This window comes from Phyllobates terribilis, unplaced genomic scaffold, assembly GCF_046119375.1.
Source record: "Phyllobates terribilis strain yellow unplaced genomic scaffold, ASM4611937v1 Scaffold_204__1_contigs__length_3514536, whole genome shotgun sequence".
In the NCBI taxonomy this organism is placed as follows: Eukaryota; Metazoa; Chordata; class Amphibia; order Anura; family Dendrobatidae; genus Phyllobates; species Phyllobates terribilis.
The window spans coordinates 2,788,152-3,076,509 of record NW_027362964.1 but is presented as its reverse complement, the minus strand read 5'-3'; positions in this window follow the sequence as shown (position 1 = coordinate 3,076,509).

The window sequence follows — 288,358 nt, the reverse complement described above, 5'->3', positions numbered from 1 at the left end:
AAGTTGTCCAAAAGCTGACAAACTGCTCAGAAGACATAACTAACACATGGAAAAGTGACAAGTACATATAGTCATGCGAAAAGAAAAGAGGTGGAGGAGTAAAGGAGGGGGAGATATCGATATAGGCATGTTATGCCCTTCTAAAATGCAAAAAGTGAGAAGCCGACACCGCCAGTCCGTTCCTGCCCGTGCCACCTCCGTGTCGCCGGGTTTGTGCCAGAGCCGCGGTGGACCCTGACGGCCAGCCCCCCTCTCCCAATACTGGTGCCTGTCCGCTGGTGGGTCGAGTCCCCCCTCGGTGGGGGGGTAGTAACATCTGAAGAAGAAAGACCATCTTCCAGCCAAACTAACATGTCGACTTCTTTTCGTGGACAATGTGATACGATCCCTTTGTTACGGACACGCCCATCGCTACAAATTCCAGATGAGACACAAAAACAGCAGGTGCTTCAGCGGATATCAAGTGCTCCTTCAAGTGGGCTCTCCTCCACCTCAATTTCAACATCACAAATACTTCAGTCCTCAGAGGTGTCACCCCAATCGCATTTGCTTCCTCACAGCTCCCAAGTCTCCAGCTGCCCGTCTGAGTATGGGGTAACACAGATGGTTGAGTCTGCAGAGCTGTTTACTCATACTATAGCCTGGGAAACGGAGGTCTGCTCCAGAGCTTCTGTTAATCCAGATGAGGAAATGATCTGCACTGATGCCCAGAATCTTTATAAGTCGGATCCAGGACCAGATGAAGAAGGTTCTGAGCATAATGTAGACCCTCGTTCCCAAACTGTAGCTCCTGTTGGTGGAGACAATGATGAAGACGATGATGAGACTCAAATACCTGATTGGAGCGACAACTTGACTTTTCGGTCAGGGCAGGAAGAGGTTGGCTTTGAGGACGACGGGTGTGATAACACACAGGGTGATGATGGCAAGGTTGGAGATCCCACTTACTGTCAACCCACAGTCAGCCAGTCGATGAGGTCACCCGGGCCTTTGCCTGGCCTTGGGGATGTCACGGTGGTCGGCTCCCTGGCCCGTACCCTGGGGTCACTCTTTAAAAAGATGGATAATTGTTAATTTTATAAGAGTTCGTGACGCCACCTGTGGTATCTGGTGAGAAGCACCAGCGCTGCAGCAGTCCACTGAGGCTCGTGATAAGGCAGCTCGATGGTTTAGCTCCCCACAGGTGGAGCTAGGTCTCAGGGCAGCGTATGCAGGGGGAATGCAGGACAGGCGAGACCCAGCTGGGTCAGAGCAAGAACGGGAACGGACACGGTAGTCACTTCAGTACCTTTTACTGGAGGAAACTCAGGCACATCCCGGAGCACTGTAGGGTGAAGGGTGCATATCAGGATCCTCCCCAATGAGCGGGTGTAGGGCCTCCTGTTTCCTTCCTCTGCGTAGTAAGTTTCTGACCTGCCTGGAGCTAGGCCTAACTTTGTCTCTGTCCTGCGCTGGCTGACCTTGTGGTAGAGCCTTCTCTTGGAGTTCACGCTCCCAGTATGTGGGGCCTAAGCGTCTCCTGGCTCTGTTACGTATCAGCACCTTAGCGATCCTGGGACTTGTAGTTCTCCAGGGATTCCGGTTATTCCTTACTGGGTCATAGAGATCCCAGTAAGCTCGGATCCGGTGTCCGGTAAATGCTTCGGGGTGAGCTGGTTAAGCTCCTCTGCCCCTTATGTACTAACTCGCCACTCGCCTTTGGCCTACTCGGGCCCTCACTAGGCTATACACACTAACGGCAACTTGCCGAGCTTCACCGATCTTATGGCGCCGGCACACCTTAAGCTCTATCTGGGCTCCCTGAATCTAGCTAGCAGGAGCCTCGTGCTCCACTGCTGAACTATTAACTGAGTTCTCTAGACTAGACTGAGCTCCACTGCAGACTGACCTCTCTTAGGCTTCTCTACTGCAGGAACTCTTCAGAGGAACTGAACTGCCTAGCTCCACCTTCCCTATTTATATCCCTAACGGGCTCCCTCTGCTGGTCTGAGGTGGAAGGTGGAGATGTGTGAATGTTTATGGGGGCCTCTTGTGGAGGATTCCATCAATACACTCTTCTAGGATCTGTGATACCAAGCGCAGCGGGGCGTCACAGATGCTTTTGACGACGAGGTTAGGTTGCGCCTTCCTGGACAGAGACGGAGTACTGGAAGCACATCAACAACTGCATCCTCAACCACAACTCTGCCTCTGACCACAAGTCGTAGCGGCTCTTCAGGTCGCATGTGCTCTAAGCCTTGCATAGCCTGGGCATTTATTCAGATCGATAAGGATGACCCAACTCGTGTTATCTGTAATATTTGTCACCAAAAGCTAAGTAGAGGCCAAAAAATCCATAGTTTGAGTACTTCATGCATGTACCGTCACATGGATATGAAGCATAAGTTGCAGTGGGAAGCTCACTGTGCTACAATGCGGCCTAGCAGGCTGGGCCAACCACCGTCTGCCCCATCTTGTGCATCCGCGGCCTCTTCATCCTCTGTGACTGGGGGGACAGCAGTCACACATGTTTTTGGATGCAGACCTGCCACCTCTTTACCTGCAACAGTCAGTGTGATTGGCAGGTCGTCAGTTCATTGGGAAGTGGAAACACCTGCTGGTGTTGAGCACTCTCTGACATCGAGAGCACCACCTTTGGATCAAGGCAACCTAACATGTCCACCTGCATCTTCCTCACAGACCGGCAGTTTGCCGGGGACACCCTACTCAACCCCGTCAAAGCACAACAGCCAGCCCTCGGTCCCTCAGATGAGGAAAAGTAAAAGACCATTTCCTCCTAGCCATGAGAAAGCTAAGAGGTTGAATTTCACCATCTGCAAGCTGTTGGCTACAGAAATGCTGCCTTTCCGCCTGGAGGACACAGTGGATTTTCGAGACCTTACGTCCGTCGCAGTGCCCCAGTACCAGATGCCCAGTCGGCACTACTTCTCAAAGAAAGGTGTGCCTGCGCTCCATCAGCATGTCGCACACAACATCACCGCTTCTTTGAGAAACTCTGTGTGTGACAGGGTGCATTTCACCACAGACACTTGGACGAGTAGGCATGGACAGGGGCGTTACATGTCGCTGACTGGGCACTGGGTAACTATGGTGACAGCAGGACAAGGGGCTGCTGTCCAAGTCTTACCGTCCCCACGAGTTTTGCGTCAATCCTCTTTATCTCGAAGTTCCTCCACTGCTTCTGCCTCCTCAACCTCCTCTCGGTCCTCCACCTGCACCCAAAGCCTGTCTGGTAATGCCACCTGCTTTCTAACTGCGCAGAAGGAATCCTGCACACCTCCTTACTATGCTGGCAGCAGGGCTCAACGGCCTCAGTGTTTACTTTGAAATGTCTGGGAAATGTGAGTCACACAGCTGAGGACTTGTGGTCAGCTCTGGAGACCCAGTTTCATGAATGGTTGTCTCCACTGGACCTGCAACCAGGGAAGGCCGTGTGCGACAATGCTGCAAACCTGGGTGCGGCCCTTCGCCGGGGCAATGTCACACACGTGCCTTGTATAGCTCACGTGTTGAACCAGGTTGTCCATAAATTTTTAGCCCACTATCCCGGACTAGATGGCCTTCTGCAGAGGGCACGGTCGCTGTGTGCTCACTTCCGCCGTTTGCATCCCGCAGCTCAACGACTTACATCTCTACAGAAGTCGTTGGGCCTGCCAGTTCACCGGCTGAAATGCGATGTGCCGACACGGTGGAAATCAACTCTGCACATGTTGCAGCGACTGTGGCAGCACCGACAAGCCCTGGTGCAATACGTTCTGACGTATAGCCTGGGCCAACGAGATCCAGAGGTGGGGCAAATCACGCTGCAGGAGTGGTCTCAGATCAGGGACCTATGAAGGTGATGCGCCCCCTGGGCTGTGGGGTACCCTGAGCCGGGCCGGTAGACGCTGGGGGTTGTAGTCACTGTGGCGGTGACCCGATCCGTGACCCAGGGCGGTCAATCCAACGGTAATTTGTATATATGGATTTTATTATGTCCGACTACGCCACCTGTGGAGTGCGGCCAAAGGGGCCGCCGCTGCGGAACAGTCCTCTGAAGCTGGTGGTTTTGCAGCAATGGTATTATTACTCACCACAGGAAGAGTGTAGCTTCAGGGCAGTGTGGGTGGATGATGGTGGTTGTAGTGCAGGGAGTCAGTAATGAACACAGAGTCCGTGTGATGCAGTCCCAATATCTTTACTCACAGTTGTTGCAGTCCAGATTACAGGTACCAGAGCAATCTCACCCGTCGTGCTGTGCGTACTCAGTGAGGGGCTCAGTCCACCCCCAGATAGCTCCGGAGTACTTAGCAGGACCCCCTTCTGTGTGTCCTTTCTCTGGCCTTCTCCCTGCACCTCACACCCAGTGACACTTCTATCCGGTATCCTCGGGCCTTGGCGGGCGACTTGTGTTCTGTCCCCTGGGTCCTATGTGGCTACCTTCTTAGTGAGACTGGTGTGGACTTTTGCCTGCAGTACATGAAATGCTGCAGCCTCCGGTTTCTAGTTGAGCCTTGCTGTTTCTCCTCTAGTTGAGGGACCGCTTCCCCTTATCTGGCCTGACCCCTCTACCTCCTGGTAGCAGCGGGAGTACGGGTGGCCTTCTGCACAGCCCGTAGCCCTAGGGTCCCGTCGGTTCCTGGAGCCTTCCTGCTCCCACTCCTCTCTTCCCTCCTTCAGTCCTGGGCCTCCCAGGCTAGGCCCGCCTCCGGAGCAGAGCTCATGCTAAGCCTCTGCTCCTGTCACTTTTCCTCCTCTGACTGGCTTGCTCTTTCTAAGATGGCTTCCTATTTATACTCTCCCTGTCATGTGCTCCCCTAAGCTGCTCCCCTAAGCACCCACTACATAGGACCCTCCCACCAGCTAGGGACCTGGGACTGTGCTCTCCCTTAGGATCAATCTCGCCCTACCCCCAGTGTGGGTATGTGTTGGATGCAGGTGTTAGGGTCCCGAGCCATACGCTTTCCTTACCTGAGGGTGAGATACCACACCTCTGGGTGAGATGCAGTAACTCTGTGGCGACTGAACCCTCAGGGGCGCCACACACCCTTCTGCACAGTTTTGAAATGGCGACGAAGATGTTTAGTGCCGACGATGATGCCATTATCAGCATGACTATTCCGGTGATTTACATGCTGGAGCACACATTAAACAGAATTCAGAGTCAGGTGGTGGGAGAAGAGGAGGTGGAGGAAGTAGAGGAGGAGTCGTATGCGGAAGGGATAACATCTCCAAGGTCCAGACGGTTGGCAGCACCAAGGCGGCAGGCATGGGAGGGTGGGGGAGAGGGATTAACCAGGGCGCATGGTAGCAGCCAAACTGTTGAGGAAGGTGCAGGAGCCGATGAAGAAGTGGAGGATGAACTTGCGATGGGCATGGAAGACTCATCAGATGAGGGAGACCTTGATCACATTTCTGTTGTGCGAGGTTGGGGGGAGAGGGCAGAGGAAGGAAGCATGATTCTTACCTCGCTACCAACACAACAAGGACTTGGTCCTCCTGGATGCGCAAGACACATGAGTGCCTTCTTGCTGCACTACCTGCAACATGACCCTCAGATTGCAGAATTCAAAGTAATCCCGACTACTGGGTTGCCACACTCTTAGATCCCCGGTACAAAAGTAAATTTGCCGAAATAATTCCTGCCGTAAAAAGGGATTGACGCATGCAGGAGTATCTGCAGACGCTGTTGCAGAATCTTACATGTGCTTTTCCACAAAACACCAGTGGTGCACGAAGTGAATCTCACAGTTCTAACTTGCCAACCGTGGGACTGTCGAGTCTTCATCACTCAAACCGTAACAGTAACACAGTATCTGCTGGTAACAGCAATTTTGTGGAATCGTTTCACCACTTTTTTAGACCAGCCTTTGCAAGGCCACAGGAGACAAGAAGTCTGACACATAGTCAACGCCTAGAGAGGATGGTGCAGGAGTATCTCCAAGTGAACATCGAAGCCATGACTGTGTCACTGGACCCTTGCTCATTTTGGTATTCCAATCTGGAAAAATGGCCGGAGCTCGCCACTCACGCCTTGGAGATCTTGTCATGCCCTGCAGCCAGTGTTCTCTCTGAACGTGTGTTCAGCGCTGCAGATGGTGTGCTGACAGATAAGCGCACGCGGCTGTCCACTGAGAATGTAGACAGACTCACGTTCATAAAGATGAACAAATCATGGATTTGCAAGGACATTTCTACCCCTGTGTCATCCTTGGGAGACTAAAAGCTTGGGGATTTGGTAATATCACCTCACCAACCGTTTTAAGCAACTGTGGGGCAATTGATGCCACTTAACCCTAGAACGCATGACCATAAAAATCTACACTTTCATATACCTGGGGACTTTTAGGCCCGTGTGCAAATAACATGGAATAACTCAAACTCAAATGACAAACAACTATATACATGAAGAATACCTAGAGTTTCAAAATTCTAACTAAAGTAATCTTGCAGAAAATAGAAAACAATTACTGCGAGGCCCCAGGTATGCGTTCTAGGGTTAAGTGGTGTCTGTGCCACAATTTTGGGAAAAAATGGAGACTCTTTTTGGAGTCCCCTTGTTGTGTCTTACGTGACGTTGGCATCGTTAATTCCAGGTGGGTTGGGTCGCTCCCCCCCCCTTTTAACTGTAAGAAACTACATACACTATGGCTTGGGGTAACACAGATGGTTGAGTCTGAAGAGCTGTTTACTCAGAGGTCTGCTCCAAATCTTCAGTGTCTGCTAGTCAGCGTAGAATTTTTAACTGCATCTAGCCTAGGCAATACTTTGGGCGTAGTAGCCCAGCTGCGAAGCAAGCTGCACTGCCTGTGTATCCAATAAGAATTTTTAAATGCATCTAGCCTAGGCAGACTGTGGGGACCCCCAACCAAACCCAAATGCTCAGCCCCCCTACCGCCCCCCTTTCCTTGACAATACAATAATGTAACTCTTACAACTGGATGGGTGAGGATCGGTCACAGCTTTATTAACTCTTTATACTCATTCCATTAGAAAGGCATTTTATTTCTAATTAATTCAGCTTGTTGCAGCATGCCCTGGGTCTCCACTCCGGCAACTTGGCCAACAAGTGTAACTCTCCAACATGTCCTTTCTATTTCCAGGCCACGGAGGATCCTGCGTACTCGTATGCAGGACTCTGACCCCCACCCATCACTCTTAACGCTTGTTCCACTCCGTCCTGGAGTCCTGACAGGAATATGTCCAGTCCAATATCCATTAAGTGAACACCGTCGGGCCGTATGAGGCCTGCTTTATCTCCTTCCAGTTGTCAGTGTCGTACCACTACACCGCCTGTGTCTCTTCTAAATTTTGCCATCTGAATATTTATTACCCGCCTTGTCCGTTCGATGGCCGTGATGTCTCGCGCACCTTGCCATACCGCTATCGGCACAATCTCTGACCATACTATAGCTAGTTTTGTGAAAAATTCTCTGAAGCGCTCAGTTTCTAGTTTCATTATTGCCATTAGTTATGCGCTCTTGTGATGACCTAGGTTGTTTCCCCCGGCCTGTATAACTAAGACGACCGGACATCTTGCCTCTCTCCCTACCTTGATTACCTCCATTAGTACCTGTGGCCATAGCAGGCCTCTAATACCTCTCCAGTTGAAATATGTGTTATGAAACTCTAATTTCCTCCCGCCTGGGGGGACTTTCACCCTTTTTTCTGCCCAATATATATACGAGTGGCCTATCACCCACACTGTTGGCTTAGTGTCACCTGTAAAAGAAACAAACCACGTTAGGATAACAAGTCCGGTCTTATGTATCTTGCCAAACACGTGGATCGCTATCTCCCTATCCTCTGAACTTCCGTTTCTGACAGTCCTGCTCTTGCTGCTTCCGTGGCCGCGCCTATGCGGAATGAGTGTGTCCCGTAATCTTTGGGGTGGTTCCCTGCCGATGTTATGCATTTATTAAATATAGCTTGGAACTGGTATCTTGATAATGGCGTTCCATCAATGTGTGATAGGAAGAAATTACTGTGTGATCTGATGGTTAGATATGTTTTTACTATTGTTACCCGACTCAGTGTACCGTTTGTGGGTTGTAGAAGTACCCAAGTGCCCCTGCCCGCTGGAACCGTTTTCGATTTGTGTATGCGTAGACGTATTGCATTATTGGCTATGACTACGTCCTGGTGTAATAAGCGGCCACTGGTGGTAATTTTGGATTGAGGGACTAATTCGCTTATGCATAGCGCCCCGAAGAAGGCGATCACAAATGCAGTAGACGTAGTGTTGCTTCAAATTGTGAGTGTCATGTTAATGGTGTTAGGGATATGATGTGAGAAATCAGTTTTAGTGACACGGGACGGGACGTCTACATTCCTGACTTGGCTGACCCCTTTTCCACCCTTTTATGGATTGTCTGATGATGAATCTTTGTCACATCTCCCCAATTCAGTAGTTGGAAGTGAAATGCTACTCCGGTCAGACACCGCTGCGCTGACGCCCCTGATATGCCCCTCATCATTAGCTGGTGGAGAAATTCTATGGTGACTTGTGATCTGGCTTGTTCACATTGGTCAACCCGTCTGCCTGCTACTAGTCGTGTCCATTCTTCCCATGCCTTACCGTATGCTTGCCACATCGACGGGGCAACTGACGCTCTGATTAATGGCATCAACTATTCGCCACTAGATCCCATAGGGAAGGTGGGCAACTGTTGCCCGATGGGTGGGCGTTGTGTAAGAGCTCTGTGAAAATCTGCTAATTGAATTGTTATAAAGCGTTAGCAGCAGCTTTAGACAACTCAACATAGTGGCTAGCGCAGACCCATACATTGTGTTTTAGGCACAGGAATGCTAGCCTGGGTAGTAGGCCTAACACTGGGAGAGACGATGAGGCCATCTTATTAATGCAGTGCGTTAGGCTGGTGTTTTTTGTTATGAAGCGTATATTTTTGTAAGCCAGGCGCGCGCCCCATATTTCTATTGCTACCACTATTGGGAAGAAAGATTATTTTCAGGGCTAGATGCAGCTAAAAATTATTATTAATTTAAAAGCTGGTGGAGCTTGGTATAGATGGCCTAATACAATGAGTACCGCACACTGATACAAGCCCAAATATTTTTTCAGAGGTAGATGCAGATAAAAATTATAATGAATTTGCAACCTGATGGAGGTCAGTATAGATGGACTAATAGAACAAGTCCCACACACTGCTAGAAGCCCAAATATTTTTTCAGAGCTAGATGCAGAAAAAAAATGTAATGAATTTGCAACCTGATGGAGGTCAGTATAGATGGCCTAATACAATGAGTCCCACACACTGCTAGAAGGCCAAATATTTTTTCAGAGGTAGATACAGATAAAAATTATAATGAATTTGCAACCTGATGGAGGTCAGTATAGATGGACTAATAGAACAAGTCCCACACACAGTTAGAAGCCCAAATATTTTTTCAGAGGTAGATGCAGATAAAAATTATAATGAATTTGCAACCTGATGGAGGTCAGTATAGATGGACTAATAGAACAGGTCCCACACACTGCTAGAAGCCCAAATATTTTTTTAGAGCTAGATGCCGAAAAAAAATATAATGAATTTGCAACCTGATGGAGGTCAGTATAGATGGACTAATAGACCAAGTCCCACACACTGCTAGAAGCCGAAATATTTTTTCAGAGCTAGATGCATAAAAAAATTATATTCAATTTGCAACCTGATGGAGGTCAGTATAGATGGACCAATAGAACAAGCCCCACACAGCTACAAGCCCAAATATTTTTTCAGAGGTAGATGCAGAAAAAAATTATATTCAGTTTGCAACCTGATGGAGGTCAGTATAGATGGACTAATAGACCAAGTCCCACACACTGCTAGAAGCCCAAACATTTTTTCAGAGCTAGATGCAGATAAAAATTATTTTGAATTTGCAACCTGATGGAGGTCAGTATAGATGGACTAATAGAACAAGTCCCACACACTGCTAGAAGGCCAAATATTTTTTCAGAGCTAGATGCAGAAAAAAATTATATTCAATTTGCAACCTGATGGAGGTCAGTATAGATGGACTAATAGAACAAGTCCCACACACTGCTAGAAGGCCAAATATTTTTTCAGAGCTAGATGCAGAAAAAAATTATATTCAATTTGCAACCTGATGGAGGTCAGTATAGATGGACCAATAGAACAAGCCCCACACAGCTACAAGCCCAAATATTTTTTCAGAGGTAGATGCAGAAAAAAATTATATTCAGTTTGCAACCTGATGGAGGTCAGTATAGATGGACTAATAAACCAAGTCCCACACACTGCTAGAAGCCCAAATATTTTTTCAGAGCTAGATGCAGATAAAAATTATTTTGAATTTGCAACCTGATGGAGGTCAGTATAGATGGACTAATAGAACAAGTCCCACACACTGCTAGAAGGCCAAATATTTTTTCAGAGATAGATGCAGAAAAAAATTATATTCAATTTGCAACCTGATGGAGGTCAGTATAGATGGACTAATAGAACAAGTCCCACACACTGCTAGAAGCCCAAATATTTTTTCAGAGGTAGATGCAGAAAAAAATGATATTCAGTTTGCAACCTGATGGAGGTCAGTATAGATGGACTAATAGAACAAGTCCCACACACTGCTAGAAGGCCAAATATTTTTTCAGAGCTAGATGCAGATAAAAATTATATTCAATTTTCAACCTGATGGAGGTCAGTATAGATGGACTAATAGAACAAGTCCCACACACTGCTAGAAGGCCAAACATTTTTTCAGAGCTAGATGCAGATAAAAATTATATTCAATTTGCAACCTGATGGAGGTCAGTATAGATGGACTAATAGAACAAGTCCGACACACTGCTAGAAGCCCAAATATTTTTTCAGAGGTAGATGTAGAAAAAAATTATATTCAGTTTGCAACCTGATGGAGGTCAGTATAGATGGACTAATAGAACAAGTCCCACACACTGCTAGAAGGCCAAATATTTTTTCAGAACTAGATGCAGAAAAAAATTATATTCAATTTGCAACCTTATTGAGGTCAGTATAGATGGACTAATAGAATGATGCTATGCCCAAAAGGTTTTACTTCACTAGGTGCAGTAAAAAAATTGGTATTCTATACACAGGTGGTGTATCTTGCAACACAGATAGGCTACTCCACTGACTAACACACTCTGCAATAGGCCAAAAAGGATTAGCTTTGCTAGATTCAGCCAAATGCTGTGAAAAAAACTTGCACAGCACTGGCACAGACCTGCCTGGCAAAAACTGATAGGAAGTGATGTAACCTAGCCCTGAAAAGGACTGCAATTACAATTAGTCTTTACTCCCACAACCTATCTATTTAAAAGCACAGACCTGCCTGATAAAAGTCGTAGGAAATGCTGTAACCTAGTTCTTAAAAGGACTGCAATCACAACTATTCCCTACTCCCAAGCTATCTGTAGATTTGTGCGAAAATTGGCTTGAAATTAACAAGGTATAGCGCACTCAGCAACAGCGGTGCCGTCTAACACGCAGCTGCAGCAGTGAGAAAATGGTGGCGACGGGGAAAATGGCTGGGTCTTATAGGGCAAGGACATGTGACATACACTGCCAATGACACATGCCCTTGCTGGTGTGAAAAAAAGCAGTTCGCTCCGTGTGTGCGCTGCTGATAGGCTGACAGATTGCACCTCCCCACTGTAAATGCGGGAAAGAGAAAAAAAAAATGGAGATCTTCATTATTCCTGCAGAGATCCATCCACTGCCCCTCCCCCCGCCCCGCTGTACACTCAAACTGCGTATTAACATTAATTTTCATCATTACTGAGAAAAAATCCAGTTATGATTTTGGTGCACGAACAGTTATCGAACATAACCTCGAACAGCCGAATTTTTTTCAAATCGTTCGTGTTCGCCGAACGGCTCGAACACCGCCCAAAACAGCTCGAATTTGAGATTGGCAAACAGTTCGAGTCGAGCAACGCTCATCTCTAGTCTTTTTATTACACTGCGACCTCCACCACTCTTTCAAGGCTCATTGATATTGTCTTTTTAATCCACTGAGACCTCCACCACTCTTCAAAGGGGCATTTAAACCGTCTTGTTAAGCTATTGTGACCTCCACATCTCTTCCACGGGGCATTGATATTGTCTTTTTATTTAACTGTAACCTCCACCACTGTTCCAAGGGGCATTGATATTGTCTTTTTATTCCACTGTAACCTCCATCACTCTTCCAAGGGGCATTGATATTGTCTTTTTATTCCACTGTAACCTCCATCACTCTTCCAAGTGGCATTGATATTGTCTTTTTAATCCACTGCGACCTCCACCACTCTTCCAAGGGGCATTAAAACCGTATTGTTAAGTTACTGTGACCTCCACGTCTCTTCCAAGTTGCATTAAAACCGTCAATTGAAACCACTCTGAACTCCACAGCTCTTGCAAGAGGCATTGATAATGACTTTTTACTCCACTGTAAGCAACAGCTCTCTTTCAAGGAGCATTGATATTGTCTTTTTAATCCACTGCGACCTCCACCACTCTTCCATGAGGCATTAAAACAGTCTTGTTAAGCTACTGTGATGTCCACATCTCTTCCAAGGGGCATTAAAACCGTCTGGTTAAATGACTCTGAACTCCACAGCTCTTCCAATGGGCATTGATATTGTTGTTTTATTCCACTGTAAACTCCACCATTCTTCCAAGGGGTATTGATATTGTCTTTTTAATGCACTGCGACCTCCACCACTCTTCCAAGGGGCATTAAAACCATCTGGTTAAACCACTCTGAACTCCATAGCTCTTTCAAGAGGCATTGATATTGTCTTTTTATTTCACTGTAACCTCCACCACTCTTTCAAGGGGCATTGATATTGTCTTTTTATTCCACTGCGACCTCCACCACTCTTCCAAGGGGCATTAAAACTGTGTTGCTAAGCTACTGTGACCTCCTCGTGTCTTCCATGGGGCATTGATATTGTCTTTTTAATCCACTGTGACCCCCACCACTTTTCCAAGGGGCATTAAAACCATCTTGTTAATCTACTGTGACCTCCACGTCTCTTCCAAGGGGCAATAAAACCATCTGGTTAAACCACTCTGAACTCCACAGCTCTTCCAAGGGGCATTGGTATTGTCTTTTTATTCCACTCTAACCTCCACCACTCTTTTAAGGGGCATTGACATTGTCTTTTTATTCCACTGCAACCTCCATCATTATTCCAAGAGGCATTGATATTGTCTTTTTATTCCACTGTCACCTCCACCACTCTTCCAAGGGGCAATGATATTGTCTTTTTAATCCACCGCGGCCTCCACCTCTTTTCCAAGGGGCATTAAAAACGTCTTTTTAAGCTACTGTGACCTCCACGTCACTTCCAATGGTCATTAAAACCATCTGGTTAAACCACTCTGAACTCCACAGCTCTTCCAAGGGGCATTGGTATTGTCTTTTTATTCAACTCTAACCTCCACCACTCTTCCAAGGGGCATTGACATTGTCTTTTTATTCCACTTCGACCTCCACCATTCTTCCAAGGGGCATTAAAACTGTCTTGTTATACTACAGTGACCTCCACATCTCTTCTACGGGGCATTGATATTGTCTTTAAATTCCACTGTAACCTTTACCACTCTACCTAGGGGCATTGATATTGTATTTTTAATCCACTGCGACCTCCACCACTCTTCCAAAGGGCATTGATGTTGTCTTTTTAATCCACTGCGACCTCAACCACTCCTCCAAAGGGCATTAAAACCATCTTGTTAAGCTACTGTGACCTCCACGTCTCTTCCATGGGGCATTGATATTGTCTTTTTATCCCACTGCGACCTCCACCACTCTTCCTCGGGGCATTGATATTGTCTTTTTAATCCACTGCAACCTCCACCACTCCTCCATGTGGCATTAAAACCATCTTGTTAAGCTACTGTGACCTCCACGTCTCTTCCAAGGGGCATTAAAACCATATGGTTAAACCAATCTGAACTCCACAGATCTTCCAAGGGGCATTGATATTGTCTTTTTATTCCACTGTATCCTCCACCACTTTTCCAAGGGGCTTTGATATTGTCTTTTTATTCCACTGCGACCTCCACCACTTTTCCAAGGGGCATTAAAACCGTCTTGGTAAGCTACTGTGACCTCCATGTCTCTTCCACAGGGCATTGATATTGTCTTTTTATTCCACTGGAACCTCCAACACTCTTCCAAGGTGCATTGATATTGTCTTTTTATCCCACTGAGACTTCAGCGACTCCTTCAAGAAGCATTGACATTGTCTTTTTAATGCACTTCGACCTCCACCACTCTTCCAAGGGGCATTAAAACAGTCTTGTTAAGCTACTGTGACCTCCACGTCTCTTCCAAGGGGCATTAAAAGCGTCAACTTAAACGACTCTCAACTCCACAGCTCTTGTAAGGGGCTTTGATATTGTTTTTTATTCCACTGTAACCTCCAGCACTTTTCCAAGGGGCATTGATATTGTCTTTTTATTCCACTGCGACTTTCACCTCTCTTCCAAGGGACATTAAAACCGTCTTGTTAAGCTACTGTGACATCCGCGTCTCTTTCACAGGGCATTGATATTGGCTTTTTATTACACTGTAAACTCCACCACTCTTCCAAGGGGCATTGATATTGTCTTTTTATTCCACTGCCACCTCCACCACTCTTCCAAGGGGCATTAATATTGTATTTTTAATCCACTGCGACCTCCACCACTTTTCCAAGGGGCATTAAAAACGTCTTTTTAAGCTACTGTGACCTCCACGTCACTTCCAATGGGCATTAAAACCGTGTAGTATAACTACTCTGAACTCCACTGCTCTTCCAAGGGGCATTGATATTGACTTTTTAATCCACTGTTACCTCCACCACTCTTCCAAGGGGCATTGATATTGTTTTTTTATTGCACTGCGACCTCCACTACTCTTCCAAGGGGCATTGATATTGTCTTTTTATTCCACTGCGACCTCCACCACTCTTCTAAGGGGCATTTATATTGTCTTTCTAATCAACTGCGACCTCCACCACTCTTCCAAGGGCCATTAAAACCGTGTTGTTAAGTTACTTTGACCTCCACGTCAATTCCACGCGGCATTAAAAAAGTCAATTTATACCACTCTGAAATCCACAGCTCTTCCAAGGGGCATTGGTATTGTCTTTTATTCCACTTTAACCTCCACCACTCTTCCAAGGGGCATTAAAACTGTCTTGTTAAGCTGCTGTAACCTCCATGTCTATTCCACTGGGCATTGATTTTGTCTTTTTATTCCAATGTAACCTCCCCCACTCTTCTAAGGGGCAGTGATATTGTCTTTTTAAACCACTGTGACCTCCAACACTCTTCCAAGAGGCATTAAAACCATCTTATTAAGCTACTATGACCTCCTCGTCTCTTCCAAGGCTCTTTAAAGCCGTCTTCTTAAGCTACTGTGACCTCCATGTCTCTTCCAAGGGGCATTAAAACCGTCAATTTAAACCACTCTGTACTCCACAGCTCTAGCAAGAGGCATTGATATTGTCGTTTTATTCCACTGTAACCTCCACCACTCTTCCAAGAGGCATTAAAACAGTCTTGTTAAGCTACTGTGACCTCCACATCTCTTCCAAGGGGCATTAAAACCATCTGGTTAAACCACTCTGAACTCCACAGCTTTTCCAAGGGGCATTGATATTGTCTTTTTAATCCCCTGCGACCTCCATCACTCTTCCAAGAAGCATTAAAACCGTTTTGTTTAGCTACTGTGACCTCCACGTCTATTCCACGGTGCCTTAAAACCTTCTGGTTAAAACCCTGTGAACTCCACATCTCTTCCAAGGGGCATTGATATTGTCTTTTTATTGTTCTGTAAACTCCACCAATCTTCCAAGGGGCATTGATATTGTCTTTTTATTTTACTGCGACCTCCATCACTCTTCCAAGGGTCATTGATATTGTCTTTTGATTCCACTGTAAACTCCACCACTCTTCCAAGGGGCATTGATATTGTCTATTTATTCCAATGCGACCTCCACATCTCTTCCAAGGGGAATTTATATTGTCTTTTTATTCCACTGCGACCTCCACCACTCTTCTAAGGGGCATTGATATTGTCTTTTTAATCCACTGCGACCTCCAGCACTCTTCCAAGGGGCATTAAAACAGTCTTGATAAGCTACTGTGACCTCCTCGTCTCTTCCAAGGGGCATTAAACCATCTGGTTAAACCACTCTGTACTCCACAGCTCTTCCAAGAGGCATTGATATTGTCTTTTTATTCTACTGTAACCTCCACCACTCTTCCAAGGGGCATTGATATTGTCTCTGTTTTCCACTGCGACCTCCACCACTATTCCAAGGGGCATTGATATTGTCTTTTTATTCCACTGCGACCTCCACCACTCTGCCAAGGGGCATTAAAACCGTCTTGTTTAGCTACTGTGACCTCCACGTCTTTTCCACAGGGCATTGTTATTGTCTTTTTATTCCACTGCGACCTCCATCACTCTGCCAAGGGGCATTAAAACAGTCTTGTTAATCTATTGTGACCTCCACGTCTCTTTCACAGCGCATTGTTATTGTCTTTTTATTCCACTGCAACCTTCACCACACTTCCAAGGGGCATTGATATTGTCTTTTTATTCCACTACGACCTCCACCACCCTTCCAAGGTTCATTGATATTGTCTTTTTAATCCACTGCGACCTCCACCACTCTTCCAAGGGGCATTAAAACCGTCTTGTTAAGCTACTGTGACCTCCACGTCTCTTCCAAGGGGCACTAAAACCATTTGGTTAAACCACTCTGTACTCCACGGCTCTTCCAAAGGGCATTAAAACCGTCTAGTTAAACCGCTCTGAGCTCCACAGCTCTTCCAAGGGGCATTGACAATGTCTTTTTATTCCATTGTAACCTTCTGCACTCTTCCAAGTGCATTGATATTGTCTTTTTATTCCTCTGCGACGTCCACGACTCTTCCAAGGGGCATTAAAAACGTCTTGTTAAGGTACTGTGACCTCCAAGTTTCTTACACAGGGCATTGATATTGTCTTTTTATTCCACTGTAACCTCCACCACTCTTCCAAGGGGCATTGATATTGTCTTTTATTAAACTGTAACCTCCACCACTGTTCTAAGGAGCATTAAAACCGTCTTGTTAAGCTGCTGTGACCTCCACGTCTATTCCACAGGGCATTGTTATTGTCTTTTTATTCCACTGCGACCTCCACCACTCTGCCGAGGGGCATTAAAACCGTCTTGTTAAGCTAATGTGATGTCCACATCTATTCCACGGGGCATTGATATTGTCTTTTTATTCCACTGTAACCTCCACCACTCTTCCAAGAGGCATTGATATTGTCTTTTTATTCCACTGCGACCTCCACCACTCTTCCAAGGTTCATTGATATTGTCTTTTTAATCCACTACGACCTCCACCACTCTTTCAAGGGGCATTAAAACCGTCTTGTTAAGCTACTGTGACCACCATGTCTCTTCCAAGGGGCACTAAAACCGTTTGGTTAAACCACTCTGTACTCCACAGCTCTTCAAAGGGGCATTGATATTGTCTTTTTATTTCACTGTAACTTCCACCACTCCTTCAAGGGGCATTGATATTGTATTTTTATTCCACTGTGACCTCCTCCACTCTTCCAAGGGACATTAAAACCGTCTTGTTAAGCTACTGTGACCTCCAAGTCTCTTCCAAGGGGCATTAAAACCGTCTGGTTAAACTGCTCTGAGCTCCACAGCTCTTCCAAGGGGCATTGGCAATGTCTTTTTATTCCATTGTAATCTTCTGCACTCTTCCAAGTCCATTGATATTGTCTTTTACTCCTCTGCGACGTCCACGACTCTTCCAAGGGGCATTAAAACCGTCTTGTTAAGCTACTGTGACCTCCAAGTTTCTTACACAGGGCATCTATATTGTCTTTTTATTTCACTGTAACCTCCACCACTCTTCCAAGGGGCATTGATATTGTCTTTTAAATCCACTGCGACCTCCATCACTCTTCCAAGAAGCATTGAAACCGTCTTGTTAAGCTACTGTGATCTCCACGTTTATTCCACGGTGCATTAAAACTTTCTGGTTAAACCACTGTGAACTCCACAGCTCTTCCAAGGGGCATTGATATTGTCTTTTTGTTCCACTGTGACCTCAACGTCTCTTCCAAGGGGCATTGATATTGTCTTTTTATTTAATTGGAACCTCCACCACTCTTCCAAGGGGGCATTGATATTGTCTTTTTATTCCACTGTAACCTCCACCATTCTTCCAAGGGACATTGATATTGTATTTTTATTCCACTGTAAACTCCACCACTCTTCCAAGGGGCATTGATATTGTCTTTTTATTCCACTGTAACCTCCACCACTCTTCCAAGGGACATTGATATTGTCTTTTTACTCCACTGCGACCTCTATCACTCCTCCAAGTGGCTTTAAAACAGTCTTGATAAGCTTCTGTGACCTTCACGTCCCTTCCATGGGGCATTGATATTGTCTTTTTATTCCAATGCGACCTCCACATCTCTTCCAAGGGGAATTGATATTGTCTTTCTATTCCACTGCGACCTCCACCACTCTTCTAAGGGGCATTGATATTGTCTTTTTAATCCACTGCGACCTCCACCACTCTTCCAAGGGGCATTAAAACAGCCTTGATAAGCTACTGTGACCTCCTCGTCTCTTCCAAGGGGCATTAAACCGCATGGTTAAACCACTCTGAACTCCACAGCTCTTCCAAGAGGCATTGATACTGTCTTTTTTTTCAACTGTAACCTCCACCACTCTTCCAAGGGGCATTGATATTGTCTTTTTTTTCCACTGTGACCTCCACCACTCTTACAAGGGGATTTGATAGTCTTTTTAATCCACTGCGACCTCCACCACTCTTCCAAGGGGCATTAAAACCGTCTTGTTAAGCTACTGTGACCTCCACGTCCCTTCCATGGGGCATTGATATTGTCTTTTTATTCCACTGCGACCTCCACCACTCTTCCAAGGGGCATTGATATTGTCTATTTATTCCACTACGACCTTCACCCCTCTTCCAAGGAACATTGATATTGTCTTTTTTTTCCACTGTAACCTCCACCACTCTTCTAAGGGGCATTGATATTTTCTTTTTATTCCACTGCGACCTCTACCACTCTTCCAAGGGGCATCGATAATGTCTTTTTAATCCACTGCGACCTCCACCACTCTTCCAAGAGGCATTAAAACCATCTTGTTAAGCTACTGTGACCTCCACGTCTCTTCCAAGGGGCATTAAAACCGTCAATTTAAACGACTCTGAACTCCACAGCTCTTGCAAAAGGCATTGATATTGTCTTTTTATTCCACTGTTACCTCCACCACTCTTCCAAGGGGCATTGATTTTGTCTTTTTAATCTACTGCGACCTCCATCTCTCTTCCAAGAAGCATTAAAACCATCTTGTTTAGCTACTGTGTCCTCCACGTCTATTCCACTGTGCCTTAAAACCTTCTGGTTAAACCACTGTGAACTCCTCAGCTCTTCCAAGGGGCATGGATATTGTCTTTTTATTCCAATGTAACCTCCACCACTCATCCTAGGGGCAATGATATTGTCTTTTTATTTTACTACGACCTCCACCACTCTTCCAAGGGGCATTAATATTGTCTTTTTATTCCACTGCGACCTCCACGTCTCTTCCAAGGGTCATTGATATTGTCTTTTTATTCCACTGTAACCTCCACTACTCTTCCAAGGGGCATTGATATTGTTTTTTAATTCCACTGTAACCTCCACCACTCTTCCAAGGGGCATTGATTTTGTCTTTTTAATCCACTGCGACCTCCATCACTCTTCCAAGAATCATTAAAACCGTCTTGTTTAGCTACTGTGACCTCCACGTCTATTCCACGGTGTATTAAAACCTTCTGGTTAAACCACTGTGAACTCCTCAGCTCTTCCAAGGGGCATGGATATTGTCTTTTTATTCCACTGTAACCTCCACCACTCATCCTAGGGGCATTGATATTGTCTTTTTATTTTACTGCGACCTCCACCACTCTTCCAAGGGGAATTAATATTGTCTTTTTATTCCACTGCGACCTCCACCACTTTTCCAAGGGTCATTGATATTGTCTTTTTATTCCACTGTAACCTCCAATACTCTTCCAAGGGGCATTGATATTGTCTTTTTATTCCACTGCGACCTCCACCTCTCTGCCAAGGGGCATTAGAACCATCTTGTTAAGGTACTGTGTCCTCCAAGTCTCTTCCACGAGGCATTGATATTGTCTTTTTATTCCAGTGCGACCTCCACATCTCTTCCAAGGGGAATTAATATTGTCTTTTTATTCCACTGCGACCTCCACCACTCTACTAAGGTTCATTGATATTGTCTTTTTAATCCACTGTGACCTCCACGTCTCTTCCAAGGGGCATTAAACCGTATTGTTAAACCACTCTGTACTCCACTCTTTTTATTCCACTGTAACCTCCACCACTCATCCTAGGGGCATTGATATTGTCTTTTTATTTTACTGCGACCTCCACCACTCTTCCAAGGGGAATTAATATTGTCTTTTTATTCCACTGTGACCTCCACCACTTTTCCAAGAGGCATTGATATTGTCTTTTTTTTCGACTGTAACCTCCAACACTCTTCCAAGGGGCATTGATATTGTCTCTGTTTTCCACTGCGAACTCCACCACTCTTCCAATGGGCATTAAAACCGTCTTGTTATGCTACTGTGACCTCCACGTCCCTTCCACGGGGCATTGATATTGTCTTTTTATTCCATTGCGACCTCCACCACTCTTCCAAGGGGCATTAAAACCGTCTTGTTAAACTGCTCTGAGCTCCACAGCTCTTCCAAGGGGCATTGACTATGTCTTTTTATTCCATTGTAACCTTCTGCACTCTTCCAAGTGCATTGATATTGTCTTTTTATTCCTCTGTGATGTCCACGACTCTTCCAAGGGGCATTAAAACCATCTTGTTAAGCTACTGTGACCTCCAAGTTTCTTACACAGGGCATTGATATTGTCTTTTTATTCCACTGTAACCTCCACCACTCTTCCAAGGGGCATTGATATTGTCTTTTTATTCCACTGTAACCTCCACCAATATTCCAAGGGGCATTGATATTGTCTTTTTATTCCACTGCGACCTCCACCACTCTTCTATGGGGCATTGATATTGTCTTTTAAATCCACAACGATCTCCACCACTCTTCCAAGGGGCATTAAAACAGTCTTGATAAGCTACTGTGACCTCCACGTCTCTTCCAAGGGGCATTTAACCATCTGGTTAAACCACTCTGTACTCCACAGCTCTTCGAAGAGGCATTCATATTGTCTTTTTATTCGACTGTAACCTCCACCACTCTTCCAAGGGGTATTGATATTGTCTCTGTTTTCCACTGCGACCTCCACCACTCTTCCAAGGGGCATTGATATTGTCTTTTTATTCCAATGCGACCTCCACCACTCTGCCAAGGCGCATTAAAACCGTCTTGTTTAGCTACTGTGACCTACACGTCTTTTCCACAGGGCATTGTAATTGTCTTTTTATTCCACTGCGACCTCCACCACACTGCCAAGGGGCATTAAAACAGTCTTGTTAACCTACTGTGACCTCCACGTCTCTTTCACAGGGCATTGTTATTGTCTTTTTATTCCACTGCGACCTCCACCACTCTTCCAATTGGCATTGATATTGTCTTTTTATTCCACTGCGACCTCCACCACCCTTCCAAGGTTCATTGATATTTTCTTTTTAATCCACTGCAACCTCCACCACTCTTCCAAGGGGCATTAAAACTGTCTTGTTAAGCTACTGTGACTTCCACGTCTCTTCCAAGGGGCACTAAAACCACTTGGTTAAACCACCCTGTTCTCCACAGTTCTTCCAAGCAGCATTAATTTTGTCTTTTTATTTCACTGTAACTTCCACCACTCTTTCAAGGGGCATTGATATTGTATTTTAATTCCACTGTGATCTCCACCACTCTTCCATGGGGCATTAAAACTTCTTGTTAAGCTACTGTGACCTCCAAGTCTCTTCCAAGGGGCATTGACAAAGTCTTTTTATTCCATTGTAACCTTCTGCACTCTTCCAAGTGCATTGATATTGTCTTTTTATTCCTCTGCGATGTCCACGACTCTTCCAAGGGGCATTAAAACCGTCTTGTTAAGCTACTGTGACCTCCAAGTTTCTTACACAGGGCATTGATATTGTCTTTTTATTCCACTGTAACCTCCACCACTCTTCCAAGGGGCATTGATATTGTCTTCTATTCCACTGTAACCTCCACCACTGTTCTAAGGGGCATTAAAACCGTCTTGTTAAGCTACTGTGACCTCCACGTCTTTTCCACAGGGCATTGTTATTGTCTGTTTATTCCACTGCGACCTCCTCCACTCTGCCGAGGGCATTAACACCGTCTTGTTAAGCTACTGTGATGTCCACATCTCTTCCACGTGGCATTGATATTGTGTTTTTATTCCACTGTAACCTCCACCACTTTTCCAAGGGGCATTGATATTGTATTTTTATTCCACTGCGACCTCCACCACTCTACCAAGGTTCATAGATGTTGTCTTTTTAATCCACTTCGACCTCCACCACTCTTTCAAGGGGCATTAAAACAGTCTTGTTAAGCTACTGTGACCTCCACGTCTCTTCCAAGGGGCACTAAAACCGTTTGGTTAAACCACTCTGTACTCCACAGCTCTTCCAAGGGGCATTGATATTGTCTTTTTATTTCACTGTAACTTCCACCACTCTTTCAAGGGGCATTGATATTGTGTTTTTATTCCACTGTAACCTCCACCACTCTTCCAAGGTTCATTGATATTGTCTTTTTAATCCACTGCGACCTCCACCACTCTTCCAAGGGGCATTAAAACCATCTTGTTAAGCTACTGTGACCTCCACGTCTCTTCCAAGGGGCACTCAAACCGTTTGGTTAAGCCACTCTGTACTCCACAGCTCTTCCAAGGGGCATTGATATTGTCTTTTTATTTCACTGTCACTTCCACCACTCTTTCAAGCGGCATTGATATTGTATTTTTATTCCACTGTGACCTCCACCTCTCTTCCAAGGGGCATTAAAACCGTCTTGTTAAGCTACTGTGACCTCCAAGTCTCTCCCAAGGGGCATTAAAACCGTCTGGTTAAACCGCTCTGAGCACCACAGCACTTCCAAGGGGCATTTACAATGTCTTTTTATTCCATTGTAACGTTCTGCACTCTTCCAAGTGCATTGATATTGTCTTTTTATTCCTCTGCGACGTCCACGACTCTTCCATGGGGCATTAAAACCGCATTGTTAAGCTACTGTGACCTCCAAGTTTCTTACACAGGGTATTGATATTGTCTTTTTATTCCACTGTAACCTCCACCACTCTTCCAAGGGGCATTGATATTGTCTTTTTAATCCACTGCGACCTCCCTCACTCTTCCAAGAAGCATTGAAACTGTCTTGTTAAGCTACTGTGACCTCCACGTCTCTTCCACAGGGCATTGTTATTGTCTTTTTATTCCACTGCGACCTCCACCACTCTGCCAAGCGGCATTAAAACCGTCTTGTTAAGCTACTGTGATGTCCACGTTTCTTCCAAGAGGCATTGATATTGTCTTTTTATTCCACTGCAACCTCCACCACTCTTCCAAGGTTCATTGATATTGTCTTTTTAATCCACCGCGACCTCCACCACTCTTCCAAGGGGCATTAAAACCGTCTCGTTAAGCTACTGTGACCTCCACGTCTCTTCCAAGGGGCACGAAAACCGTTTGGTTAAACCACTCTTTACTCCACAGCTCTTCCAAGGGGCATTGATATTGTCTTTTTATTTCACTATAACTTCCACCACTCCTTCAAGGGGCATTGATATTGTATTTTTATTCCTCTGTGACCTCCACCACTCTTCCAAGGGGCATTAAAACAGTCTTGTTAAGCTACTGTGACCTCCACGTCTCTTCCAAGGGGCACTAAAACCGTTTGGTTAAACCACAATGTACTCCACAGCTCTTCCAAGGGGCATTGATATTGTCTTTTTATTTCACTGTAACTTCCACCAATCTTTCAAGGGGCAGTGATATTGTATTTTTATTCCACTGTGACCTCCACCACTCTTCCAAGGGGCATTAAAACAGTCTTGTAAAGCTACTGTGACCTCCACGTCTCTTCCAAGGGGCATTAAAACCGTCTGGTTAAACCGCTCTGAGCTCCACAGCACTTCCAAGGGGCATTTACAATGTCTTTTTATTCCATTGTAACCTTCTGCTCTCTTCCAAGTGCATTGATATTGTCTTTTTATTCCTCTGGGACGTCCACGACTCTTCCAAGGGGCATTAAAACCGTCTTGTTAAGCTACTGTGACCTCCAAGTTTCTTACACAGGGCATTGATATTGTCTTTTTATTCCACTGTAACCTCCATCACTCTTCCAAGGGGCATTGATATTATCTTTTTAATCCACTGCAACCTCCACCACTCTTACAAGGTTCATTGAAATTGTCTTTTTAATCCACTGCGACCTCCACCACTCTTCTAAGGGGCATTAAAACCGTCTTGTTAAGCTACTGTGACCTTCACGTCTCTTCCAAGGGGCACGAAAACGGTTTGGTTAAACCACTCTGTACTCCACAGCTCTTCCAAGGGGCATTGATATTGTCTTTTTATTTCACTGTAACTTCCACCACTCCTTCAAAGGGCATTGATATTGTATTTGTATTCCACTGTGACCTCCACCAGTCTTCCAAGGGGCATTAAAACAGTCTTGTTAATCTACTGTGACCTCCAAGTCTCTTCCAAGAAGCATTGAAACCATCTTGTTAAGCTACTGTGACCTCCACGTCTCTTCCACAGGGCATTGTTATTGTCTTTTTATTCCACTGCGACCTCCACCACTCTGACAAGCGGCATTAAAACCGTCTTGTTAAGCTACTGTGATGTCCACGTCTCTTCCAAGAGGCATTGATATTGTCTTTTTATTCCACTGCAACCTCCACCACTCTTCCAAGGTTCATTGGTATTGTATTTTTAATCCACTGCGACCTCCACCACTCTTACAAGGGGCATTAAAACCGTCTTGTTAAGCTACTGTAACATCCACGTCTCTTCCAAGGGGCACGAAAACCGTTTGGTTAAACCACTCTTTACTCCACAGCTCTTCCAAGGGGCATTGATATTGTCTTTTTATTTCACTATAACTTCCACCACTCCTTCAAGGGGCATTGATATTGTATTTTTATTCCTCTGTGACCTCCACCACTCTTCCAAGGGGCATTAAAACAGTCTTGTTAAGCTACTGTGACCTCCACGTCTCTTCCAAGGGGCACTAAAACCGTTTGGTTAAACCACAATGTACTCCACAGCTCTTCCAAGGGGCATTGATATTGTCTTTTTATTTCACTGTAACTTTCACCACTCTTTCAAGGGGCATTGATATTGTATTTTTATTCCACTGTGACCTCCACCACTCTTCCAAGGGGCATTAAAACCATCTTGTAAAGCTACTGTGACCTCCAAGTCTCTTCCAAGGGGCATTAAAACCGTCTGGTTAAACCGCTCTGAGCTCCACAGCACTTCCAAGGGGCATTTACAATGTCTTTTTATTCCATTGTAACCTTCTGCTCTCTTCCAAGTGCATTGATACTGTCTTTTTATTCCTCTGCGACGTCCACGACTCTTCCAAGGGGCATTAAAACCGTCTTGTTAAGCTACTGTGACCTCCAAGTTTCTTACACAGGACATTGATATTGTCTTTTTATTCCACTGTAACCTCCATCACTCTTCCAAGGGGCATGGATATTGTCTTTTTAATCCACTGTGACCTCCACCACTGTTCCAAGGTTCATTGAAATTGTCTTTTTAATCCACTGCGACCTCCACCACTCTTCTAAGGGGCATTAAAACCGTCTTGTTAAGCTACTGTGACCTCCACGTCTCTTCCAAGGGGCACGAAAACCGTTTGGTTAAACCACTCTGTACTCCACAGCTCTTCCAAGGGGCATTGATATTGTCTTTTTATTTCACTGTAACTTCCACCACTCCTTCAAAGGGCATTGATATTGTATTTTTATTCCACTGTGACCTCCACCACTCTTCCAAGGGGCATTAAAACAGTCTTGTTAATCTACTGTGACCTCCAAGTCTCTTCCAAGAAGCATTGAAACCGTCTTCTTAAGCTACTGTGACCTCCACGTCTCTTCCACAGGGCATTGTTATTGTCTTTTTATTCCACTGCGACCTCCACCACTCTTCTAAGGGGCATTAAAACCGTCTTGTTAAGCTACTGTGACCTCCACGTTTCTTCCAAGGGGCACGAAAACCGTTTGGTTAAACCACTCTGTACTCCACAGCTCTTCCAAGGGGCATTGATATTGTCTTTTTATTTCACTGTAACTTCCACCACTCCTTCAAAGGGCATTGATATTGTATTTTTATTCCACTTTGACCTCCACTAGTCTTCCAAGGGGCATTAAAACAGTCTTGTTAATCTACTGTGACCTCCAAGTCTCTTCCAAGGGGCATTAAAACCGTCTTGTTAAACCGCTTTGAGCTCCAAAGCACTTCCAAGGGGCATTGACAATTTCTTTTTATTCCATTGTAACCTTCTGCACTCTTCCAAGTGCATTGATATTGTCTTTTTATTCCTCTGCGACGTCCACGACTCTTCCAAGGGGCATTAAAACCGTCTTGTTAAGCTACAGTGACCTCCAAGTTTCTTACCCAGGGCATTGATATTGTCTTTTTATTCCACTGTAACCTCCACCACTGTTCCAATGGGCATTGATATTGTCTTTTTAATCCACTGCGACCTCCATCACTCTTCCAAGAAGCATTGAAACCGTCTTGATAAGCTACTGTGACCTCCACGACTATTCCACGGTGCATTAAAACTTTCTGGTTAAACCACTGTGAACTCCACAGCTCTTCCAAGGGGCATTGATATTGTCTTTTTATTCCACTCTAACCTCCACCACTCTTCCAAGGGGCATTGATATTGTCTCTTTATTTTACTGCGACCTCCACCACTCTTCCAAGGGGCATTAATATTGTCTTTTTGTTCCACTGTGACCTCCACGTCTCTTCCAAGGGGCATTGATATTGTCTTTTTATTTAATTGGAACCTCCACCACTCTTCCAAGGGGCATTGATATTGTCTTTTTATTCCACTGTAACCTCCACCATTCTTCCAAGGGACATTGATATTGTCTTTTTATTCCACTGTAACCTCCACCACTCTTCCAAGGGGCATTGATATTGTCTTTTTATTCCACTGTAACCTCCACCACTCATCCAAGGGGCATTGATATTGTCTTTTTAATCCACTGCGACCTCCACCACTCCTCCAAGAGGCTTTTAAACAGTCTTGATAAGCTTCTGTGACCTTCACGTCTCTTTCAAGGGGCATTAAAACCGCATGGTTAAACCACTCTGAACTCCACAGCTCTTCCAAGAGGCATTGATATTGTCTTTTTTTTCTACTGTAACCTCCACCACTCTTCCAAGGGGCATTGATATTGTCTTTGTTTTCCACTGCGACCTCCACCACTCTTCAAAGGGGATTTGACAGTCTTTTCAATCCACTGCGACCTCCACCACTCTTCCAAGGGGCATTAAAACCGTCTTGTTAAGCTACTGTGACCTCCACGTCCCTTCCACAGGGCATTGATATTGTCTTTTTATTCCACTGCGACCTCCACCACTCTTCCAAGGGGCATTGATATTGTCGTTTTAATCCACTGCGACCTCCACCACTGTTCCAAGGGACATTGATATTGTCTTTTTATTCCTCTGCGACCTTCACGTCTCTTCCAAGTAACATTGATATTGTCTTATTTTTCCACTGTAACCTCCACCACTCTTCTAAGGGGCATTGATATTTTCTTTTTATTCCACTGCGACCTCCACCACTCTTCCAAGGGGCATCGATAATGTCTTTTTAATCCACTGAGACCTCCACCACTCTTCCAAGGGGCATTAAAATCGTCTTGTTAAGCAACTGTGACCTCCATGTCTCTTCCACAGGGCATTGATATTGTCTTTTTATTCCACTGTAACCTCCACCACTTTTCCTATGGGAATTGATATTGTCTTTTTATTATTACTATTATTATTATTATTATTATCTATTATTATAGCGCCATTTATTCCATGGCGCTTTACATGTGATAGGGATATACAGAACAAATTCATTTACATAATCTTAACAAAATGAGTCAGCGACTGGTACAGGACGAGCGAGGACCCTGCCCGCGAGGGCTCACATTCTAGAAGGGATGGGTGAGGATACATTAGGTGAGGGTAGAGCTGGTCGTGCTGCGGTGGTTACTGCAGGTTGTAGGCTTGTCGGAAGAGGTGGGTCTTCAGGTTTCTTTTGAAGGTTTCCACTGTCGGTGAGAATCTGATGTGTTGGGGTAGAGAGTTCCAGAGTAGGGGGGATGCACGGGAGAAATCTTGTATACGATTGTGGGAGGAGGAGATAAAAGGGGAGTAGAGAAGGAGGTCTTGTGAGGATCGGAAGTTGCGTGCAGGTAAGTACCGGGAGACTAGGTCACAGATGTATGGGGGATACAGGCTGTGGATGGCTTTGTATGCCATGGTTAGAGTTTTGAACTGGATTCTCTGGGCAATGGGGAGCCATTGAAGAGATTGACAGAGAGGAGAGGCCGGGAAATTATGGGGGGACAGGTGAATTAGTCGAGCAGCAGAGTTTAGGATAAAACCGTCTTGATAAGCTACTGTGACCTCCAAGTCCCTTCCAAGGGGCATTAAAACCGTCTGGTTAAACCTCTCTAAGCTCCACAGCTATTCCAAGGGGCATTGACAATGTCTTTTTATTCCATTATAACCTTCTGCACTCTTCCAAGTGCATTGATATTGTCTTTTTATTCCTCTGCGACGTCCACGACTCTTCCAAGGGGCATTAAAACCGTTTTGTTAAGCTACTGTGACCTCCAAGTTTCTTACACAGGGCATTGATATTGTCTTTTTATTCCACTGTAACCTCCACCACTCTTCCAAGGGAAATTGATATTGTCTTTTTATTCCACTTTAACCTCCACCAATCTTCAAAGGGGCATTGATATTGTCTTTTTATTCCACTGCGACCTCCACCACTCTTCTAAGGGGCATTGATATTGTCTTTTAAATCCACAACGATCTCCACCCCTCTTCCAAGGGGCATTAAAACAGTCTTGTTAAGCTACTTTGACCTTCTCGTCTCTTCCAAGGGGCATTAAAGCCGTCTGGTTAAACACTCTGAACTCCACAACTCTTACAAGAGGCATTGATATTGTCTTTTTATTCGACTGTAGCATCCTCCACTCTTCCAAGTGGCATTGATATTGACTTTTTATTCCAATGCGACCTCCACCACTCTTCCAAGGGGCATTGATATTGTCTTTTTAATCACCTGCGACCTCCACCTCTCTTCCAAGGGCCTTTAAAACCATATTGTGAAGCTACTGTGACCTCAACGTCCCTACCAAGGGGCATTGATATTGTCTTTTTAATCCACTGCAACCTCCACCACTCTTTCAAGGGGCATTGATATTGTCTTTTTATTCCACTGTGACCTCCACGTCTCTAACAAGGGGCATTAAAACCGTCAATTTAAACCACTCTGAACTCCACAGCTCTTCCAAGGAGCACTGGTATTGTCTTTTTATTCCACTCTAACCTCCACCACTCTTCCAAGGGGCATTGACATTGTCTATGTATTCCACTGCGACCTCCACCACTCTTCCAAGGGGCATTAAGACCATATTGTTAAGCTACAGTGACCTCCATAACTCTTCCATGGGGCATTGATATTGTCTTTTTATTCCACTGTAACCTCCACCACTCTTCCAAGGGGCATTGATTTTGTCTTTTTATTCCACTGCGAACTCTACCACTCTTACAATGGGCTTTGATATTGTCTTTTTAATCCACTGCCACCTCCACCACTCTTCCAAGGGGCATTGATTTTGATTTTTATTCCACTGCGACCTCTACCACTCTTCCAATGGGCATTGATATTGTCTTTTTAATCCACTGCAACCTCCACCAGTCTTCCAAGGGGCATTAAAGCAGTCTTGTTAAGCTACTGTCACGTCCATGTCTATTCCATGGGGCATTGATATTGTCTTTTTATTCCACTGTAACCTCCACCACTCTTCCCAGTGGCATTGACACTGTCTTTTTATGCCACTGCGACTTCCACCTCTCTTCTAAGGTTCATTGATATTGTCTTTTTAATCCACTGCGGCGTCCACTACTCTTCCAACGGGCATTAAAGCAGTCTTGTTAAGCTACTGTGACCTCCACGTCTCTTCCAAGGGGCATTAAAACCGTCTGGTTAAACCACTCTGAACTCCACAGCTCTACCAAGGGGCATTGATATTGTCTTTTTATTCCACTGTAACCTCCACCACTCTTCCAATGGGCATTGTTATTGTCTTTTTAATCCCCTGCAACCTCCACCACTCTTCCAAGGGGCATTAAAACGGTCTTGTTAAGCTACTGTGACCTCCACGTCCCTTCCACGGGGCATTGATATTGTCTTTTTATTCCACTGCGACCTCCACCACTCTTCCAAGGGGCATTGATATTGTCTTTTTAATCCACTGCGAACTCCACCACTCTTCCAAGGGGCATTAAAACCGTCTTGTTATGCTACTGTGACGTCGACTTCTCTTCCAAGGGGCATTAAAACCAACTGGTTAAACCACTCTGAACTCAACAGCTCTTCCAAGGGGCATTTGTATTGTCTTTTTATTCCACTCTAACCTCCACCACCCTTCCAAGGGGCATTAAAACCATATTGTTAAGCTACAGTGACCTCCACATCTCTTCCACGGGGCATTGATATTGTCTTTTTATTCCACTGCGACCTCCACCACTCTTCCAAGGGGAATTCATATTGTCTTTTTAATCCACTGCGACCTCCACCATACTTCCAAGGGGCATTAAAATCGTCTTGTTAAGCTACTGTCACCTCCACGTCCCTTCCAAGGGGCATTAAAACCGTCAATTTAAACCACTCTGAACTCCACAGCTCTTGCAAGGGGCATTGATATTGTCTTTTTATTCCAATGTAACCTCCACCACTCTTCCAAGGGGCACTGATATTGTCTTTTTATTCCACTGCAACTGCCACCTCTCTTCCAAGGGGCATTAAAACAGTCTTTTTAAGCTACTGTGACCTCCACTTCTCTTTCACGCGGCATTGATATTGTCTTTTTATTCCACTGTGACCTCCATCACTCTTCCAAGGGGCATTGATATTGTCTTTTTATTCCACTGGGACCTTCACCACACTTCCAAGGGGCATGAAAACCGTATTGTTAAGCTACTGTGACCTCCACGTCTCTTCCAAGGTGCATTAAAACCGTCAATTTAAACCACTCTGAACTCCACAGCTCTTGCAAGAGGCATTGATATTATCTTTTTACTCCACTGTAACCTACAGCACTCTTTCAAGGTGCATTAATATTGTCTTTTTATTTCACTACGACTTCCATCACTCTCCCAAGGTGCATTAAAAACATCTTGTTTAGCTACTGTAACGTCCATGGCTATTCCAAGGGGCATTGATATTGTCTTTTTATTCCACTGTATCCTCCACCACTCTTCCAAGGGGTATTGATATTGTCTTCTTATTCCACTGCGACTTCCACCTCTCTTCTAAGGGGCTTTGATATTGTCTTTTTAATCCACTGCGACCTCCACCACTCTTCCAAGAGGCATTAAAACAGTCTTGTTAAGCTACTGTGACCTCCACATCTCTTCCAAGGGGCATTAAAACAGTCTGGTTAAACCACTCTGAACTCCACAGCTCTTCCTAGGGGCATTGATATTGTCTTTTTTTTCCAATGTAATCTCCACCATTCTTCCAAGCGGTATTGATATTGTCTTTTTAATGCACTGCGACCTCCACCACTCTTCCACGAGGCATTAAAGCCATCTGGTTAAACCACTGTGAACTCCATAGCTCTTTCAAGAGGCATTGATATTGTCTTTTTATTTCACTGTAACCTCCACCACTCTTTCAAGGGGCATTGATATTGTCTTTTTATTCCACTGCGACCTCCACCACTCTTCCAAGGGGCATTAAAACTGTCTTGTTAAGCTACTGTGACCTCCACGTGTCTTCCACGGGGCATTGATATTGTCTTTTTAATCCACTGTGACCTCCACCACTTTTTCAAGGGGCATTAGAACTGTCTTGTTAATCTACTGTGACCTCCACATCTCTTCCAAGGAGCTATAAAACCATCTGGTTAAACCACTCTGAACTCCACAGCTCTTCCAAGGGGCATTGATATTGTCTTTTTATTCCAATGTAACCTCCACCACTCTTCCAAGGGGCACTGATATTGTCTTTTTATTCCACTGCAACTACCACCTCTCTTCCAAGGGGCATTAAAACAATATTTTTAAGCTACTGTGACCTCCACTTCTCTTTCACGCGGCATTGATATTGTCTTTTTATTCCACTGTGACCTCCACCACTCTTCCAAGGGGCATTGATATTGTCTTTTTATTCCACTGGGACCTTCACCACACTTCCAAGGGGCATTAAAACAGTATTGTTATGCTACTGTGACCTCCACGTCTCTTCCAAGGTGCATTAAAACCGTCAATTTAAACCACTCTGAACTCCACAGCTCTTGCAAGAGGCATTGATATTGTCTTTTTACTCCACTGTAACCTACAGCACTCTTTCAAGGTGCATTAATATTGTCTTTTTATTCCACTACGACTTCCATCACTCTCCCAAGGTGCATTAAAAACATCTTGTTTAGCTACTGTAACGTCCATGGCTATTCCAAGGGGCATTGATATTGTCTTTTTATTCCACTGTATCCTCCACCACTCTTCCAAGGGGTATTGATATTGTCTTCTTATTCCACTGCGACTTCCACCTCTCTTCTAAGGGGCTTTGATATCGTCTTTTTAATCCACTGCGACCTCCACCACTCTTCCAAGAGGCATTGAAACAGTCTTGTTAAGCTACTGTAACCTCCACATCTCTTCCAAGGGGCATTAAAACAGTCTGGTTAAACCACTCTGAACTCCACAGCTCTTCCAAGGGGCATTGATATTGTCTTTTTATTCCAATGTAACCTCCACCATTCTTCCAAGGGGTATTGATATTGTCTTTTTAATGCACTGCGACCTCCACCACTCTTCCACGGGGCATTAAAGCCATCTGGTTAAACCACTGTGAACTCCATAGCTCTTTCAAGAGGCATTGATATTGTCTTTTTATTTCACTGTAACCTCCACCACTCTTTCAAGGGGCATTGATATTGTCTTTTTATTCCAGTGCGACCTCCACCACTCTTCCAAGGGGCATTAAAACTGTCTTGTTAAGCTACTGTGACCTCCACATGTCTTCCACGGGGCATTGATATTGTCTTTTTAATCCACTGTGACCTCCACCACTTTTTCAAGGGGCATTAGAACTGTCTTGTTAATCTACTGTGACCTCCACGTCTCTTCCAAGGGGCAATAAAACCATCTGGTTAATCCACTCTGAACTCCACAGCTCTTCCAAGGGGCATTGGTATTGTCTTCTTATTCCACTCTAACCTTCACCACTCTTCCAAGGGGCATTGACATTGTCTTTTTATTCCACTGCGACCTCCATCATTCTTCCAAGGGGCATTGATATTTTCTTTTTATTCCACTGCCACCTTCACCACTCTTCCAAGGGGCATTGGTATTGTCTTTTTAATCCACTGCAACCTCCACCACTTTTCCTAGGTGCATTAAAAACGTCTTTTAAGCTACTGCGACCTCCAGGTCACTTCCAATGGGCATTGAAACCGTCTGGTTAAACCACTCTGAACCCCACAGCTCTTCCAAGGGGCATTGGTATTGTCTTTTTATTCCACTCTTACCTCCACCACTCTTCCAACGGGCATTAAACTGTCTTGTTAAGCTGCTGTAACCTCCATGTACATTCCACGGGGCATTGATGTTGTCTTTTTATTCCAATGTAACCTCCACCACTCTTCTACGGGGCAGTGATATTGTCTTTTTAAATCATGCGACCTCCACCACTCTTCCAAGAGGCATTAAACACATCTTATTAAGCTACTATGACCTCCACGTCTCTTCCAAGGGGCATTAAAACAGTCTGGTTAAATCACTCTGAATTCCACAGCTCATCAAAGGGGCATATGATATTGTCTTTTTATTCCACTGCGACCTCCATCATTCTTGCAAGGGGCATTGATTTTGTCTTTTTATTCTACTGCCACCTCCACCACTCTTCCAAGTGGCATTGACATTGTCTTTTTATTCCACTGCGACTTCCACCTCTCTTCTAACGGGCATTGATATTGTCTTTTTATTCCACTGTAACCTCCACCACTTTTCCTATGGGAATTGATATTGTCTTTTTATTATTTTTATTATTATTTATTATTATTATAGCGCCATTTATTCCATGGCGCTTTACATGTGATAGGGATATACATAACAAATGCATTTACATAATCTTAACAAAACGAGTCAGCGACTGGTACAGGAGGAGCGAGGACCCTGCCTACGAGGTCTCACATTCTAGAAGGGATGGGTGAGGATACATTAGGTGAGGGTAGAGCTGGTCGTGCAGCGGTGGTTACTGCAGGTTGTAGGCTTGTCGGAAGAGGTGGGTCTTCAGGTTTCTTTTGAAGGTTTCCACGGTCAGCGAGAGTCTGATGTGTTGGGGTAGAGAGTTCCAGAGTACGGGGGATGCACGGGAGAAATCTTGTATACGATTGTGGGAGGAGGAGATAAGAGGGGAGTAGAGAAGGAGATCTTGTGAGGATCGGCGGTTGCGTGCAGGTAAGTACCGGGAGACTAGGTCACAGATGTATGGGAGAGACAGGTTGTGGATGGCTTTGTATGCCATGGTTAGAGTTTTGAACTGGATTCTCTGGGCAATGGGGAGCCAGTGAAGAGATTGACAGAGAGGAGAGGCCGGGGAATAGCGGGGGAACAGGTGAATTAGTCGAGCAGCAGAGTTTAAGATTGATTGGAGAGGCGCAAGAGTGTTGTAAGGGAGGCCACGGAGCAGGAGGTTGCAGTAGTCGAGGCGGGATATGATGAGGGCATGCACTAGTGTTTTTGCAGAGTCTTTGCTGAGGAATGCACGGATCTAGGAGATGTTTTTGAGTTGGAGTCGGCAGGAAGTGGAAAGAGCTTGGATATATGGCTTGAAGGAGAGATCAGAGTCCAGGGTTACTCCAAGGCAGCGAGCTTGTGGGACTGGGGAGAGTGAACAGCCATTGACGTTGATGGCTAGGTCATATGGGGGATGTGAATGAGAGGGTGGAAAGATGATGAACTCTGTTTTATCCATGTTGAGTTTTAGAAATCTGTCAGAGAAGAAGGGATGACATGGTGGACAGACATTGTGGGATTTTGTTTGTAGGGAGGAGATATCGGGTCCAGAGAGGTAGATCTGTGTGTCGTCAGCATAGAGGTGATATTGAAAACCGTGAGACTCTATGAGCTGTCCCAGGCCAAAGGTGTAGATGGAGAAGAGCAGAGGTCCTAGAACTGAACCTTGGGGGACACCGACAGAAAGAGGGCGAGAGGAGGAGGTGGTGCGTGAGTGGGAGACGCTGAATGTCCTGTCTGTTAAGTATGAGGAGATCCAAGATAGAGCCAAGTCCGTGATGCCAAGAGATGAGAAAATCTGGAGTAAGAGGGAATGGTCCACTGTTTCAAAGGCAGATGACAGGTCCAGTAGGAGGAGGATGGAGTAGTGTCACTTGGATTTGGCATTTAGTAGGTCGTTGGTGGCTATGGTCAGGGCAGTTTCAGTCGAGTGATGCGGTCGGAAGCCAGATTGCAGGCGGTCGAAGAGGTTGCTGGAGGAGAGGTGGGAGGACAGTTCAAGGTGGACATTTTGTTCTAGTAGTTTTGAGGCAAAGGGGAGGAGTGATATGGGGCAGTAGCTAGTCAGAGAGGAAGGGTCAAGGGAGGGATTTTTGAGGATGGGTGTGATTGCGGCATGTTTGAAACATGAGGGGAAGACACTGGTTGTTAGTGACAGATTGAAGAGGTGGGTTAGGGTTGGGATGAAGACTGTGGTAAGGTTAGTGATGAGGTGGGATGGGATTGGGTCAAGTTCGCAGGTGGTGAGGTGTGATTTGGAGAGTAAAGAGGAGACTTGACCTTCTGTAATGGTGGAGAAGTGGGGTTTGGAGCAGGAGGGTTGAATAGATATGAGGAGGGGTTGTGTGGACTTTAGGCAAAAGTTTTGTCTGATGGTGTCAATCTTCTGTTTGAAGAATGAGGCAAAGTCGTCGGCTGAGATGAGAGAAGAGGGAGGAGGTGCTGGGGGACGAAGGAGAGAGTTGAAAGTGTTAAATAGCTGTTTAGGGTTGTGAGATAGGGAGGATATGAGAGATGGGAAGTAGGTTTGTTTTGCTGTATTGAGTGCGGACTTGAAATTAGTGAGGGATTGCTTGAATGCGATGTAGTGCTCGATGGAGTGAGACCTTTTCCATCTCCGCTCCGCAACCCTGGAGGCCCGGCGCAGTTCTTTAGTAAGTTTAGTGTGCCAGGATTGCCTGTTGAATGTGCGAGATGTGGTGTGTGTGAGAGGGGCGATCGAGTCTAGAGCTGCAGCTATTGTGGTGCTATATGAAGCAGCAGCAACGTCTGCATCGTGTAAGGAATTTATGTCTGTAAGAGGGAGGAGGGATTCAGAGAGTGAGTGTAAGTCAAGGTGTTTGAGATTGATGCCCCGGGGAGGAGAGAGAAGAGAATGTAAGTAGGCTGTGATCAGAGAGAGGGAGAGATGAGTTAGAGAGCTTAGATAGGGAACAGAGGCGGGTGAAGATGAGGTCCAGTGAGTAGCCATCTTTGTGGGTGGGTGTGGAAGACCATTGAGTGAGTCCGAAGGAGGAAGTGAGAGATAGGAACTTAGAGACAGACGAGTGGGAAGTGTTAATGGGGATGTTGAAGTCACCCATTATGATAGTGGGGATGTCAGTGGAGAGGAAGTGAAGCAGCCAGGTGGTGAAGTGGTCTAAGAAGGTGGTGGCTTGCCCTGGGGGTCGCAAAACGATGGCCAGTTGGAGGATGGAGGGGAAATAGATGCGCACACTGTGCACCTCAAAAGAGGGGAGTGTAACGGAGGGTGGCAGTGGGATTTGGGTGAAAGCGCAGTGTTCTGATAGGAGAAAACCTATGCCTCCGCCATGTTTGCCGTTGGGGCGGGGGGTGTGGGAAAGGTGGAATCCGCCATATGAAAGTACAGCTGGGGAGGCTGTGTCAGAGGGGGTGAGCGAGATTTCATTGATGGCGAGGAAGGAAAGTTTGTTTGTAATGAAAAGATCGTGGATGAAGGAAAGTTTGTTGCAGACAGAGCGAGTGTTCCATAGAGCTCCTGTTAGAGCAACTAAGGGAGTGGGGATTGGTTGGATGGGTATGAGGTTAGAAGGGTTGCGACAGTTTGTGGAAGGTTGTGGATAGGAGGAAGAAGTAACTGTGGGGATATGGCAAGGAGGACCAGGATTTGGAGAGATATCTCCAGCAGTGAGGGGGAGCAGAGAAAGTGTTAGCAAGTGGGAGCAAGAGAGAGCATGAGGTGGCTGTCTGTGTTTGGAGATCCAGGATTGAATGTTTAGGAATAATTTGGAGGAGGAGGTGAGATGAATGGGGAGGATGGAGGGAGAGATGAAGAGTTTCTTACTAGGTGTAGGGATTTGAGGGGTTACTAGAAAGTGGAGGACTATAGAGGAAAAAGTGAGAGCTAACAGAAACATAGTTAAAAGAGAGTAAGTGGTCAAAGTGTTGGTTACCTGACTCCTGCCCTGACTAACTGCCTCTGAAATAACTGCCACTTATCTCCGAAGCCACTTTGCACAAGAAGCTTCTAAATATATAGGGCACATTAAACTATCAGATGAAGGGCATTGTGGGAGCTGCATATGGCTAAATTAGCAGCTGGTTGTCTCACCAGGAGATGGCTGGGTGATCAAACACAGAGCTAGGACTCTAGTCTCTGCAGTTTAGCACCTCTAAAAATCAGATAAGATCTATAGTGGGGAAGGGACAGACATATGTGGGTAATGAATGGAGTGGGACAGATAAAGCAGAGAAGTTATGCAGATCATGTACAGGTGAGGTGAATCAGCAAAGCAGAGCATTAGATTACAGCAGACACAGCAAGCAGAGAAGTTATGAAGAGCATGTACCAGTGAGGTGAATCAGCAAAGCAGAGCATTAGATTACAGCAGACACAGCAAGCAGAGAAGTTATGCAGAGCATGCACTAGTGAGGTGAATCAGCAAAGCAGAGCATTAGATTACAGCAGACACAGCAAGCAGAGAAGTATTGCAGAGCATGTACCAGTGAGGTTATTCCACTGCGACCTCCACCCCTCTTCCAAGGGGCACTGATATTGTCTCTTTATTCCACTGCGACCTCCGCCACTCTTCCAAAGCGCATTGATATTGTCTTTTATTCCACTGTAACCTCCACCACTGTTCTAAGGGGTATTAAAACCATCTTGTTAAGCTACTGTGATCTCCACGTCTCTTCCACAGGCCATTGTTATTGTCTTTTTATTCCACTGTGACCTCCACCACTCTGCCAAGGGGCATTAAATCCGTCTTGTTAAGCTACTGTGATGTCCATGTCTCTTCCACTTGGCATTGATATTGTCTTTTTATTCCACTGTAACCTCCACTACTCTTCCAAGGGGCATTGATATTGTCTTTTTATTCCACTGCGACCTCCACCACTCTTCCAAGGTTCATTGATATTGTCTTTTTAATCCACTGCGACCTCCACCACTCTTCCAAGGGGCATTAAAACCGTCTTGTTAAGCTAATGTGACCTCCACGTCTCTTCCAAGGGGCATTAAAACCGTCAATTTAAACCACTCTGAACTCCACAGCTCTTGCAAGAGGCATTGATATTGTCTTTTTATTTCACTGTAACCTCCACCAATCTTCCAAGGGGCATTGATTTTGTCTTTTTAATCCACTGCGACCTCCATCCCTCTTCCAAGAAGCATTAAAACCGTCTTGTTAAGCTACTGTGACCTCCAAGTCTCTTCCAAGGGGCATTAAATCCGTCTGGTTAAACCGCTCTGAGCTCCACAGCTCTTCCAAGGATTGTTGATATTGTCTTTTTATTCCACTGTGACACTCACCACTCTTCCAAGGGGCATTGATATTGTCTTTTTATTTTACTGCGTCCTCCACCACTCTTCCAAGGGGCACTAATATTGTCTTTTTATTCCACTGCGACCTCCACCACTCTTCCAAGGGTCATTGATATTGTCTTTTTATTCCACTGTAACCTCCACCACTCTTCCAAGGGGCATTGATATTGTCTTTTTAATCCACTGCGACCTCCACCAGTCTTCCAAGGGGCATTGATATTGTCGTTTTAATCCACTGCGATCTCCACCACTCTTCCAAGGGGCATTAAAACCGTCTTGTTATGCTACTGTGACATCGACTTCTCTTCCAAGGGGCATTAAAACCATGTGGTTAAACCACTCTGAACTCCACAGCTCTTCCAAGGGGCATTTGTATTGTCTTTTTATTCCACTCTAACATCCACCACTCTTCCAAGGGGCATTGACATTGTCTTTTTATTCCACTGCGACCTCCACCACTCTTCCAAGGGGCCTTAAAACCATCTTGTTAAGTTACTGTGACCTCCACGTGTCTTCCAAGGAGCGTTAAAACCGTCTGGTTATAACACTCTGAACTCCACTGCTCTTCCAAGGGGCATTATTATTGTCTTTTTATTCCACTGTAACCTCCACCACTCTTCCAAGGGGCATTGATATTGTCTTTTTATTCCACTGCGACCTCCACCACTCTTCCAAGGGGCATTAAAACTGTCTTGTTAAGCTACTGTGACCTCCACGAGTCTTCCATGGGGCATTGATATTGTCTTTTTAATCCACTGTGACCTCCACCACATTTCCAAGGGGCATTAAAACAGTCTTGTTAATCTACTGTAACCTCCACGTCGCTTCCAAGGGGCAATAATACCATCTGGTTAAACCACTCTGAACTCTACAGCTCTTCCAAGGGGCATTGGTATTGTCTTTTTATTCCACTATAACCTCCAACACTCTTCCAAGGGGCATTGACATTGCCTTTTTATTCCACTGCGACCTCCATGATTCTTCCAAGGGGCATTGATATTGTCTTTTTATTTCACTGCCACCTCCACCACTCTTCCAAGGGGCATTGATATTGTCTTTTTAATCCACTGTGACCTCCACCACTTTTCCAAGGGGGATTAAAAACGTCTTTTTAAGCTACTGTGACCTCCACGTCACTTCCAATGGGCATGAAAATCGTCTGGTTAAACCACTCTGAACTCCACAGCTCTTCCAAGGTTCATTGGTATTGTCTTTTTATTCCACTCTAACCTCCACCACTCTTCCAAGGGGCATTGATATTGTCTTTTTATTTCACTGCGACCTCCACTATTCTTCCAAGGGGCATTAAAACTGTCTTGTTAAGCTACAGTTATCTCCACGTCTCTTCCACCGGGCATTGATATTGTCTTTAAATTCCACTGTAACCTCCACTACTCTACCGAGGGGCATTGATATTGTATTTTTATTCCACTGCGACCTCCACCACTCTTCCAAAGGGCATTGATATTGCCTTTTTAATCCACTGCGACCTCCACCACTTTTCCAAAGGGCATTAAAACCATCTTGTTAAGCTACTGTGACCTCCACGTCTCTTATACGGGGCATTGATATTGTCTTTTTATTCCACTGCGACCTCCACCACTCTTCCTCGGGGCATTGATATTGTCTTTTTAATCCACTGCAACCTCCAACACTCTACCATGTGGCATTAAAACCGTTTTGTTAAGCTACTGTGACCTCCACGTCTTTTCCAAGGAGCATTAAAACCGTATGGTTAAACCAATCTGAACTCCACAGATCTTCCAAGGGGCATTGATATTGTCTTTTTATTCCACTGCGATCTCTAACATTCTTCCAAGGGCCATTAAAACCGTGTTGTTAAGCTACTTTGACCTCCACGTCAATTCTACAGGGCATTAAAACCATCAATTTAAACCACTCTATACTCCACAGCTCTTGCAAGGGGCATTGATATTGTCTTTTTATTCCAATGTAACCTCCAGCACTCTTCCAATGGGCATTGATATTGTCTTTTTATTCCACTGCAACTTCCACCTCTCTTCCAAAGGGCTTTAAAACCGTCTTGTAAAGCTACTGTGAACTCCACGTCTCTTTCACGGGGCATTGATATTGTCTTTTTATTCCACTGTAGCCTTCACCACTCTTCCAAGGGGCATTGATATTGTCTTTTTATTCCACTGGGACCTTCACCAGTCTTCCAAGTGGCATTGATATTGTCTTTTTAATCCACTGTGACCTCCACCACTCTTCCAAGGGGCATAAAAACCGTATTGTTAAGCTACTGTGACCTCCACGTCTCTTCCAAAGTGCATTAAAACCATCAATTTAAACCACTCTGAACTCCACAGCTCTTGCAAGAGGCATTGATATTGTCTTTTTATTCCACTGTATCCTACAGCACTCTTTCAAGGGGCATTGATATTGTCTTTTTATTACACTACGGCTTCCACCACTCTCCCAAGGTGCATTAAAAACATCTTGTTTAACTACTGTAACGTCCATGTCTATTCCACGGTGCATTGATATTGTCTTTTTATTGCACTGTGACCTCCACCACTCTTCCAAGGGGCATTAAAACCATCTTGTTAAGCTTCTGTGACCTCCAAGTCTCTTCCAAGGGGCATTAAACCACATGTTTAAACCACTCTGAACTCCACAGCTCTTCCAAGAGGCATTGATATTATCTATTTATTCAACTGTAACCTCCACCACTCTACCAAGGGGCATTGACATTGTCTTTTTTTTCCACTGCGACCTCCACCACTCTTCCAAGGGGATTTGATAGTCTTTTTAATCCACTGAGACCTCCACCACTCTTCCAAGGGGTATTAAAACCGTCTTGATAAGCTACTGTGACCTCTACGTCCCTTCCACGGGGCATTGATATTGTCTTTTTATTCCACTGCGACCTCCACCACTCTTCCAAGGGGCATTGATACTGTCTTTTTAATCCACTGCGACCTCCACCACTCTTCCAAGGGACATTGATATTGTCTTTTTATTCCACTGCGACCTTCACCCCTCTTCCAAGGAACATTGATATTGTCTTTTTTTTCCACTCTAACCTCCACCACTCTTCTAAGGGGCATTAATATTTTCTTTTTATTACACTGCGACCTCCACCACTTTTCCAAGGGGCATCGATAATGTCTTTTTAATCCACTGCGACCTCCACCACTCTTCCAAGGGGCATTAAAACCGTCATGTTAAGCTACTGTGACCTCCACTTCTTTTCCAAGGGGCATTAAAACCGTCAATTTAAACCACTCTGAACTCCACAGCTCTTGCAAGAGGCATTGATATTGTCTTTTTATTCCACTGTAACCTCCACCACTCTTCCAAGGGGCATTGATTTTATCTTTTTAATCCACTGCGACCTCCATCTCTCTTCCAAGAAGCATTAAAACCGTAATATTTAGCCACTGTGACCTCCACATCTATTCCACCGTGCCTTAAAATCTTCTGGTTAAACCACTGTGAACTCCACAGCTCTTCCAGGGTGCATTGAAATTGTCTTTTTATTCCACTGTAACTACCACCACTCTTCCAAGGGATATTGATATTGTCTTTTTATTCCACTGTAACCTCCACCACTATTCCAAGGGGCATTGATATTGTCTTTTTATTCCACTGCGACCTCCACCTCTCTTCCAAGGGGCATTAAAACCATCTTGTTAAGCTACTGTGACCTCCAAGTCTCTTCTACGGGGCATTGATATTGTCTTTTAATTCCACAACGATCTCCACCACTCTTCCAAGGGGAATTAAAACAGTCTTGTTAAGCTACTGTGACCTCCTCGTCACTTCCAAGGGTCATTAAAACTGTCTGGTTAAACACTTTGAACTCCACAGCTCTTACAAGAGGCATTGATATTGTCTTTTTATTCGAATGTAACATCCACCACTCTTCCAAGCGGCATTGATATTGTCTTTTTATTCCACTGCGACCTCCACCTCTCTTCCAAGGGGCATTGATATTGTCTTTTTAATCAACTGCGACCTCCAACTCTCTTTCAAGGGGCATTAAAACCATCTTGTGAAGCTACTGTGACCTCCACGTCTCTTCCACTGGGCATTGATATTGTCTTTTCATTCCACTGCGAACTTCACCACTCTTCCAAAGGGCATTGATATTGTATTTTTAATCCACTGCGAATTCCACCACTCTTCCAAGGGGCATTGATATTGTCTTTTTATTCCACTGCGACCTCCACCTCTCTTCCAAGGGGCATTAAAACCATCTTGTTAAGCTACTGTGACCTCCAAGTCTCTTCCACGAGGCATTGATATTGTCTTTTTATTCCACTGCGACCTCCACATCTCTTCCTAGTGGAATGGATATTGTCTTTTCATTTCACTGCGACCTCCACCACTCTTCTAAGGGGCATTGATATTAACTTTTTAATCCACTGCGACCTCCACCACTCTTCCAAGGGGCATTAAAACTGTTTTGATAAGCTACTGTGACCTCCACGTCTCTTCCAAGGGGCATTAAAACCGTCTGGTTAAACCACTCTGAACTCCACAGCTCTTGCAAGATACATTGGTATTGTCTTTTTATTCGACTGTAACCTGCACTACTCTTCCAAGGGGCATTAAAACCGTCATTTTAAACCACTCTGAACTCCACAGCTCTTGCAAGAGGCATTAATACTGTCTTTTTATTCCACTGTAAACTCCACCACTCTTCCAAGGGGCATTGATTTTGTCTTTTTAATCCACTGTGACCTCCATCACTCTTCCAAGAAGCATTAAAACCGTCTTGTTTAGCTACTGTGACCTCCACGTCTATTCCACGGTGCCTAGAAATCTTCTGGTTAAACCACTGTGAACTCCACAGCTCTTCCAAGGGGCATTGATGTTGTCTTTTTATTCCACTGTCTCCTCCACCACTCTGCCAAGGGGCATTGATATTGTCTTTTTATTTTACTGCGACCTCCACCACTCTTCCGAGGGGCATTAATATTGTGTTTTTATTCCACTGCGACCTCCACCACTCTTCCAAGGGTCATTGATATTGTCTTTTTATTCCACTGTAACCTCCACCACTCTTCCAGGGAGCATTGATATTGTCTTTTTATTCCACTGCGACCTCCACCTCTCTTCCAAGGGGCATTAAAACCATCTTGTTAAGCTACTGTGGCCTTCAAGTCTCTTCCACGAGGCATTGATATTGTCTTTTTATTCCACTGCGACCTCCACATCTCTTCCAAGGGGAATTGATATTGTCTTTTTATTCCACTGTGACCTCCACCACACTTCTAAGGGGCATTGATATTGTATTTTTAATCCACTGCGAACTCCACCACTCTTCCAAGGGACATTAGAACACTCTTGATAAGCTACTCTGACCTCCTAGTCACTTCCGTCTGGTTTAACTACTCTGAACTCCACTGCTCTTCCAAGAGGCATTGATATTTTCTTCTTAATGCACTACGACCTCCACCACTCTTCCAAGGGACATTAAAACCATCTGGTTAAACAACTCTGAGCTCCATAGCTCTTTCAAGAGGCATTGATATTGTCTTTTTATTTCACTGTAACCTCCACCACTCTTTCAAGGGGCATTGATATTGTCTTTTTATTCCACTGCGACCTCCACCACTCTTCCAAGGGGCATTAAAACTGTCTTGTTAAGCTACTGTGACCTCCACGTGTCTTCCACGGGGCATTGATATTGTCTTTTTAATCCACTGTGACCTCCACCACATTTCCAATGGGCATTAAAACCGTCTTGATAATCTACTGTGACCTCCACGTCTCTTCCAAGGGGCAATAAAACCATCTGGTTAAACCACTCCGAACTCCACAGCTCTTCCAAGGGGCATTGGTATTGTCTTTTTATTCCACTCTAACCTCCACCACTCTTCCTAGCGGCATTGACATTGTCTTTTTATTCTACTGCGACCTCCATCATTCTTCCAAGGGGAATTGATATTGTCTTTTCATACCACTGCGACCTCCACCACTCTTCTAAGGGGCATTGATATTGCCTTTTTAATCCACTGCGACATCCACCACTCTTCCAAGGGGCATTAAAACAGTCTTGATAAGCTATTGTGACCTCCACGTCTCTTCCAAGGGGCATTAAGCCGTCTGGTTAAACCACTCTGAGCTCCACAGCTCTTCCAAGAGGCATTGATATTGTTTTTTTATTCGACTGTATCCTCCACCACTCTTCCAAGGGGCATTAAACCGTCTTGTTAAGCTACTGTGACCTCCACGTCTCTTCCAAGGGGCATTAAAACCGTCAATTTAAACCACTCTGAACTCCACAGCTCTTGCAAGAGGCATTGATATTGTCTTTTTATTCCACTGTAGCCTCCACCACTCTTCCAAGGGGCATTGATTTTGTATTTTTAATCCACTGTGACCTCCATCACTCTTCCAAGAAGCATTAAAACCGTCTTGTTTAGCTACTGTGACCTCCACGTCTATTCCACGGTGCCTTACAACCTTCTGGTTAAACCACTGTGAACTCCACAGCTCTTCCAAGGGGCATTGATGTTGTCTTTTTATTCAACTGTAACCTCCACCAATCTTCCAAGGGGCATTAATATTGACTTTTTATTTTACCGCGACCTCCACCACTCTTCCAAGGGGCATTAATATTGTCTTTTTATTCCAGTGCGACCTCCACCACTCTTCCAAGGGTCATTGATATTGTCTTTTTATTCCACTGTAACCTCCACCACTCTTCCAAGGGACATTGATATTGTCTTTTTATTCCACTGCGACCTCCACCACTCTCCAAGGGGCATTGATATTGTCTTTTTAATCCACTGCGACCTCCACCTCTCTTCCAAGGGGCATTAAAACCATCTTGTTAAGCTACTGTGACCTCCAAGTCTCTTCCACGAGGCATTGATATTGTCTTTTTATTCCACTGTGACCTCCACCACTCTTCTAAGGGGCATTGATATTGTCTTTTTATTCCACTGCGACCTCCACCTCTCTTCCAAGGGGCATTAAAACCATCTTGTTAAGCTACTGCGACCTCCACATCTCTTCCAAGGGGAATTGATATTGTCTTTTTATTCCACTGTGACCTCCACCACTCTTCTAAGGGGCATTGATATTGTCTTTTTAATCCACTGCGACCTACACCACTGTTCCAAGGGGCATTAAAACACTCTTGATAAGCTACTGTGAGCTCCACGTCACTTCCAATGGGCATTAAAATAGTCTGGTTTAACTACTCTGAAATTCACTGCTCTTCCAAGGGGCATTGATTTTGTCTTTTTAATGCACTGCGACCTCCACCACTCTTCCAAGGGACATTAAAACCATGTGGTTAAACAACTCTGAACTCCATAGCTCTTTCAAGAGGCATTGATATTGTCTTTTTATTTCACTGTAATCTCCACCACTCTTTCAAGGGGCATTGATATTGTCTTTTTATTCCACTGCGACCTCCACCACTCTTCCAAGGGGCATTAAAACTGTCTTGTTAAGCTACTGTGACCTCCACGTGTCTTCCACGGGGCATTGATATTGTCTTTTTAATCCACTGTGACCTCCACCACTTTTCCAATGGGCATTAAAACCGTCTTGTTAATCTACTCTGACCTCCACGTCTCTTCCAAGGGGCAATAAAACCATCTGGTTAAACCATTCTGAACTCCACAGCTCTTCCAAGGGGCATTAGTATTGTCTTTTTATTCCACTCTAACCTCCACCACTCTTCCAAGGAGCATTGACATTGTCTTTTTATTCTACTGCGACCTCCATCATTCTTCCAAGGGGAATTAATATTGTCTTTTTATTCCACTGTCACCTCCACCACTCTTCCAAGGGGCATTGATATTTTCTTTTTAATCCACTGTGACCTCCACCACTTTTCCAATGGGCATTAAAACCGTCTTTTTAAGCTACTGTGACCTCCACGTCACTTCCAATGGGCATTAAAACCGTCTGGTTAAACCATTCTGAACTCCACAGCTGTTCCAAGGGGCATTGGTATTGTCTTTTTATTCCACTCTAACCTCCACCACTCTTCCAAGGGGCATTGACATTGTCTTTTTATTCCACTGCGACCTCCACCATTCTTCCAAGGGGCATTAAAACTGTCTTGTTAAGCTACAGTGACCTCCACATCTCTTCCACGGGGCATTGATATTGTCTTTTTATTCCACTGCGACCTCCACCATTCTTACAAGGGGCATTAAAACAGTCTTGTTAAGCTACTGTGACCTCCACGTCTCTTCCAAGATGCATTAAAACCGTCTGGTTAAACCACTCTGAACCCACAACTCTTCCGAGGGGTCATTGATATTGTCTTTTTATTCCACTGTAACCTCCACCACTCTTCCAAGGGGCATTGATTTTGTCTTTTTATTCCTCTGCGACCTCCACGACTCTCCAAGGGGCATTGATATTGTCTTTTTAATCCACTGCAACCTCCACCACTTTTCCAAGGGGCATTAAAACAGTCTTGTTAAGCTACTGTGACGTCGAAGTCTCTTCCAAGGGGCATTAAAACCATCTGGTTAAACCGCTCTGAACTCCACAGCTCTTCCAAGGGGCATTTGTATTGTCTTTTTATTCCACTCTAACCTACACCACTCTTCCAAGGGGCATTGACATTGACTTTTTAATCCACTACAACCTCCACCACTCTTCCAAGGGGCATTGATATTGTCTTTTTAGTCCACTGCGATCTCCACCCCTCTCCAAGGGGCATTAAAACCGTCTTGTTAAGCTACTGTGACCTCCACGTGTCTCAGAAGGGGCATTGATATTGTCTTTTTATTCAACTGTAACCTCCACCACTCTTCCAAGGGGCATTAATATTGTCTTTTTAATTCACTGCAACCTCCACCACTCTACCAGGGGGCAATAAAATCGTCGTGATAAGTTACTGTGACCTCCACGTCTCTTCCAAGGGGCGTTAAAACGTCTGGTTATTCCACGCTGAACTCCACAGCTCTTCTAAGGGGCATTATTATTGTATTTTTATTCCACTGTAAAGTCCACAACTCTTCCAAAGGGCATTGATATTGTCTTTTTACTCCACTGCGAACTTCACCAGTCCTCCAAGGGGCATTTATACCATATTGTTAAGCTACTGTGACCTCCACGTCTCTTCCACGGGGCATTGGTATTGTCTTTTAATTCCACTGTAACATCCACCACTCGTCCAAGGGGCATTAAAACCGTGTTGTTAAGCTACTTTGATCTCCACGTCAGTTCAACGGGGCATTAAAACCGTCAATTTAAACCACTCTGAACTCCACAGCTCTTGCTAGGGGCATGGATATTGTCTTTTTATTCCAATGTAACCTCCAGCACTCTTACAAGGGGCATTGATTTTGTCTTTTTATTCCACTGCAACTTCCACCTCTCTTCCAAGGGGCATTAAAACCGCCTTGATAAGCTACTGTGACCTCCACGTCTCTTTCACGGGGCATTGATATTGTCTTTTTATTCCACTGTAACCTCCACCACTCTTCCAAGTGTCATTGATATTGTCTTTTTATTCCACTGGGACCTCCACCACTCTTCCAAGTGGCATTGATATTGTCTTTTTAATCCACTGCGACCTCCACCACTCTTCCAAGGGGCATTAAAACCGTATTGTTAAGCTACTGTGACCTCCATGTCTCTTCCAAGGTGCATTAAAACCATCAATTTAAACCACTCTGAACTCCACAGCTCTTGCAAGAGGTATTGATATTGTATTTTTATTCCACTGTAACCTACAGCACTCTTGCAAGGGGCATTGATATTGTCTTTTTATTCCACTACGACTTCCACCACTCTCCCAATGTGCATTAAAAACATCTTGTTTAGCTACTGTAACGTCCATGTCTGTTCCACTGGGAATTGATATTGTCTTTTTATTCCACTGTATCCTCCACCACTCTTCCAAGGGGTATTGATATTGTCTTTTTATTCCACTGCGACTTCCACCTCTCTTCTAAGGAGCATTAATATTGTCTTTTTAATCCACTGCGACCTCCACAACTCTTCCAAGAGGCATTAAAACAGTCTTGTTAAGCTACTGTGACCTCCACATCTCTTTCAAGGGGCATTAAAACCGTCTGGTTAAACCACTCTGAACTCCACAGCTCTTTCAAGAGGCATTGATATTGTCTTTTTATTTCACTGTAACCTCCACCACTCTTTCAAGGGGCATTGATATTGTCTTTTTATTCCACTGCGACCTCCACCACTCTCCAAGGCGCATTGATATTGTCTTTTTAATCCACTGCGACCTCCACCACTCTTCCAAGCGGCATTAAACCGGTCTTGTTAAGCTACTGTGACGTCGAAGTCTCTTCCAAGGGGCATTAAAACCATCTGGTTAAACCACTCTGAACTCCGCAGCTCTTCCAAGGGGCATTTGTATTCTCTTTTTATTCCATTCTAACCTCCACCACTCTTCCAAGGGGCATTGACATTGTCTTTTTAATCCACTGCGACCTCCACCACTCTTCCAAGGTGCATTGATATTGTCTTTAAAGTCCACTGCGAACTCCACTCCTCTCCAAGGGGCATTAAAACCTCCTTGTTATGCTACTGTGACCTCCACGTTTCTACGAAGGGGCATTGATATTGTCTTTTTATTCAACTGTAACCTCCACCAATCTTCCAAGGGGCATTGATATTGTTTTTTTGCTCCACTGCGACCTCCACCACTCTTCCAAGGGGCATTAATATTGTCTGTTTAATCCACTGCAACCTCCACCACTCTACCAGGGGGCAATAAAACCGTTGTGATAAGTTACTGTAACCGCAACGTCTCTTCCAAGCGGCGTTAAAACTGTCTGGTTATTCCACTCTGAAATCCACAGCTCTTCTAAGGGGCATTATTATTGTCTTTTTATTCCACTGTAACCTCCACCACTCTTCCAAAGGGCATTGATATTGTCTTTTTATTCCACTGCGACCTTCACCAGTCCTCCAATGGGCATTAAAACCATCTTGTTTAGCTACTGTGACCTCCACGTCTCTTCCACGGGGCATTGGTATTGTCTTTTAATTCCACTGTAACATCCACCACTCGTTCAAGGGGCATTAAAACCGTGTTGTTAAGCTACTTTGACCTCCACGTCAATTCCACGGGGCATTAAAACCGTCAATTTAAACCACTCTGAACTCCACAGCTCTTACAAGGGGCATTGATATTGTCTTTTTATTCCAATGTAACCTTCAGCACTCTTCCAAGGGGCATTGATATTGTCATTTTATTCCACTGCAACTTACACCTCTCTTCCAAGGGGCATTAAAACCGTCTTGTTAAGCTACTGTGACCTCCACGTCTCTTTCACGGGGCATTAATATTGTCTTTTTATTCCACTGTAACCTCCACCACTCTTCCAAGGGGCATTGATACTGTCTTTTTATTCCACTGGGACCTTCACCACTCTTCCAAGTGGCATTGATATTGTCTTTTTAATCCACTGCGACCTCCACCACTCTACCAGGGGGCATTAAAACCCTATTGTTAAGCTACTGTGACCTCCACGTCTCTTCCAATGTGCATTAAAACCGTCAATTTAAATCACTCTGAACTCCACAGCTCTTGCAAGAGGCATTGATATTGTCTTTTTATTCCACTGTAACCTACAGCACTCTTTCAAGGGGTATTGGTATTGACTTTTTATTCCACTATGACTTCCACCTCTCTCCCAAGGTGCATTAAAAACATCTTGTTTAGCTACTGTAATGTCCATGTCTGTTCCACTTTGCATTGATATTGTCCTTTTATTCCACTGTATCCTCTACCACTCTTCCAAGGGGTATTGATATTGTCTTTTTATTCCACTGCAACTTCCACCTCTCTTCTAAGGGGCATTGATATTGTCTTTTTAATCCACTGCGACCTCCACCACTCTTCCAAGGGGCATTAAAACCGTCTGGTTAAACCACTCTGAACTCCATAGCTCTTTCAAGAGGCATTGATATTGTCTTTTTTTTTCACTGTAACCTCAACCACTTTTTCAAGGGGCATTGATATTGTCTTTTTATTCCACTGCGATCTCCACCACTTTTCCAAGGGGCATTAAAACTGTCTTGTTATTCTACTGTGACCTCCATGTGTCTTCCTCGGGGCATTGATATTGTCTTTTTAATCCACTGTGACCTCCACCACTTTTCCAAGGGGCATTAAAACCATCTTTTTAATCTACTGTGACCTCCACGTCTCTTCCAAAGGGCAATAAAACCATCTGGTTAAACCACTCTGAACTGCACAGCTCTTCCAAGGGGCATTAGTATTGTCTTTTTATTCCACTCTAACCTCCACCACTCTTCCAAGGGGCATTGACATTGTCTTTTTATTCCACTGCGACCTCCATCATTCTTCCAAGGGGCATTGATATTGTCTTTTTATTCTACTGCCACCTCCACCACTCTTCCAAGGGGCATTGATATTGTCTTTTTATTCCAGTGCGACCTCCACCACTTTTCCAAGGAGCATTAAAATTGTCTTTTTAAGCTACTGTGCCCTCCACGTGACTTCCAATGGCTATTAAAACCATCTGGTTAAACCACTCTGAACTTCACAGCTCTTCCAAGGGGCATTGGTATTGTCTTTTTATTCCGCTCTAACCTCCACCACTCTTCCAAGGGGCATTGACATTGTCTTTTTATTCCACTGCGACCTCTACCATTCTTCCAAGGGGCATTAAAACTGTCTTGTTAAGCTACAGTGACCTTCACATCTCTTCCATGGGGCTTTGATATTGTCCTTAAATTCCAAAGTAACCTCCACCACTCTACCAAGGGGCATCGATATTGTATTGTTATTCCACTGCGACCTCCACCACTCTTCCAAAGGGCATTGATATTGTCTTTTTAATCCACTGCAACCTCCATCACTCTTCTAAGGGGCATTAAAACGGTCTTGTTAAGCTACTGTGACATCCAAGCTTCTTACACAGGGCATTGATATTGTCTTTTTATTCCACTGTAACCTCCACCACTCTTCCAAGGGGCATTGATATTGTCTTTTTAATCCACTGCAACCTCCATCACTCTTCCAAGAAGCTTTGAAACCGTCTTGTTAAGCTACTGTGACCTCCTCGTCTATTCCACGGTGCATTAAAACTTTCTGGTTAAACCACTGTGAACTCCACAGCTCTTCCAAGGGGCATTGATATTGTCTTTTTATTCCCCTCTAACCTCCACCACTCTTCCAAGGGGCATTGATATTGTCTTTTTATTTTACTGCATCCTCCACCACTCTTCCAAGGGGCATTAATATTGTCTTTTTATTCCATTGTGACATCCACGTCTCTTCCAAGTGGCATTGATATTGTCTTTTATTTAATTGGAACCTTCTCCACTCTTCCAAGGGGCATTGATATTGTCTTTTTATTCCACTGTAACCTCCACCATTCTTCCAAGGGACATTGATATTGTCTTTTTATTCCACTGTAACCACCACCACTCTTCCAAGGGGCATTGATATTGACTTTTTATTCCACTGTAAACTCCACCACTCTTCCAAGGGGCATTGATATTGTCTTTTTAATCCACACCGACCTCTACCACTCCACAAAGGGGCTTTAAAACAGTCTTGATAAGCTTCTGTGACCTCCACGTCTCTTCCAAGCGGCATTAAAATCGCATGGTTAAACCACTCTGAACTCCACAGCTCTTCCAAGAGGCATTAATATTGTCTTTTTATTCAACTGTAACCTCCAACACTCTTCCAAGGGGCATTGATATTGTCTTTTTTTCCCACTGCGACCTCCACCACTCTTCCAAGGGGATTTGATAGTCTTTTTAATCCACTGCAACCTCCACAACTCTTCCAAGGGGCATTAAAACCGTCTTGTTAAGCTACTGTGACCTCCACGCCGCTTCCACGGGGCATTGATATTGTCTTTTTATTCCACTGCGACCTCCACCACTCTTCCAAGGGGCATTGATATTGTTTTTTTAATCCACTGCGACCTCCACCACTCTACCAAGGAACATTGATATTGTCTTTTTTTTCCACTGTAACCTCCACCACTCTTCTAAGGGGCATTGATATTTTCTTTTTATTCCACTGCGACATCCACCACTCTTCCAAGGGGCATTAAAACAGTCTTGTTAAGCTACTGTGATCTCCACGTCTCTTCCAAGGGCCATTAAACCCGTCAATTTAAACTACTCTGAACTCCACAGCTCTTGCAAGAGGCATTAATATTGTCTTTTTATTCTACTGTAACCTCCACCACTCTTCCAAGGGGCATTGATTTTGTCTTTTTAATCCACTGCGACCTCCATCTCTCTTCCAAGAAGCATTAAAACCATCTTGTTTAGCTACTGTGACCTCCACGTCTATTCCACGGTGCCTTAAAACCTTCTGGTTAAACCACTGTGAACTCCACAGCTCTTCCAAGGGGCATTGATATTGTGGTTTTATTCCACTGTAACGTCCACCACTCTTCCAAGGGGCATTGATATTGTCTTTTTATTTTACTGCGACCTGCACCACTCTTCCAAAGGGTATTAATATTGTCTTTTTATTCCACTGTGACCTCCACCACTCTTCCAAGGGGCATTGATATTGTCTTTTTATTCCACTGCGACCTCCACTTCTCTTCCAAGGGGCATTAAAACCATCTTGTTAAGCTACTGTGACCTCCAAGTCTCTTCCACGAGGCATTGATATTGTCTAATTATTCCACTGCGACCTCCACATCTCTTCCAAGTGGAATTGATATTGTCTTTTTATTCTACTGCGACCTCCACCACTCTTCTAAAGGGCATTGATATTGTCTTTTTAATCCACTGCGACCTCCACCACTCTTCCAAGGGGCATTAAAACAGTTTTGATAAGCTACTGTGACCTCCACGTCTCTTCCAAGGGGCATTAAAACCGTGTGGTTAAAACACTCTGAAATCCACAACTCTTCTAAGGGGCATTATTATGGTCTTTTTATTAAACTGTAACCTCCACCATTCTTCCAAAGGGCATTGATATTGTCTTTTTATTCCACTGCGACCTTCACCAGTCCTCCAAGGGGCATTAAAACTATCTTGTTAAGCTACTGTGACCTCCACGTATCTTCCACGGGGCATTGGTATTGTTTTTTAATTCCACTGTAACATCCACCACTCGTCCACGGGGCATTTAAACCGTGTTGTTAAGCTACTTTGACCTCCACGTCAATTCCACGGGGCATTAAAACCGTTAATTTAAACCACTCTGAACTCCACAGCTCTTGCAAGGGGCATTGATATTGTCTTTTTATTCCAATGTAACCTCCAGCACTCTTCCAAGGGGCATTGATATTGTCTTTTTATTCCACTGCAACTTCCACCTCTCTTCCAAGGGGCATTAAAACCGTCTTGTTAAGCTTCTGTGACCTCCACGTCTCTTCCAAGGGGCACTGATATTGTCTTTTTATTCCACTGTAACCTCCACCACTCTTCCAAGGGGCATTGATATTGTCTTTTTATTCCACTGGGACCTTCACCACTCTTCCAAGTGGCATTGATATTGTCTTTTTAACCACTGCGACCTTCACCACTCTACCAAGGGGCATTAAAACCGTATTGTTAAGCTACTGTGACCTCCACTTCTCTTCCAAGGTGCATTAAAACCGTCAATTTAAACCACTCTGAACTCCACAGCTCTTGCAAGAGGCATTGATATTGTCTTTTTATTCCACTGTAATCTACAGCACTCTTTCAAGGGGCATTGATATTGTCTTTTTATTCCACTATGACTTCCACCACTCTCCCAAGGTGCATTAAAACACCTTGTTTAGCTACTGTTATGTCCATGTCTGTTCCACTGGGCATTGATATTGTCTTTTTATTCCACTGTATCCTCCACCACTCTTCTAAGGGGCATTGATATTGTCTTTTTAATCCACTGCGACCTCCATCACTCTTCCAAGAGGCATTAAAACCGTCTTGTTAAACCACTCTGAACTCCATAGCTCTTTATAGAGGCATTGATATTGTCTTTTTATTTCACTGTAACCTCCACCACTCTTTCAAGGGGCATTGATATTGTCTTTTTATTCCACTGCGACCTCCATCACTCTTCCAAGGGGCATTAAAACTGTCTTGTTAAGCTACTGTGACCTCCACGTGTCTTCCACGGGGCACTGATATTGTCTTTTTAATCCACTGTGACCTCCACCACTTTTCCAAGGGGCATTAAAACAATCTTTTTAATCTACTGTGACCTCCACGTCTCTTCCAAGGGGCAATAAAACCATCTGGTTAAACCACTCTGATCTCCACAGCTCTTCCAAGGGGCATTAGTATTGTCTTTTTATTCCACTGCGACCTCCATCATTCTTCCAAGGGGCATTGATATTGTCTTTTTATTCCACTGCGACCTCCACCACTTTTCCAAGGGGCATTAAAAACGTCTTTTTAAGCTACTGTGTCCTCCACGTCACTTCCAATGGGCGTTAAATCCGTCTGGTTAAACCACTCTGAACTCCACAGCTCTTCCAAGGGGCATTGGTATTGTCTTTTTATTCCACTCTAACCTCCATCACTCTTCCAAGGGGCATTGACATTGTCTTTTTATTCCACTGCGACCTCCACCACTCTTCCAAGGGGCATTAAAACTGTCTTGTTAAGCTACAGTGATCTCCACATCTCTTCCATGGGGCATTGATATTGTCTTTAAATTCCACTGTAACCTCCACCACTCTTCCAAGGGGCATTGAAATTGTATTTTTACTCAACTCTAACCTCCACCATTCTTCCAAGGGGCATTGATATTGTCTTTTTAATCCACTGCAACCTCCATCACTCTTCCAAGAAGCATTGAAACCATCTTGTTAAGCTACTGTGACCTCCACGTCTATTCCATGGTGCATTAAAACTTTCTGGCTAAACCACTGTGAACTCCACAGCTCTTGCAAGGGGCATTGATATTGTCTTTTTATTCCACTCTAACCTCCACCACTCTTCCAAGGGGCATTGATATTATCTTTTTATTTTACTGCGTCCTCCACCACTCTTCCAAGGGGCATTAATATTGTCTTTTTATTCCACTGTGACCTCCACGTCTCTTCCAAGGGGCATTGATATTGTCTTTTTATTTAATTGGAACCTCCACCACTCTTCCAAGGGGCAATGATATTGCCTTTTTATTCCACTGTAACCTCGACCATTCTTCCAAGGGACATTGATATTGTCTTTTTATTCCACTGTAACCACCACCACTCTTCCAAGGGGCATTGATATTGTCTTTTTATTCCACTGTAACCTCCACCACTCTTCCAAGGGGCATTGATATTGTCTTTTTAATCCACTGCGACCTCTACCACTCCTCCAAGGGGCTTTAAAATAGTCTTGATAAGCTTCTGTGACCTCCATTTTTCTTCCAAGGGGCATTAAAACCGCATGGTTAAACAACTCTGAACTCCACAGATTTTCGAAGAGGCATTGATATTGTCTTTTTATTCAACTGTAACCTCCACCACTCTTCCAAGGGGCATTGATATTGTCGTTTTTTTCCACTGCGACCTCCACCGCTCTTACTAAGGGATTTGATAGTCTTTTTAATCCACTGCGACCTCCACAACTTTTCCAAGGGGCATTAAAACCGTCTTGTTAAGCTACTGTGACCTCCACGTCTCTTCCAAGGGGCATTAAACCCGTCAATTTAAACCACTCTGAACCCCACAGCTCTTGCAAGAGGCATTGATATTGTCTTTTTATTCCACTGTAACCTCCACCACTCTTCCAAGGGGCATTGATTTTGTCTTTTTAATCCACTGCGACCTCCATCTCTCTTTCAAGAAGCATTAAAACCGTCTTGTTTAGCTACTGTGACCTCCACGTCTATTCCACGGTGCCTTAAAACCTTCTGGTTAAACCACTGTGAACTCCACAGCTCTTCCAAGGTGCATTGATATTGTCGTTTTATTCCACTGTAACCTCCACCACTCTTCCAAGGGGCATTGATATTGTCTTTTTATTTTACTGCGACCTGCACCACTCTTCCAAAGGGCATTAATATTGTCTTTTTATTCCACTGCGACCTCCACCACTCTTCCAAGGGTCATTGATATGGTCTTTTTATTCCACTGTAACCTCCACCACTCTTCCAAGGGACATTGATATTGTCTTTTTATTCCACTGCGACCTCCACCGCCCTTCAAAGGGGCATTAAAACCATCTTGTTAAGCTATTATGACCTCCAAGTCTCTTCCACGAGGCATTGATATTGTCTTATTATTCCACTGCGACCTCCAGATCTCTTCCAAGTGGAATTGATATTGTCTTTTCATTCCACTGCGACCTCCTTCACTCTTCTAAGGGGCATTGATATTGTCTTTTTAATCTACTGCGACCTCCACCACTCTTCCAAGGGGCATTAAAACAGTTTTGATAAGCTACTGTGACGTCCACGTCTCTTCCAAGGGGCATTAAAACCGTCTGGTTAAAACACTCTGAAATCCACAGCTCTTCTAAGGGGCATTATTATTGTCTTTTTATTCCACTGTAACCTCCACCACTCTTCCAAAGGGCATTGATATTGTCTTTTTATTCCACTGCGACCTTCACCCGTCCTCCAAGGGGCATTAAAACCATCTTGTTAAGCTACTGTGAACTCCACGTCTCTTCCACGGGGCATTAGTATTGTCTTTTAATTCCACTGTAACATCCACCACTCGTCCAAGGGGCATTAAAACCGTGTTGTTAAGCTACTTTGACCTCCACGTCAATTCCACGGGGCATTAAAACCATCAATTTAAATCACTCTGAACATCACAGCTCTTGCAAGGAGCATTGATATTGTCTTTTTATTCCAATGTAACCTCCAGCACTCTTCCAAGGGGCATTGATTTTGTCTTTTTATTCCATTGCAACTTCCACCTCTCTTCCAAGGGGCATTAAAACCGTCTTGTTAAGCTTCTGTGACCTCCACGTCTCTTTCACGTGGCATTGATATTGTCTTTTTATTCCACTCTAACCTCCACCACTCTTCCAAGGGGCATTGATATTGTCTTTTTATTCCACTGGGACCTTCACCACTCTTCCAAGTGGCATTGATATTGTCTTTTTAAACACTGCGACCTTCACCACTCTACCAAGGGGCATTAAAACCGTATTGTTAAGCTACTGTGACCTCCATGTCTCTTCCAAGGTGCATTAAAACCGTCAATTTAAACCACTCTGAACTCCACAGCTCTTGCAAGAGGCATTGATATTGTCTTTTTATTCCACTGTAAACTACAGCACTCTTTCAAGGGGCATTGATATTGTCTTTTTATTCCACTATGACTTCCACCACTCTCCCAAGGTGCATTAAAACACCTTGTTTAGCTACTGTTATGTCCATGTCTGTTCCACTGGGCATTGATATTGTCTTTTTATTCCACTGTATCCTCCACCACTCTTCCAAGGGGTATTGATATTGTCTTTTTATTCCACTGCGACTTCCACCTCTCTTCTAAGGGGCATTGATATTGTCTTTTTAATCCACTGCGACCTCCATCACTCTTCCAAGAGGCATTAAAACCGTCTGGTTAAACCACTCTGAACTCCATAGCTCTTTATAGAGGCATTGATATTGTCTTTTTATTTCACTGTAACCTCCACCACTCTTTCAAGGGGCATTGATATTGTCTTTTTATTCCACTGCGACCTCCATCACTCTTCCAAGGGGCATTAAAACTGTCTTGTTAAGCTACTGTGGCCTCCACGTGTCTTCCACGGGGCACTGATATTGTCTTTTTAATCCACTGTGACCTCCACCACTTTTCCAAGGGGCATTAAAACAATCTTTTTAATCTACTGTGACCTCCACGTCTCTTCCAAGGGGCAATAAAACCATCTGGTTAAACCACTCTGATCTCCACAGCTCTTCCAAGGGGCATTAGTATTGTCTTTTTATTCCACTCTAACCTCCACCACTCTTCCAAGGGGCATTGACATTGTCTTTTTATTCCACTGCGACCTCCATCATTCTTCCAAGGGGCATTGATATTGTCTTTTTATTCCACTGCGACCTCCACCACTTTTCCAAGGGGCATTAAAAACGTCTTTTTAAGCTACTGTGTCCTCCACGTCACTTCCAATGGGCGTTAAATCCGTCTGGTTAAACCACTCTGAACTCCACAGCTCTTCCAAGGGGCATTGGTATTGTCTTTTTATTCCACTCTAACCTCCATCACTCTTCCAAGGGGCATTGACATTGTCTTTTTATTCCACTGCGACCTCCACCACTCTTCCAAGGGGCATTAAAACTGTCTTGTTAAGCTACAGTGATCTCCACATCTCTTCCATGGGGCTTTGATATTGTATTTTTACTCAACTCTAACCTCCACCATTCTTCCAAGGGGCATTGATATTGTCTTTTTAATCCACTGCAACCTCCATCACTCTTCCAAGAAGCATTGAAACCGTCTTGTTAAGCTACTGTGACCTCCACGTCTATTCCATGGTGCATTAAAACTTTCTGGCTAAACCACTGTGAACTCCACAGCTCTTCCAAGGGGCATTGATATTGTCTTTTTATTCCACTGTAACCTCCACCACTCTTCCAAGGGGCATTGATATTGTCTTTTTAATCCACTGCGACCTCTACCACTCCTCCAAGGGGCTTTAAAAGAGTCTTGATAAGCCTCTGTGACCTCCATTTTTCTTCCAAGGGGCATTAAAACCGCATGGTTAAACAACTCTGAACTCCACAGATTTTCGAAGAGGCATTGATATTGTCTTTTTATTCAACTGTAACCTCCACCACTCTTCCAAGGGGCATTGATATTGTCGTTTTTTTCCACTGCGACCTCCACCGCTCTTACTAAGGGATTTGATAGTCTTTTTAATCCACTGCGACCTCCACAACTTTTCCAAGGGGCATTAAAACCGTCTTGTTAAGCTACTGTGACCTCCACGTCTCTTCCAAGGGTCATTAAAACTGTCTTGTTAAGGTACTGTGACCTCCACGTGTCTTCCACGGGGCACTGATATTGTCTTTTTAATCCACTGTGACCTCTACCACTCCTCCAAGGGGCTTTAAAATAGTCTTGATAAGCTTCTGTGACCTCCACGTCTCTTCCAAGGGGCATTAAAACCGCATGGTTAAACAACTCTGAACTCCACAGATTTTCCAAGAGTCATTGATATTGTCTTTTTATTCAACTGTAACCTCCACCACTCTTCCAAGGGGCATTGATATTGTCGTTTTTTCCACTGCGACCTCCACCGCTCTTACTAGGGGATTTGATAGTCTTTTTAATCCACTGCGACCTCCTAAACTTTTCCAAGGGGCATTAAAACCGTCTTGTTAAGCTACTGTGACCTCCACGTCTCTTCCAAGGGGCATTAAACCCGTCAATTTAAAGCGCTCTGAACTCCACAGCTCTTGCAAGAGGCATTGATATTGTCTTTTTATTCCACTGTAACCTCCACCACTCTTCCAAGGGGCATTGATTTTGTCTTTTTAATCCACTGCGACCGCCATCTCTCTTCCAAGAAGCATTAAAACAGTCTTGTTTAGCTACTGTGACCTCCACGTCTATTCCACGGTGCCTTAAAACCTTCTGGTTAAACCACTGTGAACTCCACAGCTCTTCCAAGGTGCATTGATATTGTCGTTTTATTCCACTGTAACCTCCATCACTCTTCTAAGGGGCATTGATATTGTCTTTTTATTTTACTGCGACCTGCACCACTCTTCCAAAGGGCATTAATATTGTCTTTTTATTCCACTGCGACCTCCACCACTCTTCCAAGGGTCATTGATATGGTCTTTTTATTCCACTGTAACCTCCACCACTCTTCCAAGGGACATTGATATTGTCTTTTTATTCCACTTCGACCTCCACCGCTCTTCCAAGGGGCATTAAAACCATCTTGTTAAGCTACTATGACCTCCAAGTGTCTTCCACGAGGCATTGATATTGTCTTATTATTCCACTGCGACCTCCACATCTCTTCCAAGTGGAATTGATATTGTCTTTTCATTCCACTGCGATCTCCTTCACTCTTCTAAGGGGCATTGATATTGTCTTTTTAATCTACTGCGACCTCCACCACTCTTCCAAGGGGCATTAAAACAGTTTTAATAAGCTACTGTGACCTCCACGTCTTTTCCAAGGGGCATTAAAACCGTCTGGTTAAAACACTCTGAAATCCACAGCTCTTCTAAGGGGCATTATTATTGTCTTTTTATTCCACTGTAACCTCCACCACTCTTCCAAAGGGCATTGATATTGTCTTTTTATTCCACTGCGACCTTCACCCGTCCTCCAAGGGGCATTAAAACCATCTTGTTAAGCTACTGTGAACTCCACGTCTCTTCCACGGGGCATTAGTATTGTCTTTTAATTCCACTGTAACATCCACCACTCGTCCAAGGGGCATTAAAACCGTGTTGTTAAGCTACTTTGACCTCCACGTCAATTCCACAGGGCATTAAAACCATCAATTTAAACCACTCTGAACTTCACAGCTCTTGCAAGGGGCATTGATATTGTCTTTTTATTCCAATGTAACCTCCAGCACTCTTCCAAGGGGCATTGATATTGTCATTTTATTCCACTGCAACTTCCACCTCTCTTCCAAGGGGCATTAAAACCGTCTTGTTAAGCTACTGTGACCTCAACGTCTCTTTCACGGGGCATTGATATTGTCTTTTTATTCCACTGTAACCTCCACCACTCTTCCAAGGGGCATTGATATTGTCTTTTTATTCCACTGGGACCTTCATCATTCTTCCAAGTGGCATTGATATTGTCTTTTTAATCCACTGCGACCTCCACCACTCTTCCAAGGGGCATTAAAACCGTATTGATAAGCTACTGTGACCTCCACGTCTCTGCCAAGGTGCATTAAAACCGTCAATTTAAACCACTCTGAACTCCACAGCTCTTGCAAGAGGCATTGATATTGTCTTTTTATTCCACTGTAACCTACAGCACTCTTTCAAGGGGCATTGATATTGTCTTTTTATTCCACTATGACTTCCACCACTCTCCCAAGGTGCATTAAAAACATCTTGTTTAGCTACTGTAACGTCCATGTCTGTTCCACTGGGCATTGATATTGTCTTTTTATTCCACTGTATCCTCCACCACTCTTCCAAGGGGTATTGATATTGTCTTTTTATTCCACTGCAACTTCCACCTCTCTTCTAAGGGGCATTGATATTGTCTATTTAATCCACTGCGACCTCCACCACTCTTCCAAGAGGCATTAAAACCGTCTGGTTAAACCACTCTGAACTCCATAGCTCTTTATAGAGGCATTGATATTGTCTTTTTATTTCACTGTAACCTCCACTACTCTTTCAAGGGTTATTGATATTGTCTTTTTATTCCACTGCGACCTCCACCACTCTTCCAAGGAGCATTAAAACTGCCTTGTTAAGCTACTGTGACCTCCACGTGTCTTCCACGGGGCACTGATATTTTCTTTTTAATCCACTGTGACCTCCACCACTTTTCCAAGGGGCATTAAAACCATCTTTTTAATCTACTGTGACCTCCATGTCTCTTCCAAGGGGCAATAAAACCATCTGGTTAAACTACTCTGAACTCCACAGCTCTTCCAAGGGCCATTGGTATTGTCTTTTTATTCCTCTCTAACCTCCACCACTCTTCCAAGAGGCATTGACATTGTCTTTTTATTCCACTGCGATCTCCATCATTCTTCCAAGTGGCATTGATATTGTCTTTTTATTCCACTACCACCTCCACCACTCTTCCAAGGGGCATTGATATTGTATTTTTATTCCACTGCGACCTCCAACACTTTTCCAAGGGGCATTAAAAACGTCTTTTTAAGCTATTATGTCCTCCACGTCACTTCCAATGGGCATTAAAACCGTCTGGTTAAACCACTCTGAACTCCACAGCTCTTCCAAGAGGCATTGATATTGTCTTTTTATTCCACTCTATCCTCCACCACTCTTCCAAGGGGCATTGACATTGTCTTTTTATTCCACTGCGACCTCCACCATTCTTCCAAGTGGCATTAAAACTGTCTTGTTCAGCTACAGTGACCTCCACATCTCTTCTACGTGGCTTTGATATTGTCTTTAAATTCCACTGTAACCTCCACCACTCTTCCAAGGGGCATTGATATTGTATTTTTATTCCACTGCGACCTCCACCACTCTTCCAAAGGGCATTGATATTGTCTTTTTAATCCACTGCGACCTCCATCACTCTTCTAAGGGGCATTAAAACCATCTTGTTAAGCTACTGTGACCTCCAAGTTTCTTACACAGGGCATTGATATTGTCTTTTTATTCCACTGTAACCTCCACCACTCTTCCAAGGGGCATTGATTTTGTCTTTTTAATCCACTGCGACGTCCGTCTCTCTTCCAAGATGCATTGAAACCGTCTTCTTAAGCTACTGTGACCTCCACGTCTATTCCACGGTGCATTAAAACTTTCTGGTTAAACCACTGTGAACTCCACAGCTCTTCCAAGGGGCATTGATATTGTCTTTTTATTCCACTCTAACCTCCACCACTCTTCCAAGGGGCATTGATATTATCTTTTTATTTTACTGTGTCAGCCACCACTCTTCCAAGGGGCATTAATATTGTCTTTGTATTCCACTGTGACCTTCACGTCTCTTCCAAGGGGCATTGATATTGTCTTTCTATTTAATTGGAACCTCCACCACTCTTCCAAGGGGCATTGATATTGTCTTTTTATTCCACTGTAACCTCCACCATTCTTCCAAGGGACATTGATATTGTCTTTTTATTCCGCTGTAACCACCACCACTCTTACAAGGGGCATTGATACTGTCTTTTTATTCCACTGTAACCTCCACCACTTTTCCAAGGGGCATTGATATTGTCTTTTTAATCCACTGCGACCTCTACCACTCCTCCAAGGGGCTTTAAAAGAGTCTTGATAAGCTTCTGTGACCTCCACCTCTCTTCCAAGGGACATTAAAACCGCATGGTTAAACAACTCTGAACACCACAGCTCTTCCAAGAGGCATTGATATTGTCTTTTTATTCAACTGTAACCTCCACTACTCTTCCAAGGGGCATTGATATTGTCTTTTTACTCCACTACGACCTCCACAACTCTACCAAGGGGCATTAAAACCGTCTTGTTAAGCTACTGTGACCTCGACGTCCCTTCCACGGGGCATTGATATTGTCTTTTTATTCCACTGTGACCTCCACGTCTATTCCACGGTGCCTTAAAACCTTCTGGTTAAACCACTGTGAACTCCACAGCTCTTCCAAGGGGTATTTATATTGTCTTTTTATTTTACTGCGACCTCCACCACTCTTCCAAGGGGCATTAATTTTGTCCTTTTATTCCACTGCGACCTCCACCACTCTTTCAAGGGTCATTGATATTGTCTTTTTATTCCACTGTAACCTCCACCACTCTTCCAAGGGGCATTGATATTGTCTTTTTATTCCACTGCGACCTCCACCTATCTTCCAAGGGGCATTAAAACCATCTTGTTAAGCTACTGTGAACTCCAAGTCTCTTCCACGAGGCATTGATATTGTCTTTTTATTCCACTGCGACCTCCACATCTCTTCCAAGGGAAATTGATATTGTCTTTTTATTCCACTGCGACCTCCACCACTCTTCTAAGGGGCATTGATATTGTCTTTTTAATCCACTGCGACCTCCACTACTCTTCCAAGGGGCATTAAAACAGTTTTGATAAGCTACTGTGACCTCTACGTCTCTTCCAAGGGGCATTAAAAGTGCCTGGTTAAAACACTCTGAACTCGACAGCTCTTCCAAGAGGCATTGATATTGTCTTTTTATTCAACTGTAACCTCCACCACTCTTCCAAGGGGCATTAAAACCGTCTTGTTAAGCTACTGTGACAACCACCTGTCTTTCAAGGGGCATTAAAACCGTCAATTTAAACCACTCTGAACTCCACAGCTCTTGCAAGAGGCATTGATATTGTCTTTTTATTCCACTGTAACCTCCACCATTCTTCCAAGGGGCATTGATTTTGTCTTTTTAATCCACTGTGACCTCCATCACTCTTCTAAGAAGCATTAAAACTGTCTTGTTTAGCTATTGTGACCTCCACGTCTATTCCACGGTGATTTAAAACCTTCTGGTTAAACCACTGTGAACTCCACAGCTCTTCCAAGGGGCATTGATATTGTCTTTTTATTCCACTGTAACCTCCACCACTCTTCCAAGGGGCATTGATATTGTCTTTTTATTCCACTGCGACCTCCACCTCTCTTCCAAGGGGCATTAAAATCATCTTGTTAAGCTAGTGTGAACTCCAAGTCTCTTCCACGAGTCATTGATATTGTCTTTTTATTCCACTGCGACGTCCACATCTCTTCCAAGGGGAATTGATATTGTCTTTTTATTCCTCTGCGACCTCCACCACTCTTCTAAGGGGCATTGATATTGTCTTTTTAAACCACTGCGACCTCCACCACTCTTCCAAGGGGCATTAAAACAGACTTGATAAGCTACTGTGACCTCCACGTCTCTTCCAAGGGGCATTGATTTTGTCTTTTTAATCCACTGTGACCTCCATCACTCTTCTAAGAAGCATTAAAACTGTCTTGTTTAGCTACTGTGACGTCCACGTCTATTCCACGGTGCCTTAAAACCTTCTGGTTAAACCACTGTGAACTCCACAGCTCTTCCAAGGGGCATTGACATTGTCTTTTTATTCCACTGCGACCTCCACCATTCTTCCAAGTGGCATTAAAACTGTCTTGTTCAGCTACAGTGACCTCCACATCTCTTCCACAGGGCTTTGATATTGTCTTTAAATTCCACTGTAACCTCCACCACTCTTCCAAGGGGCATTGATATTGTATTTTTATTCCACTGCGACCTCCACCACTCTTCCAAAGGGCATTGATATTGTCTTTTTAATCCACTGGGACCTCCATCACTCTTCTAAGGGGCATTAAAACCATCTTGTTAAGCTACTGTGACCTCCAAGTTTCTTACACAGGGCATTGATATTGTCTTTTTATTCCACTGTAACCTCCACCACTCTTCCAAGGGCATTGATTTTGTCTTTTTAATCCACTGCGACGTCCATCTCTCTTCCAAGATGCATTGAAACCGTCTTGTTAAGCTACTGTGACCTCCACGGCTCTTCCAAGGGGCAATGATATTGTCTTTTTATTCCACTCTAACCTCCACCACTCTTCCAAGGGGCATTGATATTATCTTTTTATTTTACTGTGTCAGTCACCACTCTTCCAAGGGGCATTAATATTGTCTTTGTATTCCACTGTGACCTTCACGTCTCTTCCAAGGGGCATTGATATTGTCTTTTTATTCCAATGTAGCCTCCACCACTCTTCCAAGGGGCATTGATATTGTCTTTTTATTCCACTGTAATGTCCACCACTCTTCCAAGGGGCTCTGATATTGTCCTTTTATTCCACTGCGACCTCCACCACTCTTCGAAGGGGCATTGATAATGTCTTTTTATTCCACTGCGACCTCCACCACTCTTCCATGGGACATTAAAACCATCTTGTTAAGCTTCTGTGACCTCCATGTCTCTTCCACATGGCATTGATATTGTCTTTTTATTCCACTGTAACCTCCATCACTCTTCGCAGGGGCATTGATATTGTCTTTTTATTCAACTGAGACTTCCACCACTCCTTCAAGGAGCATTGACATTGTCTTTTTAATCCACTTCGACCTCCAACACTCTTCCAAGGGGCATTAAAACAGTCTTGTTAATCTACTGTGAACTCTTCGTCTCTTCCAAGGGGCATTTCAACCGTCTATTTAAACCACTCTCATCTCCGCAGCTCTTGCAAAGTGCATTGATATTGTCTTTTTACTCCACTGTAACCTCCAGCACTCTTCCAAGGGGCATTGATATTGTCTTTTTATTCCACTGCGACTTCCACCTCTCTTCCAAGGGGCATTAAAACCGTCTTGTAAAGCTACTGTGACCTCCACAGCTCATCCAAGGGGCATTGATATTGTCTTTTTATTCCACTGTCACCTCCACCACTCTTCCAAGGGGCATTGATACTATCTTTTTATTCCACTGCGACCTTCACTACTCTTCCAAGGGGCATTGATATTGTCTTTTTATTCCACTGTGACCTCCACCACTCTACCAAGGGGCATTTAAATTGTTTTTTTAATCAACTGCGACCTCCACCACTCTTCCAAGGGGCATTAAAACCGTGGTGTTAAGCTACTTTGACCACCACGTCAATACCATGGGGCTTTGATATTGTCTTTTTATTCCACTGCGACCTCCACCGCTCTACCAAGGGGCATTGATATTGTCTTTTTAATCCACTGCGACATCCACCACTCTTCCAAGGGACATTAAAACCGGCTAGTTAAGCTATTGTGACCTCCACGTCTCTTCCAAGGGGCATTAAAACCGTCTATTTAAACCACTCTGAACTCCACAGCTCTTCCAAGGGGCATTGATATTGTCTTTTTTTTCCACTGTAACCTTCACCACTCTTCCAAAGGGCATTGATATTGTCTTTTTATTCCATTGCGACCTCCACCCCTCTTCCAAGGGGCATTGATATTGTCTTTTAAATACACTGCGACCACCACCACTCTTCCAAGGGGCATTGATATTGTCTTTTTAATCCACTGTGACCTCCACGTCTCTTCTAAGGGGCATTAAAACCATCAATTTTAACAACTCTGAACTCTACAGCTCTTCCAAGGAGCATTGGTATTGTCTTTTTATTCCACTCTAACTTCCACCACTCTTCCAAGGGGCATTGACATTGTCTTTTTTTTCCACTGCGACCTCCACCACTCTTCCAAGCGGCATTAAGACCATCTTGTTAAGCTACAGTGACCTCAACAACTCTTCCACTGGGCATTGATGTTGTCTTTTATTCCACTGTAACCTCCACCACTCTTCCAAGGGGCATTGATATTGTCTTTTTATTCCACTGCGACGTCCACCACTCTTCCAAAGGGCATTAATATTGTCTTTTTAATCCACTGCGACCTCCACCACTCTTCCAAGGGCATTAAAACAGTCTTGTTAAGCTACTGTGACCTCCACGTCTCTTCCAAGGGGCATTAAAACCATCTGGTTAAACCGCTCTGAACTCCAAAGCTCTTCCAAGGGGCATTGATATTGTCTTATTTTTTCACTGTAACTTCCACCACTCTTCCAAGGGGCATTGATTTTGTCTTTTTATTCCACTGCGACCTTAACCACTCTTCCATTGGGCATTGATATTGTCTTTTTAATTTACTGTGACCTTAACCACTCTTCCAATGGGCATCGATATTGTCTTTTTATTCCACTGTCACCTCCACCACTCTTCCAAGGGGCATTGATATTGTCTTATTTTTTCACTGTAACTTCCACCACTCTTCCAAGGGGCATTGATTTTGTCTTTTTATTCCACTGCGACCTTAACCACTCTTCCATTGGGTATTGATATTGTCTTTTTAATTTACTGTGACCTTAACCACTCTTCCAATGGGCATCGATATTGTCTTTTTATTCCACTGTCACCTCCACCACTCTTCCAAGGGGCATTGATATTGTCTTTTTATTCCACTGCGATTTCAACCTCTCTTCTAACAGGCATTAATATTGTCTTTTTAATCCACTGCGACCTCCACCACTCTTCCAAGGGGCATTAAAACAGTCTTGTTAAGCTACTGTGACCTCCACGTCTCTTCCAAGGGGCATTAAAACCGTCTGGATAAACCACTCTGAACTCCACAGCTCTTCCGATGGTTATTGATATTGTCTTTTTTTTCCACTGTAACCTCCACTGCTCTTCCAAGGGGCATTGGTTTTGTCTTTTTATTCCACTGTAACCTCCACCACTCTTCCAAGGGGCATTGATACTGTCTTTTTAATCCACTGCGACCTCCACAACTCTTCCAAGAGGCATTGATATTGTCTTTTTATTCCACTGTAACCTCCACCATTCTTCCAAGGGGTATTGATATTGTCTTTTTAATGCACTGTAACCTCCACCACTCTTCCAAGGGACATTAAAACTATCTTGTTAAACCACTCTGAACACCATAGCTCTTTCATGAGGCATTGATATTATATTTTTATTTCACTGTAATCTCCAACACTCTTTCAAGGGGCATTGATATTGTCTTTTTATTCCACTGCGACCTCCACCACTCTTCCAATTGGCATTAAAACCGTCTTGTTAAGCTACTGTGACCTCCACTTGTCTTCCCCGGGGCATTGATATTGTCTTTTTAATCCACTGTGACGTCCACCACTTTTCCAAGAGGCATTAAAACCGTCTTGTTAATCTACTTTGACCTCCACGTCTCTTCCAAGGGGCAATAAAACCATCTGGTTGAACCATTCTGAACTCCACAGCTCTTCCAAGGGGCATAGGTATTGTCTTTTTATTCCATTGAGACCTCCATCATTCTTTCAAGGGGCATTGATATTGTCTTTTTAATCCACTGCGACCTCCACCACTTTTCCAAGGGGCATTAAAAACGTCTTTTTAAGCTACTGTGACCTCCACGTCACTTCCAATGGGCATTAAAACCGTCTGATTAAACCACTCTGAACTCCACAGCTCTTTCAAGGGGCATTGGTATTGTCTTTTTATTCCACTCTAACCTCCACCACTGTTCCAAGGGGCATTGACATTGTCTTTATATTCCACTGCGACCTCCACCACTCTTCCAAGGGGCATTAAAACTGTCTTGTTAAGCTACAGTGACCTCTACATCTCTTCCACTGGGCATTGATATTGTCTTTAAATTCCACTCTAACCTCTACCACTCTTCCAAGGGGCATTGACATTGTCTTTTTATTCCACTGCGACCTCCACCATTCTTCCAATGGGCATTAAAACTGTCTTGTTAAGCTACTGTGACCTCCACTTCTCTTCCAAGGGGCATTGAAACCGTCAATTTCAAACACACTGAACTCCACAGTTCTTGCAAGAGGCATTGATATTGTCTTTTTATTCCATTGTAATCTCCAGCACTCTTCCACAGGGCATTGATATTGTCTTTTTATTCCACTGCGTCTTCCACCACTCTCCCAAGGGGCATTAAAACTGTCTTGTTAAGCTGCTGTAACCTCCATGTCTATTTCACGGGGCATTGATATTGTCTTTTTATTCAAATGTAACCTCCACCACTCTTCTAAGGGGCAGTGATATTGTCTTTTTAAACCACTGCGACCTCCACCACTCTTCCAAGGGGCATTAACACAGTCTTGATAAGCTACTGTGACCTCTATGTCTCTTTTAAGGGGCAATAAAACCGTCTGGTTAAACCATTCTGTATTCCACAGTTCTTCCAAGGAGCATTGATATTGTCTTTTTATTTGACAGTAACCTCCACCACTCTTCCAAGGGGCATTGATATTGACTTTTTATTCCACTGTGACCTCCACCACTCTTCCAAGGGGCATTGATATTGTCTTTTTAATCCACTGCGACCTCCACCACTCTTCCAAGTGGCATTAAAACCGTCTTGTTTAGCTACTGTGACCTCCACGTCCCTTCCACGGGGCATTGATATTGTTTTTTAATTCCACTGCGACCTCCACAACTCTTCCATAAGGCATTGATATTGTCTTTTTAATCCAATGCGACCTCCACCACTTTTCCAAGGGGCATTAAAACCATCTTGTTAAGCTACTGTGACCTCCAGGTCTCTTCCAAGGGGCAATAAAACCGTCTGGTTAAACCACTCTTAACTCCACAGCTCTTCCAAGGGGCATTGGTATTGTATTTTTCTTCCACTCTAACCTCCACCACTCTTCCAAAGGGCATTGACACTGTTTTTTTATTCCTCTGCGACCTCCACCACTCTTCCAAGGGGCATTAAAACTGTCTTGTTAAGCTACAGTGACCTCCACATCTCTTCCACTGGGCATTGATATTGTCTTTTTATTCTACTGTAACCTCCACCTCTCTTCCAAGGGGCATTGATATTGTCTTTTTATTCCACTGTGACCTCCACCACTCTTCCAAGGGGCAATAATATTGTATTTTTAATCCAGTGCGACCGCCACCACTCTTCCTTGTGGCATTAAAACTGTATTGTTAAACCACTCTGAACTCCACAGATCTTCCAAGGGGCATTGGTATTGTCTTTTTATTTAATTGAAACCTCCACTACTCTTCCAATGGGCATTGATATTGTCTTTTTATTCCACTGTAACCTCCACCATTCTTCCAAGGGACATTGATATTGTCTTTTTATTCCACTGTAACCTCAACCACTCTTCCTAGGGGCATTGATATTGTCTTTAAATTCCACTGTAACCACCACCACTCTTCCAAGGGGCATTGATATTGTCTTTTTAATCCACTGTGACCTCTACCACTCCTCCAAGGGGCTTTAAAACAGTCTTGATGAGCTACTGTGACCTCCACGTCTCTTCCAAGGGGCATTAAAACCGCATGGTTATGCCACTCTGAACTCCACAGCTCTTCCAAGAGGCATGGATGTTGTATTTTTATTTAACTGTAACCTTCACTACTCTTCCAAGTGGCATTGATATTGTTTTTTTTTTCCACTGCGACCTCCACCACTCTTCCAAGGGGCATTGATATTGCCTTTTTATTCCACTGCGACCTCCACCACTCTTCCAAGGGACATTGATATTGACTTTTTATTCCACTGCAACCTTCACCCCTCTTCCAAGGAACATTGATATTGTCTTTTTTTTCCACTGTAACCTCCACCACACTTCTAAGGGGCATTGATATTGTCTTTTTAATCCACTGCGACCTCTTCCACTCCTCCAAGGGCTTTAAAACAGTCTTGATAAGCTACTGTGACCTCCACGTCTCTTCCAAGTGGCATTAAAACCGTCAATTTAAACCTCTCTGACCTCCACAGCTCTTGCAAGAGGCATTGATATTGTCTTTTTATTCCACTGTAACCTCCACCATTCTTCCAAGGGACATTGATATTGTCTTTTTATTCCACTGTAACCTCCACCACTCTTCAAAGGGGCATTGATATTGTCTTTTTATTCCACTGTAACCACCACCACTCTTCCAAGGGGCATTGATATTGTCTTTTTAATCCACTGCAACCTCTTCCACTCCTCCAAGGGCTTTAAAACAGTCTTGATAAGCTACTGTGACCTCCAGGTCTCTTCCAAGTGGCATTAAAACCGTCAATTTAAACCTCTCTGAGCTCCACAGCTCTTGCAAGAGGCATTGATATTTTCTTTTTATTCAACTGTAACCTCCACCACACTTCTAAGGGGCATTGCTATTTTCTTTTTATTCCACTGCGACCTCCACGACTCTTCCAAGGGGCACCGATAATGTCTTTTTAATCCACTGCAACCTCCACCACTCTTCCAAGGGGCATTAACACAGTCTTGATAAGCTACTGTGACCTCTATGTCTCTTTTAAGGGGCAATAAAACCGTCTGGTTAAACCATTCTGTATTCCACAGTTCTTCCAAGGAGCATTGATATTGTCTTTTTATTTGACAGTAACCTCCACCACTCTTCCAAGGGGCATTGATATTGACTTTTTATTCCACTGTGACCTCCACCACTCTTCCAAGGGGCATTGATATTGTCTTTTTAATCCACTGCGACCTCCACCACTCTTCCATGTGGCATTAAAACCGTCTTGTTTAGCTACTGTGACCTCCACGTCCCTTCCACGGGGCATTGATATTGTTTTTTAATTCCACTGCGACCTCCACAACTCTTCCATAAGGCATTGATATTGTCTTTTTAATCCAATGCGACCTCCACCACTTTTCCAAGGGGCATTAAAACCATCTTGTTAAGCTACTGTGACCTCCAGGTCTCTTCCAAGGGGCAATAAAACCGTCTGGTTAAACCACTCTTAACTCCACAGCTCTTCCAAGGGGCATTGGTATTGTCTTTTTCTTCCACTCTAACCTCCACCACTCTTCCAAAGGGCATTGACATTGTTTTTTTATTCCTCTGCGAACTCCACCACTCTTCCAAGGGGCATTAAAACTGTCTTGTTAAGCTACAGTGACCTCCACATCTCTTCCACTGGGCATTGATATTGTCTTTTTATTCTACTGTAACCTCCACCTCTCTTCCAAGGGGCATTGATATTGTCTTTTTATTCCACTGTGACCTCCACCACTCTTCCAAGGGGCAATAATATTGTATTTTTAATCCAGTGCGACCGCCACCACTCTTCCTTGTGGCATTAAAACTGTATTGTTAAACCACTCTGAACTCCATAGATCTTCCAAGGGGCATTGGTATTGTCTTTTTATTTAATTGAAACCTCCACTACTCTTCCAATGGGCATTGATATTGTCTTTTTATTCCACTGTAACCTCCACCATTCTTCCAAGGGACATTGATATTGTCTTTTTATTCCACTGTAACCTCAACCACTCTTCCTAGGGGCATTGATATTGTCTTTAAATTCCACTGTAACCACCACCACTCTTCCAAGGGGCATTGATATTGTCTTTTTAATCCACTGTGACCTCTACCACTCCTCCAAGGGGCTTTAAAACAGTCTTGATGAGCTACTGTGACCTCCACGTCTCTTCCAAGGGGCATTAAAACCGCATGGTTATGCCACTCTGAACTCCACAGCTCTTCCAAGAGGCATGGATGTTGTATTTTTATTTAACTGTAACCTTCACCACTCTTCCAAGTGGCATTGATATTGGGTTTTTTTTCCACTGCGACCTCCACCACTCTTCCAAGGGGCATTGATATTGCCTTTTTATTCCACGGCGACCTCCACCACTCTTCCAAGGGACATTGATATTGACTTTTTATTCCACTGCAACCTTCACCCCTCTTCCAAGGAACATTGATATTGTCTTTTTTTTCCACTGTAACCTCCACCACACTTCTAAGGGGCATTGATATTGTCTTTTTAATCCACTGCGACCTCTTCCACTCCTCCAAGGGCTTTAAAACAGTCTTGATAAGCTACTGTGACCTCCACGTCTCTTCCAAGTGGCATTAAAACCGTCAATTTAAACCACTCTGAACTCCACAGCTCTTCCAAGGGGCATTGATATTGTCTTTTTTTTCCACTGTAACCTTCACCACTCTTCCAAAGGGCATTGATATTGTCTTTTTATTCCATTGCGACCTCCACCCCTCTTCCAAGGGGCATTGATATTGTCTTTTAAATACACCGCGACCACCACCACTCTTCCAAGGGGCATTGATATTGTCTTTTTAATCCACTGTGACCTCCACGTCTCTTCTAAGGGGCATTAAAACCATCAATTTAAACAACTCTGAACTCTACAGCTCTTCCAAGGAGCATTGGTATTGTCTTTTTATTCCACTCTAACTTCCACCACTCTTCCAAGGGGCATTGACATTGTCTTTTTTTTCCACTGCGACCTCCACCACTCTTCCAAGCGGCATTAAGACCATCTTGTTAAGCTACAGTGACCTCAACAACTCTTCCACTGGGCATTGATGTTGTCTTTTATTCCACTGTAACCTCCACCACTCTTCCAAGGGGCATTGATATTGTCTTTTTATTCCACTGCGACGACCACCACTCTTCCAAAGGGCATTAATATTGTCTTTTTAATCCACTGCGACCTCCACCACTCTTCCAAGGGCATTAAAACAGTCTTGTTAAGCTACTGTGACCTCCACGTCTCTTCCAAGGGGCATTAAAACCATCTGGTTAAACCGCTCTGAACTCCAAAGCTCTTCCAAGGGGCATTGATATTGTCTTATTTTTTCACTGTAACTTCCACCACTCTTCCAAGGGGCATTGATTTTGTCTTTTTATTCCACTGCGACCTTAACCACTCTTCCATTGGGCATTGATATTGTCTTTTTAATTTACTGTGACCTTAACCACTCTTCCAATGGGCATCGATATTGTCTTTTTATTCCACTGTCACCTCCACCACTCTTCCAAGGGGCATTGATATTGTCTTTTTAATCCACTGCGATTTCAACCTCTCTTCTAACAGGCATTAATATTGTCTTTTTAATCCACTGCGACCTCCACCACTCTTCCAAGGGGCATTAAAACAGTCTTGTTAAGCTACTGTGACCTCCACGTCTCTTCCAAGGGGCATTAAAACCGTCTGGATAAACCACTCTGAACTCCACAGCTCTTCCGATGGTTATTGATATTGTCTTTTTATTCCACTGTAACCTCCACTGCTCTTCCAAGGGGCATTGGTTTTGTCTTTTTATTCCACTGTAACCTCCACCACTCTTCCAAGGGGCATTGATACTGTCTTTTTAATCCACTGCGACCTCCACAACTCTTCCAAGAGGCATTGATATTGTCTTTTTATTCCACTGTAACCTCCACCATTCTTCCAAGGGGTATTGATATTGTCTTTTTAATGCACTGTAACCTCCACCACTCTTCCAAGGGACATTAAAACTATCTTGTTAAACCACTCTGAACACCATAGCTCTTTCATGAGGCATTGATATTATATTTTTATTTCACTGTAATCTCCAACACTCTTTCAAGGGGCATTGATATTGTCTTTTTATTCCACTGCGACCTCCACCACTCTTCCAATTGGCATTAAAACCGTCTTGTTAAGCTACTGTGACCTCCACTTGTCTTCCCCGGGGCATTGATATTGTCTTTTTAATCCACTGTGACGTCCACCACTTTTCCAAGAGGCATTAAAACCGTCTTGTTAATCTACTTTGACCTCCACGTCTCTTCCAAGGGGCAATAAAACCATCTGGTTGAACCATTCTGAACTCCACAGCTCTTCCAAGGGGCATAGGTATTGTCTTTTTATTCCATTGAGACCTCCATCATTCTTTCAAGGGGCATTGATATTGTCTTTTTAATCCACTGCGACCTCCACCACTTTTCCAAGGGGCATTAAAAACGTCTTTTTAAGCTACTGTGACCTCCACGTCACTTCCAATGGGCATTAAAACCGTCTGATTAAACCACTCTGAACTCCACAGCTCTTTCAAGGGGCATTGGTATTGTCTTTTTATTCCACTCTAACCTCCACCACTGTTCCAAGGGGCATTGACATTGTCTTTATATTCCACTGCGACCTCCACCACTCTTCCAAGGGGCATTAAAACTGTCTTGTTAAGCTACAGTGACCTCTACATCTCTTCCACTGGGCATTGATATTGTCTTTAAATTCCACTCTAACCTCCACCACTCTTCCAAGGGGCATTGACATTGTCTTTTTATTCCACTGTGACCTCCACCATTCTTCCAATGGGCATTAAAACTGTCTTGTTAAGCTACTGTGACCTCCACTTCTCTTCCAAGGGGCATTGAAACCGTCAATTTCAAACACACTGAACTCCACAGTTCTTGCAAGAGGCATTGATATTGTCTTTTTATTCCATTGTAATCTCCAGCACTCTTCCACAGGGCATTGATATTGTCTTTTTATTCCACTGCGTCTTCCACCACTCTCCCAAGGGGCATTAAAACTGTCTTGTTAAGCTGCTGTAACCTCCATGTCTATTTCACGGGGCATTGATATTGTCTTTTTATTCAAATGTAACCTCCACCACTCTTCTAAGGGGCAGTGATATTGTCTTTTTAAACCACTGCGACCTCCACCACTCTTCCAAGGGGCATTAACACAGTCTTGATAAGCTACTGCGACCTCCACCACTCTTCCAAGTGGCATTAAAACCGTCTTGTTTAGCTACTGTGACCTCCACGTCCCTTCCACGGGGCATTGATATTGTTTCTTAATTCCACTGCGACCTCCACAACTCTTCCATAAGGCATTGATATTGTCTTTTTAATCCAATGCGACCTCCACCACTTTTCCAAGGGGCATTAAAACCATCTTGTTAAGCTACTGTGACCTCCAGGTCTCTTCCAAGGGGCAATAAAACCGTCTGGTTAAACCACTCTTAACTCCACAGCTCTTCCAAGGGGCATTGGTATTGTCTTTTTCTTCCACTCTAACCTCCACCACTCTTCCAAAGGGCATTGACATTGTTTTTTTATTCCTCTGCGACCTCCACCACTCTTCCAAGGGGCATTAAAACTGTCTTGTTAAGCTACAGTGACCTCCACATCTCTTCCACTGGGCATTGATATTGTCTTTTTATTCTACTGTAACCTCCACCTCTCTTCCAAGGGGCATTGATATTGTCTTTTTATTCCACTGTGACCTCCACCACTCTTCCAAGGGGCAATAATATTGTATTTTTAATCCAGTGCGACCGCCACCACTCTTCCTTGTGGCATTAAAACTGTATTGTTAAACCACTCTGAACTCCACAGATCTTCCAAGGGGCATTGGTATTGTCTTTTTATTTAATTGAAACCTCCACTACTCTTCCAATGGGCATTGATATTGTCTTTTTATTCCACTGTAACCTCCACCATTCTTCCAAGGGACATTGATATTGTCTTTTTATTCCACTGTAACCTCAACCACTCTTCCTAGGGGCATTGATATTGTCTTTAAATTCCACTGTAACCACCACCACTCTTCCAAGGGGCATTGATATTGTCTTTTTAATCCACTGTGACCTCTACCACTCCTCCAAGGGGCTTTAAAACAGTCTTGATGAGCTACTGTGACCTCCACGTCTCTTCCAAGGGGCATTAAAACCGCATGGTTATGCCACTCTGAACTCCACAGCTCTTCCAAGAGGCATGGATGTTGTATTTTTATTTAACTGTAACCTTCACCACTCTTCCAAGTGGCATTGATATTGTTTTTTTTTTCCACTGCGACCTCCACCACTCTTCCAAGGGGCATTGATATTGCCTTTTTATTCCACTGCGACCTCCACCACTCTTCCAAGGGACATTGATATTGACTTTTTATTCCACTGCAACCTTCACCCCTCTTCCAAGGAACATTGATATTGTCTTTTTTTTCCACTGTAACCTCCACCACACTTCTAAGGGGCATTGATATTGTCTTTTTAATCCACTGCGACCTCTTCCACTCCTCCAAGGGCTTTAAAACAGTCTTGATAAGCTACTGTGACCTCCACGTCTCTTCCAAGTGGCATTAAAACCGTCAATTTAAACCTCTCTGACCTCCACAGCTCTTGCAAGAGGCATTGATATTGTCTTTTTATTCCACTGTAACCTCCACCATTCTTCCAAGGGACATTGATATTGTCTTTTTATTCCACTGTAACCTCCACCACTCTTCAAAGGGGCATTGATATTGTCTTTTTATTCCACTGTAACCACCACCACTCTTCCAAGGGGCATTGATATTGTCTTTTTAATCCACTGCAACCTCTTCCACTCCTCCAAGGGCTTTAAAACAGTCTTGATAAGCTACTGTGACCTCCAGGTCTCTTCCAAGTGGCATTAAAACTGTCAATTTAAACCTCTCTGAGCTCCACAGCTCTAGCAAGAGGCATTGATATTTTCTTTTTATTCAACTGTAACCTCCACCACACTTCTAAGGGGCATTGCTATTTTCTTTTTATTCCACTGCGACCTCCACGACTCTTCCAAGGGGCACCGATAATGTCTTTTTAATCCACTGCAACCTCCACCACTCTTCCAAGGGGCATTAACACAGTCTTGATAAGCTACTGTGACCTCTATGTCTCTTTTAAGGGGCAATAAAACCGTCTGGTTAAACCATTCTGTATTCCACAGTTCTTCCAAGGAGCATTGATATTGTCTTTTTATTTGACAGTAACCTCCACCACTCTTCCAAGGGGCATTGATATTGACTTTTTATTCCACTGTGACCTCCACCACTCTTCCAAGGGGCATTGATATTGTCTTTTTAATCCACTGCGACCTCCACCACTCTTCCAAGTGGCATTAAAACCGTCTTGTTTAGCTACTGTGACCTCCACGTCCCTTCCACGGGGCATTGATATTGTTTTTTAATTCCACTGCGACCTCCACAACTCTTCCATAAGGCATTGATATTGTCTTTTTAATCCAATGCGACCTCCACCACTTTTCCAAGGGGCATTAAAACCATCTTGTTAAGCTACTGTGACCTCCAGGTCTCTTCCAAGGGGCAATAAAACCGTCTGGTTAAACCACTCTTAACTCCACAGCTCTTCCAAGGGGCATTGGTATTGTCTTTTTCTTCCACTCTAACCTCCACCACTCTTCCAAAGGGCATTGACATTGTTTTTTTATTCCTCTGCGACCTCCACCACTCTTCCAAGGGGCATTAAAACTGTCTTGTTAAGCTACAGTGACCTCCACATCTCTTCCACTGGGCATTGATATTGTCTTTTTATTCTACTGTAACCTCCACCTCTCTTCCAAGGGGCATTGATATTGTCTTTTTATTCCACTGTGACCTCCACCACTCTTCCAAGGGGCAATAATATTGTATTTTTAATCCAGTGCGACCGCCACCACTCTTCCTTGTGGCATTAAAACTGTATTGTTAAACCACTCTGAACTCCACAGATCTTCCAAGGGGCATTGGTATTGTCTTTTTATTTAATTGAAACCTCCACTACTCTTCCAAGGGACATTGATATTGTCTTTTTATTCCACTGTAACCTCAACCACTCTTCCTAGGGGCATTGATATTGTCTTTAAATTCCACTGTAACCACCACCACTCTTCCAAGGGGCATTGATATTGTCTTTTTAATCCACTGTGACCTCTACCACTCCTCCAAGGGGCTTTAAAACAGTCTTGATGAGCTACTGTGACCTCCACGTCTCTTCCAAGGGGCATTAAAACCGCATGGTTATGCCACTCTGAACTCCACAGCTCTTCCAAGAGGCATGGATGTTGTATTTTTATTTAACTGTAACCTTCACCACTCTTCCAAGTGGCATTGATATTGGGTTTTTTTTCCACTGCGACCTCCACCACTCTTCCAAGGGGCATTGATATTGCCTTTTTATTCCACTGCGACCTCCACCACTCTTCCAAGGGACATTGATATTGACTTTTTATTCCACTGCAACCTTCACCCCTCTTCCAAGGAACAGTGATATTGTCTTTTTTTTCCACTGTAACCTCCACCACACTTCTAAGGGGCATTGATATTGTCTTTTTAATCCACTGCGACCTCTTCCACTCCTCCAAGGGCTTTAAAACAGTCTTGATAAGCTACTGTGACCTCCACGTCTCTTCCAAGTGGCATTAAAACCGTCAATTTAAACCTCTCTGACCTCCACAGCTCTTGCAAGAGGCATTGATATTGTCTTTTTATTCCACTGTAACCTCCACCATTCTTCCAAGGGACATTGATATTGTCTTTTTATTCCACTGTAACCTCCCACCACTCTTCAAAGGGGCATTGATATTGTCTTTTTATTCCACTGTAACCACCACCACTCTTCCAAGGGGCATTGATATTGTCTTTTTAATCCAGTGCAACCTCTTCCACTCCTCCAAGGGCTTTAAAACAGTCTTGATAAGCTACTGTGACCTCCACGTCTCTTCAAAGTGGCATTAAAACCGTCAATTTAAACCTCTCTGAGCTCCACAGCTCTTGCAAGAGGCATTGATATTTTCTTTTTATTCAACTGTAACCTCCACCACACTTCTAAGGGGCATTGCTATTTTCTTTTTATTCCACTGCGACCTCCACGACTCTTCCAAGGGGCACCGATAATGTCTTTTTAATCCACTGCAACCTCCACCACTCTTCCATGGGGCATTAAAACCGTCTTGTTAAGCTACTGTGACCACCACTCTTCCAAGGGGCACTGATTTTGTCTTTTTAATCCACTGCGACCTCCATCTCTCTTCCAAGAAGCATTAAAACCATCTTGTTTAGCTACTGTGACCTCCACGTCTATTCCACGGTGCCTTAAAACCTTCTGGTTAAACCACTGTGAACTCCACAGCTCTTCCAAGGGGCATTGATATTGTCTTTTTACTTCACTGTAAACTCCACCACTCTTCCAAGGGGCATTGATATTGTCTTTTTATTCCACTGTAACCTCCACCATTCTTCCAAGGGACATTGATATTGTCTTTTTATTCCACTGTAACCTCCCACCACTCTTCAAAGGGGCATTGATATTGTCTTTTTATTCCACTGTAACCACCACCACTCTTCCAAGGGGCATTGATATTGTCTTTTTAATCCAGTGCAACCTCTTCCACTCCTCCAAGGGCTTTAAAACAGTCTTGATAAGCTACTGTGACCTCCACGTCTCTTCAAAGTGGCATTAAAACCGTCAATTTAAACCTCTCTGAGCTCCACAGCTCTTGCAAGAGGCATTGATATTTTCTTTTTATTCAACTGTAACCTCCACCACACTTCTAAGGGGCATTGCTATTTTCTTTTTATTCCACTGCGACCTCCACGACTCTTCCAAGGGGCACCGATAATGTCTTTTTAATCCACTGCAACCTCCACCACTCTTCCATGGGGCATTAAAACCGTCTTGTTAAGCTACTGTGACCACCACTCTTCCAAGGGGCACTGATTTTGTCTTTTTAATCCACTGCGACCTCCATCTCTCTTCCAAGAAGCATTAAAACCATCTTGTTTAGCTACTGTGACCTCCACGTCTATTCCACGGTGCCTTAAAACCTTCTGGTTAAACCACTGTGAACTCCACAGCTCTTCCAAGGGGCATTGATATTGTCTTTTTACTTCACTGTAAACTCCACCACTCTTCCAAGGGGCATTGATATTGTCTTTTTATTTTACTGAGACCTCCACCACTCTTCCAAGGGGCATTAATATTGTCTTTTTCTTCCACTGCGACCTCCACCACTCTTCCAAGGGGCATTAAAACAGTCTTGTTAAGCTACTGTGACCTCCATGTCTCTTCCACAGGGCATTGATATTGTCTTTTCATTCCACTGGAACCTCCAAAACTCTTACAAGGTGCATTGATATTGTCTTTTTACTCCACTGAGACCTCAAACACTACTTCAAGTAGCATTGACATTGTCTTTTTAGTCCACTTCGACCTCCACCACTCTTCCAAGGGGCATTAAAACAGTCTTTTTAATCTACTGTGACCTCCACGTCTCTTCCAAGGGGCATTAAAAAAGTCAATTTAAACCACTCTCAACTCCTCAGCTCTTCCAAGGGGCATTGATATTGTCTTTTTATTCCACTGCGAACTCCACCTCTCTTCCAAGGGGCATTAAAACCGTCTTGTTAAGCTACTGTGACCTCCAAGTCTCTTCCACGAGGCATTGATATTGTTTTTTTATTCCACTGCGACCTCCACATCTCTTCCAAGTGGAATTGATATTGTCTTTTTATTCCACTGCGACCTCCACCACTCTTCTAAGGGGCATTGATATTGTCTTTTTAATTCACTGCGACCTCCACCACTCTTCCAAGGGGCATTAAAACAGTTTTGATAAGCTACTGTGACCTCCACGTCTCTTCCAAGGGGCAATAAAACCGTCTTGTTAAACCATTCTGAACTCCACAGCTCTTCCAAGAGGCATTGATATTGTATTTTTATTCGACTGTAACCTCCACCACTCTTCCAAGGGGCATTAAAACTGTCTTGTTAAGCTACTGTTACCTCCACGTCTCTTCCAAGGGGCATTAAAACCGTCAATTTAAACCACTCTGAACTCCACAGCTCTTGCAATAGGCATTGATATTGTCTTTTTATTCCACTGTAACCTCCACCACTCTTCCAAGGGGCATTGATTTTGTCTTTTTAATCCACTGCGACCTCCATCACTCTTCCAAGGAGCATTAAAACCGTCTTGTTTAGCACCTGTGACCTCCACGTCTATTCCACGGTGACTTAAAACCTTCTGGTTAAACCATTGTGAGCTCCACAGCTCTTCCAAGGGGCATTGATATTGTCTTTTTAATCCACTGCGACCTCCACCACTTTTCCAAGGGGCATTAAAAACGTCTTTTTAAGCTACTGTGACCTCCACGTCACTTCCAATGGGCATTAAAACCGTCTGATTAAACCACTCTGAACTCCACAGCTCTTTCAAGGGGCATTGGTATTGTCTTTTTATTCCACTCTAACCTCCACCACTCTTCCAAGGGGCATTGACATTGTCTTTTTATTCCACTGCGACCTCCACCATTCTTCCAATGGGCATTAAAACTGTCTTGTTAAGCTACTGTGACCTCCACTTCTCTTCCAAGGGGCATTAAAACCGTCAAATTCAAACACACTGAACTCCACAGTTCTTGCAAGAGGCATTGATATTGTCTTTTTATTCCATTGTAATCTCCAGCACTCTTCCACAGGGCATTGATATTATCTTTTTATTCCACTGCGTCTTCCACCACTCTTCCAAGGAGCATTAAAACTGTCTTGTTAAGCTGCTGTAACCTCCATGTCTATTTCACGGGGCATTGATATTGTCTTTTTATTCAAATGTAACCTCCACCACTCTTCTAAGGGGCAGTGATATTGTCTTTTTAAACCACTGCGACCTCCACCACTCTTCCAAGGGGCATTAACACAGTCTTGATAAGCTACTGTGACCTCTATGTCTCTTTTAAGGGGCAATAAAACCGTCTGGTTAAACCATTCTGTATTCCACAGTTCTTCCAAGGAGCATTGATATTGTCTTTTTATTTGACAGTAACCTCCACCACTCTTCCAAGGGGCATTGATATTGACTTTTTATTCCACTGTGACCTCCACCACTCTTCCAAGGGGCATTGATATTGTCTTTTTAATCCACTGCGACCTCCACCACTCTTCCAAGTGGCATTAAAACCATCTTGTTTAGCTACTGTGACCTCCACGTCCCTTCCACGGGGCACTGATATTGTTTTTTAATTCCACTGCGACCTCCACAACTCTTCCAAGAGGCATTGATATTGTCTTTTTAATCCAATGCGACCTCCACCACTTTTCCAAGGGGCATTAAAACCATCTTGTTAAGCTACTGTGACCTCCAGGTCTCTTCCAAGGGGCAATAAAACCGTCTGGTGAAACCACTCTTAACTCCACAGCTCTTCCAAGGGGCATTGGTATTGTCTTTTTCTTCCACTCTAACCTCCACCACTCTTCCAAAGGGCATTGACATTGTTTTTTTATTCCTCTGCAACCTCCACCACTCTTCCAAGGGGCATTAAAACTGTCTTGTTAAGCTACAGTGACCTCCACATCTCTTCCACTGGGCATTGATATTGACTTTTTATTCTACTGTAACCTCCACCTCTCTTCCAAGGGGCATTGATATTGTCTTTTTATTCCACTGTGACCTCCACCACTCTTCCAAGGGGCAATAATATTGTATTTTTAATCCAGTGCGACCGCCACCACTCTTCCTTGTGGCATTAAAACTGTATTGTTAAACCACTCTGAACTCCACAGATCTTCCAAGGGGCATTGGTATTGTCTTTTTATTTAATTGAAACCTCCACTACTCTTCCAATGGGCATTGATATTGTCTTTTTATTCCACTGTAACCTCCACCATTCTTCCAAGGGACATTGATATTGTCTTTTTATTCCACTGTAACCTCAACCACTCTTCCTAGGGGCATTGATATTGTCTTTAAATTCCACTGTAACCACCACCACTCTTCCAAGGGGCATTGATATTGTCTTTTTAATCCACTGTGACCTCTACCACTCCTCCAAGGGGCTTTAAAACAGTCTTGATGAGCTACTGTGACCTCCACGTCTCTTCCAAGGGGCATTAAAACTGCATGGTTATGCCACTCTGAACTCCACAGCTCTTCCAAGAGGCATGGATGTTGTATTTTTATTTAACTGTAACCTTCACCACTCTTCCAAGTGGCATTGATATTGTTTTTTTTTTCCACTGCGACCTCCACCACTCTTCCAAGGGGCATTGATATTGCCTTTTTATTCCACTGCGACCTCCACCACTCTTCCAAGGAACATTGATATTGTCTTTTTATTCCACTGCAACCTTCACCACTCTTCCAAGGGGCATTAAAACTGTCTTGTTAAGCTACTGTTACCTCCAGGTCTCTTCCAAGGGGCATTAAAACCGTCAATTTAAAAAACTCTGAACTCCACAGCTCTTGCAATAGGCATTGATATTGTCTTTTTATTCCTCTGTAACCTCCACCACTCTTCCAAGGGGCATTGATTTTGTCTTTTTAATCCACTGCGACCTCCATCACTCTTCCAAGGAGCATTAAAACCGTCTTGTTTAGCACCTGTGACCTCCACGTCTATTCCACGGTGACTTAAAACCTTCTGGTTAAACCATTGTGAGCTCCACAGCTCTTCCAAGGGGCATTGATATTGTCTTTTTATTCCACTGTAACCTCCACCACTCTTTCAAGGGGCATTGATATTGTCTTTTTATTTTACTGCGACCTCCACCACTCTTCCAGGGGGCATTAATATTGTCTTTTTATTCCACTGCGACCTCCACCACTCTTCCAAGGGTCATTGATATTGTCTTTTTATTCCACTGAGACTTCAACCACTCTTCCACAAGGCATTGATATTGTACTTTTTATTCCACTGTGACCTCCACGTCTCTTCCAAGGGGAATTAAAACCGTCAATTTAATCCACTCTGAACTCTACAGCTCTTCCAAGCAGCATTGGTAATGTCTTTTTATTCCACTCTAACCTCCACCACTCTTCCAAGGGGGCATTGACATTGTCTTTTTATTCCACTGCGACCTCCACCACTCTTCCAAGGGGACATTGACATTGTCTTTTTATTCCACTGCGACCTCCACAACTCTTCCACGGGGCATTGATATTGTCTTTTTATTCCAATGAAACCTCCACCACTCTTCCAAGGGGCATTGATATTGTCTTTTTATTCCACTGCGAACTCCACCACTCTTCCGAAGGGCATTGATATTGTCTTTTTAATCCACTGCGACCTCCACCACTCTTCCAAGGTCATTAAAACAGTCTTGTTAAGCTTCTGTGACCTCCACGTCTCTTCCAAGGGGCATTAAAACAGTCTGGCTAAAAAACTCTGTACTCCACAGCTCTTCCAAGGGGCATTGATTTTGTATTTTTATTCCACTGCGACCTTAACCACTCTTCGAATGGGCATTGATATTGTCTTTTTAATTCACTGCGACCTTAACCACTTTCCACTGGGCATTGATATTGTCTTTTTATTCCACTGTAACCTCCACCACTCTTCCAAGGGGCATTGATATTGTCTTTTAATTCCACAGTAACATCCACCACTCGTCCAAGGGGCATTGATATTGTCTTTTTATTCCACTGCGACCTACACCACTCTTCCAAGGGGCATTGATATTTTCTTTTTAATCCACTGTGACCTCCACCACTCTTCCAAGGGGCATTAAAACCGCCTTGCTAAACTACTGTGACCTCAAAGTCTCTTCCACGGGCCATTGATATTGTCTTTTTATTCCACTGAAACCTCCACTACTCATCCAAGGGGCATTGATATTGTCTTTTTATTCCAATGCAACCTCCACCACTCTTCCAAGGGGCATTGATGTTGTCTTTGTATTCCACTGTAACCTCCAACAATCTTCCAAGGGGCATTGATATTGTCTTTTTATTCCACTGCGACCTCCACTACTCGTACAAGGGTCATTGATATTGTCTTTTTATTCCACTGTAGCCTCCACCATTCTTCCAAGGGGCATTGGTATTGTCTTTTTAATCCACTGCGAACTCCACCACTCTTTCAAAGGGCATTAAAATCATCTGGTTAAACCACTCTGAACTCCACAGCTCTTCCAAAGGGCATTGATATTGTCTTTTTATTCCACTGCGACCTCCACCACTCTTGCAAGGGGCATTAAAACCAACTTGTTAAGCTACTGTGACCTCCACATCTCTTCCACGGATCATTAATATTGTTTTTTTAATCCACTGTAACCTCCACCACTCTTTCAATGGGCATCGATATTGTCTTTTTATTCCATTTCGACCTCCACATCTCTTCCACGGATCATTGATATTGTTTTTTTAATCCAATGCGACCTCCACCACTCTTCCAAGGGGCATTAAAACCATCTTTTTAAGCTATTGTGACCACCATATCTCTTCCACGGGGCATTGATATTCTCTTTTTATTCCACTGTAACCTCCAACACTCTTCCAAGGGGCATGGATATTGTCTTTTTATTCAACTGCGACCTCCACAACTCTTCCAAGGGGCATTGATATTGTCTTTTTAATCCACTGAAACCTCCACCACTCTTCCAAAGAGCATTAAAACCAACTTATTAAGCCACTGTGACCTCCACGTCTCTTCCAAGGAGCATTAAAACTTTATGGTTAAACCACAGTGAACTCCACATGTCTTCCAATTGGCATTGATATTGTCTTTTTATTCCACTGTACCCTCCACCACTCTTCCAAAGGGCATTGAAATGGTCTTTTTATTCCACTGCGACCTCCACCACTCTTTCAAGGGGCATTGATATTGTCTTTTTATTCCACTGCGACCTCCACTACTCGTCCAAGGGTCATTGATATTGTCTTTTTTTTCCACTGTAGCCTCCACCACTCTTCCAAGGGGCATTGATATAATCCTTTTTATCCACTGCGACCTCCACCACTCGTCCAAGGGGCATTAATACCATCTGGTTAAACCACTCTGAACTCCACAGCTCTTCCAAAGGTCATTGATATTGTCTTTCTATTCCACTGCGACCTCCACCACTCTTCCAAGGGGCATTAAAACCAACTTGTTAAGCTACTGTAAACTCCACATCTCTTACACGGGGCATTGATATTGTCTTTTTCTTCCACTGTAACCTCCACCACTCTTTCAATGAGCATTGATATTGTCTTTTTATTCCACTGTGACCTCCACCATTATTCCAAGGGACATTGATATTGTCTTTTTAATCCACTGCGACCTCCACCACTCTTCCAAGGGGCATTAAAACCATCTTTTTAAGCTATTGTGGCCTCCACATCTCTTCCATGGGGCATTGATATTGTCTTTTTATTCCACTGTAACCTCCACCACTCTTCCATGGTGCATTGATATTGTCTTTTTATTCCACTGCGACCTCCACCACTCTTCCAAGGGGCATTGATATTGTCTTTTTAATCCTCTGCGACCTCCACCACTCTTCCAAGGGGCATTAAAACCATTTTGTTAAGGTAGTGTGACCTCCTGGTCTCTTCCTAAGGGCATTAAAACCGTCAATTTAAACCACTCTGAATTCCACAGCTCTTGTAAGGGGCATTGATATTGTCTTTTTATTCCACTGTAAGCTCCAGCACTTTTCCAAGGGGCATTGATATTGTATTTTTATTCCACTGCGACTTCCACCTCTCTTCTAAGGCGCATTAAAATCGTCTTGTTAAGCTACTGTGACCTCCACGTCTTTTTCACGGGGTATTGATATTGTCTTTTTATTTCACTGTAACCTTCAACACTCTTCCAAGGGGCATGGATATTGTCTTTTTATTCAACTGCGACCTCCACAACTCTTCCAAGGGGCATTGATATTGTCTTTTTAATCCACTGAAACCTCCACCACTCTTCCAAAGAGCATTAAAACCAACTTATTAAGCCACTGTGACCTCGACGTCTCTTCCAAGGAGCATTAAAACTTTATGGTTAAACCACAGTGAACTCCACATCTCTTCCAATTGGCATTGATATTGCCTTTTTATTCCACTGTACCCTCCACCACTCTTCCAAAGGGCATTGAAATGGTCTTTTTATTCCACTGCGACCTCCACCACTCTTCCAAGGGGCATTGATATTGTCTTTTTATTCCACTGCAACCTCCACTACTCGTCCAAGGGTCATTGATATTGTCTTTTTATTCCACTGTAGCCTCCACCACTCTTCCAAGGGGCATTGATATTGTCTTTTTAATCCACTGAGACATCCAACACCCTTCCAAGGGGCATTAAAACCGTCTTGTTAAGATATTGTGATCTCCACATCTCTTCCACGGGGCATTGATAATGTCTTTTTATTTAACTGTATCCTCCACCACTATTCCAAGGGGCATTGATATTGTCTTTTTATTCCACTGTAAACTCCACCACTCTTCCAAGGGGCATTGATATTGTCATTTTATTCCACTGTAACCTCCACCACTCTTTCAAGGGGCATTGATATTGTCTTTTTATTCCACTGCAACCTCTACCACTCTTTTAAGGGGCATTGATATTGTCTTTTTAATCCACTGCAACCTCCACCACTCTTCCAAGGGTGATTAAAACCGTCTTGTTAAGCTACTGTGACCTCCAAGTCTTTTCCATGGGGCATTGATATTGTCTTTTTAATCCACTGCGACCTCCATCACTCTTCCAAGGAGCATTAAAACCGTCTTGTTTAGCACCTGTGACCTCCACGTCTATTCCACGGTGACTTAAAACCTTCTGGTTAAACCATTGTGAGCTCCACAGCTCTTCCAAGGGGCATTGATATTGTCTTTTTATTCCACTGTAACCTCCACCACTCTTCCAAGGGGCATTGATATTGTCTTTTTATTTTACTGCGACCTCCACCACTCTTCCAGGGGGCATTAATATTGTCTTTTTATTCCACTGCGACCTCCACCACTCTTCCAAGGGTCATTGATATTGTCTTTTTATTCCACTGAGACTTCAACCACTCTTCCACAAGGCATTGATATTGTACTTTTTATTCCACTGTGACCTCCACGTCTCTTCCAAGGGGAATTAAAACCGTCAATTTAATCCACTCTGAACTCTACAGCTCTTCCAAGCAGCATTGGTAATGTCTTTTTATTCCACTCTAACCTCCACCACTCTTCCAAGGGGGCATTGACATTGTCTTTTTATTCCACTGCGACCTCCACCACTCTTCCAAGGGGGCATTGACATTGTCTTTTTATTCCACTGCGACCTCCACAACTCTTCCACGGGGAATTGATATTGTCTTTTTATTCCAATGAAACCTCCACCACTCTTCCAAGGGGCATTGATATTGTCTTTTTATTCCACTGCGACCTCCACCACTCTTCCGAAGGGCATTGATATTGTCTTTTTAATCCACTGCGACCTCCACCACTCTTCCAAGGTCATTAAAACAGTCTTGTTAAGCTTCTGTGACCTCCACGTCTCTTCCAAGGGGCATTAAAACAGTCTGGCTAAAAAACTCTGTACTCCACAGCTCTTCCAAGGGGCATTGATTTTGTATTTTTATTCCACTGCGACCTTAACCACTCTTCCAATGGGCATTGATATTGTCTTTTTAATTCACTGCGACCTTAACCACTTTCCACTGGGCATTGATATTGTCTTTTTATTCCACTGTAACCTCCACCACTCTTCCAAGGGGCATTGATATTGTCTTTTAATTCCACAGTAACATCCACCACTCGTCCAAGGGGCATTGATATTGTCTTTTTATTCCACTGCGACCTACACCACTCTTCCAAGGGGCATTGATATTTTCTTTTTAATCCACTGTGACCTCCACCACTCTTCCAAGGGGCATTAAAACCGCCTTGCTAAACTACTGTGACCTCAAAGTCTCTTCCACGGGCCATTGATATTGTCTTTTTATTCCACTGAAACCTCCACTACTCATCCAAGGGGCATTGATATTGTCTTTTTATTCCAATGCAACCTCCACCACTCTTCCAAGGGGCATTGATGTTGTCTTTGTATTCCACTGTAACCTCCAACAATCTTCCAAGGGGCATTGATATTGTCTTTTTATTCCACTGCGACCTCCACTACTCGTACAAGGGTCATTGATATTGTCTTTTTATTCCACTGTAGCCTCCACCATTCTTCCAAGGGGCATTGGTATTGTCTTTTTAATCCACTGCGAACTCCACCACTCTTCCAAAGGGCATTAAAATCATCTGGTTAAACCACTCTGAACTCCACAGCTCTTCCAAAGGGCATTGATATTGTCTTTTTATTCCACTGCGACCTCCACCACTCTTGCAAGGGGCATTAAAACCAACTTGTTAAGCTACTGTGACCTCCACATCTCTTCCACGGATCATTAATATTGTTTTTTTAATCCACTGTAACCTCCACCACTCTTTCAATGGGCATCGATATTGTCTTTTTATTCCATTTCGACCTCCACATCTCTTCCACGGATCATTGATATTGTTTTTTTAATCCAATGCGACCTCCACCACTCTTCCAAGGGGCATTAAAACCATCTTTTTAAGCTATTGTGACCACCATATCTCTTCCACGGGGCATTGATATTCTCTTTTTATTCCACTGTAGCCTTCAACACTCTTCCAAGGGGCATGGATATTGTCTTTTTATTCAACTGCGACCTCCACAACTCTTCCAAGGGGCATTGATATTGTCTTTTTAATCCACTGAAACCTCCACCACTCTTCCAAAGAGCATTAAAACCAACTTATTAAGCCACTGTGACCTCCACGTCTCTTCCAAGGAGCATTAAAACTTTATGGTTAAACCACAGTGAACTCCACATGTCTTCCAATTGGCATTGATATTGTCTTTTTATTCCACTGTACCCTCCACCACTCTTCCAAAGGGCATTGAAATGGTCTTTTTATTCCACTGCGACCTCCACCACTCTTTCAAGGGGCATTGATATTGTCTTTTTATTCCACTGCGACCTCCACTACTCGTCCAAGGGTCATTGATATTGTCTTTTTTTTCCACTGTAGCCTCCACCACTCTTCCAAGGGGCATTGATATAATCCTTTTTATCCACTGCGACCTCCACCACTCGTCCAAGGGGCATTAATACCATCTGGTTAAACCACTCTGAACTCCACAGCTCTTCCAAAGGTCATTGATATTGTCTTTCTATTCCACTGCGACCTCCACCACTCTTCCAAGGGGCATTAAAACCAACTTGTTAAGCTACTGTAAACTCCACATCTCTTACACGGGGCATTGATATTGTCTTTTTCTTCCACTGTAACCTCCACCACTCTTTCAATGGGCATTGATATTGTCTTTTTATTCCACTGTGACCTCCACCATTATTCCAAGGGACATTGATATTGTCTTTTTAATCCACTGCGACCTCCACCACTCTTCCAAGGGGCATTAAAACCATCTTTTTAAGCTATTGTGGCCTCCACATCTCTTCCATGGGGCATTGATATTGTCTTTTTATTCCACTGTAACCTCCACCACTCTTCCATGGTGCATTGATATTGTCTTTTTATTCCACTGCGACCTCCACCACTCTTCCAAGGGGCATTGATATTGTCTTTTTAATCCTCTGCGACCTCCACCACTCTTCCAAGGGGCATTAAAACCATTTTGTTAAGGTAGTGTGACCTCCTGGTCTCTTCCTAAGGGCATTAAAACCGTCAATTTAAACCACTCTGAATTCCACAGCTCTTGTAAGGGGCATTGATATTGTCTTTTTATTCCACTGTAAGCTCCAGCACTTTTCCAAGGGGCATTGATATTGTATTTTTATTCCACTGCGACTTCCACCTCTCTTCTAAGGCGCATTAAAATCGTCTTGTTAAGCTACTGTGACCTCCACGTCTTTTTCACGGGGTATTGATATTGTCTTTTTATTTCACTGTAACCTTCAACACTCTTCCAAGGGGCATGGATATTGTCTTTTTATTCAACTGCGACCTCTACAACTCTTCCAAGGGGCATTGATATTGTCTTTTTAATCCACTGAAACCTCCACCACTCTTCCAAAGAGCATTAAAACCAACTTATTAAGCCACTGTGACCTCGACGTCTCTTCCAAGGAGCATTAAAACTTTATGGTTAAACCACAGTGAACTCCACATCTCTTCCAATTGGCATTGATATTGCCTTTTTATTCCACTGTACCCTCCACCACTCTTCCAAAGGGCATTGAAATGGTCTTTTTATTCCACTGCGACCTCCACCACTCTTCCAAGGGGCATTGATATTGTCTTTTTATTCCACTGCGACCTCCACTACTCGTCCAAGGGTCATTGATATTGTCTTTTTATTCCACTGTAGCCTCCACCACTCTTCCAAGGGGCATTGATATTGTCTTTTTAATCCACTGAGACATCCAACACCCTTCCAAGGGGCATTAACACCGTCTTGTTAAGATATTGTGATCTCCACATCTCTTCCACGGGGCATTGATAATGTCTTTTTATTTAACTGTATCCTCCACCACTATTCCAAGGGGCATTGATATTGTCTTTTTATTCCACTGTAAACTCCACCACTCTTCCAAGGGGCATTGATATTGTCATTTTATTCCACTGTAACCTCCACCACTCTTTCAAGGGGCATTGATATTGTCTTTTTATTCCACTGCAACCTCTACCACTCTTTTAAGGGGCATTGATATTGTCTTTTTAATCCACTGCAACCTCCACCACTCTTCCAAGCGTGATTAAAACCGTCTTGTTAAGCTACTGTGACCTCCAAGTCTTTTCCATGGGGCATTGATATTGTCTTTTTATTCCACTGCGACCTCCACCACTCTTCCAAGGTGCATTAATATTGTCTTTTTAACACATTGTCACCTCCACCACTCTTCCAAGGGGCATTAAAACCATCTTGTTAAGCTATTGTGACCTCCACATCTCTTCCACGGGGCATTGAAATTGTCTTTTTATTCCACTGTAACCTCCACCACTAGTCCAAGGGTCACTGATATTGTCTTTATTATTCCACTACGACTTCCATCTCTCTTCCACGGGGCATTTAAACCGTCTTGTTAAGCTACTGTGACCTCCACCTCTCTTTCACTTGGCATTGATATTGTCATTTTTTTCCACTGTTACCTCCACCACTCTTTTAAGGGGCATTGATATTGTCTTTCTAATCCACTGCAACCTCCACCACTCCTCCAAGGGGCATTAAAACCGTCTTGTTAAGCTATTGTAACCTCCACATCTCTTCCACGGGGCATTGATATTGTCTTTTTAATCCACTGTGACCTCAACCACTCCTCCAAGGGGCATTAAAACCGTCTTGTTAAGCTATTGTAAGCTCCACATCTCTTCCATGGGGCATTGATATTGTCTTTTTATTCCACTGCGACCTCCACCACTGTTCCAAGGGACATTAAAACTGTCTTGTTAAGCTACAGTGACCTCCAATTCTCTTCCACGGGGCATTGATATTGTCTTTTTATTCAACACCGACCTCCACCACTCTTCCAAGGGGCATTGATATTGTCTTTTTAATCCACTGTGACCTCCACCACTCTTCCAAGGGGCATTAAAACCATCTTGTTAAGCTATTGTGACCTCCACATCTCTTCCACGGGGCAGTGATATTGTCTTTTTATTCCACTGTATCCTCCACCACTCTTCTACGGGGCATTGATATTGTCTTTTTATTCCACTGCGACCTCCACCACTCTTCCAAGGGGCATTGATATTGTCTTTTTAATCCACTGCGACCTCCAGCACTCTTCCAAGGGGCAATAAAACCGTCTTGTTACGCTATTGTGACCTCCACATCTCTTCCATGGGGCATTGATATTGTCTTTTTACTCCACTGTAACCTCCACCACTCTTCCACGGGGCATTGATATTGTCTTTTTATTCCACTGCGACCTCCACCACTCTTCCAAGGGGCATTGATATTGTCTTTTTAATCCACTGCGACCTCCAGCACTCTTCCAAGGGGCATTAAAACCATCTTGTTAAGCTATTGTGACCTCCACATCTCTTCCACGGGGCATTGCTATTGTCTTTTTAATACACTGTGACCTCCACCACTCTTCCAAGGGGCATTAAAACCGTCTTGTTAAGCTATTGTGACCTCCACGTCTCTTCCACGGGGCATTGATATTGTCTTTTTATTCCACTGTAACCTCCACCACTCTTCCACGGGGCATTGATATTGTCTTTTTATTCCACTGCGACCTCCACCACTCTTCCAAGTGGCATTAATATTGTCTTTTTAATCCACTGAGACCTCCATCACACTACCAATGGGCATTAAAACCATCTTGTTAAGCTACTGTGACCTCCACGTCTCTTCCAAGGGGCAATAAAACCGTCTGGTTAAACCTATTTGAAATCCACAGTTCTTCCAAGTGGCATTAATATTGTCTTTTTATTCCAATGTAACCTACACCACTCTTCCAAGGAGCACTGATATTGTCTTTTTATTCCACTGAGACCTCCACCACTTTTCCAAGGGGCATTGATATTGTCTTTTTAATCCTCTGCGACCTCCACCACTCTACCAAAGGGCATAGAAACCGTTTTGTTAAGCTACTTTGACCTCCACGTCTCTTCCTAGGGTCATTAAAACCGTCAATTTAAACCACTTCGAACTCCACAGCTCTTGCAAGGGGCATTGATATTGTCGTTTTATTCCACTGTAACCTCCAGCACTAGTCCAAGGGGCATTGATATTTTCTTTTTATTCCACTACGACTTCCACCTCTCTTCCAAGGGGCATTAAAACCGTCTTGCTAAACTACTGTGACCTCAAAGTCTCTTCCACGGGCCATTGATATTGTCTTTTTATTCCACTGAAACCTCCACTACTCATCCAAGGGGCATTGATATTGTCTTTTTATTCCAAAGTAACCTCCACGACTCTTCCAAGGGGCATTGATATTGTCTTTGTATTCCACTGTAACCTCCAACAATCTTCCAAGGGGCAGTGATATTGTCTTTTTATTCCACTGCGACCTCCACTACTCGTATAAGGGTCATTGATATTGTCTTTTTATTCCACTGTAGCCTCCACCATTCTTCCAAGGGGCATTGATATTGTCTTTTTAATCCACTGCGACCTCCACCACTCTTCCAAAGGGCATAAAAACCATCTGGTTAAACCACTCTGAACTCCACAGCTCTTCCACGGGGCATTGATATTGCCTTTTTATTCCACTGCGACCTCCACCACTCTTCCAAGGGGCATTGATATTGTCTTTTTAATCCACTGCGACCTCCAGCACTCTTCCAAGGGGCATTAAAACCATCTTGTTAAGCTATTGTGACCTCCACATCTCTTCCACGGGGCATTGCTATTGTCTTTTTAATACACTGTGACCTCCACCACTCTTCCAAGGGGCATTAAAACCGTCTTGTTAAGCAATTGTGACCTCCAAGTCTCTTCCACGGGGCATTGATATTGTCTTTTTATTCCACTGTAACCTCCACCACTCTTCCACGGGGCATTGATATTGTCTTTTTATTCCACTGCGACCTCCACCACTCTTCCAAGAGGCATTAATATTGTCTTTTTAATCCACTGAGACCTCCATCACACTACCAATGGGCATTAAAACCATCTTGTTAAGCTACTGTGACCTCCACGACTCTTCCAAGGGGCAATAAAACCGTCTGATTAAACCTCTTTGAAATCCACAGTTCTTCCAAGTGGCATTGATATTGTCTTTTTATTCCAATGTAACCTACACCACTCTTCCAAGGAGCACTGATATTGTCTTTTTATTCCACTGAGACCTCCACCACTTTTCCAAGGGGCATTGATATTGTCTTTTTAATCCTCTGCGACCTCCACCACTCTACCAAAGGGCACAGAAACGGTTTTGTTAAGCTACTTTGACCTCCACGTCTCTTCCTAGGGGCATTAAAACCGTCAATTTAAACCACTTCGAACTCCACAGCTCTTGCAAGGGGCATTGATATTGTCGTTTTATTCCACTGTAACCTCCAGCACTAGTCCAAGGGGCATTGATATTTTCTTTTTATTCCACTACGACTTCCACCTCTCTTCCAAGGGGCATTAAAACCGTCTTGCTAAACTACTGTGACCTCAAAGTCTCTTCCACAGGCCATTGATATTGTCTTTTTATTCCACTGCGACCTCCACCACTCTTTCAAGGGGCATTGATATTGTCTTTTTATTCCACTGCGACCTCCACTACTCGTCCAAGGGTCATTGATATTGTCTTTTTTTTCCACTGTAGCCTCCACCACTCTTCCAAGGGGCATTGATATAATCCTTTTTATCCACTGCGACCTCCACCACTCGTCCAAGGGGCATTAATACCATCTGGTTAAACCACTCTGAACTCCACAGCTCTTCCAAAGGTCATTGATATTGTCTTTCTATTCCACTGCGACCTCCACCACTCTTCCAAGGGGCATTAAAACCAACTTGTTAAGCTACTGTAAACTCCACATCTCTTACACGGGGCATTGATATTGTCTTTTTCTTCCACTGTAACCTCCACCACTCTTTCAATGGGCATTGATATTGTCTTTTTATTCCACTGTGACCTCCACCATTATTCCAAGGGACATTGATATTGTCTTTTTAATCCACTGCGACCTCCACCACTCTTCCAAGGGGCATTAAAACCATCTTTTTAAGCTATTGTGGCCTCCACATCTCTTCCATGGGGCATTGATATTGTCTTTTTATTCCACTGTAACCTCCACCACTCTTCCATGGTGCATTGATATTGTCTTTTTATTCCACTGCGACCTCCACCACTCTTCCAAGGGGCATTGATATTGTCTTTTTAATCCTCTGCGACCTCCACCACTCTTCCAAGGGGCATTAAAACCATTTTGTTAAGGTAGTGTGACCTCCTGGTCTCTTCCTAAGGGCATTAAAACCGTCAATTTAAACCACTCTGAATTCCACAGCTCTTGTAAGGGGCATTGATATTGTCTTTTTATTCCACTGTAAGCTCCAGCACTTTTCCAAGGGGCATTGATATTGTATTTTTATTCCACTGCGACTTCCACCTCTCTTCTAAGGCGCATTAAAATCGTCTTGTTAAGCTACTGTGACCTCCACGTCTTTTTCACGGGGTATTGATATTGTCTTTTTATTTCACTGTAACCTTCAACACTCTTCCAAGGGGCATGGATATTGTCTTTTTATTCAACTGCGACCTCTACAACTCTTCCAAGGGGCATTGATATTGTCTTTTTAATCCACTGAAACCTCCACCACTCTTCCAAAGAGCATTAAAACCAACTTATTAAGCCACTGTGACCTCGACGTCTCTTCCAAGGAGCATTAAAACTTTATGGTTAAACCACAGTGAACTCCACATCTCTTCCAATTGGCATTGATATTGCCTTTTTATTCCACTGTACCCTCCACCACTCTTCCAAAGGGCATTGAAATGGTCTTTTTATTCCACTGCGACCTCCACCACTCTTCCAAGGGGCATTGATATTGTCTTTTTATTCCACTGCGACCTCCACTACTCGTCCAAGGGTCATTGATATTGTCTTTTTATTCCACTGTAGCCTCCACCACTCTTCCAAGGGGCATTGATATTGTCTTTTTAATCCACTGAGACATCCAACACCCTTCCAAGGGGCATTAACACCGTCTTGTTAAGATATTGTGATCTCCACATCTCTTCCACGGGGCATTGATAATGTCTTTTTATTTAACTGTATCCTCCACCACTATTCCAAGGGGCATTGATATTGTCTTTTTATTCCACTGTAAACTCCACCACTCTTCCAAGGGGCATTGATATTGTCATTTTATTCCACTGTAACCTCCACCACTCTTTCAAGGGGCATTGATATTGTCTTTTTATTCCACTGCAACCTCTACCACTCTTTTAAGGGGCATTGATATTGTCTTTTTAATCCACTGCAACCTCCACCACTCTTCCAAGCGTGATTAAAACCGTCTTGTTAAGCTACTGTGACCTCCAAGTCTTTTCCATGGGGCATTGATATTGTCTTTTTATTCCACTGCGACCTCCACCACTCTTCCAAGGTGCATTAATATTGTCTTTTTAACACATTGTCACCTCCACCACTCTTCCAAGGGGCATTAAAACCATCTTGTTAAGCTATTGTGACCTCCACATCTCTTCCACGGGGCATTGAAATTGTCTTTTTATTCCACTGTAACCTCCACCACTAGTCCAAGGGTCACTGATATTGTCTTTATTATTCCACTACGACTTCCATCTCTCTTCCACGGGGCATTTAAACCGTCTTGTTAAGCTACTGTGACCTCCACCTCTCTTTCACTTGGCATTGATATTGTCATTTTTTTCCACTGTTACCTCCACCACTCTTTTAAGGGGCATTGATATTGTCTTTCTAATCCACTGCAACCTCCACCACTCCTCCAAGGGGCATTAAAACCGTCTTGTTAAGCTATTGTAACCTCCACATCTCTTCCACGGGGCATTGATATTGTCTTTTTAATCCACTGTGACCTCAACCACTCCTCCAAGGGGCATTAAAACCGTCTTGTTAAGCTATTGTAAGCTCCACATCTCTTCCATGGGGCATTGATATTGTCTTTTTATTCCACTGCGACCTCCACCACTGTTCCAAGGGACATTAAAACTGTCTTGTTAAGCTACAGTGACCTCCAATTCTCTTCCACGGGGCATTGATATTGTCTTTTTATTCAACACCGACCTCCACCACTCTTCCAAGGGGCATTGATATTGTCTTTTTAATCCACTGTGACCTCCACCACTCTTCCAAGGGGCATTAAAACCATCTTGTTAAGCTATTGTGACCTCCACATCTCTTCCACGGGGCAGTGATATTGTCTTTTTATTCCACTGTATCCTCCACCACTCTTCTACGGGGCATTGATATTGTCTTTTTATTCCACTGCGACCTCCACCACTCTTCCAAGGGGCATTGATATTGTCTTTTTAATCCACTGCGACCTCCAGCACTCTTCCAAGGGGCAATAAAACCGTCTTGTTACGCTATTGTGACCTCCACATCTCTTCCATGGGGCATTGATATTGTCTTTTTACTCCACTGTAACCTCCACCACTCTTCCACGGGGCATTGATATTGTCTTTTTATTCCACTGCGACCTCCACCACTCTTCCAAGGGGCATTGATATTGTCTTTTTAATCCACTGCGACCTCCAGCACTCTTCCAAGGGGCATTAAAACCATCTTGTTAAGCTATTGTGACCTCCACATCTCTTCCACGGGGCATTGCTATTGTCTTTTTAATACACTGTGACCTCCACCACTCTTCCAAGGGGCATTAAAACCGTCTTGTTAAGCTATTGTGACCTCCACGTCTCTTCCACGGGGCATTGATATTGTCTTTTTATTCCACTGTAACCTCCACCACTCTTCCACGGGGCATTGATATTGTCTTTTTATTCCACTGCGACCTCCACCACTCTTCCAAGTGGCATTAATATTGTCTTTTTAATCCACTGAGACCTCCATCACACTACCAATGGGCATTAAAACCATCTTGTTAAGCTACTGTGACCTCCACGTCTCTTCCAAGGGGCAATAAAACCGTCTGGTTAAACCTATTTGAAATCCACAGTTCTTCCAAGTGGCATTAATATTGTCTTTTTATTCCAATGTAACCTACACCACTCTTCCAAGGAGCACTGATATTGTCTTTTTATTCCACTGAGACCTCCACCACTTTTCCAAGGGGCATTGATATTGTCTTTTTAATCCTCTGCGACCTCCACCACTCTACCAAAGGGCATAGAAACCGTTTTGTTAAGCTACTTTGACCTCCACGTCTCTTCCTAGGGTCATTAAAACCGTCAATTTAAACCACTTCGAACTCCACAGCTCTTGCAAGGGGCATTGATATTGTCGTTTTATTCCACTGTAACCTCCAGCACTAGTCCAAGGGGCATTGATATTTTCTTTTTATTCCACTACGACTTCCACCTCTCTTCCAAGGGGCATTAAAACCGTCTTGCTAAACTACTGTGACCTCAAAGTCTCTTCCACGGGCCATTGATATTGTCTTTTTATTCCACTGAAACCTCCACTACTCATCCAAGGGGCATTGATATTGTCTTTTTATTCCAAAGTAACCTCCACGACTCTTCCAAGGGGCATTGATATTGTCTTTGTATTCCACTGTAACCTCCAACAATCTTCCAAGGGGCAGTGATATTGTCTTTTTATTCCACTGCGACCTCCACTACTCGTATAAGGGTCATTGATATTGTCTTTTTATTCCACTGTAGCCTCCACCATTCTTCCAAGGGGCATTGATATTGTCTTTTTAATCCACTGCGACCTCCACCACTCTTCCAAAGGGCATAAAAACCATCTGGTTAAACCACTCTGAACTCCACAGCTCTTCCACGGGGCATTGATATTGCCTTTTTATTCCACTGCGACCTCCACCACTCTTCCAAGGGGCATTGATATTGTCTTTTTAATCCACTGCGACCTCCAGCACTCTTCCAAGGGGCATTAAAACCATCTTGTTAAGCTATTGTGACCTCCACATCTCTTCCACGGGGCATTGCTATTGTCTTTTTAATACACTGTGACCTCCACCACTCTTCCAAGGGGCATTAAAACCGTCTTGTTAAGCAATTGTGACCTCCAAGTCTCTTCCACGGGGCATTGATATTGTCTTTTTATTCCACTGTAACCTCCACCACTCTTCCACGGGGCATTGATATTGTCTTTTTATTCCACTGCGACCTCCACCACTCTTCCAAGAGGCATTAATATTGTCTTTTTAATCCACTGAGACCTCCATCACACTACCAATGGGCATTAAAACCATCTTGTTAAGCTACTGTGACCTCCACGACTCTTCCAAGGGGCAATAAAACCGTCTGATTAAACCTCTTTGAAATCCACAGTTCTTCCAAGTGGCATTGATATTGTCTTTTTATTCCAATGTAACCTACACCACTCTTCCAAGGAGCACTGATATTGTCTTTTTATTCCACTGAGACCTCCACCACTTTTCCAAGGGGCATTGATATTGTCTTTTTAATCCTCTGCGACCTCCACCACTCTACCAAAGGGCACAGAAACGGTTTTGTTAAGCTACTTTGACCTCCACGTCTCTTCCTAGGGGCATTAAAACCGTCAATTTAAACCACTTCGAACTCCACAGCTCTTGCAAGGGGCATTGATATTGTCGTTTTATTCCACTGTAACCTCCAGCACTAGTCCAAGGGGCATTGATATTTTCTTTTTATTCCACTACGACTTCCACCTCTCTTCCAAGGGGCATTAAAACCGTCTTGCTAAACTACTGTGACCTCAAAGTCTCTTCCACAGGCCATTGATATTGTCTTTTTATTCCACTGAAACCTCCACTACTCATCCAAGGGGCATTGATATTGTCTTTTTATTCTAATGTAACCTCCACCACTCTTCCAAGGGGCATTGATATTGTCTTTGTATTCCACTGTAACCTCCAACAATCTTCCAAGGGGCAGTGATATTTTCTTTTTATTCCACTGCGACCTCCACTACTCGTTTAAGGGTCATTGATATTGTCTTTTTATTCCACTGTAGCCTCCACCATTCTTCCAAGGGGCATTGATATTGTCTTTTTAATCCACTGCGACCTCCACCACTCTTCCAAAGGGCATAAAAACCATCTGGTTAAACCACTCTGAACTCCACAGCTCTTCCAAAGGGCATTGATATTGCCTTTTTATTCCACTGCGACCTCCACCACTCTTGCAAGGGGCATTAAAACCAACTTGTTAAGCTATTGTGACCACCATATCTCTTCCACGGGGCATTGATATTCTCTTTTTATTCCACTGTAACCTCCAACACTCTTCCAAGGGGCATGGATATTGTCTTTTTATTCAACTGCGACCTCCACAACTCTTCCAAGGGGCATTGATATTGTCTTTTTAATGCACTGAATCCTCCACCACTCTTCCAAAGAGCATTAAAACCAACTTATTAAGCCACTGTGACCTCCACGTCTTTTCCAAGGAGCATTAAAACTTTATGGTTAAACCACAGTGAACTCCACATCTCTTCCAATTGGCATTGATATTGTCTTTTTATTCCACTGTACCCTCCACCACTCTTCAAAAAGGGCATTGAAATGGTCTTTTTATTCCACTGCGACCTCCACCACTCTTCCAAGGGGCATTGATATTGTCTTTTTATTCCACTGCGACCTCCACTACTCGTCCAAGGGTCGTTGATATTGTCCTTTTATTCCACTGTAGCCTCCACCACTCTTCCAAGGGGCATTGATATAATCGTTTTAATCCACTACGACCTCCACCACTCTTCCAAGGAGCATTAAAACCATCTGGTTAAACCACTCTGAACTCCACAGCTCTTCCAAAGGGCATTGATATTGTCTTTCTATTCCACTGCGACCTCCACCACTCTTCCAAGGGGAATTAAAACCAACTTGTTAAGCTACTGTAACCTCCACATCTCTTACACGGCGCATTGATATTGTCTTTTTATTCCACTGTAACCTCCACCACTCTTTCAATGAGCATTGATATTTTCTTTTTATTCCACTGTGACCTCCACCATTATTCCAAGGGACATTGATATTGTCTTTTTAGTCCACTGCGACCTTCACCAGTCTTCCAAGGGGCATTAAAACCGTCTTTTTAAGATATTGTGACCTCCACATCTCTTCCACGGGGCATTGATATTGTCTTTTTATTCCACTGTAACCTCCACCACTCCTCCAAGGGGCATTGATATTGTCTTTTTAATCCTATGCGACCTCCACCACTCTTCCAAGGGGCATTAAAACCATGTTGTTAAGGTAGTGTGACCTCCAAGTCTCTTCCTAAGGGCATTAAAACCGTCAATTTAAACCAATCTGAACTTCACAGCTCTTGCAAGGGGCATTGATATTGTCTTTTTATTCCACTGTAAGCTCCAGCACTTTTCCAAGGGGCATTGATATTGTCTTTTTATTCCACTGCGACTTCCACCTCTCTTCCAAGGCGCATTAAATCCGTCTTGTTAAGCTACTTTGACCTCCACGTCTTTTTCACGGGGTATTGATATTGTCTTTTTATTCCACTGTAACCTCCAACACTCTTCCAAGGGGCATTGATATTGTCTTTTTATTCCACTGCGACCTCCACCACTCTTCTAAGGGGCATTGATATTGTCTTTTTAATCCTCTGCGACCTCCACCACTCTTCCAAGGGGCATTAAAACCATTTTGTTAAGGTAGTGTGACCTCCAGGTCTCTTCCTAGGGGCATTAAAACCGTCAATTTAAACCACTCTGTACTCCACAGCTCTTGCAAGGGGCATTGATATTGTCTTTTTATTCCACTATAGCCTCCACCACTCTTCCAAGGGGCATTGATATTGTCTTTTTAATCCACTGAGACCTCCACCACCCTTCCAAGGGGCATTAAAACCGTCTTGTTAAGATATTGTGATCTCCACATCTCTTCCACGGGGCATTGATATTGTCTTTTTATTTAACTGTATCCTCCACCACTATTCCAAGGGGCATTAATATTGTTTTTTTATTCCACTGTAAACTCCACCACTCTTCCAAGGGGCATTGATATTGTCATTTTATTCCACTGTAACCTCCACCACTCTTTCAAGGGGCATTGATATTGTCTTCTTATTCCACTGCAACCTCCACCACTCTTTTAAGGGGCATTGATATTGTCTTTTTAATCCACTGCAACCTCCACCACTCTTCCAAGGGTTATTAAAACCGTCTTGTTAAGCTACTGTGACCTCGAAGTCTTTTCCATGGGGCATTGATATTGTCTTTTTATTCCACTGCGACCTACACCACTCTTACAAGGGTAATTAAAACAGTCTTGTTAAGCCACTGTGACCTCCACGTCTCTTCCAAGGGGCATTAAAACCGTCTGGTTAAACCACTCTGAACTCCACAGCTCTTCCAAAGGGCATTGATATTGTCTTTTTATTCCACTGCGAACTCCACCACTCTTCCAAGGGGCATTAATATTGTCTTTTTAACACATTGTGAACTCCACCACTCTTCCAAGGGGCATTAAAACCGTCTTGTTAAGCTATTGTGAACTCCACATCTCTTCCACGGGGCATTGAAATTGTCTTTTTATTCCACTGTAACCTCCACCACTAGTCCAAGGGTCACTGATATTGTCTTTTTTATTCCACTACGACTTCCAACTCTCTTCCACGGGGCATTTAAACCGTCTTGTTAAGCTACTGTGACCTCCACGTCTCTTTCACTTGGCATTGATATTGTCATTTTTTTCCACTGTTACCTCCACCACTCTTCCAAGGGGCATTGATATTGTCTTTTTATTCCACTGGTACCTCCACCACTTTTCCAAGGGGCATAGATATTGTCTTTTTATTCCACTGCGACCTCCACCACTGTTCCAAGGGACATTAAAACTGTCTTGTTAAGCTACAGTGACCTCCAATTCTTTTCCACGGGGCATTTATATTGTCTTTTTATTCCACACCGACCTCCACCACTCTTCCAAGGGGCATTGATATTGTCTTTTTAATCCACTGTGACCTCCACCACTCCTCCAAGGAGCATTAAAACCGTCTTGTTAAGCTATTGTAACCTCCACATCTCTTCCACGGGGTATTGATATTGTCTTTTTATTCCACACCGACCTCCACCACTCTTCCAAGGGGCATTGATATTGTCTTTTTAATCCACTTTGACCTCCACCACTCTTCCAAGGGGCATTAAAACCATCTTGTTAAGCTATTGTGACCTCCATATCTCTTCCACGGGGCAGTGATATTGTCTTTTTATTCCACTGTAACCTCCACCACTCTTCTACGGGGCATTGATATTGTCTTTTTATTCCACTGCGACCTCCACCACTCTTCCAAGGGGCATTGATATTGTCTTTTTAATCCACTGCGACCTCCTGCACTCTTCCAAGGGGCAATAAAACCGTCTTGTTACGCTATTGTGACCTCCACATCTCTTCCACGGGGCATTGATATTGTCTTTTTATTCTACTGTGACCTCCACCACTCTTCCAAGGGGCATTGCTATTGTCTTTTTAATACACTGTGACCTCCACCACTCTTCCAAGGGGCATTAAAACCGTGTTGTATTGTGACCTCCACGTCTCTTCCATGGGGCATTGATATTGTCTTTTTATTCCACTGCGACCTCCACCACTCTTCCAAGGGGCATTGATTTTGTCTTTTTAATCCATTGCAACCTCCATTACTCTTCCAAGGGGCATTAAAACCGTCTTGTTAAGTTACTTTGACCTCCACATCTCTTCCAATGGGCATTGAAACCGTCTGGTTAAACCGCTCTGAACTCCATAGATCTTCCAAGGGGCATTGATATTATCTTTTTATTTCACTGAGAATTCCACCACTCTTCTAAGGGGCACTGATTTTGTCCTTTTAATCCACTGCGACCTCCACCACTCTTCCAAGGGGCATTAAAATTATCTTCTTAATCTACTGTGACCTCCACGTCACTTCCAAGGGGCATTAAAATCATCAATTTAAACCACTCTGAACTCCACAGCTCTTGCAAGGGGCATTGATATTGTCTTTTTATTCCACTGAGACTTCCACCACTCTTCCAAGGGGCATTGATATTGTCTTTCTATTCTACTTTGACATCCACCTCTCTTCCAAGGGGAATAAAAACCGTCTTGTTAAGCTAAAGTGACCTCCACGTCTCTTTCACGGGGCATTGATATTGTCTTTTCATTCCACTGTAACCTCCACCACTCTTCCAAGGGGTATTGATATTGTGTTTTTATTCCATTGCGACCTCCACCTCTTTTCCAAGGGGCATTAAAACCTTCTTGTTAAGCAACTGTGACCTCCACGTCACTTCCAGTGGGCATTAAAACCGTCTGGTTAAACCACTCTGAACTCCACAGCTCTTCCAAGGTGCATTGATATTGTCCTTTCATTCCACTGCGACCTCCACCACTCTTCCAAGGGGCACTGACATTGTATTTTTAATCCACTGCGACCTCCACCACACTTCTAATGGGCATTAATACCGTGTTGTTAAGCTACTGTGACCTCCACGTCAATACCACGGGGCATTGATATTGTCTTTTTATTCCACTGCGACCTCTACCACTTTTCCAAGTTGCATTGATATTGTCTTTTTATTCCACTGTGACCTTCACCACTCTTCCAAGTGGCATTGATATTGTCTTTTTAATTAACTGCGACCTCCACCACTTTTCCAAGGAGCATTAAAACCATTTTGTTAAGCTGCTGTGACCTCCACTGATATTGAAGTTTTATTCCACTGCAACCTCCACCACTCTTCCAGGGGGCATTGATATTGTCTTTTTAATCCACTTCTACCTCCACCACTCTTCCAAGGGGCATTAAAACCGTCTTGTTAAGCTACTGTGACATCCACTTCTCTTCCAATGGGCATTAAAAATGTCTGGTTAAGCCACTCTGAACTCCACAGCTCTTCCAAGGGGCATTGATATTGTCTTTTCATTCGACTGTAACCTTCACCACTCTTCCAAGTGGTATTGATATTGTCATTTTATTCCACTGCGACCTCTACCACTCTTCCAAGGGGCATTAAAACCATCTTGTTAAGCTACAGTGAGCTCCACATCTCTTCCACGGGGCACTGATATTGTCTTTTTAATCCACTGCGACCTCCACCACTCTTCCAAGTTACATTGAGATTGTCTTTTTAATCCACTGTGACCTCCACCACCTTGCCAAGGGGCATTAAAACCATCTTGTTAAGCTACTGTGACGTCAACGTTTCTTCCAAGGGGCATTAAAACAGTCTGGTTTAACCACTCTGTACTCCACTGCTCTTCCAAGGGGCATGGATGCCGTCTTTTTATTCCACTCCGACCTCCACCACTTTTCCAAGGGGCATTAAAACCGTCTTGCCTACCGACTCCTGTCAGTCTGTCTAAGGACCAGCTTGCCCGCTCACCTGGGAGCGCTCCTCTGCTACCTGCCTGCTAGCCTGAGGTCCGACGGTCTGCCCTCCAACTCCTGTCAGTCTGTCTATTGACCAGCTTGCCCGCTCACCTGGGAGCGCACATCTGCTACCTGCCTGCTAGCCTACCTGGAGGCTCCGCCGTCACGTGCTGTGACCACCTGCCATTCCAGAGACTCTTGCTTGCTCACCTGGGAGCACACATCTACCATCTGCCTGCTAGCCTACCGGGAGGCTCTGCCATCACAGGTCGTACCTACCCTTTACCCAGAGACTGCCCCGGTCACTTGCCGTGACCTCCTGCCCGTTCATCCAGAGACTGCCCCGGTCACTTGCCGTGACCTCCTGCCCGTTCATCCAGAGACTGCCCCGGTCACTTGCCGTGACCTCCTGCCCGTTCATCCAGAGACTGCCCCGGTCACTTGCCGTGACCTCCTGCCCGTTCATCCAGAGACTGCCCCGGTCACTTGCCGTGACCTCCTGCCCGTTCATCCAGAGACTGCCTCGGTCACTTGCCGTGACCTCCTGCCCGTTCATCCAGAGACTGCCCCGGTCACTTGCCGTGACCTCCAGCCCGTTCACTCAGAGACTGTCCTGGTCACCTGCTGTGACTGCCTGCCCGTCTTCCCTGGTCGCCACCCGCTTCCCTTACAAGGACCGCCCCCTTGTATAGTAGCTCAGAGGTTCCGCCTCCCAGACCCGTTACACACAGCTCTTCAAAGGGGCAGTGATATTGTCTTTTTTTTCCACTGTAACCTTCACCACTCTTCCAAGAGGCATTGATATTGTCATTTTATCCACTGTAACCTCCACCACTCTTCCAAGGGGCATTGATATTGTCTTTTTATTCCACTGCGACCTCCACCACTCTTCCAAGGGGCATTGATATTGTCTTTTTAATTCACTGCGACCTCCACCACTCTTCCAAGTGCATTACAACCATCTTGTTAAGCTACTGTGACCTCCACATCTATTCCAAGGGGCATTAAATCCGTCTGATTAATAGAGATGAGCGTTGTTCTACTCGAACTGTTCGCCAATCTCAAATTCGAGCTGTTTTGGGCGGTGTTCGAGCCGTTCGGCGAACACGAACAATTTGAGAAAAATTCGGCTGTTCGAGGTTATGTTCGATAACTGTTCGTGCACCAAAATCATAACTGGATTTTTTCTCAGTAATGATGAAAATTAATGTTAATACGCAGTTTGAGTGTACAGCGGGGTGGGGGGAGGGGCAGGGGATGGATCTCTGCAGGAACAATGAAGATCTCCATTTTTTTTTTCTCTTTCCCGCATTTACAGTGGGGAGGTGCAATCTGTCAGCCTATCAGCAGCGCACACACGGAGCGAAGTGCTTTTTTTCACACAAGCAAGGGCATGTGTCATTGGCAGTGTATGTCACATGTCCTTGCCCTATAAGACCAAGCCATTTTCCCCGTCGCCACCATTTTCTCACTGCTGCAGCTGCGTGTTAGACGGCACCGCTGTTGCTGTGTGCGCTATACCTTGTTAATTTCAAGCCAATTTTCGCACAAATCTACAGATAGCTTGGGAGTAGGCAATAGTTGTGATTGCAGTCCTTTTAAGGACTAGGTTACAGCATTTCCTATGACTTTTATCAGGCAGGTCTGTGCTCTTAAATAGATAGATTGTGGGAGTAAAGACTAATTGTAATTGGAGTCCTTTTCAGGACTAGGTTACATCAGTTCCTATCAGTTTTTGCCAGGCAGGTCTGTGCCAGTGCTGTGCAAGTTTTTTTCACAGCATTTGGCTGAATCTAGCAAAGCTAATCCTTTTTGGCCTATTGCAGAGTGTGTTAGTCAGTGGAGTAGCCTATCTGTGTTGCAAGATATACCACCTGTGTATAGAATACCAATTTTTTTACTGCACCTAGTGAAGTAAAATCTTTTGGGCATAGCATCATTCTATTAGTCCATCTATACTGACCTCCATCAGGTTGCAAATTGAATATAATTTTTTTCTGCATCTAGCTCTGAAAAAATATTGGGCTTCTAGCTGTGTGTGGGACTTGTTGTATTAGTCCATCTATACTGACCTCCATCAGGTTGCAAACTGCATATATTTTTTTCTTCATCTACCTCTGAAAAAATATTGGGCTTCTAGCTGTGTGTGGGACTTGTTCTATTAATCCATCTATACAGACCTCCATCAGTTTGCAAACTGAATATATTTTTTTCTGCATCTACCTCTGAAAAAATATTGGGCTTCTAGCTGTGTGTGGGACTTGTTGTATTAGTCCATCTATACTGACCTCCATCAGGTTGCAAACTGAATATATTTTTTTCTGCATCTACCTCTGAAAAAATATTGGGCTTCTAGCTGTGTGTGGGACTTGTTCTATTAATCCATCTATACAGACCTCCATCAGGTTGCAAACTGAATATATTTTTTTCTGCATCTACCTCTGAAAAAATATTGGGCTTCTAGCTGTGTGTGGGACTTGTTGTATTAGTCCATCTATACTGACCTCCATCAGGTTGCAAACTGAATATATTTTTTTCTGCATCTACCTCTGAAAAAATATTGGGCTTCTAGCTGTGTGTGGGACTTGTTCTATTAATCCATCTATACAGACCTCCATCAGGTTGCAAACTGAATATATTTTTTTCTGCATCTACCTCTGAAAAAATATTGGGCTTCTAGCTGTGTGTGGGACTTGTTGTATTAGTCCATCTATACTGACCTCCATCAGGTTGCAAACTGAATATATTTTTTTCTGCATCTACCTCTGAAAAAATATTGGGCTTCTAGCTGTGTGTGGGACTTGTTCTATTAATCCATCTATACAGACCTCCATCAGGTTGCAAACTGAATATATTTTTTTCTGCATCTACCTCTGAAAAAATATCGGGCTTCTAGCTGTGTGTGGGACTTGTTGTATTAGTCCATCTATACTGACCTCCATCAGGTTGCAAACTGAATATATTTTTTTCTGCATCTACCTCTGAAAAAATATTGGGCTTCTAGCTGTGTGTGGGACTTGTTGTATTAGTCCATCTATACTGACCTCCATCAGGTTGCAAACTGAATATATTTTTTTCTGCATCTACCTCTGAAAAAATATTGGGCTTCTAGCTGTGTGTGGGACTTGTTCTATTAATCCATCTATACAGACCTCCATCAGGTTGCAAACTGAATATATTTTTTTCTGCATCTACCTCTGAAAAAATATTTGGCCTTCTAGCAGTGTGTGGGACTTTCTCTATTAGTCCATCTATACTGACCTCCATCAGGTTGCAAATTAAAAATAATTTTTATCTGCATCTAGCTCTGAAAAAATATTTGGCCTTCTAGCAGTGTGTGGGACTTTCTCTATAAGTCCATCTATACTGACCTCCATCAGGTTGCAAATTAAAAATAATTTTTATCTGCATCTAGCTCTGAAAAAATATTTGGCCTTCTAGCAGTGTGTGGGACTTTCTCTATTAGTCCATCTATACTGACCTCCATCAGGTTGCAAATTGAATATAATTTTTTTCTGCATCTAACCCAGCTAATAGTTTTGGCCTAATACCACAGTTTGGCCACTCAGCTCTGCTCGGTTCCCATCCATTGTTTTTTTGTGCAAACAACTCCAGAGTTGTGAATTAGTTAACCACCAAAATGAGTGGAAAAAGGCCTGCTGCTGGTGGAAAGGGTAATAGGCGTGTTGGGAAGGGGAAAAAAGGTTGTGTCCGTGGGGTAGGTGTTAAAGCAACAGTAACATCTGCAGAAGAAAGACCATTTTCCAGCCAAACTAAAATGTCTACTTCTTTTAGCGGACAATGTGATAAGATCCCTTTCTTACGGCCACGCCAATCGCTACAAATTCCAGATGAGGCACAAAAACAGCAGGTGCTTCAACGGATATCAAGTGCTCCTTTAAGTGGGCTCTCCTCCACATCAACTTCAACATCACAAATACTCCAGTCCTCAAAGGTGTCACCCCAATCGCACTTGCTTCCTCACAGCTCCCAAATCTCCAGCTGCCCGTCTGAGTATGAGGTAGAACAGATGGTTGAGTCTGCAGAGCTGTTTACTCATACTATAGCCTGGGAATCAGAGGTCGACTCCAGCGCTTCTGTGAATCCAGACGAGGAAATGATCTGCACTGATGGCCAGAATCTTTATGAGTCGGATCCAGGACCAGACGCAGAAGGTTCTGACCATAATGTAGACCCTCATTCCCAAACTGTAACTCCTGTTGGTGGAGACAATGAGGAAGACGATGATAAGACTCAAATACCTGATTGGAGCGACAACTTTAGTTTTTTGTCAGGGCAGGAACAGGTTGGCTCTGAGGACGACGGGTGTGATAACGCACAGGGTGATGATGATGAGGTTGGAGATCCCACTTACTGTCAACCCACAGTCAGCCAAGAGATGAGGTCAGCAGAGGAGGTGGAGGAAGATGCTAGTGATGACGAGGTCAGGTTGCGCCTTCCTGGACAGAGACGTAGTACTGGAAGCACGTCAACAACTGCATCCTCAAACACAACTCTGCCTCTCACCACAAGTCGTGGTGGCTCTTCAGGTCGCATGGGTGCTAAGCCTTGCATAGCCTGGGCATTTTTTCAGATCGATAAAGATGACCCAACTCGTGTTATCTGTAACATTTGTCAGCAAAAGCTAAGTAGAGGCCAAAAAATACATAGTTTGAGTACTTCATGCATGAACCGGCACATGGACATGAAGCATAAGTTGCAGTGGGAAGCTCAGTGTGCTACAATGCGGCCTAGCCGGCCGGGCCAACCACCGTCTGCCATATCTTGTGCATCCGCGGCCTCTTCATCCTCTGTGACTGGGGGGACAGCAGTCACACCTGTTTTGGGGTGCAGACCTGCCACCTCTTTACCCGCAACAGCCAGCGTGATTGGCAGGTCATCATTTTCTTTGGAGGTGGTAACACCAGCTGGTGTTGAGCGCTGTCCGACATCGATAGCACCACCTTTGGATCAAGGCAACCTAACATGTCCGCCTGCATCTTCCTCACAGACCGGCAGTTTGCCGGGGACACCCTTATCAACCCCGTCTAAGCACAATAGCCAGCCCTCGGTCCCTCAGATGTGGACAAGTAAAAGACCATTTCCTCCTAGCCATGAGAAAGCTAAGAGGTTGAATTTCACCATCTGCAAGTTCTTGGCTACAGAAATGCTGCCTTTCCGCCTGGTGGACACAGAGGATTTTCGAGACCTTATGTCCGTCGCAGTGCCCCAGTACCAGATGCCCAGTCGGCACTACTTCTCAAAGAAAGGTGTGCCTGCGCTCCACCAGCATGTCGCACACAACATCACCGCTTCTTTGAGAAACTCTGTGTGTGACAGGGTGCATTTCACCACAGACACTTGGACGAGTAGGCATGGACAGGGGCGTTACATGTCGCTGACTGGGCACTGGGTAACTATGGTGTCAGCAGGACAAGGGGCTGCTGTCCAAGTCTTGCCGTCCCCACGAGTTGTGCGTCAATCCTCTTTATGTCAAAGTTCCTCCACTGCTTCTGCCTCCTCAACCTCCTCTCGGTCTTCCACCTGCACCCAAAGCCTGTCTGGTCATGCCACAAGCTTTCTAACTGCGCAGAAGGGATCCTGCACACCTCCTTACTATGCTGGCAGTAGGGCTCAACGTCATCAGGCGGTTTTTACATTGAAATGTCTGGGAAATGTGAGTCACACAGCTGAGGAGTTGTGGTCAGCTCTGGAGAACCAATTTCATGAATGGTTGTCTCCACTGGACCTGAAACCAGGGAAGGCCGTGTGCGACAATGCTGCAAACCTGGGTGCGACCCTTCGCCGGGGCAATGTCACACACGTGCCTTGTATGGCTCACGTGTTGAACCTGGTTGTCCAGCAATTTTTAGCCCACTATCCCAGACTAGATGGCCTTCTGCAGAGGGCACGGTCGCTGTGTGCTCACTTTCGCCGTTCGCATCCCGCAGCTCAGCGACTTACATCTCTACAGAAGTCGTTGGGCCTGCCACTTTACCGGCTAAAATGCGATGTGCCTACCCGGTGGAATTCAACTCTGCACATGTTGCAGTGACTGTGGCAGCACCGACAAGCCCTGGTGCAATACGTTCTGACGTATAGCCTGGGCCAACGAGATCCAGAGGTGGGGCAAATCACGCTGGAGGAGTGGTCTCAGATCAGGGACCTATGCACCCTTCTGCACAGTTTTGAAATGGCGACGAAGATGTTTAGTGCTGACGATGCCATTATCAGCATGACTATTCCGGTGATTTACATGCTGGAGCACATGTTAAACAGAATTCGGAGTCAGGTGGTGGCACAAGAGGAGGTGGAGGAAGTAGAGGAGGAGGAGTTGTATGCGGAAGGGCTAACATCTGCAAGGTCCAGACGGTCGGCAGCACCAAGGCGGCAGGCATGTGAGGGTGGGGGAGATGGTTTTACCAGGGCGCATGGTAGCAGCCAAACTAGTGAGGAAGGTGCAGGAGCCCAGGAAGAAGTGGAGGACGAACTGATGGAAGACTCATCAGATGAGGGAGACCTTGATCACATTTCTGTTGTGCGAGGTTGGGGGGAGAGGACAGAGGAAGGAAGCATGATTGTTACCTCGCCACCAACACAACAGGGACTTGGTGCTCCTGGATGCGCAACACACATGAGTGCCTTCTTGCTGCACTACCTGCAACATGACCCTCGAATTGTGAGAATTAGAAATAATCCTGACTACTGGGTTGCCACACTGTTAGATCCCCGGTACAAAAGTAAATTTGCAGAAATTATTTCTGTCATAGAAAGGGATGCACGCATGCAGGAGTATCAGCAGAGACTGTTGCAGAATCTTACATGTGCTTTTCCACAAAATACCAGTGGTGCACGTAGTGAATCTCACAGTTCCAACTTGCCAACCGTGGGACCGTCAAGTGTTCAGCACTCAAACCGTAACAGAACCACAGTATCTGCTGGTAACATCAATTTTGCGGAATCATTTCACCACTTTTTTAGCCCATCCTTTGCAAGGCCACAGGAGACAAGAAGTCTGACACATAGTCAACGCCTAGAGACGATGGTACAGGAGTATCTCTAAGTAAACATTGAAGCCACGACTGTGTCACTGGACCCTTGCTCTTTTTGGGCTTCCAATCTGGATAAATGGCCGGAGCTAGCCACTTACGCCTTGGAGATCTTGTCATGCCCCGCAGCCAGCATTCTGTCTGAACGTGTGTTCAGCGCTGCTGGTGGTGTGCTGACAGATAAGCGCACGCGGCTCTCCACTGATAATGTAGACAGACTCACGTTCATAAAGATGAACAAATCATGGATCCGAAACGACTTTTCTACCCCTGTGTCATCCTGGGGAGAGTAAAAGCTTGATGATTGGTTAAAATCACCCTCCCAACCGTTTTAAGCTTTCAAATTACTAATCATGTTTATCTGTATCTTGGCTGGAAAATAATTTGGGCTTTGTAGCAGTGTGCAGCACTGATTCTATTAGGCCATCTATAATAAGCTCCACCAGATTTAAAATTACTAATCATGTTTATCTGTATCTTGACTGGAAAATAATTTGGGCTTTGTAGCAGTGTGCAGCACTGATCCTATTAGGCCATCTATACTAAAGCTTCACCAGATTTAAAATTAATAATAATTTTTAGCTGCATCTAGCCCGGAAAATAATTTTGGGGCTCCGAGATGCGCAAGACACATAAGTGCCTTCTTGCTGCACTACCTGCAGCATGACCCTCATATTGTCAGAATTCGAAGTAATCATGACTACTGGGTTGCCACACTCTTAGATCCCCCAAACTTTTCGATCAACCTTTTCATTTTAATAAAGACCAAAAAAATGGTCATTTTTGAAATTATAAGCATTAGCAGGTTGTTAGAAACTGAAATCAAACAGTTTTCAACTCAGAACTTTATTCTAGCTGATGTTACATTTTCACATAGGACCCCTTGTTCGAAAGGAGCTTCTGAACTCTCTTGTCCATTGAATTTGTCAGGTTTTGGATGGTTTCTGCTTCAATTGTTTTGCATGAGGACAGAATACCCTCCCAGAGCTGTTGCTTAGATGTGATATATACTAGGACATCATCAGCAAATAGAGAGCACTTGTACTCGGTGCCTCCCACCTCAATCCACCTAATATTGGGGTTATGGCGAATTGATGAGAGCAGGTGCTCCGTCACTAGGATGTATAAGAGAGGGGACAGAGAACATCCCTGCCTTGTCCCATTGGTGATTGTGAAAGGTGATGAAAATGTTCTGACGCGCCCCCTGGGCCTTGGGACACCCGGAGCCGGACCCTTTTTGGTGGATGCTGGTGGTTGTAGTCTCCGTGGCGGCAACCCGGTTCCGTGGCTCAGGGCAGTCAAACCAGTGGCGGAACTATTTATGTGGTTTTGATGTTTAAATGTCCGACTACGCCACCCGTGGATTGCGGTCAGAGTGAACCGCCGCTCCAGGGCAGACCGCTGAGGCTGGTGTTGTGGGTGCAGCAGAGCGTAGCATAACTCCCCACGGGAGGAGTATAGCCTCAGGGCAGTGTATGCGGAGGATGGGGGTGATGGTGCAGGGCAGCAGCAGTAATGACACGGAGTCAGTGATGCAGTCCAGGGCCTTTACTCACAGTTCTTATTATCCAGACCACGTCTGCAGGTAACGGCTGCCCACGTCGTACTGTGCTCACCAGGTGAGGGGCTCAGACAACTCCCAGATAACTTTGGAGTGCTTCACAGGACCCCCTTTGTGTGTCCTTTGTCTGGCCTTTCTTACCAACCCTTCTGTCCGGCTGCCTCGGGCCTCCTCTTGGTAAACTTGGCGCCAGTTTCCCTGACCCTATGTGGTGCCTTCCTAGCGGGTGTAGCGAGGGGCTGCGCCACATAAAATGTCACAGCCTCCTGTTTCTAGCTGAGGGTCGTTTCCTGCCTCCACTAGTTTCGGGGACCGGTCTCCCCCTTTGGCCTGACCCCTCCACGTAGGTGGATTCAGGCGTGCGGTGGCGACTCGCCCGTCCGCACCCCTGAGATCCCTTCATTCCTCGTTCCTGGAGCCTTCTCCGCTCCTCTTCCTTCCTTCTCCCTCTTCCAGGCCTGGGCCTCTGTTACTAGGCCCGCCTCCGGAGCAGAGCTCATGCAGAGCCCCTGCTCCCTGCCACTTCTGCTCAGACTTCTCTGCACTGAACTAAGATGGTGCCCACCTTTTATACTCCCTTCTCAATGCACCCAGGAACTGCTTCCTCCCTGCTCCTGCACTACAGGGTTCCCCTTCCTCAGTGTTCCCTCCCCCCACTCCAGCCAGGGACAGGGACTGTCGTGCCCATCTCAGGGGCATATTGGTCGCCCTGCCCCACGGCAATGTGGTGTAATGCATGCAGGTGTCGGGTCCTGATCCACACTACATCCTTACCTGAGAGTGAGATATCACACCTCTGGGTGAGGTGCAATACCTCTGTAGCAACCGAGCCCTCAGGGTGCTACAGTTCCATTTATCTTCAGCCTAGGTGACGTATTGCGATGCAGGGCCGTGATTTTGGCTATAAAAGGGTCCCCTAGACCCCTACCCCAAGCTTTTTAAGAGAATCATATATGGCGTGCCAGGAGACTCTATGGAATGCTTTCTCAGCATCCAACGAGAGTATCTAATTACAAATTTTTAACTGCATCTAGCCCAGGAAATACTTTGTGCCTAGTAGCAGTGTCTGCTAGTCAGCAGATTATCCCGGCTGTTAACCAAGCTACACCACCTGTAGTTTGGACACTTAATTTTTTCAAAGGAAATGCTTCGGGACCACGGGATACTCAGTGAAGAGCATCAGGAGGCACCCCAAGGCATAGGGGCTGGGACTGGCAGTAGGATGCCTTGCGGTGGACAGCCGAGCTCGATCCTTATAAAAGCTTTTTAACTGCAGCAGCTTTAGTGGACGCTACTGGAGCTGGAATTACGCGGCTGCTGGCATGAGACTTGCCTTCCAATAGATCCTTGTAAATGGATTTAAAGTGTATTCATTCAAATTAGAGAGACAATTTAAATTAAAAAGCTTAGAGCTGCCTCCACCACAGGGGGGCTCGCTCGACCCACCAGCGGACAGGCACCAGTATTGGGAGAGGGGGGCTGGCCGTCAGGGTTCACCGCGGCTCTGGCACAAACCCGGCGACGCGGAGGTGGCACGGGCAGGAGCGGACTGAACGTGTCGGCTTCTCACTTTTTGGATTTTAGAAGGGCATGACATGCCTATATCTGTGTCTCCCCCTCCTTTTACTCCTCCACCTCTTTTCTTTTCGCATGACTATATGTACTTGTCACTTTTCCATGTGTTAGTTGTGTCTTCTGAGCAGATTGTCAGCTTTTGGACACCTTTGAAGGTGTTTTCTATGTGTTTCTATGTGTTTTTGTTTGCCTGCCATTGGTTTTAACGGTGTTCGAAGGTGTTCGACGAACAGTTCGACGAACAGTTCGGCGAACACACGGGTGTTCGACGAACCGAAGCGAACTCGAACACTACGGGGGTGGCTCAACACTACTGATTAAACCACTCTGAACTCCACAGCTCTTGCAAGGAACATTGATATTGTCTTTTCATTCCAATTAAACCTCCACCACTCTTCCAAGGGGCATTGATATTGTCTTTTTATTCCACTGCGACTTCCACCACTCTTCCAAGGGGCATTAAACCGTCTTGTTAATCTACTTTGACCTTCACGTCTCTTCCACGGGGCATTGATATTGTCTTTTTATTCCCCTGCGATCTCCACCACTTTTCCAAAGGGCATTGATATTGTCTTTTTAATCCACTGCGACCTCCACCACTCTTCCAACGGGCGTTAAAACCATCTTGTTAAGCTACTGTGACCCCCATGTCTCTTCCACGGGGCAATGATATTCTCTTTTTATTCCACTGCGACCTCCACAAATCTTCCAAGGGGCATTGATATTGTCTTTTTATTCCACTGCGACCTCCACCACTCTTCCCATGGGCATTGATATTGTCTTTTTAATCCACTGCGACCTCCACTACTCTTCCAAGGGGCATTAAAACTTTGTTGTTAAGCTACTGTGACCTCATCGTCAATTCCATGGGGCATTGATATTGTCTTTTTATTCCACTGCGACCTCCACCACTCTTCCAAAGGGCATTGCTATTGTCTTTTTAATGCACTTCGACCTCCATCACTCTTCTAAGGGGCATTAAAACCGTCTTGTTAAGCTAATGTGACCTCAATGTCTCTTCCAAGGGGCATTAAAACCGTCTGGTTAAACTACTCTGAGCTAGACAGCTCTTCCAAGGAGCATTGATATAGTCTTTTTATTCCTCTGTAACCTCCACCACTCTTCCAAGGGGCATTGATATTTTCTTTTTATTCCACTGTAACCTTCACCGCTCTTCCAAAGGGCATTGACATTGTCTTTTTATACACTGTTACCTCCACCACTCTTCCAAGGGGCATTGATATTGTCTTTTTATTCCACTGCGACCTCCACCACTCTTCCTAGCGGCATTGATATTGTCTTTTTAATAAACTGCGACCTCCACCACTCTTCCAAGGGCATTACAACCATCATTTTAAGCTACTATGACCTCCACGTCTCTTCCAAGGGGCATTAAAACCGTCTGGTTAAACCACTCTGAGCTCCACAGCTCTTCCAAGGAGCATAGATATAGTCTTTTTATTCCTCTGTAACCTCCACCACTCTTCCAAGGGGCATTGATATTGTCTTTTTATTCCACTCCGACCTCCACCACTTTTCCAAGGGGCATTAAAACAGTCTTGTTAAGCTACTGTGACCTCCACATCTCTTCCACGGGGCATTGATATTGTCTTTTTATTCCACTGTAACCTCCACCACTCTTCCAAGGGGCATTGATATTGTCTTTTTATTCCACTGCGACCTCCACCACTCTTCCAAGGGGCATTAAAACCGTCTTGTTAAGCTAGTGTAACCTCCACGTCTCTTTCACGGGGCATTGATATTGTCTTTTTATTCCACTGTAACCTCCACCACTCTTCAAAGGGGCATTAAAACCGTCAATTTAAACCACTCTGAACTCCACAGCTCTTGCAAGGGGCATTGATATTGTCTTTTTATTCCACTGCGACCTCCACCACTCTTCCAAAGGGCATTAAAACCGTCTTGTTAAGCTAATGTGACCTAGACGTCTTTCCCAAGTGGCATTAAAACCGTCTGGTTAAACCACTCTGACGTCCACGTCTCTTCCTCTGGGCATTGATATTGTCTTTTTATTCCATTGAAACCTACACCACTCTTCCAAGGGGCATTTATATTGTCTTTTTATTCCACTGCGAACTCCACCACTCTTCCAAGGGGCACTGATATTGTCTTTTTAATCCACTGCGACATCCACCACTCTTCCAAGGGGCATTAAAACCATCTTCTTAAGCTAATGTGACCTCCACGTCACTACCAAGGGGCATAAAACCGTCTGGTTAAACCACTCTGAACTCCACAGCTCTTCCAAGGGGCATTGATATTGTATTTTTATTCCACTGGGACCTCCACAACTCTTCCAAGGGGCATTCATATTGTCATTTTATTCCACTGCAACCTCCGCCACTCTTTCAAGGGGCATTGATATTGTCTTTTTAATCCACTTCGACCTACACCACTCTTCCAAGGGGCATTAAACTGTGTTGTTAAACTACTGTGACCTCAACGTCAATTCCATGGGGCATTGATATTGTCTTTTCATACTACTGCGACCTCCACCACTCTTCCAAGGGGCATTGATATTGTCTTTTTAATCCACTTCGACCTCCATCACTCTTCCAAGGGGAATTAAAACCGTCTGGTTAAACCACTCTGAACTCCACAGCTCTTCAAAGGGGCAGTGATATTGTCTTTTTTTTCCACTGTAACCTTCACCACTCTTCCAAGGGGCATTGATATTGTCTTTTTAATCCACTTCGACCTCCATCACTCTTTCAAGGGGCATGAAAACCGTCTAGTTAAACCACTCTGAACTCCACAGCTCTTCAAAGGGGCAGTGATATTGTCTTTTTTTTTCACTGTAACCTTCACCACTCTTCCAAGGGGCATTGATATTGTCATTTTATCCACTGTAACCTCCACCACTCTTCCAAGGGGCATTGATATTGTCTTTTTATTCCACTGCGACCTCCACCACTCTTCCAAGGGGCATTGATATTGTCTTTTTAATTCACTGCGACCTCCACCACTCTTCCAAGTGCATTACAACCATCTTGTTAAGCTACTGTGACCTCCACATCTCTTCCAAGGGGCATTAAAACCGTCTGATTAAACGACTCTGAACTCCACAGCTCTTGCAAGGAGCATTGATATTGTCATTTCATTCCAATTAAACCTCCACCACTCTTCCAAGGGGCATTGATATTGTCTTTTTATTCCACTGCGACTTCCACCACTCTTCCAAGGGGCATAAAACCGTCTTGTTAATCTACTTTGACCTCCACGTCTCTTCCACGGGGCATTGATATTGTCTTTTTATTCCCCTGCAATCTCCACCACTTTTCCAAAGGACATTGATATTATCTTTTTAATCCACTGCGACCTCCACCACTCTTCCAACGGGCGTTAAAACCATCTTGTTAAACTACTGTGACCTCCATGTCTCTTCCACGGGGAAATGATATTGTCTTTTTATTCCACTGCGACCTCCACAAATCTTCCAAGGGGCATTGATATTGTCTTTTTATTCCACTGCGACCTCCACCACTCTTCCCATGGGCATTGATATTGTCTTTTTAATCCACTGCGACCTCCACTACTCTTCCAAGGGGCATTAAAACTGTGTTGTTAAGCTACTGTGACCTCATCGTCAATTCCATGGGGCATTGATATTGTCTTTTTATTCCACTGCGAACTCCACCACTCTTCCAAAGGGCATTGATATTGTCTTTTTAATGCACTTCGACCTCCATCACTCTTCCAAGGGGCATTAAAACCGTCTTGTTAAGCTAATGTGACCTCAATGTCTCTTCCAAGGGGCATTAAAACCGTCTGGTTAAACTACTCTGAGCTAGACAGCTCTTCCAAGGAGCATTGATATAGTCTTTTTATTCCTCTGTAATCTCCACCACTCTTCCAAGGGGCATTGATATTTTCTTTTTATTCCACTGTAACCTTCACCACTCTTCCGAAGGGCATTGATATTGTCTTTTTATACACTGTTACCTCCACCACTCTTCCAAGGTGCATTGATATTGTCTTTTTATTCCACTGCGACCTCCACCACTCTTCGTAGAGGCATTGATATTGTCTTTTTAATCCACTGCGACCTCCACAGCTCTTCCAAGGGCATTACAACCATCATTTTAAGCTACTATGACCTCCATGTCTCTTCCAAGGGGCATTAAAACAGTCTGGGTAAACCACTCTGAGCTCCACAGCTCTTCCAAGGAGCATAGATATAGTCTTTTTATTCCTCTGTAACCTCCACCACTCTTCCAAGGGGCATTGATATTGTCTTTTTATTCCAGTGCGGCCTACACCACTTTTCCAAAGGGCATTGATATTGTCTTTTTAATCCACTGCGACCTCGACGTCTCTACCACGGGGCAATGATATTGTCTTTTTATTCCACTGCGACCTCCACCACTCTTCCAAAGGGCAATTATATTGTCTTTTTTTTCCACTGTAACCTCCCCCACTCTTCCAAGAGGCATTGATATTGTCTTTTCAATCCACTGCGACCTTCGCCATTCTTCCAAGGGGCATTAAAACCATTTTGTTAAGCTACTGTGACCTCCACGTCTCTTCCAAGGGCATTAAAACCGTCTGGTTAAACCATGCTGAACTCCCCAGCTCTTTCAAAGGTCATTGATATTGTCTTTTTATTTCACTGTAACGTCCACCACTCTTCAAACGGGCATTCATATTGTATTTTTATTCCACTGCGACCTCCACCACTCTTCCAAGGAGCATTAAAACTGTCTTGTTAAGCTACTGTGACCTCCACGTCTCTTCCTCGGGGCATTGATATTGTCTTTTTATTCCACTGCGACCTCCACCACTTTTCCAAAGGGAATTGATATTGTCTTTTTAATCCACTGCGACCTCCACCACTCTTCCAAGGGGCATAAAAACCGTCTTGTTAAGCTACTGTGGCCTCCATGTATCTTCTACCGGGCAATGATATAGACTTTTTATTCCACTGCGACCTCCACCATTCTTCCAAGGAGCATTGCTATTGTCTTTTAAATCCACTGTGACCTCCACCACTTTTCCAAGTTGCATTAAACCCGTGTTGTTGAGCTACTGTGACCTCCACGTCTCTTCCACGGGGCATTGATATTGTCTTGTTATTCCACTGCGACCTCCCCAACTCTTCCAAGGGGCATTGATATTGTCTTTTTAAACCACTGCGATCTCCACCACTCTTCCAAGGGGCATTAAAACCGTCTTGTTAACCTACTGTGACCTCCACGTCTTTTCCAAGGGGCATTAAAACCATCTGGTCAAACCACACTGAACTCCACATCTCTTCCATGGGGCATTCAAATTGTTTTTTTGTTCCACTGCGACCTCCACCACTCTTCCAAAGGGCATTGATATTGTCTTTTTAATGCACTTCGACCTCCATCACTCTTCTAAGGGGCATTAAAACCGTCTTGTTAAGCTAATGTGACCTCAATGTCTCTTCCAAGGGGCATTAAAACCGTCTGGTTAAACTACTCTGAGCTAGACAGCTCTTCCAAGGAGCATTGATATAGTCTTTTTATTCCTCTGTAACCTCCACCACTCTTCCAAGGGGCATTGATATTTTCTTTTTATTCCACTGTAACCTTCACCACTCTTCCAAAGGGCATTGACATTGTCTTTTTATACACTGTTACCTCCACCACTCTTCCAAGGGGCATTGATATTGTCTTTTTATTCCACTGCGACCTCCACCACTCTTCCTAGCGGCATTGATATTGTCTTTTTAATCCACTGCGACCTCCACCACTCTTCCAAGGGCATTACAACCATCATTTTAAGCTACTATGACCTCCACGTCTCTTCCAAGGGGCATTAAAACCGTCTGGTTAAACCACTCTGAGCTCCACAGCTCTTCCAAGGAGCATAGATATAGTCTTTTTATTCCTCTGTAACCTCCACCACTCTTCCAAGGGGCATTGATATTGTCTTTTTATTCCACTCCGACCTCCACCACTTTTCCAAGGGGCATTAAAACAGTCTTGTTAAGCTACTGTGACCTCCACATCTCTTCCACGGGGCATTGATATTGTCTTTTTATTCAACTGTAACCTCCACCACTCTTCCAAGGGGCATTGATATTGTCTTTTTATTCCACTGCGACCTCCACCACTCTTCCAAGGGGCATTAAAACCGTCTTGTTAAGCTAGTGTAACCTCCACGTCTCTTTCACGGGGCATTGATATTGTCTTTTTATTCCACTGTAACCTCCACCACTCTTCAAATGGGCATTAAAACCGTCAATTTAAACCACTCTGAACTCCACAGCTCTTGCAAGGGGCATTGATATTGTCTTTTTATTCCACTGCGACCTCCACCACTCTTCCAAAGGGCATTAAAACTGTCTTGTTAAGCTAATGTGACCTAGACGTCTTTCCCAAGGGGCATTAAAACCGTCTGGTTAAACCACTCTGACTTCCACGTCTCTTCCTCTGGGCATTGATATTGTCTTTTTATTCCATTGAAACCTACACCACTCTTCCAAGGGGCATTTATATTGTCTTTTTATTACACTGCGACCTCCACCACTCTTCCAAGGGGCACTGATATTGTCTTTTTAATCCACTGCGACATCCACCACTCTTCCAAGGGGCATTAAAACCATCTTGTTAAGCTAATGTGACCTCCACGTCACTACCAAGGGGCATAAAACCGTCTGGTTAAACCACTCTGAACTCCACAGCTCTTCCAAGGGGCATTGATATTGTATTTTTATTCCACTGGGACCTCCACAACTCTTCCAAGGGGCATTCATATTGTCATTTTATTCCACTGCAACCTCCGCCACTCTTTCAAGGGGCATTGATATTGTCTTTTTAATCCACTTCGACCTACACCACTCTTCCAAGGGGAATTAAACTGTGTTGTTAAACTACTGTGACCTCAACGTCAATTCCATGGGGCATTGATATTGTCTTTTCATACTACTGCGACCTCCACCACTCTTCCAAGGGGCATTGATATTGTCTTTTTAATCCACTTCGACCTCCATCACTCTTCCAAGGGCAATTAAAACCGTCTGGTTAAACCACTCTGAACTCCACAGCTCTTAAAAGGGGCAGTGATATTGTCTTTTTTTTCCACTGTAACCTTCACCACTCTTCCAAGGGGCATTGATATTGTCTTTTTAATCCACTTCGACCTCCATCACTCTTTCAAGGGGCATTAAAACCGTCTAGTTAAACCACTCTGAACTCCACAGCTCTTCAAAGGGGCAGTGATATTGTCTTTTTTTTTCACTGTAACCTTCACCACTCTTCCAAGGGGCATTGATATTGTCATTTTATCCACTGTAACCTCCACCACTCTTCCAAGTGGCATTGATATTGTCTTTTTATTCCACTGCGACCTCCACCACTCTTCCAAGGGGCATTGATATTGTCTTTTTAATTCACTGCGACCTCCACCACTCTTCCAAGTGCATTACAACCATCTTGTTAAGCTACTGTGACCTCCACATCTCTTCCAAGGGGCATTAAAACCGTCTGATTAAACGACTCTGAACTCCACAGCTCTTGCAAGGAGCATTGATATTGTCTTTTCATTCCAATTAAACCTCCACCACTCTTCCAAGGGGCATTGATATTGTCTTTTTATTCCACTGCGACTTCCACCACTCTTCCAAGGGGCATAAAACCATCTTGTTAATCTACTTTGACCTCCACGTCTCTTCCACGGGGCATTGATGTTGTCTTTTTATTCCCCTGCGATCTCCACCACTTTTCCAAAGGACATTGATATTGTCTTTTTAATCCACTGCGACCTCCACCACTCTTCCAACGGGCGTTAAAACCATCTTGTTAAACTACTGTGACCTCCATGTCTCTTCCACGGGGCAATGATATTGTCTTTTTATTCCACTGCGACCTCCACAAATCTTCCAAGGGTCATTGATATTGTCTTTTTATTCCACTGCGACCTCCACCACTCTTCCCATGGGCATTGATATTGTCTTTTTAATCCACTGCGACCTCCACTACTCTTCCAAGGGGCATTAAAACTGTGTTGTTAAGCTACTGTGACCTCATCGTCAATTCCATGGGGCATTGATATTGTCTTTTTATTCCACTGTGACCTCCACCACTCTTCCAAAGGGCATTGATATTGTCTTTTTAATGCACTTTGACCTCCATCACTCTTCCAAGGGGCATTAAAACCGTCTTGTTAAGCTAATGTGACCTCAATGTCTCTTCCAAGGGGCATTAAAACCGTCTGGTTAAACTACTCTGAGCTAGACAGCTCTTCCAAGGAGCATTGATATAGTCTTTTTATTCCTCTGTAACCTCCACCACTCTTCCAAGGGGCATTGATATTTTCTTTTTATTCCACTGTAACCTTCACCACTCTTCCAAAGGGCATTGACATTGTCTTTTTATACACTGTTACCTCCACCACTCTTCCAAGGGGCATTGATATTGTCTTTTTATTCCACTGCGACCTCCACCACTCTTCCTAGCGGCATTGATATTGTCTTTTTAATCCACTGCGACCTCCACCACTCTTCCAAGGGCATTACAACCATCATTTTAAGCTACTATGACCTCCACGTCTCTTCCAAGGGGCATTAAAACCGTCTGGTTAAACCACTCTGAGCTCCACAGCTCTTCCAAGGAGCATAGATATAGTCTTTTTATTCCTCTGTAACCTCCACCACTCTTCCAAGGGGCATTGATATTGTCTTTTTATTCCACTCCGACCTCCACCACTTTTCCAAGGGGCATTAAAACAGTCTTGTTAAGCTACTGTGACCTCCACATCTCTTCCACGGGGCATTGATATTGTCTTTTTATTCCACTGTAACCTCCACCACTCTTCCAAGGGGCATTGATATTGTCTTTTTATTCCACTGCGACCTCCACCACTCTTCCAAGGGGCATTAAAACCGTCTTGTTAAGCTAGTGTAACCTCCACGTCTCTTTCACGGGGCATTGATATTGTCTTTTTATTCCACTGTAACCTCCACCACTCTTCAAAGGGGCATTAAAACCGTCAATTTAAACCACTCTGAACTCCACAGCTCTTGCAAGGGGCATTGATATTGTCTTTTTATTCCACTGCGACCTCCACCACTCTTCCAAAGGGCATTAAAACCGTCTTGTTAAGCTAATGTGACCTAGACGTCTTTCCCAAGGGGCATTAAAACCGTCTGGTTAAACCACTCTGACGTCCACGTCTCTTCCTCTGGGCATTGATATTGTCTTTTTATTCCATTGAAACCTACACCACTCTTCCAAGGGGCATTTATATTGTCTTTTTATTACACTGCGACCTCCACCACTCTTCCAAGGGGCACTGATATTGTCTTTTTAATCCACTGCGACATCCACCACTCTTCCAAGGGGCATTAAAACCATCTTGTTAAGCTAATGTGACCTCCACGTCACTACCAAGGGGCATAAAACCGTCTGGTTAAACCACTCTGAACTCCACAGCTCTTCCAAGGGGCATTGATATTGTATTTTTATTCCACTGGGACCTCCACAACTCTTCCAAGGTGCATTCATATTGTCATTTTATTCCACTGCAACCTCCGCCACTCTTTCAAGGGGCATTGATATTGTCTTTTTAATCCACTTCGACCTACACCACTCTTCCAAGGGGCATTAAACTGTGTTGTTAAACTACTGTGACCTCAACGTCAATTCCATGGGGCATTGATATTGTCTTTTCATACTACTGCGACCTCCACCACTCTTCCAAGGGGCATTGATATTGTCTTTTTAATCCACTTCGACCTCCATCACTCTTCCAAGGGGAATTAAAGCCGTCTGGTTAAACCACTCTGAACTCCACAGCTCTTCAAAGGGGCAGTGATATTGTCTTTTTTTTCGACTGTAACCTTCACCACTCTTCCAAGGGGCATTGATATTGTCTTTTTAATCCACTTCGACCTCCATCACTCTTTCAAGGGGCATTAAAACCGTCCAGTTAAACCACTCTGAACTCCACAGCTCTTCAAAGGGGCAGTGATATTGTCTTTTTTTTTCACTGTAACCTTCACCACTCTTCCAAGGGGCATTGATATTGTCATTTTATCCACTGTAACCTCCACCACTCTTCCAAGGGGCATTGATATTGTCTTTTTATTCCACTGCGACCTCCACCACTCTTCCAAGGGGCATTGATATTGTCTTTTTAATTCACTGCGACCTCCACCACTCTTCCAAGTGCAACCATCTTGTTAAGCTACTGTGACCTCCACATCTCTTCCAAGGGGCATTAAAACCGTCTGATTAAACGACTCTGAACTCCACAGCTCTTGCAAGGAGCATTGATATTGTCTTTTCATTCCAATTAAACCTCCACCACTCTTCCAAGGGGCATTGATATTGTCTTTTTATTCCACTGCGACTTCCACCACTCTTCCAAGGGGCATAAAACCATCTTGTTAATCTACTTTGACCTCCACGTCTCTTCCACGGGGCATTGATGTTGTCTTTTTATTCCCCTGCGATCTCCACCACTTTTCCAAAGGACATTGATATTGTCTTTTTATTCCACTGCGACCTCCACCACTCTTCCCATGGGCATTGATATTGTCTTTTTAATCCACTGCGACCTCCAATACTCTTCCAAGGGGCATTAAAACTGTGTTGTTAAACTACTGTGACCTCATCGTCAATTCCATGGGGCATTGATATTGTCTTTTTATTCCACTGCGACCTCCACCACTCTTCCAAAGGGCATTGATATTGTCTTTTTAATGCACTTCGACCTCCATCACTCTTCCAAGGGGCATTAAAACCATCTTGTTAAGCTAATGTGACCTCAATGTCTCTTCCAAGGGGCATTAAAACCGTCTGGTTAAACTACTCTGAGCTAGACAGCTCTTCCAAGGAGCATTGATATAGTCTTTTTATTCCTCTGTAATCTCCACCACTCTTCCAAGGGGCATTGATATTTTCTTTTTATTCCACTGTAACCTTCACCACTCTTCCAAAGGGCATTGATATTGTCTTTTTATACACTGTTACCTCCACCACTCTTCCAAGGTGCATTGATATTGTCTTTTTATTCCACTGCGACCTCCACCACTCTTCGTAGCGGCATTGATATTGTCTTTATAATCCACTGCGACCTCCACAGCTCTTCCAAGGGCATTACAACCATCATTTTAAGCTACTTTGACCTCCATGTCTCTTCCAAGGGGCATTAAAACAGTCTGGGTAAACCACTCTGAGCTCCACAGCTCTTCCAAGGAGCATAGATATAGTCTTTTTATTCCTCTGTAACCTCCACCACTCTTCCAAGGGGCATTGATATTGTCTTTTTATTCCAGTGCGGCCTACACCACTTTTCCAAAGGGCATTGATATTGTCTTTTTAATCCACTGCGACCTCGACGTCTCTACCACGGGGCAATGATATTGTCTTTTTATTCCACTGCGACCTCCACCACTCTTCCAAGGGGCAATTATATTGTCTTTTTTTTCCACTGTAACCTCCCCCACTCTTCCAAGGGGCATTGATATTGTCTTTTCAATCCACTGCGACCTTCGCCATTCTTCCAAGGGGCATTAAAACCATTTTGTTAAGCTACTGTGACCTCCACGTCTCTTCCAAGGGCATTAAAACCGTCTGGTTAAACCATGCTGAACTCCCCAGCTCTTTCAAAGGTCATTGATATTGTCTTTTTATTTCACTGTAACGTCCACCACTCTTCAAACGGGCATTCATATTGTATTTTTATTCCACTGCGCCCTCCACCACTCTTCCAAGGAGCATTAAAACTGTCTTGTTAAGCTACTGTGACCTCCACGTCTCTTCCTCGGGGCATTGATATTGTCTTTTTATTCCACTGCGACCTCCACCACTTTTCCAAAGGGCATAAAAACCGTCTTGTTAATCTACTGTGGCCTCCATGTATCTTCCTCTGGGCAATGATATAGACTTTTTATTCCACTGCGACCTCCACCATTCTTCAAAGGAGCATTGCTATTGTCTTTTAAATCCACTGTGACCTCCACCACTTTTCCAAGTTGCATTAAACCCGTGTTGTTGAGCTACTGTGACCTCCACGTCTCTTCCACGGGGCATTGATATTGTCTTGTTATTCCACTGCGACCTCCCCAACTCTTCCAAGGGGCATTGATATTGTCTTTTTAAACCACTGTGACCTCCACGTCTTTTCCAAGGGGCATTAAAACCATCTGGTTAAACCACACTGAACTCCACATCTCTTCCATGGGGCATTGAAATTGTTTTTTTGTTCCACTGTAACCTCCACCACTCTTCCAAGGGGCATTGATATTGTCTTTTTATTCCACTGCGAACTCCACCACTTTTCCAAGGGGCATTAAAACCGTCTTGTTAAGCCACTGTGACCTTCACATCTCTTCCACGGTGCATTGATATTGTCTTTTTATTCCACTGTAGCTTCCACCACTCTTCCAAGGGGGATTGATTTGTCTTTTTATTCCACTGCGACCTCCACCACTCTTCCAAGGAGCATTGATATTGTATTCTTAATCTACTGCGACCACCAGCACTCTTCCATGGGGCATTAAAACCATCTTGTTAAGGAACGGTGACCTCCATGTCTATTCGAAGAGACATTAAAACCGTCTGGTTAAACCACGCTGAACTCCACAGCTCTACCAAGGAGCATTGATATTGTCTTTTTATTCCACTCTAACCTCCACCACTCTTCCAAGGGGCATTGATATTGTCTTTTTATTCCACTGCGACCTCCACCACTCCTCCAAGGGGCATTGATATTGTCTTTTTATTCCACTGCGACCTACACCACTCTTTCAAAGGGCATTGATATTGTCTTTTTATTCCACTGTAACCTCCACCACACTTCAAAGGGGCATTGATATTGTCTTTTTAATCCACTGCGACGTTGGCCATTCTTCCAAGGGGCATTAAAACCATCTGGTTAAACCACTGTGAACTCCACAGCTCCTCCAAAGGGCAATGATGTTGTATTTTCATTCCATTGTAACCTGCACCTCTCTTCCAAGTAGCATTGATATTGTCATTTTATTCCACTGCGATCTCCACCACTCTTCCAAGGGGCATTAAAATCATCATGTTAAGCTACTGTGAACTTCAAGTCTCTTCCAAGGGGTATTAAAACAGTCTGGTTAAACCACTCTGAGCTCCGCAGCTCTTCCAAGGAGCATTGATATTGTCTTTTTATTCCACTGTAACCTCCACCACTTTTCCAATGGGCATTCATACTGTATTTTTATTCCACTGTGACCTCCACCACTTTTCCAAGGGGCATTTAAACCGTCTTGTTAAGCTACTGTGACCTCCAAGGCTCTTCCACGGGGTATTGATATTGTCTTTTTATTCCACTGCGACCGCCACCTCTTTTCCAAAGGGCATTGATATTGTTTTTTTTAATCCACTGCGACCTCCACTTCTCTTCCAAGGGGCATTAAAACCGTCTGGTTGAACCACTCTAAACAACACAGCTCTTCCAAGTTGCATTGATATTGTCTTTTTATACCACTGTAATCTTCACCACTCTTCCAAGGGGCATTGATATTGTCTTTTTATTCCACTGTGACCTCCACCATGCTTCCAAGGGGCATTAAAACCGTCTTGTTAAGCTACTGTGACCACCATGTCTTTTCCACAGGACACTGATATTGTCTTTTTATTCCACTGCGACCTCCACCACTCTTCCAAGGGGCATTGATATTGTCTTTTTAATCCACTGCGACCTCCACCACTCTTCCAAAGGGCATTAAAACCGTCTTGTTAAGCTATTGTGACCTAGACGTCTTTTCCAAGGGGCATTAAAACCGTCTTGTTAAACCACTCTGACCTCCACGTCTCTTCCACCGGGCATTGATATTATCTTTTTATTCCATTGAAACCTCCACCACTCTTCCAAGGGGCAATGAGATTGTCTTTTTATTGCACTGTGACCTCCACCACTCTTCCAAGGGGCACTGATATTGTCTTTTTAATCCACTGCGACATCCACCACTCTTCCAAGGGGCATTAAAACCATCTTGTTAAGCTAATGTGACCTCCACATCACTACCAAGGGGCATAAAACCTGGTTGAACCACTCTAAACAACACAGCTCTTCCAAGTTGCATTGATATTGTCTTTTTATACCACTGTAATCTTCACCACTCTTCCTAGGGGCATTGATATTGTATTTTTATTCCAATGGGACCTCCACAACTCTTAGAAGGGGCATTCATATTGTCATTTTATTCCGCTGCAACCTCCACCACTATTTCAAGGGGCATTGATATTGACTTTTTAATCCACTGCGACCTCCACCAATCTTCCAAGGGGCATTAAACTGTGTTGTTAAGCTACTGTGACCTCAACGTCAATTCCATGGGGTATTGATATTGTCTTTTTATACCACTGCGACCTCCACCACTCTCCCAAGGGACATTAATATTGGCTTTTTAATCCACTTCGACCTCCATCACTCTTCCAAGGGGCATTAAAACCATCTTGTTAAGCTAATGTGACCTCAACTTCTCTTCCAAGGGCCATTAAAACCATCTGGTTAAACCACTATGAACTCCACAGATCTTCAAAGGGGCAGTGATATTGTCTTTTTATTCCACTGTAACCTTCACCACTCTTCCAAGGTTCATTGATATTGTCATTTTATCCACTGTAACCTCCACCACTCTTCCAAGGTGCATTGATATTGTCTTTTTATTCCACTGCGACCTCCACCACTCTTCCAAGGGGCATTGATATTGTCTTTTTAATTCACTGCGAACTCCAACACTCTTCCAAGTGCATTACATCCATCCTGTTAAGCTACTGTGAACTCCACATCTCTTCCAAGGGGCATTAAAACCGTCTGATTAAACCACTTTGAACTCCACAGCTCTTCGAAGGTGCATTGATATTGTCTTTTCATTCCAATTAAACCTCCACCACTCTTCCAAGGGGCATTGATATTGTCTTTTTATTCCACTGCGACCTCCACCACTCTTCCAAGGGGCATTAAAGCCGTCTTGTTAATCTTCTTCGACCTCCACGTCTCTTCCACGGGGCATTGATATTGTCTTTTTATTCCCCTGCGATCTCCACCACTTTTCCAAAGGGCATTGATATTGTCTTTTTAATCCACTGCGACCTCCACCACTCTTCCAACGGGCGTTAAAACCATCTTGTTAAGCTACTGTGACCTCCACGTCTCTTCCACGGGGCAATGATATTGTCTTTTTATTCCACTGCGACCTCCACAAATCTTCCAAGGGGCATTGATATTGTCTTTTTATTCCACTGCGACCTCCACCACTCTTCCAAGGAGCATTGATATTGTCTTTTTAATCCACTGCAACCTCCACCACTCTTCCAAGGGGCATTAAAACTGTGTTGATAAGCTACTGTGACCTCAACGTCAATTCCAAGGGGCATTGATATTGTCTTTTAATTCCAATGCGACCTCCACCACTCTTCCAAGGTGTATTGATATTGTCTTTTTAATGCACTTCGACCTCCATCACTCTTCCAAGGGGCATTAAAACCATCTTGTTAAGTTAATGTGACCTCAATGTCTCTTCCAAGGGGCATTAAAACGGTCTGGTTAAACCACTCTGAGCTCCACAGCTCTTCCTAGGAGCATTGATATAGTCTTTTTATTCCTCTGTAACCTCCACCACTCTTCCAAGGGGTATTGTTATTATCTTTTTATTCCACTGTAACCTTCACCACTCTTCCAAAGGGCATTGATATTGTCTTTTTATACACTGTTACCTCCACCACTCCTCCAAGGGGCATTGATATTGTCTTTTTATTCCACTGCGACCTCCACCACTCTTCCTAGGGGCATTGATATTGTCTTTTTAATCCACTGCGACCTCCACCACTCTTCCAAGGGCATTACAACCATCATTTTAAGCTACTGTGACCTCCACGTCTCTTCCAAGGGGCATTAAAACCGTCTGGTTAAACCACTCTGAGCTCCACAGTTCTTCCAAGGAGCATTGATATAGTCTTTTTATTCCTCTGTAACCTCCACAACTCTTCCAAGGGGCATTGATATTGTCTTTTTATTCCAGTGCGACCTACACCATTTTTCCAAAGGGCATTGATATTGTCTTTTTAATCCACTGCGACCTCAACGTCTCTATCACAGGGCAATGATATTGTTTTTTTTTTTCCATTGCGACCTCCACCACTCTTCCAAGGGGCATTGATATTGTCTTTTTTTTCCACTGTAACCTCCCCCACTCTTCCAAGGGGCATTGATATTGTACTTTTAATCCACTGCGACCTTCGCCATTCTTCCAAGGGGCATTAAAACCGTTTTGTTAAGCTACTGTGACCTCCACGTCTCTTCCAAGGGCATTAAAACCGTCTGGTTAAACCATGCTGAACTCCCCAGCTCTTTCAAATGGCATTGATATTGTCTTTTTATTTCACTGTAACGTCCACCACTCTTCAAACGGGCATTGATATTGTCTTTTTATTCCACTGCGACCTACACCACTCTTTCAAAGGGCATTGATATTGTCTTTTTATTCCACTGTAACCTCCACCACTCTTCCAAGGGGCATTGATATTGTCTTTTTAATCCTCTGCGACCTTGGCCATTCTTACAAGGGGCATTAAAACCATCTGGTTAAACCAAACTGAACTCCACAGCTCTTCCAAAGAGCATTGATATTGTATTTTCATTCCATTGTAACCTCCACCTCTCTTCCAAATAGCATTGATATTGTCATTTTATTCCACTGCGTCTTCCATCACTCTCCCAAGGGGCATTAAAACTGTCTTGTTAAGCTGCTGTAACCTTCATGTCTCTTCCAAGAGACATTAAAACCATCTGGTTAAACCACGCTGAACTCCACAGCTCTAACAAGGAGCATTGATATTGTCTTTTTGTTCCACTCTAACCTCCACCACTCTTCCAAGGGGCATTGATATTGTCTTTTTATTCCACTGGGACCTCCACCAGTCCTCCAAGAGGCATTGATATTGTCTTTTTATTCCACTGCGACCTACACCACTCTTTCAAAGGGCATTGATGTTGTCTTTTTATTCCACTGTAACCTCCACCACTTTTCCAAGGGGCATTGATATTGTCTTTTTAATCCACTGCGACATTGGCCATTCTTACAAGGGGCATTAAAACCATCTGGTTAAACCACTCTGAACTCCACAGCTCTTCCAAAGGGCATTGATATTGTATTTTCATTCCATTGTAACCTCCACCTCTCTGCCAAGTAGCATTGATATTGTCATTTTATTCCACTGCGTCTTCCACCACTCTCCCAAGGGGCATTAAAACTGTCTTGTTAAGCTGCTGTAACCTCCATGTCTATTCCACGGGGCATTGATATTGTCTTTTTATTCCAATGTGTAACATACCTGGCGGCGTCCTTGCATCTCCAGTCCAGTCTGCTAGCCTGGCTTCCCTCCATGCTGTCTGCTTGCCTCTGTGTCTGCTGCTTATGGTCGGCGCCCGATCACTTCCTGTTTCTTGGACCAGCTGCGGGCACACCCCTTGTGCGTCCTCAGCCTATTGCTGTCTGTCACCTTGTATTTAACCCAGCTGCTCCAATGAATCCCTGCCTGAGCATTGTGTTTCATTCAGTGTGCTCTTTCACTCTGAATGTGCCAGGTCCCTTTCTGTGTTTGCTTGCTTGCCTTTCTTGTAGGCTGTATTTCCAGTCCTGTCTGAACACGCTCCTTGCCTGTTCGTTCCGCCTTCTAGGGGCCGCATACCTAGACCCGCTCCTGTATCTTGCTACTGTGTCATTTCTTGTCTGAATACTCTTCTAGCCTGTTTCCTGTTTTTCTCTATGTCCGTACCTTTCCTTTTTCTGCAGAGTCTGAACTCGTACCTAACTCCTGCTCGTTGTCACTGTACTTCCATTTGTGAGTTTGTGGTCCACTCGCTACTTCACTGCAAGTACCCTGTGGGTATTTGGTTCTGCCTTTCCATTCCTGCCTGTTCCATGTGTACAGAGCCCTGTCCCCCCTGCTCCGCCTTGCTCACCGCTCCAGCTGTTCTAGCCTGCTCTGCCTTGCTCACCGCTCCGGCGGTTCTAGCCTGCTCTGCCTTGCTCACCGCACCGGCGGTTCTAGCCTGCTCTGCCTTGCTCACCGCTCCGGCAGTTCTAGCCTGCTTTGCCTTTGCTCACCGCTCCGGCGGTTCTGGCCTGCTCTGACCCTTTGCTCACCGCTCCGGCAGTCTTGCTCCGCTCTGACCCTTTGCTCACTGCTCCGGCAGTCTTGCTCCGCTCTGACCCTTTGCTCACTGCTCCGGCAGTCTTGCTCCACTCTGACCCTTTGCTCACTGCTCCGGCAGTCTTGCTCCGCTCTGACCCTTTGCTCACTGCTCCGGCAGTCTCGCTCCGCTCTGACCTTTTGCTCACTGCTCCAGCAGTCTCGCTCCGCTCTGACCCTTTGCTCACTGCTCCGGCCGTCTTGCTCAGCTCTGACCCTTTGCTCACTGCTCCGGCAGTCTTGCTCCGCTCTGACCCTTTGCTCACTGCTCTGGCAGTCTTGCTCCACTCTGACCCTTTGCTCACTGCTCTGGCAGTCTCGCGCCGCTCTGACCCTTTGCTCACTGCTCTGGCAGTCTTGCTCCGCTCTGACCCTTTGCTCACTGCTCCGGCAGTCTTGCTCCGCTCTGACCCTTTGCTCACTGCTCCGGCAGTCTTGCTCCGCTCTGACCCTTTGCTCACTGCTCTGACAGTCTTGCTCCGCTCTGACCCTTTGCTCACTGCTCCGGCAGTCTCGCTCCACTCTGACCCTTTGCTCACGGCTCCGGCAGTCTCGCTCCGCTCTGACCCTTTGCTCACTGCTCCGGCAGTCTCGCTCTGCTCTGACTCCTTTGCTCACTGCCCCGGCAGTCTCGCTCTGCTCTGACTACTTGCTCACTGCTCCGGCAGTCTCGCTCAGCTCTGACCCTTTCCTCACCGCTCCAGGTGGCCTTGTCCTGCTCTACTCTTGCTCACCGCTCCAGGCGGCCTCGTCCTGCTCTACTGTCGCTCACCGCTCTAGGCGGTCTGGTCTTGCCCTGCTCTCGCTCACCTCTCTGAGCGGCCTCACTCTGCTGTGTTTGTCCGCCACATCTGTGGTTCTGTTCCTGAGTCCCAGTGTGTACTGGGTCCTATCCCGCCTGTGTTCCAACCTGCTAGTGCCTCCCTGTCTGCACTCTAGCCGTGCTTGCCTGTGCCCCCTGCCTGCATACCCGCCTGCCTGCATACCAGTTGTGCCTGCCTATACCCACCAGTCTGTGTGCCAGCCTAACCTGTCTGTTCCTGTATTCCCCTGTGTGGGTCAACAGCCGTGTCCGGAGTCTGTCCTGGAGTAGCACCTGGTCCCTGTGCTCGGTTCCTCCTTGGTGCACTGGCGTCGTATGCGGTCGTGCGACCCTGGTCGGATTGGGTGAATACCTAGTTACGCCCCTCCAGGCATTCATTCTCCGGCACGGTCCAGTGGAATCACACGCACACGCCGCTCAGCCCGGGCGTGTGCCTTACACAATGTAACCTCCACCGCTCTTCTAAGGGGCAGTGATATTGTCTTTTTAAACACTTGCGACCTCCACCACTCTTCCAAGAGGCATTAAAAACATCTTATTAAGCTACTACTGTATCGGGTCTGGGAGGTGGAACCTCTGAGCAACTATACAAAGGGGCAGTCCTTGTAAGGAAGCGGGTGGCTCCCAGGGAAGGCGGGCAGGTAGTCACGGCAAGTGACAGGGACAGTCTCTGGGTAGAAGGGCAGGAAGTCACGGCAAGTGACGGGGACAGTCTCTTGACAGGCGGATGGTCACAGCAAGTGACAGCAGGGTATGAGTCTCTAGACGGACAGGTGGTCACGGCAAGTGACAGCAGGGAAGAGTCTCTAGATAGGCTAGCAGGCAGGTAGCAGGTGAGCGATCCCAGGTGAGTGGGCAAGAGTCTCTGGACAGGCAGGTGGTCACGGCAAGTGACGGCAGAGCCTCCAGGTAGGCTAGCAGGCAGGTAGCAGGTGAGCGCTCCCTGGTGAGCGGGCAAGAGTCTCTGGACAGGCAGGTGGTCACAGCAAGTGATGGCTAAGCCTCCAGGTAGGCTAGCAGTTAGGTAGCAGGTGAGCGCTCCCAGGTGAGCGAGTAAGAGTCTCTGGACAGGCAGGCAGGTATCAGGCAGGTATCTAGCAGGTACTTCCTGGTCCGCAGGTGGACTGATCCATAGACAGACTGGCAGGTGCTGGTAGGCAGACTGTCGGACCACAGGATAGCAAGCAGGTAAGCAGATATCAGGCAGGTATCAGGCAGGTATCAAGCAGGAATCTGGCAGGTGACTGGCAGGTAACTGGTAACGGGACCTGAGGGCTGAAGCAGAGTTGAAAGGCTTTGCAACAACATTGCTCGGGCACCTCCATTTCGGAGGAGGTGCCTTATATATGGTGAGGTCCTCCGGCCATTGGCCGGGGACTCCTTAGGACGGCGCGCGCGGCCCCTTTAAGAGAGGGGGAGCGTGCGCGCGCCCTAAGCACATTGGCCGGGAAGCAGCGCGCGCTGCCAGCAGAGCGGGAGGAAGACGCCGGGCACGGATCGGAGAGGTGAGGGGAACGGCGTCCCTGCCTAGCAGGAGGCAGGGGCGCCGATGCTACAGTACCCCCCCCTTTAGGCCCCCCCTTTTTTAGGCCAGACAGAAATTTATCAAGGATGAGCGGGGCATGGATGTTCTCCCGGGGCTCCCATGTTCTCTCCTCAGGACCAAACCCCTTCAAATCCACTAGAAAAAAGGTCCTTCCTCTTACCCTTTTGGTGGCCAGAATGTTCTCTACCTCAAACTCGTTTTCAGCGGAAACCGGAGCAGGAGGCGTACCTGTAGACTTGGAAAAAGAGTTAAGTATCACGGCTTTGAGTAGAGATACATGGAAGGAGTTATGAATCCGCAAATTGGCCGGGAGTTTCAATTTAAAGGCCACCGGGTTGATTTGTTTGATATCTTCCAGTGGGCCGATGAACCGAGGCCCTAACTTGTAGGAAGGAATCTTGAGCCGGACATATTTGGACTAGAGCCAGACCTTATCTCCAGGACAGAATTGTGGTGGATCCAGACGTCTCTTGTCAGCCTGTTTTTTCATCCGCTCGGATGACTGAAGAAGTGGGGATCTGGTACTTTCCCAAATGGAGGAAAATTCGTTAACGAGAGATTCCGCAGCCGGATTATCCACCTAGGCGGAGACGGGAAACGGGATCCGAGGATGCTGACCGAAGACTACAAAAAACGGGGATTTGGAGGAAGATTCGCTCTCGTGATTATTGTAAGAAAATTCGGCCCACGGTAAAAGATCCACCCAGTCGGAATGGTGAGCATTAACAAAGTGCCGGAGGTAACTGGTTAAAATTTGGTTGATCCGTTCTACTTGGCCATTGGAATGTGGGTGATAAGCGGAAGAAAAGTCCAAGGTGACCCCCAGCAGTTTACACATGGCTCGCCAAAACGAGAGGTGAACTGAACCCCTCGGTCTGATACGATGTGGAGAGGAAGACCATGAAGACGGAAGACATGATGGATAAAGTCTTTAGCTAACTCTGATGCAGGCGGGAGACCCGGCAGGGGAATAAAGTGAGCCATTTTGGAAAAGCAGTCAGCGACCACCCATATGACCGTACAACCAGCAGAGACAGGGAGGTCCGTTATAAAGTCCATAGCTATATGCTGCCACAGGGCAGCAGGTACAGGAAGTGGAAGGAGACGGCCGGCTGGCAGATGTCTCGGAACCTTGTTGCGGGCGCGGGACACACAGGCTGAAACAAAGTCTATTACGTCCTTGTGCAGGGTAGGCCACCAGTAATGCTGGGTAATAAGCTGGAGGGTCTTTTTCTGACCAGCGTGGCCAGCTAGCTTGGACGAGTGTCCCCAGTGTAGAACCTTCTCACGATCAGGAACAGTCTTACCGGGTGGAAGACGATTTAGATTCACGGGGGCCACTTGCATTACTTTGGCGGGGTCGATGATGTGTTTAGGCTCCTCCTCAAGATCAGAGACCAAAAAGGATCGGGATAAGGCATCAGCTTTGATGTTTTTGTCAGCCGGGAGAAAATGAAGAATGAAATTAAAGCGGACGAAGAACAAGGACCACCGGGCTTGGCGCGGGTTAAGTCTCTGGGCACTCTGGAGGTAAGCCAAGTTCTTGTGGTCCGTGTAAATTTTTATCGGGTGAAGAGCCCCCTCGAGCAGGTAACGCCACTCCTCCAGTGCCAGCTTAATGGCCAACAATTCTCGGTCTCCTATAGAATAATTGCGCTCAGAAGAGGAGAAGAGTTTGGAGAAGAAGCCGCAAGTTACCATTCTTCCGGAAGACGACTTTTGGGTAAGTACTGCTCCGGCTCGGGAGGAGGAAGCGTCGACTTCTAGAAAGAATTGTTTGTTGCCGTCCGGACGATGCAGCACAGGGGCAGAGGAAAAAGCTCGTTTTAAGGAAAGGAAGGCCTCCTCTGCTTCAGGCGGCCATTCTCTGGGATTAGCGCCCTTACGGGTGAGCGCCGAGATAGGGGCAGTCCGGGAAGAGAAGTGCGGAATGAAGAGGCGGTAGTAGTTGGCGAGGCCCAGGAACCGCTGAATAGCCTTCAACCCCTCTGGTCGGGGCCACTTCTGGATGGCAGACAGTTTCTCAGGGTCCATTTGTAGGCCGGTCTGAGAGATTATGTAGCCCAGAAACGGAAGCGAGGTCTGCTCAAAGAGGCACTTCTCATATTTAGCGTAGAGGTGGTTCTGCCTGAGCCTGAGCAGGACCTGACGAACGTCCCTCCGGTGAGTGATAAGATCCGGAGAGAAGACCAAGATGTCGTCCAGGTACACCACCACGCAGGAGTAGAGAAGGTCACGGAAGATGTCATTGACCAACTCTTGAAAGACGGCGGGAGCGTTACAGAGACCGAAGGGCATTACAAGATATTCATAGTGGCCGTCCCGGGTGTTGAATGCCGTCTTCCATTCATCCCCCTGATGGATACGGACCAGATTTTATGCCCCACGGAGGTCCAGCTTGGTGAAGATTCTAGCCCCCATCAGACGGTCAAATAATTCAGGAATGAGCGGAAGGGGGTATTTATTCTTCACTGTGATCTGGTTAAGGCCTCTATAGTCTATACAGGGACGGAGTGAGCCGTCCTTCTTTTTGACGAAGAAGAAGCCTGCTCCCGCCGGGGAGGTCGATTTCAGGATAAATCCCCGGGCCAGATTCTCCTCAATATATTCAGACATGGACCGGGTCTCAACAGCGGACAAAAGGTAAATACGCCCACGGGGAGGAGTAGCTCCGGGCACCAGGTCAATTGGGCAGTCGTATGGTCTATGAGGGGGTAATGTCTCTGCTTCTCTTTTATTAAAGACGTCCGCAAAAGACCAATAGGGAGCTGGTAGGCCGGGTAGATTGGCTGGGGTAGGAGAAGGACTAGCAGGATGAACGGGAACTAAACAAGTCTTATGGCAGTCCTGTCCCCAGCGAAGAACTTCTCCGGTGTGCCAATCAAGCACGGGAGCGTGTCTCTGGAGCCAAGGTAGGCCTAGCAAGAGGGCGTGAGAGAGTCCAGGCAGAACATGGAAGCAGATGCTCTCAGAGTGCAGCATTCCCACCTGCAGAGTTATGGATTCGGTGATGAGTTGGATGGGATGTGGTAAGAGGCCCCCATCCACGGCGGCGACAGATAAGGGTACAGCCAGAGGTTTGGTGGGAATGCGGTATTTCTCTACCAGGGCCTGAGAAATGAGATTTCCGGCCGCTCCAGAGTCAAGTTGAGCCAGTTCAAAATAATGGTTCTCCCCGAAGATGATAGAGACCGACAGCATTAGAGATGGAGAGGGTTTATTTCTGTCTAGGGTGACCTCTCTGAGCGATCCTAGACACAGGCGTTTCTCCGGGCAGGAACGAATCCGGTGCTCCTTACTGCCACAGTAGAAGCAGCTCCCCTCGGCACGGCGTAATTCTTGACGGGTCTTGACCATCTTGGTCTGGTCGACCTGCATGGGCTCGGAGGAGTAACGGAGGAAGTGACAGATCTCTGGAAGGTAGGGGCAAGGCGTGGAAACCTCCTCTCACGGGTGACCTCTTTGGTGCGCTCCTGGAACCGGATGTCAATCCGGGTGGCAAGTGTAATTAAGTCGTCGAGAGTGGTAGGAATGTCCCGACCGGCGAGTTCATCTTTAATACGGCCGGACAGACCCTCCCAGAAGATGGACACCAGGGCGTCGTTATCCCAGGCAAGCTCCGAAGCAAGGGTACGGAACCGTATGGCATATTGATCCACGGTGAGACTTCCTTGGCGGAGGCGTAGCAGAGATGAGGCGGATGAGGTCCTCCGTCCTGGTTCGTCGAAGACCTTCCGGAAAGCTGAGAGAAAGGCTGGCAGATTGGACACCAGGGGATCTCCTCTCTCCCATAGAGGATTTAGCCAAGCCAGCGCCTCCCCCGTGAGATGGGACATGATGAAGGCTACTTTGGCTCGGTCGGTGGAAAACTGGTGTGCCAACAGTTCGAAGTGCAGAGTGCACAGGTTAATGAAGCCCCGTGCCAGACCAGGATCTCCGCCAAAACGAGGCGGGGCAGTGAGGCGGGGACCGGGAAGAGATGCCATGGAATTGATGGGCAGCGGCGCTGCCGGGGTAGGAGTCGTGCGACTGGAAGCCGGTCCCGAAGATGTAGCCAGTGTGTCCAGGCGGGAGTTAACACTACGCAGGAGGCTCAGGATGGACTCCTGTTGGGACCTCTGACGGGACAGTTCATGGCATAGATCCAAGAGCGAGGGAGCTTGGGTGCCACCGGGTTCCATGGCCCAAGCAAACTGTAACAGGTCTGGGAGGTGGAACCTCTGAGCAACTATACAAAGGGGCAGTCCTTGTAAGGAAGCGGGTGGCTCCCAGGGAAGGTGGGCAGGTAGTCACGGCAAGTGACAGGGACAGTCTCTGGGTAGAAGGGCAGGAAGTCACGGCAAGTGACGAGGACAGTCTCTTGACAGGTGGATGGTCACGGCAAGTGACAGCAGGGTATGAGTCTCTAGACGGGCAGGTGGTCACGGCAAGTGACAGCAGGGAAGAGTCTCTAGATAGGCTAGCAGGCAGGTAGCAGGTGAGCGCTCCCAGGTGAGCGGGCAAGAGTCTCTGGACAGGCAGGTTGTCACGGCAAGTGACGGCAGAGCCTCCAGGTAGGCTAGCAGGCAGGTAGCAGGTGAGCGCTCCCAGGTGAGTGGGCAAGAGTCTCTGGACAGGCAGGTGGTCACAGCAAGTGACGGCTAAGCCTCCAGGTAGGCTAGCAGGTAGGTAGCAGGTGAGCGCTCCCAGGTGAGCAAGTAAGAGTCTCTGGACAGGTAGGCAGGTATCAGGCAGGTATCTAGCAGGTACTTCCTGGTCCGCAGGCGGACTGATCCATAGACAGACTGGCAGGTGCTGGTAGGCAGACTGTCGGACCACAGGATAGCAAGCAGGTAAGCAGATATCAGGCAGGTATCAGGCAGGAATCAAGCAGGAATCTGCCAGGTGACTGGCAGGTAACTGGTAACGGGACCTGAGGGCTGAAGCAGAGTTGAAAGGCTTTGCAACAACATTGCTCAGGCACCTCCATTTTGGAGGAGGTGCCTTATATATGGTGAGGTCCTCCGGCCATTGGCCGGGGACTCTTTAGGACGGCGCACGCGGCCCCTTTAAGAGAGGGGGAGCGTGCGCGCGCCCTAAGCACATTGGCTGGGAAGCAGCGCGTGCTGCCAGCAGAGCGGGAGGAAGACGCCGGGCACGGAGCGGAGAGGTGAGGGGAACGGCGTCCCTGCCTAGCAGGAGGCAGGGACGCCGACCAACAACTATGACCTCCACGTCTCTTCCAAGGGGCATTAAAACCGTCTGGTTAAACCACTCTGAACTGCACAGCTCATCAAAGAGGCATTGATATTGTTTTTTATTCCACTGTAACCTCCACCAATTTTCCTATGGGAATTGATGTTGTCTTTTTATTATTATTATTATTATTATTTATTATTATAGCGCCATTTATTCCATGGCGCTTTACATGTGATAGGGATATACATAACAAAAGCATTTACATAATCTTAACAAAACGAGTCAGCGACTGGTACAGGAGGAGCGAGGACCCTGCCCGCGAGGGCTCACATTCTAAAAGGGATGGGTGAGGATACATTAGGTGAGGGTAGAGCTGGTCGTGCAGTGGTGGTTCCTGCAGGTTGTAGGCTTGTCGGAAGAGGTGGGTCTTCAGGTTTCTTTTGAAGGTTTCCACGGTCGGCGAGAGTCTGATGTGTTGGGGTAGAGAGTTCCAGAGTAGGGAGGATGCACGGGAGAAATCTTGTATACGATTGTGGGAGGAGGAGAAAAGAAGGGAGCAGAGAAGGAGATCTTGTGAGGATCGGAGGTTGCGTGCAGGTAAGTACCGGGAGACTAGGTCACAGATGTATGGGGGAGACAGGTTGTGGATGGCTTTGTATGCCATGGTTAGAGTTTTGAACTGGATTCTCTGGGCAATGGAGAGCAAGTGAAGAGATTGACAGAGAGGAGAGGCCGGGGAATAGCGGGGGGACAGGTGAATCAGCCTGTCATCCCGCAGACACTGAGAAGCGCAGGCATGCTTGCGCTCCTCAGTGTCAGGCTGTGACGGCATCCAGATGAGCCGAGTCTCTCACGCTCACCGCATGCACTGGAGAATTCTCCTACTCTGTCAGTGACGTGCATGAGGTGAGCTGAGTTCATTGTCAGCTCATCTGGATGCCGTCACAGCCAGACACTGAGGAGTATAAGCATGCCTGCGCTTCTCAGTGTCTGTGGGATGACAGGCTTGATGGCAGCTTTCTGCTGCGATCAAGCCTGTCATCTCGATGTAGCAGAGCTGAAGCTGTCCTGGGAACCATGGAAAGGTAAGGATGATGTTGCTTTATTATTTTACTTTTATTGCAGGAGATCGTTGGCTTCAGCTGGAATGGGCGTGACGGTAAGTACAGTTTAATTTAGAACAATAAAGAATTGTGTGTTTATTTCAATTAATGGACTTTATTGTGAGTGTTGTGTTTTTTTTAAATACTTTACTATAAATTCATGGCGGTCATGTCTAATATTGGCGTGACCCCATGAATTTCGGGCTTAGGGCCAGCGGATAATACAAAGCTGGCCCTAACCCCTTTATTACCCAGTGAGCCACCGCACCAGGGCCCTAGATGAGCTGGATACAGCGCCAGAAGATGGCGCTTCTATGAACGCAACATTTTCTGGGGTGGCTGTGGACTGCAGTTCACAGCAGGGGGGGGCCCACAAAGCTTGGGCCACCCTGCACTGTGGATTCCAGCCCCCAGCTGCTTAGTTGTACCTGGCTGGACACAAAAATAGGGTGAAGCCCCACGTATTTTTTTTTTTTACTAATTTCATGAAATTCATGAAATAATAAAAAAAAAGGGCTTCCCTATATTGTTGTGTTCGGCCAGGTACAAATAGGCAGCTGGGAGTTGGGGGCAGCCCGTTCCTGGATGCTGTACCTGTCTGGCATACAAAAATATGGCAAAGCCCACGTCAAAATTTTTGGGAAAAATTAATTAAAAAATAAATAATAATTTAGGGACTGCATCTTTATTAACCCCTCAAGTGTCATTTAGTGTTAAAATAAAGGATTTATTAAAAAAAAATTGGCGTGGGATCCCCCATAATTTTAGTCTCTAGCGGAGGTTAAGCAGACGGCTGGGGCAGATGTTTGAAGCCTGGGAAGGGGGTAATACCCACGGAGCTTCCCAGGCTACTAATATCAGCCCCCAGCTGAATACCTAGCCTTTACTAGCTATTAAAATGGGGAGACGGCCCAAAAAAATTGATGTGGGGTCCCCCCTATTTTAATAGCTAGCAAAGGCTAGGCAGACAGCTGGGGGCTGATATTAATAGCCCAGGAAGGGTGCCATGAATATTGGCCCCCTCCCAGGCTAGAAACACCATCCCTCAGCCGCCCCAGAAAAGGCGCATCCATAGGATGCGCCAATTCTGGCACTTAGCCTCGCTCTTCCACGCTGCCCTGGTGCGGTGGCAGGGGGTAATAGTGGTGGGGTTCATGTCAGCGCCAGCTGCCATGAAGTCCAGGTTAGTAATGATGGGCGTCTATAAGACACCCCCATTACTAACCTACAAAGTGTTAAAAAGAAAAAACACACACTACACCCAGAAAAAAATAATATATTTGAAATAAAACACACCATTTTATTTAATTCTTAGTTTACTAAAAAAAAATAGTTACCTGTCCACGTTCCTGCGCTGATCTCCCATGCACAGCTGTCACATCTGGAGATGGTGACAGCTGTGCATGGCTGCTGTAAGCTCACATTGGCGGGAACACGTCCACTCCCGGCAGCGGGAGCCACTGACTGAGGTCACCGGAGTGCATTCAGTCAGCGCAGCTCCGGAGACCTCCTTTACGGCACTGCTGTACCGTGGGAATTTCTCATGGTACAGCAGGGCAGTAAAGGAGCTGACCGGAGCAGCGCTGCCTGAACTCCGGCGAACCCGCTTATGCAATGACGGGGCTGCTTTACGGCCCCGTTATTGTAGCGGCGGCAGCGGTTTAGAGCGGTCACATGTGGCTGCTCTAAACTGGAGATCTTCGTGGGACACTTGTGGACTACTATGGAGGGGTAAGGATAAGGTTGTGGTTTATCATTTTATATTTTATTACAGGAGATCGATGGCTTCGGGGAATTAGGTGTCTAGGTGAGTATAGATGTAGTTTTTTATTTTTTACTTTATTTTAGGTGGCGATCGGCGGGGACAGGTAATGTATAAACTAATTTATTTTAGATAACCACTGGCCACCAATGAAATGTATTTAAAATTTATTGGGGACCAACAACCCCCCCAAAAAAATATGGGGGCCTAAATAAAACATGTATAGGGGCAAAAATAGAAAACTATGGGGGACAAAATAACATAGGGGCCAGTTTAAAGGGCAATTTAAATAGCAGGATCAGGCTGATGGGAACTACTGCTCCCATCAAGCTGATCCTGCTGGCACGAGTGGACGGGGGACAGACATAGGCCGATGGGAGTAGTAGTGTCACATCGGCCTATATCTGCCTGCGCGCACACATCGCGCACACATCGCGCACACATCGCGCACACATCGCGCACACATCGTGCAGACACTGCGCAGACACCAATCATGACCGGTCTGATGGTCTGGGAGGTGAGGCTGACCTGTGCGGCCGTGGTAAAGTTCATGTGAGTTCATGCAATGCAGTCAAGCATGAACTCACACGAACACTCTGAGGGCACCGCGGCTACTTCAAATGAACAGCCGATCAGCATCACCTGATACCTCAGCTGTTCACTTGAAATAACCGGCGGGAGAGCGCTGCACAGAACGGGAAGCCGGCGGTGAAGTCTTTTCACTGCCAACTTCCCGGCCCGGATCCTTCGCTCCCCGCTCCCTGGTGCTGCGCTCCCCGCCCGGTCCTAACTTACGATCGGGATGGGAGGTGGCGAGGGGAGCAGAGGATCGGGGTGGTAGGCTGCGGGGAAGCAGTATGCGGCTGTGTGATTGTTTAAAAGCCGACGGCTATTTACCGCCCGCCGGCTTTTAAACAATCAGGAGAATTCTGGGATGGCATTCTGATGACAGGCTGGATCGCAGCTGAGCGCTGATATCCAGCTTGTCATCCTTCAGAGACACTGCAGAGCGCAGGCATTATGGATACTTCCGATTCTGGTATTCGATATTGTAAAAATATCGGAACTCAGTATCGGAACTCCGATACCGCGAATATCGGCCGATAACCGATATTACAGTATCGGAAAGCTCAACACTATCCACAACTCTTCCAAGGGACATTGATATTGTCTTTTTATTCCACTTAACCTTCACCACTTTTCCGACAGGCATTAAAACCGTCTTGTTAAGCTACTGTGACCTCCACGTCTCTTCCACGGGGCATTGATATTGACTTTTCATTCCACTGCGAACTCCACCACTCTTCCAAGGGGCATTGATATGGTCTTTTTAATTCTCTGCGACCTCCACCACTCTTCCAAGGGGAGTTAAAACGTCTTGATAACCTACTGTGACCTCCACGGCTCTTCCACGGGGCATTGATATTATGTTTTTATTCCACTGCGACCTCCACCACTCTTCCAAAGGGCATTGATATTGTCTTTTTTAATCCACTCCGACCTCCACCACTCTACCAAGGGGCATCAAAACCAACTTGTTAAGCTGCTGTGACCTCCACGTCTCTTCCAAGGGGCATTAAAACCGTCTGGTTAAACCACTCTGAACTCCACTGCTCTTCCAAGGGGCATTGATATTGTCTTTTTATTCCACTATAACCTCCACCACTCTTCCAAGGGGCATTGATATTGTCTTTTTATTCCACTGCAACCTCCACCACTCTTCCAAGGGGCATTAAAACAGTCTTGTTAAGCAACTGTGACCACCACGTCTCTTCAACGGGGCATTGACATTGTCTTTTTAATTCACTGTAACCTCCACCACTCTTCCACGGGGCATTGATATTGTCTTTGTAATCCACTGCGACCTCCACCACTCTTCCAAGGGGCATTAAAACCATCTTGTTAAGCTATTGTGACCTCCACGTCTCTTCTACAGAGCATTGATATTGTCTTTTTATTTCACTGTAACCTCCACCACTCTTCCAAGGGGCATTGATATTGCCTTTTTATTAAAATGTAACCTCCACCACTCTTCCAAGGGGCAATAAAACCATCTTGTTAAGCTACTATGACCTCCACGTCTCTTCCAAGCGGCATTAAAACCGTCTGGTAAAACCACTCTGAACTTCACAGCTCTTCCAAGGGGCATTGATATTGTCTTTTTATTCCACAGCGAACTCCACCACTCTTCCAAGGGGCATTGATATTGTCTTTTTATTTCACTGTAACTTCCACCACTCTTTCAAGGGGAATTGATAGTATCTTTTTTAATCCACTGCGACCTCCACCTCTCTTCCAAGGGGTATTAAAACCATCTTGTTAAGCTACTGTGACCTCCAAGTCTCTTCCACGAGGCATTGATATTGTCTTTTTATTCCACTGCGACCTCCACATCTCTTTCAAGTGGAATTGATATTGTCTTTTTATTCCACTGCGACCTCCACCACTCTTCTAAGGGGCATTGATATTGTCTTTTTAATCCACTGCGACCTCCACCACTCTTCCAAGGGGCATTAAAACAGTTTTGATAAGCTACTGTGACCTCCACGTCTCTTCCAAGGGGCATTAAAACCGTCTGGTTAAACCACTCTGAACTCCACAGCTCTTCCAAGAGGCATTGATATTGTCTTTTTATTCAACTGTAACCTCCACCACTCTTCCAAGGTGCATTGATATTGTCTTTTTTTTCCACTGCGACCTCCACCACTCTTCCTAGGGGATTTGATAGTCTTTTTAATCCACTGCGACCTCCACCACTCTTCCAACCGGCATTAAAACCATCTTGTTAAGCTACTGTGACCTCCACGTCCCTTCCACGGGGCATTGATATTGTCTTTTTATTCCACTGTGACCTCCACAACTCTTCCAAGGGGCATTGATATTGTCTTTTTAATCCACTGCGACCTCCACCACTCTTCCAAGGGGCATTAAAACAGTTTTGATAAGCTACTGTGACCTCCACGTCTCTTCCAAGGGGCATTAAAACCGTCTGGTTAAACCACTCTGAACTCCACAGCTCTTCCAAGAGGCATTGATATTGTCTTTTTATTCAACTGTAACCTCCACCACTCTTCCAAGGTGCATTGATATTGTCTTTTTTTTCCACTGCGACCTCCACCACTCTTCCTAGGGGATTTGATAGTCTTTTTAATCCACTGCGACCTCCACCACTCTTCCAACCGGCATTAAAACCATCTTGTTAAGCTACTGTGACCTCCACGTCCCTTCCACGGGGCATTGATATTGTCTTTTTATTCCACTGTGACCTCCACAACTCTTCCAAGGGGCATTGATATTGTCTTTTTAATCCACTGCGACCTCCACCACTCTTCAAAGGGACATTGATATTGTCTTTTTATTCCACTGCGACCTCCACCACTCTTCCAAGGGGCATTAAAACCATCTTGTTAAGCTACTGTGACCTCCACGTCTCTTCCAAGGGGCATTAAAACAGTCAATTTAAACCACTCTGAACTCCACAGCTCTTGTAAGAGGCATTGATATTGTCTTTTTATTCCACTGTAACCTCCACCCCTCTTCCAAGGGGCATTGATTTTGTCTTTTTAATCCACTGCGACCTCCATCTCTCTTCCAAGAAGCATTAAAACCGTCTTGTTTAGCTACTGTGACCTGTACGTCTATTCCACGGTGCCTTAAAACCTTCTAGTTAAACCACTGTGGACTCCACAGCTCTTCCAAGGGGCACTGATATTGTCTTTTTATTCCACTGTAACCTCCACCACTCTTCCAAGTGGCATTGATATTGTCTTTTTATTTTACTGCGACCTCCACCACTCTTCCTAGGGGCATTAATATTGTCTTTTTATTCCACTGCTTTTTAATCCACTGTGACCTCCACGTCTCTTCCAAGGGGCATTAAAACCGTCAATTTAAACCACTCTGAACTCCACAGCTCTTCCAAGAGGCATTGATATTGTCTTTTCATTCAACTGTATCCTCCAACACTCTTCCAAGGTGCATTGATATTGTCTTTTTTTTCCACTGCGACCTCCACCACTTTTCTAAGGGGCATTGATATTGTCTTTTAAATCCACAACGATCTCCACCACTCTTCCAAGGGGCATTAAAACAGTCTTGTTAAGCTACTGTGACCTCCTCGTCTCTTACAAGGGGCATTAAAACAGTCTGGTTAAACACTCTGAACTCCACAGCTCTTACAAGAGGCATTGATATTGTCTTTTTATTCGACTGTAACATCCACCACTCTTCCAAGCGGCATTGATATTGTCTTTTTATTCCACAGCGACCTCCACCACTCTTCCAAGGGGCATTGATATTGTCTTTTTAATCAACTGCGACCTCCACCTCTCCTCCAAGGGTCATTAAAACCGTCTTGTGAAGCTACCGTGACCTCCACGTCCCTTCCACGGGGCATTGATATTGTCTTTTTATTCCACTGCGACCTCCACCACTCTTATAAAGGGCATTGATATTGTCTTTTGAATCCACTGCGTCCTCCACCACTCTTCCAAGGGGCATTGATATTGTCTTTTTAATCCACTGTGACCTCCACGTCTCTTCCAAGGGGCATTAAAACCGTCAATTTAAACCACTCTGAAATCCACAGATCTTCCAAGAAGCACTGGCATTGTCTTTTTATTCCACTCTAACCTCCACCACTCTTCCAAGGGTCATTGACATTGACTATTTATTCCACTGTGACCTCCACCACTCTTCCAAGGGGCGTTAAGACCATCTTGTTAAACTACAGTGACCTCCACAACTCTTCATTGGGGAATTGATATTGTCTTTTTATTCCACTGTAACCTCCACCACTCTTCGAAGGGGCATTGATTTTGTGTTTTAATTCCACTGCGACCTCTACCACTCTTCCAATGGGCATTGATATTGTCTTTTTAATCCACTGCAACCTCCACCACTCTTCCAAGGGGCATTAAAGCGGTCTTGTTAAGCTACTGTCACGTTCATGTCTTTTCCACGGGGCATTGATATTGTATTTTTATTCCACTGTAACCTCCACCACTCTTCCAAGTGGCATTGACAATGTCTTTTTATTCCACTGCGACTTCCACCTCTCTTCTAAGGGGCATTGATATTGTCTATTTAATAGAGATGAGCGGTGTTCGACTCGAACTGTTCGCCAATCTCAAATTCGAGCTGTTTTGGGCAGTGTTCGAGCCGTTCGGCGAACACGAACGATATGAGAAAAATTCGGCTGTTCGAGGTTATGTTCGATAACTGTTCGTGCACCAAAATCATAACTGGATTATTTCTCAGTAATGATGAAAATTAATGTTAATACGCACTTTGAGTGTACTGCGGGGTGGGGGAGGGGCAGGGGATGGATCTCTGCAGGAATAATGAAGATCTCCATTTTTTTTTCTCTTTCCCGCATTTACAGTGGGGAGGTGCAATCTGTCAGCCTATCAGCAGCGCACACACGGAGCGAAGTGCTTTTTTTCATACAAGCAAGGGCATGTGTCATTGGCAGTGTATGTCACATGTCCTTGCCCTATAAGACCAAGCCATTTTCCCCGTCGCCACCATTTTCTCACTGCTGCAGCTGCGTGTTAGACGGCACCGCTGTTGCTGTGTGCGCTATACCTTGTTAATTTCAAGCCAATTTTCGCACAAATCTACAGATAGCTTGGGAGTAGGGAATAGTTGTGATTGCAGTCCTTTTAAGGACTAGGATACAGCATTTCCTACGACTTTTATCAGGCAGGTCTGTGCTCTTAAATAGATAGGTTGTGGGAGTAAAGACTAATTGTAATTTCAGTCCTTTTCAGGACTAGGTTACATCAGTTCCTATCAGTTTTTGCCAGGCAGGTCTGTGCCAGTGCTGTGCAAGTTTTTTTCACAGCATTTGGCTGAATCTAGCAAAGCTAATCCTTTTTGGCCGATTGCAGAGTGTGTTAGTCAGTGGAGTAGCCTATCTGTGTTGCAAGATATACCACCTGTGTATAGAATACCAATTTTTTTACTGCACCTAGTGAAGTAAAATCTTTTGGGCATAGCATCATTCTATTAGTCCATCTATACTGACCTCCATCAGGTTGCAAATTGAATATATTTTTTTTCTGCTTCTAGCTATGAAAAAATATTTGGCCTTCTAGCAGTATGTGGGACTTTCTCTATTAGTCCATCTATACTGACCTCCATCAGGTTGCAAATTAAAAATAATTTTTTGTCTGCATCTAGCTCTGAAAAAATATTTGGCCTTCTAGCAGTGTGTGGGACTTTCTCTATTAGTCCATCTATACTGACCTCCATCAGGCTGGAAATTAAAAATAATTTTTATCTGCATCTACCTCTGAAAAAATATTTGGCCTTTTAGCTGTGTGTGGGACTTGTTCTATTAGTCCATCTATACTGACCTCCATCAGGTTGCAAATTAAAAATAATTTATATCTGCATCTAGCTCTGAAAAAATATTTGGCCTTCTAGCAGTGTGTGGGACTTTCTCTATTAGTCCATCTATACTGACCTCCATCAGGTTGCAAATTAAAAATAATTTTTTGTCTGCATCTAGCTCTGAAAAAATATTTGGCCTTCTAGCAGTGTGTGGGACTTTCTCTATTAGTCCATCTATACTGACCTCCATCAGTTTGCAAATTAAAAATAATTTATATCTGCATCTAGCTCTGAAAAAATATTTGGCCTTCTAGCAGTGTGTGGGACTTTCTCTATTAGTCCATCTATACTGACCTCCATCAGGTTGCAAACTGAATATATTTTTTTTCTGCATCTACCTCTGAAAAAATATTGGGCTTCTAGCTGTGTGTGGGACTTGTTCTATTAATCCATCTATACAGACCTCCATCAGGTTGCAAACTGAATATATATTTTTTCTGCATCTACCTCTGAAAAATATTGGGCTTCTAGCTGTGTGTGGGACTTGTTCTATTAATCCATCTATACAGACCTCCATCAGGTTGCAAACTGAATATAATTTTTTTCTGCATCTACCTCTGAAAAAATATTTGGGCTTCTAGCTGTGTGTGGGACTTGTTCTATTAATCCATCTATACTGACCTCCATCAGGTTGCAAACTGAATATAATTTTTTTCTGCATCTACCTCTGAAAAAATATTTGGCCTTCTAGCAGTGTGTGGGACTTGTTCTATTAGTCCATCTATACTGATCTCCATCAGGTTGCAAACTGAATATAATTTTTTTCTGCATCTAGCTCTGAAAAAATATTTGGCCTTCTAGCAGTGTGTGGGACTTTCTCTATTAGTCCATCTATACTGACCTCCATCAGGTTGCAAATTAAAAATAATTTATATCTGCATCTAGCTCTTAAAAAATATTTGGCCTTCTAGCAGTGTGTGGGACTTTCTCTATTAGTCCATCTATACTGACCTCCATCAGGTTGCAAATTAAAAATAATTTTTTGTCTGCATCTAGCTCTGAAAAAATATTTGGCCTTCTAGCAGTGTGTGGGACTTTCTCTATTAGTCCATCTATACTGACCTCCATCAGGTTGCAAACTGAATATATATTTTTTCTGCATCTACCTCTGAAAAAATATTGGGCTTCTAGCTGTGTGTGGGACTTGTTCTATTAATCCATCTATACAGACCTCCATCAGGTTGCAAACTGAATATAATTTTTTTCTGCATCTACCTCTGAAAAAATATTTGGGCTTCTAGCTGTGTGTGGGACTTGTTCTATTAGTCCATCTATACTGACCTCCATCAGGTTGCAAACTGAATATAATTTTTTTCTGCATCTAGCTCTGAAAAAATATTTGGCCTTCTAGCAGTGTATGGGACTTTCTCTATTAGTCCATCTATACTGACCTCCATCAGGTTGCAAATTAAAAATAATTTTTATTTGCATCTAGCTCTGAAAAAATATTTGGCCTTCTAGCTGTGTGTGGGACTTTCTCTATTAGTCCATCTATACTGACCTCCATCAGGTTGCAAATTCAAAATAATTTTTTGTCTGCATCTAGCTCTGAAAAAATATTTGGCCTTCTAGCAGTGTGTGGGACTTTCTCTATTAGTCCATCTATACTGACCTCCATCAGGCTGCAAATTAAAAATAATTTTTATCTGCATCTACCTCTGAAAAAATATTTGGCCTTCTAGCTGTGTGTGGGACTTGTTCTATTAGTCCATCTATCGTGACCTCCATCAGGTTGCAAACTGAATATAATTTTTTTCTGCATCTAGCTCTGAAAAAATATTTGGCCTTCTAGCAGTATGTGTGGGACTTTCTCTATTAGTCCATCTATACTGACCTCCATCAGGTTGCAAATTAAAAATAATTTATATCTGCATCTAGCTCTGAAAAAATATTTGGCCTTCTAGCAGTGTGTGGGACTTTCTCTATTAGTCCATCTATACTGACCTCCATCAGGTTGCAAACTGAATATATTTTTTTTCTGCATCTACCTCTGAAAAAATATTTGGGCTTCTAGCTGTGTGTAGGACTTGTTCTATTAGTCCATCTATACTGACCTCCATCAGGTTGCAAACTGAATACAATTTTTTTCTGCATCTACCTCTGAAAAAATATTTGGGCTTCTAGCTTTGTGTGGGACTTGTTCTATTAGTCCATCTATACTGACCTCCATCAGGTTGCAAATCGAATATAATTTTTTTCTCCATCTAACCCAGCCAATAGTTTTGGCCTAATACCACAGTTTGGCCACTCAGCTCTGCTCGGTTCCCATCCATTGTTTTTTTGTGCAAACAACTCCAGAGTTGTGAATTAGTTAACCACCAAAATGAGTGGAAAAAGGCCTGCTGCTGGTGGAAAGGGGAATAGGCGTGTTGGGAAGGGGAAAAAAGGTTGTGTCCGTGGGGTAGGTGTTAAAGCAACAGTAACATCTGCAGAAGAAAGACCATCTTCCAGCCAAACTAAAATGTCTACTTCTTTTAGCGGACAATGTGATAAGATCCCTTTCTTACGGCAACGCCAATCGCTACAAATTCCAGATGAGGCACTAAAACAGCAGGTGCTTCAACGGATATCAAGTGCTCCTTTAAGTGGGCTCTCCTCCACATCAACTTCAACATCACAAATACTCCAGTCCTCAAAGGTGTCACCCCAATCGCACTTGCTTCCTCACAGCTCCCAAATCTCCAGCTGCCCGTCTGAGTATGAGGTAGAACAGATGGTTGAGTCTGCAGAGCTGTTTACTCATACTATAGCCTGGGAATCAGAGGTCGACTCCAGCGCTTCTGTGAATCCAGACGAGGAAATAATCTGCACTGATGCCCAGAATCTTTATGAGTCGGATCCAGGACCAGACGCAGAAGGTTCTGACCATAATGTAGACCCTCATTCCCAAACTGTAACTCCTGTTGGTGGAGACAATGAGGAAGACGATGATGAGACTCAAATACCTGATTGGAGCGACAACGTTAGTTTTTTGTCAGGGCAGGAACAGGTTGGCTCTGAGGACGACAGGTGTGATAACGCACAGGGTGATGATGATGAGGTTGGAGATCCCACTTACTGTCAACCCACAGTCAGCCAAGAGATGAGGTCAGCAGAGGAGGTGGAGGAAGATGCTAGTGACGATGAGGTCAGGTTGCGCCTTCCTGGACAGAGACGTAGTACTGGAAGCACGTCAACAACTGCATCCTCAAACACAACTCTGTCTCTCACCACAAGTCGTGGTGGCTCTTCAGGTCGCATGGGTGCTAAGCCTTGCATAGCCTGGGCATTTTTTCAGATCGATAAAGATGACCCAACTCGTGTTATCTGTAACATTTGTCAGCAAAAGCTAAGTAGAGGCCAAAAAATACATAGTTTGAGTACTTCATGCATGAACCGGCACATGGACATGAAGCATAAGTTGCAGTGGGAAGCTCAGTGTGCTACAATGCGGCCTAGCCGGCCGGGCTAACCACTGTCTGCCATATCTTGTGCATCCGCGGCCTCTTCATCATCTGTGACTGGGGGGACAGCAGTCACACCTGTTTTGGGGCGCAGACCTGCCACCTCTTTACCTGCAACAGCCAGCGTGATTGGCAGGTCATCATTTTCTTTGGAGGTGGTAACACCAGCTGGTGTTGAGCGCTGTCCGACATCGATAGCACCACCTTTGGATCAAGGCAACCTAACATGTCCGCCTGCATCTTCCTCACAGACCGGCAGTTTGCCGGGGACACCCTTATCAACCCCGTCTAAGCACAATAGCCAGCCCTCGGTCCCTCAGATGTGGACAAGTAAAAGACCATTTCCTCCTAGCCTTGAGAAAGCTAAGAGGTTGAATTTCACCATCTGCAAGCTCTTGGCTACAGAAATGCTGCCTTTCCGCCTGGTGGACACAGAGGATTTTCGAGACCTTATGTCCGTCGCAGTGCCCCAGTACCAGATGCCCAGTCGTCACTACTTCTCAAAGAAAGGTGTGCCTGCGCTTCACCAGCATGTCGCACACAACATCACCGCTTCTTTGAGAAACTCTGTGTGTGAAAGGGTGCATTTCACCACAGACACTTGGACGAGTAGGCATGGACAGGGGCGTTACATGTCGCTGACTGGGCACTGGGTAACTATGGTGACAGCAGGACAAGGGGCTGCTGTCCAAGTCTTGCGGTCCCCACGAGTTGTGCGTCAATCCTCTTTATGTCAAAGTTCCTCCACTGCTTCTGCCTCCTCAACCTCCTCTCGGTCTTCCACCTGCACCCAAAGCCTGTCTGGTCATGCCACAAGCTTTCTAACTGTGCAGAAGGGATCCTGCACACCTCTTTACTATGCTGGCAGTAGGGCTCAACGTCATCAGGCGGTTTTTACTTTGAAATGTCTGGGAAATGTGAGTCACACAGCTGAGGAGTTGTGGTCAGCTCTGGAGAACCAATTTCATGAATGGTTGTCTCCACTGGACCTGAAACCAGGGAAGGCCATGTGCGACAATGCTGCAAACCTGGGTGGGGCCCTTCGCCGGGGCAATGTCACACACGTGCCTTGTATGGCTCACGTGTTGAACCTGGTTGTCCAGCAATTTTTAGCCCACTATCCCAGACTAGATGGCCTTCTGCAGAGGACACGGTCGCTGTGTGCTCACTTCCGCCGTTCGCATCCCGCAGCTCAGCGACTTACATCTCTACAGAAGTCGTTGGGCCTGCCACTTCACCGGCTAAAATCCGATGTGCCTACCCGGTGGAATTCAACTCTGCACATGTTGCAGCGACTGTGGCAGCACCGACAAGCCCTGGTGCAATACGTTCTGACGTATAGCCTGGGCCAACGAGATCCAGAGGTGGGGCAAATCACGCTGGAGGAGTGGTCTCAGATCAGGGACCTATGCACCCTTCTGCACAGTTTTGAAATGGCAACGAAGATGTTTAGTGCTGACGATGCCATTATCAGCATGACTATTCCGGTGATTTACATGCTGGAGCACATGTTAAACAGAATTCGGAGTCAGGTGGTGGCACAAGAGGAGGTGGAGGAAGTAGAGGAGGAGGAGTTGTATGCGGAAGGGCTAACATCTGCAAGGTCCAGACGGTCGGCAGCACCAAGGCGGCAGGCATGTGAGGGTGGGGGAGATGGTTTTACCAGGGCGCATGGTAGCAGCCAAACTAGTGAGGAAGGTGCAGGAGCCCAGGAAGAAGTGGAGGACGAACTGATGGAAGACTCATCAGATGAGGGACACCTTGATCACATTTCTGTTGTGCGAGGTTGGGGGGAGAGGACAGAGGAAGGAAGCATGATTGTTACCTCGCCACCAACACAACAGGGACTTGGTGCTCCTGGATGCGCAACACACATGAGTGCCTTCTTGCTGCACTACCTGCAACATGACCCTCGAATTGGGAGAATTAGAAATAATCCTGACTACTGGGTTGCCACACTGTTAGATCCCCGGTACAAAAGTAAATTTGCAGAAATTATTCCTGCCATAGAAAGGGATGCACGCATGCAGGAGTATCAGCAGAGACTGTTGCAGAATCTTACATGTGCTTTTCCACAAAATACCAGTGGTGCACGTAGTGAATCTCACAGTTCCAACTTGCCAACCGTGGGACCGTCAAGTGTTCAGCACTCAATCCGTAACAGAACCACAGTATCTGCTGGTAACATCAATTTTGCGGAATCATTTCACCACTTTTTTAGCCCATCCTTTGCAAGGCCACAGGAGACAAGAAGTCTGACACATAATCAACGCCTAGAGAGGATGGTACAGGAGTATCTCCAAGTAAACATTGAAGCCATGACTGTGTCACTGGACCCTTGCTCTTTTTGGGCTTCCAATCTGGATAAATGGCCGGAGCTAGCCACTTACGCCTTGGAGATCTTGTCATGCCCCGCAGCCAGCATTCTGTCTGAACGTGTGTTCAGCGCTGCTGGTGGTGTGCTGACAGATAAGCGCACGCGGCTCTCCACTGATAATGTAGACAGACTCACGTTCATAAAGATGAACAAATCATGGATCCGAAACGACTTTTCTACCCCTGTGTCATCCTGGGGAGAGTAAAAGCTTGATGATTGGTTAAATTCACCCTACCAACCGTTTTAAGCTTTCAAATTACTAATCATGTTTATCTGTATCTTGGCTGGAAAATAATTTGGGCTTTGTAGCAGTGTGCAGCACTGATTCTATTAGGCCATCTATAATAAGTTCCACCAGATTTAAAATTACTAATCATGTTTATCTGTATCTTGACTGGAAAATAATTTGGGCTTTGTAGCAGTGTGCAGCACTGATCCTATTAGGCCATCTATACTAAAGCTTCACCAGATTTAAAATTAATAATTTTTAGCTGCATCTAGCCCGGAAAATAATTTTGGGGCTCCGAGATGCGCAAGACACATAAGTGCCTTCTTGCTGCACTACCTGCAGCATGACCCTCATATTGTCAGAATTCGAAGTAATCATGACTACTGGGTTGCCACACTCTTAGATCCCCCAAACTTTTCGATCAACCTTTTCATTTTAATAAAGACCAAAAAAATGGTCATTTTTGAAATTATAAGCATTAGCAGGTTGTTAGAAACTGAAATCAAACAGTTTTCAACTCAAAACTTTATTCTAGGTGATGTTACATTTTCACATAGGACCCCTTGTTCGAAAGGAGCTTCTGAACTCTCTCGTCCATTGAATTTGGCAGGTTTTGGATGGTTTCTGCTTCAATTGTTTTGCATGAGGACAGAATACCCTCCCAGAGCTGTTGCTTAGATGTGAACTGCCTCCCGCCATCATAGACACTCCTTTTAATGATGCTCCAAAGGTTCTGAATGGGGTAGAGGTCAGGGGAGCATGGGGGTCACACCATAAGTTTGTCCCCTTTTATGCCCATATCAGCCAGAGATGCAGATGTTTTATGTGCAGCATGAGATGGTGCATTATCATGCAAAAAAATGATCTTGCTGTGAAATACACGGTTCTTCTTCTTGAACCATGGCAGGAAGTGCTGTTTGAGAAAATCCACATACATTATGGAGTTCATCTTTAGCGCCTTCAGGGATTCTAAAGGGGCCGACAATCTCTCTCCCCATGATTCCAGCCCAAAACATTACTCCACCTCCTCCTTGTTGGCGCTGTAGCCGTGTTTGCGTGGGGTGTCCATCAACCAGCCATCCTCCACTCCATCCATCTGGACCATCGAGCGCTGCACGGCACTCATCCGTGAACAAAACAGTTTTGAAATCAGTCTTCATGTAATGTTTGGCCCACTGGAGCCGTTTCTGCTTGTGTGAAGTGGATAGAGGAGGTCGACAGGATGGCGTATGCACAGCTGCAAACCTCTGAAGGACCCTGCATCTTGTTGTTCGGGGGACGTTGGAGGCACCAGCAGCTTCAAAAACTTGTCTGCTGCTATGACAAGGCTTTTTTGCCGCTGCTCTTTCAACCTGACGTAATTGCCTGTAGGAAAGAGTCCTCAATTTGCCCTTATCAGCACGCACACGTGTGTACTGTGAATCAGCTACATACTTCTTGATTGCCAAGACACTTCATCCTGATCATCGCACAATGTTGATTGTAGTCATGCCTTGACCTAAACACTCCACAATTTGTTGCTTCTCAGCAGCCGACACATCCTTTTTCTTTCCCATTTTGGCAGAAAATGTAGGCTGCTTAATAATGTGAGACAGCCTTCTTAAGTAGTCTTGCCTTTCATTGGACACACCTGCCAAACTAATTAGCACAGGTGTCTGCAATTGCTTACAGTGATATAAAGAGCCCTGACACACATCACCATCAATGAGTTAAACTGACAAACAAACAAATTCTTCCCTTATCACTCCTAAACACTTTTTGCATAATAATTTGGAACACAGTGTACATGTGCTTTTCCACAAAACACCAGTGGTTCACGTAGTGAATCTTACAGTTCTAACTTGCCAACCGTGGTCTGTATGGAGTTGTTCAATAAAGGGCCCAAAATTAAGATAACATAGATGGGAGAGGTCTCTATGAATAGGAATTCCTAAGTATTTGATACCCTGTGAGGGCCAGGCAAAGGGAAAGTTGGACTGGATGGAATCCTATATGGATTTGGGGAGGGAGACATCGAGGGCCTCAGACTTCGCTGCATTGATTTTAAAATTTGACCATGTAACAAAGTGATCTATTTCAGCCATAACAGCATGGATGGATATATGTGATTGAGTGATATATACTAGGACATCATCAGCAAATAGAGAGCACTTGTACTCGGTGCCTCCCACCTCAATCCACCTAATATTGGGGTTATGGCGAATTGATGAGAGCAGGTGCTCCGTCACTAGGATGTATAAGAGAGGGGACAGAGAACATCCCTGCCTTGTCCCATTGGTGATTGTGAAAGGTGATGAAAATGTTCTGACGCGCCCCCTGGGCCTTGGGACACCCGGAGCCGGACCCTTTTTGGTGGATGCTGGTGGTTGTAGTCTCCGTGGCGGCGACCCAGTTCCGTGGCTCAGGGCGGTCAAACCAGTGGCGGAACTATTTATGTGGTTTTGATGTTTAAATGTCCGACTACGCCACCCGTGGATTGCGGTCAGAGTGAACCGCCGCTCCAGGGCAGACCGCTGAGGCTGGTGTTGTGGGTGCAGCAGAGCGTAGCATAACTCCCCACGGGAGGAGTATAGCCTCAGGGCAGTGCATGCGGAGGATGGGGGTGATGGTGCAGGGCAGCAGCAGTAACGACACGGAGTCAGTGATGCAGTCCAGGGCCTTTACTCACAGTTCTTATTATCCAGACCACGTCTGCAGGTAACGGCTGCCCACGTCGTACTGTGCTCACCAGGTGAGGGGCTCAGACAACTCCCAGATAACTTTGGAGCGCTTCACAGGACCCCCTTTGTGTGTCCTTTGTCTGGCCTTTCTTACCAACCCTTCTGTCCGGCTGCCTCGGGCCTCCTCTTGGTAAACTTGGCGCCAGTTTCCCTGACCCTATGTGGTGCCTTCCTAGCGGGTGTAGCGAGGGGCTGCGCCACATAAAATGTCACAGCCTCCTGTTTCTAGCTGAGGGTCGTTTCCTGCCTCCACTAGTTTCGGGGACCGGTCTCCCCCTTTGGCCTGACCCCTCCACGCAGGTGGATTCGGGCGTGCGGTGGCGACTCGCCCGTCCGCACCCCTGGGATCCCTTCGTTCCTCGTTCCTGGAGCCTTCTCCGCTCCTCTTCCTTCCTTCTCCCTCTTCCAGGCCTGGGCCTCTGTTACTAGGCCCACCTCCGGAGCAGAGCTCATGCAGAGCCCCTGCTCCCTGCCATTTCTGCTCAGACTTCTCTGCACTGAACTAAGATGGTGCCCACCTTTTATACTCCCTTCTCAATGCACCCAGGAACTGCTTCCTCCCTGCTCCTGCACTACAGGGTTCCCCTTCCTCAGTGTTCCCTCCCCCCACTCCAGCCAGGGACAGGGACTGTCGTGCCCATCTCAGGGGCATATTGGTCGCCCTGCCCCACGGCAATGTGGTGTAATGCATGCAGGTGTCGGGTCCTGATCCACACTCCATCCTTACCTGAGAGTGAGATATCACACCTCTGGGTGAGGTGCAATACCTCTGTAGCAACCGAGCCCTCAGGGTGCTACAGTTCCATTTATCTTCAGCCTAGGTGACGTATTGTGATACAGGGCCGTGATTTTGGCTATAAAAGGGTCCCCTAGACCCCTACCCCAAGCTTTTTAAGAGAATCATATATGGCGTGCCAGGAGACTCTATGGAATTCTTTCTCAGCATCCAACGAGAGTATCTAATTATAAATTTTTAACTGCATCTAGCCCAGGAAATACTTTGTGCCTAGTAGCAGTGTCTGCTAGTCAGCGGATTATCCCGGCTGTTAAGCAAGCTACACCACCTGTAGTTTGGACACTTAATTTTTTCAAAGGAAATGCTTCGGGACCACGGGATACTCAGTGAAGAGCATCAGGAGGCACCCCAAGACATAGGGGCTGGGACTGGCAGTAGGATGCCTTGCGGTGGACAGCCGAGCTCGATCCTTATAAAAGCTTTTTAACTGCAGCAGCTTTAGTGGACACTACTGGAGCTGGAATTACGCGGCTGCTGGCATGAGACTTGCCCTCCAATAGATAGTTGTAAATGGATTTAAAGTGTATTCATTCAAATTAGAGAGACAATTTAAATTAAAAAGCGTAGAGCTGCCTCCACCACAGGGGGGCTCGCTCGACCCACCAGCGGACAGGCACCAGTGTTGGGAGAGGGGGGCTGGCCGTCAGGGTTCACCGCGGCTCTGGCACAAACCCGGCGACACGGAGGTGGCACGGGCAGGAGCGGACTGAACGTGTCGGCTTCTCACTTTTTGGATTTTAGAAGGGCATGACATGCCTATATCTGTGTCTCTCCCTCCTTTTACTCCTCCACCTCTTTTCTTTTCGCATGACTATATGTACTTGTCACTTTTCCATGTGTTAGTTGTGTCTTCTGAGCAGTTTGTCAGCTTTTGGACACCTTTGAAGGTGTTTTCTATGTGTTTCTATGTGTTTTTGTTTGCCTGCCATTGGTTTTAACGGTGTTCGAAGGTGTTCGACGAACAGTTCGACGAACAGTTCGGCGAACACACGGGTGTTCGACGAACTGAACCGAACTCGAACACTACGGGGGTGGCTCAACACTACTATTTAATCCACTGCGACCTACACCACTCTTCCAAGGGGCTTTAAAATAGTCTTGTTAAGCTACTGTGACCTCCACTTCTCTTCCAAGGGGTATTAAAACCGTCTGGTTAAACCACTCTGAACTCCACAGCTCTTCCAAGGGGCATTGACATTGTCTTTTTATTCCACTACGACCTTCACCACTCTGCCAAGGGGCATTAAAACCGTCTTGTTAAGCTACTGTGATGTCCACGTCTCTTACATGGGGCATTGATATTGTCTTTTTATTCCAATGTAACCTCCACCACTCTTCCAAGAGGCATTGATATTGTCTTTTAATTCCACTGTAACCTCCACCACTCTTCCAAGGGGCATTGATATTGTCTTTTTTTTCCACTGCGACCTCCACCACTCTTCCAAGGTTCATTGATATTGTCTTTTTATTCAACTGTAACCTCCACCACTCTTCCAAGAAGCATTTATACCGTCTTGTTAAGCTACTGTGACCTCCACGTCGATTCCACGATGCATGAAAACTTTCTGGTTAAACCACTGTGAACTCCACAGCTCTTCCAAGGGGCATTGATATTGTCTTTTTATTCCACTCCAATCTCCACCACTCTTCCAAGGGGCATTGATATTGTCCTTTTATTTTACTGCGACCTCCACCACTCTTCCAAGGGGCATTAAAACCATCTTGTTAAGCTACTGTGACCTCCAAGTCTCTTCCAAGGGGCATTAAAACCGTCTGGTTAAACCGCTCTGAGCACCATAGCTCTTCCAAGGGGCATTGACAATGTCTATTTATTCCATTGTAACCTTCTGCACTCTTCCAAGTGCATTGATATTGTCTTTTTATTCCTCTGCGACGTCCACGACTTTTCCAAGGGGCATTAAAACCGTCCTGTTAAACTACTGTGACCTCTAAGTTTCTTACACAGGGCATTGATCTTGTCTTTTTATCCCACTGTAACCTCCACCACTCTTCCAAGGGGCATTGATATTGTCTTTTTAATCCACTGCAACCTCCACCACTCTTCCAAGGGGCATTAAAGCCGTCTTGTTAAGCTACTGTCACGTCCAAGTCTATTCCACGGGGCATTGATATTGTCTTTTTATTCCACTGCGACTTCCACCTCTCTTTTAAGGGGCATTGATATTGTCTTTTTAATCCACTGCGACCTCCACCACTCTTCCAAGGGGCATTAAAACAGTCTTGTTAAGCTACTGTGACCTCCACGTCTCTTCCAAGGGGCATTAAAACCGTCTCTTTAAACCACTCTGAACTCCACAGCTCTTCCAAGGGGCATTGATATTTTCTTTTTATTCCACTGTAACCTCCACCACTCTTCCAAGGGGCATTGATGTTGTCTTTTTATTCCACTGCGACCTCCACCACTCTTCCAATGGGCATTGTTATTGTCTTTTTAATCCCCTGCAAGCTCCACCACTCTTCCAAGGGGCATTAAAACCGTCTTGTTTAGTTACTGTGACCTCCACGTCCCTTCCTCGGGGCATTGATATTGTCTTTTTATTCCACTGCGACCTCCACCACTCTTCCAAGGGGCATTGATATTGTCTTTTTAGTTCCCTACGAACTCCACCACTCTCCAAGGGGCATTAAAACCGTCTTGTTATGCTACTGTGACGTCGACTTCTCTTCCAATGGGCATTAAAACCATCTGGTTAAACCACTCTGAACTCCACAGCTCTTCCAAGAGGCATTTGCATTGTCTTTTTATTCCACTCTAACCTCCACAACTCTTCCAAGTGGCATGGACATTGTCTTTTTATTCCACTGCGACCTCCACCACTCTTCCAAGGGGCATTAAAACCATATTGTTAAGCAAGAGTGACGTCCACGTCCCTTCCACGGGGCATTGATAGTGTCTTTTTATTCCACTGCGACCTCCACCACTCTTCCAAGGGGCATTAAAACCGTCTTGTTAAGTTACTGTGACCTCCACGTCTCTTCCAAGGAGTGTTAAAACCGTCTGGTTATACCACAATGAACTCCACAGCTCTTCCAAGGGGCATTATTATTGTCTTTTTATTCCACTGCGACCTCCACCAGTTCTCCAAGAGGCATTAAAAGCGTCTTGTTAAGCTACTGTGACCTCCATGTCTCTTCCACGGGGCATTGAAATTGTCTTTTTATTCCAATGTAAACTCCACCACTCGTCCAAGGGGCATTGATAATGTCTTTTTATTCCACTGCTACCGCCACCACTCTTCCAAGGAGCATTGAAAATGTCTTTTTATTCCACTGCGACCTCCACCACTCTTCCAAGGCTCATTGATATTGTCTTTTTAATCCACTGCGACCTCCACCACTCTTCCAATGGGCATTAAAACAGTCTTGTTAAGCTACTGTGACCTCCACGCCTCTTCCAAGGGGCATTAAAACCGTCTCTTTAAACCACTCTGAACTCCACAGCTCTTCCAAGGGGCATTGATATTTTCTTTTTATTCCACTGTAACCTCCACCACTCTTCCAAGGGGCATTGATGTTGTCTTTTTATTCCACTGCGACCTCCACCACTCTTCCAATGGGCATTGTTATTGTCTTTTTAATCCCCTGCAAGCTCCACCACTCTTCCAAGGGGCATTAAAACCGTCTTGTTTAGTTACTGTGTCCTCCACGTCCCTTCCTCGGGGCATTGATATTGTCTTTTTATTCCACTGCGACCTCCACCACTCTTCCAAGTGGCATTGATATTGTCTTTTTAGTCCCCTACGAACTCCACCACTCTCCAAGGGGCATTAAAACCGTCTTGTTATGCTACTGTGACGTCGACTTCTCTTCCAATGGGCATTAAAACCATCTGGTTAAACCACTCTGAACTCCACAGCTCTTCCAAGGGGCATTTGCATTGTCTTTTTATTCCACTCTAACCTCCACAACTCTTCCAAGTGGCATGGACATTGTCTTTTTATTCCACTGCAACCTCCACCACTCTTCCAAGGGGCATTAAAACCATATTGTTAAGCAAGAGTGACGTCCACATCCCTTCCACGGGGCATTGATAGTGTCTTTTTATTCCACTGCGACCTCCACCACTCTTCCAAGGGGCATTAAAACCGTCTTGTTAAGTTACTGTGACCTTCACATCTCTTCCAAGGAGTGTTAAAACCATCTGGTTATACCACAATGAACTCCACAGCTCTTCCAAGGGGCATTATTATTGTCTTTTTATTCCACTGCGACCTCCACCAGTTCTCCAAGAGACATTAAAAGCGTCTTGTTAAGCTACTGTGACCTCCATGTCTCTTCCACGGGGCATTGAAATTGTCTTTTTATTCCAATGTAAACTCCACCATTCGTCCAAGGGGCATTAATAATGTCTTTTTTTTCCACTGCTACCTCCACCACTCTATCAAGGAGCATTGAAAATGTCTTTTTATTCCACTGCGACCTCCACCACTCTTCCAAGGCTCATTGATATTGTCTTTTTAATCCACTGCGACCTCCACCACTCTTCCAAGGGGCATTAAAACCGTCTTGTTAAGCTATTGTGACCTCCACAACTCTTCCACGGGGCATTGATATTGTCTTTTTATTCAACTGTAACCTCCACCACTCTTCCAAGAAGCATTTATACCGTCTTGTTAAGCTACTGTGACCTCCACGTCGATTCCACGATGCATTAAAACTTTCTGGTTAAACCACTGTGAACTCCACAGCTCTTCCAAGGGGCATTGATATTGTCTTTTTATTCCACCCCAATCTCCACCACTCTTCCAAGGGGCATTGATATTGTCCTTTTATTTTACTGCGACCTCCACCACTCTTCCAAGGGGCATTAAAACCATCTTGTTAAGCTACTGTGACCTCCAAGTCTCTTCCAAGGGGCATTAAAACCGTCTGGTTAAACCGCTCTGAGCACCATAGCTCTTCCAAGGGGCATTGACAATGTCTATTTATTCCATTGTAACCTTCTGCACTCTTCCAAGTGCATTGATATTGACTTTTTATTCCTCTGCGACGTCCATGACTTTTTCAAGGGGCATTAAAACCGTCCTGTTAAACTACTGTGACCTCTAAGTTTCTTACACAGGGCATTGATCTTGTCTTTTTATTCCACTGTAACCTCCACCACTCTTCCAAGGGGCATTGATATTGTCTTTTTAATCCACTGCAACCTCCACCACTCTTCCAAGGGGCATTAAAGCCGTCTTGTTAAGCTACTGTCACGTCCAAGTCTATTCCACGGGGCATTGATATTGTCTTTTTATTCCACTGCGACTTCCACCTCTCTTTTAAGGGGCATTTATATTGTCTTTTTAATCCACTGCGACCTCCACCACTCTTCCAAGGGGCATTAAAACAGTATTGTTAAGCTACTGTGACCTCCACGTCTCTTCCAAGGGGCATTAAAACCGTCTCTTTAAACCACTCTGAACTCCACAGCTCTTCCAAGGGGCATTGATATTTTCTTTTTATTCCACTGTAACCTCCACCACTCTTCCAAGGGGCATTGATGTTGTCTTTTTATTCCACTGCGACCTCCACCACTCTTCCAATGGGCATTGTTATTGTCTTTTTAATCCCCTGCAAGCTCCACCACTCTTCCAAGGGGCATTAAAACCGTCTTGTTTAGTTACTGTGACCTCCACGTCCCTTCCTCGGGGCATTGATATTGTCTTTTTATTCCACTGCGACCTCCACCACTCTTCCAAGGGGCATTGATATTGTCTTTTTAGTCCCCTACGAACTCCACCACTCTCCAAGGGGCATTAAAACCGATTTGTTATGCTACTGTGACGTCGACTTCTCTTCCAATGGGCATTAAAACCATCTGGTTAAACCACTCTGAACTCCACAGCTCTTCCAAGGGGCATTTGCATTGTCTTTTTATTTCACTCTAACCTCCACAACTCTTCCAAGTGGCATGGACATTTTCTTTTTAATCCACTGCGACCTCCACCACTCTTCCAATGGGCATTAAAACAGTCTTGTTAAGCTACTGTGACCTCCACGCCTCTTCCAAGGGGCATTAAAACCGTCTCTTTAAACCACTCTGAACTCCACAGCTCTTCCAAGGGGCATTGATATTTTCTTTTTATTCCACTGTAACCTCCACCACTCTTCCAAGGGGCATTGATGTTGTCTTTTTATTCCACTGCGACCTCCACCACTCTTCCAATGGGCATTGTTATTGTCTTTTTAATCCCCTGCAAGCTCCACCACTCTTCCAAGGGGCATTAAAGCCGTCTTGTTTAGTTACTGTGACCTCCACGTCCCTTCCTCGGGGCATTGATATTGTCTTTTTATTCCACTGCGACCTCCACCACTCTTCCAAGTGGCATTGATATTGTCTTTTTAGTCCCCTACGAAATCCACCACTCTCCAAGGGGCATTAAAACCGTCTTGTTATGCTACTGTGACGTCGACTTCTCTTCCAATGGGCATTAAAACCATCTGGTTAAACCACTCTGAACTCCACAGCTCTTCCAAGGGGCATTTGCATTGTCTTTTTATTCCACTCTAACCTCCACAACTCTTCCAAGTGGCATGGACATTGTCTTTTTATTCCACTGCGACCTCCACCACTCTTCCAAGGGGCATTAAAACCATATTGTTAAGCAAGAGTGACGTCCACATCCCTTCCACGGGGCATTGATAGTGTCTTTTTATTCCACTGCGACCTCCACCACTCTTCCAAGGGGCATTAAAACCATCTTGCTAAGTTACTGTGACCTCCACGTCTCTTCCAAGGAGTGTTAAAACCGTCTGGTTATACCACAATGAACTCCACAGCTCTTCCAAGGGGCATTATTATTGTCTTTTTATTCCACTGCGACCTCCACCAGTTCTCCAAGAGGCATTAAAAGCGTCTTTTTAAGCTACTGTGACCTCCATGTCTCTTCCACGGGGCATTGAAATTGTCTTTTTATTCCAATGTAAACTCCACCACTCGTCCAAGGGGCATTGATAATGTCTTTTTATTCCACTGCTACCTCCACCACTCTTCCAAGGAGCATTGAAAATGTCTTTTTATTCCACTGCGACCTCCACCACTCTTCCAAGGCTCATTGATATTGTCTTTTTAATCCACTGCGACCTCCACCACTCTTCCAATGGGCATTAAAACAGTCTTGTTAAGCTACTGTGACCTCCACGTCTCTTCCAAGGGGCATTAAAACCGTCTCTTTAAACCGCTCTGAACTCCACAGCTCTTCCAAGGGGCATTGATATTTTCTTTTTATTCCACTGTAACCTCCACCACTCTTCCAAGGGGCATTGATGTTGTGTTTTTATTCCACTGCGACCTCCACCACTCTTCCAATGGGCATTGTTATTGTCTTTTTAATCCCCTGCAAGCTCCACCACTCTTCCAAGGGGCATTAAAACCGCCTTGTTTAGTTACTGTGACCTCCACGTCCCTTCCTCGGGGCATTGATATTGTCTTTTTATTCCACTGCGACCTCCACCACTCTTCCAAGGGGCATTGATATTGTCTTTTTAGTCCCCTACGAACTCCACCACTCTCCAAGGGGCATTAAAACCGTCTTGTTATGCTACTGTGACGTCGACTTCTCTTCCAATGGGCATTAAAACCATCTGGTTAAACCACTCTGAACTCCACAGCTCTTCCAAGGGGCATTTGCATTGTCTTTTTATTCCACTCTAACCTCCACAACTCTTCCAAGTGGCATGAACATTGTCTTTTTATTCCACTGCGACCTCCACCACTCTTCCAAGGGGCATTAAAACCATATTGTTAAGCAAGAGTGACGTCCACATCCCTTCCACGGGGCATTGATACTGTCTTTTTATTCCACTGCGACCTCCACCACTCTTCCAAGGGGCATTAAAACCGTCTTGTTAAGTTACTGTGACCTCCACGTCTCTTCCAAGGAGTATTAAAACCGTCTGGTTATACCACAATGAACTCCACAGCTCTTCCAAGGGGCATTATTATTGTCTTTTTATTCCACTGCGACCTCCACCAGTTCTCCAAGAGGCATTAAAAGCGTCTTGTTAAGCTACTGTGACCTCCATGTCTCTTCCACGGGGCATTGAAATTGTCTTTTTATTCCAATGTAAACTCCACCATTCGTCCAAGGGGCATTAATAATGTCTTTTTATTCCACTGGACCTCCACCACTCTTCCAAGGCTTATTGATATTGTCTTTTTAATCCACTGCGACCTCCACCACTCTTCCAAGGGGCATTAAAACCGTCTTGTTAAGCTATTGTGACCTCCACAACTCTTCCACGGGGCATTGATATTGTCTTTTTATTTAACTGTAACCTCCACCACTGTTCCAAGGGGCATTGATATTGTCTTTTTATTCCACTGTAACCTCCATCACTCTTCCAAGGGGTATTGATATTGTCTTTTTATTCAACTTTAACCTCCACCACTCTTCCAAGGGGCATTGATATTGTCTTTTTATTCCACTGCGACCTCAACCACTCTTCCAAGGGGAATTCATATTGTCTTTTTAATCCACTGCGACCTCCACCACTCTTCCAAGGGGCATTAAAACCGTCTTGTTAAGCTACTGTCACCTCCACATCCCTTCCAATGGGCATTAAAACAGTCAATTTAAACTACTCTGAACTCCACAGCTCTTGCAAGGGGCATTGATATTGTCTTTTTATTCCAATGTAACCTCCAACACTCTTCCAAGGGGCATTGAAATCATCTTGTTAAGCTACTGTGACCTCCACGTCTCTTTCACGCGGCATTGATATTGTCTTTTTTTTCCACTCTAACCTCCACCACTCTTCCAAGGGGCATTGATATTGTCTTTTTATTCCACTGGGACCTTCACCACTCTTCCAAGTGGCATTGATATTGTCTTTTTAAACCATTTCGACCTCCACCACTCTTCCAAGGGGCATTAAAACCGTATTGTTAAGCTACTGTGACCTCCACGTCTCTTCCAAGGTGCATTAAAAAAGTCAATTTAAACCACTCTGAACTCCACAGCTCTTGCAAGAGGCATTGATATTGTCTTTTTACTCCACTGTAACCTACAGCACTCTTTCAAGGCTCATTGATATTGTCTTTTTATTGCACTACGACTTCCACCACTCTCCCAAGGTGCATTAAAAACATCTTGTTTAGCTACTGTAACGTCCATATCTATACCACCGGGCATTGATATTGTCTTTTTATTCCACTGTGTCCTCCACCACTCTTCCAAGGGGTATTGATATTGTCTTTTTATTCCACTGCGACTTCCACCTCTCTTCTAAGGGTCATTGATATTGTCTTTTTAATCCACTGCGACCTCCACCACTCTTCCAAGATGCATTAAAACAGTCTTGTTAAGCTACTGTGACCTCCACATCTCTTCCAAGGGGCATTAAAACCGTCTGGTTAAACCACTCTGAACTCCACAGCTCTTCCAAGGGGCATTGATATGATCTTTTTATTCCAGTGTAACCTCCACCATTCTTCCAAGGGGTATTGATATTGTCTTTTTAATGCACTGCGACCTCCACCACTCTTCCAAGGGGCATTGATATTGTCTTTTTAATCAACTGCGACCTCCACCTCTCTTCCAAGGGGCATTAAAACAGTCTTGTTAAGCTACTGTGACCTCCTCGTCTCTTCTAAGAGGCATGAAAACCGTCTGGTTAAACACTCTGAATTCCACAGCTCTTCCAAGGGGCATTGATATTGTCTTTTTATTCGACTGTAACTTCCACCACTCTTCCAAGGGGCATTTATATTGTCATTTTATTCCACTGCGACCTCCACCACTCTTCCAAGGGGCATTGATATTGTATTTTTAATCAACTGCGACCTCCACCTCTCTTCCAAGGCGCATTAAAACCATCTTGTGAAGCTACTGTGACCTCCACGTCCCTTCCACGGGGCATTGATGTTGTCTTTTTATTCCACTACGACCTCCACCACTCTTCCAAGGGGCATTGATATTGTCTTTTTAATCCAATGCGACCTCCACCACTCTTCCAAGGAGCACTGGTATTGTCTTTTTATTCCACTGTAACCTCCACCACTCTTCCAAGGGGCATCGATTTTGTCTTTTTATTCCACTGCGACCTCTACCACCCTTCCAATGGGCATTGATATTGTCTTTTAAATCCACTGCAACCTCCACCACTCTTCCAAGGGGCATTAAAGCAGTCTTGTTAAGCTACTGTCACGTCCATGACTATTCCACGGGGCATTGATATTGTCTTTTTATTCCACTGTAACCTCCACCACTCTTCCAAGTGGCACTGACATTGTCTTTTTATTCCACTGCGACTTCCACCTCTCTTCTAAGTGGCATTGATATTGTATTTTTTATCCACTTCGACCTCCACCACTCTTCCAAGCGCATTAAAACAGTCTTGTTAAGCTACTGTGACCTCCACGTCTCTTCCAAGGGGCATTAAAACTGTCTTGTAGTACCACTCTGAACTCCACAGCTCTTCCAAGGGATATTGATATTGTCTTTTTATTCCTCTGTAACCTCCACCACTCTTCCAAGTGGCATTGATTTTGTCTTTTTATTCCACTGCGACCTCCACCACTCTTCCAATGGGCACTGTTATTGTCTTTTTAATCCCCTGCAACCTCCACCACTCTTCCAAGGGGCATTAAAACCACCTTGTTAATCTACTGTGACCTCCTCGTCCCTTCCACTGGTCATTGATATTGTCTTTTTATTCCAGTGCGACCTCCTCCACTCTTCCAAGGGGCATTGATATTGTCTTTTTAATCCACTGCAAACTGAACCACTCTTCTAAGGGGCATTAAAACCGTCTTGTTATGCTACTGTGACGTCGACTTCTCTTCCAAGGGGCATTAAAACCATCTGGTTAAACCACTCTGAACTCCACAGCTCTTCCAAGGGGCATTTGTTTTGTCTTTTTATTCCACTCTAACCTCCACCACTCTTCCAAGGGTCATTGACATTGTCTTTTTATTCCACTGCGACCTCCAGCACTCTTCCAAGGGGCATTAAAACCATATTTTGTAAGCTACAGTGACCTCCACATCTCTTCCACGGGGCATTGATATTGTCTTTTTATTCCACTGTAATCTCCACCACTCTTCCAAGGGGCATTGATATTGTCTTTTTATTCTACTACGAACTCCGCCACTCTTCCAAGGGGCATTGATATTGTCTTTTTATTCCACTGCGAACTCCACCACTCTTCCAAGGGGCATTAAAACCGTCTTGTTGAGTTACTGTGAACTCCACGTCTCTTCCAAGGAGCGTTAAAACTGTCTGGTTACACCACTCTGAAGTCCACAGCTATTCCAAGGGGCATTATTATTGTCTTTTTATTCCAATGTAACCTCCACCACTCTACCAAGGGGCATTAATAATGTCTTTTTATTCCACTGCGACCTCCACCAGTCCTCCAAGAGGCATTAAAACCGCCTTGATAAGCTACTGTGACCTCCAAGTCTCTTCCACGGGGCATTGAAATTGTCTTTTTATTCCACTGTAACCTCCACCACTCGTCCAAGGGGCATTGATATTGTCTTTTTATTCCACTGCGACATCCACCACTCTTTCAAGGGGCATTGATAATGTCTTTTTATTCCACTCCGACGTCCACCACTCTTCCAAGGGGCATTGATAATATCTTTTTAATCCACTGCGACCTCCACCACTCTTCCAAGGGGCATTAAAACCGTCTTGTTAAGCTATTGTGACCTCCACATCTCTTCCACGGGGCATTGATATTTTCTTTTTATTTAACTGTAACCTCCCACACTGTTCCAAGATGCATTGATATTGTCTTTTTATTCCACTGTGACCTCCACCACTCTTCCAAGGGGCATTGATATTGTCTTTTTATTCCACAGCGACCTCTACCACTTTTACAAGGGGCATTCATATTGTCTTTTTAATCCACTGCTACCTCCACCACTCTTCCAAGGGGCATTGATGTTGTCTTTTTATTCCACTGCGACCTCCAACACTCTTCCAATGGGCATTGTTATTGTCTTTTTAATCCCCTGCAAGCTCCACCACTCTTCCAAGGGGCATTAAAACCGTCTTGTTAAGCTATTGTGACCTCCACATCTCTTCCACGGGGCATTGATATTGTCTTTTTATTTAACTGTAACCTCCCACACTGTTCCAAGAGGCATTGATATTGTATTTTTATTCCACTGTGACCTCCACCACTCTTCCAAGGGGCATTGATATTGTCTTTTTATTCCACAGCGACCTCTACCACTTTTACAAGGGGCATTCATATTGTCTTTTTAATCCACTGCTACCTCCACCACTCTTCCAAGGGGCATTGATGTTGTCTTTTTATTCCACTGCGACCTCCACCACTCTTCCAATGGGCATTGTTATTGTCTTTTTAATCCCCTGCAAGCTCCACCACTCTTCCAAGGGGCATTAAAACCATCTTGTTTAGTTACTGTGACCTCCACGTCCCTTCCTCGGGGCATTGATATTGTCTTTTTATTCCACTGCGACCTCCACCACTCTTCCAAGGGGCATTGATATTGTCTTTTTAGTCCCCTACGAACTCCACCACTCTCCAAGGGGCATTAAAACCGTCTTGTTATGCTACTGTGACGTCGACTTCTCTTCCAATGGGCATTAAAACCATCTGGTTAAACCACTCTGAACTCCACAGCTCTTCCAAGGGGCATTTGCATTGTCTTTTTATTCCACTCTAACCTCCACAACTCTTCCAAGTGGCATGGACATTGTCTTTTTATTCCACTGCGACGTCCACCACTCTTCCAAGGGGCATTGATAATATCTTTTTAATCCACTGCGACCTCCACCACTCTTCCAAGGGGCATTAAAACCGTCTTGTTAAGCTATTGTGACCTCCACATCTCTTCCACGGGGCATTGATATTGTCTTTTTATTTAACTGTAACCTCCCACACTGTTCCAAGAGGCATTGATATTGTCTTTTTATTCCACTGTGACCTCCACCACTCTTCCAAGGGGCATTGATATTGTCTTTTTATTCCACAGCGACCTCTACCACTTTTACAAGGGGCATTCATATTGTCTTTTTAATCCACTGCTACCTCCACCACTCTTCCAAGGGGCATTGATATTGTCTATTTATTCCACTGGGACCTTCACCACTCTTCCAAGGGGCATTGATATTGTCTTTTTAATCCTCTGCGACCTCCACCACTCTTTCAAGGGGCATTAAAAATGTCTTTTTAAGCTACTGTGACCTCCACGTCACTTCCAATTGGCATTAAAACCATCTGGTTAAACCACTCTGAACTCCACAGCTCTTCCAAGGGGCATTGGTATTGTCTTTTTATTCCACTCTCACCTCCACCACTCTTCCAAGGGGCATTGACATTGTCTTTTTATTCCACTGCGAACTCCACCATTCTTCCAGGGGGCATTAAAACTGTCTAGTTAAGCTACAGTGACCTCCACATCTCTTCCACGGGGCATTGATATTGTCTTTAAATTCCACTGTAACCTCCACCACTCTACCAAGGGGCATTGACATTGTATTTTTATTCCACTGCGACCTCCACCACTCTTCCAAAGGGCATTGATATTGTCTTTTTAATCCACTGCGACCTCCACCACTCTTCCAAAGGGCATTAAAAACATCTTGTTAAGCTACTGTGACCTCCACGTCTCTTCCACGGGGCATTGATATTGTCTTTTTATTCCAATGCGACCTCCACCACTCTTCCTCGGGGCATTGATATTGTCTTTTTAATCCACTGTAACATGCATCACTCTTGCATGTGGCATTAAAACCGTCTTGTTAAGCTATTGTGACCTCCACGCCTCTTCCAAGGGGCATTAAAACCGTATGGTTAAACCAATCTGAACTCCACAGATCTTCCAAGGGGCATTGATATTGTCTTTTTATTACACTGTATCCTCCACCACTCTTCCAAGGGGCATTGATATTGTCTTTTTATTCCACTGCGACCTCCAGCACTCTTCCAAGGGGCATTAAAACCGTCTTGTTAATCTACTGTGACCTCCATGTCTCTTCCACAGGGCATTGATATTGTCTTTTTAATCCACTGCTACCTCCACCACTCTTCCAAGGGGCATTGATGTTGTCTTTTTATTCCACTGCGACCTCCACCACTCTTCCAATGGGCATTGTTATTGTCTTTTTAATCCCCTGCAAGCTCCACCACTCTTCCAAGGGGCATTAAAACCGTCTTGTTTAGTTACTGTGACCTCCACGTCCCTTCCTCGGGGCATTGATATTGTCTTTTTATTCCACTGCGACCTCCACCACTCTTCCAAGGGGCATTGATATTGTCTTTTTAGTCCCCTACGAACTCCACCACTCTCCAAGGGGCATTAAAACCGTCTTGTTATGCTACTGTGACGTCGACTTCTCTTCCAATGGGCATTAAAACCATCTGGTTAAACCACTCTGAACTCCACAGCTCTTCCAAGGGGCATTTGCATTGTCTTTTTATTCCACTCTAACCTCCACAACTCTTCCAAGTGGCATGGACATTGTCTTTTTATTCCACTGCGACGTCCACCACTCTTCCAAGGGGCATTGATAATATCTTTTTAATCCACTGCGACCTCCACCACTCTTCCAAGGGGCATTAAAACCGTCTTGTTAAGCTATTGTGACCTCCACATCTCTTCCACGGGGCATTGATATTGTCTTTTTATTTAACTGTAACCTCCCACACTGTTCCAAGAGGCATTGATATTGTCTTTTTATTCCACTGTGACCTCCACCACTCTTCCAAGGGGCATTGATATTGTCTTTTTATTCCACAGCGACCTCTACCACTTTTACAAGGGGCATTCATATTGTCTTTTTAATCCACTGCTACCTCCACCACTCTTCCAAGGGGCATTGATATTGTCTTTTTATTCCACTGGGACCTTCACCACTCTTCCAAGGGGCATTGATATTGTCTTTTTAATCCACTGCGACCTCCACCACTCTTTCAAGGGGCATTAAAAATGTCTTTTTAAGCTACTGTGACCTCCACGTCACTTCCAATTGGCATTAAAACCATCTGGTTAAACCACTCTGAACTTCACAGCTCTTCCAAGGGGCATTGGTATTGTCTTTTTATTCCACTCTCACCTCCACCACTCTTCCAAGGGGCATTGACATTGTCTTTTTATTCCACTGCGAACTCCACCATTCTTCCAGGGGGCATTAAAACTGTCTTGTTAAGCTACAGTGACCTCCACATCTCTTCCACGGGGCATTGATATTGTCTTTAAATTCCACTGTAACCTCCACCACTCTACCAAGGGGCATTGACATTGTATTTTTATTCCACTGCGACCTCCACCACTCTTCCAAAGGGCATTGATATTGTCTTTTTAATCCACTGCGACCTCCACCACTCTTCCAAAGGGCATTAAAACCATCTTGTTAAGCTACTGTGACCTCCACGTCTCTTCCACGGGGCATTGATATTGTCTTTTTATTCCAATGCGACCTCCACCACTCTTCCTCGGGGCATTGATATTGTCTTTTTAATCCACTGTAACATGCATCACCCTTGCATGTGGCATTAAAAACATCTTGTTAAGCTATTGTGACCTCCACGCCTCTTCCAAGGGGCATTAAAACCGTATGGTTAAACCAATCTGAACTCCACAGATCTTCCAAGGGGCATTGATATTGTCTTTTTATTACACTGTATCCTCCAGCACTCTTCCAAGGGGCATTAAAACCGTCTTGTTAATCTACTGTGACCTCCATGTCTCTTCCACAGGGCATTGATATTGTCTTTTTATTCCACTGGAACCTCCGACACTCTTCCAAGGTGCATTGATATTGTCTTTTTAATCCACTGCGAACTCCACCACTCTTCCAAGGGGCATTGATATTGTCCTTTTAATCCACTGCGAACTCCACCACTTTTCTAAGGGGCATTAAAAACGTCTTTTTAAGCTACTGTGACCTCCACGTCACTTCCAATGGGCATTAAAACCGTCTGGTTTAACTACTCTGAACTCCATTGCTCTTCCAAGGGGCATTGATATTGTCTTTTTAATCCACTGTTACCTACACCACTCTTCCAAGGGGCATTGATATTGTTTTTTTTATTCCACTGCGACCTCCACTACTCTTTCAAGGGGCATTGATATTGTCTTTTTATTCCACTGCGACCTCCACCACTCTTCTAAGGGGCATTTATATTGTCTTTTTAATCAACTGCGACCTCCACCACTCTTCCAAGGGCCATTGAAACCGTGTTGTTAAGCTACTTTGACCTCCACGTCAATTCCACGGGGCATTAAAACCGTCATTTTAAACCACTCTGAACTCCACAGCTCTTGTAAGGGGCATTGATATTGTCTTTTTATTCCAATGTAACCACCAGCACTCTTCCAAGGGGCATTGATATTGTCTTTTTATTCCACTGCAACTTCCTCCTCTCTTCCAAGGGGCATTAAAAACATCTTGTTAAGCTACTGTGACCTCCAAGTCTCTTTCACGGGGCATTGATATTATCTTTTTATTCCACTGTAACCTCCACCACTCTTCCAAGGGGCATTGATATTGTCTTTTTATTCCACTGGGACCTTCACCACTCTTCCAAGTGGCATTGATATTGTCTTTTTAATCCACTGCGACCTCCACCACTCTTCCAAGGGGCATTAAAACTGTATTGTTAAGCTACTGTGACCTCCACGTCTTTTACAAAGTGCATTAAAACGGTCAATTTAAGCCACTCTGAACTCCACAGCTCTTGCAAGAGGCATTGATATTGTCTTTTTATTCCACTGTAACCTACAGCACTCTTTCAAGGGGCATTGATATTGTCTCTTTATTTCACTATGACTTCCACCACTCTCCCAAGGTGCATTAAAAACATCTTCCTTAGCTACTGTAATGTCCATGTCTATTCCACTGGGCATTGATATTGTCATTTTATTCCACTGTATCCTCCACCACTCTTCCAAGGGGTATTGATATTGTCTTTTTATTCCACTGCTACTTCAACCTCTCTTCTAAGGGGCATTGATATTGTCTTTTTATTCCACTGCCACCTCCACCTCTCTTCCAAGTGGCATTGACATTGTCTTTTTATTCCACTGCGACTACCACCTCTCTTCTAAGGGGCATTGATATTGTCTTTTTAATCCACTGTAACCTCCACCACTTTTCCTATGGGAATTGATATTGTCTTTTTACTATTATTATTATTATTATTATTTATTATTATAGCGCCATTTATTCTATGGCGCTTTACATGTGATAGGGATATACCTAATAAAAGCATTTACATAATCTTAACAAAACGAGTCAGCGACTGGTACAGGAGGAGCAAGGACCCTGCCCGCGAGGGCTCACATTCTAGAAGGGATGGGTGAGGATACATTAGGTGAGGGTAGAGTTGGTCATGCAGCGGTGGTTACTGCAGGTTGTAGGCTTGTCGGAAGAGGTGGGTCTTCAGGTTTGTTTTGAAGGTTTCCACGGTCGGCGAGAGTCTGATGTGTTGGGGTAGAGAGTTCCAGAGTAGGGGGGATGCACGGGAGAAATCTTGTATACGATTGTGGGAGGAGGAGATAAGAGGGGAGTAGAGAAGGAGATCTTGTGAGGATCGGAGGTTGCATGCAGGTAAGTACCGGGAGACTAGGTCACAGATGTATGGGGGAGACAAGTTGTGGATGGCTTTGTATGCCATGGTTAGAGTTTTGAACTGGATTCTCTGGGCAATGGGGAGCCAGTGAAGAGATTGACAGAGAGGAGAGGAATAGCGGGGGAACAGGTGAATTAGTCGAGTAGCAGAGTTTAGGATAGATTGGAGAGGCGCTAGAGTGTTCTAAGGGAGGCCACGGTGCAGGAGGTTGCAGTAGTCGAGGCGGGATATGATGAGGGCATGCACTAGTGTTTTGGCAGAGTCTTTGCTGAGGAATGCACGGATCCGGGAGATGTTTTTGAGTTGGAGTTGGCAGGAAGTGGAAAGGGCTTGGATATGTGGCTTGAAGGAGAGATCAGAGTCCAGGGTTACTCCAAGGCAGCGAGCTTGTGGGACTGGGGAGAGTGAACAGCCATTGACGTTGAAGGCTAGGTCAGATGGGGGATGTGAATGAGAGAGTGGAAAGATGATGAACTCTGTTTTATCCATGTTGAGTTTTAGAAATCTGTCAGAGAAGAAGAATGACATGGCGGACAGACATTGTGGGATTTTGGTTAGTAGGGAGGAGATATCGGGTCCTGAGAGGTAGATCTGTGTGTCGTCAGCATAGAGGTGATACTGAAAACCGTGAGACTCTATGAGCTGTCCCAGGCCAAAGGTGTAGATGGAGAAGAGCAGAGGTCCTAGATTTGAAACTTTGGGGACACCGACAGTTAGGGGGCGAGATGAGGAGGTGGTGCGTGATTGGGAGACGCTGAATGTCCTGTCTGTTAAGTATGAGGAGATCCAAGATAGAGCCAAGTCCGTGATGCCATGAGATGAGAAAATGTGGAGTAAGAGGGAATGGTCCACTGTGTCAAAGGCAGATGACAGGTCCAGAAGGAGGAGGATGGAGTAGTGTCGCTTGGATTTGGCATTTAGTAGGTCGTTGGTGACTTTGGTCAGGGCAGTTTCAGTCGAGTGATGCTGTCTGAAGCCAGATTGCAGGCGGTCGAAGAGGGAGCAGGAGGAGAGGTGGGAGGACAGTTCAAGGTGGACATGTTGTTCTAGTAGTTTTGAGGCAAAGGGGAGGAGTGATATGGGGCGGTAGCAAGTCAGAGAGGAAGGGTCAAGGGAGGGCTTTTTTAGGATGGGTGTGATTGCGGCATGTTTGAAATATGAGGGGAAGACACCGGTTGTTAGTGACAGATTGAAGAGGTGGGTTAGGGTTGGGATGAAGACTGTGGTAAGGTTAGTGATGAGGTGGGATGGGATTGGGTCAAGTTCGCAGGTGTTGAGGTGTGATTTGGAGAGTAAAGAGGAGACTTGACCTTCTGTAATGGTGGAGAAGTTGGGTTTGGAGGAGGAGGGTTGAATAGATATGAGGAGGGGTTGTGTGGACTTTAGGCAAAAGTTTTGTCTGATGGTGTCAATCTTCTGTTTGAAGAATGAGGCACAGTCGTCGGCTGAGATGAGAGAAGAGGGAGGAGGTGCTGGGGGACGAAGGAGAGAGTTGAAAGTGTTAAATAGCTGTTTAGGGTTGTGAGATAGGGAGGATATGAGACATGAGAAGTAGGTTTGTTTTGCTGTACTGAGTGCGAACTTGAAATTAGTGAGGGATTGCTTGAATGCGATGGAGTGCTCGATGGAGTGAGACCTTTTCCATTTCTGCTCCGCAACCCTGGAGGCCTGGCGCAGTTCTTTAGTAAGTTTAGTGTGCCAGGGTTGCCTGTTGAATGTGCGAGATGTGGTGTGTGTGAGAGGGGCGATCGAGTCTAGAGCTGCAGCAATTGTGGTGTTATATGAAGCAGCAGCAACGTCTGCATCGTGTAAGGAATTTATGTCTGTAAGAGGGAGGAGGGATTCAGAGAGTGAGTGTAAGTCAAGGTGTTTGAGATTTCTGCGAGGGTATGCAAATTTGTGGAGTGGGGATTGTTGCCCCAGGGAGGAGAGAGAAGAGAATGTAAGTAGGCTGTGATCAGAGAGAGGGAGAGGTGAGTTAGAGAGGTTAGATAGGGAACAGAGGCGGGTGAAGATGAGGTCCAGTGTGTGGCCATCTTTGTGGGTGGGTGTGGAAGACCATTGAGTGAGTCCGAAGGAGGAAGAGAGAGATATGAACTTAGAGACAGACGAGTGGGAAGTGTTAATGGGGATGTTGAAGTCACCCATTATGATAGTGGGGATGTCAGTGGAGAGGAAGTGAAGCAGCCAGGTGGTGAAGTGGTTTAAGAAGGTGGTGGCTTGCCCTGGGGGTCGGTAAACGACGGCGAGTTGGAGGTTGGAGGGGGAATAGATGCGCACACAGTGCACCTCAAAAGAGGGGAGTGTAACGGAGGGTGGCAGTGGGATTTGGGTGAAAGCACAGTGTTCTGATAGGAGAAAACCTACGCCTCCACCATGTTTGCCGTTGCGGCGGGGGGTGTGGGAAAGGTGGAATCCGCCATATGAAAGTGCAGCTGGGGAGGCTGTGTCAGAGGGGGTGACCCAGGTTTCAGTGATGGCGAGGAAGGAAAGTTTGTTTGTAATGAAAAGATCGTGGATGAAGGAAAGTTTGTTGCAGACAGAGCGAGCGTTCCATAGAGCTCCTGTTAGAGCAACTAAGGGAGTGGGGATTGGTTGGATGGGTATGAGGTTAGAAGGGTTGCGACAGTGTGTGGATGGACGTGGATAGGAGGAAGAAGTAACTGTGGGGATATGGCGAGGAGGACCAGGATTTGGAGAGATATCTCCAGCAGTGAGGAGGAGCAGAGAAAGTGTTAGCAGGTGGGAGCAAGAGAGAGCATGAGGTGGCTGTCTGTGTTTGGAGATCCAGGATTGAATGTTTAGGAATAATTTGGAGGAGGAGGTGAGATGAATGGGGAGGATGGAGGGAGAGATGAAGAGTTTCTTACTAGGTGTAAGGATTTGAGGGGTTTCAAGAAAGTGGAGGACTATAGAGGATAAAGTGAGAGCTAACAGAAACATAGTTGAAAGAAAGTAAGTGGTCAAAGTGTTGGTTACCTGACTTCTGCCCTGACTAACTGCCTCTGAAATAACTGCCACTTATCTCCGAAGCCACTTTGCACAAGAAGACGCGTCCACCACTTACAGAGCTTCTAAATATATAGGGCACATTAAACTATCAGGTGAAGGGCATTGTGGGAGCTGCATATGGCTAAATTAGCAGCTGGTCGTCTCACCAGGAGATGGCAGGGTGATCAAACACAGAGCTAGGACTCTAGTCTCTGCAGTTTAGCACCTCTAAAAATCAGATAAGATCTATAGTGGGGAAGGGACAGACATATGTGGGTATTGAATGGAGTGGGACAGATAAAGCAGAGAAGTTATGCAGAGCATGTACCAGTGAGGTGAATCAGCAAAGCAGAGCATTAGATTACAGCAGACACAGCAAGCAGAGAAGTTATGCAGAGCATGTACCAGTGAGGTGAACCAGAAAAGCAGAGCATTAGATTACAGCAGACACAGCAAGCAGAGAAGTTATGCAGAGCATGTACCAGTGAGGTTATTCCACTGCGACCTCCACCACTCTTCCAAGGGGCATTGATATTGTCTTTGTATTCCTCTGCGACCTCCGCCACTCTTCCTAAGGGCATTGATATAGTCTTTTACTCCACTAAGGGGCATTAAAACCGTCTTGTTAAGCTACTGTGACCTCCACGTCTCTTCCACAGGGCATTGTTATTGTCTTTTTATTCCACTGCGACCTCCACCACTCTGCCAAGGGGCATTAAAACCGTCTTGTTAAGCTACTGTGATGTCCACGTCTCTTCCACAGGGCATTGATATTGTCTTTTTATTCCACTGTAACCTCCACCACTCTTCCAAGTGGCATTGATATTGTCTTTTTATTCCTCCGTAACCTCCACCACTCTTCCAAGGGGCATTGATATTGTCTTTTTATTTTACTGCGACCTCCACAACTCTTCCAAGCGGCATTAATATTGTCTTTTTATTCCACTGCGACCTCCACCACTCTTCCAAGGGTCATTGATATTGTCTTTTTATTCCACTGTAACCTCCAGCACTCTTCCAAAGGGCATTAATATTGTCTATTTATTCAACTGCGACCTCCACCACTCTTCCAAGGGGCATTAAGACCATCTTGTTAAGCTACAGTGACCTCCACAACTCTTCCATGGGGCATTGATATAGTCTTTTTATTCCACTGTAACCTCCACCACTCTTCCAAGGGGCATTGATTTTGTCTTTTTATTTCACTGCGACCTCTACCACTCTTCCAATGGGCATTGATATTGTCTTTTTAATCCACCTCAACCTCCACCACTCTTCCAAGGGGCATTAAAGATGTCTTGTTAAGCTACTGTCACGTACATGTCTATTCCATGGGGCATTGATATTGTCTTTTTGTTCCACTGTAACCTCCACCACTCTTCCAAGTGGCATTGACATTGTCTTTTTATTCCACTGCGACCTCCACCACTCTTCCAAGGGGCATTAAAACAGTCTTGTTAAGCTACTGTGACCTCCACGTCTCTTTCAAGGGGCATTAAAACCGTCAAGTTAAACCACTCTGAACTCCACAGCTCTTCCAAGGGCCATTGATATTGTCTTTTTATTCCACTGTAATCTGCGCCACTCTTCCATGGGGCATTGATTTTGTCTTTTTATTCCACTGCGACCTCCACCACTCTTCCAATGGGCATTGTTATTGTCTTTTTAGTCCCCTGCAACCTCCACCACTCTTCCAAGGGGCACTAAAACCGTCTTGTTAAGCTAATGTGACCTCCACGTCCCTTCCACGGGGCATTGATAGTGTCTTTTTATTCCACTGCGACCTCCACCACTCTTCCAAGGGGCTTTGATATTGTCTTTTTAATCCACTGCGAACTTCACCACTCTTCCAAGGGGAATTAAAACCGTCTTGTTATCCTACTGTGACGTCGACTTCTCTTCCAAGGGGCATTAAAACCATCTGGTTAAACCACTCTGAACTCCACAGCTCTTCCAGGGGGCATTTGTATTGTCTTTTTATTCCACTCTAACCTCCACCACTCTTCCATGGGACATTGACATTGTCTTTTTATTCCACTGCGACCTCCAACACTCTTCCAAGTGGCATTAAAACCATATTGTTAAGCTACAGTGAAGTCCACATCTCTTCCACGGGGCATTGATATTGTCTTTTTATTCCACTGTAACCTCCACCAATCTTCCAAGGGGCATTGATATTGTTTTTTTATTCCAGTGCGACCTCCACCACTCTTCCAAGGGGCATTAAAACCGTCTTGTTAAGTTACTTTGACCTCCACGTCAATTCCAAGGAGCGTTAAAACGGACTGGTTATACCACTCTGAACTCCACAGCTCTTCCAAGGGGCATTATTATTGTCTTTTTATTCCACTGTAACCTCCACCACTCGTCCAAGGGGCATTGATATTGTCTTTTTATTCCACTGCGACCTCCACCACTCTTCCAAGGGGCATTAAAACCATCTTGTTAAGCTATTGTGACCTCGAAATCTCTTCCACGGGGCATTAATATTGTCTTTTTATTTAATTGTAACCTCCACCACTGTTCCAAGGGGCATTGATATTGTCTTTTTGTTCACTGTAAACTCCATCACTCGTCCAAGGGGCATTGATATTGTCTTTTTATTCAACTGTAACCTCCACCACTCTTCCAAGGGGCATTGATATTGTCTTTTTATTCCACTTCGACCTCCACCACTCTTACAAGGGGCATTCATATTGTCTTTTTAATCCACTGCGACCTCCACAACTCTTCCAAGGGACATTAAAACCGTCTTGTTAAGCTACTGTCACCTTCACGTCCCTTCCTAGGGGCATTAAAACCCTCAATTTAAACCACTCTGTACTCCAAAGCTCTTGCAAGGGGCATTGATATTGTCTTTTTTTTCCAATGTAACCTCCAGCACTCTTCCAAGGGGCATTGATATTGCTTTTTATTCCACTGCAACTTCCACCACTCTTCCAATGGGATTTTATAGTCTTTTTAATCCACTGCGACCTCCACCACTCTTCCAAGGGGCATTAAAACCGCCTTGTTAAGCTACTGTGACCTCTACGTCCCTTCCACGGTCCATTGGTATTGTCTTTTTATTCCACTGCGACCTCCACCACTCTTCCAAGGGGCATTGATATTGTCTTTTTATTCCACTGCGACCTCCACGACTCTTCCAAGGGACATTGATATAGTCTGTTTATTCCACTGCGACCTTCACCCCTTTTCCAAGGAACATTGATATTGTCTTTTTTTTTCCACTGTAACCTCCACCACTCTTCTAAGGGGCATTGATATTTTCTTTTTATTCCACTACGACCTCCACCACTCTTCCAAGGTGCATCGATAATGTCTTTTTAATCCACTGCGACCTCCACCACTCTTCCAAGGTGCATTAAAACCATCTTGTTAAGCTACTGTGACCTCCACATCTCTTCCAAGGGGCATTAAAACCGTCAATTTAAACCACTCTGAACTTCACAGCTCTTGCGAGTGGCATTGATATTGTCTTTTTATTCTACTGTAACCTCCACCACTCTTCCAAGGGGCATTGATTTTGTCTTTTTAATCCACTGCGACCTCCATCTCTCTTCCAAGAAGCATTAAAGCTGTGTTGTTTAGCTACTGTGACCTCCACGTCTATTCCACGGTGCCTTAAAACCTTCTGGTTAAACCACTGTGAACTCCACAGCTCTTCCAAGGGGCTTTGATATTGTCTTTTTAATCCACTGCGACCTCCATCACTCTTCCAGGAAGCATTGAAACCGTCTTGTTAAGCTACTGTGACCTCCACGTCTATTTCACAGTGCATTAAAACTTTCTGGTTAAACCACTGTGAACTCCACAGCTCTTCCAAGGGGCATTGATATTGTCTTTTTATTCCACTCTAACCTCCACCACTCTTCCAAGGGGCATTGATATTGTCTTTTTATTTTACTGCGACCTCCACCACTCTTCCAAGGGGTATTAATATTGTCTTTTTATTCCACTGTGACCTCCGCGTCTCTTCCAAGGGGCATTGATATTGTCTTTTTATTTAATTGGAACCTCCACCACTCTTCCAAGGGGCTTTGATATTGTCTTTTTGTTCCACTGTAACCTCCACCATTCTTCCAAGGGACATTGATATTGTCTTTTTATTCCACTGTAACCTCCACCACTCTTCCAAGTGGCATTGATATTGTCTTTTTATTCCTCCGTAACCTCCACCACTCTTCCAAGGGGCATTGATATTGTCTTTTAATCCACTGCGACCTCTACCACTCCTCCAAGGGGCTTTAAAAGAGTCTTGATAAGCTTCTGTGACCTCCACGTCTCTTCCAAGGGGCATTAAAACAGCATGGTTAAACCACTGTAAACTCCACAGCTTTTCCAAGAGGCATTGATATTGTCTTTTTATTCAACTGTAACCTCCACCACTCTTCCAAGGGGCATTGATATTGTCTTTTTTTTCCACTGCGACCTCCACCACTCTTCCAAGGGGATTTGACAGTCTTTTTAATCCACTGCGACCTCCACCACTCTTCCAAGGGGCATTAAAACCGTCTTGTTAAACTACTGTGACCTCCACGTCCCTACCACGGGGCATTGATATTGTCTTTTTATTACACTGAGACCTCCACCACTCTTCAAAGGGGCATTGATATTGTCTTTTAATCCACTGCGACCTCCACCACTCTTCCATGGGACATTGATAGTCTTTTTTTTCCACTGCGACATTCACCCCTCTTCCAAGGAACATTGATATTGTCTTTTTTTTCCACTGTAACCACCACCACTCTTCTAAGGGGCATTGATATTTTCTTCTTATTCCACTGCGACCTCCACCATTCTTCCAAGGGCATCGATAATGTCTTTTTAATCCACTGCGACCTCCACCACTCCTCCAAGGGGCATTAAAACCGTCTTGTTAAGCAACTGTGACCTCCACGTCTCTTCCCAGGGGCATTAAAACCGTCAATTTAAACCACTCTGAACTCCACAGCTCTTCCATGGGGCATTGATTTTGTCTTTTTAATCCACTGCGACCTCCATCTCTCTTCCAAGAAGCATTAAAACTGTGTTGTTTAGCTACTGTGACCTCCACATCTATTCCACGGTGCCTTAAAACCTTCTGGTTAAACCACTGTGAACTCCACAGCTCTTCCATGGGGCATTGATATTGTCTTTTTATTCCACTGTAACCTCCACCACTCTTCCAAGGGGCATTGATATTGTCTTTTTTTTCCACTGCGACCTCCACCACTCTTCCAAGGGGATTTGACAGTCTTTTTAATCCACTGTGACCTCCACCACTCTTCCAAGGGGCATTAAAACCGTCTTGTTAAACTACTGTGACCTCCACGTCCCTACCACGGGGCATTGATATTGTCTTTTTATTACACTGAGACCTCCACCACTCTTCAAAGGGGCATTGATATTGTCTTTTAATCCACTGCGACCTCCACCACTCTTCCATGGGACATTGATAGTCTTTTTTTTCCACTGCGACATTCACCCCTCTTCCAAGGAACATTGATATTGTCTTTTTTTTCCACTGTAACCACCACCACTCTTCTAAGGGGCATTGATATTTTCTTCTTATTCCACTGCGACCTCCACCATTCTTCCAAGGGGCATCGATAATGTCTTTTAATCCACTGCGACCTCCACCACTCTTCCAAGGGGCATTAAAACCGTCTTGTTAAGCAACTGTGACCTCCACGTCTCTTCCCAGGGGCATTAAAACCGTCAATTTAAACCACTCTGAACTCCACAGCTCTTCCATGGGGCATTGATTTTGTCTTTTTAATCCACTGCGACCTCTACCACTCCTCCAAGGGGCTTTAAAAGAGTCTTGATAAGCTTCTGTGACCTCCACGTCTCTTCCAAGGGGCATTAAAACAGCATGGTTAAACCACTGTAAACTCCACAGCTTTTCCAAGAGGCATTGATATTGTCTTTTTATTCAACTGTAACCTCCACCACTCTTCCAAGGGGCATTGATATTGTCTTTTTTTTCCACTGCGACCTCCACCACTCTTCCAAGGGGATTTGACAGTCTTTTTAATCCACTGCGACCTCCACCACTCTTCCAAGGGGCATTAAAACCGTCTTGTTAAACTACTGTGACCTCCACGTCCCTACCACGGGGCATTGATATTGTCTTTTTATTACACTGAGACCTCCACCACTCTTCAAAGGGGCATTGATATTGTCTTTTAATCCACTGCGACCTCCACCACTCTTCCATGGGACATTGATAGTCTTTTTTTTCCACTGCGACATTCACCCCTCTTCCAAGGAACATTGATATTGTCTTTTTTTTCCACTGTAACCACCACCACTCTTCTACGGGGCATTGATATTTTCTTCTTATTCCACTGCGACCTCCACCATTCTTCCAAGGGGCATCGATAATGTCTTTTTAATCCACTGCGACCTCCACCACTCCTCCAAGGGGCATTAAAACCGTCTTGTTAAGCAACTGTGACCTCCACGTCTCTTCCCAGGGGCATTAAAACCGTCAATTTAAACCACTCTGAACTCCACAGCTCTTCCATGGGGCATTGATTTTGTCTTTTTAATCCACTGCGACCTCCATCTCTCTTCCAAGAAGCATTAAAACTGTGTTGTTTAGCTACTGTGACCTCCACATCTATTCCACGGTGCCTTAAAACCTTCTGGTTAAACCACTGTGAACTCCACAGCTCTTCCATGGGGCATTGATATTGTCTTTTTATTCCACTGTAACCTCCACCACTCTTCCAAGGGGCATTGATATTGTCTTTTTTTTCCACTGCGACCTCCACCACTCTTCCAAGGGGATTTGACAGTCTTTTTAATCCACTGTGACCTCCACCACTCTTCCAAGGGGCATTAAAACCGTCTTGTTAAACTACTGTGACCTCCACGTCCCTACCACGGGGCATTGATATTGTCTTTTTATTACACTGAGACCTCCACCACTCTTCAAAGGGGCATTGATATTGTCTTTTAATCCACTGCGACCTCCACCACTCTTCCATGGGACATTGATAGTCTTTTTTTTCCACTGCGACATTCACCCCTCTTCCAAGGAACATTGATATTGTCTTTTTTTTCCACTGTAACCACCACCACTCTTCTAAGGGGCATTGATATTTTCTTCTTATTCCACTGCGACCTCCACCATTCTTCCAAGGGGCATCGATAATGTCTTTTAATCCACTGCGACCTCCACCACTCTTCCAAGGGGCATTAAAACCGTCTTGTTAAGCAACTGTGACCTCCACGTCTCTTCCCAGGGGCATTAAAACCGTCAATTTAAACCACTCTGAACTCCACAGCTCTTCCATGGGGCATTGATTTTGTCTTTTTAATCCACTGCGACCTCCATCTCTCTTCCAAGAAGCATTAAAACTGTGTTGTTTAGCTACTGTGACCTCCACGTCTATTCCACGGTGCCTTAAAACCTTCTGGTTAAACCACTGTGAACTCCACAGCTCTTCCATGGGGCATTGATATTGTCTTTTTATTCCACTGTAACCTCCACCACTCTTCCAAGGGGCATTGATATTTTTTTTTATTTTACTTCGACCTCTACCACTCTTTCAAGGGGCATTAATATTGTCTTTTTATTCCACTCCGACCTCCACCACTCTTCCAATGGTCATTGATATTGTCTTTTTATTCCTCTGTAACCTCCACCACTCTTCCAAGGGGCATTGATATTGTCTTTTTATTCCTCTGCGACCTCCAACTCTCTTCCAAGGGGCATTAAAACCATCTTGTTAAGCTACTGTGACCTCCAAGTCTCTTCCACGAGGCATTGATATTGTCTTTTTATTCCACTGCGACCTCCACATCTCTTCCAAGTGGAATTGATACTGTCTTTTTATTCCACTATGACCTCCACCACTCTTCTAAGGGGCATTGATATTGTCTTTTTAATCCACTGCTACCTCCACCACTCTACCAAGGGGCATTAAAACAGTTTTGATAAGCTACTGTGACCTCCACATCTCTTCCAAGGTTCATTAAAACCGTCTGGTTAAACCACTCTGAACTCCACAGCTCTTCCAAGAGGCATTGATATTGTATTTTTACTCGACTGTAACCTCCACCTCTCTTCCAAGGGGCATTAAATCTGTCTTTTTAAGCTACTGTGACCTTCACGTCTCTTCCATGGGGCATTAAATCCATCAATTTAAAACACTCTGAACTCCACAGCTCTTGCAAGAGGCATTGATATTGTCTTTTTATTCCACTGTAACCTCCACCACTCTTCCAAGGGGCATTGATTTTGTCTTTTTAATCCACTGCGACCTGCATCACTCTTCCAATAATCATTGATATTGTTTTTTTATTTTTCTGCGACCTCCACCACTCTTCCAAGGGGCAATAATATTGTCTTTTTATTCCACGGTGCCTTAAAACCTTCTGGTTAAACCACTGTGAACTCCACAGCTCTTCCAAGGGGCATTGATAATGTCTTTTTATTCCACTCTAACCTCCACCACTCTTCCAAGGGGCATTGATATTGTCTTTTTATTTTACTGCGACCTCCACCACTCTTCCAAGGGGCATTGATATTGTCTCTCTTTTCCACTGCGATCTCCACCAGTCTTCCAAGGAACATTAAAACCGTATTGTTAAGCTACTGAGACCTCCTAGTCTCTTCCAAGGGGCATTAAAACCGTCTGGTTAAACCGCTCTGCGCTCCACAGCTCTACCAAGGGGCATTGACAATGTCTTTTTATTCCATTGTAACCTTCTGCACTCTTCCAAGTGCATTGATATTGTCTTTTTATTCCTCTGCGACGTTCACGACTCTTCCAAGGGGCATTAAAGCCGTCTTGTTAAGCTACTGTGACCTCCAAGTTTCTTACACAGAGCATTGATATTGTCTTTTTATTCCACTGTAACCTCCATCACTCTTCCAAGGGGCATTGATATTGTCTTTTTATTCCACTGTAACCTCCACCAATCTTCCAAGGGGCATTGATATTGTCTTTTTATTCCACTGCGACCTCCACCACTCTTCTAAGGGGCATTGATATTGTCTTTTAAATCCACAAAGATCTCCACCACTCTTCCAAGGGGCATTAAAACAGTCTTGTTAAGCTACTGTGACCTCCACGTCCCTTCCACGGTGCATTAATATTGTCTTTTTATTCCATTGCGACCTCCACCACTCTTCCAAGGGGCATTAAAACCGTCTGGTTAAACACTCTGAACTCCACAGCTCTTACAAGAGGCATTGACATTGTCTTTTTATTCGACTGTAACATCCACCACTCTTCCAAGCGGCATTGATATTGTCTATTTATTCCACTGCGACCTCCACCACTCTTCCAAGGGGAATTGATATTGTCTTTTTAATCAACTGCGACCTCCACCTATCTTCCAAGAGGCATTAAAACCGTCTTGTGAAGCTACTGTGACCTCCAAATCCCTTCAACGGGGCATTGATATTGTCTTTTTATTCCACTGCGACCTCCAACACTCTTCCAAGGGGCTTTGATATTGTCTTTTTTATCCACTGCGACCTCCACCACTCTTCCAATGGGCATTAAAACAGTCTTGTTATGCTACTGTGACCTCCACGTCCCTTCCACGGTGCATTAATATTGTCTTTTTATTCCATTGCGACCTCCACCACTCTTCCAAGGGGCATTAAAACCGTCTTGTTAAGTTACTTTGACCTCCACTTCAATTCCAAGGAGCGTTAAAACCGTCTGGTTATACCACTCTGAACTCCACAGCTCTTCCAAGGGGCATTATTATTGTCTTTTTATTCCACTGTAACCTCCACCACTCATCCAAGGGGCATTGATATTGTCTTTTTATTCCACTGCGACCTCCACCACTCTTTCAAGGGGCATTAAAACCATCTTGTTAAGCTATTGTGAGCTCCACATCTCTTCCACGGAGCATTAATATTGTCTTTTTATTTAATTGTAACCTCCACCGCTGTTCCAAGGGGCATTGATATTGTCTTTTTGTTCCACTGTAAACTCCATCACTCTTCCAAGGGGCATTGATATTGTCTTTTTATTCAACTGTAACCTCCACCACTCTTCCAAGGGGCATTGATATTGTCTTTTTATTCCAATTTGACCTCCACCACTATTACAAGGAGCATTCATATTGTCTTTTTAATCCACTGCGACCTCCACAACTCTTCCAAGGGGCATTAAAACCGTCTTGTTAAGCTACTGTCACCTTCACGTCCCTTCCAAGGGGCATTAAAACCGTCTTGTTAAGCTACTGTCACCTTCACGTCTCTTTCAAGGGGCATTGATATTGGCTTTTTATTTCAATTTGACCTCCACCACACTTCCAAGGGGCATTGATATTGTCTTTTAATCCACTGTGACCTCCACCACTCTTCCAAGGGACATTGATATTGTCTTTTTTTTCCACTGCGACATTCACCCCTCTTCCAAGGAACATTGATATTGTCCTTTTTTTCCACTGTAACCACCACCACTCTTCTAAGGGTCATTGATATTTTCTTCTTATTCCACTGCGACCTCCACCATTCTTCCAAGGGGCATCGATAATGTCTTTTTAATCCACTGCGACCTCCACCACTATTCCAAGGGGCATTAAAACCGTCTTGTTAAGCAAGTGTGACCTCCACGTCTCTTCCAAGGGGCATTAAAACCGTCAATTTAAACCACTCTGAACTCCACAGCTCTTCCATGGGGCATTGATTTTGTCTTTTTAATCCACTGCGACCTCCATCTCTCTTCCAAGAAGCATTAAAACTGTGTTGTTTAGCTACTGTGACCTCCACGTCTATTCCACGGTGCTTTAAAACCTTCTGGTTAAACCACTGTGAACTCCACAGCTCTTCCATAGGGCATTGATTTTGTCTTTTTAATCCACTGCGACCTCCATCTCTCTTCCAAGAAGCATTAAAACTGTGTTGTTTAGCTACTGTGACCTCCACGTCTATTCCACGGTGCTTTAAAACCTTCTGGTTAAACCACTGTGAACTCCACAGCTCTTCCATGGGGCATTGATATTGTCTTTTTATTCCACTGTAACCTCCACCACTCTTCCAAGGGGCATTGATATTTTTTTTTATTTTACTTCGACCTCCACCACTCTTTCAAGGGGCATTAATATTGTCTTTTTATTCCACTCCGACCTCCACCACTCTTCCAAGGGGCTTTGATATTGTCTTTTTAATCAACTGCGACCTCCACCTATATTCCAAGGGGCATTAAAACCGTCTTCTCAAGCTACTGTGACCTCCAAATCCCTTCAACGGGGCATTGATATTGTCTTTTTATTCCACTGCGACCTCCAACACTCTTCCAAGGGGCTTTGATATTGCCTTTTTTATCCACTGCGACCTCCACCACTCTTCCAATGGGCATTAAAACAGTCTTGTTATGCTACTGTGACCTCCACGTCCCTTCCACGGTGCATTAATAATATCTTTTTATTCCATTGCGACCTCCACCACTCTTACAAGGGGCATTAAAACCGTATTGTTAAGCCATTGCGACCTCCACCACTCTTCCAAGGGGCATTGATATTGTCTTTTTAATCCACTGCGACCTCCACCACTGTTCCAAGGGGCATTGATATTGTCTTTTTAATCCACTGTGACCTCCTCGTCTCTTCCAAGGGGCATTAGAAACGTCAATTTAAACCACTCTGAACTCCATAGCTCTTCCAAGGAGCACTGGTATTGTCTTTTTATTCCACTCTAACCTCCACCACTCTTCCAAGAGGCATTGACATTGTCTATTTATGCCACTGCGACCTCCATCACTCTTCCAAGGGGCATTAAGACCATCTTGTTAAGCTACAGTGACCTCCATAACTCTTCCATGGAGCATTGATATTGTCTTTTTATTCCACTGTAACCTCCACCACTCTTCCAAGGGGCATTGATTTTGTCTTTTTATTCCACTGCGACCTCTACCACTCTTCCAATGGGCATTGATATTGTCTTTTTAATCCACTGCAACCTCCATCACTCTTCCAAGGGGCATTAAAGCCGTCTTGTTAAGCTACTGTCACGTCCATGTTTATTCCACGGGGCATTGATATTGTCTTTTTATTCCACTGTATCCTCCACCACTCTTCCAAGTGGCATTGACATTGACTTTTTATTCCACTGCGACTTCCATCTCTCTTCCAAGGGGCATTAAAACAGTCATGTTAAGCTACTGTGACCTCCACGTCTCTTCCAAGGGGCATTAAAACCATCTGGTTAAACCACTCTGAACTCAACAGCTTTTCAAGGGGCATTGATATTGTCTTTTTATTCCACTCTAACCTCCACCACTCTTCCAAGGGGCCTTGATTTTGTCTTTTTATTCCACTGCGACCTCTACCACTCTTCCAATGGGCATTGTTATTGTCTTTTTAATCCACTGCAACCTCCACCACTCTACCAAGGCGCATTAAAGCCGTCTTGTTAAGCTACTGTGACCTCCACGTCCCATCCACGGGGCATTGATATTGTCTTTTTATTCCACTGCGACCTCCACCACTCTTCCAAGGGGCATTCATATTGTCTTTTTAATCCACTGCAAACTCCACCACTCTTCCAAGGGACATTAAAACCGTCTTGTTTAGCTACTGTGACCTCCATGTCTATTCCACGGTGCCTTAAAACCTTCTGGTTAAACCACTGTGAACTCCACAGCTCTTCCAAGGGGCATTGATATTGTCTTTTTATTCCACTGTAACCTCTACCACTCTTCCAAGGGGCATTGATATTGTCTTTTTATTTTGCTGCCACCTCCACCACACTTCCAAGGGGCATTAATATTGTCTTTTTATTCCAATGTTACCTCCACAACTCTTCCAAGGGGCATTGATATTGTCTTTTTATTCCACTGCGTCCTCCACCACTCTTCGAAGGGTCATTGATATTGTCTTTTTATTCCACTGTTACCTCCACAACTCTTCCAAGGGGCATTGATATTGTCTTTTTATTCCACTGCGACCTCCACCTCTCTTCCAAGGGGCATTAAAACCATCTTGTTAAGCTACTGTGACCTCCAAGTCTCTTCCACGAGGCATTGATATTGTCTTTTTATTCTACTGCGACCTCCACATCTCTTCCAAGTGGAATTTATATTGTTTTTTTATTCCACTGCGACCTCCACCACTCTTCTAAGGGGCATTGATATTGTCTTTTTAATCCACTGCGACCTCCACCACACTTCCAAGGGGCATTAAAACAGTTTTGATAAGCTACTGTGACCTCCACGTCTCTTCCAAGGGGCATTAAAACCGTCTGGTTAAACCACTCTGAACGCCACAGCTCTTCCAAGAGGCATTGATATTGTCTTTTTATTCAACTGTAACCTCCACCACTCTTCCAAGGGGCATTGATTTTGTCTTTTTAATCCACTGCGACCTCCATCACTCTTCCAAGAAGCATTAAAACCGTCTTGTTTAGCTACTGTGACCTCCACGTCTATTCCACGGTGCCTTAAAACCTTCTGGTTAAACCACTGTGAACTCCACAGCTCTTCCAAGAGGCATTGATATTGTCTTTTATTCCACTGTAACCTCCACCACTCTTCCAAGTGGCATTGACATTGACTTTTTATTCCACTGCGACTTCCACCTCTCTTCCAAGGGGCATTAAAACAGTCTTGTTAAGCTACTGTGACCTCTTCCAAGGGGCATCAAAACCATCTGGTTAAACCACTCTGAACTCCACAGCTCTTCGAAGGGGCATTGATATTGTCTTTTTATTCCACTGTAACCTCCACCACTCTTCCAAGAGGCATTGATTTTGTCTTTTTATTCCACTGCGACCTCCACCACTCTTCCAATGGGCATTGTTAATGCCTTTTTAATCCCCTGCAACCTCCACCACTCTACCAAGGCTCATTAAAACCATCTTGTTAAGCTACTGTGACCTCCACGTCCCATCCACGGGGCATTGATATTGTCTTTTTATTCCACTGCGACTTCCACCACTTTTCCAAGGGACATTCATATTGTCTTTTTAATCCACTGCAAACTCCACCACTCTTCCAAGGGACATTAAAACCATCCTGTTTAGCTACTGTGACCTCCATGTCTATTCCACGGTGCTTTAAAACCTTCTGGTTAAACCACTGTGAACTCCACAGCTCTTCCAAGGGGCATTGATATTGTCTTTTTATTCCACTGTAACCTCCACTACTCTTCCAAGGGGCATTGATATTGTCTTTTTATTTTACTGCCACCTCCACCACTCTTCCAAGGGGCATTAAAACCGTCTGGTTAAACCACTCTGAACGCCACAGCTCTTCCAAGATGCATTGATATTGTCTTTTTATTCGACTGTAACCTCCACCACTCTTCCAAGGGGCATTAAAACCGTCAATTTAAACCACTCTGAACTCCACAGCTCTAGTAAGATGCATTGATATTGTCTTCTTATTCCACTTTAACCTCCACCACTCTTCCAAGGGGCATTGATTTTGTCTTTTTAATCCACTGCGACCTCCATCACTCTTCCAAGAAGCATTGAAACCGTCTTGTTTAGCTACTGTGACCTCCACGTCTCTTCCAAGGGGCATTAAAACCGTCAATTTAAACCACTCTGAACTCCACAGCTCTTGTAAGATGCATTGATATTGTCTTTTTATTCCACTGTAACCTCCACCACTCTTCCAAGGGGCATTGATTTTGTCTTTTTAATCCACTGTGACCTCCATCACTCTTCCAAGAAGCAATAAAACCGTCTTGTTTAGCTACTGTGACCTCCACGTCTATTCCACGGTGCCTTAAAACCTTCTGGTTAAACCACTGTGAACTCTACAGCTCTTCCAAGAGGCATTGATATTGTCTTTTATTCCACTGTAACCTCCACCACTCTTCCAAGTGGCATTGACATTGACTTTTTATTCCACTGCGACTTCCACCTCTCTTCCAAGGGGCATTAAAACAGTCTTGTTAAGCTACTGTGACCTCTTCCAAGGGGCATTAAAACCATCTGGTTAAACCACTCTGAACTCCACAGCTCTTCGAAGGGGCATTGATATTGTCTTTTTATTCCACTGTAACCTCCACCACTCTTCCAAGGGGCATTGATTTTGTCTTTTTATTCCACTGCGACCTCCACCACTCTTCCAATGGGCATTTTTATTGCCTTTTTAATCCCCTGCAACCTCCACCACTCTACCAAGGCTCATTAAAACCATCTTGTTAAGCTACTGTGACCTCCACGTCCCATCCACGGGGCATTGATATTGTCTTTTTATTCCACTGCGACCTCCACCACTCTTCCAAGGGACATTCATATTGTCTTTTTAATCCACTGCAAACTCCACCACGCTTCCAAGGGACATTAAAACTGTCTTGTTTAGCTACTGTGACCTCCATGTCTATTCCACGGTGCCTTAAAACCTTCTGGTTAAACCACTGTGAACTCCACAGCTCTTCCAAGGGGCATTGATATTGTCTTTTTATTCCACTGTAACCTCCACCACTCTTCCAAGGGGCATTGATATTGTCTTTTTATTTTACTGCCACCTCCACCACTCTTCCAAGGGGCATTAAAACCGTCTGGTTAAACCACTCTGAACGCCACAGCTCTTCCAAGATGCATTGATATTGTCTTTTTATTCGACTGTAACCTCCACCACTCTTCCAAGGGGCATTAAAACCGTCAATTTAATCCACTCTGAACTCCACAGCTCTAGTAAGATGCATTGATATTGTCTTCTTATTCCACTTTAACCTCCACCACTCTTCCAAGGGGCATTGATTTTGTCTTTTTAATCCACTGCGACCTCCATCACTCTTCCAAGAAGCATTGAAACCGTCTTGTTTAGCTACTGTGACCTCCACGTCTATTCCACGGTGCCTTAAAACCTTCTGGTTAAACCACTGTGAACTCCACAGCTCTTCCAAGAGGCATTGATATTGTCTTTTATTCCACTGTAACCTCCACCACTCTTCCAAGGGGCATTGATATTGTCTTTTTATTTTACTGCTACCTCCACCACTCTTACAAGGGGTATTAATATTGTCTTTTATTCCACTGCGACCTCCACCACTCTTCCAAGGGTCATTGATATTGTCTTTTTATTCCACTGTAACCTCCACCACTCTTCCAAGGGGCATTGATATTGTCTTTTTATTCCACTGCGTCCTCCACCTCTCTTCCAAGGGGCATTAAAACCATCTTGTTGAGCTACTGTGACCTCCAAGTCTCTAACATGAGGCATTAATATTGTCTTAGTATTCCACTGCGACCTCCACATCTCTTCCAAGGGGAATTGATATTGTCTTTTTATTCCACTGCGACCTCCACCATTCTTCTAAGGGGCATTGAAATTGTCTTTTTAATCCACTGTGACCTCCACGTCTCTTCCAAGGGGCATTAAACCGTCTGGTTAAACCACTCTGTACACCACAGCTCATCAAAGGGGCATTGATATTGTCTTTTTATTCCACTATAACCTCCACTACTTTTCCTATGGGAATTGATATTGTCTTTTTATTATTATTATTATTATTATTTATTATTATAGCGCCATTTATTCCATGGCGCTTTACATGTGATAGGGATATACATAACAAAAGCATTTACATAATCTTAACAAAACGAGTCAGCGACTGCTACAGGAGGAGCGAGGACCCTGCCCGCGAGGGCTCACATTCTAGAAGGGATGGGTGAGGATGCATTAGGTGAGGGTAGAGCTGGTTGCGCAGCGGTGGTTACTGCAGGTTGTAGGCTTGTCGGAAGAGGTGGGTCTTCAGGTTTCTTTTGAAGGTTTCCGCGGTCGGTGATAGTCTGATGTGTTGGGGTAGAGAGTTCCAGTGTATGGGGGATGCATGGGAGAAATCTTGTATGCGATTGTGGGAGGAGGAGATAAGAGGGAAGTAGAGAAGGAGGTCTTGTGAGGATCGGAGGTTGCGTGCAGGTAAGTACCGGGAGACTAGGTCACAGATGTATGGGGGAGACAGGTTGTGGATGGCTTTGTATGCCATTGTTAGAGTTTTGAACTGGATTCTCTGGGCAATGGGGGGCCAGTGAAGAGATTGACAGAGAGGAGAGGCCGGGAATAGCGGGGGGACAGGTGAAATAGTCGAGCAGCAGAGTTAAGGATAGATTGGAGAGGCGCAAGAGTGTTGTAAGGGAAGCCACGGAGAAGGAGGTTGCAGTAGTCGAGGTGGGATATGATGAGGGCATGCACTAGTGTTTTTGCAGAGTCTTTGCTGAGGAATGCACGGATCTGGGAGATGTTTTTGAGTTGGAGTTGGCAGGAAGTGGAAAGGGCTTGGATATATGGCTTGAAGGAGAGATCAGAGTCCAAGGTTACTCCAAGGCAGCGAGCTTTTGGGACTGGGGAGAGTGAACAGCCATTGATGTTGATGGCTAGGTCAGATGAGGGGTGTGAATGAGAGGGTGGAAAGATGATGAACTCTGTTTTATCCATGTTGAGTCTTAGAAATCTGTCAGAGAAGAAGGATGACATGGCGGACAGACATTGTGGGATTTTGGTTAGTATGGAGGAGATTTTGGGTCCAGAGAGGTAGATCTGTGTGTCGTCAGCATAGAGGTGATACTGAAAACCGTGAGACTCTATGAGCTGTCCCAGGCCAAAGGTGTAGATGGAGAAGAGCAGAGGTCCTAGAACTGAACCTTGGGGGACACCGACAGATAGGGGGCGAGATGAGGAGGTGGTGCGTGAGTGGGAGACGCTAAATGTCCTGTCTGTTAAGTATGAGGAGAACCAAGATAGAGCCAAGTCCGTGATGCCAAGAGATGAAAGAATCTGGAGTAAGAGGGAATGCTCCACTGTGTCAAAGGCAGATGACAGGTCCAGAAGGACGAGGATGGAGTAGTGTCGCTTGGATTTGGCATTTAGTAGGTCGTTGGTGACTTTGGTCAGGGCAGTTTCAGTCGAGTGATGCGGTTGGAAGCCAGATTGTAGGCGGTCGAAGAGGGAGGAGGAGAGGTGGGAGGACAGTTCAAGGTGGACATGTTGTTCTAGTAGTTTTGTGGCAAAGGGGAGAAGTGATATGGGGTGGTAGCTAGTCAGAGAGGAAGGGTCAAGGGAGGGCTTTTTGAGGATGGGTGTGTTTGCGGCATGTTTGAAACATGAGGGGAAGACACCGGTTGTTAGTGACAGATTGAAGAGGTGGGTTAGGGTTGGGATGAAGACTGTGGTAAGGTTAGTGATGAAGTGGGATGGGATTGGGTCAAGTTCGCAGGTGGTGAGGTGTGATTTGGAGAGTAAAGAGGAGACTTGACCTTCTGTAATGGTGGAGAAGTGGGGTTTGGAGGAGGAGGGTTGAATAGATATGAGGACTTTATGTGTGGACTTTAGGCAAAAGTTTTGCCTGATGGTGTCAATCTTCTGTTTGAAGAATGAGGCAAAGTCGTCGGCTGAGATGAGAGAAGAGGGAGGAGGTGCTGGGGGACGAAGGATAGAGTTGAAAGTGTTAAATAGCTGTTTAGGGTTGTGAGATAGGGAGGATATGAGAGATGAGAAGTAGGTTTGTTTTGCTGTAGTGAGTGCGGACTTGAAATTAGTGAGGGATTGCTTGAATGCGATGAAGTGCTCGATGGAGTGAGACCTTTTCCATCTCCTCTCCGCAACCATGGAGGCCCGGCGCAGTTCTTTAGTAAGTTTAGTGTGCCAGGGTTGCCTGTTGAATGTGCGAGATGTGGTGTGTGTGAGAGGGGCGATCGAGTCTAGAGCTGCAGCTATTGTGGTGTTATATGAAGCAGCAGCAACGTCTGCATCGTGTAAGGAATTTATGTCTGTAAGAGGGAGGAGGGATTCAGAGAGTGAGTGTAAGTCAAGGTGTTTGAGATTTCTGCGAGGGTATGCAAATTTGTGGAGTGGGGATTGTTGCCCCAGGGAGGAGAGAGAAGAGAATGTAAGTAGGCTGTGATCAGAGAGAGGGAGAGGTGAGTTAGAGAGGTTAGATAGGGAACAGAGGCGGGTGAAGATGAGGTCCAGTGTGTGGCCATCTTTGTGGGTGGGTGTGGAAGACCATTGAGTGAGTCCGAAGGGGGAAGAGAGAGATATGAACTTAGAGACAGACGAGTGGGAAGTGTTAATGGGGATGTTGAAGTCACCCATTATGATAGTGGGGATGTCAGTGGAGAGGAAGTGAAGCAGCCAGGTGGTGAAGTGGTCTAAGAAGGTGATGGCTTGCCCTGGGGGTCGGTAAATGACGCCAGTTGGAGGTTGGAGGGGGAATAGATGCGCACACAGTGCACCTCAAAAGAGGGGAGTGTAACGGAGGGTGGCAGTGGGATTTGGGTGAAAGCACAGTGTTCTGATAGGAGAAAACCTACGCCTCCGCTATGTTTGCCGTTGGGGCGGGGGGTGTGGGAAAGGTGGAATCCGCCATATGAAAGTGCAGCTGGGGAGGCGGTGTCAGAGGGGGTGAGCCAGGTTTCAGTGATGGCGAGGAAGGAAAGTTTGTTTGTAATGAAAAGATCGTGGATGAAGGAAAGTTTGTTGCAGACAGAGCGAGCGTTACATAGAGTTCCTGTTAGAGCAACTAAGGGAGTGGGGATTGGTGAATGGGTATGACGTTAGAAGGGTTGCGATAGTTTGTGGAAGGTCTTGGATAAGAGGAAGAAGCAACTGTGCGGATATGGCGAGGAGGACCAGGATTTGGAGAGATATCTCCAGCAGTGAGGAGGAGCAGAGAAAGTGTTAGCAGGTGGGAGCAAGAGAGAGCATGAGGTGGCTGTCTGTGTTTGAAGATCCAGGATTGAATGTTTAGGAATAATTTGGAGGAGGAGGTGAGATGAATGGGGAGGATGGAGGGAGAGATGAAGAGTTTCTTACTAGGTGGAGGGATTTGAGGGGTTACTAGAAAGTGGAGAACTTTAGAGGAAAAAGTGAGAGCTAACAGAAGCATAGTTAAAAGAGAGTAAGTGGTCAAAGTGTTGGTTACCTGACTCCAGCCCTGACTAACTGCCTCTGAAATAATTGCCACTTATCTCCGAAGCCACTTTGCACAAGAAGATGCGTGCACACCCCTTCACGCGTGCACCCCTTGCAGAGCTTCTAAATATATAGGGCACATTAAACTATCAGGTGAAGGGCATTGTGGGAGCTGCATATGGCTAAATTAGCAGCGGGTCGTCTCACCAGGAGATGACTGGGTGATCAAACACAGAGCTAGGACTCTAGTCTCTGCAGTTTAGCACCTCTAAAAATCAGATAAGATCTATAGTGGGGAAGGGACAGACATATGTGGGTATTGAATGGAGTGGGACAGATAAAGCAGAGAAGTTATGCAGAGCATGTACCAGTGAGGTGAATCAGCAAAGCAGAGCATTAGATTACAGCAGACACAGCAAGCAGAGAAGTTATGTAGAGCATGTACCAGTGAGGTGAATCAGCAAAGCATAGCATTAGATTACAGCAGACACAGCAAGCAAAGAAGTTATGCAGAGCATGTACCAGTGAGGTTATTCCACTGCGACCTCCACCACTCTTCCAAGGGGCATTGATATTGTCTTTTTATTCCACTGCGACCTCCGTCTCTCTTCCAAAGGGCATTGATATTGTCTTTTATTCCACTGTAACCTCCACCACTGTTCTAAGGGGCATTAAAAGCGCCTTGTTAAGCTACTGTGACGTTCACGTCTCTTCCACAGGGCATTGTTATTGTCTTTTTATTCCACTGCGACCTCCACCACTCTGCCAAGGGGCATTAAAACCGTCTTGTTAAGCTACTGTGATGTCCACGTCTCTTCCACGGGGCATTGATATTGTCTTTTTATTCCACTGTAACCTCCACCACTCTTCCAAGAGGCATTGATATTGTCTTTTTATTCCACTGCAACCTCCACCACTCTTCCAAGGAACATTGATATTGTCTTTTTTTTCCACTGCGACCTCCACCACTCTTCCAAGGGGCATTAAAACCGTCTTGTTAAGCTACTGTGACGTCCACGTCTCTTCCAAGGGGCACTAAAACCGTTTGGTTAAACCACTCTGTACTCCACAACTCTTCCAAGGGGCATTGATATTGTCTTTTTATTTCACTGTAACTTCCACCACTCTTTCAATGGGCATTGATATTGTCTCTGTTTTCCACTGCGACCTCCACCACTCTTCCAAGGGGCTTTGATATTGTCTTTTTTATCCACTGCGACCTCCACCAATCTTCCAATGGGCATTTAAACCATCTTGTTATGCTACTGTGACCCCCACGTCCCTTCCACGGGGCATTGATATTGTCTTTTTATTCCATTGCGACCTCCACCACTCTTCCAAGGGGCATTAAAACCGTCTTGTTAAGCTACTGTGACCTACAAGTCTCTTCCAAGGGGCATTAAAAACGTCTGGTTAAACCGCTCTGAGCTCCACAACTCTTCCAAGGGGCATTGACGATGTCTTTTTATTCCATTGTAACCTTCTGCACTCTACCAAGTGCATTGATATTGTCTTTTTATTTCTCTGCGACGTCCACAACTCTTCCAAGGGGCATTAAAACAGTCTTGTTAAACTACTGTGACCTCCAAGTTTCTTACACAAGGCATTGATATTGTCTTTTTATTCCACTGTAACCTCCACCACTCTTACAAGGGGCATTGATATTGTCTTTTTATTCCACTGTAACCTCCACCAATCTTCCAAGGGGCATTGATATTGTCTTTTTATTCCACTGCGACCTCCACCACTCTTCTAAGGGGCATTGAAATTTTCTTTTAAATCCACAACGATCTCCACCACTCTTCCAAGGGGCATTAAAACAGTCTTGTTAAGCTACTGTGACCTCCTCGTCTCTTCCAAGGGACATTAAAACTGTCTGGTTAAACACTCTGAACTCCACAGCTCTTGCAAGAGGCATTGATATTGTCTTTTTATTCGACTGTAACATCCACCACTCTTCCAAGCGGCATTGATATTGTCTTTTGATTCCACTGCGACCTCCACCACTCTTCCAAGGGGCATTGATATTGTCTTTTTAATCAACTGCGACCTCCACCTCTCTTCCAAGGTGCATTAAAACCGTCTTGTGAAGCTACTGTGTCCTCCACGTCCCTTCCACGGGGCATTGATATTGTCTTTTTATTCCACTGCGACCTCCACCACTCTTCCAAGGTGTATTGATATTGTCTTTTTAATCCACTGTGACCTCCACCACTCTTCCAAGGGGCATTGATATTGTCTTTTTAATCCACTGTGACCTCAACGTCTCTTCCAAGGGGCATTAAAACCGTCAATTTAAACCACTCTGAACTCCACAGCTCTTCCAAGGAGCACTGGTATTTTCTTTTTATTCCACTCTAACCTCCACCACTCTTCCAAGGGGCATTGACATTGTTTATCTATTCCACTGCGACCTCCACCACTCTTCCAAGGGGCATTAAGACCACCTTGTTAAGCTCCAGTGACCTCCACAACTCTGCCATGGGGCATTGATTTTGTCTTTTTATTCCACTGTAACCTCCACCACTCTTCCAAGGGGCATTGATTTTGTATTTTTATTCCACTGCGACCTCTACCACTCTTCCAATGGGCATTGATATTGTATTTTTAATCCACTGCAACCTCCACCACTCTTCCAAGGGGCATTAAAGCCGTCTTGTTAAGCTACTGTCACGTCCATGTCTATTCCACGGAGCATTGATATTGTCTTTTTATTCCACTGTAACCTCCACAACTCTTCCAAGTGCCATTGACATTGTCTTTTTATTCCACTGCGACCTCCACCACTCTTCCAAGGGGCATTAAAACAGTCTTGTTAAGCTATTGTGACCACCACGTCTCTTCCAAGGGGCATTAAAACCGTCTGGTTAAACCACTCTGAACTCCACAGCTCTTCCAAGGGGCATTGATATTGTCTTTTTATTCCACTGTAACCTCCACCACTCTTCCAAGGGGCATTGATTTTTTCTTTTTATTCCACTGCGACCTCCACCACTCTTTCAATGGGCATTGTCATTGTCTTTTGAATCCCCTGCAACCTCCACCACTCATCCAAGGGGCATTAAAACCGTGTTGTTAAGCTACTGTGACCTCCACGTCCCTTCCACGGGGCATTGATATTGTCTTTTTATTCCACTGCGTCCTCCACCACTATTCCAAGGTGCACTGATATTGTCTTTTTAATCCACTGCGAACTCCACCACTCTTCCAAGGGGCATTAAAACTGTCTTGTTATGCTACTGTGACGTCGACTTCTCTTCCAAGGTGCATTAAAACAATCTGGTTAAACCACTCTGAACTCCACAGCTTTTCCGAGTGGCATTTGCATTGTCTTTTTATTCCACTCTAACCTCCACCACTTTTCCAAGGGGCATTGACATTGTCTTTTTATTCCACTGCGACCTCCACCACTCTTCCAAGGGGTATTAAAACCATATTGTTAAGCTACAGTGACCTCCACATCTCTTCCAAGGGTCATTATTATTGTCTTTTTATTCCACTGTAACCTCCACCACTCTTCCAAGGGGCATTCATATTGTCTTTTTATTCCACTGCGACCTCCAACAGTCCTCCAAGAGGCATTAAGACCGTCTTGTTAAGCTACTGTGACCTCCACGTCTCTTCCACGGGGCATTGAAATTGTCTTTTTATTCCACTGTATCCACCTCCACTCGTCCAAGGGGCATTGATATTGTCTTTTTATTCCACTGCGACCTCCACCACTCTTCCAAAGGGCATTGATAATGTCCTTTTTAGTGTTGAGCCACCCCCGTAGTGTTCGAGTTCGGTTCGGTTCGTTGAACACCCGTGTGTTCGCCAAACTGTTCGTCGAACTGTTCGTCGAACACCTTCGAACACCGTTAAAACCAATGGCAGGCAAACAAAAACACATAGAAACACATAGAAGACACCTTCAAAGGTGTCCAAAAGCTGACAAACTGCTCAGAAGACACAACTAACACATGGAAAAGTGACAAGTACATATAGTCATGTGAAAAGAAAAGAGGTGGAGGAGTAAAAGGAGGGGGAGACACAGATATAGGCATGTCATGCCCTTCTAAAATCCAAAAAGTGAGTAGCCGACACGGCCTGTCCGTTCCTGCCCATGCCACCTCCGTGTCGCCGGGATTTTGCCAGAGCCGCGGTGGACCCTGACGGCCAGCCCCCCTCTCCCAATACTGGTGCCTGTCCTCTGGTGGGTCGAGCCCCCCCGCGGTGGGGGGAGTAACATCTGAAGAAGAAAGACCATCTTCCAGCCAAACTAACATGTCGACTTCTTTTCGTGGACAATGTGATACGATCCCTTTGTTATGGACACGCCCATCGCTACAAATTCCAGTTGAGGCACAAAAAACAGCAGGTGCATCAGCGGATATCAAGTGCTACTTCAAGTGGGCTCTCCTCCACCTCAATTTCAACATCACAAATACTCCAGTCCTCAGAGGTGTCACCCCAATCGCACTTGCTTCCTCACAGCTCCCAAGTCTCCAGCTGCCCGTCTGAGTATGGGGTAACACAGATGGTTGAGTCTGCAGAGCTGTTTACTCATACTATAGCCTGGGAAACGGAGGTCTGCTCCAGAGCTTCTGTTAATCCAGATGAGGAAATGATCTGCACTGATGCCCAGAATCTTTATAAGTCGGATCCAGGACCAGATGAAGAAGGTTCTGAGCATAATGTAGACCCTCATTCCCAAACTGTAGCTCCTGTTGGTGGAGACAATGATGAAGACGATGATGAGACTCAAATACCTGATTGGAGCGACAACTTGACTTTTCGGTCAGGGCAGGAAGAGGCTGGCTTTGAGGACGACGGGTATGATAACACACAGGGTGATGATGACAAGGTTGGAGATCCCACTTACTGTCAACCCACAGTCATCCAGTCGATGAGGTCACCCGGGCCTTTGCCTGGCCTTGGGGATGTCGCGGTGGTCGGCTCCCTGGCCCGTACCCTGGGGTCACTCTTTAAAAGGGTGGATAATTGTTAATTTTATAAGAGTTCGTGACGCCACCTGTGGTATCTGGTGAGAAGCACCAGCGCTGCAGCAGTCCACTGAGGCCCATGATAAGGCAGCTCGATGGTATAGCTCCCCACAGGTGGAGCTAGGTCTCAGGGCAGCGTATGCAGGGGTAATGCAGGACAGGCGAGACCCAGCAGGGTCAGAGCAAGAACGGGAACGGACACAGTAGTCACTTCAGTACCTTTTACTGGAGGAAATTCAGACACATTCCGGAGCACTGTAGGGTGAAGGGTGCATATCAGGATCCTCCCCAATGAGCGGGTGTAGGGCCTCCTGTTCCTTGCCTCTGCGTAGTACGTTTCTGACCTGCCTGGAGCTAGGCCTAACTTTGTCTCTGTCCTGCGCTGGCTGTCCTTGTGGTAGGGCCTTCTCTTAGAGTTCACGCTCCCAGTATGCGGGGCCTAAGCGTCTCCTGGCTCTGTTACGTATCAGCATCTTAGCGATCCTGGGACTTGTAGTTCTCCAGGGATTCCGGTTATGCCTTACTGGGTCATAGAGATCCCGGTAAGCTCGGATCCGGTGTCCGGTAAATGCTTCGGGGTGAGCTGGTTAAGCTCCTCTGCCCCTTATGTACTAACTCGCCACTCGCCTTCGGCCTACTCGGGCCCTCACTAGGCTATACACGCTAACGGCAGCTTGCCGCGCTTCACCGATCTTATGGCGCCGGCACACCTTCAGCTCTATCTGGGCTCCCTGAATCTAGCTAGCTGGAGCCTCGTGCTCCACTGCTGAACTATTAACTGAGTTCTCTAGACTAGACTGAGCTCCACTGCAGACTGAGCTCTCTTAGGCTTCTCTACTGCAGGAACTCTTCAGAGGAACTGAACTGCCTAGCTCCACCTTCCCTATTTATATCCCTAACGGGCTCCCTCTGCTGGTCTGAGGTGGAAGGTGGAGATGTGTGAATGTTTATGGGGGCCTCTTGTGGAGGATTCCATCAATACACTCTTCTAGGATCTGTGATACCAAGCGCAGCGGGGCGTCACAGATGCTATTGACGACGAGGTTAGGTTGCGCCTTCCTGGACAGAGACGGAGTATTGGAAGCACATCAACAACTGCATCCTCAACCACAACTCTGCCTCTGACCACAAGTCGTAGTGGCTCTTCAGCCTTGCATAGCCTGGGCATTTATTCAGATCGATAAGGATGACCCAACTCGTGTTATCTGTAATATTTGTCACCAAAAGCTAAGTAGAGGCCAAAAGATCCATAGTTTGAGTACTTCATGCATGTACCGTCACATGGATATGAAGCATAAGTTGCAGTGGGAAGCTCACTGTGCTACAATGCGGCCTAGCAGGCTGGGCCAACCACCGTCTGCCCCATCTTGTGCATCCATGGCCTCTTCATCCTCTGTGACTGGGGGGACAGCAGTCACACATCTTTTTGGACGCAGACCTGCCACCTGTTTACCTGCAACAGCCAGTGTGATTGGCAGGTCGTCAGTTCATTGGGAAGTGGAAACACCTGCTGGTGTTGAGCGCTCTCTGACATCGAGAGCACCACCTTTGGATCAAGGCAACCTAACATGTCCGCCTGCATCTTCCTCACAGACCGGTAGTTTGCCGGGGACACCCTACTCAACCCCGTCAAAGCACAACAGCCAGCCCTCGGTCCCTCAAATGTGGAAAAGTAAAAGACCATTTCATCTTAGCCATGAGAAAGCTAAGAGGTTGAATTTCACCATCTGCAAGCTGTTGGCTACAGAAATGCTGTCTTTCCGCCTGGAGGACACAGTGGATTTTCGAGACCTTATGTCCGTCGCAGTGCCCCAGTACCAGATGCCCAGTCGGCACTACTTCTCCAAGAAAGGTGTGCCTGCGCTCCACCAGCATGTCGCACACAACATCACCGCTTCTTTGAGAAACTCTTTGTGTGACAGGGTGCATTTCACCACAGACACTTGGACGAGTAGGCATGGACAGGGGCATTACATGTTGCTGACTGGGCACTGGGTAACTATGGTGACAGCAGGACAAGAGGCTTCTGTCCAAGTCTTACCGTCCCCACGAGTTTTGCGTCAATCCTCTTTATCTCGAAGTTACTCCACTGCTTCTGCCTCCTCAACCTCCTCTCGGTCCTCCACCTGCACCCAAAGCCTGTCTGGTAATGCCACCTTCTTTCTAACTGCGCAGAAGGAATCCTGCACACCTCCTTACTATGCTGGCAGCAGGGCTCAACGGCATCAGTGTTTACTTTGAAATGTCTGGGAAATGTGAGTCACACAGCTGAGGACTTGTGGTCAGCTCTGGAGACCCAGTTTCATGAATGGTTGTCTCCACTGGACCTGCAACCAGGGAAGGCCGTGTGCGACAATGCTGCAAACCTTGGTGCGGCCCTTCACCGGGGCAATGTCACACACGTGCCTTGTATGGCTCACGTGTTGAACCTGGTTGTCCATAAATTTTTAGCCCACTATCCCGGACTAGATGGCCTTCTGCAGAGGGCACGGTCGCTGTGTGCTCACTTCCGCCGTTCGCATCCCGCAGCTCAACGACTTACATCTCTACAGAAGTCCTTGGGCCTGCCAGTTCACTGGCTGAAATGCGATGTGCCGACACGGTGGAATTCAACTCTGCACATGTTGCAGCGACTGTGGCAGCACCGACAAGCCCTGGTGCAATACGTTCTGACGTATAGCCTGGGCCAACGAGATCCAGAGGTGGGGCAAATCACGCTGCAGGAGTGGTCTCAGATCAGGGATCTATGAAGTTGACGCGCCCCCTGGGCCGTGGGGTACTCTGAGCCGGGCTGGTAGACGCTGGGGGTTGTAGTCACTGTGGCGGTGACCCGGTCCGTGACCCAGGGTGGTCAATCCAACGGTAATTTGTATATATAGATTTTATAATGTCCGACTACGCCACCTGTGGAGTGCGGCCAAAGGGGCCGCCGCTGCGGAACAGTCCTCTGAAGCTGGTGGTTTTGCAGCAATGGTATTATTACTCACCACAGGAAGAGTGTAGCTTCAGGGCAGTGTGGGTGGATGATGGTGGTTGTAGTGCAGGGAGTCAGTAATGAACACAGAGTCCGTGTGATGCAGTCCCAAGATCTTTACTCACAGTTGTTGCAGTCCAGATTACAGGTACCAGAGCAATCTCACCCGTCGTGCTGTGCGTACTCAGTGAGGGGCTCAGTCCACCCCCAGATAGCTCCGGAGTACTTAGCAGGACCCCCTTCTGTGTGTCCTTTCTCTGGCCTTCTCCCTGCACCTCACACCCAGTGACACTTCTATCCGGTATCCTCGGGCCTTGGCGGGCGACTTGTGTTCCGTCTCCTGGGTCCTATGTGGCTACCTTCTTAGTGAGACTGGTGTGGACTTTTGCCTGCAGTACATGAAATGCTGCAGCCTCCGGTTTCTAGTTGAGCCTTGCTGTTTCTCCTCTAGTTGAGGGACCGGTTCCCCTTATCTGGCCTGACCCCTCTACCTCCTGGTAGCAGCGGGAGTACGGGTGGCCTTCTGCACGGCCCGTAGCCCTAGGGTCCCTTCGGTTCCTGGAGCCTTCCTGCTCCCACTCCTCTCTTCTATCCTTCAGTCCTGGGCCTCCCAGGCTAGGCCCGCCTCCGGAGCAGAGCTCATGCCGAGCCTCTGCTCCTGTCACTTTTCCTCCTCTGACTGGCTTGCTCTTTCTAAGATGGCTTCCTATTTATTCTCTCCCTGTCATGTGCTCCCCTAAGCTGCTCCCCTAAGCACCCACTACATAGGACCCTCCCACCAGCTAAGGACCTGGGACTGTGCTCTCCCTTAGGAGCAATCTCGCCCTACCCCCACTGCGGGTATGTGTTGGATGCAGGTGAGATACCACACCTCTGGGTGAGATGCAGTAACTCTGTGGCGACTGAACCCTCAGGGGCGCCACACACCCTTCTGCACAGTTTTGAAATGGCGACGAAGATGTTTAGTGCTGACGACGACGCCATTATCAGCATGACTATTCCGGTGATTTACATGCTGGAGCACACATTAAAAAGAATTCAGAGTCAGGTGGTGGGACAAGTGGAGGTGGAGGAAGTAGAGGAGGAGTCGTATGCGGAAGGGATAACATCTCCAAGGTCCAGACGGTTGGCAGCACCAAGGCGGCAGGCATGGGAGGGTGGGGGAGAGGGATTAACCAGAGCGCATGGTAGCAGCCAAACTGTTGAGGAAGGTGCAGGAGCCGAGGAAGAAGTGGAGGATGAACTGGCGATGGGCATGGAAGACTCATCAGATGAGGGAGACCTTGATCACATTTCTGTTGTGCGAGGTTGGGGGGAGAGGGCAGAGGAAGGAAGCATGATTCTTACCTCGCTACCAACACAACAAGGACTTGGTCCTCCTGGATGCGCAAGACACATGAGTGCCTTCTTGCTGCACTACCTGCAACATGACCCTCAGATTGCAGAATTCGAAGTAATCCAGACTACTGGGTTGCCACACTCTTAGATCCCCGGTACAAAATTAAATTTGCCGAAATAATTCCTGCCGTAAAAAGGGATTGACGCATGCAGGAGTATCTGCAGACGCTGTTGCAGAATCTTACATGTGCTTTTCCACAAAACACCAGTGGTGCACGAAGTGAATCTCACAGTTCCAACTTGCCAACCGTGGGACTGTCGAGTCTTCATCACTCAAACCGTAACAGTAACACAGTATCTGCTGGTAACAGCAATTTTGTGGAATCGTTTCACCATCCTTTGCAAGGCCACAGGAGACAAGAAGTCTGACACATAGTCAATGCCTTGAGAGGATGGTGCAGGAGTATCTCCAAGTGAACATCAAAGCCATGACTGTGTCACTGGACCCTTGCTCATTTTGGTATTCCAATCTGGAAAAATGTCCGGAGCTCGCCACTCACGCCTTGGAGATCTTGTCATGCCCTGCAGCCAGTGTTCTCTCTGAACGTGTGTTCAGCGCTGCAGATGGTGTGCTGACAGATAAGCGCATGCGGCTGTCCACTGAGAATGTAGACAGACTCACGTTCATAAAGATGAACAAATCATGGATTCGCAAGGACTTTTCTAACCCTGTGTTATCCTTGGGAGACTAAAAGCTTGAGGATTTGGTAATATTACCTCACCAACCGTTTTAAGCAACTGTGGGGCAATTGATGCCACTTAACCCTGGAGCGCATGACCATAAAAATCTACACTTTCATATACCTGGGGCCTTTTAGGCCCGTGTGCAAATAACATGGAATAACTCAAACTCAAATGACAAACAACTATATACATGAAGAATACCTAGAGTTTCAAAATTCTAACTAAAGTAATCTTGCAGAAAATAGAAAACAATTAACAGGGCGGGACTGCGAGGCCCCAGATATGCGTTCTAGGGTTAAGTGGTGTCTGTGCCACAATTTTGGGAAAAATGGAGACTCTTTTTGGAGTCCCCTTGCTGTGTCTTACGTGACGTTGGCATCGTCAATTCCAGGTGGGTTGGGTCGCTCCCCCCCCCTTTTAACTGTAAGAAACTACATACACTATGGCTTGGGGTAACACAGATGGTTGAGTCTGAAGAGCTGTTTACTCAGAGGTCTGCTCCAAATCTTCAGTGTCTGCTAGTCAGCGTAGAATTTTTAACTGCATCTAGCCTAGGCAATACTTTGGGCGTAGTAGCCCAGCTGCGAAGCAAGCTGCACCGCTTGTGTATCTAATAAGAATTTTTAAATGAATCTAGCCTAGGCAGACTGTGGGGACCCCCAACCAAACCAAGACGCTCAGCCCCCCTACTGCCCCCCTTTCCTTGACAATACAATAATGTAACTCTTACAACTGGATGGGTGAGGATCGGTCACTGCTTTATTAACTCTTTATACTCATTCGATTAGAAAGGCATTTTATTTCTAAAATAATTCAGCTTGTTGCAGCATGCCCTGGGTCTCCACTCCGGCAACTTGGCCAACAAGTGTAACTCTCCAACATGTCCTTTCTATTTCCAAGCCACGGAGGATCCTGCGTACTCGTATGCAGGACTCTGACCCCCACCCATCACTCTTAACGCTTGTTCCACTCCGTCCTGGAGTCCTGACAGGAATATGTCCAGTCCAATATCCATTAAGTGAAAACCGTCGGGCCGTATGAGGCCTGCTTTATCTCCTTCCAGTTGTCGGTGTCGTACCACTACACCGCCTCTGTCTCTTCTAAATTTTGCCATCCGAATATTTATTACCCGCCTTGTCCGTTCGATGGCCGTGATGTCTCGCGCACCTTGCCATACCGCTATCGGCACAATCTCTGATCATACTATAGCTAGTTTTGTGAAAAATTCTCTGAAGCGCACAGTGTCTAGTTTTATTATTGCCATTAGTTATGCGCTCTTGTGATGACCTAGGTTGTTTCCCCTGGCCTGTATAACTAAGGTGACAGGACATCTTGCCTCTCTGCCTACCTTGATTACCTCCATTAGTACCTGTGGCCATAGCAGGCCTCTAATACCTCTCCAGTTGAAATATGTGTTATGAAACTCTAATTTCCTCCCGCCTGGGGGGACTTTCGCCCTTTTTCCCTTTTTTCTGCCCAATATATATACGAGTGGCCTATCACTCACACTGTTGGCTTAGCGTCGCCTGTAAAAGAAACAAACCACGTTAGGATAACAAGTCCGGTCTTATGTATCTTGCCAAACACGTGGATCGCCATCTCCCTATCCTCTGAACATCCGTTTCTGACAGTCCTGCTCTTGCTGCTTCCGTGGCCGCGCCTATGCGGAATGAGTGTGTCCCGTAATCTTTGGGGTGGTTCCCTGCCGATGTTATGCATTTATTAAATATAGCTTGGAACTGGTATCTTGATAATGGCGTTCCATCAATGTGTGATAGGAAGAAATTACTGTGTGATCTGATGGTTAGATACGGTTTTACTATTGTTACCCGACTCAGTGTACCGTTTGTGGGTTGTAGAAGTACCCAAGTGCCCCTGCCCGCTGGAACCGTTTTCGATTTGTGTATGCGTAGAAGTATTGCATTATTGGCTATGACTACGTCCTGGTGTAATAAGCCTCCACTGGTGGTAATTTTGGATTGAGGGACTAATTCGCTTATGCATAGCGCCCCGAAGAAGGCGATCACAAATGCAGTAGACAGTAGTGTTGCTTCAAATTGTGAGTGTCATGTTAATGGTGTTAGGGATATGATGTGAGAAATCAGTTTTAGTGACACGGGTCGGGACGTCTACACTCCTGACTTGGCTGACCCCTTTTCCACCCTTTTATGGATTGTCTGATGATGAATCTTTGTCACATCTCCCCAATTCAGTAGTTGGAAGTGAAATGCTACTCCGGTCAGACACCGCTGCGCTGATACCCCTGATAGGCCACTCATCATTAGCTGGTGGAGAAATTCTATGGTGACTTGTGATCTGGCTTGTTCACATTGGTCAACCCGTCTGCCTGCTACTAGTCGTGTCCACTCTTCCCATGCCTTACCGTATGCTTGCCACGTCGACGGGGCAACTGACGTTCTGATTAATGGCATCAACTATTCGCCACTAGATCCCATAGGGAAGGTGGGCAACTGTTACCTGATGGGTGGGCGTTGTGGAAGAGCTCTGTGAAAATCTGCCAATTGAATTGTTATAAAGCGTTAGCAGCAGCTTTAGACCCCTCAGCATAGTGGCTAGCGCGGACGCATACATTGTGTTTTAGGCACAGGAATGCTAGCCGGCGTAGTAGGCCTAGCACTGGGAGAGACGATGATGCCATCTTATTAATGCAGTGCGCTAGGCTGGTGTTTTTTGGTATGAAGCGTATATTTTTGTAAGCCAGGAGCGCGCCCCATATTTCTATTGCTACCACTATTGGGAAGAAAAATTATTTTCAGGGCTAGATGCAGCTAAAAATTATTATTAATTTACAAGCTGGTGGAGCTTGGTATAGATGGCCTAATACAATGAGTCCCACACACTGCTAGAAGGCCAAATATTTTTTCAGAGCTAGATGCAGAAAAAAATTATATTCAGTTTGTAACCTGATGGAGGTCAGTATAGATGGACTAATAGAACAAGTCCCACACACTGCTAGAAGGCCAAAGATTTTTTTCAGAGCTAGATGCAGATAAAAATAATTTTTAATTTGCAACCTGATGGAGGTCAGTATAGATGGACTAATAGAACAAGTCCCACACACTGCTAGAAGGCCAAATATTTTTTCAGAGCTAGATGCCGAAAAAAATTATATTCAATTTGCAACCTGATGGAAGTCAGTATAGATGGACTAATAGAACAAGTCCCACACACAGCTAGAAGCCCAAATATTTTTTCAGAGGTAGATGCAGAAAAAAATTATATTCAGTTTGCAACCTGATGGAGGTCAGTATAGATGGACTAATAGAACAAGTCCCACACACAGCTAGAAGGCCAAATATTTTTTCAAAGGTAGATGCAGAAAAAAATTATATTCAGTTTGCAACCTGATGGAGGTCAGTATAGATGGACTAATAGAACAAGTCCCACACACTGCTAGAAGGCCAAATATTTTTTCAGAGCTAGATGCAGATAAAAATTATTTTTAATTTGCAACCTGATGGAGGTCAGTATAGATGGACTAATAGAACAAGTCCCACACACAGCTAGAAGCCCAAATATTTTTTCAGAGGTAGATGCAGAAAAAAATTATATTCAGTTTGCAACCTGATGGAGGTCAGTATAGATGGACTAATAGAACATGTCCCACACACTGCTAGAAGGCCAAATATTTTTTCAGAGCTAGATGCAGATAAAAATTATTTTTAATTTGCAACCTGATGGAGGTCAGTACAGATGGACTAATAGAACAAGTCCCACACACTGCTAGAAGGCCAAATATTTTTTCAGAGCTAGATGCAGAAAAAATTATATTCAGTTTGCAACCTGATGGAGGTCAGTATAGATGGACTAATAGAACAAGTCCCACACACAGCTAGAAGGCCAAATATTTTTTCAGAGCTAGATGCAGAAAAAAATTATATTCAATTTGCAACCTTATGGAGGTCAGTATAGATGGACTAATAGAGAAAGTGCCACACACTGCTAGAAGGCCAAATATTTTTTCAGAGCTAGATGCAGATAAAAATTATATTGAATTTGCAACCTGATGGAGGTCAGTATAGATGGACTAATAGAACAAGTCCCACACACTGCTAGAAGGCCAAATATTTTTCAGAGCTAGATGCAGAAAAAATTATATTCAGTTTGCAACCTGATGGAGGTCAGTATAGATGGACTAATAGAACAAGTCCCACACACAGCTAGAAGGCCAAATATTTTTTCAGAGGTAGATGCAGAAAAAAATTATATTCAATTTGCAACCTTATGGAGGTCAGTATAGATGGACTAATAGAGAAAGTGCCACACACTGCTAGAAGGCCAAATATTTTTTCAGAGCTAGATGCAGATAAAAATTATATTGAATTTGCAACCTGATGGAGGTCAGTATAGATGGACTAATAGAACAAGTCCCACACACTGCTAGAAGGCCAAATATTTTTTCAGAGCTAGATGCAGAAAAAAATTATATTCAGTTTGCAACCTGGTGGAGGTCAGTATAGATGGACTAATAGAACAAGCCCCACACACTGCTAGAAGGCCAAATATTTTTTCAGAGCTAGATGCAGAAAAAAATTATATTCAATTTGCAACCTTATTGAGGTCAGTATAGATGGACTAATAGAATGATGCTATGCCCAAAAGGTTTTACTTCACTAGGTGCAGTAAAAAATTTTTTATTCTATACACAGGTGGTGTATCTTGCAACACAGATAGGCTACTCCACTGACTAACACACTCTGCAATAGGCCAAAAAGGATTAGCTTTGCTAGATTCAGCCAAATGCTGTGAAAAAAACTTGCACAGCACTGGCACAGACCTGCCTGGCAAAAACTGATAGGAACTGATGTAACTTAGTCCTGAAAATGACTGCAATTACAATTAGTCTTTACTCCCACAACCTATCTATTTAAGAGCACAGACCTGCCTGATAAAAGTCGTAGGAAATGCTGTAACCTAGTCCTTAAAAGGACTGCAATCACAACTATTCCCTACTCCCAAGCTATCTGTAGATTTGTGCGAAAATTGGCTTGAAATTAACAAGGTATAGCGCACACAGCAACAGCGGTGCCGTCTAACACGCAGCTGCAGCAGTGAGAAAATGGTGGCGACGGGGAAAATGGCTGGGTCTTATAGGGCAAGGACATGTGACATACACTGTCAATGACACATGCCCTTGCTTGTGTGAAAAAAAGCAGTTCGCTCCATGAGTGCGCTGCTGATAGGCTGACAGATTGCACCTCCCCACTGTAAATGCGGGAAAGAGAAAAAAAAAATGGAAATCTTCATTATTCCTGCAGAGATCCATCCCCTGCCCCTCCCCCCGCCCCACTGTACACTCAAACTGCGTATTAACATTAATTTTCATCATTACTGAGAAAAAATCCAGTTATGATTTTGGTGCACGAACAGTTATCGAACATAACCTCGAACAGCCGAATTTTTTTCAAATCGTTCGTGTTCGCCGAACGGCTCGAACACCGCCCAAAACAGCTCGAATTTGAGATTGGCGAACAGTTCGAGTCGAACAACGCTCATCTCTAGTCTTTTTATTACACTGCAACCTCCACCACTCTTTCAAGGCTCATTGATATTGTCTTTTTAATCCACTGAGACTTCCACCACTCTTCGAAGGGGCATTTAAACCGTCTTGTTAAGCTATTGTGACCTCCACATCTCTTCCACGGGGCATTAATATTGTCTTTTTATTTAACTGTAACCTCCACCACTGTTCAAAGGGGCATTGATATTGTCTTTTTATTCCACTGTAACCTCCATCACTCTTCCAAGGGGCATTGATATTGTCTTTTTATTCCACTGTAACCTCCATCACTCTTCCAAGGGGCATTGATATTGTCTTTTTATTCCACTGCGACCTCCACCACTCTTCCAAGGGGCATTGATATTGTCTTTTTATTCCACTGCGACCTCCACCACTCTTCCAAAGGGCATTCATATTGTCTTTTTAATCCACTGCGACCTCCACCACTCTTCCAAGGGGCATTAAAACTGTCTTGCTAAGCTACTGTCAACTCCACGTCCCATCCAAAGGGCATTAAAACAGTCAATTTAAACCACTGTGAACTCCACAGCTCTTGCAAGGGGCATTGATATTGTCTTTTTATTCCAATGTAACCTCCAGCACTCTTCCAAGGGGCATTGATATTTTCTTTTTATTCCACTGCAACTTGCACCTATCTTCCAATGGGCATTAAAACCGTCTTGTTAAGCTACTGTGACCTCAACGTCTCTTTCACGGGGCATTGATATTGTCTTTTTATTCCAATGTAAACTCCACCACTCTTCCAAGGGGCATTGATATCGTCTTTTTATTCCACAGCCACCTCCACCACTCTTCCAAGGGGCATTGATATTGTATTTTTAATCCACTGCGACCTCCACCACTTGTCCAAGGGGCATTAAAAACGTCTTTTAAGCTACTGTGTCCTCCACGTCACTTCCAATGGGCATTAAAACTGTCTGGTTTAACTTCTCTTAACTCGACTGCTCTTCCAAGGGGCATTGATATTGACTTTTTAATCCACTGTTACCTCCACCACTCTTCCAAGGGGCATTGATATTGCTTTTCTATTGCACTGCGACCTCCACTACTCTTCCAAGGGGCATTGATATTGTCTTTTTATTCCACTGCGACCTCCACCACTCTTCTAAGGGGCATTTATATTTTCTTTTTTATCAACTGCGACCTCCACCACTCTTCCAAGGGCCATTAAAACCATGTTGTTAAGCTACGTTGACCTCCACGTCAATTCCACGGGGCATTAAAACAGTCAATTTAAACCACTCTGAACTCCACAGCTCTTCCAAGGGGCATTGGTATTGTCTTTTTATTCCACTTTAACCTCCACCACTCTTCCAAGGGGCATTAAAACAGTCTTGTTATGCTGCTGTAACCTCCATGTCTATACCACGGGGCATTGATATTGTATTTTTATTCCACTGTAACCTCCACCACTCTTCCAAGGGGCATTGATTTTGTCTTTTTAATCCACTGCGACCTCCATCACTCTTCCAAGAAGCATTAAAACCGTTTTGTTTACTACTGTGACCTCCACGTCTATTCCACGGTGCGTTAAAACCTTCTGGTTAAACCACTGTGAACTCCACAGCTCTTCCAATGCGCATTGATATTGTCTTTTTATTCCTCTGTAAACTCCACCACTCTTCCAAGGGGCATTGATATTGTCTTTTTATTTTACTGCGACCTCCACCACTCTTCCAAGGGGTATTAATATTGTCTTTTTATACCACTGCGACCTCCATCACTCTTCCAAGCGTCATTGATATTGTCTTTTTATTCCACTGTAAACTCCACCACTCTTCCAAGGGGCATTGATATTGTCTTTTTTTTCCACTGCAACCTCCGCATCTCTTCCAAGGGGAATTGATATTGTCTTTTTATTCCACTGCGACCTCCACCACTCTTCTAAGGGGCATTGATATTGTCTTTTTAATCCACTGCGACCTCCACCACTCTTCCAAGGGGCATTAAAACAGTCTTGATAAGCTACTGTGACCTCCACGTCTCTTTCAAGGGGCATTAAACCGTCTGGTTAAATCATTCTGTACCCCACAGCTCTTCCAAGAGGCATTAATATTGTCTTTTTATTCGACTGTAACCTCCACCACTCTTCCAAGGGGCATTGATATTGTCTCTGTTTTTCACTGTGACCTCCAACACTCTTCCAAGGGGCATTGATATTGTCTTTTCATTCCACTGCGACCTCCACGTCTCTTCCACAGGGCATTGTTATTGTCTTCTTATTCCACTGCGACCTCCACCACTCTGCCAAGGGGCATTAAAATCGTCTTGTTTAGCTGCTGTGACCTCCACGTCTTTTCCACAGGGCATTGTTATTGTCTTTTTATTCCACTGCGACCTCCACCACTCTGCCAAGGGGCATTAAAACAGTCTTGTTAACCTACTGTGACCTCCACGTCTCTTTCACAGGGCATTGTTATTGTCTTTTTATTCCACTGTGACCTCCACCACTCTTCCAAGGGGCATTGATATTGTCTTTTTATTCCACTGCGACCTCCACCACTCTTCCAAGGTCATTAAAACCGTCTTGTTAAGCTACTGTGACCTCCAAGTCTCTTCCAAGGGGCATTAAAACCATCTGGTTAAACCGCTCTGAGCTCCACAGCACTTCCAATGTCTTTTTATTCCATTGTAACCTTCTGCACTCTTCCAAGTGCATTGATATTGTCTTTTTATTCCTCTGCGACGTCCACGACTCTTCCAAGTGGCACTAGAACCGTCTTGTTAAGCTACTGTGACCTCCAAGTTTCTTGCACAGGGCATTGATATTGTCTTTTTATTCCACTGTAACCTCCACCACTCTTCCAAGGGGCATTGATATTGTCTTTTATTCCACTGAAACCTCCACCACTGTTCTAAGGGGCATTAAAACCGACTTGTTAAGCTACTGTGACCACCACGTCTCTTCCACAGGGCATTGTTATTGTCTTTTTATTCCACTGCGACCTCCACCACTATGCCGAGGGGCATTAAAACCGTCTTGTTAAGCTACTGTGATGTCCACATCTCTTCCACGGGGCATTGATATTGTCTTTTTATTCCACTGTAACCTCCACCACTCTTCCAAGGGGCATTGATATTGTCTTTTTATTCCACTGTAACCTCCACCACTCTTCCAAGGGGCATTGATATTGTCTTTTTATTCCACTGCGACCTCCACCACTCTTCCAAGGTTCATTGATATTGTCTTTTTAATCCACTGCGACCTCCACCACTCTTCCAAGGGGCATTAAAACCGTCTTGTTAAGCTACTGTGACCTCCACGTCTTTTCCAAGGTGCACTAAAACCGTTTGGTTAAACCACTCTGTACTCCACAGCTCTTCCAAGGGGCATTGATATTGTCTTTTTACTTCACTGTAACTTTCACCACTCTTTCAAGGCGCATTGATATTGTATTTTTATTCCACTGTGACCTCCACCACTCTTCCAAGAGGCATTAAAACCGTCTTGTTAAGCTACTGTGACCTCCAAGTCTCTTCCAAGGGACATTAAAACCGTCTGGTTAAACCGCTCTGAGATACACAGCACTTCCAAGGGGCATTGACAATGTCTTTTTATTCCATTGTAACCTTCTGCACTCTTCCAAGTGCATTGATATTGTCCTTTTATTCCTCTGCAACGTCCACGACTCTTCCAAGGGGCATTAAAACCATCTTGTTAAGCTACTGTGACCTCCAAGTTTCTTACACAGGGCATTGATATTGTCTTTTTATTCCACTGTAACCTCCACCACTCTTCCAAGGGGCATTGATATTGTCTTTTTAATCCACTGCGACCTCCCTCACTCTTCCAAGAAGCATTGAAACCATCTTGTTAAGCTACTGTGACCTCCACGTCTCTTCCACAGGGCATTGTTATTCTCTTTTTATTCCACTGCGACCTCCACCACTCTGCCAAGCGGCATTAAAACCGTCTTGTTAAGCTACTGTGATGTCCACGTCTCTTCCACGGGGCATTGATATTGTCTTTTTATTCCACTGTAACCTGCACCACTCTTTCAAGAGGCATTGATATTGTCTTTTTATTCCACTGCGACCTCCACCACTCTTCCAAGGTTCATTGATATTGTCTTTTTAATCCTCTGCGACCTCCACCACTCTTCCAAGGGGCATTAAAACCGACTTGTTAAGCTACTGTGACCTCCAGGTCTCTTCCAAGGGGCACTAAAACCGTTTGGTTAAACCACTCTGTACTCCACAGCTCTTCCAAGGGGCATTGATATTGTCTTTTTATTTCACTGTAACTTCCACCAGTCCTTCAAGGGGCATTGATATTGTATTTTTATTCCACTGTGACCTCCACCACTCTTCCAAGGGGCATTAAAACCGTCTTGTTAAGCTACTGTGACCTCCAAGTCTCTTCCAAGGGGCATTAAAACCGTCTGGTTAAACCGCTCTGAGCTCCACAGCTCTTCCAAGGGGCATTGACAATGTCTTTTTATTCCATTGTAACCTTCTGCACTCTTCCAAGTGCATTGATATTGTCTTTTTACTCCTCTGCGACGTCCACGACTCTTCCAAGGGGCATTAAAACCGTCTTGTTAAGCTACTGTGACCTCCAAGTTTCTTACACAGGGCATTGATATTGTGTTTTTATTCCACTGTAACCTCCACCACTCTTCCAAGGGGCATTGATATTGTCTTTTTAATCCACTGCGACCTCCATCACTCTTCCAAGAAGCATTGAAACCGTCTTGTTAAGCTACTGTGACCTCCACGTCTATTCCACGGTGCATTAAAACTTTCTGGTTAAACCACTGTGAACTCTTCAGCTCTTCCAAGGGGCATTGATGTTGTACTTTTATTCCACTCTAACCTCCACCACTCTTCCAAGGGGCATTGATATTGTCTCTTTAGTTTACTGCGTCCTCCACCACTCTTCCAAGGGGCATTAATATTGTCTTTTTGTTCCACTGTGACCTCCACGTCTCTTCCAAGGGGCATTGATATTGTCTTTTTATTTAATTGGAACCTCCACCACTCTTCCAAGGGGCATTGATATTGTTTTTTTATTCCACTGTAACCTTCACCACTCTTCCAAGGGACATTGATATTATATTTTTATTCCACTGTAACCTCCACCACTCTTCCAAGGGGCATTGATATTGTCTTTTTATTCCACTGTAACCTCCACCACTCTTCCAAGGGGCATTGATATTGTCTTTTTAATCCACTGTGACCTCTACCACTCCTCCAAGCGGCTTTAAAAGAGTCTTGATAAGCTTCTGTGACCTTCACGTCTCTTCCAAGGGGCATTAAAAGCGCATGGTTAAACCACTCTGTACTCCACAGCTCTTCCAAGAGGCATTGATATTGTCTTTTTATTCAACTGTAACCTCCACCACTCTTCCAAGGGGCATTGATATAGTCCATTTTTTTCCACTGCGACCTAGACCACTCTTCCAAGGGGATTTGATAGTCTTTTTAATCCACTGCGACCTCCACCACTCTTCCAAGGTTCATTAAAACCGTCTTGTTAAGCTACTGTGACCTCTACGTCCCTTCCACGGGGCATTGATATTGTCTTTTTATTCCACTGCGACCTCCACCACTCTTCCAAGGTGCATTGATATTGTCTTTTTAATCCACTGCGAACTCCACCACTGTTCCAAGGGACATTGATATTGTCTTTTTATTCCGCTGCGACCTTCTCCCCTCTTCCAAGGAACATTGATATTGTCTTTTTTTTCCACTTTAACCTCCACCACTCTTCTAAGGGGCATTGATATTTTCTTTTTATTCCACTTCGACCTCCACCACTCTTCCAAGGGGCATTGATAATGTCTTTTTAATCCACTGCGACCTCCACCACTCTTCCAAGGGGCATTAAAACCGTCTTGTTAAGCTACTGTGAACTCCACGTCTCTTACAAGGGGCATTAAAACCGTCAATTTAAACCACTCTGAACTCCACAGCTATTGCAAAAGGCATTGATATTGTCTTTTTATTCTATTGTAACCTCCACCACTCTTCCAAGGGGCATTGATTTTGTCTTTTTAATCCACTGCGACCTCCATATCTCTTCCAAGAAACATTAAAACCGTCTTGTTTAGCTACTGTGACCTCCACGTCTATTCCACGGTGCCTTAAAACCTTTAGGTTAAAGCACTGTGAACTCCACAGCTCTTCCAAGGGGCATTGATATTGTCTTTTTATTCCACTGTGACATCCACCACTCTTCCAAGGGGCATTTATATTGTCTTTTTATTTTACTGCGACCTCCACCACTCATCCAAGGGGCATTAATATTGTCTTTTTATTCCACTGCGACCTCCACCACTCTTCCAAGGGTCATTGATATTGTCTTTTTATTCCACTGAAACCTCCACCACTCTTCAAAGGGGCATTGATATTGTCTTTTTATTCCGCTGCGACCTCCACCTCTCTTCCAAGGGGCATTAAAACCATCTTGTTAAGCTACTGTGACCTCCAAGTCTCTTTCACGAGGCATTGATATTGTCTTTTTATTCCACTGCGACCTCCACAACTCTTCCAAGTGGAATTGATATTGTCTTATTATTCCACTGCGACCTCCACCACTCTTCTAAGGGGCATTGATATTGTCTTTTTAATCCACTGCGACCTCCATCACTCTTCCAAGGGGCATTAAAACAGTTTTGATAAGCTACTGTGACCTCCACATCTCTTCCAAGGGGCATTAAAACAGTCTGGTTAAAACACTCTGAACACCACAGCTCTTCCAAGAGGCATTGATATTGTCTTTTTATTCCACTGTAACCTCCACCACTCTTCCAAGGGGCATTGATTTTGTCTTTTTAATCCACTGCGATCTCCATCACTCTTCCAAGAATCATTAAAACCGTCTTGTTTAGCTACTGTGACCTCCACGTCTATTCCATGGTGCTTTAAAACCTTCTGGTTAAACCACTGTGAACTCCTCAGCTCTTCCAAGGGGCATGGATATTGTCTTTTTATTCCACTGTAACCTCCACCACTCATCCTAGGGGCATTGATATTGTATTTTATTTTGCTGCGACCTCCACCACTCTTCCAAGGGTCATTGATATTGTCTTTTTATTCCACTGTAACCTCCACTACTCTTCCAAGGGGCATTGATAATGTCTTTTTAATCCACTGCGACCTCCATTACTCTTCCAAGAATCATTAAAACCGTCTTGTTTAGCTGCTGTGACCTTCCCGTCTATTCCACGGTGCCTTAAAACCTTCTGGTTAAACCACTGTGAACTCCTCAGCTCTTCCAATGGGCATGGATATTGTCTTTTTATTCCACTGTAACCTCCACTACTCTTCCAAGGGGCATTGATATTGTCTTTTTATTCCACTGCGACCTCCACCTCTCTGCCAAGGGGCATTAAAATCATCTTGTTAAGGTACTGTGACCTCCAAGTCTCTTCCACGCGGCATTGATATTGTCTTTTTATTCTATTGCGACCTTCACATCTCTTCCAAGGGGAATTGATATTGTCTTTTTATTCCACTGCGACCTCCACCACTCTACTAAGGGGCATTGATATTGTCTTTTTAATCCACTGTGACCTCCACGTCTCTTCCAAGGGGCATTAAACCGTCTTGTTAAACCACTCTGTACTCCACAGCTCTTAAAAGAGGCATTGATATTGTCTTTTTATTCGACTGTAACCTCCACCACTCTTCCAAGGGGCATTGATATTGTCTCTGTTTTCCACTGCGAACTCCACCACTCTCCCAATGGGCATTAAAACCGTCTTGTTATGCTACTGTGACCTCCACTTCCCTTCCACGGGGCATTGATATTGTCTTTTTATTCCATTGCGACCTCCACCACTCTTCCAAGGGGCATTACAACCGTCTTCTTAAGCTGCTGTGACCTCCAAATCTCTTCCAAGGGGTATTAAAACCATCTGGTTAAACCGCTCTGAGCTCCACAGCTCTTCCAAGGAGCATTGACTATGTCTTTTTATTCCATTGTAACCTTCTGCACTCTTCCAAGTGCATTGATATTGTCTTTTTATTCCTCTGCGATGTCCACAACTTTCCAAGGGGCATTAAAACCGTCTTGTTAAGCTCCTGTGACCTCCAAGTTTCTTACACAGGGCATTGATATTGTCTTTTTATTCCACTGTAACCTCCACCACTCTTCCAAGGGGCATTGATATTGTCTTTTTATTCCACTGTAACCTCCACCAATATTCCAAGGGGCATTGATATTGTCTTTTTATTCCACTGCAACCTCCACCACTCTTCTAAGGGGCAATGATATTGTCTTTTAAATCCACAACGATCTCCACCACTCTTCCAAGGGGCATTAAAACAGTCTTGATAAGCTACTGTGACCTCCACGTCTCTTCCAAGGGGCATTAAACCGTCTGGTTAAACCACTCTGTACTCCACAGCTCTTCCAAGAGGCACTGATATTGTCTTTTTATTCCACTGCGACCTCCACCACTCTGCCAAGGGGCATTAAAACCGTCTTGTTTAGCTACTGTGACCTCCACGTCTTTTCCACAGGGCATTGTTTTTGTCTTTTTATTCCACTGCTACCTCCACCACTCTGCCAAGGGGCATTAAAACAGTCTTGTTAACCTACTGTGACCTACTCGTCTCTTTCACAGGGCATTGTTATTGTCTTTTTATTCCACTGCGACCTCCACCCCTCTTCCAAGGAACATTGATATTGTCTTTTTTCTCCACTGTAACCTCCACCACTCTTCTAAGGGGCATTGATATTGTCTTTTTATTCCACTGCGACCTCCACCACCCTTCCAAGGTTCATTGATATTTTCTTTTTAATCCACTGTGACCTCCACGTCTCTTCCATGGGGCACTAAAACCATTTGGTTAAACCACTCTGTACTCCACAGTTCTTCCAAGGGGCATTGATTTTTTCTTTTTATTTCACTGTAACTTCCACCAATCTTTCAAGGGGCATTGATATTGTATTTTTATTCCACTGTGACCTCCACCACTCTTCCATGGGGCATTAAAACAGTCTTGTTAAGCTACTGTGACCTCCAAGTCTCTTCCAAGGGCATTAAAACCGTCTGCTTAAACCGCTCTGAGCTCCACAGCTCTTCCAAGGGGCATTGACAATGTCTTTTTATTCCATTGTAACCTTCTGCACTCTTCCAAGTGCATTGATATTGTCTTTATATTCCTCTGCGACGTCCACGACTCTTCCAAGGGGCATTAAAAACGTCTTGTTAAGCTACTGTGACCTCCAAGTTTCTTACACAGGGCATTGATATTGTCTTTTTATTCCACTGTAACCTCCACCACTCTTCCAAGGGGCATTGATATTGTCCTTTATTCCACTGTAACCTCCACCACTGTTCTAAGGGGCATTGTTATTGTCTTTTTATTCCACTGCGACCTCCACCACTCTGCCGAGGGCACTAAAACGGTCTTCTTAAGCTACTGTGATGTCCACATCTCTTCCACGGGGCATTGATATTGTCTTTTTATTCCACTGCGACCTTCACCCCTCTTCCAAGGAACATTGATATTGTCTTTTTTTTCCACTGTAATCTCCACCACTCTTCTAAGGGGCATTGATATTTTCTTTTTATTCCACTGCGACCTCCACCACTCTTCCAAGGGGCATTGATAATGTCTTTTTAATCCACTGCGACCTCCACCACTCTTCCAAGGGGCATTAAACCCGTCTTGTTAAGCTACTGTGACCTTCACGTCTCTTCCAAGGGGCATTAAAACCGTCAATTTAAACCACTCTGAACTCCACAGCTTCTGCAAAAGGCATTGATATTGTCTTTTTATTCTATTTTAACCTCCACCACTCTTCCAAGGGGCATTGATTTTGTCTTTTTAATCCACTGCGACCTCCATCTCTCTTCCAAGAAACATTAAAACCGTCTTGTTTAGCTACTGTGACCTCCACGTCTTTTCCACGGTGCCTTAAAACCTTGTGGTTAAACCACTGTGAACTCCACAGCTCTTCCAAGGGGCATTTATATTGTCTTTTTATTTTACTGCGACCTCCACCACTCTTCCAAGGGGCATTAATATTGTCTTTTTATTCCACTGCGACCTCCACCACTCTTCCAAGGGTCATTGATATTGTCTTTTATTCCACTGTAACCTCCACCACTCTTTCAAGGGGCATTGATATTGTCTTTTTATTCCGCTGCGACCTCCACCTCTCTTCCAAGGGGCATTAAAACCATCTTGTTAAGCTACTGTGACCTCCAAGTCTCTTTCACGAGGCATTGATATTGTCTTTTTATTCCACTGCGACCTCCACAACTCTTCCAAGTGGAATTGATATTGTCTTATTATTCCACTGCGACCTCCACCACTCTTCTAAGGGGCATTGATGTTGTCTTTTTAATGCACTGCGACCTCCATCACTCATCCAAGGGGCATTAAAACAGTTTTGATAAGCTACTGTGACCTCCACATCTCTTCCAAGGGGCATTAAAACAGTCTGGTTAAAACACTCTGAACTCCACAGCTCTTCCAAAAGGCATTGATATTGTCTTTTTATTCCACTGTAACCTCCACCACTCTTCCAAGGGGCATTGATTTTGTCTTTTTAATCCAATGCGACCTCCATCACTCTTCCAAGAATCATTAAAACCGTCTTGTTTAGCTATTGTGACCTCCACATCTATTCCATGGTGCCTTAAAACCTTCTGGTTAAACCACTGTGAACTCCTCAGCTCTTCTAAGGGGCATGGATATTGTCTTTTTATTCCACTGTAACCTCCACCACTCATCCTAGGGGCATTGATATTGTATTTTATTTTACTGCGACCTCCACCACTCTTCCAAGGGGTATTAATATTGTCTTTTTATTCCACTGCGACCTCCACCACTCTTCCAAGGGTCACTGATATTGTCTTTTTATTCCACTGTAACCTCCACTACTCTTCCAAGGGGCATTGATATTGTCTTTTTATTCCACTGTAACCTCCACCACTCTTCCAAGGGGCATTGATTTTGTCTTTTTAATCCACTGCGACCTCCATCACTCTTCCAAGAATCATTAAAACCGTCTTGTTTAGCTGCTGTGACCTTCAAGTCTATTCCACGGTGCCTTAAAACCTTCTGGTTAAACCACTGTGAACTCCTCAGCTCTTCCAATGGGCATGGATATTGTCTTTTTATTCCACTGTAACCTCCACCACTCATCCTAGGGGCATTGATATTGTCTTTTTATTTTACTGCGACCTCCACCACTCTTCCAAGGGGCATTAAGATTGTCTTTTTATTCCACTGCGACCTCCACCACTCTTCCAAGGGTCATTGATATTGTCTTTTTATTCCACTGTAACCTCCACTACTCTGCCAAGAGGCATTAAAACCATATTGTTAAGGTACTGTGACCTCCAAGTCTCTTCCACGAGGCATTGATATTGTCTTTTTATTCCATTGCGACCTCCACATCTCTTCCAAGGGGAATTGATATTGTCTTTTTATTCCACTGCGACCTCCACCACTCTACAAAGGGGCATTGATATTGCCTTTTTAATCCACTGTGACCTCCACGTCTCTTCCAAGGGGCATTAAACCAACTTGTTAAACCACTCTGTACTCCACAGCTCTTCCAAGAGGCATTGATATTGTCTTTTTATTCGACTGTAACCTCCACCACTCTTCCAAGGGGCATTGATATTGTCTCTGTTTTCCACTGCGAACTCCACTACTCTTCCAATGGGCATTAAAACCGTCTTGTTATGCTACTGTGACCTCCACTTCCCTGCCACGGGGCATTGATATTGTCTTTTTATTCCACTGCGACCTCCACCACTCTTCCAAGGGGCATTAAAACCGTCTTCTTAAGCTGCTGTGACCTCCAAGTCTCTTCCAAGGGGCATTAAAACCATCTGGTTAAACCGCTTTGAGCTCCACAGCTCTTCCAAGGAGCATTGACTATGTGTTTTTATTCCATTGTAACCTTCTGCACTCTTCCAAGTGCATTGATATTGTCTTTTTATTCCTCTGCGATGTCCACAACTCTTCCAAGGGGCATTAAAACCGTCTTGTTAAGCTACTGTCACCTCCAAGTTTCTTACACAGGGCATTGATATTGTCTTTTTATTCCACTGTAACCTTCACCACTCTTCCAAGGGGCATTGATATTGTCTTTTTATTCCACTGTAACCTCCACCAATATTCCAAGGGGCATTGATATTGTCTTTTTATTCCACTGCGACCTCCACCACTCTTCTAAGGGGCATTGATATTGTCTTTTAAATCCACAACGATCTCCACTACTCTTCCAAGGGGCATTAAAACAGTCTTAATAAGTTACTGTGACCTCCACGTCTCATCCAAGGGGCATGAAACCGTCTGTTTAAACCACTCTGTACTCCACAGCTCTTCCAAGAGGCACTGATATTGTCTTTTTATTCCACTTCGACCTCCACCACTCTGCCAAGGGGCATTAAAACCGTCTTGTTTAGCTACTGTGACCTCCACGTCTTTTCCACAGGGCATTGTTTTTGTCTTTTTATTCCACTGCTACCTTCACCACTCTGCCAAGGGGCATTAAAACAGTCTTGTTAACCTACTGTGACCTCCTCGTCTCTTTCACAGGGCATTATTATTGTCTTTTTATTCCACTGCGACCTCCACCACTCTTCCAAGGGGCATTGATATTGTCTTTTTATTCCACTGCAACCTCCACCACCCTTCCAAGGTTCATTGATATTTTCTTTTTAATCCACTGCGACCTCCACCACTCTTCCAAGTGGCATTAAAATTGTCTTGTTAAGCTACTGTGACCTCCACGTCTCTTCCAAGGGGCACTAAAACCATTTGGTTAAACCACTCTGTACTCCACAGTTCTTCCAAGGGGCATTGATTTTTTCTTTTTATTTCACTGTAACTTCCAGCACTCTTTCAAGGGGAATTGATATTGTATTTTTATTCCACTGTGACCTCCACCACTCTTCCATGGGGCATTAAAACCGTCTTGTTAAGCTACTGTGACCTCCAAGTCTCTTCCAAGGGGCATTAAAACCGTCTTGTTAAGATACTGTGACCTACAAGTTTCTTACACAGGGCATTGATATTGTCTTTTTATTCCACTGTAACCTCCACCACTCTTCCAAGGGGCATTAATATTGTCCTTTATTCCACTGTAACCTCCACCACTTTTCTAAGGGGCATTAAAACCATCTTGTTAAGCTACTGTGACCTCCAAGTCTCTTCCACAGGGCATTGTTATTGTCTTTTTATTCCACTGCGACCTCCACCACTCTGCCGAGGGCATTAAAACGGTCTTCTTAAGCTACTGTGATTTCCACATCTCTTCCACGGGGCATTGATATTGTCTTTTTATTCCGCTGTAACCTCCACCACTCTTCCAAGGGGCATTGATATTGTCTTTTTATTCCACTGTAACCTCCATCACTAATCCAAGGGGCATTGATATTGTCTTTTTATTCCACTGCGACCTCCACCACTCTTCCAAGGTTCATTGATATTGTCTTTTTAATCCACTGCGACCTCCACCACTCTTCCAAGGGGCATTAAAACCGTCTTGTTAAGCTACTGTGACCTCCACGTCTCTTCCAAGGGGCACTAAAACCGTTTGGTTAAACCACTCTGTACTCCACAGCTCTTCCAAGGGGCATTGATATTGTCTTTTTATTTCACTGTAACTACCACCACTCTTTCAAGGGGCATTGATATTGTATTTTTATTCCACTGTGACCTCCACCACTCTTCCAAGGGGCATTAAAACCGTCTTGTTAAGCTACTGTGACCTCCAAGTCTCTTCCAAGGGGCATTAAAACCGTCTGGTTAAACCGCTCTGAGCTCCACAGCACTTCCAAGGGGCATTGACAATGTCTTTTTATTCCATTGTAACCTTCTGCACTCTTCCAAGTGCATTGATATTGTCTCTTTATTCCACTGAGATGTCCACGACTCTTCCAAGGGGCATTAAAACCGTCTTGTTAAGCTACTGTGACCTCCAAGTTTCTTACACAGGGCCCTGATATTGTATTTTTATTCCACTGTAACCTCCACCACTCTTGCAAGGGGCATTGATATTGTCTTTTTAATCCACTGCGACCTCCTTCACTCTTCCAAGAAGCATTGAAACCGTCTTGTTAAGCTACTGTGACCTCCACATCTCTTCCACAGGGCATTGTTATTGTCTTTTTATTCCACTGTAACCTCCACCACTCTTCCAAGAGGCATTGATATTGTCTTTTTATTCCACTGCGACCTCCACCACTCTTCCAAGGTTCATTGATATTGTCTTTTTAATCCACTGCGACCTCCACCACTCTTCCAAATGGCATTAAAACCGTCTTGTTAAGCTACTGTGACCTCCACGTCTATTCCACGGTGCATTAAAACTTTCTGGTTAAACCACTGTGAACTCCACAGCTCTTCCAAGGGGCATTGATATTGTCTTTTTATTCCACTCTAACCTCCACCACACTTCCAAGGGTCATTGATATTGTCTCTTTATTTTGCTGTGACCTCCACCACTTTTCCAAGGGGCATTAATGTTGTCTTTTTGTTCGACTGTGACCTCCACGACTCTTCCAAGGGGCATTAAAACCGTCTTGTTAAGCTACTGTGACCTCTAAGTTTCTTACACAGGGCATTGATATTGTCTTTTTATTCCACTGTAACCTCCACCACTCTTCCAAGGGGCATTAATATTGTCCTTTATTTCACTGTAACCTCTAACACTGTTCTAAGGGGCATTAAAACCGTCTTGTTAAGCTACTGTGACCTCCAAGTCTTTTCCACAGGTCATTGTTATTGTCTTTATATTCCACTGCGACCTCCACCACTCTGCCGAGGGCATTAAAACGGTCTTCTTAAGCTACTGTGATGTCCACATCTCTTCCACGGGGCATTGATATTGTCTTTTTATTCCACTGTAACCTCCACCACTCTTCCAAGGGGCATTGATATTGTCTTTTTATTCCACTGTAACCTCCACCACTAATCCAAGGGGCATTGATATTGTCTTTTTATTCCACTGCGACCTCCACCACTCTTCCAAGGTTCATTGATAGTGTCTTTTTAATCCACTGCGACCTCCACCACTCTTCCAAGGGGCATTAAAACCGTCTTGTTAAGCTACTGTGACCTCCACGTCTCTTCCAAGGGGCACTAAAACCGTTTGGTTAAACCACTCTGTACTCCACAGCTCTTCCAAGGGGCATTGATATTGTCTTTTTATTTCACTGTAACTACCACCACTCTTTCAAGGGCATTGATATTGTATTTTTATTCCACTGTGACCTCCACCACTCTTCCAAGGGGCATTAAAACCGTCTTGTTAAGCTACTGTGACCTCCAAGTCTCTTCCAAGGGGCATTAAAACCATCTGGTTAAACCGCTCTGAGCTCCACAGCACTTCCAAGGGGCATTGACAATGTCTTTTTATTCCATTGTAACCTTCTGCACTCTTCCAAGTGCATTGATATTGTCTTTTTATTCCTCTGCGACGTCCACGACTCTTCCAAGGGGCATTAAAACCGTCTTGTTAAGCTACTGTGACCTCCAAGTTTCTTACACAGGGCATTGATATTGTATTTTTATTCCACTGTAACCTCCACCACTCTTGCAAGGGGCATTGATATTGTCTTTTTAATCCACTGCGACCTCCCTCACTCTTCCAAGAAGCATTGAAACCGTCTTGTTAAGCTACTGTGACCTCCACATCTCTTCCACAGGGCATTGTTATTGTCTTTTTATTCCACTGTAACCTCCACCACTCTTCCAAGAGACATTGATATTGTCTTTTTATTCCACTGCGACCTCCACCACTCTTCCACGGTGCATTAAAACTTTCTGGTTAAACCACTGTGAACTCCACAGCTCTTCCAAGGGGCATTGATATTGTCTTTTTATTCCACTCTAACCTTCACCACACTTCCAAGGGGCATTGATATTGTCTCTTTATTTTGCTGCGACCTCCACCACTTTTCCAAGGGGCATTAATGTTGTCTTTTTGTTCGACTGTGACCTCCACGTCTCTTCCAAGGGGCATTGATATTGTCTTTTTATTTAATTGGAACCTCCACCACTCTTCCAAGGGGCATTGATATTGTCTTTTTATTCCACTGTAACCTCCACCATTCTTCCAAGGGACATTGATATTGTCTCTTTATTCCACTGTAACCTCCACCACTCTTCTAAGGGGCAATGATATTGTCTTTTTATTCCACTGTAACCTCCACCACTCTTGCAAGGGGCATTGATATTGTCTTTTTAATCCACTGCAACCTCTACCACTCCCCCAAGGGGCTTTTAAACAGTCTTGATAAGCTTCTGTGACCTTCACGTCTCTTCCAAGGGGCATTAAAAACGCATGGTTAAACCACTCTGAACTCCACAGCTGTTCCATGAGGCATTGATATTTTCTTTTTATTCCACTGCGACCTCCACCACTCTTCCAATGGGCATCGATAATGTCTTTTTAATCCACTGCGACCTCCACCACTCTTCCAAGGGGCATTAAAACCGTCTTGTTAAGCTACTGTGACCTCCACGTCTCTTCCAAGGGGCATTAAAACCGTCAATTTAAACCACTCTGAACTCCACAGCTCTTGCAAAAGGCATTGATATTGTCTTTTTATTCCACTGTAACCTCCACCACTCTTCCAAGGGGCATTTATATTGTCTTTTTATTTTACTGCGACCTCCACCACTCTTCGAAGGGTCATTGATATTGTCTTTTTATTCCACTGTAACCTCCACCACTCTTCCAAGGGGCATTGATTTTGTCTTTTTATTCCACTGCGACCTCCACCTCTCTTCCAAGGGGCATTAAAACCATCTTGTTAAGCTACTGTGACCTCCACGTCCCTTCCACGGGGCATTGATATAGTCTTTTTAATCCACTGCCACCTCCACCACTCCTCCAAGGGGAATTAAAACAGTATTGATAAGCTACTGTGACCTCCACTTCTCTTCCAAGGGGCATTAAAACCGTCTGGTTAAACCACTCTGATCTCCACAGCTCTTCCAAGAGCCATTGATATTGTCTTTTTATTCGACTGTAACCTCCACCACTCTTCCAAGGGGCATTAAAACCGTCTTGTTAAGCTACTGTGACTTCCACATCTCTTCCAAGGGGCATAAAAACCGTCAATTTAAACCACTCTGAACTCCACAGCTCTTGCAAGAGGCATTGATATTGTCTTTTTATTCCACTGTAACCTCCACCACTCTTCCAAGGGGCATTGATTTTGTCTTTTTAATCCACTGCAACCTCCATCACTCTTCCAAGAAGCATTAAAACCGTCTTGTTTAGCTAATGTGACATCCACGTCTATTCCACGGTGCCTTAAAACCTTTTGGTTAAACCACTGTGAACTCCAGAGCTCTTCCAAGGGGCATTAAAACCGCATCGATAAACCACTCTGAACTCCACACCTCTTCCAAGAGGCATTGATATTGTCTTTTTTTTCAACCTTAACCTCCACCACTCTTCCAAGGGGCATTGATATTGTCTTTTTTTTCCACTGCGTCCTCCACCACTCTTCCAAGGGGATTTGATAGTCTTTTTATTCCACTGCGACCTCCACCACTCTTCCAAGGGGCATTAAAACCGTCTTGTTAAGCTACTGTTACCTCCACGTCTCTCCCACAGTGCATTGATATTGTCTTTTTAATCCACTGCGACCTCCACCACTGTTCCAAGGGACATTGATAATGTCTTTTTATTGCTCTGCGACCTTCACCCCTCTTCCAAGGAACATTGATATTGTCTTATTTTTCCATTGTAACCTCCACCACTCTTCTAAGGGGCATTGATATTTTCTTTTTATTCCACTGCGACCTCCACCACTCTTCCAAGGGGCATCGATAATGTCTTTTTAATCCACTGCGACCGCCACCACTCTTCCAAGGGGCATTAAAACTGTCTTGTTAAGCTACTGTGAGCTCCACGTCTCTTCCAAGGGGCATTAAAACCGTCAATTTAAACCACTCTGAACTCCACAGCTCTTGCAAAAGGCATTGATATTGTCTTTTTATTCCACTGTAACCTCCACCACACTTCCAAGGGGCAATTATATTGTCTTTTTATTTTACTGCGACCTCCACCACTCTTCCAAGGGGCATTAATATTGTCTTTTTATTCCACTGCGACCTCCACCACTCTTCCAAGTGTCATTGATATTGTCTTTTTATTCCACTGTAACCTCCACCACTCTTCCAAGGGGCATTGATATTGTCTTTTTATTCCACTGTAACCTCCACCTCTCTTCCAAGGGGCATTAAAACCATCTTGTTAAGCTACTGTGACCTCCACCTCCCTTCCACGGGGCATTGATATAGTCTTTTTAATCCACTGCCACCTCCACCACTCTTCCAAGGGGCATTGATTTTGTCTTTCTAATCCACTGCGACCTCCATAACTCTTCCAATAAGCATTAAAACCGTCTTGTTTAGCTTCTGTGACCTCCACGTCTATTTCACGGTGCCTTAAAACCTTCTGGTTAAACCACTGTGAACTCCACAGCTCTTCCAAGGGGCATTGATATTGTTTTTTTATTCCACTGTAACCTCCACCACTCTTCCAAGGGGCATTGATGTTGTCTTTTTATTTTACTGCAACCTCCACCACTCTTCCAAGGGGCATTAATATTGTCTTTCTATTCCACTGCGACCTCCACCACTCTTCCAAGGGTCATTGATATTGTCTTTTTATTCCACTGTAACCTCCACCACTCTTCCAATGGGCATTAATATTGTCTTTTTATTAAACTGCGACCTCCACCTCTCTTCCAAGGGGCATTAAAACCATCTTGTTAAGCTACTGTGACCTCCAAGTCTCTTCCACGAGGCATTGATATTGTCTTTTTATTCCACTGCGACCTCCACATGTCTTCCAATGGGAATTGATATTGTCTTTTTATTCCACTGCGACCTCTACCACTCTTCCAAGGGGCATTAAAACAGTCTTGATAAGCTACTGTGACATCCACGTCTCTTCCAAGGGGCATTAAACCATCTGGTTAAACCACTCTGTACTCCACAGCTCTTCCAAGAGGCATTGATATTGTCTTTTTATTCGACTGTAACCTCCACCACTCTTCCAATGGGCATTGATATTGTCTCTGTTTTCCACTGCGACCTCCACCACTCTTCCAAGGGGCTTTGATCTTGTCTTTTTTATCCACTGCGACCTCCACCACACTTCCAATGGGCATTAAAACCGTCTTGTTATGCTACTGTGACCTCCACGTCCCTTACATGGGGCATTGATATTTTCTTTTTATTCCATTGCGACCTCCACCACTCTTCCAAGGGGCATTAAAACCGACTTGTTAAGCTACTGTGACCTCCAAGTCTCTTCAAAGGGGCATTAAAACCGTATGGTTAAACCGCTCTGAGCTCCACATCTCTTCCAAGGGGCATTGACAATGTTTTTTTATTCCATTGTTACCTTCTGCATTCTTCCAAGTGCATTGATATTGTCTTTTTATTCCTCTGCGACGTCCACGACTCTTCCAAGGGGCATTGAAACCGTCTTGTTAAGCTACTGTGACCTCCAAGTTTCTTACACAGGGCATTGATATTGTCTTTTTATTCCACTGTAACCTCCACCACTCTTCCAAGGGGCATTGATATTGTTTTTTTATTCCACTGTAACCTCCACCAATCTTCCAAGTGGCATTGATATTGTCTTTTTATTCCACTGCGACATCCACCACTCTTCTAAGTGGCATTGATATTGTCTTTTAAATCCACAACGATCTCTACCACTCTTCCAAGGGGCATTGAAACAGTCTTGTTAAGCTACTGTGACCTCCTCGTCTCTTCCAAGGGGCATTAAAACCATCTGGTTAAAGACTCTGAACTCAACAGCTCTTACAAGAGGCATTGATATTGTCTTTTTATTCGACTGTAACATCCACCACTCTTCCAAGCGGCTTTGATATTGTCTTTTTATTCCATTGCGACCTCCACCACTCTTCCAAGGGACATTGATATTGTCTTTTTAATCAACTGCCACCTCCACCTCTCTTCCAAGGGGCATGAAAACCGTCCTGTGAAGCTACTGTGACCTCCACGTCCCTTCCACGGGGCATTGATATTGTCGTTTTATTCCACTGCGACCTCCACCACTCTTCCAAGGGGCATTGATATTGTCTTTTTAATCCACTGCGACCTCCACCACTTTTCCAAGGGGCATTGATATTGTCTTCTTAATCCACTGCGACCTCCACCACTCTTCCAAGGGGCATTGATATTGTCTTTGTAATCCACTGTGACCTCCTCGTCTCTTACAAGGGGCGTTAAAACCGTCAATTTAAACGCCTCTGAACTCCACAGCTCTTCCAAGGAGCACTGGTATTGTCTTTTATTCCACTCTAACCTCCACCACTCTTCCAATGGGCATTGTCATTGTCTATTTATTCCACTGCGACCTCCACCACTCTTCCAAGGGGCATTAAGACAATCTTGTTAAGCTACAGTGACCTCCACAACTCTTCCATGGGGCATTGATATTGTCTTTTTATTCCACTGTAACCTCCACCACTCTTCCAAGGGGCCTTGATTTTGTCTTTTTATTCCACTGCGACCTCTACCACTCTTCCAATGGGCATTGATATTGTCTTTTGTAATCCACTGCAACCTGCACCACTCTTCCAAGGGGCATTAAAGCCGTCTTGTTAAGCTACTGTCACGTCCATGTCTATTCCACGGGGCATTGATATTGTCTTTTTATTCCTCTGTAACCTCCACCACTCTTTCAAGTGGCAATGACATTGTCTTTTTATTCCACTGCGACTTCCACCTCTCTTCTAAGGGGCATTGATATTGTCTTTTTAATCCACTGCGACCTCCACCACTCTTCCAATGGGCATTAAAACCATCTTGTTAAGCTACTGTTGCCTCCACGTCCCTTCCACGGGGCATTGATATTGTCTTTTTAATCCACTGCCACCTCCTCCACTCTTCAAAGGGGCACTAAAACAGTATTGATAAGCTACTGTGACCTCCACGTCTCTTCCAACGGGCCTTAAAACAGTCTGGTTGAACCACTCTGATCTCCACAGCTCTTCCAAGAGGCATTGATATTGTCTTTTTATTCGATTGTAGCCTCCAACACTCTTCCAAGGGGCATTAAAACCGTCTTGTTAAGCTACTGTGACCTCCACGTCTCTTCCAAGGGGCATTAATACCGTCAATTTAAACCACTCTGAACTCCACAGCTCTTGCAAGAGTCATTGATATTGTCTTTTTATTCAACTGTAACCTCCACCACTCTTCCAAGGGGCATTGATTTTGTCTTTTTAATCCACTGCGACCTCCATCACTCTTCCAATCAGCATTAAAACCGTCTTGTTTAGCTTCTGTGACCTCCACGTCTATTTCACGGTGCCTTAAAACCTTCTGGTTAAACCACTGTGAACTCCACAGCTCTACCAAAGGGCATTGATATTGTCTTTTTATTCCACTGTAACCTCCACCACTCTTCCAAGGGGCATTGATATGGTCTTTTTATTTTACTGCAACCTCCACCACTCTTCCAAGGGGCATTAATATTGTCTTTTTATTCCACTGCGACCTCCACCACTCTTCCAAGGGTCATTGATATTGTCTTTTTATTCCACTGTGACCTCCACCACTCTTCCAAGGGGCATTAATATTGTCTTTTTATTAAACTGCGACCTCCACCTCTCTTCCAAGTGGCATTAAAACCATCTTGTTAAGCTACTGTGACCTGCAAGTCTCTTCCACGAGGCATTGATATTGTCTTTTTATTCCACTGCGACCTCCACATCTCTTCCAAGGGGAATTGATATTGTCTTTTTATTCCACTGCGACCTCTACCACTCTTCCAAGGGGCATTAAAACAGTCTTGATAAGCTACTGTGACCTCCACGTCTCTTCCAAGGGGCATTAAACCATCTGGTTAAACCACTCTGTACTCCACAGCTCTTCCAAGAGACATTGATATTGTCTTTTTATTCGACTGTAACCTCCACCACTCTTCCAAGGGGCATTGATATTGTCTCTGTTTTCCGCTGTGATCTCCACCACTCTGAACTCCACAGCTCTTCCTAGGGGATTTTTGTATTGTCTTTTTATTCCACTCTAACCTCCACCACTCTTCCAAGGGGCATTAAAACAGTCTTGTTAATCTACTGTAACCTCCACCACTCTTCCAAGGGGCATTGATTTTGTCTTTTTATTCCAATGCGACCTCTACCACTCTTCCAATGGGCATTCATATTGTCTTTTGTAATCCACTGCAACCTGCACCACTCTTCCAAGGGGCATTAAAGCAGTCTTGTTAAGCTGCTGTCACGTCCTTGTCTATTCCACGGGCATTGATATTGTCTTTTTATTCCACTGTAACCTCCAACACTCTTCCAAGTGGCAATGACATTGTCTTTTTATTCTACTGCAACTTCCACCTCTCTTCTAAGGGGCATTGATATTGTCTTTTTAATCCACTGCGACCTCCACCACTCTTCCAAGTGGCATTAAAACCGTCTGGTTAAACCACTCTGAACTCCACAGCTCTTCCAAGGGGGATTGATATTGTCTTTTTATTCCACTGTAACCTCCACCACTCTTCCAAGGGGCATTGATTTTGTCTTTTTATTCCACTGCGACCTCCACCACTCTTCCAATGGGCATTGTTATTGTCTTTTTAATCCCCTGCAACCTCCACCACTCTTCCAAGGCGCATTAAAACCGTCTTGTTAAGCTGCTGTGACTTCCACGTCCCTTCCACGGGGCATTGATATTGTCTTTTTATTCCACTGCGACCTTCACCACTCTTCCAAGGGGCATTGATATTGTCTTTTTAATCCACTGCGACCTCCACCACTGTTCCAAGGGACATTGATATTGTCTTTTTATTCCTCTGCGACCTTCACCCCTCTTCCAAGGAACATTGATATTGTCTTATTTTTCCACTGTAACCTCCACCACTCTTCTAAGGGGCATTGATATTTTCTTTTTATTCCACTGCGACCTCCACCACTCTTCCAAGGGGCATCGATAATGTCTTTTTAATCCACTGCGACCTCCACCACTCTTCCATGGGGCATTAACACCGTCTTGTTAAGCTACTGTGACCTCCGCGTCTCTTCCAAGGGGCATTAAAACCGTCAATTTAAACCTCTCTGAGCTCCACAGCTCTTGCAAAAGGCATTGATATTGTGTTTTTATTCCACTGTAACCTCCACCAGTCTTCCAAGGGGCATTTATATTGTCTTTTTATTTTACTGCGACCTCCACCACTCTTCTAAGGGGCATTAATATTGTCTTTTTATTCCACTGCGACCTCCACCACTCTTCGAAGGGTCATTGATATTGTCTTTTTATTCCACTGTAACCTCCACCACTCTTCCAAGGGGCATTGATATTGTCTTTTTATTCCACTGCGACCACCACCTCTCTTCCAAGGGGTATTAAAACCATCTTGTTAAGCTACTGTGACCTCCACGTCCCTTCCACGGGGCATTGATATTGTCTTTTTAATCCACTGCCACCTCCACCACTCTTCAAAGGGGCACTAAAACAGTATTGATAAGCTACTGTGACCTCCACGTCTCTTCCAAAGGGCCTTAAAACCGTCTGGTTGAACCACTCTGATCTCCACAGCTCTTCCAAGAGGCATTGATATTGTCTTTTTATTCGATTGTAGCCTCCAACACTCTTCCAAGGGGCATTAAAACAGTCTTGATAAGCTACTGTGACCTCCACGTCTCTTCCTAGGGGCATTAAAACCGTCAATTTAAACCACTCTGAACTCCAACGCTCTTGCAAGAGGCATTGATATTGTCTTTTTATTCAACTGTAACCTCCACCACTCTTCCAAGGGGCATTGATTTTGTCTTTTTAATCCACTGCGACCTCCATCACTCTTCCAAGAAGCATTAAAACCGTCTTGTTTAGCTACTGTGACCTCCACGTCTATTCCACTGTGCCTTAAAACCTTCTGGTTAAACCACTGTGAACTCCACAGCTCTTCCAAGGGGCATTGATATTGTCTTTTTATTCCACTGTAACCTCCACCACTCTTCCAAGGGGCATTGATATGGTCTTTTTATTTTACTGCGACCTCCACCACTCTTCCAAGGGGCATTAATATTGTCTTTCTATTCCACTGCGACCTCCACCACTCTTCCAAGGGTCATTGATATTGTCTTTTTATTCCACTGTTAGCTCCACCACTCTTCCAAGGGGCATTAATATTGTCTTTTTATTAAACTGCGACCTCCACCTCTCTTCCAAGTGGCATTAAAACCATCTTGTTAAGCTACTGTGACCTGGAAGTCTCTTCCACGAGGCATTGATATTGTCTTTTTATTCCACTGCGACCTCCACATCTCTTCCAAGGGGAATTGATATTGTCTTTTTATTCCACTGCGACCTCTACCACTCTTCCAAGGGGCATTAAAACAGTCTTGATAAGCTACTGTGACCTCAACGTCTCTTCCAAGGGGCATTAAACCATCTGGTTAAACCACTCTGTACTCCACAGCTCTTCCAAGAGACATTGATATTGTCTTTTTATTCGACTGTAACCTCCAACACTCTTCCAAGGGGCATTGATATTGTCTCTGTTTTCCACTGCGATCTCCACCACTCTGAACTCCACAGCTCTTCCTAGGGGATTTTTGTATTGTCTTTTTATTCCACTCTAACCTCCACCACTCTTCCAAGGGGCATTAAAACAGTCTTGTTAATCTACTGTGACTTCCACGTCTCTTCCAAGGGGCATTAAACCTTCTGGTTAAACCACTGTGAACTCCACAGCTCTTGCAAGGGGCTTTGATATTGTTGTTTATTCCACTGTAACCTCCAGCACTCTTCCAAGGGGCATTGATATTGTCTTTTTATTCTACTGCGTCTTCCACGACTCTCCCAAGGGGCATTAAAACTGTCTTGTTAAGCTGCTGTAACCTCCATGTCTATTCCACGGGGCATTGATATTGTCTTTTTATTCCAATGTAACCTCCACCACTCTTCTAAGGGGCAGTGATATTGTCTTTTTAAACCACCTCCACCAGTCTTCCAAGAGGCATTAAAAGCATCTTTTAAGCTACTATGACCTCCCCGTCTCTTGCAAGGGGCATTAAAACCATCTGGTTAAACCACTCTGAATTCCAAAGCTCATCAAAGGGGCATTGATATTGTCTTTTTATTCCACAAATGTGGGACAAATTAGTGGAAGTCACTGACTACTTAGATGACCAGATTTGGAGTATATTGGAAGTAATTAATACTACTGTTGCGGTGCAGAATCAACTTATTATAGTAGCTAATCAACATACTTTAGTGCTGGACTATTTGACAGCAGCTCAAGGAGGGATGTGTCAGGTTATAGGCCCAGCCTGTTGTCACTATATTGACCCCGACTCTACCATACGGTTAAAGACTAAAATGGAAGACATTAGGAAACTCAGGGAAGAATATAACAAACATAATGAATTGACCAAAGACAGTTGGTGGTCTGATACGTTTTCCTTTTTAAATCCTGCTAATTGGTTTAAAGGGATTGGTGGATGGATTGCTGGAATATTACAAGGAGTGTTGCATATTGCTGCTTGCATCTTGTTAATATGTTTTACTAAAACTAGTCTTTTATTGTATCCCAATTTGAATGATGAAAACCTGCCAGTCATCAGAGAGCAAGGAGAACGCTGTCAACCAACATCCAGTGCTACTATACACAGACCTCCCAGATGTAACCAGCATTGAGGACCTGGACGGCAAGGGAATGATGACCTTCACCCGCACGCCCCGACCAACCTCACGTCTGAAGATCAGAGCTTTATGATTATATCAACGGACAAGGGGGGTGGACATGCCGCAACAGCCTCAATTGGTAACAACGGCACTAATTGAGTGAAGACCAATATTCCTCAGGCTCAAACCATTACCCTGGGAAAGCACCTCTATTGTTGATAATAGCGAAATTTTTAGGGGGGAAATGTAAAGGACATATTGATACTATTCATGCTATGGCAACTCCATTTTGTCTGCTTGCTTCAAAATCATGTTATTATACTCTTTGCATAACATACATTCTTTCCTTCTTTCCTCTTGATTCACATGCAACTTTCCCACACTAACCTTTTCTCTCAGGAACATTCTATGAGACATCCCGCTCCTGTTATCTAGCTAGTCTGAGCCGGGATGTACGACCTTGTAACTTTTCACCATGCACCGAACTAACGATAATATGACCATTTGTGTATTTCCGTAATAATTGTACTAACATTGGTTCAAGCTTGTAGTATGGGTGTAGGTGATTGGATATTAATAAACTCAAAACAATATAAAATGGTAAGTAGAAATAAACGGGGTTAGAGATTCTTGAATCCCCCCATACAGAGCTTTGCCTCCATCTGGATTTCTATTGGATTGCAATCAACCTTGTAACATAATAATTTGACACTCACTTGGTCAACCGTGAAGGGTCATCACTGCCCTCCCTCAACACGTACAGTCCTCTATGTCTCCTCCGTACAGTCCTCTATGTCTCTGCCGTACAGCCCTCTATGTCTCCACCGTACAGCCCTCTATGTCTCCACCGTACAGCCCTCTATGTCTCCACCGTACAGCCCTCTATGTCTCCACCATACAGCCCTATATGTCTCCTCCATACAGCCCTCTATGTCTTCGCCGTACAACCCTCTATGTCTCCGTCGTACAGACGTCTATGTCTATGCTGTACAGTCCTCTATGTCTCTGCCATACAGCCCTCTATATCTATGCTGTACAGCCCACTATGTCTCCACCGTACAGCCCTCTATGTCTCTGTCGTACAGACGTCTATGTCTCCGCCATACAGCCCTCTGTCTCCACCGTACAGCCCTCTGTCTCCACCGTACAGCCCTCTGTCTCCACCGTACAGCCCTCTATGTCTCCACCATAGAGCCCTCTATGTCTCAGCTGTTTAATAGTGATTCTTGATTTCTTGTTGCTTTATGTTTTGCCAACTTTCATGACTATTTTTAGATTTCTGATATTGAAAATGTTGTTTTTTTACTACTGGGGTAATATTCAGTATCCTGTTGTAAATGTCCACATTTTCATAGAATCATAGAATCATAGAATGGTAGAGTTGGAAGGGACCTCCTGGGTCATCTGGTCCAACCCCCTGCTCAAAGCAGGATTCACTAAATCATCTCAGACAGATGTCTGTCCAGCCTCTGTTTGAAGACGTCCATTGAAGGGGAACTCACCACCTCTCGTGGCAGCCTGTTCCACTCATTAATCACCGTAACTGTCAAAAAGTTTTTTCTAATATCTAATCTGTGTCTCTTCCCATTCAGTTTCATCCCATTGCTTCTAGTCTTTCTTTGTGCAAATGAGAATAAAGATGATCCTTCTACAATGTGACAGCCCTTGACATATTTGTAGACAGCTATTAAGTCTCCTCTCAGTCTTCTTTTTTGCAAGCTAAACATTCCCAAATCCTGCAACCGTTCCTCATAGGACATGGTTTGCAGACCAGTCACCATTCTGGTCGCTCTTCTCTGAACTTGCTCCAGTTTGTCTATGTCTTTTTTAAAATGTGGTGCCCAAAACTGTACACAGTATTCCAGATGAGGTCTGACCAAAGAGGAGTAAAGACCCATAATGACTTCACGTGATCTAGACTGTATGCTTCTGTTAATACATCCCAGAATTGTATTTGCCTTTCTTGCTGCTGCATCACACTGTTGACTCATGTTCAGTCTATGATCTATTAGTATACCTAAGTCTTTTTCACATGTACTGTTGCTTAGCTCTATTCCTCCCATTCTGTATATGCTTTTTTCATTTTTATTGCCCAGATGTAGTACTTTGCATTTTTCCCTGTTAAAAACCATTCTGTTGGTTGCTGCCCACTGCTCCAGTTTATTTAGGTCTTTTTGAATCCTCTCTCTCTCTTCTCTAGTATTAGCTATCCCTCCTAGCTTTGTGTCATCAGCAAATTTAATCAGTTTACCCTCAATTCCTTCATCTAAATCATTGATAAAGATGTTGAACAATACAGGTCCCAGGACGGAGCCCTGTGGTACCCCACTTGAGACATTCATCCAGCTGGATGTGAAGCCATTTACAACCACCCTTTGAGTCCGATCACTAAGCCAGTTATGAACCCACCTAACAGTTGCCTTGTCCATTCCATACTTGGTCATTTTTTCAATAAGGATGGTGTGAGATACTTTGTCAAATGCTTTGGTGAAGTCAAGATATACTATATCTACAGCATTTCCCTGATCCACCCAGTCAGTGATTCTGTCATAGAAGGAAATTAAGTTAGTCTGACATGACTTGTTAGTTACAAACCCATGCTGACTCTGGTTAATCACTTCATTCTTATCCATGTACTTACATACATGTTGTTTAATAATTTGTTCAAATATCTTTCCTGGTATAGAAGTCAGACTCACCGGCCTATAGTTCCCTGGGTCCACCTTCTTCCCCTTTTTGAAGATAGGAACAACATTTGCTCTTCTCCAGTCTTCTGGGACTTCTCCTGTTCTCCAAGAATTTTCAAAGATTATGGAGAGTGGTTCTAAAATTTCTTCTACGATCTCCTTCAGTACTCTGGGGTGTAATTCATCTGGACCTGGAGACTTGAACTCATTTATGTTAGCTAAATATTCCCTCACAATCTTTCTGTTTACAGATAACTTGGATTCCTCTATTCCTTTAAAAGGACAGTGAAGATCAGTTGATGTTACATTTTCTTTCTGAGAGAAAACAGATGCAAAATAGGAATTAAAAAGTTCGGCCTTCTCAACATCCTCTCTTACCATTTCTCCATTTTCATCCTGTAAAAATCCTATAGCATCTTTGACTTTTCTTTTACTTTTGACATACCCCCAAAATCCTTTTTTATTGCTTTTGACATCTCTTGCAAGCCTTAATTCATTGTCAGCTTTAGCTAACCTGATACGTGCCCTGCAGGATCTGCAGACTGCATTATAATCTTCTTTAGATATGCCTCCCTCTTTCCATTTAATAAACATTTCTTTCTTTCTTTTTAGCATGTGTTTAAGTTCTGTGTTCATCCATCCTGGTTTCCTTAAATGCTTCCCATTCTTCCTACTTTTCGGGATTGTTAACGATTGTGCTTTGAGAATCTCATTTTTAAAAATTTCCCATCCTTCCTGGACATTTTTGTCCTTAAGGACATCCAGCCATTGGATCCCTCCTATTCTCTTTCTGAGTCTCTTAAAATCTGCCTTTCTAAAATCTAACCTTGAAGTTTGAGTCTTCACATGTCTTCCTCCTCTAGTTATCCAAAATTCTATAATAGCATGATCGCTGCCTCCTAGGGTCCCAGCCACCTTTACCTCCTCAACCATTTCCTCCCTGTTTATAAGGATTAGATCCAAAGTAGCAGATCCCCTTGTTTTCTCCCCTACCTTTTGGAAGATAAAGTTGTCAGCAAGAGAGGATAAGAATTTGCTTGACCTGTTAGTTTTACTTGAGAGAGATTCCCAACAAATGTCTGGATAGTTGAAATCTCCCATGACCACTACGTCACATTTTTTGGAGAACTTGGTCATTTGATACATAAAGAGTTTATCCATATCTTCAGCTTGCCCAGGTGGCCTGTAGTAAATGCCTACAATGGTGTCCTTTCCGTTGTTCTCTCCTTGTATTCTTACCCAAACAGTTTCCACAGAACTCCCAGTCTCTGAAGCTTCAATCTCTGTGCAGATATATACGCTTTTCTAACATACAATGCGACACCTCCTCCTCGTTTATCAAGTCTGTTTCTTGCAAATAAGTTGTATCCTTTTAGCCTTTTATTCCAATCATGTGTATCGTCCCACCAAGTTTCAGTGATTCCAATGACATCATATTTCTTTTCCTGCATAATTTTAGCATAATTTTGTCATTTGTTTCAACATTTTGAGCTGAATTATTTTAGCACAATCAATATATTTCATTCTTTATAGCCTATCAGTCTCACGCTCATGTCTCATGCATCTTTACAGCATCTCCAAAGTTTGCCCTTTATTTCTTGAATCTCAAACTTTTAGATCCCAATTTATGAAAGTGTCATTACCAGAAAACTGGCATAGAACATTTTCAAAAGTTTAAAATTATTGCTCAAGGCAAAGATGCGCCAAACAATTGGGATTTTTTTTCGTTTCCACAACACTTTCAGGTAGCTCCGCCAAAATAGGAGGAGTTGGGGAAGAGCCAGTGTAGAATGGGGCGGTGCTGTAGGACGGAGCGGTGCTGTAGGACGGAGCGGTGCTGTAGGACAGGGCGGTGCTGTAGGACTGGGCGGTGCTGTAGTACGGGGCGATGCTGTAGGATGGGGCGGTGCTGTAGGACGGGGCGGTGCTGTAGAATGGAGCGGTGCTGTAGGACGGAGCGGTGCTGTAGGACGGGGCGGTGCTGTAGGACGGGGCGATGCTGTAGGACGGGGCGATGCTGTGCCCGCCATCAAATTCTTCAGAATAGGAACCATTTCTTCTCCAGAAATATGACTCCAGTTCCTGTAGTCCCTGACTGGAGTAACATTTCTGAAGAGGCAGATGGAGACGCACACCACTGATCAGATAAATCATTAGGTGCTGTGCGCCTCTTAAAGAAATCAGCGAATCTTATTCATGCATGCTTTTCATTAAGACTGGTGACTGAGAAAGCGCTCACAAAATGATTAAAATAATTGTCTTAGTCATTTCTATGTATAGATTATCTATGCGCCTAAAGTGGCATAATCCTTTATGAATTCCCCCCCCCTGGGTTTCCACAAGCTTCCACAAGCCCAGTGGTGCCTTAGCTTTGCAGCTTTTGGTGGATCTACTCAGGAGTGGAGTAAAAATGCTAAAAGTCACAACATTTTTGTGCTACTTCGAATTGCGCCAAAATTTTGTAACTTTTCAAAGTGTTTAATACTAGAAAACTGTCAAAAAATTTGATGAATCGGGCCCTATATCTCCAGCAGTACCAATAAATGAATGGGTCAATGAATGGAGTCAATGAATGGAGTAATGAGGCTTGTACAGGGCTATCCCTCCATTCAAATGGGACACTAGAACCCCATATTTCGGCAATTTTTGGAGTGTGGAGGTCCCAGTGTGGGATACCCAGTGGTCAGCAAGTATTTACTCTTCTGGTGGAAAGGTGATCACTTGTAATCTTTGTAGCACACCTTTAAGGGGTTATTCTCAACTCTTCTTCAGGAGCGCGCTGCTCCCCTGTCTTCCAGCTTCCTGCTCGGCAGGGAGAAGCGTGCTCCTGACTGACAGTTTGGAGAAGTATTATGGTTCCGCTATATGTTCAAATTTTGCTCCCATGCCGCTATATGAGGCACCTTTGCCTCTGCAGCATCGGAGAATCACAGAAGCACTGAAGATGGTTGGATCCACTGATCTGGCCAACTTCAGAGCAGCGCTTGTAAGCTCTATAGCAAAGAGGACAAAAAATTCAATAATGTTCAATAATTATCTTCGATCTATATACATCATTTTCTGGGATTGATTAGATCGTGTATGTCTTCTGCCATCTTCACAGTCTGCAGGAGCACTTTTGTTTTCTTGGATTTTGGGCAATCATGTAACACTTGTAATTAATTATTATTTATCTGGGTCATCTTAGCACAGTAATTTCTCTGTATTCATTTCCATTTATTATATCTGAATGTCTTTTTAATATTGATATTAATTATTGAACATTATTGAATTTTATCATTTGGGCTTAGTACTTCTTTTTTTTGTAGGCTTTTATAATTTTTTGAAGTGCCCCTTACCCTTTGTCCAAAATCATAGGAATCTATAGCAAAGAGCTTGTAACTGCTGTGCGTCTTACCTTGGAAAATGATCATCGAAATGAAATGTAAAAGACATAGAAAACCGTATCTCCAAGTAATGCAGTAATGTATGTTTTTCTTTATATACAAACATGTTTAAAATTCCATATATTCAATATAATTAAATCTCATTCTGCCTCTATGAATGTACATGAGCAGAAAAAAGAATAAAACGCTCTTGTTTATTAATCTCTGCATCTATTTGATGGTCTATGTATGAAAATAGAATAATTACAACTCTGAGAGTAATTTATCATTAGTATAACAGTACAAGATAACAACATAAGACTTATGCAGAAGACGACCAGTCCAGTGGGGACAGATATTACAATTGTATCCAAATTTATACAATATATTCTTATTCATAAAAACACAGATGTCTCTGCCGGGTTCTCAAAATACTATTAATTGATTTACAAAGTTCTGTTTCTAACAATCCAAACGATACAATAGCTGCAAATATACAGCAGGTGAAATAAGTATTGAACACGTCACCAATTTTCTAAGTAAATCTATTTCTAAAGGTGCTACTGACATGAAATTCTCACCAGCTGTTAGTAACAGCCCATCCAATCCACACAGGCAAAGATATCACACCATATATGTACATATATTAAAATAGATGTAATTAAGAAAAAATACAGAGGGAAAAAGTATTAAACACGCTTACTGAAATCTATTTAATACTTCGTACAAAAGTCTTTGTTGGTGATGAAGTTTCAAGACGCCTCCTATATGGAGAAACTAGTCGCAGGCATTGCTCAGGTGTGAGTTTGACCAATTCTTACACAAACACTCTTCACATCCTGAAGGTCCCGTGGGCTCCTTCTATGAACTCTGAGCTTTAGTTCCTTCCATAACTTATGCAATTTTTATTGAACATGGCAGTATATATAATATAACATTTTGTTAGTAAAAATTAGCGCCAAAAGTTTCAGTTACACGAGGGTAAATAGGTGGAACTGGACCCCAAAATTTATTGTGCATTTCTCCCAAATGCGGTGATGGCCCATATGTCGTCAGAAATTACTGTTAGCCAACATGTCAGGGCTGGGAAGGAAGGGGCACTATTTGGGGTTTACATCACAGATTTTGCTAGAATAGTGTTTGGGCGCCATTTGCGGAGCCCCAAAGGTGCCAGAACAGCAGAAAAACCCCAAAAGTGACCCCATTGTAGAAATTGCACCTCTCAATGAATTCATCTACGGCTCAATGACTATTTTATAACATCCACGCTGTGCTTTAATCTGGAGAATTGCAAATCAGCCAGTTTAGTGCCCATACATTGTGCACCTATAATTGTCATGCCCCATATATTGTAGTGCCCCCATACATTGTGCCCAGCTTGTTCTATTGGGGACACCCCGGAAATTGTTAAGTGCGCTATCCCCGCTACAATAATGCCAAACATGTGGCCGCTTACTACGGTTTAGGCACAAGGATGGGGCTTTTGGATTTAGGACCACAGATTTCACTGGATTTTATTTGAGGGGGCAGTCGTTGCATTTCCATAGTCTTTGTTCTACCAGTAACGTGGGACCCCCTATAGTTCCACTGACAGATGACGGACCTAAGTGGGGGATGGTATTGTGTAGGATAAGTTAGGGTTTATTGGTAACATTTTGGGGTACATGATATTTTTGATTGCTTTCAGTATAAGGCTGGATCATATTCTTATGTTCTACGCTGAGCGCTTAAATTGGGATTTCCGTGTAAATCCCACAAAAATGTGATTCAGATGAAACCCCTGCTGGTACTACTCACTATAATAACACCTTGGCTCCTTTTGCTGTCTTTTCCGGTGGTATCCATCTTTTTAGGTCTTTACAGAACTGTGGTCACCCACACTTGTGCGCTAAAAAAACACCTAAAATAATGTGACACTGCCGGAACACAGACCAAATGGGGTCCACAGTGCCCCCATCTGCCTCTTTATACTGAGTGGTTCCATTGGGTTTTTGCCTGAATCGCGGTTTTTCTGTTTTACATGGAAACCCCGATGTAAGCGCTCAGCGGAGAGCACAGGATAAGTGTGACCTGAGCCTTATTCCGATTTTTGGGAGGTAGCATGAGCAAATAGACAGAAGTACAAAAACAGTTTGTATTATTATTTTTGCGCGGTTAACAGTGCGGTACAAGTGATACCTGATTTTATATAGGTTTTTTTTATTTTGCTACTATCGCACATTAAAATGCTTTTTTTTTTATAAAAAAATAGCTTTTTTGTCACCAAATTGTGAGAGCTATAACTTTTTTTTTTTTTTTGCCAACAAAGCTGAATAAGGGCTTCATTTTTTCGTGACTATTTGAATATTTTTTTGGACCATTTTGGGGTATATAACATTTTCTGATTGCTTTTTATTCAGATTTTTCAGACACAAAAAAACAGCAATTCAGTTATTGTTATATATTTTTTTGCAGGTAAAAGTGATGACAGATTTATTCTTCGGGTCGGTACAATTACAGCGATACCAGATTTATATAGTTTTTTGAATGATTTGCTACTTTTATATACTAAAAACAATATTTTACAATTATGAATTTGTTTTTCATCGCCATATTCTGAGAGCTGTAACTTTTTTTATTTTTTTGCTTGTTTTTTGCAGGACTATTTGGAGTTTTCATTTATACCCTTATTTTACATATGACTTTATCGTGACATTATTGGCCTGTTTTTTATTATTCTTTTTTTACAGTATTCTCCATATAGAATAAATAATGTGACAGTTTTATAATTCGGGTCGTTCCGGACGCGGTGATACCAATTATGTGTACGCCAATTGTTTAATTTCGTTTTAACACAAAGGCTGCGTTTCTAGTAGTGAAAATGAATTTTGTAATTTGTGTGATCTCTTTTGTGTGTTTTTTTTATTTTTTCTGCATTTTATTTAACTTTTTCTTTACTTTTTCACTTAGTCCCACTGTGGGACATGTATATTTTGTACTTTGATCACTGGTCTCATACATTGTGATATTCGTGTACTGCAGGGCCTGAGACCTGTCAGTGTCTCACTTCAATCTCACTTCAATCGCTTCAATCGGCCCCGGTTAGTTCCAAAACCGGTCGTGGCCGATGCCGCAGGGTGTCAGCTGTCATATACAGCTGTCAGCCGGATTGTCCTCATTGCTGTTTTAAAACGGTGGTTTGGAATAGGGCCCCTTTACGGCTGCCATTACCATGCGTATTGATGGTCATTAAGCAAATTCATGACTGCATTTCGAGTTTAGTTTTTGCGGCGTTTATTGTGTGTAATAATGACCCGACAATATGTTTCTCCAGCTCAGTACGATTACACCAATACTGTAAGGATTTTACTGGAAAAATAAGAAAAAATTAGAACTTTGTAAAAATTAATTGGTTTGTGTTGCAATTTTTTTTTTTTTTTTTTCCGTTAGAGCCATGTGACCGCTTATTTTCTTGTGCACTCCTGTAGTTTCACACCCTCTTGATCACTTTTTTTTGGGGTGGAGGCAAAAAAACGTCAATTCTAAAATTTAATGTATGGGTCGAGTAGCCTTAGATTTTGATTTTGCTTCTTTTTGGGACATGATAATAAAAAAACTAAATAAAAAAATTGGTCTTTAGGATTTTTCTTACACTTTTTATTAAATTTACGTTATTTTCGTTGCCACCTCAGTACCTGAACCTGTGATCATTTAGGCTGGGGTGCAAAAGTGATTGCGCCATGGAAGTTATATTTTAGCTGTGTGAGAGTGCCAGCGGCATTTAGATGGTTAAATCAGCAGCAATCTAAGCTAGCTCTGATTGCTGCTCTTCGCACAGGCGCTGACTGTATAACACAGACGACACCTGCAGCTCCTGAGCCCGCTCCCAACATATGGCACCACTACATCCAATGGTGGGAAAGGATCAATGGTGTTTGGTCATTCACTCGCTGTTATATCTGTTTCCTAGGAGGGATGAAGGTGACCATACAAAGATTGATAGATGTGAACCATTAATTCACAAATTACATACCAAGCTCTTGTAGCAACATCTCATGATGCCATTTGCAAGGAATGATCAGGAAGCCTCTCTCCGATAGGAACATTTGCAAGTATTGGAATATTTAGAAGAAACATTCAAAAAATGGTAATAAATATAGGTTTACCCTGCACCAAAATAAGAAGAACCATTGCTCAGGTGATGTGTATTTGTGCAATGAGGGTGGTGCGGACTAAGGATGTGAGGCTCTTTACCAAGGTGTGAAGAATTATTAGGCGCTTGTTTTCCTCAGACAAAATGGCCAAAAAAGAGACTTACAGAGGATGCAGCACTCCTGAAATTACTAAGATATTGAGGCACGATCACAGAACCAGCAAAAGTTTTGGTGCAAATAGTCGACGGGATCACAAAAAAGATGTTGAGAAAAAAAGACTCACATTAACTGTTAAAGATTGGAGAAGAATCAAACGTGAATCGTCCAGCGCCCCATTATCCTCCAGTGCTGTCATATTCCAGATCTGCAGTCTCCTGAAGGCCCAGAAGTACAAAGTGCTCAGTGTTTAGAGACACGGCCGAGGTAAGGAAGCTGAAACCCGACCACCACTGAACAAGACACAGAATGGGAAACATCAAGACTGGGCCGAGAAATAACTGAAGACGGATTGTTCAAAGGTTCTATGGACTAATGAGATGAGAGGGACTCTTGATGGACCAGATGGATGAACCCATGGCTGGATTAATAACGGACACAGACCTCCACTTTAACTCAGGTGCCAGCGAGGAGGAGGTGGGCACTGATCTGGGCTGGTATTATTAAAGAGGAGCTAGTTAAACCTTTCCAGGTAGAAGACAGACTCAAAATAGTCTCTCAGTTTTTAGAAGACACTTTCTTCAAGCAGTGGTACAGGAAAATGTCTGCATCTTTCAAGAAAATCATAATTCTTGTACAGGACAATGCTCCATCACAGCACTGAAGTCTCCTTTGCTTAGTGCCACTAAATGCCTTAAAGAATAATGACACGGCCCCTTCTTCACCTGACCTAAACCCTATTGAGAACTTGTGGGCCCTTCTGAAATGGGAGATGTACAGGAAGGAAAAACTCTCCCCTGTCTTATAAGTGTCTGGGAGGTTGGTGCCGCCCATGAAGTTGATCGGCAACAGATTAAGAAACTGACTGACTCCAAGGACGGATCTTATGGCTCTTATTGCAAAGAAGGGCAGCTATATTACTATATAGGTTACTGATATCTTTTTTGAAATGTCAAATATATGTTGTACATTTTGAGTTGTTTGGTTATTATTCTTACTTTAACAGATGAAAAAAAATGAGATGGAAAATATAGATTTTTATTTAGTTGCCCAATAATTCTGCACACATTGTTATTCTCCTAAGACAAAACCCTCACTTTTACATTCTTAAATATTCAGGTTTTAGGTTTAGTAACCCTTTGCTCTGACCAACAGCCCTGCAGTTGTTTAATTAAATTAATCATCAAAAATACAAATTGTCTAATAGTTAAGTAAGCTGAAGATGAAATGGTCTAAAAATAATAATAATAATAATAATAATAGTTTATTTTTATAGCGCCAACATATTCCGCAGCACTTTACAAATTTTAGGGGGGACATATACAGACAATACAGAATAAGCATATCTCATATCGAACGGAGTGAGGGCCCTGCTCGCGAGCTTACAGTCTATGAGGAAATGGGGGAGACACAAAAGGTAAAAAGTACATATATTGTGACGCGCCCCCTGGGCCATATTCTTTTAAGGGAATACCCGGAGCCGGATCAGATGGGGGTTGTAGTCTTCCGAGCGGCTGTGACCCGGTCCGTGCCCAGGGTGTCAAACTCAGTTGTATGTGGCAGTCCTACAGATGTTGTAAAAGTTCTTTGTGTCGACTACGCCACCCGTTGTGTTGCGGTCACTGTGGCCGCCGCTGCAGCAGGGTCCGCTGAGGCTGATGGTGTTAGTGCAGCTGGATAGAATAACCCCCAACGGGAGGGGTATAGCCTCAGGGGGACAGGTGCAGAGGATGGGGGTTGTGGTGATGCAGTGCAGACGGCAATTAGAGACGGAGTCGGGTTGTGCAGTTTAGGGTGTTTACTTACTGCAGATGTTCCGGTCACTCTAGCTCCAAGTGACCACCCGAGCCGTGCTGCGTCCACCAGGTCCTGGATCCAGCCAACCCCCAAACAAGTCCGGAGCGTGGCCCTGAGCTCTCCTTCTGTCCTTTCCTCTGGCCGTCCCCACCAGGGATCCACCTAGGTCCAGCTCCCTCGGGCCTTCTGTTGGGAAACCCTTGGCCTTGGGCTCCCTGACCCTCCACGTGGTTTGCCTTCGGGGTGGATGTGGTAGGTGGCCGTGGCAGATGCTGCCCACGGCCTCCGGTCTCTGGCTAGGGTGTGTTTTAGCCCCCACCAGTTTGGGATCCGGTACCCTGTGCCGACTCCTCACCCGGTGCTTTAATTTGGGTTCTTGGGGTCCTCTCTGTTTCCCCCTCTGGGTCTTTCCTTCTCTGCTCCTCTCTCACTCTGGGCCGCTCTTTTCCTCTGACTTGCTGACTCTCTTCTCCTCTGCAGCAGACTGACTTGTCCTCTGCAACTGACCCTGATCTTAGTTGGTGCCCTCCTTATATAGCCCTCTATGTGTGAGCTCAGGTGACCAGCACCCAATGAGCTCCTATCACTACCCAGACTGCTCCCCCTATCTGCCCCTACACTACAGGGATGTTCCAACCCCCTCCCACTCCAGCCAGGGACAGACACGGTCGTACCTGCACATTTCTAAGTGGGAGTACCGTCGGCCTGCCCCTCGGAAATGGGATGTATGTAGTGCATGCAGCCTACCGAGCTCAGTCCCACACTCCATCCTTACCCGGGAGTGGAATATCACACCTCTGGGTTGAGGTGCAATACTCCTGTAGCAGCCGAATCCTCAGGGTGCTACAATTGTATAATGCAGCCTTGATATACTGAATAGGATAAATAATAATACATGGACTGGTCGCCAGCCAGTATGTGTGCAGCCCTGACAGAGGCTTTTATGTGCATGGTTGGTTTGAACCCGAAGTTGAAGAAGATTTTAATATGGGGGAAAGCTGGGATGGACAGAGTGTGTTTAGGTGATACGCCAGTCTAAAGAAATGTGTTTTTAGGGTTCGCTTGAAACTGTGGGTATTGGGAATTAATCGAACTGTCCTGGGTAGTGCATTCCAGAGAATTGGCGCAGCACGCGAGAAATCTTGGAGACGGGAGTGGGAAGTTCGGATTATGGAGGATTTTAATTTCAAGTCATTTGCAGAACGGAGGGCACGTGTAGGGTGGTAGACTGAGACAAGGGAGGAGATGTAGGGGGGTACTGAAGCATGGAGCGCTTTGTGGGTAAGCGTGATAAGTTTAAAACGAACTCTATATTGGATGGGCAACCAATGCAATGACTGGCACAGGGAAGAGGCATCTGAGTAGCGGTTGGTGAGGAATATGATCCTGGCTGCTGCGTTCAGGACGGATTGGAGAGGGGAGAGTTTAGTAAGAGGGAGACCAATTAGTAGAGCGTTGCAATAGTCAAGACGAGAATGAATAAGAGCGACAGTAAGAGTTTTTGCCGAGTCAAAGGTGAGAAAAGTCCTGATTCTTGAGATGTTTTTGAGGTGTAGATGACATGAACGAGCGAGTGATTTTATGTGAGGAGTGAAAGAAAGATCTGAATCAAAAAAAAACCTAAAGTTAAAGATGACACATTTCCTTTGCACTTTTGCCTATATATATATATATATATATATATATATATATATATATATATACGAGTATATTGTAATTTTTTTAATTTTAAAAATTACAAAAAGAGAAATGTGTTGATGCAAAAGTTTGGGCACCCTTGGAGATCTGTGTGCTCAGATAACTTTGACAAAGGTTTCAGACCTTAATTGGCCTGTTAGGGTTATGGCTTGTTCACTATCATCGTTAGGAAAGGTCAGGTGATGCAAATTTCCCAGCTTTATAAAACCCAGCCTCCTCTAACCTTGTGCCAAAATACAGCAGCCGTGGGTTCTTCTAAGCTGCTGCCTAGCACTCTAAAAATGAAAATAGTGGAGGCTCACAAAGCAGTAGAAGGCTATAAGAAGATAGCAAAACATTTTCAAGTTGCCCTTTCCTCAGTTCGAAATGTAATTAAGAAATGGCAGTTACCAGGAACAGTGGAGGTCAAGATAAGATCTGGAAGACCAAGCAAAATTTCAGTGAGAGTTGCTCGTAGGATTGCTAGAGAGGCAAATCAGAACCCCCGCTTGACTTCTGTGTCCTCATAATAAAAGTCAGTATGCAAAAGCATGCAAAAGAACATCTAAACAAATGTGATGCATTTTGGAAACAAGTCCTGTGGACCGAAGAGGTTAAAATAGAACTCTTTGGCCACAATGATCAAAGGTATGTGTGGCGAAAAAAGGGCACAGAATTTCAGGAAAAGAACATCTTGCCAACCATTAAGCATGGGGGTGGATCAATCATGCTTTGGGGTTGTGTTGCAACCAATGGCACGGGGAACATTTCACAGGTAGAGGGAAAAAAAATTCAATGAAATTTCAACAAATTCTTGAGGCAAACATAACACCATCTGTAAAAAAAGGAAGTTGAAAAGAAGATGACTTCTACAAATGGATAATAATCCTAAACACACAGGAAAATCCACAATAGACGACCTCAAAAGACGCAAACTGAAGGTTTTTCCAATGACCTCACAGTCCCCTGATCTGAACATCATTGAAAATCTGTGGCTAGACCTCAAAATAGCAATGCATTCAAGACGACCCAGGAATCTCACAGAACTGGACGAATTTTCCAGGCAAGAATGGATGAAAATCCCTCAAACAAAAATTGAAAGACTCTTGACTAGCTACAAAAAGCATTTACAAGCTGATACTTTCACAAGGGGAAGCTACTAGGTAATAACTATGCAGGGTGCCCAAACTTTTCCATTGGCCCATTTTCCTACTTGTAATTTTTAAAATGTAAAAGATTAAAATATATATTTTTTTTGCCTAAAATACAAAGGAAATTTGTCATCTTTAACTTTAGGCCTTTTAGAGATCATTTCATGATTTATTTGCTTAACTTTTCACAATAACAGTAAATTTGACCAGGGGTGCCCAAATTTTTACATGACACTGTATGAAAAGTAGCATCTTACAATGACAGGAAAAGAAGAAAAAAATTCTGAAATATAGAAGGATTACATTGGTAAGAGGAAGAGCTAATAAATTAATAGTATTAATTTTTGCATGTTTTTTTTTTTTTATTCCTGATGTATATGGGAATAGATTTAAAAAAATCACAAACTGTCGCCATGAACTTCTGTGCCATTGCTCTGGACTCTAAACTGTCACCTCTGACATCACCTGCACACGACCAACTGCCGTTTACTTTCTACTGTCGGCTGAAGCGATCGGACGGAAGTTTGCGGTTTGGAAGAAATTTATGCTAATGGAGTCTACTAGACATGGAGAGCAGAGCATGGAGAATAGAGAAGGCAAGAGGAAGCGAGAAGATGACAGTGATATCACTGGATTCAAGAAGATAATCAAGAAGCGTAGAGGAGTCCACAACGGATTGGAGGAGGCAATACCTGGATGTAGTGGAGACGATGGATCATCCAGCCCCTATGCCAGGCTTAACATCAGCCGCTTCAACATCTACCAGGTCTTGGGTAGGGGCGCCTTTGGCAAAGTAAGTCCCACATCTGGGGGGTCACAACAATAGGGGGCGGGGGGACATTGTTTTTTTTACATGCCATCGTTTATATCGGCTCCTATCAGGCGGCCATATTGTACATACATTGGTCACTGTGTTTTTATTAAATCTAGATAGACAAGGAGATTTGGACCACACTAATGCCAACTCAAAGCATGACAGTTGGTGCTGATAGTACTCTATGTAGAAGGGAGAGAGGGAAGAGCTAAATGCAGTACTTCTCCCTCCTCCCGCTTACATAGCATATTATCAGCACCAACTGTCATCTCCTCTCAGTAATCTCAATCTGCCTTCATTGAATATTGATTTTACAAGGAAACAGAGAATTTTGAAAACTGAGAATCTGTCCTGGCAGAGAAAAAAACAGATTTCTCTGAAAAGATTTATTACAAAATTGCTTATTTTCATGTGTATTGTTGATTTATGAAATGAAAAATAAAATGATGATTATTTTTCAACACCTCTCCATATCCCATCCATGGATCAGGCAGTGCATTATGCTGATAGATAGATTTGTCCATCCGGTCCTGATCACCAGCAGATTGAGCGACCACTCAGTTTTCTCATGTGCCTTGTGTACTATAAAATCCACATCCCTTCCACCCCCTGCAGACACCTTCTAAGTATTCTCCATTTGTCTTTCTCAGGTGGTCCTGGCATCAGTCCCCGGCCGTAACATCAATGTGGCCGTCAAAATGATCACCAAAAAAGAGGACAATGAGGATACCATCAAGAGAGAGCGGCGGATACTCCTGACGGCCAGAGACTGCCCATTCCTATGCCACCTCTATGCCGCACACCAGTCTCAGCACAGGGCCTTCTTCATCACGGAGTATCTGTCCGGTGGCAGCCTGGAGGACTTGATCAGGATGTGCGGCTGCCTGAACATCGGCAATGTGAGGTGAGAAAGCGGAGAATGTGCCTACAAGAGAGCTAAGGAGGTGGAAAAAAAAACTGAGGTCAGGGTGCAACTAAGGGAGCACTGGCAGGGCATATATTTAGGGTTCTAGATGCAGGAGATGGGGTACCAGGGTATTTGGGGATTGCTAGAGAAGGTTTTGATGACATTGATACTACACTCTGTTCTCTTCACCAGATTCTACACAGCAGAGATTGTATGTGGCCTCCAGTTCCTCCACGGACACAACATCGTCCACCGGTAAGCAGTACTTTCCTCCTTCTCTCTGTCCCCTTTACATTCTGGAGATATGGCCCCCAGCTTTGCTGGTGTTCTCTCCCTTATTCTACCTGATCTTGTAGTGACCCATTTTCCATTTCTTGTTATCAATGGACAGATTTCTTAATTGGTATTCTTCTTTCTTTGCAGAGACATAAAGCCGGATAACATCATGCTGGATGCAAATGGCTACATCCGTATCATCGACCTTGGGTTTGCCCAAGATGGCGTAACATCCTCCAAAAACATCTCTGGAGTGACGAGCACTTTCCACTACATGGCCCCTGAGGTGTTTCGTAGGAAACGATACGGCGCAGCAGTGGACTGGTGGAGCCTGGGGATCGTGGTGTCTAGGATGGCAGCAGGACGATCCCCATTTTACAACGGCCCCGTCAAGCAAATGGCTTTCAAAGCTATCATCAACGACAAGCCAAAATTTCCATCTTGGCTTGATGCTGACGTGAAACATCTCATCAAGAAGCTGCTGCGCAAAGACCCTCAGACACGCCTGGGTGTGAGCGGGAACATCCGACAGCATCCATTCTTTACCACCATCGGCTGGGAGGAACTGGAGGAAAGGAGAGCAGTGCCACCATTTACACCATTCAGGCCTGTTCTGGAGAACCATCATCTGCAGTGGCCGGAGCATACAGTCCTTCACCCCGTGGCCGGATTTACGTACGTGTCACCAAGTTGGGCCCGGTAAGTATCTCCTCCTCTGGGGATAACTCCCATCAGGTGTTCTCACATTGTGGTAATTGTCATCATCCATCTTGTAATTTTTCACTTTCCGGTAATGACTTTATGTCTCTCTTTTTCTTAGGTGGATGAAAAGATCTGGACTGTGAAAGAATCCATGACCATCTGGTGAGTGACCGCTGTCCACACAAGACACCTATTATATCAGTACATTGTATCTGATGTTACATAGCGGAATGGTTCATTATAAAGACCATTCCCATAATAACAGAAGATGCAGTAGACAGAAGATTTCATGTCTTCCCCTTATGTCTTGCAGGATGAGCCCGTGCCAACTGCCCAGAACTCCATGCCTCCTGACCCGTACCTCGTCTCTGCTGCTGTAGGTCACCTCGGCTGCCCGTCAACATCAACTCTCTCTATACCATCTTCATGCCGGACCACTGCCATTGTTTTGCTGCTCCAGACTCTTGATTTGGCCTCCTCCAATCCTGGGCTGGCATCTGACATCCCTCCAGCCCGAAGATCTTCTACCCCAGGAGCGGCCTGTGCTAAGTTTCCATCTGGTGAGTTCAGGAACAATAGTCCTGGGGAAGGAGAATGTACGGAGCGACCATTATCCCTGAACTCACCTTAGCACAGGCCTGGTAAGTACCGCACCCATCACACATCACATCACCCACACTACATGGTCAGTATAGAACCTACACTACATGATAGGCACATACACAAAGTAATTTATTTTCAGGACATAGTTCGGCTTTTGATCCTGGGATTTAATCTGATCGCCATATTTGGGGTCAGGAAGGAATTTTCCCCCCTAATATGAGGACAATTGGCCCATTCCTCATAGGGGTTTTTCGCCTTCCTCTGGATCTACACGGCCTTAAATAGGTTTAGTATCATAAATTAATAAGTAGATTCACACACTGGTAGCGTAACAAAAAAAGTTATAAAAAAGAAAATTTTCTTTGTTCAAAAGAAAAATTAATTCCTACAAATATAAATGATAGTTAGTCCAAGTAACTAAAAATTATTTGTATTTTTTTTGTATATTAAACTTACATTACGCAGGTTAGGTACATTACACAGGTCACGTACATTACATAGGTTAGGTACATTACACAGGTCAGGTACATTACACAGGTGGGTTTCATCCTTTGATCCTGGGATTCGTTCTGATCGCCATATTTGGGGTCAGGAAGGAATTTTCCCCCCTGATATGAGGACAATTGGCTTATTCCTCACAGGTGGTTTTCGCCTTCCTCTGGATCAACACGGCCCATACATACATTTAGGGTGATAGGTTAATAAGTAGGTACACACTTTGAGAGCATAAGAAATAAGGTATAAAAATACAATAATTTTAATTGAAATTTTTTTTGTATTTGAGACATAATCAAATCCAAACCTACAAAAATAATTGATATAGCTTGTTTTTTATTTGCACTTACATTACATTACGTGTCAGCCCCTGATCCTGGATTTTATTCTGACCGCTATACTTTATTTGGGGTCAGGAAGGAATTTTTTGCCTTTTCTCTGGGTCAACGTGGCCTTAGTCTGATTGTTATAGTCACAAATTAATAGTGTAATATAGAGATAAAAATAAATAGTAAGTTGTATTTTATATAATTTATAACTGACACACAGATATAGAAATAAAAACTCATTAGAAAAAATTAAATTAAATTCTATAAAACTTTTAACAAATTAACTTTAGTTGGTGAAGAATCAGCCCTTGATCCTGGGATTTATTCTGACCGCCATTCTTTATTTGGGGTCAGGAAGGAATTTTCCCCCCTGATATGAGGACAATTGGCTGATTCCTCACAGGGGGTTTTCGCCTTCCTCCGGATCAACAAGGCCCATAAATAGGATTATTCTGAGAGATGAATAATTTACACATATATATAATACTATAATATATAATAACCCATCTATAAATAAAATCTTCTCTTTACCCCCTATATCGTTGTGCTTGTCTTTATTCCATTGCTCGTCCATGTAGTCATTATTATACAGCCCCCTATGTCTGAAGGTCCCATACACATTAGAATGAATATGGTCGAACCCCCGATATCATGACTGTCCTGTGGTGATAAATCAGCTGATTGCTCTGATTCCTGGGAGTGTCAGGTCTGGAGCAGGAGATGCTGTTGCCTTTCTCCATTCGGCTAATAAATGAGAACACTGAGCCGGTTTCTTCTCTAATTCCCATAGGAAAGACTGGGTTTCGTAAACCAGACATTAATTGTACTGGTCATTTAATAGAGGAGAGGGTTTGTTGCAGTGTGTCAGAGCAGCTGGGAACTATTCAGCTTACAGAGCATAGCCTGTTCTGGATACATTGGATGCGGCACAGTGGGGTATAGAGGATCTGCTACAACGCTGCCCCCTGAAGTCAGGACCCCCCCCCACTCCAAGTAATCAGATCCTCCAGAGAACATTCACATAGCTCCCAACCATCCCATATTCAGCGGGACTGTCCCACTTCTATACTCCCCTCTCCGAGGTTTTCATCACTCTGTTGCTGCTCCTCCTCCTCGGGGCAGGGCCGCTTATCTCTGCTCAGTGCATAAATTTAATTATATATTCACTTCCGCTCCCTGCTGTGATCTGGTCTCGCCAGGACTTGAACTCGCATCTCAGTGCTTGCAGGCTGCTGCTCTACCAATGCGCCACAGCCCACAATGATGAGGATAGGAGAATTTGGTAATCTTGACCACTATTGCAGGCAGTGAACCAGAAGCAGAGTATACATGGCCATAGAGATACATTGTGTATAACTGTATTTTTATGGTTCCTGTATACTGAGGTGAAGAAAGCACTTGTGGTCCCGGGGCTCTGGTGCGGTTGTTGTGTCATGTGACACCAGCGCCCAAGTCTCCACCGACGTATGGATTGAACATGAAGAGGAATTGAGAGATCACCTGCCGCCTGGACTCTCTCTTCATGTTCAGTTCTTACATAGGTGGAGACAGTGACCCCAGCGATGATTGGGCGCCGGCGTCACAACAACTGCACCAGAGTCCCAGGACCAGGAGTGCTGACACGGAGCAGGCACAGGAGGGGAGTATAGGCTTTTTCATTTTATCAGCGCCAAACATTTAGTTCAAGAAGGGGTTTTTCTAGTAGTGCCCAACCCCTTTAAGCTGCTGAGCCACCAGCTCTAGTGATGTAAAAGGGAGACTTTTGTTATTGTGTAGTATGGTGAGGACATCTGCAGAAAACAAAAAACACAGTATGTATGCAGTGTGTGAACACGGCCTTACAGATACAAGAAAGCCGGATGTCGTATAGTGAAGCTACATAAAGATGAGAAAGTTCTGGCGGCTCCGACTGTGAATGAGGAACAAAAAATAATCCACAGGTCCCAACTAGAGATGAGCAGGACGCACAGATGACGGCGTGCTGCCCGGACTAATCAAAAGCCGCCGGGGACGCTGGAAGGTAAGAGCTTCACGGCCTCCTGTTCAGCCGCCAGGTAGCCCTGAACTGGACACTGGACCAGAGACCCAGGAATCCATCCAGTCATCTCTAGTCCCAACTGTCCCGGATATAGAGGACAGCCCCAGATTTGGGTCTACACCCTGCAGTTTTGAGCGTCTGCTGAATGTCATCCACTACCACCGCCCCTCTGACAACTCCTCTTGTCAGGGGAGAAAGAAATGGTAAATGAGCGTGGATTGGGGTGTGGCCAAAATTTGCTGCAACGCGCGCTGCATGATCTGTCCCTTTTTCTGTCCCTCAAAAGTTGGGAGGTATGTATTCATGAGGAAGGGGAATCACCTGCCTATTAGTTCTTCGACCCTTAGTAAAAAATTTAAAGAATTCTGGACACCCCATTTAAGCCTACCCAGTCTTTTTTGTGTGCCCCCCAAAAAATAATGCCCCTAATGAAGCCCCTTAGTGTTCACACCAAATGTAATAGCTCTTTTATGGCTTCAATGAAGTATAACACCCCAAAGATACTAATGGCCCCCTACAGACTGTATGATGCCTCCACAGTGATCTCCACGCAATGATGCCCCCACATGAGGATTCCCCTAGCGCCCCGACAAAATTATACCTGCTCCACAGTGTAATGCCCCCATAGTCCACCACCGCACTTTATAATTCCCTCAGTGACCACACACATATAATGCCTCATGTGCCCCCACACAATGATACCCCCCACACAGTATAAGACCCCCACACAATGAGACCTACCACACAGTATAAGGCCGCCACAGTCCCCACACACATTATGATGTCACCTACACTTTATGTCCTCAAGGCCCCTCAAATAATGATGCCCCTACAGTCCTACCCCACACAATATAATGCCCCTCATTCCCCCACCAATCTATTACCAGCGCAGGAGTCTTGATGAAATGAGGCCATTAGGCCTCCTGCTCCAAACCTCAGGCGACAGAGGTAAAGATGCAGGTACAATTGAAATCCGGACATGCACCCTTCTTCAGGACTGCCCTACAATCATAGGACTGTCCAGAGAGAAACCGGATGATTGGAGGCATGCATTTTGGAGTCATGTAGCAGGAAAGACACTCAAAAAATACATCTGCAATGATCAGCTCTATAGACTGAACGGTTAAATATGGTTGTGACGCGCCCCCTGGGCCAGTGCTGTTTGGGGAATACCCGGAGCCGGATCAGATGGGGGTTGTAGTCTCCGAGTGGCGGCGACCCGGTCCGTGCCCAGGGTGTCAAACTCAGTGTGTGGCAGTCTTTACAGATGTTATTAGTTGTTCTTAGTGTCGACTACGCCACCCGTTGAATTGCGGTCAAAAGGCCGCCGCTGCAGCAGGGTCCGCTGAGGCTGGTGGTATGTGTGCAGCTGTGGTAGTATAACCCCCAACGGGAGGGGTATAGCCTAAGGGGGTCAGATGTGGAGGATGGTGGTTGTAGAGGTGCAGTGTGGATGGTAAGAAGACTCAGAGTCGGGCTGTGCAGTTCAGGGTTTTTACTTACTGCTGTTCTTTTGGTCACTCTGGCCTTGAGTGACCGCCCGAGCCGCGCTGCGTCCACCAGGTCCTGGACTCGGCCAACCCCCAAGCAATTCTGGAGCGTGGTCCTGAGCTCTCTTTCTGACTCTCCTTTCTACTGGCCGTTCCCACCAGGGGTCCACTTATGTCCGGCTCCCTCGGGTCTCCTGTTGGTTGAACCTTCTTTGGCTTCCCTGACCCTATGCTCGGTGTGCCTTCCTAGTGGACTTGGTGAGGGTCGTGGCAGATCCTGCCCACGACCTCCGGTTCCTGGCTAAGGTGTGTTTTGCCTCTGCCAGCTTGGGATCCGGTACCCCTGCGTGCCAACCCTTCACCCTGCTGTTCTGATTCTGGGTTCTTGGGGTTCCTTCTTCTTCCCCTCTGGGTCCTTCTCTTCTCCTCTCTCTCTTCTTTCTGCAGGCTCTCCTGGACTTCTCTACAAAAGACCAACTCTCTACAAAAGACTGACCCTGATCTAAGATGGTGCCCACCTTATATACTCCCTCTATGTGTGAGCTCAGGTGACCAGCACCCAATGAGCTCCTAGCCTTACCCAGACTGCTCCCCCTATCTGCCCCTACACTACTGGGATGTTCCACCCCCCTCCCACTCCAGCCAGGGACACACACTGTCGTACCTGCACATATACACTGGTGGGAGTACCGTCGATCTGTCCCCCGGAAATGGGATGTATGTAGTGTATGCAGCCTACTGAGCTCAGTTCCACACTCCATCCTTACCCGGGAGTGGAATACCACACCTCTGGCTTGAGGTGTAATACCCCTGTAGCAGCCGAATCCTCAGGGTGCTACATTCCCCCCTGGTAAATCACAGCACGTCCTCGGGCTGTAAGAGAATAAAACATCCAAAAACATACAATTTTTTTTTTTTTTTTTTTTCATGAAACATCAACATATAAAACATATCAAACATTATATATACATTAGCAGCAATTCACACTTTGTCCCAACGGGGAACATATTTTAAATCAGCAACAGTTCTGATACCCCGACGGGTAACTATATACAGTCTCTCTCTACCGTACTTTAATGACGGCGTCCTCCTGCTCCTTCTTTGTATTCTTCAGACCCGTCCGGGTCCTCTTGCTCCTCCTCACACCGCAGCTCCTCCTCCGTCAGCCGGTGTACATGGAGGGCGTAGGGTCCTTTGGCACACTTGTGCCGGGTGAACGTGACCTCGTCCCCTACATATAGGTCACGACCTCTGTGTCCCTCCGGCAGATGGCTTTCTACGTCTCTGCGGGTGACAAAGACGTCGCCGGGGGTGTGATGGTCTCTTATGAAGCCCCACCCATGCTGCAGGTTGAACTTAATCACAGTCCCGGTGGTACGGGGACCATGAGCTGCACGGGGGTTCCTCCTGGTCCTGCTCTTCTGCCCTGCGCTCTGTTCCTGCAGCCGCTGCTCACGGACCCGCCTCTCTCTCCGTTCTTGCTCGAAGACTGCCAATTGTTGGCGGCAGCACTCCACTCGCTCCGCTGCGGCTGCCCGTGTTTCTTGAGTGAACCCCATGAGGTCTCCTCCGGTGGGGTCCCACTCGAACTGCGCCTCTTCCAGCGGGAGCGGGGTTCTCCTGACGGGCTTCGGAGCCGGAATCAGGGGCTCGCACAGGGGCCTTGCTCTTTGGAGTTCCAGTTGGTAGTACTCCTGGGGCCATATAAAAGGCTCCCCATCCGGGCACGTATGCTGGGCAAATAGATCTTCACCCAGGTGCGGCACTCGAGATGTTGAGGGCGCGGTGATGGTAGCGGCGCCCGGGTTGACCAGGCCTTGCGACCAGGCTTGGGGCACCTTAAAGGAAAAGGGCACCGTAAGGACTGCGGCGCCCGGGGTTACTCGGCCCTGCAACCAGGCCGGTGGCTCCGCGGAGGTAGGGGGCGCTGTTGGAATTGCGGCGCCCGGGGGCACTGGGCCTTGCGACCAGGCCGGTGGTATTTCCTGCTTTGCCGCGCTCAGGGTTGAGGCGCGTGACGTCACAGGGGTCGCGGCCGCGGCTTCTACTTGAGGCCTAGTCTGGAGCGGTGACGATGCAGCGACGGACACGGCAGGGGGAATTTCGGGCTCTGCGACGGGGAGCTGGGGCAGGCTCACGGTTTCTCGGGTCGGGGTAGTGACGTCCCCATTACCTGCCTCCGTCCGTTCCGCTCCCTTCTCGGCGCCGTCTCCGGCCTTCACTCCTCCTGCACCATCCTCAGAGGCGGTCTGTCTCCTCGTCTCGGGTGGCGTGCTCCGCTGACGGGTTCCGGTCTGCTGGGCCATCTCTCGACTCCACTCTGCCAGCGTGTCTCGCTGCACCTGGGCCATCCTCCGTGCGAGGCCCTCCAGCACGGTCCGTGCACACTCCCGGTCTCGGGGGAGCTGTGCCAGGATCTCCACCAGACCTAGTGGGGTGGTTGCTTGCAGCAGGCTCCTGACCACAGGGTCGGTGCTGCCTGACTCTCCTTCCATCTCCGGGTCTGCTTTCTCCATACTCCTCTCCAGACTTCTTGTCTCTGGGTGCGCTCTCTCCAATCTGCTCCAGGCTGCACCCATCTTCGCTCTTTTGTTCTGTCTCCTCCCTCTTTGGGGATGGTCCCGGGGCAACTTGGTGATTGTCAGCTCCAGGAGCAGTTCCTTCACGCTGATGGACACTTCCAGCATCACAGTCCCTGTTGGTGGGGGCGGTTTCCGCTTTTGGCGCCATTCCTCGACCTGGCCCACGATGGGAGGTGGCCTCTTGCCACCCTCTGGCACGCCCATAATGGCGTCCGCTCTTCCAAGGCGGGAAATCTTCTGGAAATGGCGGGAAAAAGCTGCAAATGGCGGACAACCGGCGGGAAACGACCTGTGATGGGGTCCGATGGCGGGGACCCTCCGGAACCGGCGGGAGACTTCTTTTTGAGGTAAAGGTGAACTTTTCTTCAGGCACGCAGTACCCGGTTGTTGCGGGCACGAAATCCTGCCGACTACGCCAAAGTTGACGCGCCCCCTGGGCCAGTGCTGTTTGGGGAATACCCGGAGCCGGATCAGATGGGGGTTGTAGTCTCCGAGTGGCGGCGACCCGGTCCGTGCCCAGGGTGTCAAACTCAGTGTGTGGCAGTCTTTACAGATGTTATTAGTTGTTCTTAGTGTCGACTACGCCACCCGTTGAATTGCGGTCAAAAGGCCGCCGCTGCAGCAGGGTCCGCTGAGGCTGGTGGTATGTGTGCAGCTGTGGTAGTATAACCCCCAACGGGAGGGGTATAGCCTCAGGGGGTCAGATGTGGAGGATGGTGGTTGTAGAGGTGCAGTGTGGATGGTAAGAAGACTCAGAGTCGGGCTGTGCAGTTCAGGGTTTTTACTTACTGCTGTTCTTTTGGTCACTCTGGCCTTGAGTGACCGCCCGAGCCGCGCTGCGTCCACTAGGTCCTGGACTCGGCCAACCCCCAAGCAATTCTGGAGCGTGGTCCTGAGCTCTCTTTCTGACTCTCCTTTCTACTGGCCGTTCCCACCAGGGGTCCACTTATGTCCGGCTCCCTCGGGTCTCCTGTTGGTTGAACCTTCTTTGGCTTCCCTGACCCTATGCTCGGTGTGCCTTCCTAGTGGACTTGGTGAGGGTCGTGGCAGATCCTGCCCACGACCTCCGGTTCCTGGCTAAGGTGTGTTTTGCCTCTGCCAGCTTGGGATCCGGTACCCCTGCGTGCCAACCCTTCACCCTGCTGTTCTGATTCTGGGTTCTTGGGGTTCCTTCTTCTTCCCCTCTGGGTCCTTCTCTTCTCCTCTCTCTCTTCTTTCTGCAGGCTCTCCTGGACTTCTCTACAAAAGACCAACTCTCTACAAAAGACTGACCCTGATCTAAGATGGTGCCCACCTTATATACTCCCTCTATGTGTGAGCTCAGGTGACCAGCACCCAATGAGCTCCTAGCCTTACCCAGACTGCTCCCCCTATCTGCCCCTACACTACTGGGATGTTCCACCCCCCTCCCACTCCAGCCAGGGACACACACTGTCGTACCTGCACATATACACTGGTGGGAGTACCGTCGATCTGTCCCCCGGAAATGGGATGTATGTAGTGTATGCAGCCTACTGAGCTCAGTTCCACACTCCATCCTTACCCGGGAGTGGAATACCACACCTCTGGCTTGAGGTGTAATACCCCTGTAGCAGCCGAATCCTCAGGGTGCTACAGTTGCACATTTTAGGTATTGGTGATTACACTGAAAGAGCAGGTTACTATGAGGCCTCCATCCTCCCGTCTTGTGAGGAACACATGGGTCAAGTGGCAGAAGTAGTTCTTCATAGCAGGCAAGTGAGGACCTACAGCAAGCGTGACCTATACTAGATAAGTCCGAGTGTGGCCAGACCTGAGGGTCAAAATGAAGACCGGCCGGGCTGGGACACATTATCGAAAAAAAACTATTATTCACATAGAGCAGGATCTCAGATACTTGAAAACCAAAAAACAAACTAAATCTCTAAAATGTAACTTTTATTAATATTTTAAAAGCATGCGGACTCACAACAAGACATGTAAAATATCCCCGTGTGGATTGGTCACATTGCATAAGGGTATCTACATATATATTTAGGTAGTTTAGATTAAAGATGTCCTTAATAATCCTTGTCAGTCACACTACCCTATTGCAAAATATGTATTATCTAATAATATAACGCCCTCGATAAATATATATACTCCCGAATACCCTAAAGAACAAACTACCAGTAGTACAAATATAAAGAGAATAAAGCCATAAAACAATAATATACAGTATATACCACCATAATAAGCGATTTAAATATAAAAAGAAACACGGTGTCTCAAAAAATCACACATGATTGGTTCCAAAGGACAAACGTGGGGTCAGATGAAGCTACAGAAGGTCAACTGTGCATTGAGTCCTTTAGAGACTCCAACCAATATATCCAACATGTTCCTCATTGCAGTATTTTCTTGTCCCAATCTCCCTTTCTATCTGGTGGTTTGATAACTTCTATGACACAAAATGAAATACATCCCACATCACCACCATGTTCAAGATTTACATGCCATGGCACTGCCGAAAAACCATACAGTCCAGCTAGTACTAGTACAGACGGGACTTGATATTATGGGCACTTATTTTAACCTTTTCTAGATGTCATGGTAGCCTCTTCTAAAAAGAACTAATTTGGGTTGAGATGCAAACGATCTCCAGATCTGCCATTATTGGTTCAAAATAAATAATACGATGCATCGGAGATAAGAAAATAACACACAGCCAGTGTCTGTCAGTGTACAATTCATGTCTGCCCTCAAATCTCAAGCAACAAGTATTTTATTACACCCCCAGGAGAAAGGGGAATGACTAATACATTACCTAAGAAAGTATTTTAATTGGGAATAACAAAGTCGTAAATTATGGATCCTGCAGAAGTCCTTGAACTGGCTCCTTCCAATTAACTATACTTTTTAAAACTAAGTGTCATACTAGGTATCGAAAGAACCCAGCACATGCCGATGGGAAAAGGGGGAAAGCCCAGTAACTAGGGAAAGGGAGAGTGGAGACCCCTAAGAAGATCTAACAACACTCTGACTCCCCTATCGTCTCTAAATAGGTTCCGCACCCATCGCCGAGCAGGATACCTTAGCCCTGGCTGACCCTAGAGCTACGTCCTAGCTAGGGAGGGGGAAGGGTGAGCACTAGTCAGCGCCAATGCAACTAAAGACAAACAAGGGAAACAGACAAGGGGATACACTTAGCTTTGAGAAGACACCAGAGAGATCACGACCACAATCCACAAAGAAACTCCAAGGAGAATCTAGCTGACCAGACCTGAACAGAGAAACTGAGTGCATTTAAAGATCCAGCATGGGTGCATCAATTAGCAGCAGAAGATGGAGATCACAACTGGGTCCTAGAGAGGGAAAAATGGTGAAAGGATCAAGAAGGTGTCTGCAAGGCCAAGTGTAGCGACCTTCTACGGCCGGATCCAGAATGACTGTCTGTGAGACCTGACACACTAGTGACACAAACAAGGAAAACTTTAACACAAAGACACCTCTATATCAGAGACAATGCCCTATGTTATTGCTTTTATCAACACTTATAAAGCTAATACTAAAATACAAAATGATCAAAGATATATAGGTAGATTTAATTGTCTAACTAATAATCAAAGCAAAGTATAAATATTTACCATAAGATAGTGATGGTCCAATTAGAGATGTAATATTATTCCGGTGGTTTCTGACTCTCAGAAAAATATTTGCCGGGCCCCAGTCCAGTGTCTATTTTGGTAGTCCATGGCCACCAAAGTACAGCCGTCCAAAACTCCACACACCTACCAAAATCCCTGGCTGTGATATTTGATTAGCCAGTCCTGTGAGCTTCAACGATGACGTATAATCGAATGAAGAGCCTGGGATTCTGCACCGCAGGTTTAGTAGTGTCTGGTCTTGGTATTGCAGCTCCATTCACCTGTATATGTCAAAGCCACAAGAACAGTCACTAATGATACAATGACGCTCAACAGGTGCACTGAGTTAGGCCTGCCCAAAATAGCATTGATAGCATAGATAGGTCATCAATTTTAAAGAATGGGATTATGAACAATCCAATATGGTTGCCTGTCCTGTACCTTGCAATATTCTTTCTACTTCCCAGGCAGGGGCTTATATAGAAACTATAGCAGAAGTCCTATTCGGGCTCTCCATAAACAAAAAAAATTATAATAACAATAATAATATTCGGTAGGGTCACAGAAGAGCAGATCTCACAACTTTGTAGGACTTACAAAGTCATTTTCCCCCTATTGAAACCCATAGATTCCCCATTCATTGCCCCCATAAAGTATGATGCCAACAAAAGTGTCCCCAGACACAGTATGATACCCCCATGGTGAATTCCTCCACATGTGCAGTATAATGACCCTACTACACCCCACCTCAACTCCACCGGCAAAGTATGGTGATCCCAACACAGTATAATGCCCCAACTGTGACCCCCACACAGCTCTCCGTGCACTATGATGGGCCTACAAACAGTATAATGGCCCGCAGTAGCGATCCAAACAGTATAATGGCCCCCTCACCTCTCTACACAGTATTATGATGGCCCCAACACAGCCCTTCACACTGTATAGTGGCTCCCACTAGCCCTGAAAACAGTATAATGGCCACAAAAACACAGCCAGGCAGAATAATGACGCCCATAAAGCCCTCCACAAAGTATGATGGACCCCACACAAACCTTCAAGCTGTACAATTGACTGCATATGATATAATGGCCCCACATAACCCTCCATATAGTATAATATCCTCCACATAGCCCTCCAAATAGTATAATAGCCCCCACATAGTAGAATGGCTCTCACATAGTCCTTCACTTATTATAATGTCCCCCACATAGTCCTTCATACAGAATAATGGTCCCCACATAGTCCTCCATACAGTATATTGGGCCCACATAGTCCTCCATACAGTATAATGGCCCCACATAGTCCTCCATACAGAATAATGGTCCCCACATAGTCCTCCATACAGTATAATGGTCCCACATAGTCCATCATACAGAATAATGGTCCCCACATAGTCCTCCATACAGTATAATGGGCCCTACATAGTCCTCCATACAGTATAATGGGCCCCACATAGTCCTTCATACAGTATAATGGCCCCACATAGTCCTCCATACATTATAATGGGCCCACATGGTCCTCCATACAGAATAATGGCCCCACATAGTCCTCCATACAGAATAATGGTCCCCACATAGTCCTCCATACAGCATGATGGGCCCCACATAGTCCTCCATACAGTATAATGGCCCCACATAGTCCTCCATACAGTATAATGGGCCCATATAGTCCTCCATACAGTAAAATGGGCCCCACATAGTCCTCCATATAGTATAATGGCCCCACATAGTCCTCCATACAGTATAATAGGCCCACATAGTCCTCCATACAGTATAATGGCCCCACATAGTCCTCCATACAGAATAATAGTCCCCACATAGTCCTCCATACAGTATAATGGCCCCACATAGTCCTGCATACAGTATAGTGGGCCTACATAGTTCTCCATACAGTATAATGGCCCTACATAGTCCTCCATACAGAATAATAGTCCCCACATAGTCCTCCATACAGTATGATGGGCCCCACATAGTCCTCCATACAGTATAATGGGCCCACATAGTCCTCCATACAGTATAATGGCCCCACATAGTCCTCCATACAGAATAATAGTCCCCACATAGTCCTCCACACAGTATGATGGGCCCCACATAGTCCTCCATACAGTATAATGGGCCCACATAGTCCTCCATACAGTATAATGAGCCCCACATAGTCATCCATGCAGTATAATGGGCCCACATAGTACTCCATACAGTATGATGGGCCCCACATAGTCCTCCATACAGTATAATGGGCCCCACATAGTCCTCCATACAGTATGATGAGCCCCACATAGTCCTCCATACAGTATAATGGGCCCCACATAGTCCTCCACACAGTATAATGGGCCCACATAGTCCTCCATACAGTATAATGAGCCCCACATAGTCATCCATACAGTATAATGGGCCCATATAGTCCTCCATAGAGTATGATGGGCCCCACATAGTCCTCCATACAGTATAATGGGCCCCACATAGTTCTCCATACAGTATGATGAGCCCCACATAGTCCTCCATACAGTATAATGGGCCACACATAGTCCTCCATACAGTATAATGGGCCCACATAGTCCTCCATACAGTATAATGAGCCCCACATAGTCCTCCATACAGTATAATGAGCCCCACATAGTCCTCCATGCAGTATAATGGGTCCCACATAGTCCTCCATACAGTATAATGGGCCCCACATAGTCCTCCATAGAGTATAATGAGCCCACATAGTCCTCCATACAGTATAATGGGCCCACAGAGTCCTCCATACAGTATAATGGGCCCACATAGTCCTCCATACAGCATAATGGGCCTCACATAATCCTCTACAGTATAATGGCCCCACACAGTCCTCCATACAGTATAATGGACCCAAATAGTCCTCCATACAGAATAATGGGCCCCACAAAGTCCTCCATACAGTATAATGGGCCCACATAGTCCTCCATACAGTATAATGGGCCCCACATAGTCCTCCATACAGTATAATGGGCCCCACATAGTCCTCCATACAGTATGATGGGCCCCACATAGTCCTCCATACAGTATAATGGTCCCCACATAGTCCTCCATACAGTATGATGAGCCCCACATAGTCCTCCATATAGTATAATGGGCCCCACATAGTCCTCCATACAGTATGATGGGCCCCACATAGTCCTCCATACAGTATGATGGGCCCCACATAGTCCTCTATAGAGTATAATGGTCCCCACATAGTCCTCCATACAGTATAATGAGCCCCACATAGTCCTCCATACAGTTTAATGGGCCCCACATCGTCCTCCATACAGTATAATGGGCCCCACATAGCCCTCCATACAGTATAATTGGCCCACATAGTCCTCCATACAGTATAATGGGCCGACATAGTCCTCCATACAGTATAATGGGTCCACATTGTCCTCCATACAGTATAATGGGCCCCACATAGTCCTCCATATAGTATAATGGCCCCACATAGTCCTCCATACAGTATAATGGGCCCACATAGTCCTCCATACAGTATAATGGGCCCCACATAGTCCTCAATACAGTATAATGGGCCCCACATAGTCCTCCAAACAGTAAAACGGGCCTCATAGTCCTCTATACAGTATAATGGGCCCCACATAGTTCTCCATACAGTATAATGGGCCCACATAGTCCTACATACAGTATAATGAGCCCCACATAGTCTTCCATACAGTATAATGAGCCCCACATAGTCCTCCATACAGTATAATGGGCCCACATAGTCCTTCATACAGTATAATGAGCCCACATAGTCCTCCATACAGTATAATGGGCCCCACATAGTCCTCCATACAGTGTAATGGGCCCCACATAATCCTCCATACAGTATAATGGCCCCACAAAGTCCACCATACAGTATAATGGGCCCACATAGTTCTCCATACAGTACAATGGGCCCACATAGTCCTCCATACAGTTTAATGGGCCCACATAGTCCTCCATACAGTATAATGGGCCCCACATAGTCCTCCATACAGTATAATTAGCCCCACATAGTCCTCCATATAGTATGATGGGCCACACATAGTCCTCCATACAGTATAATGGTCCCCACATAGTCCTCCATACAGTATGATGGGCCCCACATAGTCCTCCATACAGTATAATGGTCCCCACATAGTCCTCCATACAGTATGATGAGCCCCACAATAGTCCTCCATATAGTATAATGGGCCCCACATAGTCCTCCATACAGTATAATGGGCCCCACATAGTCCTCCAAACAGTATGATGGGCCCCCACATAGTCCTCCATACAGTATAATGGTCCCCACATAGTCCTCAATACAGTATAATGAGCCCAACATAGTCCTCCATACAGTATAATGGGACCACTTAGTCCTCCATACAGTATAATGAGCCCCACATAGTCCTCCATAAAGAATAATGGGCCCACATAGTCCTTCATACAGTATAATGAGCCCCACATAATCCTCCATACAGTGTAATGGGCCCCACATAGTCCTCCATACAGTATAATGAGCCCCACATAGTCCTCCATACAGAATAATGGGCCCACATAGTCATCCATACAGTATAATGAGCCCACATAGTGCTCCATACAGTATAATGAGCCCCACATAGTCCTCCATACAGTATATTGGGCCCCACATAGTCCTCCATACAGTATAATGGGCCCACATAGTCCTCCATACAGTATAATGGGACCACTTAGTCCTCCATACAGTACAATGAGCCCCACATAGTCCTCCATAAAGAATAATGGGCCCACATAGTCCTTCATACAGTATAATGAGCCCCACATAATCCTCCATACAGTGTAATGGGCCCCACATAGTCCTCCATACAGTATAATGAGCCCCACATAGTCCTCCATACAGAATAATGGGCCCACATAGTCCTCCATACAGTATAATGAGCCCACATAGTGCTCCATACAGTATAATGAGCCCCACATAGTCCTCCATACAGTATATTGGGCCCCACATAGTACTCCATACAGTATAATGGGCCCACATAGTCCTCCATACAGTATAATGGGCCCCACATAGTCCTCCATACAGTATAATGGGCCTACATAGTCCTCCATACAGTATAATGGGCCCCACATAGTCCTCCATACAGTATAATGGGCCCCACATAGTCCTCCATACAGTATAATGGGCCCCACATAGTCCTCCATACAGTATGATGGGCCCCACATAGTCCTCCATACAGTATAATGGTCCCCACATAGTCCTCCATACAGTATAGTGAGCCCCACATAGTCCTCCATACAATATAATGGGCCCCACATAGTCCTCCATACAGTATCATGGGTCCCACATAGTCCTCCATACAGTATAATGAGCCCACATAGTCCTCCATACAGTGTAATGGGCACACATAGTCCTCCATACAGTATAATGGGCCTACATAGTTCTACATACAGTATAATGACCCCACATAGTCCTCCATACAGTATAATGGGCCCACATAGTCCTCCATACAGTATAATGGGCCCCACATAGTCCTCCATATAGTATAATGGGCCCCACATAGTCCTCCATACAGTATAATGGGCCCCACATAGTCCTCCATACAGTATAATGGCCAACAGAGTCCTCCATACAGTATAATGAGCCCACATAGTCCTCCATACAATATAATGAGCCCCACATAGTCCTCCATACAGTATAATGGGCCCCACATAGTCCTCCATACAGTAAAATGGCCTCACATAGTCCTCCATACAGTATAATGGGCCCCACATAGTCCTCCATACAGTATAATGGGCCCCACATACTCCTCCATACAGTATAATGGGCCCACATAGTCCTCCATACAGCATAATGGGCCCACATAGTCCTCCATACAGTATAATGAGCCCACATAGTCCTCAATACAGTATACTGGGCCCCACATAGTCCTTCATACAGTATAATGGCCTCACATAGTCCTCCATACAGTATAATGGGCCCCACATAGTCCTCCATACAGTATAATGAGCCCCACATAGTCCTCCATACAGTATATTGGGCCTCACATAGTCCTCCATACAGTATAATGGGCCCACATAGTCCTCCATGCAGTATAATGGGCCTCATAGTCCTCTATACAGTATAATGTGCCCCACATAGTCCTCCATACAGTATAATGAGCCCCACATAGTCCTCCGTACAGTATAATGGGCCCCTCATAGTCCTCCATACAGTATAATGGGCCCCACATAGTCCTCCATACAGTATAATGGGCCTCATAGTCCTCTATACAATATAATGGGCCCCACATAGTTCTCCACACAGTATAATGGGCCCACATAGTCCTCCATACAGTATAATGAGCCCCACATAGTCCTCCATACAGTATAATGGGCCCACATAGTCCTCCATACAGTATAATGAGCCCACAATTTTCCTCCATACAGTATAATGAGCCCCACATAGTCCTCCATACAGTATAATGGGCCCACATAGTCCTCCATACAGTATAATGAGCCCACATAGTCCTCCATACAGTATAATGGGCCCAACATAGTCCTCCATACAGTATAATGGGCCCCAAATAATCCTCCATACAGTATAATGGCCCCACATAGTCCTCCATACAGTATAATGGGCCCACATAGTCCTCCATACAGTATAATGGGCTCACATAGTCCTCCATACAGTATAATGGGCCCACATAGTCCTCCATACAGTATAATGGGCCCCACATAGTCCTCCATACAGAATAATGGGCCCACATAGTCCTCCATACAGTATAATGGGCCCCACATAGTCCTCCATACAGTATAATGGTCCCCACATAGTCCTCCATACAGTATAATGAGCCCACATAGTCCTCCATACAGAATAATGGGCCCACATAGTCCTCCATACAGTATAATGGGCCCCACATAGTCCTCCATACAGTATAATGGTCCCCACATAGTCCTCCATACAGTATAATGAGCCCCACATAGTCCTCCATAGAGTATAATGGGCCCACATAGTCCTCCATACAGTATAATGGGCCCACATAGTCCTCCATACAGTATAATGAGCCCCACATAGTCCTCCATAAAGAATAATGGGCCCACATAGTCCTCCATACAGTATAATGGGCCCCACATAGTCCTCCATACAGTATAATGGGCCCACATAGTCCTCCATACAGTATAATGGGCCCCACATAGTCCTCTACACAGTTTAATGAGCCCCACATAGTTCTCCATACAGTATAATGAGCCCACATAGTCCTCCATACAGAATAATGGGCCCACATAGTCCTCCATACAGTATAATGAGCCCACATAGTGCTCCGTACAGTATAATGGGCCCCACATAGTCGTCCATACAGTATAATGAGCCCCAAGTAGTCCTCCATACAGTATATTGGGCCCCACATAGTCCTCCTTACAGTATAGTGGGCCCACATAGTCCTCCATACAGTAAAATGGGCCCCACATAGTCCTCCATACAGTATAATGGGCCCACAAAGTCCTCCATACAGTATAATGGGCCCCACATAGTCCTCCATACAGTATAATGGCCCCACATACTCCTCCATACAGTATAATGAGCCCACATAGTCCTCCGTACAGTATAATGGCCCTATATAGTCATCCATACAGTATAATGGGCCCCACATAGTCCTCCATACAGTATAATCAGCCCACATAGTCCTCGATACAGTATAATGGGCCCCACATAGTCCTCCATACAGTATAATGGCCCCACATAGTCCTCCATATAGTATAATGGGCCCACATAGTCCTCCAAATATATTTATTGCATTTGTTTCTTGCACTCAATGCACACAAGGGCCGGGCCTTCCTTCCTGTGAGCTGGGTATTAGGTTTATGTAGCTTCCTATCCCTGTGTCCATAGTCGGCCCCGCTCCTGCTCGGCCCTCATTCACATTGAGGTCTTTTTTTTAATACCAGAGATTAGAACTGTTCTGATTGGGTACTTTTATGTGTGCCCACCTTGTCGTGGTGGGATGGCTTTTATGCTTCTTTTTTTATCAAAAATGGTGTGAACTATTGCTTTTACTTACAGCATGGTATAGGCTCATTTCGTTTATGTTAGGTTTTGCCTTATGACCAGTGTGAACGTGCGCCTACACGCTGCATGTATACCAACTCCAGCTCATTGCTTTAGGTTGGCTGCAGCGCCACAGACTAGACGGTCCCTCTCTCTTGGCGGCAGAGGAGCGAGTTACCACTGCGCCGCTATTAGGCCTTAGGTCTGGGTTCACACTACGCTTATTGCGCATGTCAGGGGCTCCATTAGAATCCACTTCAGTAAGAGGGATGTTACCAGACTCATCGTCAGAAAGCATCTGCTCTAGCAGGTCTGCGGGCTGAGCCCGGAAAATAAGCCCCGCCCTCTGACATGTAGAAGACTACAATTCCCGGCAGTCATAGCGTGCCGCACTTCCGCTTCCGCTCGCAGGTCAGAGGGAAAGGTGGCGGTGTTCTCCAGTCAGTGTCAGTCAAGGAGACTCCTGGGATTCGCAGGTGCTGGGCGTTATGGTGCTGACAGGTGTGGGCTCGTGCAGGGCCGGGCAATGACGGTCGGGTGAGAGGGCTCCGTGACGTCATGTCATTGCCCCGTCCACACTGGCAGCAGCCGGGACTCGCTCATCCCAATAGCATTTTTTTTTGTACTATGTTTATTGGCTGTGAATTATAACACTACTATGATATATATACATATATATATATATATATATATATATATATATATATATATATATATATATATATATATATATATAGTTAAAAAGAATATATCTGTATATGCAAAATTTCTACTATATAATCGGCTTATCCCGTCTGTCCGTCCAGGAAATCCCGCATCGCAGATTGGTCCGGCCGCGGCCAATCAGCGACGCGGGATTTCAGAACAAGATGGCGGCCGTTAGCGGCTCATCTGCCGCATGGAGGTCAGCGGCGATCTCCTGGCTTAGCGCCGGTCATCTCCCGGCTACTCGCAGCAGAAGTACCCCGACCGGCAGCCTCGCTCCCCGGTCCTCCCTTCACACTTGCCGTCGGGAGATTAGCGGGCCCTAGCCGCTGATCTCCCGACGGTAGCCGCATGGAGGTCAGCGGCAATCTCCTGGCTTAGCGCCGGTCATCTCCCGGCGGCTCGCAGCGGAAGTACCCGCACAGGCAGCGCCGCTCCCCGGTCCTCACTAACACGGTTCGCTATTTGCGGCTGCAGCCAAGGGGTCTCCTGTTTCGCGTTCCACGGTGAGTGATGGGCTGTGGGCGGGGTTATCCCCCATCCTGTCACACCCGACATCCACCGCACGCGCATTCATTGACAGAGCGAGCGGTGGATGCTGGGTGTGACACGATGGGGGATAACCCCGCCCACAGACCATCATTCACCGTGGTACGCGGAACAGTAGACCCCTGGCTGCAACCGCAAATAGTCGTGATGTAAGCGGAAGCAGGAGCCAGCTGCAGGCGGGGGAATTACGTGCTGGCTGTGCGTGGTCAGCGATGTTGTCACAAGCAGTATTGACAACATGACATAATTGCAAAATTCATTAGGGGCCCCGGGGGGATACTTTGGGGGGTTAATTTAAAGTAGTGCACAACCCATTTAAACACTGCTTCGCTGATTAGTCGCGCTCGGTCGGCCGCATACATATTCTAGAATACCCGATGCTTTAGAATCGGGCCACCATCTAGTATATATATATTATACAAAAAGAACAAGGAAAAGTGATTTTATGTGTGTACAAAGTTATTTTTTAATCCTATATATTTACATTTATTTTTCTTATGTGTGTAATATATATACACATATATACATAATAATACACGCATATATATAATATATATATTATACATATATCTAGAAAAATAATACACACACTTGTATATATAGATAATATACCCACATATAAATAATACACACATATATATATATAGATATATGTGTATTATTTATATGTATGTGTGTGTATGTATTTATATATATATATATATATATATATATATATATATATATATATATATTACACACGCACACATTATATAAGATTATTATTTCTCAACCATATATTTTCTGATATCTATCTATCTGTATATATATATATATATATATATATATATATATACATACAGTTATGTGAAAAAGTTTGGGCACCCCTATTAATCTTAAGCTTAATGTTTTCTAAAAATTGGTGTTTTTGCAACAGCTATTTCAGTTTGATATATCTAATAACTGTTGGACACAGTAATGTTTCTGCCTTGAAATGAGGTTTATTGTACTAACAGAAAATGTGCAATCTGCATTCAAACAAAATTTGACAGGTGCATAAGTATGGGCACCCTTATCATTTTCTTGTTTTAAATACTCCTACCTACTTTTTACTGACTTACTAAAGCACTTTTTTTGGTTTTGTAACCTCATTGAGCTTTGAACTTCATAGCCAGGTGTATGCAATCATGAGAAAAGCTACTTAAAGTGGCCACTTGCAAGTTGTTCTCCTGTTTGAATCTCCTCTGAAGAGTGGCATCATGGGCTCCTCAAAACAACTGTCAAATGATCTGAAAACAAACATTATTCAACATAGTTGTTCAGGGGAAGGATACAAAAAGCTGTCTCAGAGATTTAACCTGTCAGTTTCCACTGTGAGGAGCATAGTAAGGAAATGGAAGAACACAGGGACAGTTCTTGTTAAGGCCAGAAGTGGCAGGCCAAGAAAAACATCAGAGAGGCAGAGAAGAATGGTGAGATCAGTCAAGGACAATCCTCAGACCACCTCCAGAGAGCTGCAGCATCAACTTGCTGCAGATGGTGTCACTGTGCATCGGTCAACTATATAACGCACTTTGCAGAAGGAGAAGCTGTATGGGAGAGTGATGCGAAAGAAGCCGCTTCTGCAAGCACGCCACAAACAGAGTCGGCTGAGGTATGCAAAAGCACATTTGGAGAAGCCAATTTATTTTTGGAAGAAGGTCCTGTGGACTGATGAAACCAAGATTGAGTTGTTTGGTCATACAAAAAGGCGTTATGCATGGCGGCAAAAAAACACAGCATTCCAAGAAAAACACTTGCTACCCACAGTAAAATTTGGTGGAGGTTCCATCATGCTTTGGGGCTGTGTGGCCAATGCCGGCACCGGGAATCTTGTTAAAGTTGAGGGAGGCATGGATTCCACTCAGTATCAGCAGATTCTTGACAATAATGTTAAAGAATCAGTGATAAAGTTGAAGTTACGCAGGGGATAGATCTTTCAGCAAGACAATGATCCAAAACACAGCTCCAAATCTACTCAGGCATTCATGCAGAGGAACAATTACAATGTTCTGGAATGGCCATCCCAGTCCCCAGACCTGAATATCATTGAACATCTGTGGGATCATTTGAAGAGGGCTGTCCATGCTCGGCGACCATCAAACTTAACTGAACTGGAATTGTTTTGTAAAGAGGAATGGTCAAAAATACCTTCATCCAGGATCTCATTAAAAGCTACAGGAAGTGACTAGAGGCTGTTATTTTTGCAAAAGGAGGATCTACTAAATATTAATGTCACTTTCTGGTGAGGTGCCCATACTTATGCACCTGTCAAATTTTGTTTGAATGCAGATTGCACATTTTCTGTTAGTATAATAAACCTCATTTCAAGGCATAAACATTACTGTGTCCAACAGTTATTACATATATCAAACTGAAAAAGCTGTTGCAAAAACACCAATTTTTAGAAAACATTAAGCTTAAGATTAATAGGGGTGCTCAAATGATGGTCCAACTAAACGCAAACCGGATGGAATAGCATGCTGCTGCAAGATGCTGTGGTAGCCATGCTGGATCAGTATGCCTTCAATTTTGAATAAATCCCCAACAGTGTCACTAGCAAAGCACCCCCACACCATCACACCTCCTCCTCCATGCTTCATGGTGGGAACCAGGCATGTAGAGTCTATCCGTTCACCTTTTCTGCATCACACAAAGACACGGTGGTTGGAACGAAAGATCTCAAATTTGGACTTATCAGACCAAAGCACAGATTTCCACTGGTCTAATGTCCATTCCTTGTGTTCTTTAGCCCAAACAAGTCTCTTCTGCTTGTTGCCTGTCCTTAGCAGTGGTTTCCTAGCAGCTATTTTACCATGAAGGCCTGCTGCACAAAGTCTCCTCTTAACAGTTGTTGTAGAGATGTGTCTGCTGCTAGAACTCTGTGTGGCATTGACCTGGTCTCTAATCTGAGCTGCTGCTAACCTGAGATTTCTGAGGCTGTTGACTCGGATAAACTTATCCTCAGAAGCAGAGGTGACTCTTGGTCTTCCTTTCCTGGGGTGGTCCTCATGTGAGCCAGTTTCTTTGTAGTGCTTGATGGTTTTTGCAACTTCACTTGGGGACACTTTCAAAGTTTGCCCAATTTTTCGCACTGACTGACCTTCATTTCTTAAAGTAATGATAGCCACTCGTTTTTCTTTACTTAGCTGCTTTTTTCTTGCCATAATACAAATTCTAACAGTCTATTCAGTAGGACTATCAGCTGTGTATCCCCCAGACTTCTGCACAACACAACTGATGGTCCCAACCCCATTTATAAGGCAAGAAATCCCACTTATTAAACCTGACAGAGCACACCTGTGAAGTGAAAACCATTTCCGGTGACTACCTCTTGAAGCTCATCAAGAGAATGCCAAGAGTGTGCAAAGCAGTCATCAAAGCAAAAGGTGGCTACTTTGAAGAACCTAGAATATAAGACATATTTTCAGTTGTTTCACACTTTTTTGTTAAGTATATAATTCCACATGTGTTAATTCATAGTTTTGATGCCTTCAGTGTGAATGTACAATTTTTTCTGTCACCCATGACGGCACAACGAGAGAGGGGATCCGCCCTTCAAGGACAGGAAACCTTCAAGATAAAAAGGGCGGCGCCTCTCCCCGCTTCAGTGGTTTCCTGTCCTTGATGGGGGACCTTTCTTCTCGTCGGCAAGACTCTCAGGGGGGCAATGTCTCTGTTGGGATCCCTCACCTCCTGCATCCCCGCAGTACCCTGGGCCCAATATCATTCAAGAGAGTTCCAATGGGACGTACTAAGAAACTAAGTGATCCTGAGGGGACATCTAGAAAGCAGGCTAATTCTCCGCCAGAATGTGATTCAGTCTCGGTATTGGTGGTTGGAGACAAGCATGTTCCAGACAGGCGTTTCTTGGGTTCCCCAATTCACCAGGGTGATTACTACAGACGCCAGCCCCAGGGGGTGGGGGGCGCACTTGGACAACCACCCGATACAGGGGACTTAGTCACAGGAGGAGAGTCTGGAGTACTCCAATTTGTGGGAGTTACGGGCGGTAGAGAAAGCACTGATCAGCTTCTTGCCCCTATTAGGAGGTCATCGCGTGAAGATTCTGTCCGACAACCAGGTTGCGGTGGCTTATGTGAACCACCAGAGGGGAACCCGTTCAAGGTCACTAATGCAGGTTGCGGGGAGAATATTTTCGCTGGTGGAGGGAAAAGTTCTCTCGTTAAGGGCCCTTCATATCACAGGAGAGGACAACATGAAGGCAGACTTTCTAAGTCGCAGGCCATTTTTGCAGGGAGAATGGGCTTTAAATCTCTCGATCTTCCGCCAGCTAGTGGCCATGTGGGGGTCTCCAGAGGTCGACCTGTTTGCAACCCGTCAGAACAGCAAGGCAAAGAAGTTCTGCTCACTGAATCCCTTAGAGAACCCGCTAGTAGTAGACGCCTTCCAGTGCAGGTGGGATTTCAGTCTGGCCTATGCCTTTCCCCCAACGTACCTAATTCCAGCGGTGTTGAGAAAAATTCGGGAGGATCAGGCTCGAGTGGTCCTCATAGCCCCCTTCTGGCCCAAGAGGCCGTGGTTTTTCTGGCTAAGAAGCATGTCCATCACGAACCCCTGGATTCTTCCAGAGATTCCCGACCTTCTTGCTCAAGGGCCTATATTCCATCCTCAGGTGAAAGAATTGCACTTATCGGCCTGGAACTTGAGAGGTCGTTGCTAGAGGGTCGGGGTTTTTCATCAAATCTAGTCACTACTCTTCTAAAGAGTAGGAAGCCAGTCACTACTAAGACCTACAGTAGAGTCTGGAAGAAGTTTTTGTCATCATCTCAGGGAGTTTCCCTGGGGGGGGGGGTCCCATTACAGCCATTTTAGAATTTCTTCAAAAGGGGCTAGAAAAGGGTCTAGCAGTGAGCACCTTAAAGATCCAAATCTCTGCCTTGGGAGCCTTATACAGTTATAATCAGGCCGGTAACAAGTGGATTTCCAGGTTCGTGAGGGCATGTAGTAGAGCCAAATCCAGTCCCTACAGTAAGAGTCCCTTCTTGGGATTTAAACTTGGTGCTAAACGCATTAACAGGTTCTCCCTTTGAGCCCCTTAGCTCAGGGTCCATACAACTACGTACCCTAAAAACAATACTTCTGGTGGCCTTAACATCAGCACGGAGGGTTAGTGAGTTACAGGCTTTGTCGGCAGATCCACCTTTTACCCTAGTACTAGACGATAGGGTAGTTTTGAGACCAGACCCTGCTTTCCTCCCTAAAGTGGTTTCTAGGTTTCATATGTCTCAGGAGATAGCCCTACCATCCTTCTGTCCAGAACCCAAAAATAGCAAGGAGGAAAGGTTTCATACCTTGGATGTCAGGAGATGCCTTATACATTATTTAGCATTCACAAGCTCATGGAGGAAGGATAGGTCTCTCTTTATCTCCTTCCAGGGCTCCCGAAAGGGATTGAGGGTCTCAAAAGGCACTCTGTCAAGGTGGATCCGGGAAGCCATTGTGAGGGCCTACATGGGGTCAGGCAGAGATCCCCCTGACAATTTGAAAGCCCACTCTACTCGGGGCATGGCTGCTTCCTGGGCAGAAAGGACGGACGTGCCCATTGAGCAAATATGTAAGGCGGCCACATGGTCATCTCCGTCCACTTTCTATAACCACTATAGACTTGACCTTTCTGCCTCCTCTGATCTCACGTTTGGGAGAAGGGTTCTGCAGGCTGTGGTCCCTCCCTCACATACTTAGTTCTCTGTAATTCCCTCGTTGTGCCGTCATGGGTGACAGAAAAACACGTATATTACTTACCGGTAATGTGTTTTTTCGGAACCCATGACGGCACCTTTATATTACCTCCATGTCACTGTGGTGTACACCTTCCGGTGGGTGGGTGTTGAGTGTTCACATGGGTGAAATTCGTTATAGTTATTAAAATTATGTGCTCTAACCGGAGAGTCCTCTCATGCTCTGTAATCCACTGAAGCGGGGAGAGGCGCCGCCCTTTTTATCTTGAAGGTTTCCTGTCCTTGAAGGGCGGATCCCCTCTCTCGCTGTGCCGTCATGGGTTCCGAAAAAACACATTACCGGTAAGTAATATACGTGTTTCATAGTCATGAAAATACAGAAAAATCTTTAAATGAGAAGGTGTGTCCAAACTATACAGGAAAAATATACCGGTATGTGGTTAAAAAAATAATTTAGTTTTGTGTTGCGTCCGCCACTTGTTCGCTTTAAGTTGGTTTGTTTTTTTGTTTTTGGGGGATAAGAGAGGTGATTTAAACTTTTTTTTTTTAATTTTGAAGGGAACCTGTCACCATGAAGATGCAGTCTAATCTGCGGGCAGCATGTTATAGAGCAGGAGGGGCTGAGCAGATGGATATATAGTTTTGTGAGGAAATATTCACTTTAAGCCGTGTTTTCATCATTTAATCTTCGGCTCTTTCTGGGGTTTTGGTCCAGTGGACGACTGTCCTGTCGGTGAGCGACAGCCTTCCATATATGAATGCATACAGAGGTAGCTGTCAGTCACTGATAGGACCGTCCACTGGACCAAATCCTGTCAGAGGGAATCGATCACTCATCTCAAGTGTGAGGGCCGTCATAGAGATGGATTGGGCATGTTGAATTTTGGTGCCTCATCCTTTTACAAGCTATAGGCTGTAAATTGCTTCATCATCATATTTTTTTCTTTGTTTTGTTTCTTAAAGAAGTGGGAGCGTTCCTCAAAAATGCCTGGAATAAAGAACCAGTTGTAACTGTGCCCGTCGGGATTTTGGGTAAGATCTCCTAGCATAGAATTAAAAAGGCTGAGTGTATAGGGACTTGCTCTAGATAGCCCAGGTACGGCCCAAACAGTGCTGACAGTGTCTAAGGTCTCATCCCACCCACAAAGGACTGGTACTCGCA